This window comes from Ceratotherium simum, chromosome 15 (assembly GCF_057802395.1).
Source record: "Ceratotherium simum simum isolate JZ-2026a chromosome 15, ASM5780239v1, whole genome shotgun sequence".
Classification (NCBI taxonomy): domain Eukaryota; kingdom Metazoa; phylum Chordata; class Mammalia; order Perissodactyla; family Rhinocerotidae; genus Ceratotherium; species Ceratotherium simum.
The window spans coordinates 55,190,122-55,465,570 of record NC_141914.1 but is presented as its reverse complement, the minus strand read 5'-3'; the positions used below and the strand labels follow the sequence as shown (position 1 = coordinate 55,465,570).

The 275,449-nt window shown below is 35.1% G+C and overlaps 1 protein-coding gene and 1 pseudogene across 6 annotated transcripts; both read right to left on the bottom strand.

Moving 5' to 3' along the window:
• Positions 1-113,447: 113,447 nt before the first annotated feature.
• SLITRK3 (SLIT and NTRK like family member 3) lies at positions 113,448-263,752 on the bottom strand. 6 transcript variants are annotated; one of them, XR_015554514.1, is made up of 5 exons: positions 262,900-263,658; positions 208,164-208,287; positions 174,903-174,962; positions 170,102-170,198; positions 169,667-169,796 (listed from the first exon to the last, which is right to left on the bottom strand). XR_015554514.1 is itself a non-coding variant. In XM_087440085.1 (2 exons), exon 2 carries the CDS (start codon positions 116,897-116,899, stop codon positions 113,957-113,959), a length of 2,943 nt encoding a protein of 980 aa, XP_087296211.1. In that variant the 5' UTR covers positions 116,900-116,917; positions 262,900-263,677; the 3' UTR covers positions 113,448-113,956. The 6 variants fall into 6 exon arrangements, 2 of the variants coding, with proteins under 2 accessions (XP_087296211.1, XP_004424839.1); XR_015554513.1 differs by lacking the exon at positions 208,164-208,287; XR_015554512.1 differs by lacking the exons at positions 174,903-174,962; positions 208,164-208,287 and having other exon boundaries at positions 262,900-263,655.
• Positions 263,753-271,849: 8,097 nt separating this feature from the next.
• LOC147915214 (U2 spliceosomal RNA) lies at positions 271,850-271,958 on the bottom strand (annotated as a pseudogene).
• Positions 271,959-275,449: the final 3,491 nt, after the last annotated feature.

The window sequence follows — 275,449 nt, the reverse complement described above, 5'->3', positions numbered from 1 at the left end:
ATATTGTGGAAAAAATATAAATATGTGGGAAAGAATATAAATCTATAGGAGAATATAAATATGAAATATTGTGGAAAAGAATATATATATATGTATATGCAGTATATAATTGGGAACAATTGCTTAAAAAATAGACAAACTGCATGATCTCCAAGTTCCTCTCTCAAATAACAAATAAAATATACCAAACTCTCATATAAAAAATATATATTTATTTTCAGATAACGTTATGCATTTGAGCTAGCACACAAAGAGTACCTAAATGTGGATCTGGAAGAGCTCTTCTCTAGTGATTATCTTAAAGCATATTTGTTTAATTTAGTTTTAACCATACATCTCTCATCTCCCCTAGTCTCCAAGTTTCCATGGCTTTTCTGTATTCTATGATTTTTATATAAATCTTAAGTCAGTAGTATATACCCAGATAGGAATTGAGAATTTTCACAGTAAATGCTTTAATAAATTGCTGGTTTTAAAATTAAATTTTTAACTATCTATGTCAGTTCATATACCCAGTTATCCCAACCTAGAAACTTCTTGCCCCCTTTCCACAGCTTTCTACCACATTCAATCATTCAACAAGTCCTGTTGATTCTACCTCCACAATATTTTCAGAATTATACCCTCATCCTATCCCCACCTCTGCAACATCATTTCTGGATAACAAGTCTTCTTAGCATATGCTATTTAATCTTTCTTCAACCCTTCCACACCTGCTCTTCTAGGTTAGTTCCAATTCATGCCTGGTTCAAATGCCATATTCCTTCTGAGTTCTTTCTTACTCTTAGAGGCAGAGTTAATCTATCCTTTTTCCATATTACTACAGCACGTGGCATATCTATGACAATTATTTATGCATATATTAATTTCCTTCATTGGATTGTTATAGTCTTAGTAGCAAGAATCATGAAAGTAGTTCAGAGCCTGGCATCAAGTAAGCACAAGCTCAATTTATTAAAAATACCTTATGAATGAATGTTTAAAGATTAGCATTCAATTTTGGCATATGATTTCCTGTAACAGGTATGCAAGCCGTTTATTGCATCAGTAATCTTCAGAGAACCTGAAGGTAAGCTAAATTAATCAAAGCGACAGGTGATATGCTGTTTAGAAAACGAAACCCAGTTCGTGGGAGAAACTACACAATTGCATTTAATGTTTAATTTTAAGAAAGTTTAAGTTTCACTCAAAGTAATATCCTACTTTGGTATCCAGAAGCCAATAAAAAGGGTTGTGCTTTTCTTTTGCTAAGGGAAGTCTAAAAAAAATGCATATTTTCATGCAGCAAACCCTCTTTTATCTAGAAGAATCAGAACACAATTAATGTACCAAAATTAAATTACTCACATGAGTACTCATAAACAATCAGTGCTAGAATTGTCCATATGCTGTAGGTGGTAATTACAGTGGTCATATTTTGGATCACAGTAATTTTAAGCAAAATATTTTTGGAGAAATTACATATTGATGTCCTTTCTCTGTATATTTATTTTCAAAATGAGTAACACTTTATTAAATGGTAGCTTGATGACTGATCTTTAAAAGATTTGCTAGAAAAGATTAAATGTTTTATAAATGTAGCATTCTACTCTGTCTATATATACTTTCTTAAATAAAATATATTTAATCATACTGAGAGTATTTCTCTATATTTCAAAATATTTTTTGATCCTTATTTTCTTCTATATAGAGGAATTAAACTGAACCTGCTATGATTCCACTTAAGTTTGACAAAAATTATAATGAAGAGCTGGGCAAAGAAAATATTCTGATATCTTAAAAAAATTTAGAGGGGCCAGCCCCGTGGCATAGTGGTTAAGTGCGTGCGCTCCGCTGCTGGTGGCCTGGGGTTCTGATCCCCGGCTCGCACCAACGCACTGCTTGTCAAGCCATGCTGTGGCAGCATCCCATATAAAAGTAGCAGAATACGGGCACAGATGTTAGCCCAGGGCCAATCTTCCTCAGCAAAAAGAGGAGGATTGGCATGGATGTTAGCTCAGGGCTGATCTTCCTCACACACACACAAAAAATTTAGAAATGTTTTCTCCTGTTTTAGTGCAAGTGGTTATATGCTTAAAATGGCAAATGAAAATATGTTATCTTCGCTATTTTAAACAAGTGCAGATAGGAGTATTGCTAACATAAATTAAGGGAACACATAATTACTTGGAAAACATGAAAGTAACAAAGAAGCATGATCCATAAACTTACCTTATTTCATAGCCTGTTCTGTTTACTACGTGGTACCAGAGTTGGATAAGGCTGCCAAAGTAATGATCAGGGAAAACTGCTCAGCTATATATTGAGCTACTCATAAAGTTTTACTGCACCCTCACCAGCCTATCAGTATTTAATAAACTTCTGCTCAACATGCAATTGTAAAAAGCCTTAACTCTGAAAATAGCTTGCATCAATATTTCTCTCTGGGAATCTAAGTTAATTAATAATTGTGCTCTTTTAGATAGACTTCGATTTCTGAAAGCTCTGAACCACCCCAAGAACATAAAAGTATTTATTTATATTGTTTTTCTCTTTTAAAAATTTTATTTCTTTTATTATTTGGATGTTGTTTTAACAACTGTTTTATCTCACTGTGTGAAATTTAAACTCTCACTGGAAAGTAGAAACGTATTGTAAGCTAGGAGTTGGAAAACATTTGCAGAAACTAACAATTAGAAGTAATGATTAAAAAAGCAATGAGTAAATAAAAGTTATCTCCTGTGTCTCATTATTAACCTTAAGACTGAAGAACTGACCAAATCCGTAAGAATAAAATGTAGAAGTAGAGATATGTAAATAAGCAATCCAGAAATAAAATCATTTTATTTATGTATTCATTTATTATTTATAGCACTAATTTAATTATCAAAAATTATATTGTAAATACTCACCGTTTCATAGAGTAACGACTATAGTATCACCTATACTACTGGTTTAAGCTAGGATAGCGTTTAGGAGCAAAGAATTTGTTATAAGAGACCCGGGAAGAAATGCCAGCTGTACTACATACCTGAGAAACCATGGGCAAATTTGTTAATTTCTTTAAGCCTAAGTCTCTTTATCTATAAAATGGTAACAAAAATACCTATGCATAGGGACATTGTGAGAATTATATGAGCTAACATACTCTATTATCATTATCGCAGCTCTTCTATCACAAAGAGAGTACAATTTGACTCTGAAATGGTTAGTATCTGAGTTCTGCACACAGTCTGGGAATTACCATTTCAAAGAAATATGTAATAAAATAATGTGGTCACACAGAGAGGGGTAACTAGTTTTTTGAGGCAACTTGAATATGAGTTTAAAGTGAAACAGTAAAAGAAGTGTATGTATAGATTACTGTAAGACTCAGAGGAGATGTAAAGGAGAACTTCCAGTAACAAAGTGCAGTGATATGGAGATAAGATGAGAATCATTCTAGAATGGTCTCAATGGGCAGAACTAAGTCCAATGTAATAGAAATTGAGTGATTTACTCTCTATTCCCAGAGTACATAATGACATATATGGAAAATCTTATTAAATCAATGCAAATCTCGTAGAACCAAGGTGTGAGTTTAGCAAGGTCACAGGATATAAGGTTAATATACAAAAGTCAACCATGTCCCTACATAACAACAATGAATAATTGGAAACTGAAACTAACATGTATACACATATCCAGTTAGCATATATCTATAGATATAAATGGATAGAGAGATAATAATTTATGATAGCATGAAAAATGAGTACTTGAGTATAAATCTAACAAAATACATGCAGAATTTCTATTCTGAAAACAACAAGATGTTGATGAAAGAAGTCAAAGAAGATCTAAATATATGGAGAGATAAACCATATTCACGGATTAGAAAACTCAATATTGTTAAGCTGTTGATTCTTCACAATTAGATTTATATATTCAATATAATCCCAAACCTCAATAAAATATTAGCAAATTGAATACAACAATACATTAAAAGGATCATACAGCACAATTAAGTGGCATTTATTCCATGGATACAAGGATAGTTCAACATCCATAAATCAATCAATGTGATACACCATATTAACAAAATGAAGAATAAAAATCACATGGTCATCTCAATAGATGCAGAGACAGCATTCGACAAGATACAGCATCCATTTATGGTAAAATCTCTGAGTAAAATGGGTATAGAAAGAAAGTACTTCAACATAAAAAAGGCCATATATGACAAACCCACAGCTAATATCATACTAAATCATGAAAAACTGAAAGCTATCCCTTAAAGAACAGGAACCAGACAAAGATGCCCACTTTTACCACTCTTATTTAACATAGTATTGGAAGTCCTAGCCAGACCAATCAGGCAAGAAAAAAAAAGTAAAGGGATCCAAATTGGAAGGGAAGAAGTAAAACTGCCACTATTTGCAGATGACATGATTTTATATGTAGAAACACCTAAAGAATCCACCAAATAAACTATTAGATATAATAAACAAATACAGTAAAGTTGCAGGATACAAAATCAACATACAAAAATCAGTTGTGTTTCTCCACACTAACAAAGAAATAGCAGAAAGAGAGATTAAGAATACAATCTCATGGGCCGGCCCTGGTGACCTAGTGGTTAAATCCGACATACTCTGCTTTGGTGGCCCAGGTTTGGTTCCTGGGTGTGGACCTAAACCACTTGTCTATCAGTGGCCATGCTGTGACGGCAGCTCACATGCAAAATAGAGGAAGACTGGCAACAGATGTTTGCTCAGGGTGACTTTTCCTCAGAAAAAAACAAAAAAGAAATAATACAATCTTATTTACAATCAAACAAAAAGAATAAAATACCTAAGACTAAATTTAACCAAAGAGGTGAAAGACCTGTACACTGAAAACTATAAAACATTGTTGAAAGAAATTGAATAAAACACAAAGAAATGGAAAGATATTCCTTTCTCATGGATTGGAAGAATTAACATAGTTATAATGTCCATACTGCCTAAAGCGATCTACAGATTCAATGCAATCCCTATCAAACACCCAAAGACATTTTTCATGGAGATAGAACAAAGAACCCTAAAATTTATATGGAACAACAAAAAAACCTGAATAGCCAAAGCAATACTGAGAAAAAAGAACAGAGCTAAAGGTATCACTCTCCCTGATTTCAAAATGTACTACAAAGAGATAGTAATCAAAACAGCATGATAGTGGCACAAAAACAGACACATAGATCAATGGAATAGAAGTGAGAGCCCAGAAATAAATCCATGTATTTATGGACAGCTAATTTTTGACAGGAGCCAAGAACACACAATGGAGAAAGGAAAGTCTCTTCAATAAAAGGTGTTGGGAAAACTGGACAGCCACATGCAAAAGAATGAAAGTAGACCACTATCTTACACCATACACAAAAATTAACTCAAAATGGATTAAAGACTTGAATGTAAGATCTGAAAACATAAAACTTCTAGAAGAAAACATGGGCAGTACTCTCTTTGACATTGGTCTTAGCAGTGTCTTTTTGAATATCATGTCTCACCAGGCAAGTGAAACAAAAGAAAAAATAAACAAATGGGACTGCATCAAACTAAAAAGCTTCTGCACAGCAAAGGAAACCATCAACAAAACGAAAAGTCAACTTAACAATTGGGAGAAGATATTTGCGAATCATATATCTGATAAGGGGTTAATATCAAAATATATAAAAAACTCATACAACTGGACAACAAACAAACAACCCAATTACAAAATGAGCAAAAGATCTGAACAGGCATTTTTCTAAAGAAGATATATAGATGGCCAACAGGTACATGAAAAGATGTTCAACATCACTAATTACTAGGGAAATGAAAGGGAAATGCAAATCAAAACTACAATGAGATATCACCTAATGCCCCCTCAGAATGGCTATAATTAACCAGAGAAGAAATAACAAGTGTTCGAGAGGGTATGGAGAAAAGGGAACTCTCATACACTGCTGGTGGGAATGTAAAGTGGTGCAGCCACTATGAAAAACAGTATGGTGATTCCTCAAAAGATTAAGAATAAAGGGGCCAGCCTTGTGGCATAGTAGTTGAGTTCACCTGCTCTGTTTTGGTTGCTCAGGGTTCGCAGGTTCGGATCCTAGGCGTGGACCTACACACTGCCCGTCAAGCCATGCTATGGCAGCATCCCATATACAAAAAATGGAGGAGGATGGGCACAATATTAGCTCAGGGCTAATCTTCCTCAGCAAAAAGAGGAGGATTGGCAATGGATGTTAGCTCAGAGTCTATCTTCCTCACACAAAAAGAAATTATTAAGAACTACCTTGTGATCCAGTTACTCCACTTCTGGGTATTTATCCCAAGAACACATAAACATGAATATGTAAAGACACATGCACCCCTATGTTCATTGCAGCATTATTCACAATGGTCAAGACTTGGAAACAGCCTAAGTACTCATCAATGGATAAATGGAGAAAGAAGACGTGGTATATATATATATATATATACAATGGACTACTATTCAGCCATAATAAACGACAAAATCTTGCCATTTCCAACAACACGGATAGACTTTGAGGGTATTATGCTAAGTGAAATAAGTCAGAAGGAGAAAGCCAAATACTATATGATTTCACTCATATGTAGAAGATAAAAAAGAACAAACAAACAAACTTATAGATACAGAGAATAAATTACTGGTTACCAGAGGGAAAGGGGGTGGAGAGAGTACAAAAGGGACAAAGGGGCACATGTGTATGGTGATGGGTGGTAACTAGACTTTTGGTGGCAAACATGATGCAGTCTATAAAGAAGTCGAAATATAATGACGTACATCTGATTTAAATATATATATATAATCCCAATAAATATCCCAGTAAGTATATATAGATCAGTTGATTATAAATTTTCTACATCAATGTAGGTAGCAAATTTATTTATAATTTCCCCAAACTGGAAACAACTCAGGTGTCCATCAACACCTGGCATTTGCATACAATGGCATACCGCTCAGCAATGAAAACTTAAGAATATTGTTTCATGCAACAACATAGATCAACCCTAAAATTTGAGTTAGTTGTTTTCTCTGCAATTTCAGTTTTCTGATTGATTGGTTCAAAATAAAGTAATTAATTAATTAGCAGTTTGTCCTCCTTTTTTTCCCTTCTTTTAAGAGTGAGAGCAAACCCTATATATACAATGGACTACTATTCAGCCATAATAAACGACAAAATCTTGCCATTTCCAACAACACGGATAGACTTTGAGGGTATTATGCTAAGTGAAATAAGTCAGAAGGAGAAAGCCAAATACTATATGCCAAATACATTAATGCTCAAGAGTATTAATTTCTCCCTTTTCCCCTTCCATAACAATGTATTTTATACTTGTATTGCAGTACTGTCTTAGCTTGTCTCATATTAAAGCTATCCGTGCTTGCTTCTATTGCCCAAAGGAGATTGAAAACACTTAGAAAGCAAGGACAACGCCTTCCTCACCTTTACTTAATTTACAATACCATCTTTGAACTAAAACTAAATCTCTGTCAAATTTTAATTAGTCATCCTTTAGATTCTTTTATGTGTAGACATATTTTAAGTAATAGTTTTTGTCCTCTCTATTTAAAAAGCTTTATGTGATTTGAAATTTTCATACCTTCCATTTCATATCCAGATTTCCCTGTCTAGTGCCACAAGCTGGCCATTGCTTTGAGTCATTTCTTTTGTTCCCTTTGTTCCATATCTTCTCCCACCCTAGTTTTGGTTCCATTCATCAACCTCAACCAATAGGGGAGCAATGTGTTCATGAATTACTTAGAAGGTAAATTCAGACAAAAGCACATTATAAACATACTCAATTATAGACATAAGGAAATTATATACAGTAATGAAAGAAGGCCTTTTAACCTAAAATACGTTGTTTTTACTTAGAAGCAATTATGAGTTTTAAAACTTTTGCTTATTAATATACAGATTGTACAAAAAATTAAAACTGCATGCAGTAAAATAACACAAAAATTGAGTTGGGTAGACAATAGGCAAAAAAAGTTGTAAACTCCAAGAATGAAATTGAACTATACCTAGTGATTGACACTTTTAGTAATCAGAACAGATTAGTACTCAACTACTTTTGCTGGACTTCGACTTTATAATTTGCATTTCAGAATTTCAAACATGTGGTGGTTAAATCATGTATATCAAACATACACTTTAGGTTAAAAACTATGTGATTGAATATGTGAGTCTCATATGTTGCTGGCCACCAGAATGCAACAGAAGAGGAAAATCTAATTTTCAAAACATGATGCACAGATGACGCAGAAGTACTTCAAAACATTAATCACCACAAATGTCCTATTTCTCTCAGAGACCTGTGAAAAATCTAGAAAGAAAATGGACATATGAGGAAGGGAGAAGGGATAGAAAGAGGCACTAGGAATTGTTGGATTTATTTAAGTTGTTTCCTCTGGAAGCCAGAATCAGATGTAGTAGATAAAAATACAAAGAGAGAAGCCAAGGCTCTTGCCTTAGGACACCTTTAAAATATTGGATGCATAGGAATTTAGAAGAAGACAAAGTAAGGAGCTAGAGGCCAGCGCCATTACTGAGACCAAGAGATGGGGAACTATGTGAAGAGACACAGAAAATAGGACACAGACAAGTGCTAGTATCCCACTCTTATCATTTACTGACAAACTGCACAACTTACTCCCCAATTATTATATCTAGATCTGACTATTCTCAAAAGCTTCAGACCTGAATTTCCAGATAACTCATCTTAAGTAGATCTAAAACAGAACTCATTACCATTTCCATCAAGGCCATTCTTTCTCTCTCTCTCTCAATATCTCCTCTTTTCTCATGCAGGCTCAAAATTTTCAACTCCTTTTTGTTCAGCATCATATGTAGACACTTAATTCTGCATGGTCTCGCCTTCAATATCTTATATGCAATCCTTTCTTTACTGCTACTGCTCTAATTTATAACTTCAAGTCTACATTACTGTAATTGTTTCCTAACTGCTCTTCCAGACTCTATTCTAATTCTCTCTCTTTCCCCTAAAGTATCCACCTACCTCTACCTAAGAAAATAATGCAACTTGTTTTATTCCCAACACGGTATTCCAATAGCATCTACTGCCCAGAGGTAAAGACCTAAACTTCTTAACCTTATATTTAAAACTCTACATTTTGTGTTTGCCATTTTATCTTACATCCCACAATCAACCCACTCTCCTGCCAAATCCATCTGCTAACCTCTTCTACTTTCTTAAGCTCACACCTATGCTTATTTGGTCCAAGAGCTGGATTGCTTTTCCTTAATGCAAATTGTATTCATTTACATTAATGCTCAAGAGTATTAATTTCTCCCTTTTCCCCTTCCATAACAATGTATTTTATACTTGTATTGCAGTACTGTCTTAGCTTGTCTCATATTAAAGCTATCCGTGCTTGCTTCTATTGCCCAAAGGAGATTGAAAACACTTAGAAAGCAAGGACAACGCCTTCCTCACCTTTACTTAATTTACAATACCACACACAATGTTGTTCAGGAGCAGGACATAGCAGTGACCACCAACAGAATACCTATATCAATTCTGCTTTGTCAAAGCTCATGGAAGCTCAGCCAAAGACCACCAGGAACACAACTGTAGTCAAACAAAGAACAGGTTGTCTCAGCTAGACAAAGTTGGAAGGGGTTTATTATAGGATTTGGACTTGTGCTAAGTGACTATGAAGAGAAATTAGAGAAGGGAGGAACTAGGTCTGAATTGGATAATTTCCAGAAGCAAGCGCAATTCAACAATTGGGTATCATAATCCTTGTTCAGGAGGTGGAAGGAACAAAATGGTGCTAGGGATGTCATTGGTAATAAAACAGCAACACACTCAAAAGTCAATTTTTGCAACAACAGTATGGTCTACTTAAAAACATTGTTTATCACAGACTCATCCAGCAGAAAGCCAATTTTTCATTTTCTCTCCTTTCTTCCTTTTAGTGGCAGAATCCCCTATATTTAATGGTTAGTTATCGAGGGGTTCTTGATCTAGACTACATTTTTCAGTCTCTCGTGATGCTAATTTTGTCTATGTAACTAAATTCTAGTCAGTGGAGTGAAACCAAAATTCATGAATTCAACTTCCATGTTACATTTCTAAGAAGCAACTGCTTGCCCTCCACATCCTCTATTTAATTCTTTCTATGAGCCAAACACACACATGGTTCTGTAAGTCAGCTTTGACCATGTATCCCCCAGGGGATAGTGGAATAACAAGTTGAAGAGTCTCAGATTCCTGGATCACCTTGTGGACCAGAGCTATCTATCTACCCTAGATCATTAACCTTCCTCTGAACTATTAAATGAGAGAGAAATAATCTATCTTCTTTGAGCCAGTGAACATTTGAGTCCCTTTATTAGAGCACTTTATACTCATCAAATACAGATGGTAAGAATAGATATTGGCTATTGAACTATGAAGTCTAATGATGGAATGTTAAATGTGCCCACTATGGATCAAGAGTTTGATAGTTGGATTATGCATATTATACATTACCTCCTCTGGCCTTCCGTTATGTAGCTTGACAAGTAATTTCACAAAGCAGAAAACTATATGTGCACACATACTGCATAAACATCTAAGAGTAATAAGAAATAATAAAAACTTTAAAAGGACTAATAGCATCACTATAAATTATTGTAAAACAAAATGTAAAATGAAAAGAGGTCTCACGCATGCTTTGCTATTTTATGGGAAAGATTTTATTTGTTTTTGTCAAATCTGCATTCTTGAATGTAAACTGTGGACTGGATGGAGAAGGGCTGGTTCATTTCAAATACAAGTTCTCAGACAACTCCTAATACCTTAATTTTCAATTAATCATCACTGGAACAAACAGACAAAATAGATTGCTACCTATTAAATTTCAATCATATGATATACATAAAAAAATTTGTCTGTGTAGTACTATCAGTGCTATGAAGTTCATATAAAATGGAACAACTAATAAAAATGAATGTCTGAGAATATTCTTTATAATTATAATTGCAAGTGTTGTAAATATCATTGAAAATGATATCTCATTCCTGAAAAAAGTCCTTAAATTTCCAACTTGTTAATAATCTTCTTTACCCTATTTCCATATTTTGATTCTAGCGGGTTTGTTGTAGGAAAAACCACTTTTTGAGTATGAAATATTCATTCACATATTGGAAATAGCCAATAAAAAAAGACTGACTAAGGAACTTAAAGTAAACAGACCATGATTTCTCTGGAATGGCTATTTAATGTATACATTCCTGAAGCAGAAGTTTCATAAATAATAGTACAGAAAAATAAAAATAAAGTGGCTAGAGGCTGTTCTAAAATTAATCTGATCCCCCTAACACTGAGATTTACCTACTTTTAATTAAACATTTACTAGAGGCTTAAAGCCATATTTCTTTGGCAAATAAGCTAAGAACACTGAATCCAGCTGAGAAACTTGCTTTCTAAATTCTTCTGAGGCAATTTCTGTATTGTTAAGAATAATCAGCAAAAATTGCATAGGACTCTGTGCTTAACAAATTTCCAATTCTAATTCTGTAAAGGTTTTAACAACGACAGTAAGTTCTCAATGAAACACGGACTAAACACTTCAGTTTCTTATATCTTCACCCATGTAACTTAATTCACAAAATATTTATTAACTGACAATTATTAAAAGTTAATTTTAAATCAGTTTAAATATAAATTATTTGAAGGTAATGAAGTATTCCCTATGAGTGAGCATCTCCAAGATGTAACCTTTTTAAACCTTCAATTAAGATTACATCAGATATTTTCCAATATTCATTTTTGTATTCACCGATATCAGAAATAGTTTCATGAAACATAATTTTTTTGGAGGAAAATATAGGCTGAAAGCTCATTTAACTCATAAGTTTTCCAAGCCAATGAACAACCATTGAACTAAGAAACTGCCCAGCTCCAATGCTCACATTCACTACGTTTTGAGATTTTTATGACCATTCTAACCTATTGATATGTTACCAAATGCCAACTCTGCATTCAGGAGGCTAAAGAGATGAATGGTACTCCTATTTCAACAATCACTGCCTCATAAAGTATGTGAGACCTTGCACTGGGTGCAAGTCTAAAGTTATTAAACTCTTTATGACACAAAAGAAAAATTGTCCAATTAAAATGACAACACCAGCCATAGTGATACCATTTTATGTTATTAGCAAACTTCCCTGATGTTTTCAGAACATACAAAACAAAGGTTCCAATACTAATATTGTAATTATTTTCCCAAGAATATCTGAGAATCTATAGCTACAATATAAAGTCAGATTAATAATTGGGGTTAATTTTAGGTTTGGACTACATTATTCAAATTATATTAAAAGAAATACTAATCCAGGAAAAGTCCATGTGTTGCATGTCACCTATAATATACATGTCTAAATAACTGTTTCTCTCTCCCAGCTAACCGAGGAAAACATCTCAGAAAACATCTAATGCAGTGCTTTGGTTAGCCACTAGGCTGCCAGCACACAACTGAAAACTCCTTGCACCAAGACATGTGTTGGAGGGAATAATACATCAGCCTCTTCCTCAAACACTGAGTTATTAAGAATTTCTACTTTTTGATACGTCAATTTTGGCAACATCATTTCTCAAAAAGTAGTTCATTTTACTCACACCTCAAAATGTGGAGAGTCTGGCTTCTGCCTGGAATATAGAAATCTGGAAAGATCATAATGCTACCACTTTTACAACAACAACAAAAGATTGAATAATCTGCAAAAACACAACTTTTCTTGAGGTCAATAGGCAGTTGAAACTTACTCACTTGTGATGAAATAATGAAAAGCAATAGGATATATTGGAGTATACGAGGAAGCCATTTGGTTTAAAACTAATTTGGCCTGACCTTGTTTTTCCAGAAAGGCCTGAAGTGGTCTTTCATGCATTGAAATGAAGTTGAGCATGCGTTGAACACCTGCTTTAAACATTTACAATGTTCCAAAGCCAAGAATGATGTCCTTAAAGATAGGGATGTTGCCTCCCCCCATATCAGCATTCCTTTAAGGACAAGCATCTCTTCCCAGAAACTAAGGATTAATTACCACCCTGCTGTGTTCACCTTGTGACCACTGACCCGCTGCGCCAGCAAAGCATCTTGTGACTATTGTAAAAGGGATATTCCTATCATATGTGATGTATGCTCTTTGTTCCAAGATGGTATATAACCACCATATACATCCCACTTCTTCAGAGTGCTTCCTTGAAGGAAGCCCGGGGCTATCGTCCCCAAACTGGTTCATATAATAAACTCACCTCAATTTTGATTTATAGATTGATTATGGATTATTTGCATGGACACTTGAAATCTAAGTTAAATTAGAAGAATGCGAGGAAACACAGGACACAAACATTTGCTTACCTGGATTATATGGACACCAATGCCATACAAGCAAGCAAGGAGAATTCAGCTAAAATTTGTAATGAATTGCTAAAGGCTGAGTGTGGGTTATCATGAGGGTAACCCTGGGAGCCAAAGGCATAAAGGAATTTGTGCCTACTCACAAGCTCTTTGCATGCATAGGACTTGGGACTGGGTGGAGACTCTTCTTTTTTTTTTTTTTTTTTTTTTTTTGTGAGGAAATCAGCCCTGTGCTAACATCTGCCAATCCTCCTCCCTTTTTGCCGAGGAAGACAGGCCCTGGGCTAACATCCGTGCCCATCTTCCTCCACTTTATACGGGACGCCGCCACATCATGGCTTGCCAAGTAGTGCATCAGTGTGCGCCCAGGATCTGAGCCAGCGAACCCTGGGCCACCGCAGCGGAGTGCGCGCACTCAACCACTTGCGCCACCGAGCAGGCCCCCAGGTGGAGGCTCTTAAGAAATCCTTCCTGGTGAGGCAGGTATAGTAGAAGGAGATGGCTGCCACTGCAAGAAAGGCACAATATTTCCCCTTCTCCCATAACTCCTCCACAAAGCAAATGCCTTAAGACCCTGGGAAAAGGTGGTAAATCCTGGTGTCTTCGGGCATAGGTGAGGAAGACCTATTAAAGCTGGGAGAAGGGGCAGGAATACGTCTTGGATTCAGACCATTAGAAGTTTCTCCCTACAGCTGGGTATGGGGCAGAATCACTGAGAAGGCCAGGCCTTGAGACCCAGGGACAGAGCATCTGCCTAACACAGAGGCTGAACTAGAACAGCAGAGAACATCCCCTGCCACCAACCTAGCTAAAGAGCATTGAGAACCAGGAAACAGAGCTTACTGCTAACAGAAGTCGAGAGCATGGAGAGATACACTTCAGAGGGAAAGACAAGACCTAAAGCTGAAAGTGGAGCAGGCGTTGAGAACACATTCTATAACCCAGTGCTTCCCCTCTCTTCTTTTGAAGTGAGGACACTTCATACATAAGGTAACTCAAGAGAAATCTGACGCTTCTTGGTGCAATTGGGCACTCACAGCAACAACAAAATCCAAACTCAGTTTACCTCCTGACTTGATTGACACAACATTCCACAATGAAAGCCTAGCAAGAGCAAAGCTGTATCCATTTCCAGGCTTAAATACTGTCTATCTTAGTCTCTACTATCCAACAAAAGACATCCCAGTTTAATTTTAGTATTGGATTCACAATTAATTGTGCAAATAATGCTTAATAATATACTTCCAGTAGATCATGGATGGTGTCTTATCCTCCTTTATTTACCTATTTAATAAATATATCGTTAATAATATATTTACTGATTAAAATGTTGTATGGAAGCAAAAAGTTTTAGTGATGCACCCAGAGATATGTACATTTTATGAAGTTTGAATACCAGAAGGTTTCTATGGGAAAAATGTTAGCCCATGCCTATATATATTGAAGGAATTAAAATTCTCCATAAATTTTTTTTTTAATTTTTATTTATTTATTTATTTATTTTGTGAGGAAGATCAGCCCTGAGCTAACATCCATGCTAATCTTCCTCTTTTTGCTGAGGAAGACCGTCTCTGAGCTAACATCTATTGCCAACCCTCCTCCTTTTATTTTTTCCCCAAAGCCCCAGTAGATAGTTGTATGTCATAGTTGCACATCCTTCCAGTCGCTGCATGTGGGACACCGCCCCAGCATGGCCGGAGAAGCAGTGCATCAGTGTGCGCCCGGGAGCCCGGGATCCGAACCCAGGCCGCCAGCAGCAGAGCGCACACACCCAACCGCTAAGCCACGGGACCAGCCCTCCATAAATTATTTTTAATGAAGACAATAAGAAAAAAGTGAATATGTATCTAAAAGAAAAACAAAAAATGAAACAACATGACTCATAAGAAGCCTGTTGATAAAATACAAACTTTAAAGAGCATGAACCAGGTATAAAGATTTGCTCTAGCAGAGTGCTATTACTGGTCTCTACTAATTTCCAACTAAAATAAAATCTTTTTGAAAACATTAAGAAAAAGTATAAATATTCCCACCCACAAATACCAAGAACTTAACCTGAACTATTATTGGAATTCAGGTCGTAATAAGGCCAATATTGTTTTGAGAAACAAAATTTATCCAACTTTATCACAGTAAAAATAATTGTTTTGACAATCCACCATAAAATTGAGACTTTTAACCTATTTTTCTATGTACTTCTCTACCTCTCAAATTTGCTATCTTGGTTTGAACTTTTAATACCTTGTTCTTTTATTAATTAATATACGCATCTTTTTAAAAGGATACTGTTATGGTTGTCTTTGGTTTTTATACTGGCAAATTTAAATCAGAGGATACAAAAGGTAAATTGAGATGCTTTTCTGGAATTCATAGAGAAGAGACAAAGACATAAAACTGAGAGAGTAAATATTATATAGAAACAGCAGAGATTAAAATCATGCTTTATAGATATAAATTTAAAACTTCAAATCCAAGGGACGTACAACTTAGCATGATAAGGCCACAAAGAAAAGTAAGTGTGTGTGTATATATATAGATTAAAAAATATATAAAAATATATAATTACATGTAAGTGTATAGATATTTACTTTTATATATTATATGTAATGTTATAACATAATATCAAATATATTTAATAATTATATATTAATTTTATAATCAGTTATATAAATATACACCTGTATAATATATTCACATAAGTAATTACGTATAAATAAATTTACATATTTAAGACATATATTTACATAGCTGATTATATATGGATCATATGAGTGATCATATAGCTAACATAATACATATATAATGTGATTATAATTATAATGCATATATTATAGATGATTAAGTATAATCTTATTTTATTAGGTATGCAATTTGCAAATATTTTTTAATGATCTGTGGCTTGATTACTCTTTCCTTTAACAATGTCTTTTGAAGAGCAATTGTTCTTAATTTTTTTGTTTTTTTTGGTGAGGAAGATCAGCCCTGAGCTAACATCCATGCCAATCCTCCTCTTTTTGCTGAGGAAGACTGGCCCTGAGCTAACATCTATTGCCAAACTTCCTCCTTTTTTTCCCTTTTTCTCCCCAAAGCTCCAGTAGATAATTGTATGTCATAGTTGCATATCCTTCTAGTTGCTCTTATGTGGGATGCCGCCTCAGCATGGCCCAACAAGCAGTGCATCGGTGTGCGCTCGCATCCTAACCCAGGCTGCCAGTAGCTGAGCACACACATAACCACTAAGCCACGGGACCGGCCCCCTGTTCTTAAATTTTTAAAGTCCAATATTTATTTATTTTGTAATTGGTTCATTCTTTTGGTGTCACATGTTAGAAATCTTTGACTAACCCAAGGTCATAGAGATTTTCTCCTATCTTTTTTCTGGAAATTTTATAACTTTAAGTTTTATAATTTTATGACCATATTCCTTGTTGACAATTTTTTTATGCTGTGCAAGTTCTGGTAAAGTTTAATTGTTTTGCGCATGATATCTATTTGTCCCAACAATATTTGTTAAAAAATAAACTATCCTTTCTCCCTTAAATACTTTTTGCACTTTTGTTGAAAATTAATTGCTCATATACATGTGGGTCCATTTCTGGACTCTCTATTCTATTCCAATGATCTATATATATGTCTAGTGTGTCTCAAATACCACACTGTCTACTGTTTCACAGTTATTCTGGAAATCTTGTAAATGAGTCTTCCAGATTTGTTGTTTTTCAAAATTGCTTTGCCTATTCTAGTTCCCTTTTTCCATGTACATTTTAGAATAAGTTTGTCAATTTCTACCAAATTTCCAGCTGGAATTTTACTTGGGATTGTATTGAATCTATAAATTAGTGTGGAGAGATTTTATACCTTAACAATATTGAGTCTTCCAATTAATTAACATGGTACATCTTCATATTTATTTCGGCCTTCTTTGATTTCTTTTATCAGAAGTTTTCAGCATGCATATCTTGTCCATATTTTTAAGATTTATACCTGTGTCACATTTTGTGGTACTAGTTTAAATATTTTCTTATTGCAAATGCAAATGTTCATCATTAAAATATAGAAAAATGGTTGAATTGTGTATATATACCTTGTATCCTGTAATTTTGCTAAATATACATACTAGTACCATTTTGTAGAAACATTGAAATTTTTACATAGATGACCAATGTCATCTGCTTATTGAGAAAATTTTATTCTTTATTTTCAATCCATTTGCCTACTATTTTTTTTTCCTTCCCTTACTGCACTATCTAGGACTTACCAGTAAAATCTTAAAGGGGCAATGTGAGCAGTCATCTTTGCCTTGTTCTTCATCAGCAAGAGAAATGTTCAATAGTTCACCAGTAAGAATAATGTTTGTGGGGCCGGCCCCATGGCTTAGCAGTTAAGTGCGTGCGCCCTGCTACTGGTGGCCCGGGGTTCGGATCCAGGGTGCGTACCGGCGCACCACTTGTCCAGCCACGGTGAGGCGGTGTCCCGCATGCAGCAACTAAAAGGATGTGCAACTATGACATACAACTCTACTGGGGCTTTGGGGAGAAAAAGGGAAAAAAAAGGAGGAGGATTGGCAATAGATGTTAGCTCAGGGCCGGTCTTCCTCAGCAAAAAGAGGAGGATTGGCATGGATGTTAGCTCAGGGCTGATCTTCCTCAAAAAAAAAAAAAAAAGAAGAAGAATGTTTTTAGGGTTCTTTTGGTAGGTGCTCTTCATCAAGTTGAAGAAATTACTTTCTTTTTCTAGTTTGCTGAAATGGGTATTGAATTTTCTTAAAAGCTTTTTCAGCATTTATTGAGATGGCCAAATGAAATTCTTGTTTGGTCCGTGAAACTAGTGAATTTCCTTGACTGGTTTACAAATATTGAAAAAGTCTTGTGTTCTCAGAATAAATCTTATGTGGTCATAATGTATTATTTTTTAAAATAACGTTTGTTTCATTTGCTTGTATTTTCTTGAGGCTTTTTCTGTCTATCTTCATGAGGATATTGGTCTTGTTCCTTTTATTTCCTCTAGTTTATTTGTTTGATTTTGGTATCTGGGTGATGCTGGACTCATTAAATGAAGTGGGAAGTGCTTCCTGATCTTACATATTCTGAAAAATTTTATGTGTTATTAGAATTATTTCCTCCTCAAATGTTTGATAGAATTTTCCAGTGAAACAAGCTGGTCCTAGAGATTTTATTATAGAACGTTTTTACATACAAATTAAATTCCTTCCAGAGATGTTATAGTCTGTTAGCTATATCGTCTGATTTACAACGGTATTTCAAATGTCATCACAGAATGTAATGTAAAAGATAAGAGACCTGAGTCTACTAAATTCTGAGTGGATTTTTTATTCATCTAAATGGTTTATACTCATTAAAGAACATGTATCCATGGAACTCGAGCAGTAGAAATGAACTGACCAAGTTTTTTTTATCAACTAATCATCACAATTTAAAGTAAATGTGCATAATAAATTAATTACATTATTCATAAAGAGATACTAAAATTATTTACAGGAATATAAAACAAACACCATCATTTCTTTGTTTTCCTCATAAATGGAAGAGTCACTCAAAATTACTGCTTTGTTATTTTGTTTTATATTGTTCGATTTTGTGGTTGCAAATTTACGTTTGTTTTTTCCTAGGTAAATATCATTCAATGGGAGATGGAAGGTGCCCAAAAATGATAGAGAAACCAAACCTAGAATTAAACATTTTCCGTTTAAAAAAAAGAACAGTCAAATAAATACTAGACAGATAATTTAGTTCTAGGTAACTAGGTTGGAGGAACTACATGACTATCAAGTTACTTAAAATATTTTATCAGATCAGTTTTTCTTCAAGGAAAAGTGAAATCACCTTGATTTCAACCATTAAATAAATAGAGAAGTCCTAGAAAATCTGTTTATATCACACTTCTCTTTCTTAACAGTTTACTCGGCACTTGCCCTATTAATGATAGTACAAAGCCCTACATAAACTTCAAGTGTGTTTAACTTTACCCTTTATTCTTCTGAATTAGAATGAATAAATATTCAATAAATTCATGAGGTGAAGGAGAAAAATCAGTAAAATGAATTTGCCAGGTAAAATATTTTATATATTAAGCGTATTTTTTATCACAAATACATTTGTTAAAATATAACCCGAGATCTCAGATTTTTCCAGGCTATTTTCTGTAAGATAATTATGACATATATTTTGTGTTTAAATTTTTAAAATATAAATGGCAATTATTCAGCAATTTCCCTGTATCAGGCACTGTTCTAGGCACAAGGATTATAATAATAAAAGATAATGCATCGCGTTACACAACTTAGTGAGAGAGAGAGAAACAAGTAAACAGTAATTTAAAACAGGGCAATATTTATCTCTAACATTCTAAAGACTCAGAAGTAAACATTTTAAGTCCAGTTATCCCCTACGTCTCTCTCTGTTTTATTTGTTTGTTTATGATTTTGGTTTTTGTTAGAATAGTCAATATGTAAAAAGGAATTTGTTAAAGATTTTTAAATTAATATAGTTTTCATTCCCATTTTAAATATTAGAAGTAAACCAATATAAATAATTATTGTATGTTTAGTTAAATTTCATCTTTGTGTGAATAGTTCATTGAGTAAGCCACAAATGTAGTTCATCATATCCCAAGATTATGTTTCCTTGTCTTTTATTTTAGCCTAAATATAAGTGGTTATTTTCTTCTTTTTCCTTTTTTTAATAGACATTTTTTAGAGCACTTTTAGTTTTACAGCAAAATTGCACAGAACGTATAGAGATGTCCCATGTATCTCCTGCTCTCATCCATGTACTGCCTCCCTCATTATCAGCATCCCCTACCAAACTGGTATATTCGTTACAATTCATGAACGTACATTGACACATCATTATCACCCAGAGTCCATAATTTGCGTTAGGGTTTACTCTTGGTGTTGTACATTCTATGCGTCTGGACAAATGTATCATGACAGGTATTTACCATTATAGCATCATACAGAGTAGTTTCACTGACCCAAAAATCCTCTGTGCTCTGCCTATTTATCACTCCTTTCCCCCAACTCCTGGAAACCACTAATATTTTTACTATCTCCATAGTTTTGCCCTTTTCAGAACGTCTATAGTTGGAAATCACACAGTATGTAGCCTTTTCAGATAGCTTCTTTTACTTAGCAATATGCGTTTAAGGTTCTCCCGTGTCTTTTCGTGGCTTGACAGTGCATTTCATTTTAGCACTGAATAATACTCCATTTTCAGGCTGTACCACAGTTTATTTATCCATTTAACTACTGAAGGATATCTTGGTTGCTTCCAAGTTTTGAAATTATGAGTAAAATTGCTATAAACATCTGTGTGCCCGTTTTGTGTGGACATAAGTTTTCAATTCCATTGGGTTGAAGAATCACTTTGTAAGAGTATCTTTTATAAGAAACTGCCAAACAGTCTCCCAACGTGGCTGTAATATTTTGCATTCTTACCAGCAATGAAGGAGAGTCCTTCATTGCCTTTTGGTGTTGACCAGTGTTCTGGATTTTGGGCATTCTAATAAGTGTGTAATGGTATCTCATTATTGTTTTAATTTGCACTTCCCTAATGACATATGATGTGGAGTATCTTTTTATATGCTTATTTGCCATCTGTGTGTCTTCTTTGGTGAGGTGTCTATTATGAGCTTTGACCCACTTTTTAAGTAGGTTGTTTGTTTTCTTATTGTTGAGTTTTAAGTGTTCTTTATTTATCTTGGATAATGGTCCTTTATCACCGTGTCTTTTGAAAATGTTTTCTTCCAGTCTGTGGCTTGTTTTCTCATTCTCCTGAAATTGTCTTATGCAGAGCAGAAGTTTTCGGTTTTATTGAAGTCCAGCTTATCAATTTTTCTTTTACAGATCCTGTCCTTGGTGCTATATTTAAAAAATCATTGCCATAATCAAAGTCATCTAGATTTTATCCTATGTTATCTTCTAGGAGTTTTATAGTCTTGTGTTTTACATTTAGATAATTTAAATACTACAAAGCACTACATGTTTTACATTTTTGTGAAGGGTGTAAGGTCTGTGTCTAGATTTATTTTTTGCATTTGGATGTCCAGTCGTTCCAGCACCATATGCTGAAAAGACTTTCTTTTCTCCATTGTATTGCCTTTGCTGTTTTTCAAAGACCAGCTGACTGTATCTATGTGGGTCTATTTCTGGGCTTTCTCTTTGTCCACTGATCCATTTGTCCATTCTTTCACCAACAGCACACCCTCTTGATTACTATCACTTTATAGTACTTCTTGAAGTCAGGTAGTGTCAGTCCTCCAACTTTGTTCTTCTCTTTTAATATAGAATTGGACTTTCTGAGTTTTATGCCTCTCCACATAAACTTTAGATCAGTTTACAGATATCCACAAAATAATTTGCTGGGATTTTGGTTGGGATTGCATTTAATCTATAGATCCAGTTGGGAAGAACTGACATCTTGACAATATACAGTCGTCTTATCCAAAACAGCATAACTCTCCATTTATTTAGGTCTTGATTGATTTCATTCACCAGTTTTGTAGTTTTTCTCAGATAGGTTTTGTACATATTTTGCTAGATTTATACTTATGTATTTCATTTTCAGAGGTGTTAATGTAAATGGTATTGTGTTTTTAATTTCAAGTTCCACTTGTTTGTTGCTGGCATATAAGAAAACAATTGACTTTTGTGTACTAACCTTGTATTTTGCAACTTTGCTATAATTGTTTATTTAGTTCCAGGGTTTTTTTTTTTCCCCAATTCTTTCAGATATTCTACATAGACAATTGTGTCATCTGTGAACAAAGGCAGTTTTAATTTTTCCTTCACAATCTATAATTTTTATTTCCTTTTATTGTTTTATTGCATTAGTTGGGGCTTCCAGTACAATGTTGGAAGGGAGGATTGAGAGAGATCGTCCTTATCTTGTTCCTGATTTTAGTGGGAAAGCTTTGAGTTTCTCACCATTAAGTATGATTTTAGCTATAGGGTTTCTTGTAGATGTTCTTTATCAAGATGAGGAATTTCTCCTTTATTCCTAGTTTGCTGCGAGTTTTATCATAAATGGGTGTTGGATTTTGTCAAATGCTTTTTCTGCATCTATTGTTACAACCACGTGATTTTTCTTCTTTAGCTTATGGATGTGATAGATTACAGTGATTTTCAAATGTTGAACCAGCCATTCCTATCTGTGATAAATCCCACTTGGTCATGGCATATAATTCTTTTTCATGCATTTTAAGATTTGTTTTGCTAATATTTTGTTGAGGATTTTTGCATCTATGTTCATGAGAGTTACTGGTCTGTAGTTTTTTTCTTTTCTTGTAATATCTCTGGTTTGACATTAAGGTTTGGTATGGTGGCCTCATAGAATGAGTCAGGAAGTAATCTCTCTGCTTTTATCTTCTCGAAGAGATTGTTGAGATTTGGTATAATTTCTTCCTTAAATGTTTGACAGAATTCACAGGTGAAAGCCTCTGGGATTGGTGCTCTTTGTTTTGGGAAGTTATTAATCACTGATTTAATTTCTTTAATAGATATATGCCTATTTAGTTATCCTAATCTGTAGTGATGCCCCCTCTTTCACTTCCGATGTTAGTAATTTGTGTTCTGTTTCTTTTTTCCTTGTAAGCCTAGCTAGAGGCTTATCAATTTTATTGACCTTTTCAAAGAATCATCTTTCTGTTTTTTGATTTTCTTTATTAATTTCTTATTTTCAATTTCATTGATCTCTGTTCTCATTTTTATTATTTCTTTTCTTCTGCTTACTTTGGAATTAATTTTCTCTTCTTATTCTAGTTTCTTAAGATGGAAGCTTAGGTGATTTATTTTAGATCTTTCTTCTTTGTAATATAGGCATTCAATGCTATAAAATTTCCTCTAAGCACTGCTTTTGCTGCATGTAAAAACTTTTGATAAGTGTATTTTCATTTTCATTTAGTTCTATTTTTTAAATTTCTCTTGAGATTTCTTCTTTGACCCATGTGTTATTTAAAAGTAGTACTTAATCTCCATGTATTTTGGAATTTACCAGATATCTATCTATTACTGATTTTTAGTTTAATTCCATCGTGGTCTGAGTTGTATGATTTCTGTTCTTTTAAATTTGATAAGGTGTGTCTTATGGCCCCAAATGTGGTCTAACTCTGCAAAGGTTCCCTGTGAGCTTGAAAAGAATGTGTATTCAGCTATTGTTGGATAAAGTATTGTATTGATGTCCATTACAATTATCAGTTTGATAGACAGTGGTGTTGAGTTCAACTATGTCCTTACTGATTTTCTGCCTTCTAAATCTGTCCATTTCTGATAGATGGGTGTTGAAGTCTCCAACTATAACAGAGAATTCATCTTTTTTCCTTGCAGTTCTATCAGTTTTTGCCTCATATATATATATTTGTGAGGAAGATCAGCCCTGAGCTAACATCCATGCCAATCCTCCTCTTTTTCTGAGGAAGACCAGCCCTGAGCTAACATCTATTGCCAATCCTCCTCCTTTTTTTCCCCTTTTTTCTCCCCAAGGCCCCAGTAGATAGTTGTATGCCATAGTTGCACATCCTTCTAGTTGCTGTATGTGGGATGCCGCCTCAGCATCGCCGGACAAGTGGTGCATTGGTGCGCGCCTGGGATCTGAACCCGGGCTGCCAGTAACAGAGCACGCACACTTAACCATTAAGCCACGGGGCCGGCCTCCAGCCTCATATATTTTGACACGCTGTTGTAGGAGCATACACATTAAGAATAGTTATGTCTTCTTGAAGAATTGACCCCTTTATCATTATATTATGCCCCTTGTTATCCCTAATAACTTTCCTTGGTCTGATGTCAACTCTGTCTTAAATTAATATAGCTACTCCTGCTTTCTTTTTGTTTTTTGTTTTTTTTTTTTTGGTGAGGAACATTGGCCCTGAGCTAACATCTGTACCTATCTTCATCCATTTTGTATATGGGACGCTGCCACAGCATGGCTTGACAAGCGGTGTATAGGTCCACACCCGAAACTGAACCTGCAAACTGTGGACCACCAAAGCAGAGCATGCAAACTTAACCACTACGCCACTGGGCTGGCTCTGACTCTTGCTTTCTTTTGATTATTGTTAGCATGGTATGTTTTTCTCCATCCATTTTCTTTCAATCTATATGTGTCTTTTAAGTTTCTTGTGGACAACATATAGTTGTGTCCTGTTTCTTGATCTACTGTGACAATGTCTATCTATTAATTGATGCATTTAGATCACTGACATTCAAAGTGATTATTGATATTGTTGGACTAATATCTACCATATTTGTTATTGCCTTCTATTTGTTGCCCTCATTCTTTGTTCCCATTTTTGCCTTCTACTCTTTTTCTGCCTTTTATGGTTTTAAATGAGCATTTTTATGAGATTCCACTTTCTCTCTTTTTATTAGCATAGTAGTTATACTACGTTTTAAACGTTTTTTTGTGGTTGCCCTAGAGTCTGCAATATACATTTACAACTAATCCAAGTCTACTTTCAAATAACACTCTACCACTTCACAGCTAGTGTGAATATCTTATAATAACAAAATAATCCTAATTCCTTCCTCCCATCCTTTGTATCATTACTCTCATTCATTTCGCTTATATATAAGCATACATAGCACATATATATGTAAACATACATAATCACATACATTGTTGCTATTATTATTTTGAACACTGTTATCTGTTATATCAATTAAGAATAAGAAAAATAGAATTTTTTATTTTACCTTCACCTATTCCTTCTCCAATGCTCTTTTTTTCTTTATGTAGATTTGAGTTTCTGACCTTTATCATTTTCCTTCTTTCTAAAGAATTTCTTTAATATTTCTTGCAAGGCAGGTCTACTGGCAACACATTCCGGCAATTTTTGTTTGGCTGAGAAAGTCTTTATTTTTCTTTCACTTTTGAAGGATAATTTTACAGGGTACAGAATTCTAAGTCAGTGATTTCTTTTCTTGTAACACTTTAAATATTTCACTCCACTCTCTTTTTGCTTCCATCGTTTCTGACGAGAAGTTGGCTGTAATTCTTGTCTTTGCTCCTCTAAAGGTAAAGTGTCTTTATTCTCTGGCTTCTCTCAAGACATACTTTTTAATCTTTGATGTTCTGTAGTTTGAAAATGATATGCCTATGTGTGGTTTTTTAGAGACTTATCCTGCCCAGAGTTCTCTGACCTTCCTAGATCTGTGGTTTGGAATCTGACATTAATTTGGGGAAATTCCCGGTCATTATTGCTTCAAATATTTCTTCTGTTCTTCTTTTTTTTTTCTCCTTCTAGAATTCACATTATCAGTGTGTTACACCTTTGTAGTTGTCCCACAGTTCTTGGATACTCTGTTATGTTTTTTAGGGTTTTTTTCCAGTCTCTTTCTCTTTGCCTTTCAGTTTTGGTGATTTCTATTGGGATATCCTAAAGCTAAGAGATTCTTTCCTCAGCCGTGTAGCATCTACCAGTAAGCCCATCAAAGGCATTCTTTATTTCCGTTACAATGTTTTTGACATCTAGCATTTATTTTGGGTGCTTCCTTAGACTTTCCATCTCTCTTCTAAAATTGCCCATCTCTTCTTGCTTTCTGCTTTATCCATTAAAGCTTTTAGCATCTTAATCATGTTTGTTTTATATTCCTGGTCTGATAATTCCAACACCCATGCCATATCTGACTCTGGTTCTGATGCTTGCTCTGTTTCTTCAAACTGTATTTCTTAGTAAGTCTTGTCATTTTTTCTTGATATCTGGATATGATGTATCAGGTAGAAAGGACTACTGTAAAGAGTAATCTGTTGATAAAGTATAGAGAGAGGGGAAGAATTCTATAGTTCTACGAGTAGGTTTCAGGCTTTTAGTGAGCCTGTACCTCTGGACTGTGAACTTCACACGTGCTTCTTAGTTTTTTACCTTCCCCACCATAGGTAGGACAGGATGGCTAGAGGGGGCTGGAGTTGGGTATTTCCCTTTCTCCCTGTGAAAAGTTAGAACCAGCTGGAGTTGGGTATTTCCCTTCCCCTAGGTCAGTTATGTTTTGGTAATAGTTTTTCCTGAGGGCAGAAGTCGTTAAGAAGAACAGAATGCTCCGGAGTATTTCAAATGGTTTATTTTCCCTTCTTCCTGTCAAAGCATCATTTTTCTGTGATATCCACCTTGCGAACCTAGCCAAGCTCCTGGAGGTAAAATTCACAAAACTGTAGGAGCCTGAAGACCAGGCCCCTTAGAAGTTTTTCTCTCTCAGACTTGTCTACACTGAATCTCCAGCAATTCATCAGTTATAATTCAGCTTTCCCTACCTTGGCACTGGTTCCCATAGAGTTTTGTGCTCCTGGGTTTCTGTTCCATCAAGCAATGATTCCCTGCATTGCCTGTCAGTCTCTCTAATTTGGGGAGTAGTGGTTTGCCCTGTGATCCCATGTCTCTGTCAGATACAAGAAGAGTTGATTTTTCAGTTTGTGCAGCTTTTTATTTTTTGTCAGGATGGATTAGTAAGAACTTCCAGCTTCTTACATACCTGACTGGAAACTATATTTTCTTTTCAAATATTAATTTTAATCAACCTCCACATTACTATAATAATAAAATAGAGAGTGTGTCAATGGTTGAGTGTGATAGGAGAAAATCTATTGAGACTCTTCTCTCTGGCAGTACTGTGCCACTTCCTCAGAGCAACGCTAAGTCTTCTAATACATCTTGGACGTGTAATGAAATTGCCATGGGTATGCACATTACTTTGAAAGTCTTCATTGAAAATTTCAAATTAAGGTAAAATCATATATACTTGAAGCCACTTCAGTGAACCATCAAGTTTTGCTTATCTTTATTTTAGAAGAAAACAAAAGTAAGAGTAATACTTGTAAGTTGATTTAACATTTCTTTTACCATTTAGAAGAAGAACTAACTTCTACAACTACAATGTAATCCATTCAAGTGTCCCTTATTTAATAGGAACATGTTTTAAAATAAGAAACAGAGTGACCTTCCGTGTCTTTTTTGCAACAAGAAAAAAATATGTAATTTGAATTAGAAGGAAAACAGGTAGAAGCTTTTTAATTACAGTACAAAAAATAAAAAAAAAATCAAAAATGTAGAGCTATTTGAAGTAAAAAGAATAAAATAGATGGAAGAGGAAAGCAGGAAGTATTGTTATTCAGTTCAATAATTTTTTCCAAAACATAACATTAAAATCATTGCCAGATAAAATTTGTAGTACATTGTAACAAAACAAAAATAAACAAAATTTAGCTTAAGTGGTTAAGATTATATGATTCAGGCAATTGTAGTAGATTCTGACACATTGTAAAAAAACAAAAAAAGCAACAAAAGCAAGAAAATTTACTTATAAAAAACTGAAAGTGAAAACCAATCATGATTAAAAAAGTATTCCAGTGCAAAGCCTATGACAACATAATTTAAGAAGTGAAGTGCTTGAACATCAAATAGCATAGGGTCTGATTATCATTGGCTATCACAGTGCTATAGATTTCAAGGATGAGTCTTCACTTTGCAGATGGTTTTTGTTTGCTTGCTTTTTGATTTCTTGATTTAATACGTTATACTCTTAATTTCTGATATCTGATGTTCTGTATCAAAAATATAAGAAATCAATTGATACTTCTTATTTTCTACTTATTTTGTAATTTTACCTATTTTGTTTTTTTAACTGTAATGGAATAACATTATGGGGTTTTGTATTTGGAGTTTTGGCCCCTTGTATGTTTTGTCTATTAATTTGTGTTTGATTTATTTAAATTATTTTAATAGAAATGTTTCTTTAGGACAATGAACACGAAATAGTATGTAATTTACAGTGTGGTTATTTTTGTTCATTTTTATTATTTTTGCATCTTCCATAGTGTAGAGCATCATGTCTGGCACAAAAGAAGAAATCAATAAATTTTAAACAAAGTTAATTAATAAATTCAACTAAACCTAATACAAGACCCCAAAGAAAAAAATCATTTATTCTCTCTGCTATTGTTGGGAAGGTTATCCTGCCAAAATCTGTAAGAAGAAATTTATTTCTCTTATTTAGCTTATTAAATTTAGACAGGCTGCTTGCTACCTGTAAGGAATGTGAGTTAAAATTTTTAGAAGTAAACTCACTTCATATTTACAAAAATTATATTCCATACAGTACAGTCCTGATATTTAAATCCTACCACTCCTTAGAGCTCAGGTCTGATGTTCTCACTACTATGAAGACTTTTTTCAACTTTTCCACACCTCTTGTCTATCCTACCTGTTAGCAATTTCTATCATCTCTGAAAGTCCTCATGGTACACTAGATTCTCTCATGTCTTCCTTTTCTAATTTGTTTTATAAATATTTGTGTATATTTGCCAACTGTCTTACTAATAATCTTTCAGTGTTCCAAACCACTTAGCATATGGCCAAATACTAGTTAGCTTGTGGCCTATCAAATAGTAAATACTCAGTAAATATTACTGAATGCATTAGCAAATAGCCCTATTTATTTGTTCACATATAACTCGCTCAGTGACAACAAAAAGAACTCAAGAGAGCTTATATCAATCTATACAACATCGTAAAATATAATATTTAAAATGAGTGAATGAGAAAAGCAAGAGAGTGAGAGATTAGAATAAACATAATTAGAAGAAACTAAGATTGATAATAATACAAAAATTGATGACACAATTCCCTGAATATTCAAGAACGATGACCATAAATTTTGTTCTATGCTCTTTAGTAGCCTATGGCAAGTGCAAGTCAGAATCATTTATGTAATTGCTAGTGTTCAATAGTTAAAATCAAGCCTGTTGTTCAGGAAGTTTACACCAATTCCTTGTACTGAGAGTATAAATATATTTATCTCATTTACCTTTGTGTGTAGAACTCAGAAAAGTAATCAACATCTCATCACCTTGTTTACAGTAGCTAAGGCAATGAGCTTCTTTGATTTGTCCTTTCTACCACCCCTCAGAATTAACCCAAAAGAAAATGCCAAAGGAAAGTTCAGTATAACTCATATCAATTCATATTTAATAAAAATATGACATTTTAGGACTAAATTTTTGCTTATCTGGCTTAATCCATGTATAGATTTTAGAATGCCCAACTTTACCATTTTCAATTTTGATTCACTTGCACTTTTTCATATATTGACACCCCAAACCACCTTTGTATTCCAATCTACATTTCTGGGCATCGCCAGAAGAAAAAATATTCTGAGTAATCATAAACTCAGATACCCAACGCTACCTGACAATAACTTATAATTTAGTTTGAGCAGCTTTGTTATTTTTGTTTGTAGAGCCATGTTTGTGCAACTACTGCATTTGGGTATTTTCTTGAATTTTGCCCATACTTTTAAATAAAAATAGCAGAAAATGAAAAAAAAAGCAAATTCTGTTACTAGTGACAACAAAATATAGGTTTCATATAATTAGGACATCCAATTAGGATAGTGCAATTAGAACTATCCAAAAAAAAAAAATCCTTAGGTGTGATTAAACTTGCAAAAATTTTCCTCATCTGATGCTCAATGAATTTAGTAAAACAATTATGTTTTCAAATGTGAAGATGTATAAAATCCCAGAAATAAATATTATTATATCTAAAAAGCAAAGTGTAATTCAGGATCATTTAATATATTTAACTCTCTGGAAACAGAAAACATTAAAACCAGAAAACTGACTTTAGGACACATTATCAGGACTACATTATTAGTATTAAAACAGGATACTCTCTATATTTATTAGAATGGAGAAATTGTATACATTCTCGAGTGTCATTGTCTTCCTAAATTGACTATTTGATAAGAACTAATTGTCAATGACTTTGGTTATACTCCCCAAGAGGTACCCCGAGTGCTATTCACTGTTGCAGGCGCTTGAATGGTCAGCTGAACAGAGGGTATATTTGACATCTTCCTGCAAGAGTAAAGGAACCTGACAAGAATATACCTGAATTTCACTCTCCTGTGTATTTCTAGCTCTCTAGTCTTAAAAGTGAAGGATAGAGGAGATTGAGTGGCAATAATTCAACCATATAACCCAATAAATTCTGTGTGAGTGTGTGTTCAAAATGAATGCAAGTACTCAGAATCTAAATCTAAATATTATACGTTTTCCTTTTCTTCTTATACATCATTTTTTTCTTCTCTTCTAAAACAGGCATTTTGGGGGCCTGGCCCCGTGGCATAGTGGTTAAGTTGCCATGCTCTGCTTTGGTGGCCTGGGGTTCGCTGGTTCGGATCCTGAACTTGATGAGCTTGACTGCTCATCAAGCCATCAAGCCATGCTGTGGTGGCATCCCACATAGAAAATAGAGGAAGATTGGCAACAGATGTTAGTTCAGAGCCAATCTTCCTTACCAAAAAAATAAAATAAAATAAAAACACGCATTTTGAGAGAATATGAGGAAAGGATACTAGAAAACAAATGCATTAAAATGTATACACTCAATTTATGAGATGAGAAAGATACTTAAAATATTACATTGAGTCAAGTATCTTCAATACAAGAAAAAGTAATATTTGACAATTTGGGTTAAACTAGAAAATAGTCAAAGATATTATTAGACGTGACAAAATTTTTAAAAATAAATGATTAGTCCCCTAATCTTAAAATTATTTGTGCAACTTAAAAAAAATAATCAATCATGAGTGAAGCATTTGATTATATTAATCTTCACGATACCCACATCTCAAAGACACAATTTGTCCTAATGAGCAAGTACTAGATTAAAACATAGCTGTCCCTAATCATAACTGACTGCTAAATAAAAATCTTCATAAGAAAATGGAATCATCTGTATTCAACAAAACTTTTTATCAAAAATTGGCAATAAAAACAATAAATTTATTTTCAGTTATAATTCAGGGTCATAGAAAGAAATACCTTCTCTTTAAAGTTTACCTAGGACTTTTTTTAGAAAGTACACATTACTGAAAAATAAAGATACTTTCTTGTTCCTCATAGATTTCCTATACCAAAGGGATACAGTATTTTGGGGGAGAAAAATGCCCTGTTAGACAAAAAAGAGTTCCTATCTGACCTATAAGTGAAATATTTTTTTGTACCAGTGTATTAGTTAAAATATAATTAGATTTGTATCTTTGTTTTTCAGATATGATTTTAAGGAGCACAATATTCACTTTCTGAAAGTGTGATTTTCATATTTTTCATGATTGTCAAGGTAATATTGAGCTAGATCATAAAAGAACAGCAAAAAAATAATATGTTTTATTGACTTTCAAAATCACTTTGGAGCTGTGTTCTTTCTCAGCATCCTATCCCTCAGAGAACTCATCCTTCAATTGTCACTTCTATGCTGAAAACTACTAAATTTGTTTTTCTAGTTTATCTTCTCACCTAAACTCCAGTATGCCTAACTTTCTATTGTAGATTTTTCTTGTTTAATCTTCTCGCCTAAACTGCAATATATCTTACATTCTACTGAACATTTTTACTTGAATGAACTTATATCCTTCAAAGTCAACAGTTCTGAAATCAAATTTAGCATTTTTCTTGTAAAATTTCTCCTAAAATGTTTCTTTCAGTGCCACCATTAATACAGTAATCGTCCTCAAAGTTTACCCATCATTTTTCATGTTTCAGTTCTTGCATGAAACATTTTGATCGTCTCAGCTCTTATGGGTTTTCCTCTTACCAGAATTTCTATAACCTTTTAAAAATACATTTAAGATTGCATACATCTTATTTTGCTCCCTAGTGGTTTCAAGTGTGCAGGACTTAGCTATGAATATTATGTGCTGAATGACTTAACTAGATAATCTTCATCCTTACCAAAACTTGCTAAGTAGAATTTATAATTCCCATTTTATAGATGGTTCATTGAGACTGAGAATAACGTTTACCCTAAAATCACACAGCAAAGTCTGGGTTCAATTCTACTTTGATTTATAATTTGAAAAACTTTCTACATCATATTTTTCTCCCTGTGTATCTAGGAACGTTTCATTTTCCTTTAAACTCTACTCCACTCTGAAAACAGAGCAGATGCTTAATAAATAACTAACTGTTGGTTGACTGGTAAGTAAAGACTCATGGTAACATGAGTCTCAGAAAAATGAAACTTTTCTATTTGTTGATAAGTAATGCAATGCCAGCTTGCAGGGATAATAAAATCATTGTGCATATATAAGTACATTCTAGGTTATTTATAGTTACAATTAAAACACACCGAATCATAGATAATATGCACAGAGTAATAAAATCTGAAATCAAAAGACAGGTTGCCAAATGTCAACATTTGAAAACTATATAAAAAAATATTGGAGCGGGTGTTCAAAAAGGACATTATTGATTAATTTTAAATTGTGTATAATGCCTCTTTTATAATATCATTACTTAATGTTATCATTTTAGCAAAGCGTCAAACTCGGGAAACACGGACGGTGATTCAATGTAATCACTTTTACCTTAAATAGAGATTGACTAAAAGAAAAGCATAGTAATAAAATCTCAAAACCCTTCTTATTAGAGGGAAGACCCAGGGACACAGGAATTAAGGACTTTCCCTCAGGATAAAAGGAGCAGATAGTCTCTTTCCCCGCTCTACCCTGCTCTACATGAACTACCAGAGAGGAGTCACTGGGAAGCAGCAAAGCACTGGGTCTAACAGTGCCGACAGCATCCTAAGCAGATCATTCTTACGCTTTATCACGGCTGTTTCCTAGTGCTACTTAGCATCCTTTGGTTTTTCATCCATTTTCTGAACTTTCCATTGATACTTCCACTGCACTTGATTTTTAAAGTCATACAAAAATTGGGTTAATAATCTTAGTAAGCATCCATATATCCTGAATACAAACAATTAGGAAAATAAAATATTACTAGAATTTCTGCTCAAAATATTGGACAATGAAAATTTATTTAATCCATATGATGATAACCCAGATGTGCTCCAACTTCTCAAAGTGTCTTCAGAAGAACTAATAGAAAATGTTACATGATGATCAGCATTTATTATGTATTAATTTATATTTATAATATATACATATTTTTTTTGGTGAGCAAAACTAGCCCTGAGCTAACATCCGATGCCAATCCTCCTCTTTTTGCTGAGGAAGACTGGCCCTGGGCTAACATCCGTGCCCATCTTCCTCCACTTTATATGGGACACTGCCACAGCATGGCTTAACAAGCAGTGCGTCGGTGCATGCCCGGGATCCGAACCTGCGAAGCCCCGGCTGCCGCAGCGGAGTGTGCGCACTTAACAACTGTGCCACCAGGCGGCCCCTATATTTATAATATTTTAAATTGGTAATCTATATACGTAACCAATCCTTTACTCAACATTTAATTAAACAGGACAGTTGGTTCTCAGGCCATTTCCAGTGACTGTCTCCAGTTGCCTGAGCAACTTTAGTTACTAAAAGCTCACTTAGAGACCATTAAACCAGGATGGGAACAAGGGGCCTTGAATGGCTTTGGCTTTTAACCTTGCAGGTCAGCAGAAGCTCAGAGCAGCATCAGTCAGTACAAATTTCCCTCTGTTGAGGAGAAGGCTTACAAATAATAAAGATTACAATTCAGTATCAAGGTTTCAGGAATTTGGAGGGATTAGCAGATCCATATACAGCTCATTTCACACCATTGCCATGTCCCTTCAGTCCGCTTCTCAATCCCCTGCCTCCCTTCCTTCTTTCCACCTAAAAGTGCTACCTAAGCCGTACAGTGTTTTTTCTTAAATCTGTAAAATAGAAATTATTTTATTAGGCCTCAGAATATAGATAGCAATTTACAAGTTTGTCTCTCAAGCTAGATTACAACTTAATTTCAGAATGAGAACTACATATTAATGTGGACTAATTATCTTTGTGTTTCTAAAGTGTCGTGTACATTGTAAGCATCCAAAGGAAGTGTGTTCAAGTCACACAACTTTAAAACTAAATCTATTGATAAAAAATGTATTTCTTAAAATTAAAAATTAACTTTAAATTGAAGAAATACAATAGTTAAAATGTAAAGTGACTTCATCATCACACTAATGACACTTCAATGTAATGACCAGTTTATTTGGTTGCATCCTCAATTATAATCTAATTGATTATAATCTAATAATCTAATTTCTAATCAATTAGAATCTCTATGTGAGCGCAGTCCATTGTATCTGCCTTATTCTTTGTGGTACTCCTCAATAACAACACATTACATAAACATTTTAAAATTAATAATGAAATCACTCATTCAACAGAACAATCGTACTTTCATTAAAGAGCAAATTTTAATATGTTTAATGTGAAATTTCAATTGAATTTTTCTTTGAGATATACAGAGAAATGAAATCTAAAATCAAAATGAGTTTTCTAAAGGCCTTTTTTGTTAGTTTTATCAGACAGCTTATGAAAACAATCACTTTATCCTGCTTTATTGGTATGCAAATGTTATTTTGAGGGGATTGGGAATTCAAGGTATACAACAGAAGAAAGAATTATTTACTCTTTGTTAGAGCTCACTGGATTTTAAACTATTATTCAATAGTTTCTGTTTCATTCCTGAAAACTAAAACAATTTTCTGTTTCAGTCTTGCTAAATAAGAAAAAATAAAATGGGGAGAAAAGAAAAAAAAAGGAAAAGAAAGAAAAGGAGACCAATATCACATTTAGATGGATCTTTTCTATCTAATGAAATGGAGTTCCCATCAAATTATTTAAGCTAATGAATTCTTCAAATAATTAACTCAAACTTCCCCCCAAAGCCTTAAGGAGTGATATTCTACATCTTTGAAGCACGAAGCCCTCTATTGCCCCCAAATTGCAAGAAAATTAATCAGCTGAAATTATATTCAAATAACTATACTAACTTTCTTCTGAAAATATTCTTATTTGCATGAAAAGTAAGCATCTGATTTTGATCAGATGCAATTGTTTCACCTCATTTACAGAAAAATTAAGAATAATAAATGACTATATATAGTCTTTCATGCCATTAACTTGTTGATTCCATTCAGGATGCTCTGAATAAGATAATTCAATATTGTTGGGAATATCTCATAGGCATAATTTCAACATAGAAATCAAATAATATTGCTGAAGAGTAAAAGGAGAAAAAAAAGAGAGTGACTGCAAGGACTGCCTCAAAAAATTTTATAAAACATATATATAAATGATAGAATAGAGGGTAAAACCAAAAAGAAGTACATGAGTCATATGAATCATTAAGATAAATATCTGACTCATAATGTCCTAAATGAGAAGCTTGTGAAAATCACTAGGGTCCACAAACTATATTTGGACTGAAAAATGAATAAAGAAAATCCTGCTCCTTTTGACAAATAGTTTAATAGTATTGCATGACAGACACCAGAACTACTTTAATCCTTATGTGGAAGAACATCTTCTCTGGGAAATAAAATGACCTTCACACTAAAATAGAACTATGAAAGAATAAATCCCAACATAGGTGAAGACAGAAAATAGCATGTAGCTTCTATAGTATGAAATTAAATTTCTACTAGATTAATATTATCTAAGACTACTTTTTAATTATAGAAAAATGCTAAACATTTATTACTATATATAAGGAATAATGAAAGATGAAGAGATGGTGTTATCAAAATGGGCAAATATTTCTTATTTCAAAGGACTATAAATGAATCTGTGAATTAAATACTATTAAGTTTACATACTGATTCAGGGGAAAATTCTACAACTAATTATTTGGTGAGCATTTCAATAATTCTTGTTTAAATATTAGTCAAAGGCAAAACTCTATCTTGGAGACATTAAAATAATTTTGTGAAAACATCAGAAAAATCATCTTTGGTGGATTCATTGAGTCATATATGAATAAGCTCAATTTCATTTTGACAGGGTTCTTAAATGGGTTGAATGGAATTAGGAAGAGCCCAAGTGACCATGTATTATAAGCAATTAAAAATGTCCCTAGGACATCAGCAGGATGATGGAATAGGAAGCCTCAAATCTCCTTCCCTCAATGGAGACACTGACTCAACAACAATAAACAGACAAGTGACCTCTCTGAGAAATCCCAAAACTAGTTAAGAGGCATCTGCACTCCAAGCCACTGCAAAACCAGCCAATAGGAAAATCTGTGGCACTCACTTGCCATAGTGGCCCTTACTCACCCTCCTGACCAGCATAGTGTAATGGGATCAGGAGGAAACTCTCAGCAATCAGCTTCTCCCTGGGGAGTGATAAAGAAGTCTAAACTGTATATCTAATGTTCTCCCCTTTGGGGTAGCCTGCCTGAAGGACAGGCTTCTGTCTCACCTGAATATAAGAACCGACAAGAGAGGGTCCCATGTTAGGGACCAATAAGAACAAATGCAAAGAATTGGACTAACACACACTCACTTATCATAGTTCCTCCTGCCACCTCAGCATGGAATATGCAAGAGAAAACCTCCAACTCCCGGATGCTGCCCAGAGAGGGAAAGAATTGGAGCATATATCTAACATTCCAGCTTTTCAGGGGGCTGCTCAAAGGACTGGTTTCTTTCTCACCCAACTCAGACACTGACAAGAGCCAGCATACTCTAGAAGCTCAGTAGCTGCTGAGATAAAAAGAGAGCTGAACCATGTGTGGCTGCTCCAGAGAACTTGCAGTACCAGAGAAAGATACAAAATGGAGAAAAAGATTATGAGCTCCTGAAAAAAACTGGCAAGTCCCTTTAATTGGGAATTTATGCACACAAGCCCAGAGAAAACATACCCATAGAAAAGTTTTGAGAGGGCCTTAGAATCTCCAGCTAGACTGATTGGAGAATCCTGTATTACCCTGTATGAAGCTTGTCTGAAAATACTAGGAGAGGTGGTTGTTTACTCAAATGTGTGGAACTCAACACAAAGTTACAAGGCACGTGAAGAAACAAGGAAACATAGCCCAATCAAAGAAACAAAATAAATCTCCAGAAACTGACCCTGAAGAAGTGGAGGTATATGGCTGGCTACAAAGAGTTAAAAATAACTGTTATAAAGATGCTCGAGGAGCTCAGGAAAAATATGCATGAACAGATGAGAATATAAACAAAGAGATAGAAAATATAAAAAAGAACCAAATAGAAATTTTAGAGCTGAAGAATACAATAATTCCATTAAAAATTGCGCTAGGAAGCTTCAACAATAGACTACTAAGCAGAAGAAAGAATAAATGAACTTGAAGACAAGTCATTTGAAATTATACAGTCAGAAGAGCAAAAAGAAAGGAGAATGAACAAAAAGTGAAGAAAACCTAAGGGACTATGGGAACTGCCAAGGAGGCCAATATATGCATTATGGGAGTCCCAGAAAGAGAAAAGAGAATGAAAGGATCAGAGACTTTATTTGAAGAAATAATGGTTGAAAACTTCTCAAAACTAAGAGGAAGGAAATAGATATCCAGATTCAAGAATTCCATGACCTCCAACTAGAATGAACCAAAAAAAGTTCACACTGAAATAAATTATAATAAAATTATCAAAATTCAAAGACAAAGAGAGAATTTTGAAAGCCACAAGAAAAAAAAGCAACTCTTCACCTACGGGGGTCCCTCATAAGACTATCAGTGGTTTCTAAGGAGAAATCTTGCAAGTCAGAAGGGAATGGAATGATATATTTAAAGGGTTGAAAGAAAAAAACTACCAACCAAGAATACTATACCTTGAAAAACTGTCCTTCAAAAATGAAGGAGAAATGAAGACTTTCCTAGATAAACAAAAGCTGAAGGATTTCATTATCACTCAACCAGCTATACAAGAAATACTTAAGGCAGTCATTCAAGTAGAAAGAAAAGGACACTAGACAGCAACATGAAAACATATGGAATATAAAGTTTGCTGGTAAAGACAAATACAGAAGTGTAACAATGGTGCATAACTTCTGGTATAGAAGTTAGTAGACAAAAGTATAAAAAGTAACTATAACTTTAAAAATATGATAATGGAAAGATATGCCATGTTCATGGATTGAAAGACTTAATATGTTTAAAATGTCCATGTTATCCAAAGTGATCTCCAGAGCCAATGCAATCTCTATCAAAATCCCAGAGGAATTTTTATGCAGAAATGGATAAAACAATCATAAAATTCATATGGAATAAGAAAAGACACCAAATAGCAAAAAAAATTTGAGAAAGAAAATCAAAGCTGGAGTCCTCACACTTCCTGACTTCAAAACATATTACAAAGCTACAGTAATTGAACAGTGTGGAACTGGCATAAGCGCAGACATATAGACCAATGGAATAGGATAGAGAGCCCAGAAATAAACCTACACATATACAATCAAATAATCTTCAATTGGAGTTCCAAGAGTACACAACGCAGAAAGGACCGTCTCTTCAACAAACGGTGTGGAGAAAACTAGATATCCACATGCAAAAGAATGAAATTGGGGGGGTCAGCCCCATGGCTTAGTGGTTAAGTGTGCACACTCCGCTACTGGTGGCCCAGGTTCAGATCCTGGGCGCGCACAGATGCACAGCTTCTCTGGCCATGCTGAGGTGGCAACCCACGTAGAGCAACTAGAAGGATGTGCAACTTTGACATGCAACTATCTACTGCGGCTTTGGGGGGAAAAAAAGGAGGAGGATTGGCAATAGATGTTAGCTCAGAGCCGGTCTTCCTCAGCAAAAAAAAGAGGAGGATTGGCATGGATGTTAGCTCAGGGCTGATTTTCCTCACCAAAAAAAAAAAAAAAGAATGAAATTGGGCACTTCTCTTACGTCATACACAAAATTTAATTTAAAACTGATTAAAACTTCAATGTAAGACATTATAAAATCCCTAGAAGAACACATAGAGGGAAATCTTCATAATGCTGAATTTGGCAATGATTTCTTGGAAATCACACCAAAATCACAGGCAACAAAATTAAAAATAGATAAACTGGACTTGGACTTAAAAAATTTTTATAAATCTGTGGATTAAACAAATATTGCCCCCATCCCTCTCCTCCAAGCCCCCGGCATCCATACTGTAGCATGTTTCAGAATTCCTTTCTTTTTCAAAGCTGAATAATACCCCATTGTATGTATATACCACATTTTGTTTATCCATTCATCCATCAAGGGACACTTAGGTTGCTTGCACCTTTTGAATATTGTGAATAATAATGTTATGAACATAAGCATAAAAATACCTCTTTGAGACCCTTTAAATTCTTCTGTATATACACAGAAATGGAATTGCTGCATCATGTAGTAATCTATTTTTAAATTTTTTGAGGAAGCATCACAGTTTTTCACAGTGCTACACCATTTTATGTTCCCACCAACAGTGCATAAGGGTTCCAATTTATTCACTTCCTCACTAATACTTGTTAATTTCTGGGTTTTTTTTCTTTTTTTTAATAGAAGGGATCCTAATGGGAGTGAGATGGTAACTCAATGTGGTTTTGATTTGCATTTCCCTAATGATTAGTGATATTGAACATCTTTTAAGGTGCTTATTGGCCATTTGTAAATCTTCTTTGGAGAAATATCTATTCAAGTCCTGTGCCCATTTTTTAATTATTTGTTTGTTTGGTTTTTGTTATGGAACTGTGGGAGTTTTTAAAATATATATGTTCAGGATATTTATCCCTTAGCTAATATATGATTTGCAAATAATTCCTCCCATTTTGTATGTTAACTTTTCACTTTGTTGTTTGTGTTCTTTAATGTACAGATGTTTTTACTTTTTATATAGTCTAATTTATCTATTTTTACTTTTGTTCCCTGTGCTTTTGGTGTCATATCTAAAAAATAATTGCCAAATTGAATGTTATGAAGATTTTCCCTTGTTTTCTTGTAAGAGTTTTATATTTTTAGCTGTTATTATTAGGTCTTTAATTAATTTTGAGTTAATTTTTGTATATAGTGTAAAGTAAGGGTCCAACTTGATTGTTTTGCATGTGGATACTTGGTTTTCCCAACATCAATTGTTGAAGAGATTATCTTTTCCCCATTTAATGGTCCACATCCTTGGCATCCTTGCTGAAAATCATTTGACCATATGTGCAAGAGTTTATTTCTGGGCTCACTATTCTATTCCACTGGTCTATACATCTGTCTTTATGTCAGTACCAAACTTTTTTGATTACCGTATTTTTGCAATACATTTTAAAATCATGAAGTGTGAGAATTCCAGCTGTGTTCATTTTCAGGATTCTTTTGGCTATTCAGGTTCCCTTGAGATTCCATCTGAATTTTAGGATGTATTTTTCTATCTTTGCAATAAAATACAATGGAGATTTCGATAGGGATTGTTTTAATCTTAGATAGTTTGGGGTACTATTGACATCTTAATAATATTAAGCTTTTCAATCCATGAACATGGGATGTCTTTCCATTTATTTGTCTTCCTTAATTTCAGCAATGTTTTGTATTTTTCAACGTACAAATCTTTTGTCTCCTTAGTTAAGTTTATTTCTAAGTATTTTGTTCTTTTTGATGCTATTATAAGTAGAATTTTTTTCTTAATTTTCTTTTCAGATTGTTTGTTGTTAGAGTATAGAAACACAATTGATTTTTGTACATTGATTTTATAGCTTACAACTTGGCTGAATTCATTTATTAGTTCTAATAGTTTTTGCGTGTGTGGAATTTTAGGGTTTTCTACATATAAAGTCATGTCATTTGCAGAGATGACTTTACTTCTTCCTCTCGAATTTGGATGACTTTTATTTCTTTTTTTTTGCCTAATTGCTTTAGCTAGGACTTCCAGTACTATGTTAAATAGAAATGGTGAAAATGAGCATCTGTGTCTCATTTCTGATCTTAGAGGAAAACTTTCATCAGTCTTTCACCATTGAGTATGATGTTAGCTGTGAGCTTTTCATAATGGCCTTTATTATCTTGAGATAATTTCCTTTTATTCCTTGTTTATTGACTGTTTTTATCATGACAGGATGTTGAGTTTTGTTAAATGATTTTTCTGCATCTATTGAAGTGATATTGTGATTTGAATCCTTCATTCTGTTATTATGGTATACAACATGGAATGATTTTCATATGTTGAACCATCCTTGCATCCCTGGAATAAATCCTATTTGGTCATGGTGTTTAATCTTTTTAATGTGCAATTTAATTTTGCTTGTTAGTATTTTTTTGAGGACTTTTGCATCAATATTCATTGATATTACACTGTGGTTTTCTTTTCTTGTAGTGTCTTTGATGTTGGTGTCAGGCTAATACTAGCCTCATTGAATGAGTTTGGAAGTTTTACTTCTTCAGTTTTGGGGAAGAGTTTAGGAAGAATTGGTGTTAATTCTTCTCTAAATGTTTGGTAGAATTTACTGGTAAATCCATCTGATCCTGGGTTTTTCTTTGATGGGAAGTTTTTAAATTGTTATTGGGAGGTTTCTGATCAGTGGTTTAATATCCTTGCTAGTTAGATGTCTGTTCAGATTTTCTATTTCTTCATGATTCAGTTTGGGCTGGTTGTTTTTTCCTAGGAATTTATCCATTTTATCCAGGTTATTGAATTTTTTGGTGTACAATTGTTCATAGTACCTTTTATTTATAATCTTTGTATGTTTGTAAAATCAGTTGTAATGTCTCCTCTTTCATTTCTGATTTTAGTTATTCAAGTATTCTCTTTTTTTCTTATTCAATCTACCCAAAAGTTCATCATTTTTTCTCATTTTTTAAAAAAACTAACTCACTTTCATTGACTTTCTCTATTATTTTTCTATTCATTTATTCTATTCATTTATTCTCTGCTCTAATCATGATTATCTAATTTCTTCTGCTAGCTTTGCATTTGTTCTCTTCTTCTTTTAGTTCCTTAATGTGTAAAGTTAGGTTGCTATTTTAGATCTTTCTTTTTTTTAATGTAAGTATTTACAGCTATACATTTCCCTGTTAGCACTGCTTTTGGGGCATCCCATAGGGTTTGGTATGTTGTGTTTTCATTTTTTATGTCTCAAGATTTTCTGCAATTCCTCTTTCTTTTTTTTCTTTGATCCATTTTTTTTTAAAGTGTGTTATTTAATTTTCATATACTTGTGTATTTTCCAGTTTTCCTTCTACTATTGATTTCAAGTTTCATTCCTTTGTGACTGGAAAAGATATTTTGTATGATTGCAGTCTTTTAAAACTTATTAAGACTTGTTTCGTGACCTAACATATGGCTTATTCCAGATAATGCTCTATGTGTACTTGAGCAAAATGTGTATGTAGCTGTCATTGGGTGGAGTGTTCTGCATACATCTGTTAAATCCAGTTGGTCAATAGTGTTCTTCAAGTTCTCTTTATCCCTATTCATCTTCTATCTGGTATTCCATCTATTATTGAAAGTTGAGTATTAAAGGCTTCTAATATTATTGTAGAGCTATTTATCCCTTTAATTCTCTCCATATTTGTTTCATATATTTAGTAGCCTAGATGTTTAGTGCAAATATATTTACAATTATTATATCTTTTCTGTGAATTGATCTATTAATAATCACATAATGTCCTTTTTATTGTCTCTTCTAACAGTTTTTGACTTAGAGTTTACTTTGATATTAGTATGGCCACATTGCTCTCTTTTAGTTACTATTTGCATGGAATATCTTTTTCCATCCTTTCACTTTCAACCTACCTGTATCAATAAATCTCAATTAAGTCTCTTATAGACAGCATATACCTAGATCCTATTTTTATCCATTCTACTAATCTGTGTCTTTTGCTTGAAGAGTTTAATCTGTTTACATTTAAGGTAATTACTGATAGGGAAGTACTTATGATTGTTATTTTGTTAATTGTTTTTTGTATGTCTCATAGCTTTTTTCTTGTCTCCCATTTCCTCCTTTATTGCTTTCCTTTGTGTTTAGTTGATTTCCTGTAGTGACCCATTTTGATCCCCTTCTCATTTCCTTTTGTGTGTATTCTATCGATATATTCTTCGTAATTAGCATGAGGATAACAGAAAACGTCCTAAAGTTATAACAATCTATTTTAAACTGATAATAACTTAAATCATATGCAAACATGCTACTTCTCCACAGCTCTGCCTCTATCTTGTTTATGATATTGATGCCAAAAATTATATCTTTATATATTGTGGACATTTAACATAGAATTATAGTCATTTTTATGCTTCCCTATTTTAAATCTTATAAAATAATTAAAAGTAAATTTACAAATAAAAATTAAATAATACTGGTTTTTATATTTGTCCATATATGTACCTTTCCTGAGAGCTTTATATTTTCATAAAGCTTTGAGTTACTATGTAGTGTACTTTCATTTCATTTTGAATGATTCTTTTTAGCATTTCTTGCAGGGCAGAAATCGTACCATTTCTACTGGTAATGAACTCCCTCAGCTTTTGTTTACCTGGGAATGTCTTAATTCTCCCTCATTTTTGAAGAAGGGTTTTTATCAGATATAGTATTCTCAGCTGGCAGTTTTTTTCTTTCAGCACTTTAAATATGTTATTCCACTGTCTTCTGGCTTGCAAGGTTTCCACTGAGGAATATACTCATTATCTTTTAGAGATGCCTTTGTATGTGACCAGTCACTTTTCTCTTGCTGCTATGAAAGATGACATGAGTGGAGCCATATTAAAATAGAGCCAGAGCAGCCATTTCAGAGGAATTGACTTGCACATCTTGTTTTCTTTATCTTCCAAACTGGACCAAACCACCAACATCCCAAGAAATCAGTAAGGACAAGAATATCTTGTTTATCAGGACTGATGAAATTCGACTTTGCTGTTAACTGAATCACTAACAAATCAATGAAGTACAAGTTTAGCCTTTGGCCTGATGACCTACTCTCAAGCCAATCTATGAAGTCCGAACCTAGCCTTACCTCATCTTGCACCAATGAACTCTTTCTTAATATAACTTACCTCATCTTCCTCCCTTTTTCCTGTAAAAACCATGAGCCCCTCTCTTGTAATTGGGACACTATTTAGGTTTCTACCTGAATCTGGGCTCCCTGAATTGCAATTCTTTGATCCCAAATAAAAACTTTGCCTCTTAAAATGGTTAAAGGTTGACACCACTTTCAAGATTTTCTCTTTGCCTTTGCTTTTGACTTTTTAATTATAATATGTCTTGTTGTGGATCTCTTTGGTTTATCATACTTGGAGTTTGTTGAGCTTCTTATATTTATATATCCATTTCTTCCCTCAAATTTGGGAAGTTTCAAATAAGCTTTATGCTCCTTTCTTTCTTTCTTCTCCTTTTGAGACTCCCATAATGCATATATTGGTCCATTATATGGTATTCCATGGTCCTATAGTTCTCTTCATTTTTCCTTATTCTTTTTACTTTTTCCTCCTCAGACTCAACAATTTCAAAGGAATTGTTTTCAAGTTTACTGATTCTTTTTTCTGGCTGTTTGAGTCTGCTGTTGAACCCTCTAGTAAAGTTTTCAATTCAGTTTATGTGTTTTTCAGCTCCAGAATTGTTTTTTAGTTCTTTTTTTAAATATAATTTCTAGCTCTTTGCTGATATTCTCATTTTGTTCATATATCATTCTCTGATTTTGTTTAGTTGTCTGTCTGTACTTTTCTTTAGTTTCCTGAGCATATTTAAGGCAATTGTTTTAAAGTTTTTGTTAAGGAATTTGAGGTCTATTTTCTTTATGTTACTTTCTGGAGTTTATTTTGCTTCTTCAAATGGGCCATGTTTTCTTGTTTCTTTTTATGCCTTGTGATCTTTTGTTGAAAACTGGACATTTAAAAAACTGCTACCTCTCCTAGTCTTTGCACACTAGCTCCTTGCAAGTGAATACCTTCACTGATCAGCCCAGCATAAAGGCTTAGAGTCTCTTCAAATAAACAAACTTTGAACTTAATATTTCATCCTTGATCAAATCATCATTTAACTGTGAGTTAATAAGAAAAATATTTTCAGATAGACAGGTCTTCAAATTGCTGCCACAAAACCATTTTTAATATACTTGGCAAAATATTCAAAGATAAATAAACAGAAAAATGTTACAAGAAATGGGAAGTAGTGATGATAAAATATAAACCCATCACAACCCAAAACTAAAATTCTAGACAACAGAAACATAATGCTAGAGAGTAGGGAGACAAAAGAGAAAAGAAAGCATATTAAAGAACTAGAAAATTTAAAAAGAAAAAGAGGGATAAATAAACATGAATGTGGGTTTTATATCAAGGGCAACCACTGAAAAAATAAAAACGAAATGTAAGTGTAAAGCAATTAGAAAAAATATCTAAACTCATAGAAAAAATCTATTCACTTGAAATCTAGAATAGAGAAAAAAATACAGAAAATGAAAATATGAGTAAGGTGTAAGAAATAAATTCTAACATAATAGAAATTGACATATATGATATAAACTTATCAATTAAAACTAGAGAATCTCAGAAACAGTATGTATTCAAAAGACACTCTTAAAATACAAAGATGCAGAGAGTTTGACAATAAAATAATATATTGGTAAATATTTGGTAATATGTGGTATTAATTAATATGGGTATTGGTAAATATTTGGTAACATCTGATAAATAATTGATAAATATTAATAAAACAGAAGTTGGGGTAACAATCTTACTAACTTGAAAAATTAGCATTCAATGCAAAAAGTATCAAAAGGAGAAAAAAAATCTATGCTGTGTAAGAGAAAAATTAACAATAGGGCAAGAAGGTATAACCATAATGAACTTTTATGCATCTAACAAAGTGTTCAAGAACATCTAATGCAAATTGGCAGTATAGTAAATAGACATAGATAAAAACATTAACTCTAAGGAGTGGTACTAGAGATTGAGTATGTGGAAAAGTAATTTTATTTTACTTTACTTGTGTGTATGTAAAGACATTTTCCTTATGTTTTATCATATTCTTTTGCCTTATTCTGTGCAATTCACCATAAGAGTGTCAAAGAAATATTGGAACACGTTCAGATGAGAATAACTGGGATAACAAATGGACTCAAAACAATGTAACAGTCATAACTAGTATTTATTTTAGCACTTACTATGTGCCACTTTGTATGTAATTGTAATTGCATGTAATTTTAAAATGTAGTTCTCACAACAATTTTTATTATATGAAAGTCATAGGATCATACAGTTAAGACCAGAACTTATGCTTTTAACTATATTTTATAAATTTTTGTTACTCTTTTGATAAAAGTGTTTAGAAGAACTGGTGACACTTAGTTGGAAGAAGAGATAATTTAATAGGGAATATAATAGCTAAACTCAAATGTGTGAAAAATCATCATATAAAAACAATTAGACTGTTATTTATATTCTCAAGGGGTCATAAATTAGTTAATATAAGTTACAGTGAGAAATAATTTAATATAGACACTACTCCATAAGCTGCTTTGCAAAAGAGTGAATTATTCAACTCTGATAATAGAAAAATGAAGAAAATATGTGTTGGCAAAATTATTATAGAAGAAGACAATCATCAGTTATGTGGTTGGAATAGAAGATGAAATTTAAAGACCCTTTCAACACTGAGTTTTATAGTGCTTCCACAAGCCAAGTTCTATTTTTTTTTTTTTTTTAAAGATTTTATTTATTTATTTTTCCCCAAAGCCCCAGCAGATAGCTGTGTGTCATAGCTGCACATCCTTCTAGTTGCTGTATGTGGGACGCGGCCTCAGCATGGCCGGAGAAGCAGCGCGTCGGTGCGAGCCCGGGATCCGAACCCGGGTCGCCAGCAGTGGAGCACGCTCACTTAACCACCAAGCCACGGGGCCGGCCCAAGCCAAGTTCTATTATCTTGGACAAATGCTAGACTGTAAATGTTTCTTCTAAGCCTGTAACATTACTAAAATCAGTATACATAAGAACGTAATTTCATAGGTCAAATTACAATTCTAAATTGGAAATATCAAACCGTATTCTAAGCCTTCCTTTAATTTACCATGGGTGTTCTCTAAGCCTTCTTTTAACTTGCCATATGTTTAAGTAAAGTGATGGGAAGAAGGTACATGTTCACATGTCATAGTATTCTCCTCTTGACTAATAACCTAGGAATTACATGTAAAAAGCAGTTGATCTATTGCTTTATTACTGTCAGAAAGTTTAACTTAACATCAGTTATGCTGAAATAAAAATACTGTCATGTGTCAATTAATGACGGGGATATTTCCTGAGAAATGTGTCATTTGGCCGTTTCCTCGTTGTGCAAACATCATAGAGTGTACTGAAGGGGAACAAAATTTGCCACACTGAAATGTGTCTTTTTATCATGAGAAGTTTTTTAGGCTGATTATTATTATTATTTTTCTTTATAGTAAACATCCTTGCTTTTTTTTTAATTATCTTCTTTTTTGGGGGGAAAGATTGGCCCTGAGCTAACATCTGTTGCCAATTTTCCTCCTTTTTTCCTTTTCTCTCCCCAAAGCCCCAGTAGATAGTTGTATGTCATAGTTGTACATCCTTCCAGTTGCTCTATGTGGGATGCCGCCTCAGCATGGCTTGATGAGCAGTGTGTAGGTCTGCACCCAGGATCCAAACCTGCAAACCCTGGGCTGCCAAAGTGGAGTGCACGAACTTGACTGCTATGCCACCAGGCTGGCCCCTAGGCAGACTATTTATAAGAAACAAAAGACTCAGAAAGTTTTTCTTGTTACCTCCCACTTAACTACCTAAAAGAATTAAGATTTAAAAAAGTCTGAGGAAGAGAGCTATCACCTTAGCATAACATGAACTAGGTGGTAGACAGGTAGGAACCTGGAAAAGCTTATTTCCTAGGCTCCCCTCTGTGTTCTTCTGTTACTGTGCAGCCAAACACTCATTTTCCAAGTGTTTGCTCCTTTTCACCTACCTGTGAACTGCTTTCGTTCTCTTTGAAGTCCCTGACTCTCCCCACCCCAACATCTTCCTTTGTCTTTAGCTAAGGATGATATTTAAGGTGAGGGCTTTGTCATTTTGGTGAGTTATTCAGTTTTTTTGGGTTTCTTCCACATATACGTTGTGAAATTTTTGTTTGTTTTTCTCCTGTTAATTTAGCTCATGTCAATTTCATTCTTAGACCAGCTAGAAAAACCTAGAAGGGTAGAGGAAATTTCTTCCCCCTCTACAGTACTTACACAAACCTAGATGCTATAGCCTACTAACACCTAAGCTACATGGTACTAATCTTATGGGACCACTGTCACATATGCGGTCTGTTGTTGACTGAAACGTTATGTGACGCATGACTGTAGTTGTATTTAACAGATATCTTTCAATGTCAATACATTCAACTCCTTCAGGAAATATTTTGCTGCTAATTTCTCTTTGCCAACTCACCAAGATTAACTACAACTAACCATCAAACATCTTCAAGGCGTCAATTATATCTGAAGTAAAATAAATAAGTAAAATTCATAAAGCTCTTCAAGTCAAAACCATTTCTTTACTGCTTTAAAATTCAGAATCCTGGCTTCTAAGCTAAGTACTAATTCCAATTCTTGATATGTTCTTTTGGATTAATAGTTTAACTCAGGGGGAAGAAACTACTGAAGTCCTCCTCAATGCAAACGTAGGATATTTCTCCATCTAGGAAAGGGTATGTCAATTCCTTTATTATTAGACCTGTTCTTCTCCTTCCTTAACATATGGAATGTTATGCTATATGGATATATATATATCTGTATGTGTGTGTACACACTGATAAAAATACACAGATATATACAGATGTACAGATTATCTGTATGTCACAGATTATCAACTTTTCACACAGTTAGTTGAGAATTCAAATATGAATTAATGAATCCAGACTTTCAAGAGGTTCATTTGAGAATATTTATTGAGTCCCTACTTTGTACCAGATCCATTACAAAGATTTACATGAATCACTTAATGTAAATATTACACCATTGTCTGAGTTACGCTCTATTATTATCTTCAAATGACAGAAACCAAAATTTATTGGAAAAGATTAGGTAATTTAGGTTTACAGTTTTTTCCATATGCATTTTCCTAATCTGCTATGCTCTCTTTTCGTATTAGCTAGACCAGTGGTTCTCCAATGTTTTACTTTTAGGACGCCTTTACCCTCTCAAAAGGTACTGAAGTTCCCAAAGGGCTTTTGATTATGTGGGTTTTATCTATGAATATTTGCCACATTTGATATTAAAAATGATAAGTAAAAATATCAAATCATTTAAAAATATTGGTAATAAGCCATCACATGTTAACATAAAAAAAAAAATATTTTCTGGAAAAATATATTGTCCCAAACAAAAAATAATGAGGAAAGTATTGTTTTACATTTTTGCAAATCTTTTTAATGTTTAGCTTAATAAGAGACAGCTGGAATATCATCTCTGCTTCTGTTGTCAACCTGTTATAATATTACTTTTTGCATACACTTGAGAGAAACTCAAAATTAAAAAGGCATACAATGTCTTTGTATTATTGTGAAAACAGTTTTGAATTTATGGAGCCCCTCATTGGTCCTGGGGCCCCCGGGGATCCCTGGGTCATGCTTACAGAACCACTGTACTGAAGCATCAGAAATACCTAGGATACATCTGAATACATCCACCTTTCACACACAATTTTAATTTATTCCAGTTATAAAGAAACATTGAAAAATATACTTTAAATAGTTTATGAACAGAATCTTAGCTAAGAAATCATGCAAAGAGAGAGATTTAACAATGCCTGACACATTGTGATCCTTTAATAAAAGTAGTTATTATTAATATTTTATTATCAGTATTAACATATTGTTCTTACATTGTCCTTACATGTCGTTAATATGATCACAAAACACGCTTTAGAAATAAAGCCAAAGGAAGCTATTTAATAATGAATGTATATATTGCATTTTCTTTTATACAGCAAACATTTGTTATATAATAAGCCCTGTGCCAGGTGTGAGAGATAGCAACAGATCCCAGTCTGTTAAAAAATATTAATAAACATTTCCAAGAAAGTTGGAAAAAAATTAGAGCTGAGTAGCTAAAACTGTCTGGTAGAATCAGAGAGGGGAGAACTTTCTGTACCACACTAACCTCTTAAAAAAGTGAACTATAATGCTACTTAGTAGTAAACTATGTTTCCTGATAAAGACCAATAGATTTAACCAAACATTTTACTACCTGTAGAGTAAATGACAAATGTGCAACATGCTTTAGGTATGAAGAACAAAAGTATCTTTTTTCTGTTCTTCAATATTGAAGGAATGCAAACTATAAAGAAAATTTTTGCAGTGAGCCTAAAACCACTCATTAGACCCAGATTTAGTTACAACCGGCAACACACTGTTTATAGGAAAGAAATATTTTGAACAAGATAATGTGTTTTCTCCTTTGTCTATTAAATTTTATTAAAATTTGAAATATTTCTATTTATAATTAAGAAAATTAAGTGCATCTATGAGAAAAAATGTATAATTATATAGCTATAATTGTTGGTATACTATATTACAATGAAATATTTTAAATTTAATGCATTTTGATAAAATAAACAATTAAAAGACAATATTAATTTTTATAATAACTAACTGCCCACTACAGAGGATACAAACATAAAATACAGTTGATTAACAACACAAAGTTCACTGTGATAATAGGATCAAAGTACAACAACTCTTCCTTCTCCATTAAATTATCTATTTTATTGCAATTACATTTGATGAAAATATTTGAACAGAAAGTACTACTTATCAGTGAACTATCATTATGCACATGTCCTTTGAATCAAAATGGGAATATTTAAACATACTTTTACTATATTCTAAAATGTTTTCATTCATTCATTTGATTGATATTTATTGAGAACCTACTATCTGTAATGCATCGTTCATGCACTGGGCATAAATCAGTAGAAAAAAGAAAAGATAAAATCCCTATCATTATATATTGGAGCTTACCTAGTAAGCTAGTGGCAAAGTAACAGACAATAAACAATTAACATGCTAAATAAGTATATTATATAGTGTATTAGAACATGATAAGAGCTATGTGGTGGAAATGAGTAGAAAGTGATTTTGTGTGCCAGAGGATAACATTGATAAAATGCTTTATATTTTTTCTTTTTTAAATTAGCACACAGTAAAATTGCCTTTTACTGGTGTACACTTTTATGAGTTTTAACATATGCGTCGATTCGTGTAACCACAATCAGGGTAAAGAACAGTTCCATCAATCCCCAAAACTCCTTTCTGCTGCCCCTTTGTAGTCAAACCTTCCTCCATCCCTAAACTTTGGCGAGTACTCCATCTCTGTAGCTTTGCACTTTTATGAATGTCATATAAATGGAATCACACATTGCGTATCCCTTTACAACAGTCTTCTTTCACCTAGCATAATGCCTTTGAGATTCATCCAAATTGTTGCATATGTTAATGCTCTGTTCCTTTTTATTGATGAGTAGTATTCCATTGTATGAATGTACCACAGTTTGTTTACCCATTCACCTGTTGAAGGATATTTGAATTGTTTCCAGATTTTGGTGATATAAATAGAATTTCTATAAATACTTGTATACAAGCTTTTTGGGTAAACATAAGTTTTCATTTGTTTAGGGTAAATGCCCAGGAGTGGAATTACTGGGTTATATGGTAAGTGTATGTATCAATTTATAGGAAATTGCCAAATTATTTTCCAGAGTTGCTGTACCATTTTGCAATCCCACTAGCAATTTCCCTCTGCCTATTCCTATGAATTTTAGAATTAATTTGTTTATATCAACAAAAAATCTCTTTGGAATACTACCTGGAACTGCACTGTACCCATAGATCAATTTGGAAGATTTGACATATTTATTATGCTTAGTGTCCTGATCCATAAACACAGTATGTCTCTCCAAGTATTTAGGTCTTCTTGGATTTCCTTCATCACCATTTTATAGTTTCTGAATATACATGCTTTACATGTTTTGTTAGATTTGTACCTTAGTATTTCATCTTTTGGAGTTATTGTAAGTGGTACTGAATTTTTAATTTTGGTTGCCAAATTTTCATTGCTAGTATATAAAAATACAATTAATTTTTGGTGTTGACCTTGTATGCTGTCTTTGCTAAACTCATTCATTCATAAGGAGTTTTGTTTGTTTGCTTTTAGATTCTGTATCAGTCAGAGTTTTCCACAAAAACAGAAAAAGTAGGATATACATATTTCAAGGAATTGACTCCCGCAATTGTGGAAGCTGGTAAGTCTAAAATTTGTAGGGCAGGCTAACAGCTTGGAAATTCCCGGGGTAAGAGTTGATGCTGTGGTTTGAGAATTTCTTTGTCCTCAGGGAAACTTCAGTTTTGCTTTAAGGCTTTCTAATTGATTAAATGAGGCCCATTCACATTATAAAGAATAATCATCTTTATTTAAAATCGACTGATGGTAGATGTTAACCACATCTATAAAATATCTTCATTGCAACACCTATACTAGTGTTGGATTGAATGACGGTATATTATAGCCTAGACAAGTTTACACATAAAACTAACCATCACAAATTCCTTGGGATTTTCTAAGTAGACAATCATATCATCAAAGAATAAGGAAATTATATTTCTTCCTTTCCAATCTGCATAACTCTTATTTCTTTTTCTTATCATATTGTACTGGCTAGAACTTGCAGAAAAATGTTGAATAGGAATGATAAGAGTGCATGTCCTTATCCTCTCCCTGATGTTACAGGAAAAACATTCAACCTTTCAACATTAAGGATGATGTTAGTGGTAGGTATTTTGTATATGCCTTCTATCAGATGGAGGAAGTTTCTTTAAATCCAAGTTTGTTGAGAGTTCCTATCATGAATAGAGGTTGAATTTTGTCAAACATATCATTGATACAATCATGTCATGGATTATTGATGTTTGAATATTGAATCAGTCTTGCACTCTTGAGATAAACCCCACTTTGACTTAGTGTTTGTGTTTTGTTTTCAACATATTGCTAGATTCAACTTGCCAACATTTTGTTGAGGATTTTTGCCTCTGTTCAAGACAGATACAGGTCTGTAGTTTCTTTTCTTATACCATATTTTTCTGGTTTTAGTATTAAAATTATGCTGGCTTCATAAAAAATACTTAGGAAGTATTCTTTCTTTGATTTTTCTGGACTATATTCTATAGAATTGATGTTATTTCTTCTTTAAACAGTTGGGTGAATTCACCAGTTTAAACATCTTGGTATATAAACTTTTTAAAAAGATGTTTTAATTATAATTTTAATACTTTAAATAGTTATAGAAATATTTAGGTTATGTATTTCACCTGGATGAGCTTTAGTAGTTTCTGGTTTGTGAGAAATTGATGCATTTAATTTGTGTAATTTATATATATATATATATATATACACAGTTGCTCATAGCATTCCCTTATTATTCTTTTAATGTCTGTGGGATACATAGTGATATCCTCTCTTCCATTTCTGATATTCTCATTCTCTCTCTCTTGTTTGGAGATTTATTTACTGACCTTTTCACTGAATCAGCTTTCAGTTCATTGCTTTTCTCTACTATTTTTTCTGTTTTACATTTAAAGTAATATTGATAGAATTGGATTAAGACGTATTATATTATTTGCTTTCTTTTTGTTCCTTCAATTTTTCATTTACTTGTTTACTATTTCCTGCCCTTTTTTTTTTTCACTATTTTAACATTTTGGCATTCTATTTTAATTATATATTGTGTTTTTGAGTATATTTCTTTGTACAGTTTTTTAAGTGGGTTTTCTGCGTATTAAAATGCATGTACTGAACTTCCAGTTTCTAGTCCAGCATGTAATGGGCTTGGAAGTCATTACTCCATTCTAACAACAAGTAAAAAGCTAAACAAAGTAAAACAATCAACAACTCTTCTTTGATGTGGCAGAGAAGTGAGGTCACAGGGTAAATTGCTGCTGCCAAAATTGGAGAGAAAGACAGACAAATACAGAGAAGCACAACTTGCTCGGGCAGAAACCTCCCCAGGAACCAGCGTTAGGATAGGAAAACCTGAACTATAACCTGATGAATCAATGGAGATTCACTGTGGATAAGTCTGAAAGATATGACTCAAGGGGACCCAGTCATCAGGTTCCCCCAACCTTTTAGTGAGTTTTACTTCCAGAAGCTCAAAAAGGTTCTCACGGTGACAACTGGAGAAAAATCCACTTGTACTTCTGGCAGGGGGAGGGGAAAAAAAAACTATTTTGAAATAGGCAAGAGCATTATGTTTTTTTTAGCAGCGCCTGATCTCAGGAGAAGCAATTTTACATTTAGGGAAGAAATTTTACCAATTCTCTACAATCTTTTTTGAGAAGATAGAAGCTGACGGAACACTTCCTAACTCATTCTACGAGGCCAGCATTACTATAATACCTAAACCAGACAAGGATATCACAAGAAAAGAAAACTACAGACCAATCTCTCTCATGACTTTTGGTGTAAAAATCCCCAACAAAATGTTAGTAAACCAAATTCAACAATGTATAAAGAGAATTATATAACATGACCAAGTGGGATTTGTCCCAGGTATATTAGGGTTCTCCAGAAAAACGAACCAATAGGATACAAGATAGATGATACATAGATACATAGATATAGGAGGATATTTATTAAAGGAATTGGCTCACACACTTATGGAGGCTGAGAAATCCCACAGTCTGCCATCCACAAGTTGGAAAAGCAGGAAAGCCAGTTGTATAATTCAGTCTGAATCTGAAGGCCTGAGAAAAAAGAGGCTGATGGTGTAATTCCCAATCCGAGGCAGAAAGCCTAAGAACTGGGGGGTGCTGCTAGTGTAAGTCCTAGAGTTGGAAGGTCTGAGAACCAGAAGCTCTGATGTTGAAGAGCAGGAGAAGATGGATGCCCCACCTCAAGAAGAGGGAAAGAGAATGTGCCCTCCCCCTGTCTTTTTGTTCCATTTAGGCCCTCAATAGATTGGATGATGGCTGCTCACATTGGTGAAGGCAGATCCTCTTTACTCAGTCTACTTGATTAAAACGTTAATCTCTTCCAAAAACACTCTCACAGACACACTCAGAAATAATGTTTTACCAGCTATCTGGGGATCCCTTAGCCCAGTCAAGTTGACACATAAAATTAACTATCACACCAGGTATGCAAGGCTGTTATCAACATTCGAAAATCAATCAATGTAATCCATTACATTGACATGCTAAAGAGGAAAAATCACATGATTTTATAAAATAGATGCATGAATAGATGTCAAAATCCAACACCATTTATGATAAAAAAAACTCTCAGCAAACTAGGAATAGAAGGCGACTTCCTCAACCTGATAAAGAATATTTACAAAAACCTACAGTTAAAATCATACCTAATGGTGAGCAACTAAAAGCTTTCCTACAAAGATCAGGAACAGGAAAGGATGTCCCCTCTCATCACTCATTTTCAACATCATACTGGAAGTCTTATCTAATGCAATAAAACAAGAAAAGAAAAGAAAAGAAAAGAAAAGAAAAGGTATACAGGTTGTGAAGAAAGAAATAAAACTCTTTGTTCACAGATAATATGATTGTCCATGAAGAAAATCCAAAAGAATCAACAAATAGTCTGTTACAACTACATGATTATAGCAAGTTTGCAGCATACAAGGTTAAAATTCAAAAGCCAATTGTTTTCTCATACTGTATAATAGCAATGAGCAAGTGGAAATTGAAATTAAAAATATAATACCATTTACATTAACACCCCTCAAAAATGAAATACTTAGGTATAAATCTAACAAAATATGTACAAGATCTATATGAGGAAAACTACAAAACTCTGATGAAAGAAATCAAAGAAGAACTAAATAAATGAAGAGATATTCCATATTCATGCATAGGAAGACTCAATATTATCAAAATATTATTTTGTCCCAACATGATCTGTATATTCAATATATCCTAATCAAAGTCCCAGCAAATTATTGTGTGGATATCGACAAACTGATTTTCAAGTTTACACGGAGAGGCAAAAGACTCAGAATAGCCAGGTCAATATTGAAAGAGAAAAACAAAGTTAGAGGAATGGCACAACTCAACTTCAAGACTTACTATAAAACTACAGTAATGAAGACAGTGGAATATTGTCAAAAGAACAGACAATTAGATCAAGGATACAGAATAAAGAGACCAGAAATAGACCCCTGTGAATATAGTCACAGGAGTAAATGCAATGCAATGGAGAAAAGAAAGTCTTTTCAACAATTGGTGCTGGAATAACTGTACACTCACATGGGAAAAACTGCATCTAGACACAGACTTCACATTCTTAACAAAAATTAACTCAAAATGAATCACAGACCTAACGTAAAACCCAAAACTATAAAACTCCTAGAAGATAACATAGGAGAAAACCTAGATGACCTTGGGTATGGTCATGACTTTAAACACAATACCAAAGGCATGATTTATGAAGAAAAGAATTGATAATTTAGGCTTCACTAAACTAAAAACTTCTGCTCTGTGAAAGACACTCTTAGGAGAAGAAAAAGACAAACTACAGACTGGGAGAACATATTTTTAAAAGACATATGTGATAAAGGACTGTTATTCAAAATATACAAAGAACTCAAAACTCAACAATAAGAACAACCCAGTTAAAAAATGAGCAAAAGACCTGAACAGACATATCAACAAAGAAGATATACAGATGGCAAATAAGCATATGAAAATATGGTCACATCATATGTCATTAGGGAATTAAATTAAATTAAAACAATGAGATACCACTCACTATACACCTAATAGAATGGCCAAAATCCAAAACACTAACAACATCGAACACTGGTGAGGATGTGAAGTGAGGAACTTTCACTCATTGCCATTGGGAATGCAAAATGATACAGCAACTTTGGAAGGCAGTTTGGTAGTTTCTTACAAAATTAAACACAATCATATCATACAATCTAGGAATCATGCTTGTTGGTATTTACTCAACCTGAAAACTTATGTCCAGAATAGGCAGAGCACAGAGCTTTTTTAGTGCAATGAAACTACTTTGCATGCTACTATAATGGTGAACACATATCATTATATACTTGTCCAAACCCATAGAATGTACAACACCAAGAGTGAACTGCAATGTAAACAACTATAAACTTTGTATGATAATGACATGTTAATGTGCAGTCATCAATTGTAACAAATGTATCACTCTGGTGTGGGATTTTGATAGTGATGAAGGCTGTGTGCATGTGGGGACAGGGATTATATGGGCAATCTCTGTGTCTTCCTCTCAATTTTGCTATGAACCTAAAACTGCTCTAAAATATAAACTCCATTTAAAAAAAAAATACATGTACCAAACATTTTACAAACTACTTAGGATCAATATTTTGATCCTAAGTGGCTTGAAGAAACCATTCCACCTGCAGGTCTCTTTGTCCTCCCCTGCTTTATGTTGTAGTTACCTTATATACTTCCATATACATTGAAAACTCCATGAGAAAAAGTTATAATTTTTGCTTTCAACCAGCAAACATATTTTAAATAACTCAAGAGAAGAAGAGACATTAGGTTTACCCAGATGTTTACCATTTCAGCTCTTCCTTTATTCCTTACATTCCACGTTTCTGTCTGATATTATTTTGATGTCGTCTAAGGAGCATCATTTAGCATTGTTTTAGATATATCAGCTGACAATAAATTTTTTTTGTTTTCCTTCATCAGAGAATGTCTTTAACTTTTATTCCTTAAAGTTATTTTTGATGGATATAGAATTCTGGGTTGACAATACTTTTCTTGCAGCACTTAAAACATGTTCTTCTACTTCTTTCTAGTATGTATGGTTTCTGATGGGGTATCTGCATTCATTTAAATATTGTTCCTCTATAAGTAAAACATCGGTTTTCTCTGGATGCTTTCAAGATTTTTTTCCTTTGCATTTTAGTTTTTAGCAGTTGGATTATGATATGTCGGTGAGGATTTTTTTGGTTATCCTATTTGTGCTTCACTGAATTTCTTGCATCTGTAGGTTTATGAATTTCATCAAGTCTGGGAAATATTTAGCCATTATTTCTTTCAATATTTTTCTGCACCAATATCCTTCTCCACTCCTACTGGAACTACAATGGTGCAAATGTTAATCTTTTGGTACTGTCCCACGGGTCCCTGAGGCTCCATCCAATTTTTTTTCAACCTGTTATTCTCTGATGTTCCGATGGGATAATTTCTGTCGATGTAGTCTCAAGTTCACTTAATTTTTACCCTGTCATCTTCATTCCATTATTGAACTCATCCAGTGAGTTTTCATTTTCTTATTTCTATGATTTTATTTTTCAGTTATAAAATTTCCATTCGGTGTTTCTTTATACCTTCTTTGAAAAACTCTTTTTTTGTTTGTTTAAACTCTCTTTCCTTGGACCAGCCCCGTGGCTTAGCAGTTAAGTGCATGCACTCTGCTACTGGCGGCCCGGGTTCAGATCCTGGGTGCGCAACCGATGCACCACTTCTCCGGCCGTGCTGAGGCAGCATCCCACATACAGCAACTAGAAGGATGTGCAGCTATGACATATAACTATCTACTGGGGATTTGGGGAAAAAAAAGGAGGAGGATTGGCAATAGATATTAACTCAGAGCCGGTCTTCCTCAGCAAAAAGAGGAGGACTAGCACGGATGTTAGCCCAAGGCTGATCTTCCTCACAAAAACAAAACAAAACAAAAACACTCTCTTTCCATTCATTTCAAGAATATTCACTCTTACTTTTTGGAGCATTTTATAATGTTCCGTTAAAGTCTTTGTGGGATAATTCTAACATATGTGACATATTGGTATTGTTTGTTGATAATCTTTCCTAATGAGAGTAGAGATTTTCCTGAGTAATTTTGAATTGTAAACCGGACATTTTGAATACTACATTATTAGACTTTGGATCCTGTTTAAATCTTACGAAGAATGTTGATATTTTATTTAAGTGGACAACTGACACAGTTGGGTTCAGGCTGTAAATTCCAATGAGTCTAATTCTTTTGTGGGTTGTGTTTTCCATGTCAGTTCCATTATTAAAGCCTTTGCAATGCTATTTGGAACTGGTCCACATGTTGCCACCCAGTGGCCATTCTGGACCCTGGACAGTCATCTATCTCAAAGTTCAGTTCTCAAGGTTTTGGTATGCTGATTACCAAATCACACATATGCATGTTGAGGATGAGTCCGAGGGCCTCCTTCCCCACAATTCCCTAGTTCTCTGTGGTTCCTCTTTGCATTGCTCTTTCAGTAAGCTAAGGCTTTAGTCACCTTATTCTGCCATGCACTTCCCATGACTGCACCCATGCCTGGATCCAAACAGCAGGAGGATAGAGAAATTTCAAAAGGCAAAAAAAAAGTATTTGTCTCACTTTCTTGGGGCATGAGCTCTTCTGATTTTTTATGAGGTTTCCTTTCTTTCAGAGTTTTAGGTGCCTGTAGGCCCCTGCTGCTGCCACTATTGTAGCTACCACCATTACTGCCATAGGATGACCTAAGGCTGGAGCATGAGAGAACAGAAAAAGAAAAAAAAAAAAAAAAAAAAGGAAAAGGGGAAATTTCCCTTAGTCTCTCTGAATGTTAAGTGTCTCTTTTCCTTCTCTGCAAGCCAGAACTGGAAGGCTTCTCCTGGATCTCTCTCTCCAGGGAGATAGAGGCAAAAAATGATGATGATAAAAACAAATAAGATTTTGAATATATTTTGAAGGTAGAGACAATCCTGAGTATGTGAGGCGAGAAGTCATGGCCTAAACATCTAGAAGGAGCTGCCATTAGTATGGCATGCTTGAGCAGAGGGCATAAGGGAAGATCTGGTGTTTAGTTTTGGTAATGTCAGGTAGCAGTTGGGTATATGAATCTGGAGTTTAGGAGAAAGGTTTAAGTTAGAGATTTAAGCTTGGGGGCCATCAGAGTTCAATTTGGCATGGAACTGACTTAAGTCAACAAAAAAGAAAGTATACATATAGAGAGAAGAGGCCCAAAGACCAAGAACTGGGGACTTTCAATATTAGGAGGTCACAGGGAAGAGGAATATCAAAGAAAACTAAGAAGAAATGACCAGAGATTTAGTTGGTGGGGGGGGGGCATGGGAGTGAGAGGTCAAAGAAGACAAATGAAGAAAGTATATTAAGAAGGACTAATCAACTCTGTCAAATGTTGCTGAGAGGTCAAAGATGATGATGACAGAGAAGTGATCATCAGCTTTAGAAATGCATACGTTATTGGTGAATTTTGAAATTCACCTGTTATAAGTGAATTTTGAAATTGAAAAATGAGCATTTTTGTTGAAATGCTGTGGATTACTTCCTGATTTTACTAGGTTTAAGAGAGAAAATAGTGGAATAAAAGAGGATACAATGTTAAATGTTAAATTGTAAATGTTTAAATTGTATCCCCATCTATTTTCTTTCACTATTTAATGAAAACATTAATACATACTCCAATGCTTTATTTAACAGGAATTTTTGGAGAAAAGTGTATCTAAGTAAAGAAAACTTCAGATAATTGAATTGAAGCTTACTTTTAAAATTGCAATTCATTTGCATAAATTATTTCTGAACCATATTTCTCATTTTAATCCTTTGTTAATCTTGTAGAAGGTATATGAAGGTAGCATTTTTTGTGATACAGAGTTACCTTTTAGATCATAAATTATGTCGTGCTATAAATCATGTATTTTTCTGTCTTTCATTGCTATTAAAATTGTTATATTCTGGCTTAATAATATGCTTGTCTTTTACATCCAATTTCACTCATCTAATTTGTGGTGTTTAATTTACTGTTGCATGAGAAATAAGATATCCATGCGTATTAGATGAGCATATAACTTAAAATATCTCTGGCTCCAAATAAATTTCTTTAGCCATCTTCCAAAAATATTAAATAAGAACTTCAATGCATCACCACAGAAAATTTTTGTACCTATTTCTTGGTTCTAGGTTTCCCTTAAGAGATGAGCCTGCCAGAATCTGATCTGCTGAATATAAGAGATTATTTTTCTATTCTGCTCATACTATCACTTACCAAACATTCTGGAACAATACACACTATGAATAAAATAACAAATAATCTTTGTATAAAGTCTAACTCACACCCAAATATATATAAAACATTTAAAGTATGGAAAAGTAGACTAATGTTTGACTCTGTATGCCATATCACGTTCATCTGCTCTTTAATTGTCACAAAATTATATTAAAGTAGGTTTTATTATCTTTATGTTGAATACAAATAAACGGTGGCTTAGAGAGGGGGTTATATTACTTTCCTAAGACGACATGGCTATAACTTGAAGATATGTGATTTAAAAAACTTAGGAAGTGAGTAGTAGTATCAGATCCATAAACATATCTAATAGGTCAGGTGAAAGGGGGACTACAAATCAAACCATGCAAATTTTCCTAGAAATTTAAGATTAATTAATCAATTGGAAGAAAGGAAAACAACCAGGAAAGAGTAGACCATAACTATTTTCCTAGTATCTCTGAACTTTCCCCGAATGCAAATGTCTTTTCTGGTTTACTAATCCCTTTCCTTTCCCTCAATTCTATCACCCTACTGATAATAAACCCTCTGATGTCTGCTAACAATCACGTGAAGTTTTGCAGTTAGGATGACAGAAGAGTGCAGGAGGGAACAGACATTGAATAAGATGATTACTATCGTTGAGCACTTCATGGATTATAAAGGCCACAGATGTGCATCAGATGTGACTGGGATAATAACAGAAACGAGGCTTGCACATGCACATTATGACTAGTAGAGAGATCAGAGCTGTTGATAGCGACCAAATAATGAGAGAATTACCTCTTTTCCCTAAAGTATAGCTCCAGAAATCAAGAATGGAAGCCCATCATGCAAAGTAAATTCTATATGCATTTCTTCAAATCATCATTTTCTTGTTTTCAAGGTTATCCTCAGGACACAAAAGAATGCAAGAAAAGAAGCAATAAATAAAGCTGGATGTATGGAGGTGTAAATTTAAATTATATCTCTTTCTACATGTGTTTTGTTGTGATAAATAACATCAAATGTATTTTCTACATTAAGCAAGAAAAAAGGTTTGCAATTAAATCAGATTAAATTTATTTTGAGTATTCTGTGGGTTAATTTGAGCAATAAAGGGGAGAGGACATCCTATTTGTTTGGAGAAAATCTGCTCTATTATTGCAGCAACATCAACACTCAAGTTAATGCCAACAAGCCCAAATGAATTGTTTTTGAAATGTCATGAGCCTATATTTTCTGTTTCAAGACCACTAATAGCAAAATAAATTTAAGAAAAACAGCCAAAAGAAGATAAATCTGCAAAGGCAAATGACTAAAAGTCATGTAACATAGACATAATAGCATTTAAAACATAAAGAAAAATAACCAGAAATCAACAGTTGTTTAACCACTAAAAATGTACAATGTTATGTGATTCTATGCTGCTTTTTATTATAAAAATTAATATACTGATTGAAATAAAATCAATTACTTGAAATATTTTGGATATTTCAGGTCATGTTATAAAGTTACCTTGCTCTTAAGGAAAGAGGAATCTACATTTACAAACTAGTTTCCCCAAGAAATGACTTCAAGGAATGAATATACTTTAAAATGATAAAAATATATTGGGAGAGTAAATATAGCAAATTTTGAAGTAAAATAAAAACATCAAGTGCTATGAAATGAAACTAGTTTCCAGTAAAGGAGAGCAAAGGAAAGGGAGTTCATTGACTAAGCCTTTATAGACAACACTGCACTATTTTTTTCTCATTATTTTATTTTACCCTCAAAAAAAAAAAAAATTGAGATCAACAGTTGTTCTAGAGTTACAGGTAGGGAAGGCAAGGTTCAATGAACACAATCAGTGGAAGAGCCAGAGATTTCTATCTCCAAAGGCCATGCTTTTTGCATTACAGCACGAATAACTCTGGAGTTTACCCTATCATATATTTTAAGTATAATACGTTCCTGCACAATGTGGGCATGAACAAGCTCCTTAGCACTATCTGATTTACGTGGGTGAAATCCCAAAGTTCAATGGGTTATTTTTATGTATAAGCATATTAGCTTGATTCTGAGAGTATACATGCAGGAATCACGTTATACTAGTGACTAGTTTCCAAAGCAGCACTTTGTCAAGTTAAGCATATTTCATTTTTCTCTCAACCATGGAGACTGAATATGTGGAAAAGGGGTGATAGTTCTGAATTAAGTAGGTAATTAAGAATGCATGCAAAAGATAAATATTGTTGCATATCCAGGGGTGTTTGTACAGTCAGGGTAAATCTAAAACTTCCCAACCACCTCCAGAAATTCTAAGATAATCTATATTTTAAAAAGTCTGTCAATTTTCAAATAGCATGGCAGCTGTAATGTTTATTTTAATGATTGATTCTTCCTAAGGAGGAGATGACTGTAAGTGTACTGTTGTGATCTTTCAAGATTTTTCATGGACAGGTGTTCACTCTTGCTGACTTGATTTATTTACCCTTTCTCTTTACCCCTAATCATTACCTAAATCTTGCTTATGGAAGTTGCACTAAAATAAACATTTAACTAAACAATTAAATATGATCAAAGCAGTCCATTACTGCTTCCAAGGTAAATCAAGGACTTACGAAATATTACAACTCCCTGATATGTGCTAAACTTAGATAACAGAGGCAGACACTTTTTTAAATAGCTCATAAAATACTACTAAAAAAAAATTCTGAACCTTAAAGTTCGTGTTTCAAATCTCTGTGGAAATGAAAGATTATTCAATAAATGGTGTTAGAAAAAAAGGGTAATCATCTGGAGAAAAAAAAATTTGGATTTTTACCTCACCCCTACTCCAAAAGAAGACCCAGATGAATTAAAAATTTTAACATTACAAAAAATAAAGTATAAAAGTACTAGAAGAAAACAAGAAGTTCTCTTATTCATTCTCTTCTATTGTTTTTAAAATAAAAACTGAAAAAGAATGCATCTAAGTATATTTCAAAACTCGGAAGCTATAAAGAAGAAAGATTGATAAGTCAAGTACATAAAAATATAAATGACCTTCTTTGCCCAAAACACCCTAAACAAAGAGAAGATTAAAATACAAATGGAGAAAATTTTGGTAACTCATACCAAAGGCAAAAGTTTACTTTCTGGAATTAACAAAAGTTCCTACAAATCCGTAAGAAATAGACCAACGGTCCAAGTGAAAAATGGCAAAAGATATGAACCGACATTACCCAGAAAAAAAATGGCTCTTAGAAAATAAACATGCTCAAAATCACTCATGAGAAGAGGTATAAATATTAAAACTGCCAGATCATGTTTTGCCCTTGAGCAATAAAATAACTGGATAACACTGTGATGGAGAGTGTGTAGGAAACAGTCCTCATACGTGCAGCTGGATAGGAAATTGGTGCCACCTCGGTAAACAGCAATTTTGGGAATATCTATTAAAATTAAAAATGTATATGTTTGTCGACTCAGCAATTACATCCATAAGTCTTTTTTTAATACGTGTATTAATGCATACATTAAAATGATGTATATTCACTGGAGTTTTGTTTATAATAGCAAAAAAAATGGAATCTATAAGTTCATTATTTTATAACTAGTTAAATAACTTATGGTGCACATATAAAAGACAATATTGTATGACCATTTAAAAGAAAGACAGATATATAGTGACTCATTTGGAAGGACCTTCAAGGGAAAAAACAAGGAGCAAAATAGTGTGCATAATATGCAACACGCACATGTATTACCAAATTTGGGAATAAAAACTAGATCTGCTGAAAACCATATATATACCATATACACACACTTTTGTAATATATATACTGTGTGCATGTATGCACTATATATATAGTGTGTGTGTGTGTATATACATGTATCTATATACACATGCACCCACATGTACATATACCAAGCATTGTTTCTAGAGTATTCTTCTTACTACTGCTGAAATTCATGAAGCATTCACTTTGGTAGGCTGTCTGGTACAGAGGAAAGAACTAGAATCAGAATTAGAAGCTCAGTATGCAAGTTGCAGCTTTTACATTTATTGACCATGGAATCTTGGGTGAATATCCTAACGTCTCCTTGTCTCAGTGTACCTGAAGTATAGAGCAAGATAAAATCTTATTTTCCTGAAAGACAGTGTGTCATAGTAAATCAGGTCACGGGCTTTGGGGCCACAGATCTAAGTCCAAGGTTTTGCTCTGTTATTTCTTGGCTTTGTGTCCTTGACAAGTGACTTAACCCATCTTCACTTAATTTTCATAATTTGTAACATGAGGATAATAGTCTTTATCTCCTAGCAGTGCCAATGAAGACATTGAAGCTCAGAAAAGTTAAGTGCTTTGGTCAGAGACATAAGATTGTTACAGACAAAAAAGACTAGATCAGTTGTCTGATTAATTTTAATAACCTATTCATAACATCGTAGAGTACATTCTCAAACAGCATATCCTTGATAGCAATATAAAAAGATAAGTACACACATAAATTTTCTTAAATCGTTCTTGATTAACATGAACTTTGTAGTTATTATCATATAACTTAGGAGTCAAATACTTTGGGGATTTATAGTATGTTGACTTTAGAGTTTCTTATTAACCTTTAATTGCCTTCAAGCAGTGAAAGCTGAAACACTGAATCATTCATTTTTATGATACATTTTTCCTGCCTCTTTAACAAAAAGTATTATTTAGCAAAATAATTGAAAATAAAAATGCGTAGGATGTAATTTTGTCTTGGATTCTTGTGAGAGAGGGGTGTTTGGAGGTAAGCTTCAGGATAACTAAAGATAAATGGTACAACATGGACTGGAAATTAGCAACTTGAACATATATTTTAGTTTTGGTCAAGATCATATGTCTCTTTCTATGCATTCCTTAATTTCAACTTGTTTTTGGAATATTTGAAATAACTTTAGTATTTACTTTCCTCAAATCAAAACAGTACAGCAAATGCTGTATAATAAATATAATCTTTAGAAATGACTCTGGCTGGAGAACATCGGCAATTCACAGTCACTTTGGCTAAGAAACTATACACTAACTCATGCAAATAGTTTTCTTGAACAGCTCACATTTAGAGCATCAATGTATAATGCATCCAGTGCCAAATCCAAATTCAAGGCTACCAAATAGTTTTGTTGTATAAACGTTCGTTTGGTTATGACATTTGTCCCTACTACCAACACACTCAATTAGTAAGTTTATTTTATCAGAGGAAAACTTATGCCTCATTCTTACTACCTAAAAGATACATTGTCACATATATAAACATTGGTCAGAAATCAAAGTTAGGTTATAGAAAGTCATTTGAATGAAGAGAGAAAATGAAAGGGAATAGATGGCAGTGCCCTATGCCTATAATTACTTAAAAAAATTTTTGAAAGCCTAATTGATACACAGAAAACCATAACAGCATTACTAAAGATTAGAATAGAAAAGCAGTCTTAGAAAGTACACTTATAGTGAACTATAAAAGGAATTTTTTCCACTCAGGTAAAAGGTGATTTAAGCAAAATACTATGAAATAAAATAAACAGCACGTGGTCTAAACTCCACAGTGGTCAATAGACATTTATTTAACAACAAGGTAAATCACTCAAATACATCCCCTACTTCCAAACTTTGCCCAAGATTTAGAAACTTATATTTGAAAAACATTTCAAGATCTACTGAACATTCTTGGTCACTAAGTTAGAACACGTTCTTAATTTTTGAAGCTCTGTAATAATTGATGATAAAATATAGATCGAGATTATCTATTTATTGGATCAAAGAAATTTCATGTTTACTTATATTTGTTAGGCAAATATAAATGAAATACAGCAGTAAATTACAGGTTTGTTATAAGTGTGTTCTGCTTTTATATAGGCTTGCTGGGTAAAGATCTGAATTTGATGATGCTTGATAATTCTGTCTACTCTCTGCTACCTATTCAGTTCATAACACCTAGAATAAACACCTAGAATAAACATGTCTTGAATATCCTAAATGATTGTGAGGTGCAGGTGTTAACATAATTTTCAGAAATAACAAGGCAAACTACATAGCATTCTATAGTATTGGCAAAATATTCACAAATTTCTCCAAAAGCAAGAGAAAAGGCATTCTTATTGTGACTTATAAAGATGCTCTCTATAGCATTCTTTAGTTCCTCTGCCAAAATTTTTGGGACTGGTATATGTTTTTCAACATTAGAATAGGATCAAAGTAATTATTGGATGATATAACTTTCAGTATAATATCTTCAAATGTGGAACTTAAACTCAACACTGAAAGAAGGGCATGTAAGAGCCTGATGGGAAATAATTTGCTTACACCATTGACTAAGCAATCAGATTTGAAGGCATTCATACTATCAAAATAGTCAAACTACTGGAAGATATCAATAGATGTCCCAAGGCACTCTCTGAGGATTTCATGCTATCAAGGTTTTTTTAATAAAAAATCACATGGAGAATTATTTTCAATTTTGAAAAGAGTAATACATATTTCTTCAAAACATTAATATGTACCAAATATTTCATCACCATAACTGTATAGAGACAAAACTCATTCAAAGGTGCATTTAAAATGGGTACACTTTATTGTATGTAACTTATACTCTTAATAAAGTTGAATTTAAAAAGTTTATAGAGACTATATAAGCACTGTGAATAAGAACCTAAGACTCACCTATATTTGGTGGCCAGAGTCATCAACTCCTTCCAAATTCAGCTGTGAAGACATGCACAAACATGCCCTCACCAAGCTAATCCATCATTAATACTGTTTCAGTGTTTACCAAACTTGTAAGGTCATAAAAAACCTGTGCAATTTTTAAACATATAGAGTCCAGGGCCCACCTAAGACCTACCAAATCTGAATGTTTAACAGCTTTACTAGGTGATTCCTACAAGGGGCACATCTGAGAAACAGGGCTTTTGTTTCCCCAGCCCCTCTTAATAATCATTTTTATACTGGGTTTTCCAAGTGGAACTCTTCCAGGTCAAATTTCTATTACTCTTCGAATTGTCCAAAGTTTTATGGACTTCTGCTTTCTAGATTCCAGATATGGCAGTATGCACTGATGACATCCTAATTAGGAATTCAGAAAAAAAATAAATACAAGTAAAAGACTAAAGATCTCCTACTTTGGTTCATTACATCAGGTAATGGAGTGAAAGAAAAGAAAAATATGGCATTGGCCCTTCCATTGTCAGCTTCCTGGGTATAAAATAGCAATAATACTATTATTCCTACCTCCCTACTTATGATGTACTTTGCTTAATAACAAAGAAAAAGCTTCAAGCATTTTGAAAGTGGTTTAATATCTTTGAAACAAAACAAGAACAAATACCATCATCAAACAGCACTGTATAATTTCACTACTCATTGGGAAAAACAAATTTACTAATTTACAAAAGGAATTTTAGGATGCCAAGCAGGTGCTGATTTCTGAGTTCAAAGGAATGCTTTAAAATACCCACTTGTTTTGGTTATAAACACTTATTGAGGTTAAATGTACAGTGAACATAGCTCTCATTGAATAATGCGGTCTCAGTAATTTTAACTATTTTTGTTATCTTCACAAATTCTAAATTACTGAATAATTTCAATTATGGTTACAAAAAGTTGTCCAAACAGAGTACAGAAGCTGACAAATGCCTGAAATTTCTGATACCCAGAATAGGCATTACCAGAGAAGGAGCCCCCTAGTGTGTTATTAGCAAGGCTTACTACCTATGTTTTACTAAAATAGAGGTTCTTAAAGAAGCCACATAGAAATCACTTGGAATACTCATCAAAGACAGACTCCTGGACCCAGCCCCAGAAATAATGGATCCAAATCTTAAAGGTAGTGCCCAAGAATCTGTATTTCAATAAGATTCTTTGGCAATTCATATGCTGAATCAGTTTGGGGAATCTCTTTATATTTAAGAACTCTAGAACTCACCAAGATAGGATTCTTCCATTATCACTGAAGTCACAGGGACTACGTCATGGCCCAGAAGCACAGATGGATCTGTGTGACAGTGTTATGTTGACTGTCTATAAAAGCATTTCTCCCAAAGCTAACAAATGATAAGAGAATCATTAGAAAATTTTCCTCAGAACTATCTGATATTGATTCTTGGCTACTCCTTTAGAGGACTTACTAAGGCCACAAACTGAAAGAAGCAATAATTTTTTCCTTGAATGCCACAATTGCTAAAGCATAGTCACTCACTTTAGCCAATTGCTAAAGTGTGTACATATATATATATATATACATGTATATGTATATACACACTCCTTCCTTCCATCCACCCACAGAAACAGTTTTTCAAGAGTATTTCCTGGCTAGCAAAAATGTAACAGGGAGGTAAGAGAAAGAGGGTATTACATATGTAAGAACAGTGATTTAAAATTGAAAAATTCTAATATTGTCATAAACATTGTCACAAATATCGAGGAAACTCGGAAAACAGACCAGATAACTAAAAAGTAACAATACATTATTTTATTGAAATCTTTTTATTCTTTATCTGTTTAGACATAGTCTTCTGTTTCCTGCCTACCATCCTTCTCTTCCCCCTCTTCTCCTGACTCCTGACTTTTCATTCTACTCTACACACTGTCCTCATTCTTGTGTTTCCTAATCCATATGTAACATGATCACTTTATTTTCAGGTGAACAGTTTATTAAGTTTTTACAGTATGTACTTAAAATATTTTGGAGGACAAGATTTGACGTAATAAGTAATTCCACTTAATAACAAACTACATTATAACAGCATTTTCCTGAGCTTGTTTGAAATTGATCTTTGTCCAGCACACAAATCCTATGATAATCAGCCATAAAAATGATTAGATAGCACATGCACTCATGGGTCAGGTGGGAAATGTGCTTTTACAAGGCACGTGCATTAATTAAAACAAAAAGACTCAGAATATGTACGTTTGTTATATAAATCTATATATCAAACTTACCAAGGGAAAGATAAATATTTCATTCATTTCATTTCTTCAATTTTTTTCTGGTGTTTTAAAAAAAATACTTTTGAGAATGGCTGATAAAGAGGAGCCATCAGCACTGGTTTGCCTAGAAATTGATGCCCTGTGAAACCATTTACTAAAGAGCACCCTGACAGCCTGAACAAGTCAATGCATCTCATACAGAGAGGCTTCCAGGAACCACAGAGAGGGTCTAGCAGAATATTTATGTGGTGTCATTTTAAAATGGGCTAAATAATTTATTAACATAGCTTCTTTTTTTTCACAACATTTTGAAAACAGAATGCTTTTAAAATTGAATAATCATTTTAGCAAGGTGAATCCTTCAGAGATAACAGAAGGAACCTTGAAAAGATGCAATTAAAATTATCACAAAGCATTAATTAAAAATTGAGCACATGTTCCAATATGAATGCTTCTACATAGCTAAGATATAATTCTAGAGAAATTTACATATTGAAGCTGTCATTGCTTAGAGAACATCATTTGATAACATTACATAGACTTTTTATTATCAGGCTTATTTCATTTATTTTTAAATTTTGGATAATGCCTTTTAGCTCTACGTTTATTCATATGTTATTAAAATTATAAAATTACTTTCCCATCCACAATGGTTTTAGTCTCCAATTTTAATTTCCACATTTTAGAAGTTTCCCTTACATCTCAGAAAATATATACATATGTACATTATAAGTAGTAGGTATGTATGTGTGTATATGTAATAGGTATATAGGTATATGTAAGTACATGTAGTAATTATATAGGTATGTGTACATACGTGGTAGGCATATACGTATGTATATGTATATGTAGGAGGGGTTTGGTGTGTGTGTGCTTGTGTATGCGTGTGTGTATGTGCTGATAGGGACTTTGTTTTGACTCCATATCCTAGCAGAATGTAGATTCTCAATTAAGTAGATAATGAGTGAATCATGTTTCAAAATTTAGCATTAAACTTTAACTGTAAAATCTTTATATGTCCTTGAAAATAAATTATTCAACTTCAAAGTGTTGATGTTTCAGCTATACTCAAATATAAACTTTTCCTTTGAATCTTCTGCTACAGGCTTTATTATTTTATTGGGATAAAGTTTTGCATTTTTTAATACTCTACATTGAAAATTTACTACTCCTTAACAACCCCTAATGAATTTTACTCTGCAATAATTAAAACAGATACCCACCTCCCTCTCATTTATTTTTTTATCCAAATTTTTAATGTATTTTCCTTTAGCTTCAATTGAAAATAATGTGAGTGATATTCTTCAAAGAAGTAAAATCCAGCTTCTTCAACTTAAATGGATTTTCAATTCACTGCACAATGAGATCTACTACCTATTATATAATCTAAGTTGAAATACATCATAATAGGACTTTCCTTTTCTCTAACTTCAAGGCAATCTACCATGAACATTCATCCCTCAAACTGTCCTTCAAAGGTCCTTTTCACAGGATGCTATAAATAGACCATAAGATTGCAAAATTATCACTCAGGTAAATTTCTTTTTTATTTTAGTGCATATAATGGTAATACGATATGAAACTAAAATTATATAAAGTTAACAAATGTGATTCATTTATTCAAAAAAATAAATAGCATGCTCCCACACATTGCTCTAGGAACCAGGAATAACAAATAAGACAGATACGACCCATGTTCTAATGGAAATTAATCTATTATATTAATAATATGACATTATTTACATAATGATACAATACTCTTATCCACATTCCATCTTGAGATAGAGGTGTTTTAAATTAGCAAAACATTCACAGAGTTTACCAGGAATGATATAGCTGTAAAGATACTAAGTATACTAAGTATATACCAAGATATTACCAAGTTATATACTAAGATATTCCTAACATAGAATCTTCTAGCTTTATCATTTTATGTGTCAGTGATTCTACATGATCTCAAATTCCTGCCCTCAGCATCTGGAGACCAGGCTACTGATCAATACTGACCTCACCATCTCCCCTCCTGCCATCAATCAGAGAAGATTATCTTTGCTAAATACCAAGGACTGTTATAAATCCCTCTGAACAACTGCTCTCATACTGCCCTGTTTCACTTCCCTTTCATTCTCATTTCATTCCTAATCCTCACAGAGTCTCCCTTTCATGCTAATAAACTTCCAAGTTCCTCAATACTGTTAAACTATTGGCAAAAGAGAAATCCTGGGAGAATCCCATTGACCACTTTCTCTGTTTCTCAACCTGGAATGCTGAAGGCTGCTGGAGAAATTTATCTGTCCAGACTGAATCAGGGCTAACACATACAGTTGCGCACATTGCTCACAAATTCCAAGTGCCCCAAGTCACAATCACCGCCTCTCCCCAAAACCATATTCAAAAGCCCCACTGAAATGGGAATAATTCCATGATCTCCAAGCTTAACTGTGTCCTTAAGAATGCTCCACCATCCTTCTATTTCTCAAATGAGCTTTTTCACTCAATTTCTATGTAATCCTAAGTGCAATGGAAAATATTAAATGGTTTTAGAAAGAGGAGTAATATAATGAAGTTTGCATTTTAGAAAACTCTTTCTAAATGCATGTAAGGGGATACACTGGAGAGTGTCGAGAGTGACGGTTCTTTCGGTAATTCACGTGAAGGACGTTTGCTTGAATGTAGACAGTGACAGTGAGTATGAAGAAAAGAGCCAGATCCGAAGTAGGACACGAAGTCTCCTGCTGTGACCTAAAACCTGAAGCTCGTATGGCTAGAGAATTTTTTTTGTTGCCCTTAAGAAGGTTATTTTCTAGCGGAGTGTTACAAGAGATAAAAATATAAAAAATATCTACCTTAGAAAGTGAAGAGGGGTTTGAACAAAGCAAAAATAAACAAGGAGAGGGGCATGGATCGAAAGGGTGGGGATAGGGGTTGTGCAATGAAATAACCTGGTCAGATGAAGCCTCCTTGAGAACCTGTGCTGTGAGCAACACCTGGAAGGCAGTGAGGGAGTGAGCCACGTGCGTATCTGGGGCAAATACCCCCATGCAGAGGGACAGGAGGCACCAGACAACCTAAGCAGGCGTTTACCTGACGTGGAGGATGCACGCCGAAGCAAGAGAGCTCTGCAGAGCGACAGTACGTGGGGCTGCTGGGCTCCGCTCTCTGCGCATGCTCCTGCCCGCCCTTGCCCGCCTCCTGCCTGCACGTGTCAGTCCCAGCAGCACCACCTTTGACCTCCATCCGGGTACCCGAGCCCCAAGTTCCCGCCGGGGCCGAGCCACTTCCAGCGCCTGCGGGGCTTGTTTTCCTGCAGTGCTAGGACTTGTGGTGAGGTGAGTCTGCGCCGGCAGATGTGGAGGGAAGGGGCTGGCAGTGTTGGAGGTGGACCTGGGGTCCACGCGGGGTCCCTGCGGTGGGACGGAGCTGAGGGTGGGCAGCGGGGTGCGCGCTCGGGCTCCTCGGGACGGGCGTGGCCCCGGCGGGCGGCCCGAGGAAGTCAGAGGGCGAGGCGGCGCCTGGGCCTGCAGGGCCCTGTAGGCTCTTGGAGGATTTCGGCTTGTCGTTGAGACACATGGGGGCCACTGCAGTTTTGTGCAGAGAAGTAACACGAGCGATCTAACTTCTGTTTAGTGAGCGTCTCTGGCTGTTGTGTGGAGAAGGCGTGGTAGGGTAGGGCTTCTAGAAGTAGGACATCTGTTCCAAGAGTTGAGCGGCTTGGTGGTGGTTTGACCCAGCATAGTAGTGATAAAGGTGGTAAGAAGTGGATTCTGGAGATAGACATAGATGTGTTATTTATATTTACATATTATATTATTAAAAATATTATATATTTTTTTAGTGGGCTAGGCAACAGGAAAGAAACAGCCATCTGTTTGTGTGCTTCGTTCTCTTGAAGCCTTCCCTCTCCGCCATCTCTATGTAGCACCAGTTCTCAAGTCGCGTTAGTGTTCCCTGACCACATTCTCTTCTTGTGTGCTTTTGTTGTTCTCCTTATTGTTGATGTTACCCAAAACAAGTACAGTGAAGCCTCAACTTTGAAGAGAGCGAAATATTTTCGCTTTCTTTTGGCCGCCTTCTCAGTCACAACAGCCAGTTCCAAGCCCCGGGGGAGACCAGCAGAGACCTGGATGGCATAAGGTCAAGCATAGCGGGAAGTGTCTGGCTCAGATGGAGGGTGTGTCTCTTCTACGTTAGTGTCATATTGACTGCAGTGGGTTCAATCTCTGGGAGGGGCGTTGAAAAAGCATAGTCAAAAGTTATTACTGTTTTGAATCAGTTAGTGATTATCATTTATTTTGAAATTTCCCATAAATAATATTAAAGGGAAAATGTGTGATTTTTAAATGTATCAAAAGTGGCCAAAGCTTTATAAAAGACTGAGAAGCACTATATCAGAGGATGATGTATTAATTGGTGTTATCTGATTCTTTTCATGCTTCCATCCCGTGTAAAGATTTGTGATCATAAATGATCAATAGTATGTTTCAATTCTGCTTTTCTTTTTTCAATATAGTGGGAGTAACTTCATTGTTCCACCTGAAAGATGAAATCTTTGGTGATGGAGTATCAGGGGAGGGAAAGAGCTAGAGATTTGATTGTTTAATTAAACTTTTTATTTTGAAATCATTGTAGACTCACATGTAGTTATAAGAAATAATACAGAGATATATCATGTATCTTTTACCAAGTTTCCCTCAATGGGAACATCTTGAAAAAACCGTAGTATGATATCACAACCAAGATAATTTTATTGATAACAGTCAAGATGCAGAACATTTCCATAGCCACAGGGATCCCTCATGTTGTCTTTTTATAGCCACACCCACTACACACCCAATCCCCACTTTCTCCTAATTTCCAGCAACCACTCATTTGTTTTCCATTTCTATAATTTTGTCATTTTAAAAATGTTACTTAAATGGAATCAAACAGTTGTTTGTTGAGTTACATGAGTTCTATATGTATTTTGGCTATTAACCTCTTATCAAGTATATGGTTTGCAAATATCTTCTCCGATTCAGTGGGTTGTCTTTTCATTATTGGTTTCCTTTGCTGTGCAGAAGCTTTTTAGTTTGATGTAGTCCCATTTGTTTTTTTTTTTTTTCTTTTGTTTCCCTTGCCTGAGGAGACATATCCAAAAAGATATTGCTAAGACTGACGTCAAAAAGTGTACTGCCTATGTTTTCTTCTAGGAGTTTTAAGGTTTCAGGTCTTACATTCAAGTTTTTAATCGATTTTGAGTTAATTTTTGTGTATAGTGTGAGATACTGGTCTACTTGCCTTGTTTTGCATATGGCTGTCCAGTTTTCCCAACACCATTTATTGAGGAGACTTTCCTTTCTCCATTGTATGTTCTTGGTTCCTTTGCCAAAAATTAGCTGCCCATAAATATGTGGATTTATTTCTGGGCTCTCACTTCTGTTCCATTGATCTGTGTGTCTGTTTTTCTGCCAGTTCCATGCTGTTTTGATTACTATAACTCTGTAGTATGCTTTGAAATCAGGGAGTGTGATGCTTCTAGGTTTGTTTTTTTTTTCTCAGTATTGCTTTGGCTATTCAGGGTCTTTTGTTGTTCCATATACATTTTAGAATTCTTTGTTTTATTTCTATAAAAAATGTTGTTGGGTCTTTGATAGGGATTTCACTGAATCTGTAGATTGCTTTAGGTGATATGGACATTTTAACTATGTTAATTCTCCCGATCCATGAGCAAGGACTATCTTTCCATTTCTTTGTGTTGTCTTGGCTTTCTTTCAACAATGTCTTATAGTTTTCAGTGTACAAGTTTTTCACCTCCTTGGTTAAATTTATTCCTAGGTATTTTATTCTTTTTGTTGCAATTGTAAGTGGAATTGTATTCTTGCATTCTCTTTCTGCTATTTCATTGTTAGTGTATAGAAATGCCACTGATTTTTGTATGTTGATTTTGTACCCTACAACTTTACTGTATTTGTTTGTTATTTCTAATAGCTTTTTGGCAGATTCTTTAGGGTTTTCTATATAAAAATCATGTCATCTGCAAATAGTGACAGTTTTACTTCTTCCCTTCCAATTTCGATACCTTTTATTTCTTTTTCTTGCCTGATTGCTCTGGCTAACACTTCCAATACTATGTTGAATTAGAGAGGTGAGATGGGCATTCTTGTCTTGTCCTGTTCTTAGAGGGATAACTTTCAGTTTTTCACTGTTGGGTATGATGTTAGCTGTGGGTTTGTCATATATGGCATTTATTATGTTGAGATACTTTCCTTCTATACCCATTTTATTCAGAGTTTTTATCATAAATGGATGCTGACTCTTGTCAAATGCTTTCTCTGCATCCATTGAGATAATCATGTGATTTTTATTCTTCATTTTGTTAATGTGGTATATCACATTGATTGATTTGTGGATGTTGAATCTTCCTTGTATCCCTGGAATAAATCCCACTTGATCATAGTGTGTAACCCTTTTAATATATTGTCATGTTCAATAAGCTAATATTTTGTTGAGGATTTTTACATCTATGTTCATCAGCGATATTGGCCTGTTAATTTTATTTTCTTGTGTTGTCTTTGTCTAGTTTTGGGACCAGGGTAATATTGGCTTCATAAAATGAGTTAGGAAGTGTCTTGTCTTCTTCAGTTTTTTGGAAGAGTTTGAGAAGGATAGGTATTAAATTTTGAACGTTTGGTAGAATTCACTGGGGAAGTGTTTGGTCCTGGACTTTTGTTTTTTGATTACTGTTTTAATCTCCTTACTAGTGATTGATCTATCAGATTCTCTATTTCTTCCTGATTCAGTTTTGGAAGGTTGTATGATTCTAAGAATTTATCCATTTCTTCTAGGTTATCTAATTTGTTGGCATATAGCTTTTCAGAGTGTTCTAGTGTAATCCTTTGTATTTTTGTGGTGTTCATTGTAATTTCATGTCTTTCATTTATGATTTTATTTATTTGAGCCTTCTCTCTTTTTTTTCTTAGTGAGTCTAGCTAGAAATTCGTCAACTTTATTTTTTCAAAGAACCAGCTCTTAGTTTCATTAATCTTTTCTATTGTCTTTTTAGTTTCTATTTCTTTTATTTCTGCTCTGGTTTTTATTCTTTTCTTCTTTCGATTTGGGCTTGCTTTGTTCTTCTTTTATAGTTCCTTTAGATACAATGTTAGATTGTTTATTTGAGATTTTTCTTATTTCTTAAAAGTAAGCCTGTACGGCTGTAAACTTCCCTTTTAGTACTGCTTTTGCTATATCCCATAGATTTTGGTATGTCATATTTTCATTTTCAGTTGTCTCCAGGTGTTTTTTGATTTCTCTTTTGATGTCTTCATTGACCCAATAGTTGTTCAGTAGCATGTTGTTTAATATCCACATATTTTTAATTTTTCTTCTTCTTGTAGTTGATGTCTAGGTTCATACTATTGTGGTCAAAAAAGATGCTAGCTATAATTTCCATCTTCTTAAATTTATTGAGACTTGTTTGGAGGCCTAACATGATCTATCCTGAAGAATGTAGCATGTTCATTTGAAAAGAATTTGTATTCTGCTGTTTTTGGTGGAATATTCTGTGTCTATCAAGTCTAACTGGTCTAATGTGTCCTTTAAGTCCGGTTTTTCCTTATTGATTTTCTGTCTGGATGATCTGTCCATTCATTGTGATTTTAATTTGCATTTCCCAAATGATGTTGAACATGTCTGTGCTTATTTGCCATCTGTATCTCCTCATCAGTGAAATGTCTTTCTTTGTCCTTTGCCCATTTTCTAATTGGATTGTTTTTTTTTTATTGTTGAGTTTTGAAACTTCTTTATACATTCTAAATACTTGTGCTTTGTTGGATATATTGTATACAAATATTTTCTCCCACTCTCTAGCTTGTCTTTCCATCATCTTAACAGGATCTTTCACAGTGCAAGAGTTTTTAATGTTGATGTACAACTCATCAATTTTTTCTCTTATGTATGGTGCTTTTAGGGTTAAATTTAAGAACAGATTGCCTAGCCCTCCATCCTGAAGGTTTTCTTCTATTCTTTTTTCCTTAAAGTTTTATATTTAAGTCTATGATTCATTTTGAGGTAATTTTTGTATAAGATGTGAGAATCTTTTTTTTCAACCTATCTGTACCGAGTTGCTCCAGGACTATTTTTTGGGAAGGCTGTACTACCTCTATTGGATTGCTTTTCCATCTTTTTCAAAAATCAATTGGGTATCTTTATGTGGGTCTATATCTGTGTTCTGTGTTCTAACCCATTGATCTATGTGTTTATTCTTTCATCACTACCATACAGTCTTGATTACTGTACCTATATAATAAGTCTTAAAATTGGTGGACTGATTACTCTCACTTTATTCTTTTTGTTCCAAAATTAGTTTAGGTATTCCAGCTCCTTTTTATTTCCATATAAATTTTACAATAATTTTGTCTATATCTACAAACAAATCTTGCTGGGATTTGAGGAGAATTACATTTAACTTATTGTTCATCGCTTTAGGGAGATTTGACATCTTTATTGAGTCTTCAAATAAACGAATACCTCTGATTATTTATTTAGATCATCTTTGATTTCTTTCATCAGCTTTATGTAGTTTTCAGCATACAAGTCCAGTACATGTTTTTTTAAATTTACAACTAAGCATTTCATTTTTTGTGCAGTTGTTATTTTATTTTTTAAATCTTGGTGTACGTATAGTCATTGCTAGTATAGAATTTTGTATTTTTATCTTATGTCTTTCATCCTTGCTCATCTCACTTATTCTAGTTTTTTCTTGTAGATTCCTTGCATTTTGTATGTAGGCAATCATGTCATGTTCAAATAGGGACAGTTTTATTTTTTCCTTTCTGATCTGTACAACTTTTATTTCCTTTTCTTGCCTTATTGCACTGTCTAGAACATCTGGCATTGTGTTGAATGAAAGTGGTGAGAGTGGACATCCTTGTCTTGTTCTGAATCTGTTGGGGAAAGCATTCAGTCTTTGGCAATTAAATATAATGATAGCTGTAGCTTTTTTGTATATGCTCTCTATCAAGTTTATTTATATTTTTATCACGTATAGGTATTGAAATTTGTCAAAAGCTTTTTCTTTATTGATTGATATGATCATGTGACTTTTTTTCTTTAACCTGTTGATATGGTGGATTACACTGATTGATCTTCAAATATTGAACCTGCTTTGCCTCTCTAGAATAAACCTCACTTGATTATGATATATAATTCTTTTAATATATTACTGAGTTCTACTTACTAATAATTGTTAAGGAGTTTTGTGTCTGTGTTCAACATCTCTGGTTTTCTTTTTTGTGTACAGTCTTTGTCTGATTTTGGTATTTGAGTAATACTAGCTTGATAAAATAAACTGGAAAGTTTTCCCTTCTTTTCTGTTTTCCGGAAGAGATTGTCTTGAATTGGGGTTAACTCTTTAAGTATATGGTAGAATTCTCCAGTGAAACTGTCTGGACCTGGATATTTCTTTTTTGGGATTTTCAAAATTTGTGAACTCAATTTCCTTAAGGATTATAGGGCTATTCAAATTACCTATTTCATATTGCATGACTTGTGATAGTTTGTGTTTTTTGAAGAATTGTTCCATTTCTTCCTTGTGTCAAATTCATGTGCATAAAGTTGTTCATGGTATTCCCATATTCCTGTTATGTCTGTAAGGTCTTGAGTGGTATTCTTTATTTCATTCCTGATATTGGTAATTTGCATCTTTTCTATTATTTTGTTTTTGTTTTTGGTACAGGTTTGTCAAGTTTTATTGATCTCTTCAAAGAACTAGCTCTTTTTTCATTGATTTTTCTGTGTTGTTTTTCTGTTTTCAGTTGAATTTAAATTTCCTGTTATCTTTACTGTGTCCTGCCTTCTGCTTGCTTTGGGTTTATATTGATCTTTTTCTAGGTTTTTGAGATGAGACTTAGATTATTGATTTGCAATTTTTCTTTTCTAATATATGCACTTAGTGCTATAAGTTTTCCTCTCAACATTGCTTTAGATGTGTTCTACAAGCTTGATATGTTATATTTTCATCTTCAGTCAGTTCAATGTATTTTTTAAAATCTCTCTTGAGACTCCCTCCTTGATACATGGATTATTTAGAATTATGTTTTTTAGTTTCCAAGAGTTTGGAGATTTTCCTGTTATCTTTCTGTTATTGATTTTTGGTTTTACTCCATTGTGGTTGGAGAATACATTCTCTGTAGTTTCAGTTCTTTTAAATTTGTTTTATTGCCCAGAATATGGTCTATCTTGGTATATAATCTGTGGGACATGAAAAGAATGTGTGTTCTGCAGCTGTTGGGTAGTGTTCTGTAAGTTTTGGTTAGATCCTGTTGGTTCATGTTGTTGAGATCTTTTATATCCTTGTTGATTTTCTAATTCTATCAATTGTTGAGAGAAGACTGTTGAAATCTCTAACTATAGTTGTGGATTTGTCTATTTCTCCTTTCAATTTTACCGATTTTTGCTTCACATAGTTTGCAACTTTTTTGTTTGATGCATACTTATTTAGGATTACTGCATCTTCTTGGTGGATTGACCCTTTTATTATTATATAATGTCCTGATTGACCCTATTATTATTATATAATGTTCTTTTCTGTCTCTGGTAACTTTCTTTTCTCTGAAGTGTATTTTATTTGATATACACTTAGCTACTTCTGCTTTCCTTTGATTAATGTTTGTATGATATATATTTTCCACCCTTATACTTCCAACTTGCATGTATTGTTATATATAAAATGAGTTTCTTGTAGACAGCATATAGTTGGGCCATAGTTTTTAATCCAATCTGCCAATCTCTGTCTTTTAATTGATGTATTTAGACTACTTATACCATTTACATTAAAGTAATTAATGATATGTTAAGGCTTAAGTCTGCTTTTTTCTTCCCTATTTGTGCTCTTTTTCCTTTCTTTGTTTTTGAGTGTGTATTTCTAGTGTTTTTTTGAGTGTATCTATGTTTAGTTTTCTTATTAGTTGCTGTATGTATTACATTATATAAATATACTTATTATCACACTCAACTGGGGTCATCATTTTATTAGTTCTTATGAAGGATAGAAAACTCATTTCCCTTTATATCTTTGTCTTCTCTCATTTATAGTATAATTGTTTTAAATATTTCCTCCACATGCATTTGGAACTGTTACAATTTTTGCTTTAACCATCACACATAAATTATAAAACTCAGGAGGAGAAGGAAAACTTTTTGCGTTTACCCATATTTTTGCTTGCCATGTATGTTATTTCTTCCTACCTGTTGTTTCAAGCTTCCTTCTTTTATCATTTCCTTTCTGTTTAGAGAACTTCCTTTAGCCTTTTTTTTAGGGGAGGTCTTCTGGTGACAAATTCTCTCAGTTTTTCTTCATCAGGGAATGTCTTGATTTCCTCTTCATTTCTGAAGGCTATTTTCAGTGAGAATAAGATGCTGGGTGACAGTTCCTTTCTGTTATACCAATTCCTTCTGTCCTGCATGGTTTCTAATAAGAAATATTCTGTCACTTAAATTGTTTTTCCCTTAGAGATATAGTATCATTTTTCTCTAACTGCTTTCAGGATATTTTCTTTGTCTTTGGTTTTCATCTTAATTATGATGTGTCCTGATGGATTTTCTTGGGTTTCTCCTGTTTTAGTCTGTAGGTTCGTGTCTCTTCATATTTGCAGAGTATTCAGCTATTATTTCTTCAAGTATTTTTAGGCTGCTCCCTCTCTCCTCTCTTTCCAGGACTCTGATGACAAAAATGTTAGATCTTTTATTATAGTTTAGCAGGTCCCTGATGTTCTGGGTTTTTTTCCCCCAGTCTATTTTTCCTCTCTTTAGGTTTAATAATTTTTATTGTTCCGTCTTCCATGTTATTGATTCTTCCTTTGGTATCTTCCATTCTATAATCAAGCTCATTCACTGAGAATTTTATTTTCATTATTATGCTTTTTGGTTATAAAATTTCCATTGAGTGGTTCTTTATATCTTCTGTTTCTTTACCCAAACTTTCTATTTGTTAGAGCTTTCTGTTTTTTCATTTCTTTCAAGAATGATCGTAAATGTTTATTGAAGTATTTTTATCATGGCTGCTTAAAAATCTTTGTCAGATTATTCTAACACCTCTGCCATCTCAGTGTTGTCATCTATTGATTATCTTTTTTCATTTAGGTGGAGATCTTTCTGGTACTTGGTTGATGAGTGGTTTGTGATTGAAACCTGAATATTTTGTATTATATTATGAGACTTTGCATCTTACTTACATCTTTTGTTTTAATTGGCTTATTTTGACAATGCTCCCTCCATCAGGAGAGAAAAGGATATCTTCTCATTACTACCAGGTGGAGGTAGAAGTCCAGGTTTCCCCACTTGGTCTTGTTTGACACATGAGGGAGAAGATTCTCATGTTACCTGCTTGGGGTGGGATTTCTGGCTTCCTAAGTGGTCTCCACTGATGCTGCAGTGGGGGTGACCTCATTTCTGCCAAGTGATGGTGACAGTTCTGACTTCACTAACCCTCATTTGACACCGAGCCAGAGGGGAAGGGAAGAGGCATATGGTTACTCCCCAGTGAAAGTTCAAGTCCAGGCTCTTCATGTGATCTCTACTGAGACCATCCCAGTGGGGGTGCAGAGGCACTCTATTATGTACTTGTCAGGGTAGAAGTCTGTGCTCCCCCCTGAGCCTTTCTTTGCCAATGTGGGTGGGCTTGAGGTCACAGTTTTTTTGTTTTTGTTTGTTAATTGTAATAGAATGGTTATTGTCTAAAAGGATTTTTGTTTTGTTAGGGTGCATCTTTCTAGGGGTACTTTTCTGTCAGCCAAAAGTAAATTGCTTATGGACATGTGATATGAATTGGCTGAATGTCAATATCTAAAGTTAAGTTAAATAAGATGTTATATTATACTGGGAAGAGAGAATAGGTACACTAAAATGAATTGTAGTGGGGACTGAGACTCAGAAACTCCATTAATCCACAGCTATTATCACCAAGTACTTAAATTCCTGGGGTAGGAGGTGCATGAAAAGTGGTAAGGAAATTAAGAAGCCTAAGAAACCTAAGCATGTAGCACAAGTCGTGTTGGACCAATCATTTAAACTTTTCTGATCTCCATTTTGTTCATCCAAAGAATGAAGGGATAGTATTGATTAATCTTACCAATCTTTTCTAGCAATGTAATTCTACAATTCTTTTATGTGATTCTACACCCAAGAAGAAATTAATAATCCTTTCCTGCTGAGCTCAGTAAAATTAAAAGAAACTTACCAATATTTAGTTGGGCTAAGAACAATGTGATTCAGTAGTTATTCAGTACTAGGCAATGATAAAATTTGAGGATACCTTTTCAATCAATGTAAGTTATAAATAAAATATAAAATTGCTAAAAGTGATGTAATCTGTTAGAGCCAATTAAAACTTGCCTGTTCTACATAACTACATCTTTTATCTAAAAAAAAAGCTTTTATTATCAATTAGTAAACCATTACCAATCCAATAAATACTGGAGAAGAAAGAACTAAAAATCCAACTCTGTGGAAAGGACAAATTCCACAGATGTTCTTTACGTGATGGAAAACACTCTTCAGTATCAGTAAGATATGATCCATTTAAATTACATATAGCCAAGTACTAAGTTGTTTATGTAGCTTTAACTTTGATACTCACTAGCGGTGTGACCTGCCTGACAACTCACATTTTCTCCACTTCCTCAATTGTAAAATCATGGCAGTTCGGAAAGTCTATCTTAGCTATCTATTTAAGTTTTAAAAGTTTATGATTTTATGATTCAGATCAACTTATTATTGATTTAGTTATTTGTGATAAAATACTAAGGGTCAAACTGCACCACTAAAAGAATGTGTTAGTCTCCTTTATCACAGCCGTACCCAGTTATATTTACCCTAATGCTTCACCTTGGTGCCCTTTCTAGCACCTTCATTTTAGTCTCTGGAAGTCCTCTACTCCCAGCATTCATAACTCACATGGACAGTTGCCTCTTTGACCTGGTTATCACTTGGAATAGCTCTATTTCCATGATTTAAACTCAGAATATTTCCTTGCTGCTTTCATATTCCCACCGTTCCTTCTCCTCTAATTCCACCGACTTCACATTTTCCTTTCTCATGTTGGTAAGTCCCATGATTCTAAACATTACAGAAAAGTCACCTAATTGCTGATTGAATTCCCTAAAAAGTCAAGTAAACAATTTCAGAGAAGCCCTCAAGTGTACCAGTCAGTCTTATTTATCCACGGTCAAATGTCAGTCCATTATGAGATCTGTAAATGTGGTCACATTTTTAATAATTAATGAAGAAAATCCTTCTTTCTATTCAGCTTCCACTTAGACTTCCATACCACCAAATTTATTGAATTTACTAGACTGTCATTCAATGCTTCTGTTTCTTATACATTATCATTAAGTTTTTATATTGGATATCTGCTCACATCCTTTCCCTGAAATTGAAATCTCAAAGGTCAGACACTCAATACCTCATAAGTGCCAAATCGAATGACACTTGGTCTGTCATCACAAGACCTTTCAGAGACCTTGCCATTATCAACCACCCCGTGCTTCTCAGTTTCAGGATTTCCATTTTCTACCCAGCCAACCATTTTCATCCCTGGAGTTCTGTCCTTTCCTTTTTTCCTTATTGTGCTTAATATCTCTGGGGGATGTCATTAAACAAGAGACTTGAATAACCACCCTGCCAAATTCTTAACTCCAACCAGATTTCTCAGAACTATGTATTTCAACTGCCTACTTGATCTTCACACTTGAATGTCCTACAGGTCTCTCGAATGCAATACACCCAAATTGAACTTCCTTTCCGGAGTTAGCTCTTCCTCCTGTAATTCCTTTTTTCTGTCACGTCCATCCACCTAGTTATTCTTTAGTTTTCCCATTTTTCACTAAAAAATAGTTCCAAAAAAACCCTTTGAATATACCATCTTAATATTTCAAATCCTACTCTTTGCTTATTGTCATTCCAGAAAAACAAAACAAACAAAAAAGAAAACAAGCAAAGAAAAAACTATGCGGAGTTGCCCTTAGAGATACAAAGGCATTTGTGACTGAAGGATGTTAGAGAAGCCAGGCAAGAAGAGTGAGGTTTAAGGAGATGTAGAGACAGTACATTTTACGCTGGTTTTGAGGACTAGGCTATTAGTCACGTTTAGAAATGAACGGCAGATTAAGAAGTAAAGGCAATGAGTGTTGACTATAATATGTAAGGCCATTGGCTAATAATCATGGGGTTGAGGGAGCAGGAGCAGTGGAATTAAGAGCACGCATGGTAGAATCAGTGCCAAACAGTGGGAGAAACCACCTACTAACAGGCAAAAAGGAGGCAGATATTTATATCAATAATAATTAACAAATAATAATAACTAATAGCTTCTGTTTTAGTGCTTGTTTTGTGCCAAGCCCTATCTTAGGTGCTTTACATATATTCTGCCATTTAATAATTTTTACAAAAATCCTGTGTGATGACCTTTATTATTTATTAGATCATAAACTTGCCTGAAGTTTCCTAAGTGGTGAAATGGAAAATAACTCTAAGTTTCTTTTGGGGTCCATTATAAACAGCTTTGCATTAAAGGTAATGTACTTTATCCATAACAAAACAGAAAGATTTAAAAATCCTGACTTAAAAGTAGTGATGCACTCCAAAAGTAATGTTGAACTCCAAAAAATAATCATTTACAAAGAAAGCTTTCTAAATGTGAAATAGAGGTTAGATTTTAGGAACAGAATATCCTGAATGTGCTAATATATCTCACACAGTATGTTCTTAGGATGTTGCAAAAGTTAGGATTAGCATTTTATCAGAGCCAGGACTAGGGTGAGGCAAACAAGAGACATGGTGCAAAATTTAAGGAAGCACTCTCTCTCAGGTTCATGCAAGTGCAGGGTCAGCATTTGTGGTAGAGAATGAGTGCCTCCTTAAATTGTGTGCCTTAGGCTCTTGGCTTGCCTCACCCTGGTCCTGGCCCTACCATTTGTCAAATTTAATAATATGCCCTAAAAACCTTAAAAAAAGATTGACGTGGCATAGAAATTAGAAACTCTTGCTAAGGCATAATAATGGTATTTACTCATAGACTCTAAGACCATTGCTTCATCATGAAATTTTATACAGTATAAATTTAGTTTAAAATATTAATTAGCCCAGGTGAGAACCATTAAATAAATCATAGTGTATATTGTATAGCCATTAAAGGTATATTTAAGTGATTTTACTGATATTGCAAAATTAGTATGTATACTGTTAAGCAAAATAAGGAGGCTCTAAACAGAATTTATTATCTGATCCAAATTATATAATATACATCTATATGGATATATGGGTATGTGTGCATTTTTAAAAAGCCAGAAGAAAATATATGAAAATACAAATATTTAATTTTGGGTTGTAATCTTACTAGTTATTTAAATATTTCACTTTATATTTTTCTATATTTCTACCATTTTAATCATCCTGGATTAAGAAGAAAAATAATTTTAAAAGCATGTGTTCATGTAAACATGTTCCAAATGTTAAGTATTTGGGAATTAAAGATAAATAAAACATAGTCCCTGCCTTCTTCAAATCCCACTGTCTAACAGAGGAGACAAATCACACACACACACACACACACACACACACACACACAAGCGGTTGTGGTGTAATATAGTAGATCCATACCATAGTACAGCAAAACTCTCTATGTGATAGCAAAATAGTATGTTCACTCCTTAACAAAATAATCAGTTGTGTGTGAAAAGCAAATGAGTTGTATGGAAATTTCTAAACCCAAAGCATATTTCACTCTTTTTCTTCCAAGTCAATTTTTGCTAGAAGCAACTAGGAGCAGTATTCACCTCTAGAAAGTGACCAGTTGAAGCCTAAACTTTGATGTGTGCTTCTCTGTGCAGCAATGAATGGTCGATAAAAAAGAGGGAGTAAAGGATTGAACACTTAGTTAATAAATCATTGTAAAGTTATCTCTGCCCATTAAAAGAGTGTAATCTTTGTCCTCTTTTCGTTTCTATGCATGTTTTAAGAGAAGTTATTGATAAATTTTGACATCTTTTGCTGAGCACAAATTCACATTTATATGTGAACATTATATCGTTTAGGTTTTCCACGTTATTTACTTTGTTAATAAACTTTATGTCCCCTGCTAATGCTGCAAAAAGCAATAACAGATATTTTCAGTTATTATGAATTCCATTATCCAATTAATTTATCATTGCTTTGATAGGATGATTAATCTGCTTTATTTGACCTCAGTAGTTACTATTTTGTAATTGACATAATAGTTTATGCTTAAATTTTTACTATTTGCCAGCAACAACTATTATTTTACCTTATTCCATATGCAGCCTCAAAAAATGGAAGAATTCTTTGGTCTGACAGTTCTTTTTATACTACTAGTTCCCACATTTAATTATTTCTAAAACTTTCAACAAATACCTGGATGTCACAGTTGAAAGCGAAGTGCTTTTCTTCCCTCTTTCCTTCTACAGTTGCCCACAGTTATCCAAAGAACTACTTAAAAATTACATTTCACAAGCAAAACAATAGAGATGTTAAAAATATCAGTGGTTGCCAAGGACTCAAGGGGAGGGAGTGAGGGATGAATAGATGAAGCACAGGGCACTTTTAGGCAGTGAAACTATTCTGTATAATACTGTAATGCTGGATATGTTAGTTTCCTGGAGCTGCCATAACAAATTACCGAAAACTGAGTGGCTTAGAAGAATGGAAATTTATTGTCTCACATTTCTTGAGGCTAGAACTTTGAGATCAAGGTGTTGGCAGGGTTAGTTCCTTTTGAGGACTATGAGGGAGAATCTGTTCCATGGCTCTCTCCTAGCTTCTGGTGGTTTGCTGGCAGTCTTTGCATTTTTTGGCTTGTATATAGATCACCATGATCTCTACCTCACCTTCACATGGTGTCTCCGTATCCAAATTTCCTCTTTTTATGAAGTCACTAGCCATATTAGATTAGGGCCCACCCTAATGACCTCATTTTACTTATTATCTCTCTAAAGACTCTTATCTCAAATAAGGTCACATTTTGAGGTACAGGGGGGTTAGACTCATATATTTTAGGGGTGGGACAAAATTGAACTCGAAACAAGGGACATGATGTTATGCATTTGTCAAAACCCATCGAATCTTATAGCACGGAGAGTGAAATTTAAATATACAATTTTAAAAAATCATTTAGGAAATCAGGAGGTCCTAGGAAAGAATAAGGACTGCGACAAGAGAATCTAACTTTATTACAAGTGTATGAAGTAACTTCACTGAGGGGGGTGGGGCAAAAGGTACTGATCTGTGGAACGTTGGAAATGAATGGAATCTGTAAGACTAAAGGCAAAAGGAACTGCACATAAACACTGTAATCTGATTGATAAAGTTTTTCCCACAGAGGTACAGATTAGGAATCTGATACTGCTGTGTATGTATACTGGAATTCAATAAGTAAATGAATGATGGATGGTGGGAGCCAGGTTTATTACTGTTGGAATGGGAATTTACAAATTAGCAAGGGGAAAGACGCTAGGATTGTTCATGGGGTGATGGATTAGAGTTGGAGTCATCAGTAAGAACTCACGTTTAACTGAATTAACTGATGATTACACATAGAAATATTCATAGATATGTGTATATACAGGGGTTAGTATACAAAGATATATTTATTTGCGCTAGCAGTTGAGAGAGCCTAAAAGAAAAGACATCCCAGTAGCGACAAGTGTTACTAGAACCCAGATCTTGGTTTCTAATACCGTTTACCACTGAAAGGAACTGGATCTCTTTGTAGAAATAACTATTTCTTGGACTAGGACTGTGTAGGAAATATACAAGATAAGCCTCAAGCAGGAGCATCTTATAGTGCTAAAAGTTAAGAAAGTGCTAAAAAAAAAAGCACATTAATGGGGCATATCAAAGGGGTTTAGGAGCCAAGTGAAAAGTTTGAGCAACAAAATAAAGTAGTAGTGAATTGTAACCAAAAGTATAAAATAAATATCTGCTTCCACACTGATGTAAATAAATGAGTGAATAAATTAATTGATAGAGGGAAAAAAGACAAATTTCCTGTGCAGAAGAATTCCAAACAAATTACGTAGAAACTTGACCCTAAAGGAGTGGGAACATAACTCCCCACTTCTTAAGTATGGGCTGCACAAAGCATACAATATGGAAAGGAGGAAATAAAGAGTCACTTTACAGTGGAGAAACCTGACAGTACTTCAGCCAGGTGATCAAGATCAACATCAGTAGTCATAAATCATGTTGACTGTATGTGCCCTTGATGTGATGAGATGAACATGTCACTTGATCTCTGTGATCTTCTCCCCAAAAACCCATTAAAAAATTACATCTCACCTTTCAAGTGTAAGCAAATTCTACTACTCTAATTAATAAAAGTATTAATAACAACAGTTGAAGTGTAAATAAGACTTAGAATGTATTATGGGCTGAATGTACCTCCTCTCTGAGTTCATATGTTGAAGTCCTAACCCTAATCTGATGGTATTTAGAGGTGAAGGGTTGGTAGGTAATTATGTTTAGATGAGGTCATGAGAGGGAGGCTCTCATGATGGAATTAGTGTCCTTCTAAGCAGAGGAAGAGAGATCAGAGCTCTCTCTCTCTCTACATTTGAGGACATAGTGAGAAGGCAGCCATCTGCAAGCCAGGAAGAGGGCCCTCACTAGGAAGAGAATCTGCTGGCACCTTGATCTTGGACTTCCTAGACTTCAGAACTGTGAGAAATAAATGTCTGTTGTTTAAGTCATTCAGTCTGTGGTATTTTATTATTGCAGCTGGAGCTGACGAAGAAAGAATGGTTACTGTGCTCCAGGTACTGTTCTAAGCATTTTACTTGTATTTTGTATTATAATAAGTCGGTTCATTTAATATTCACAGAATTCGTATGAGGTAGACTTTATTATGATCCTATTAATGATCCCCTGCCCAATGTCTCATAGAAGTTTTTTAGAGCTGGCTTTTGAACCCAGGCCGTCTGATCTCAGAGTCTGTGTGCTTAACAGCTATACAGTGCTGCTTCTCAGACTACTTGATGTTACAACATGTCAGGAAAAAAATAATGATAATTATACACTTATGGACGTATGTATAATATATAATAATTATATTTATAATATATATATTCATATTTACATGCACTCTGGGGCAAAAGATAGAGTGTCCCTGAATGATCATCTTAATGAAACTTTGGCTGGTTAGTAGAAAACAGAATTATTGAGTACTCACCAGCAGGAACAAAAATGTTTCAGTGGTCTTCGAAACTCTACAGTTCCTTCACTCTCTAAATCCAAAGATGGACGTCAAAGTGCTCTTTCAGTGAATTTCTGCCACCTCCATGGCAGAGAAGAACTAACTACATTATAATTCTTTTGAATATGGAATTCAATTCATTCATACACAATGGATCCTTGTTATTTACAGATCTAGTATTTGTAAATTCACTTACTAAAATTTATTTGTAACCCCCTAGTTAATAATTGAGGCACTTTCTTGGGTAATTGCTAGACATGTGCAGAGCAGCTAAAAATGTACATATTCCCAGCGGAGGTCAAATATGGCCACACACTGCCTAGGTTCAATTCTCGTTCAGAGATGACCAGAGGATGGAGACAGTAGGGGGCGGTGCAGTGTAATGCAAGAAGCTCCAGCTCTGGGGCCAGTTGGACAGGATTTGGATGCCAGCACTGTTCCCTATTAATGGGGCAGCCTCAGGAAAGTCACAACATTGCTGAACCTTGTTTTCTCTTTTGTAAAATAAAATAGAATCTACCAGGATTAGTTGTTTTTAGGATTTACGATTATAATCTATATGAGATATGTATGTATATAGTGTGCATATATATACATGTATATGTATTTCAACTAGGAGCAATATTTGCTAACTCAGGGTTCCCCCAACCTTTATAGAACATAACTACTGGAATAAGAATAGACTGTATTTTTTGACTGTCTTATACACCAGAAAGTCTGCCAGATGTTAAGATGTGCATACCCTCTGATAAGATGTGCATACCCTCTGACCACAAAGATGCTACAGTCAAGTACGAAAAGCTAATATTTTAGTAGGAGAATTTTTTTTTTAATCTCAAGTCAAAGGAGATGGAATCCAGGCCCTATCTAGGACTTCTGAATCACAAGGACTATTTTTCTTCTGCTTCCCTACTAGGAAGTAAGATCTAGGGGTGGAGCAGTCATATCAGTAATTCCAATTTTATGCTCAACCTTGTTTTACAATTCTCAGTCCAGTTTTCAAAGAAAACCTTTGAAATGTGTCTTCCTCTCCGTTTTATGGCTTCCAAAATTATCCACAGCACAGTTAGTGAGGGTGTGCCTTGTACTTTTACTGACCTGAGGCACTAACTAAAAGAACTTATTTCCTTGTGGCTGGGTGCCTATGATTTTTATATTAACCATATCTCCTTCTTACCTAACATACTTGCATTCCTGTTTTTAGATGGCAGATAACACAAACATCTATAATGCGATCAAAGTTAACTTTCCTGTTATTTTTAATCTCAATAGATGCTACTGAAAAGCCAGAGAGCCACTACAGTCCTATTAGTGAGCTTAAATGGCTTTTAATTTGTTTTAATGCTAAAATTTTTAAATGAATTGACACTTTATAACTACTCAATAATTAAGAATATGTGAGTTTCTACTCCCTGAAACAGAAATAAGTGCATTAAATTCAGATGACATATTTTTAAGTTAAGGTATTTAGCCTGTTGCATTCCAACACAGATTAATGGAACAATACAGGTTTACAGAATATTAATATACCATGAATACAGATAAAAAAATTTGCAACTTGAAACAGAAAGCATGATATAGGTCAGCTCTAATCTTTCTCTTATTCACCCTAATCACTAAGATTTAAGCATCAATTTATGAATATAATTTACTAAAAGAAAATAGCTACCCAATTCCAAAGCCCTGTCTCAACTCAATATGTCTCCTTTGAGACTATTGGTTATGTCATTCCATTCAGACCAAGTTTTAAACACCCTCCCGATTCTAATTTTTATTTTAGTCTCATCTCGCTAGTATAATCTCTCTTGTACAGTCTGGGGAGAGCTCTTCCTGTCCCTAGTCTAGCAAAGCTTATTGTCCTATCCCAGCACCTTCCAAACTTTAGTCCAGTCTATCCAAATCTGTAACAAACTGAAAGAAACCATATCAGTGTCCCCAGTTAATTTAGGAAAATTTGCTGCTAACCAACTCCTTGGACTTGGCCCTCCCTCTTTGCCAAGCACCATTTCTTAAGTCTTTTCCAGTTATTCAGACTCTTCCCAGAGGTACTCACTTGGCAGGTAGATGGCTCCTAAAATTGAGAGATAGGCAGCTGTTGGAACAAGGGCCACTTGTTCCAATTTCACTTCCAATAGGTAAAGGCCCTCAAGTTTCTGCTATAGAACTCCTGTTTATCTGTCAAGGGCTGGGAATGGCCTGAGTAAACTGACGAAATTTATTAAAGACTTTAAACTATCCCTTCAAGCATTAACTTCTCACAAGTGTCTCTAGACACCTGTTACACTCATGAAAGACACTAACACCAGCTGTTTATATACGATCACAGGATTGGTCCTGTGTATGTTGTATTACTTTTAGTTAGGAATCATTACAACACTAACATTTCTTCAGAACTTCTTTGTAGTTTTTCTTAAGTCTGCATCCTCAACGTATACGCTCCCAAGGAAACAGAATTTATCATAAAATTCATGTCTTCTACCTTTCATGTGAAGAAAGAAAATCCAACTGATTTTACAATCATACACTCTCATATTCTTTGTGGCGGTAAAAGTAACATACATTTTATAGCCAATGGAGGTAAATTATCCCACCAAAATGTAAATTTCCCAGGAATATCATTCAAGTCTGTAACCTTTTGCATTATTTCTATGTAAGCTCTGAAAGTTACATGCATACATTGACAAAAAAGCAAGAAAAGAAACAGACTTTTTAAAAATTTTTTTAGGAAAACCCTTAGTCTGTTAAGACTGGCACATACAGTCCTATATAGTCTAATATCCTTTTTTTATGTCCTCTCCTGGACTTTATTATCATTCCTAAGGCCTGGCTCAAGCAGAAATCATTAAGCCGTTGTTTAATGGAATGATATGAAATGTGCATATTCCATGCCAACCCCTAGCCATTCTGTCTTAGTCCATTTGGATTGCCATAACAAAATACCGTAGACTCCGTGGCTTATAACCAACAGAAATTTATTTCTTACAGTTCTGGAGGCTGGAAAGTCAAAGATCCAGGCATCAGCAGATTTGGTGTCTGGTGAGATCCCACTTCCTTGTTCATAGACCGCAGTCTTCTCACTGTGTCCTCACGTGGTGGAAGGGGCAAGGGAGCTCTTTGGAGTCTCTTTTTGAGGGCACTAGTCCCATTCATGAGGCCTCTACCCTCATGACCTAATCACCTCCCAAAGGCCCCCCTCCTAATACCATCACATTAGGCGTTAGGATTTAACATAAAAATTTCGGGGGGACACGAACATTCAATCTATTATAGCACATTCATAAAAACAAGGCTAGCCTACCTAGTTGATGTATTCTCAGGCTTAACATAGCAACCCCATCAAGATGAACCCTTAAACCCAGCCTTCCACGGTGTACTGCTCACTTTTAGAGTACAAATCCAGAGTGAATCAGTTTTATAAATTTTTGCACTCTTTAGTTATGCTAGATAGTAGTGGTTCATATAGTTTTCATTTAGACTTTTCTTAGAAATAAAAATGTACTGACTTTAAGTTTCTTTTTATACCCAAACAATGCATTGTTAGCAAATTTTCTGAATAAATATTAGACTCTTGTGTAAAAATAGAAGTTTCCCCTTTAAATGCAAGAATAACATACTGACATGTTTAATGACAAAGTATGAAAGACAAAGTACAATTGAGATTACTTTCCCACTAGCATTTCTCCCCCTTAGAAGAACTGTCATATAGTTGAGTATTTCAGTCTTAAAACAAATGAAATACATTTAAAAAGAATTCATGATTTCATCCCACCCTTCCTAACCCATAACGTAATATTTCATAAATGTCTAGTTTGTTAGGAGGGTAAAACCCACAGCTTTAAGACGCCATAGTGTTGAAGCTCTGCTCTACTAAGGCTGAATAATTAATGTAGGTTCCTTAAAAAAAACCTTGACTTAAAAAAAATTATATTTGAAAGTTTGGGATATTTTATATCATGTAAAAGATTAATTGTATAAATAGATTTTGTCAGAACTACATTCTGTATTTTTTTCCTCCCATGGGACCTTGGTCAGCAAGAGGCAGATTTTGTTCTCCCATGAACCTCTGAAACCCCATTTTAAATATTAGGAACAGAATTCTCTGAACCTAAATACTGAATATGACTTTCTGAACATGGTATTAAAATTTGTTTTTTTTGAGGAAGGCAAGATGACTGCTTGTTGCGGTCTTACTGAAATGGGAAAAGGGCCTCAGTATGTTTTGATTTTTGCTTTTATAGGTACATGCAGTATCTGTCTCTTCTCCAGTGCCTAATTTTGCCTTAGATTTTTCTATGAAGAGAGAATTCCTTGCTGCTTAGTTTTCGTTTGCAGTCAACGGAATTGCCTTCCATTATTCATTTGAAATAGATGTTTAAAGACAAGCTACATTAAAAACAAACAAAATGAAACTTTGCAGAGGCTTCGGTGCAACCTGGATATCAAAGTAATAAATTTAAATTTAAAAATACGATGATTCAGTATAGAAAAGCTTTTATAACACAAATGTCTACAGGAAGCTTGAAAGGTGTAACCTCAGATGATAAAATGTAGCATAATGATAGACAAATATAAAATTATTAAGCAAAATAAATACTTTTGACAAAAAAGACAAATAACTTGTGCAAACCCTTAAAAAAACTTGGGACAGAATATTTATGTGGAATTCAAATTTTATAGTTTTCAATTTGGTACCTTTCTTCTCTTGCACACACACGAACACCTGTCAGTCAAACAGAATTCATTGTTGCCATTTACTACTGTTAAGAATTTAAAGAAGTCCTTGTGGTTTCAGTGAAGTAGGAGCCAGTCCCAGCTTCAGTTGTGGTGAGAATAGACTGTTACTAAGAATTTTCTTTCTCAAGGCCTCTACATATGGGTTCAAGGATTGTGCTTTGACTTACAACTGGCAACATTTAGACATGTTGATATTGGTTTGGCATTTCTTTAATCAGTAAATTTGCCTCTAGGTCTGTTTTGTTTTGCTGAAGTGAAATTCATCTTATTCTCTGAGTCTTGGATCTTGGTAAATCTTGTCTATTATTTGCAGCAGTTTCAGGAAGTGAGAAACTTTTATCATAGTTGCAAGGTCACTTTATGTGGTCAACTGCTGTTCTGTACATCATTTTTTGTTTTTGCTGTTATTGGTTTATTCTTATCAGGTGAATCTTCAGCCTTTGATTTCTGTCAAATATATTTATTTATTTTATACACACACACAAACACACACACACACACACACACACCCCTGCCAAATCTCCAGGCACACTCTTTTAAAGCTCACTCATTCCTTCTTTTCAGTCCCATTCTAATTGATTCATCACTATAGTTTCAATCAAAAACTCAAAACCAAGGTTTGGCTTAGTTATGTAAAAACTTCTTACTGTGCTGACATTTGGTTTGCTCCTGTGCATTACTGATGACACTTGCTATTCCAATATGCTTTAAACTGTGCTTTACTAGTAAAATATTGACTTGGTATCCTTGCTCTTATAATTTACTGTTTCAATATAGCTACTATTATAGTTTGTCCCAAATGGCCACCTATCTGCCTCGAATATATGTATAAATAGTATATGTGAACTGAACCATCCTCTTATTCTCTTCACAGTGTTCCTTCTCTTTCCTCTGATGCAGTTTCTATTTTTGAAATCTTAAACTTCTCCATTACATAAATATTCCACAAATATTGCTCAGAATCTTTCAAAAGAGGTGAACGTCATTCAGTTGTTATTGTACAATCACACACATTAGTAAGTCCAAAACTACGTCACTTTTATTTGATGTGAGCTTTTGCATCAAGACTTCATTTTAATATGAAATAATATCTTTGTTTAAACAGGAATTTTACTTTTCATGTCCCTAAATCACTTTGCTAATTGTCTTCCAGTAAGTTTTATTAATTCTATTTTACCAAAATAAATTTTTAAAAGGTTAAATAAATTACTCGTGTTCTAACAAGTTAATCTCTGTACTTCATCTTTCTTCCTTCGTATATAACTAAGCCCATCTGCCAAAACAGTTTGTCCTGGGCAAACAGTGACAGGATAGGCTCTTGATTTTTTTAATCAGAAAGTCTCCCTTATTAAATTATAAAGGCCTATATGATAGGAATTCATTGTCATTTATCTCCAAATTTCTCTTCCTTCACCCCTGCCTTACCTCCTCCCGTGAATGCTTATTACAGTGCTTTGAACATAGTAGGTTATTATATTTAGGGCATTGTTATTACAGTTACAAAGCATTATTTTGTGCCATGAACTGTGATAAACAGCAATGTATACATAAATTCTCATCTAATTTTCACAAGTGGATACTATTATTATTATTCCCATTTTATGGAAAAGGAAACTGATGCTTAAAAATGTGAAGTCACTTGCCTAGGGTCACACAGCTATTAGATGGAGTGCTGGGATTCAGTACCAGGCATTCGCACTCCAGAGCCCATCTCTTAATCAACGCACTATCACTCCACATTCTCCGGCCTCTTAGAGAAGTTGAACAGTTTCTAACTGGCATTACTTTTAGATTTACTGTGATGCTGCATTTATGTCCAGTCCTCTGAACTGGACTGGACTGTCAGTATCTCTGATGCATGTTATGCTTTAAATGCAGCTGACCCAGCAGCTACAACGTACTGCTTCTGGTACCCACCACTGTAAACAACAGTGCTTGTGGCAGACAGTTTTCCCAGACCACTCTCTGGTTCTACTCAACCTCCTCTCATTTTCATTGCTTTGGCTGTTAAATTCTAGCTTCATATCTTGCATTTGACATCAATTTCTGTCCTATATACTTGAAGTTTCTTCTAGACATTATTTTTTTTGATCCTACTAGAACCTAGATTCTTACTTATATCAGATTGTGCTAGTGCCTTTGATTTCAGGTCCACTGCAGCCTTGAGTGGGTTGCAGTCTTCAAAATCCTGTCTTCTGAGCTGTTCCCCATTGTGTCCACCAGGGGAGAGGTATTTAGATTCGTGAGCTGACTCATATTAACTAAAATAACAAGGGATTGATATATAAACCAGAATATCAATATCTTTATTTACAGTGAGAATTATGTCACAGAGATCAGGATAGTTACATCTATTTCACAGTGACTTTTCTTTCTGAAAAAATAACAAGCAAATAAGAAATTTAAAAGAGAGTGTTGTTTGGTGAGCATAGAATCAAAGCAAAACTAGTAGCTGTATAATCTTAATGGATAACTTACTCTGAGATATGGAGAGAAATCGTTCCAAAAATATTTGGGATATAAAATCAGTAGGCTATCTTGTTCCTGTCATGGATTCCTGAGACTGTACATAACTCATTCTGACCAAATGTGATTATATAAGAAAACTCTTCAACAGAAATAACTGCATGGGTTATTCTGCAGATGGCTAATATTTTTCATTATGAACTGATTGTATCATGCTTACCATTTTTATTTTAAAAGCCTCTTTCTAAGTTCAAAGGAGCAGAATATTGCTGACTCCTATATATTTACTGCAGAAATCAATAATTATTTATTTATATTAGTAGAATATGTGCAGAGTGGTGAGAGCAGTGATTTCAACCTGGAAGATTCTGGAAAAACCTGATCCCCAACAGTGTACAACCACCCTAACCTCACCCATTCTCTCATCGCAGTGTAAATGGGTCCTTTCCTACCGCTCATCAAAGGTTGCATGGAAACAGTGATTATGAATCAGCCCAGAGATAAAGATGGCAGTACAATCACATTCAAGGAGCTGAAGTTTATTCCATAAAATATGCTTAAATGAATAGTTTAAACCGTGATGATATGAGATTCTTTTTTTCTTGCAAAAGGAGTGCTTAATGATTTCAGATGCAGTTTGAACAAGTCAGCATTTTTCCAAATCTAGAACTCTTTTTTAAAAATTACAGTAGTTTGAATAATTATAACTGTGTCATTAAGTGATTCTGCAGCTAAGGACTTTTAAGTGTAGAATCGTGGTTACTCTTTTCCTTCAAATAATTTCCAGACTTTGCTATTCTACACGCTTAATAGTTGATGTGAGCTAATAGAGAAACAGAAATGAGCTGTGACCAGGGAGCTGTGAAGGCTGTGTTCTTCAGCATTTCAGAAGGTCCTTGCTCGGGGCCAACCTGGGTGTTGTGGTTGTCACATTAGATACCACATGACTTTCTGTCAAACAGTAATTTAATTCCTTCTTAATTCCCATTGTGTGTTCTGTCTATACCAATAGTTTTTAATACCTTAAAATAATTTTGCATGTGTAAGTCACATCTCCCAAAACTAGTCTGTCATTTCCTTAAGATCATATAGTTCTGTATTCACAGTGGCTTGCCTTGAAGCAGTAGATGTTCAATAACTATGTGCAAAATATGGTTCTATATATTATTGTCAATACCTCACCAACTTCTTGGTAAGTAACTTTGCATCATTTCTAGAACACACCTGAAAGTCATGTTTTAAGCATCATTTAAGAAGCATCGTGTTATCTCATTTTATTCACAAAATGCCTGCCCCTTTGTTGCCTGTTTTATAGTACTTTAAAATTTAAAATCATAGAATTAAATTCTTCACTTACATTTTTTTTTTTGTGTGTGAGGAAGATCAGCCCTGAGCTAACATCCATGCCAATCCTCCTCTTTGCTGAGGAAGACGGGCCCTGAGCTAACATCTATTGCCAATCCTCCTCCTTTTTTTTTTTTTTTTCCGTTTTTCTCTCAAAAGCCCCAGCAGATAGTTGTATGTCATAGTTGCACGTCCTGCTAGTTGCTGTATGTGGGACACCGCCTCACCGTGCCGGAGAAGCGGTGTGTCAGTGTGCGCCCAGGATCTGAACCTGGGCCACCAGTAGCGGAGTGCGTGCACTTAACCGCTAAGCCACAGGGCCGGCCCCAAATTCTTCACTTAAAACAAGAAAAGATAAAAATTGGGGAAAAATTACTGGGTGCAGAAACAGAACAAGTGTAACTGAGAAAAATCAGGCAAGAGTATGAGGCAGGAAACACAGACAGCAATATTAAAGGCATTCAAAATTAAGCCTTTAAAAATTACATCTCTTACTTTAAGTAAGAGGCCTATAGAAACTTATCCAGAGAACTTTCAAAGATATTTTAAATGGCATATACATTATTGAAGGTTCTTCTCCTATTTCTGTTCTAACAATCTTTAAATTGTGAAAACAAGAGATTCTCCACTCAGCACTGTGGTGGCTGTGTCTGCATAGGAAAAGCAGACCAGAGTTGAGACCGTTATTTCAGATAACACCAGCAAGGTTAAATAACCCTGTGAATGAGAAAGAAGTGGGAATGTTTTTAAACATCCACACTCTCATCCTTCATATACCTGTGTGAAGTCGATCTTTATTGGCATTTCGTCTATCCCTAGGGGCTGCAGTTAAAGGACAAAAATCTCCTAATGGGATTCATGGCCTGGATTCTACCATGCTAATTCTGAATGAAAACATTCATTTTCTTAATAACGTTCCCTTGTTTGTGAATGCTTTAAACCTTATTTATTATTCTCTACTGCTTCGCATGCACATGTGCTCAGAGAAGAAAATATAAGCAGATCTAATAAATAAAAAATATATGTAAGGCCCTATAGAAGACAGTAAATATAAGACCATTAATAGAAGGGTAAGTGAAGTAGCTCCAGTACTTTCCTTACCATTTATGTTGGAGAATTTGAATCTCAGGACCTGTGTCAACACGATGAAATAATCCTTAATGGCTATAATGCCCAAGAATGCAAACAATGGGAAAATACGAATGGAGTATGAAAGATTATTCGTAGTTATGAAAGAATCTTTGCTCATTTGTTTGATTTCCTTCTACTAACTTACATGTGCCCACCTTCCATCTAATGAATGGTAGAATAACTCTTAATTTTTAATATTTTAGTATGTATACAACTCATTTTCTGTTTTTACATCCAGCAGCACATTGAAGCTGCCCTTGTGTCCTTCCTTGATGTTCAAGGTACATGCAGAATAAACCCACTAGAAATTATACAATATACAAAAGCTATACAATTCAGATCAGAATAGCTTATCATTGGCATAGAGGCTAGATCTATGCTGAAACTTGTAAAATCAGGTAATTGGCAAAGTCTGGGTTATTTGACAAAGTAAGTGTCCTCATAGCATCATGAATAGATACTGTTCTTTCTTAACCTGCGGATGCCTCACTTTTTCGGCTCAGCTAGAATTAACTCCTGTTATTTTGCTCTGGATAAGACTTACGGCAGGATCTAAAATATTTTACCGTCCTGCATAGGAAATTAAGGGCAATCCCTCATTTTTGGCACGTTAGTCTTCTCACTCTCTGTGACATGAAGGGAATGGTTTACGATGGATAGAGGTAAGACACATCATAATTGAACCTTTACAGCATTCCCGGGCCTTTTCCAGCAGAGGAATCTACTAAATATTTCTTTCAAAAAAAGTGACTCCTTTTGCTAAATTCACCATTCTCATCCTCAAGATACCCATTCTTGCTACTCGGAAGAGCGCTGTGGTTAAGAATGGAATGCACGTAGGAAATCATGTTGCTTATAAGGATTTTTGACATTAGAATTCTGTTATACATTGACGTAGTTTTCCCACTGATAAGGATCTTGAAATTAAAAAATTATACAATCTCCTCTCTACTGGGTTAAATTCTAAACTCTGTCGTATGCATTTAAGCCCTTCTCACTATGGCCCCAATTTGCCTTACTCATCTCGTCTTTAACCATTCCCTCCAATTCGCCAAAACGCTTTCATTTTTGTAACATTTTATGCCCTTTTATACCCCTGTGCTTTGCCCAAGTTGTATAGTACCCTCGCAACTTGGCGTCTTACAGAGGAGCCCCTTGTACTGTAGGGTCCGTTAAGGACTCCAATTCAGGATAGAGAATAGGAATGTTATCCATGCATCCTTCTGTAGCCTCAAACAAGGCCTGGCATTTCCAGTTTACACTCCCATTGGATAGATTTCTGAAAACACTCCACAGAGAAAAGTGTGGAACCATCAGCAATGCTTCTGTCACTGGCACCTTCATAGAAAGTTTCTTTTCAACCTGAAGCAGTATTGAAATTCCTTCCTGATGATAATGATAGTGATGATGATGATAATAATAATAATAATGATGATGATGATGAACATCACATAGTGGCCCTCATTTATTGAACACTTACTATGTGGCATTGATCTAAATGTTTTACATACATTATTGCTAATACTCACATCTTAACAAGCCTAAAATGAAACTCATGATTTTCTTTCTAAACTTGCTCTCATCCCACCCTCCAGTCATCCTGTCTCAGTAAAAGTCACCACCATCTACTCAGTTCTTCAAACCACAAATTTTTGCAAATCATTCTTGATTCTTTCCTTTGCTTCATGACTCATATCCGTTCAGTAACCTAGCCCACTGTCCCTGGCTTCAGCATGTTTCACATCTACTTCCTTCTCTCTTCATTGCTACTACCTAGTCCAGGCCACCAGTGTCTTTAGGCTGGAATGTGGAAAAAATGAAATAAAAAATAAAAGGAACACTGTTAAATGCAAAGTGATATCCTGGGTTGGGTCCTGGAACAGAAAAAGGACATTAATGAAAAAACTGCTGAAATCTAAATAAAGCTTGTAGTTTAGCTAATAGTATTGCACCAATGTATTAATTTCTTAGTTTTGACAAAGGTACCATTGTTATGTCAGATGTTAACATTAGGGGAGCCTGATTGAAGGATATACAGGAAACGCGACTATTTTTGCAACTTTTCTGTTCATCTAAAATTATTGCAAACAAAACTTAAAAAAAAAAACAAAACCCTAACTGTTCTTTAGTCCCCTTCAGTCCATTCCTCACAGCTACTAGAGAGATCTTTTAATAATATAAATCTGACCATGTGACTTAGTTTAAGCAGCTCAGAAAGATTAAAACAACCTGTCCAAGATTATATAGGTGTTAATGGCTGAACAGGGATTCTCATGCAGATCTGACAGGATCTCTTTTAAGCATTATACTAGTGGGTTCTCTATGTGATGAATTCAGCACTTACCAGGAAGAACACAATGTCCCCCAGTTTTGCACATATCCCATTCGTAGTTTAAATTCATTCTGATTCAAAATCCTAAGAAATCCTCATCAATACCAACTAAACGAACAGGCCAGGAGAATGAGAAAGAGTCCTATATGCTTTTCAGCTACAATCCAATTTAAAAGGTTTGAGATAATTCAGGGTCTGAAATTTTCTCAAGGTATGACAAAAGGTCTTCCTGTGAGGTTATTGCAGTAGTCACAATTGCCTTCCGCATGATGGCTTACAGGGACAGACATTCAAAAGAATATACCAGCAGAATGGTCGCTAGCAGAGGTTTCATGTTCCACGGAGAATGGAGTGTCATTCTCCCCTTAATAGTTAGATCATGAAGGCATCCTTCTAAAGTTTAGCCTCATCTCACGTTCTAGAGTATAATGAAGAACTGAAACTATTTAAAAAACCTTCAGGGATTTTCAAGCTGTATTATCATATCCTACTCATCTTAGTATTAGGACAAAAAGGAGCTCCAATATCCTAAGAAGAACGTTGTTTTCACAGGGAGAAAGGCATTTAGCAGTGAGACCTATTATCTCTGGTTATCTGTGGGATCCTCTTTAGACTTAGCTTTCCATTAAACCGTAGTAGCTTTACTGGAGAAACTTGGACAAAAGGATGAGATTACAAGCTACAGTAGTCTTTTCTTATCCAGTCCTCACTTCACCTGATAATAGCAGGAGGGAGAGGAAATCTAAATCCTTATAGTACTCATTTAACAAAGATTCCTATTGTTAGGTTTTGTTTTTTATGTTCTTCGTTTGTTTTTGACACTTTAATCTTTTCAGTTAAGAGCATAATCCGTAATGAAATAATATTGACTCAGAGCAGAATCTACATATTACAGTGATAGGAGATCCTCAACTATTTAAAACAAATCTGATCATATTGCAATTTCAGAAATATAATTAAACAGAAAGTACATTTTAATAGGCAATGTAAAAGGCTTTTTATGTCTTAGATATCAGCACTCTATAAAGCTTAAATAAAACAGTTTGTGAGCATTTTTAAGGCATGGGAAAGCTTTTCCTGGGAGTTATTGTTACCATATCTGCCCTCATTACAACATCATGTTTTTACACAGCTGATTATTCAGAAAAATTCAAGTTGAAATGTTTACTAACTTTTACAGTGAGTCAAGATATGAAACTTAATTCATTCTCATGTGCATAGCTTTTTTAAGTTGTATACTAACTTATGTACTAATATATGATTATATTGTCATAGCATTTTTATTAATGGAAATAGTTATAAAAGTATGTGGGATGTTGGTACACATATCTATATTTATGAATTTTTACTTTAGATTCCCAATACATTAAATAGTCCTAAAATATCATATTTTTAGATTTTAATTTTATATAAGCCTACCTTATGTTTGAAGAATTTATTGTCTCTACATTCCTGATTCTATTGACTAGCAAGATGTTCTTATGTTACATCTTCTAAGACATAGTGGATCACACACCATTTATTTGCTTTGACAGCAGTTTGAAATTCTGCAATCCTTTTGCACGACTACTTCTAAAATACTTGAATTATACTCTAAATGCATTAAAAGATGTAAATGTACAGTTTATGATCATTTTTTCTCTAATAGAATTAGAGTTCAATCACAAGTATATTTCAAGGACAACCTAAAATTCTAATTAGAATATACAGTTTTAACACAAGGTCAAACATCTAAGACAGCTAAGGCGTAGCAACACAGTGGCAAGCTTCCAGATACTGGAAAAGAACTCTGAATTTTATGTGGATATCCATAGCTTTAATGAAAATAAATAAATGTCTGAAGTTTATAAAAAATGTATGTGTTTGTTTGTATTTGCCTTAAATGTTTCTTTTTGGGCTAAATTTACCATCAGTTAAACTCTCATAATTATATCCTTTGGTAAGATAGAGGAGAATATGATCATAGTAGTATTTCAAGATTCAAACTTTAATAAGTACACAGATGATTTTTTTTCTCTTTTAAAAGTTTCACATTACCTAAGTGAAATTTGGTTAGCTATGCATTAAAATTTGGATCTTGCAAGGTAGAAGTATATTTTATATATTCATTCATATGTTCATCCATGCAATTCTGCATTCGTCATCTGATTTTACCTCATCCTTGTCCAAAACAGGATCAAAGACTAAAATATAGGAATAGAGCTAGTATTTTCCTGTCACCCTATCTGTGAAATCTTGTACATTTGGCTGGTATAGAAGAGATAAAAGTATATTTTAAATTGCTCATCTCTGTAAAGGAAAGAGGTACATATAATACTTGTATGTATGTCCTGTTTTATTTAATACTCTTGGCTGGATTAACATTTCAGTAGAATTTTCAGTAAAGTGGTAGAACCTTCAGTTAAGCAATTATAACAGAGACAACATCAACAAAGCCTACTAAATTATTGCTCTTATTTGTAAACATTTAAGCAGCTGAGCACAAGCTTCGCTAATACCACATCTGCATACTACTGGGCGTGCTCCTTCTCTGCTTTGGCTGCTAATGGATAAAACTAAGTTTTAGTTTTCTTTGTCCTTTTCTTTCTTGTTTCTTTTTTTTTTTCCATTAGTTTCTCCCCAGAGACATACTCATAGCGCTCAGTTTCCACAGTCTATTTTCCTTGAGGTCAATGTGTATATTACTAATAAAGAAATCCAAGAAAAGTAAAATAAATTATTACATTTCCCATACTGTGACACTTCTTGCCACCTCTCTCACACTCCAAACTCCTCCATCCTTTTTCATCTTTTCTCTGGGTTACATACCAAAGGACTAACAACTTTTGCAAGAACTTATAGGCTATACATATTTTAAAACTCTGTTCATTCATTTAATTAACAAATATTTACCTAGTGTCTATTGTTATTAAGGCTGTGTCTTAGAAATAATGGGAATAATAAAGGTAGTAATGTGGCTATTCTAGAAACAAGATAGGATCCATGAAACTCAGAAGTTTGATCAGGATATATTTCCCATGCCTGGGCAAAATATGGTCCTAGACACTGGGCTACAAAAGACCTTGAAGACAATCTGTGTTCTCAAGTGCTTACAATATAATTTAAAAGCCAGAATTCTTGGCACAGACAGGCAGAGTGACTGAAGGACACTTAGGGTAATATATTCCTACATACTCAAATCAGCATAGAGTAGATTGTGTGCATAAGTATATGGGAGAATATTCAAAATTAGCTTACTGTATCAATAAAGGCCTATTGGATGAGGGAAATTTGAAACTAAATTTTGATGCCCATGAAAGATATGTATTTTCAGAAAATAAAAGAAGCAGCACAGTGATTTTTACAAAATGGGAATTAGCAAACTGCATATAGTAAAGGGTAATGTATTTGCTTGGTTGCAACTAAAGATGCTTGCTGAGAACAGTAGTTCTCAAAGTGTGGGTTGATGAGTGAGCATATCAGAATTACCTCAGGTGCCTTTTCTAACTGACTGCACGTTGCCTTCTCTCTCTCTTCATTTTCTATTTGCAATATTTCTTTTTGTTATTCTGTGATGCACCTTGCAGTGGAAATAAGAGTGGAGCTGTGCATGTTGCAGTTAGGATAGGCAGAGCGTAGTTTGCAGAAAAGTTCCCCAGTATCATTGTCTCCGCCCTCCCTTCTTTAAAACAGTGATTTATAGTAATACTGACTTCTTTCTTTGAAGTGGAGTGGGCACAGTGAATGCGCTGTCTCCTCAGAACTGGGGAGCTGTGTGTGAATTAACATGAGATGAGAGATGATTTACTGTCAAACTCAAGCCTGGGTCATTTAACAAATAAAACATTAGAAGCTAGGTTTTATATATTGTTCAGCATTCCACACTATATCTTACCCCATTTTGAACCTTAAATTAAACCTTTTTTAAATTTCATCTGTGCAGTAATGCATTATGCAAACTGTCACTTATTTGATAAAGGTGTTAGTAAATAAAATCCATGTATATATTCATCTGAGCAATGTTTAGCTATCAGTTATCCACATTTATAAAGAGAGAAGAGTATATGATCCAAATTAAGGAGCAATTTCAATATCATTTATACTACTAAAATTCAAATCATAAACACAAATAGAGGAGAATAATATTGCAACTAATAAAAAATGTTTTAAACTACATATGTTTGGTTCTGGAATAGTCATAGCTCTGGGATGTATTACATGGTAAATTACAGTCAATTATTTAATAATTAAATTTTCTTAAATAAATATTAATAACTGGATTGTGTTCCTTAAATGAATTCTGGTATGAGGCTCAGGAGAAGGTTATGTTATTAACGTGGCCCAAAAATTAACTAGAGAGTAACGAAGAGTCCTTATTTGTACAGGAAAAACTACTAATTAAAAAAAGAAAGAAAAAGGAAACTTCATAATTCATTTTACACATCTATACCATAAATTAAGCTAAATTTTTAATATGCATGTTACTATAGTTTATCCTTGGGATTTCTTCTGCATTCAAATTTACTTTTAATTATAATTTATTTAGTTACTGTTAAGGTTTGATTTCCTGTCCAATGACTATGTTAACAGATGGTTAACTGAAATGGCTTAGAATCATGTTGAAGAGTATAGTGAACTTACTATGGAATTTATCTTTTTTTATTTTATTTTTTTTTGTGAGGAAGATCAGCCCTGAGCTAACATCTGCCAATCCTCCTCTTTTTGCTGAGGAACACTGGCCCAGAGCTAACATCTGTGCCCATCTTCCTCTACTTGATAGGGGATGCTGCCACAGCATAGCTTGACAAGAGATGCGTCGGTGTGCACCCCAGATCCGAACCCCAGGCCACCGCAGTGGAGCGCGCGCACTTAACCACTACGCCACCGGGCTGGCCTAGTACTATGGAATTTAAACTCTTCCAAAGATAGAACACCAAAAGGTTAATGTGAAAGTCTAGTTCAAACTTTCTCCATAAAGCCTTTATCAGATGGTCTTCAGAAAGGGGAGAGCATTTGCATTTTTTCCCCTTCTCTTTCCATTGTCCTTCTTGTTGAGGAAGGTTTCCTGAAGGAAGAGTGAGAGATTCCTGGGCCTCATAATTCCACAGAGTATTTATATGTGTTAACATTTTCTATACCCATCTCCCTTTTATTACCAGCTAGAAAAGTAAAGCATCTAATGAACTGTTAATTAGAACTAGAGGAACAGATTTCACTTTTGAATCCAAATCTGATGAAGAAGAGCACAAGTAGGAAAAAAAAAAAAATCCCAGCTCAATTTAATACATATAAAATGTCCAATTTAGATAGACTTTAAGGGTTTCTTTTCTTTTTTCCAATTACAGTATATAGTTAATAGTATACATATTGACAGAATTGTTTATATTATAAAGTTAGTTACCACAGACCAAAAAACAAAAAAAAAAGAAGACATTTTAAGATAAATTGTTTTACCAGAATCCTCTGGAAAAAAACTAATTCCAAGCAACAGTATAACAGCAGAATAATCAGAGAGTTTACACTGTAAATAAGGAAGAACTACTGAAAATGTGTGGATTCCAGTAAGAGGAAGAGGTCTTAATACAAATATTTTACGTTTGTATTTTAATTTTAATTAAACCAATATTTTGGATGCCATGGTGAAGACAAAGGGCATTTCAGAGAAGGAAAAGCAAGGCTTTGAAATTTTAAAGATAGGTTACATATTTTTAAAGCGTTTGGTGATTTTCTCTTGATTTCCAGAAGTGGTTCTAGTTTCATTATTATAGGTTCTGACTTTTTTCACCAGACTTGTAAATGGTTTCACAATGAAGGGAGATATGCTGAATTATTTTCTCAGCCTGGGTACAAAGATAAGTGAATTGGACATTTTGTCATTGGGTACGGGGACTCTCATCAATCCCTGATCTTGCTTTGGCACCTAATTTGAGCTCAATGAATGTGCCCTTAGTCACAAGAATATCTTGGTACTGAGTCAGAAACAGAAGTAGAAGCCGGGCTGTCAAGAATAATGAAAGGAATAGGGCCAGGAGGGAGAAGAGAACTTTTTTCCATCCCTCCACACAATTGGATGACATCTTTGTTTCAGCATCTTTTTTCAGAGCTAACTTTGCCACCCCCACATTCGGAAAGTTATGCTCTTGTTTTAAATGCTACCAAAAATCATTATGTAGTATTCTATCAGCCAAATAAACTCTAAACCTAAAGTTTGTAGTAAAATGTGCAAATGTTCGTAGTCAAAAGCACAAAAGCCCTGTCTTCACATATAATACAGTATTGGAAATGTGGTACCTATAATCATCAAGAGAACAACCTGCTAATTATTACAGTTGAATTAAAATATTCAGGTTTGTTTGGTCATTAGCAAATTCTTTTTGATCAAACTTGTTTGATTTTGATACAGTTTAATACACTGCGAACTCTATCAATTCGCTGTGCTACTCATTTTATAAACAAGTGAATGGACTAAATATACTAAAGAAACATTTGATTAGGTATGCTGGGCTTTTTTGTCATGGGTAGTAATAAGGAAAGCCTTCCTTTTACTAATGTTCATATGTGTTTTAATGTTTAAAGATATTGTAGGAGTTGGGTCAGCCATAGATAATCCCTCCTTGACTATATATCTTTCAAGTTCACCACAAGCATTATTTTCTGTTAGAATTTTAGAATCATGTGAAAAATCATTTATGTCAATACAATAGAGAGGAAACAATAAATGTTCTCAAATTTATGTATATTATTTTCAGGAGCAAATATTATCAGAATTAGAGAAGCTAGCTAGACCATTACCTCTTCATAGTGACAACCCCTGGTGTGCACCTGCTTCCTTGACGTGAGAAGTCTTCCCCTTCGACTCAGATTTTGTAAAAGCATACTAAAAATGGTCATCTGTGTTGATTATTGTTACGACTACTATTATACATTTTAAATGAGGGATGATATTAGAAGAAGTAAAATAGGATGATGAATGTCTTAGGCAGGTCCTTTACTTCTTTTACATCTACCTTCAAGATTTCACTTTTTCTACATACCTAGATAAGTTACAAAAGTCTTGTCAAATTAAGAAAGCTACTGAAGTTGTTTTCACCTGTAAAATTTATTCTATAAATAGAAAAATGAAAAAAGGAGCACTTATTTTTTCATTTCACTTATGTTGTGTATTTATAAGACTGGTTTCTTTACCGTGAGGATTTAACTTAAATCACAATTTGACTGAGATTTGTCCCCTATGACTTAAATAATAAAATGAAACAAATTGGAAGATAAAAGAACTTTTAAATTCATAAATAGTAATTACATTGTTACTTTTTACATGTGAATATTCCCAAAGTGAAGACTCATAATTTCATCCAGCTTCATTTGGATGGTAGCTAGACAGAAGCAAGAAACATAAATGCATAAAACTAAAATTGTTATACATGTGAAAAAAAATGTATAATTTACATGTAAGTATAATCCAGCATATATAAACTATATACATGTATATACATAGTATATACATATATAATAGTACTATACACACACACACACACACACGATTGCCCAATTACACGTGTTATTGCTCCTGTTACTTTTAAAAGGCCTATAGTATATTTAAAAAAACACTTATATGGTGAAATTACTGATAGTTTATGTTCTGTTCACCTGAATTTTCACAGTTGAGGATTTTGAGCTAAGTATAAGTTATAAATGTCTAAGCTCAAATTAAACTAGCTCAAATCATTTAAGATGGAGTGTCCTTTTATTACCATTTCCTCTCATATTGTCTTGAACCGTTATAGTAATATATCTCACATTTTGTAAAGCATTTTGTTAATATTTCCTTTGTCATAGCCATTTTACAAAAATGCAACATTTATTGGCTTAGATGACATAATTGCAAAAGGATAGGACTGTATGAACAATGACTTTACATGAAACGTATCAAAATAATGTGTCGCAATGGTTAAAGTCCCTATGTTCTGCAATTGCATTATCAATTTTCATAATGCTAAACACAGATATTCTTTTCAGACATCAAGAGTTTAAAACTAACATTCCTAGGTAAGAAAAAAAAACCAACTTTTGAAGCTCAGTCATTAAACTTTCTTTGTGATCTCTGTCTCTGAACTTGTATTTAAAATATGGTGATCATATTTTTATTTTTTTAGCATTTTGCAATTAGATGAAATAATATAGATTTTTAAATAAAAATATAAAAGCATCCACATAAGTAATACTGTATGTGATAAATAATATGTTAAAACTATTACTGAATCAAACTAATATTTCACTTTCAATTATTTTCCACTCACTATCTTGTAGTTAAAGGGACATTACAATACATTTTATTATTTTCAAATATTATTACTGTAATATGTAATAAAATAGCAATGAATAATAGCAAATATCTGTCAGATCTGAGTCTGCTTCAGTTGAATTAATCATCACTATGAAGTGAATTAGTAATCTTTTTCTCAAAAATAATCATTTCACTACAGCAAAAACATAGATCAAATCCTAATCATAGTACCTATATTAATACTCATGGTACTTTAAGAAAAAATATCTGGTATTGTAAATTAAAGCTAACTTAAGTAATTCTAATGCACAGCTAAAATAAGGGGCCTAGCCACAGGGGTAGAAAACTCCATGGAAGCAAAAAATTCTCTCCTTTAATACAAAATTCCATTCTCATATAAATTTATTTTCACTAAATACAGTTATTCCTGGTTTAAGAGTAAAATTATGACCTATATTTAAGACAAGACAGTCTTACTTTCTGTATTTAATAAATAAAATATAAACATTTTAATTGTCAAGTTATGTTGTAATTTGATATGGTATATGGACACTCATTTTTCAAATGTCAAAAGCACCAGGATTATTAGGGATTGTATTTTAACCTGATTTGTATAATATGCCATGTTATGAATGTGTACATGGTTATTAAGGAAATGATGATTACTGTCAGAAGTATCTGGCTTTGCACTTTTGAGTTTTTATTATGCACATGCTTTCTACTATTCACTAAAATATTTGATTAGGAGGAAAGGGGACATGATAAATCACTAGTTTAGAGGGACTCCCATAGATCAGGTTTTAAAACACTTAAAGGTTAGTACTGACTTTCTGTGCCTTAGAAAAAGACTTCAACTGAAGGAGGGAGAGATGATTAGAAAGAGTAAGGAAAGTGAGATAACTATGAAAAGGGTGACTTATGGGAAAGAACAAAGAAAAGGAGAATAAACAAAAAAAGGAGGACACCTGTTTAATAGTGGGTGTGATCCTCTTACATAAAGAAGAGCTGCATTTCAATACTGTATGTAGAGAAAAAGTGAATCATGTCCACGGGCTTTTCTTCACTGAAGTAATTCCAAAATATAGCCCTGAAGAGTTGCATTTTTATATTGAATACTTGTCTTTTTGACTTTATGCATACCTGTGTTGATACCCATATATAGTTAATCAAGAGATATGTAAATATGTTCTAGACATTCATGGGACTTTTTTTTTTAAGTACAATGCCTTAGTTTTATATCAGTCTCATAGCTTTAGAAGCTGCTAGTCTTCTTTTTTTATGGAAAGAAAATGTGATGTAAGGCATCAGTGACTTGTGGTGAATTACATTCAACACATAATGATAATTTTCTACTGAGGGCAGCTTGAGGAACCATAACAGAGAACGCAGGCCTCACTGCACAGTTCCGCAGCTACAGGGTCTGTGAATCTCTGGGGCTCTGCTGCCCTCTACTGGCCTAATGAGAGAAGTGCCTGCCTCAAAGCTCTCCGGTTTCTTTGTATTGGTTTAGTTTCCTCCACAAACAAGATACTGGCACCTTAAAAATCCGATTTTCTTTGGTTTCACTCACATGTAAATGGATCATAACTTGAATTATTGTCAGATTACTTTTGCAACATCATTTTAATGTCATACAGAAAGAAAAACTCACTTAGCATCCTCTATCTTAGTTCAAGCATGACTGGGGCCAGTTGCAGTAAGTGGTTGGAAAAATCAGTAGCTAAATATAACAGTGACAACTGTCACAATTAACAGAATCCTGATAGTCAAATTGGCTCCAAGGCCTTAGATTTTGATTGGTTAGTGTGTGTGTGTGTGTGTGTGTGTGTGTGTGTAATTTTAGTGCACATTTTTTAAAAGAAGAGCAAGTTACTTTCCTTTTCCTTTATGTCGTTTACTATCTTCAGACGCATGGATCCTTGATTACCCCCTCCTAATTAATCCTGAACTTCTTAGCAATCTAGTTACTTTATTTTCTCTCAATTGCATACTGCCTAGGAAAAATGGTGCATCATTGGGGTACTAAGTTTGAAATTCATCATCCAAAAGAAGTGAACTATATAAATCAGATTTTTTTAACTCCCAATTATATCCTGGTATAGAATGTAGGTCGTGGGATATAAGATTTATCAACATCACAGTGCATCAAACTTGTTAATAAACTAGCTTTCTGTATAACAAATAAAAGAATTTTTTTAAAAAGTGGGAGCAGGAAAAGCATGGCATAGCTGGGATTTAAGGTTCAAGCTTTGTATCCTCTATATATAATGTATTATGTTTTTCAAAAACTTTTTATTAGGAAAGCTATACCAGACGCATAATCACTATACAATGATTAAACATTACCTTTACAATTTATAATCACTGAAATTACAGAATAAATATATGCACATTTCTTTTGAATCTTTGTGTGTGAGAGAGAAAACATTAAAAGTGCTTCCTACAAAGCTGTTAGTGATATATACCCAGTTGCTTTTTTATGTTTTTTTAATATTATATATATATAAGAAAGTGCAGATGTTCTCCAAAAAATCTTGGCATTAGGATGAAGTGTCACAAAGAGAGTGCTCATCCCTAGGGGTGCGCCTCCGGCTGTTCAACTGCCAGGCCTCCACATCAGTAGGATCCAGCCTTGAGTGTGACTTTTCCCAGGGTGGTGGGAGAGATGTCATGAGCTATACACTAGAGGTAAGGGGAAGGTGGCGCTATGGAGAGGAGAGGAATGGATCAAACCCAAACTAATGAGATTAGGTTGAATGGGAGTGGTGTGTGTGTGTGTGCGCGCCTGTGCCAGAAAGAAGAGGCTGCAGGTGTAGAGACCTAACTTTGAGCAGGGATTTGTGATTTGCGTGTGGATATGTGTATGAGAGAAAAAAGAGTGGGTGAGAACATTCGAGCAAGACCCGCCCCCTCCCTCCCCATCTTGCAGTTTCCAGGCATGCAGCAAACTGCATTGTTAATACATGTACAGAATCTGTGCCATGATGGGAAGAGGAAAGAAAGCCACAAATGTCAATTTGTTTTCCCCACTCCCTGTCAAACAAAACTACAACTAAAATAAAAAGTTACTGAAAATAAAAAGACACATTGAATTTTACTTAATTAGGATCAGTACAATGATCCCCAATATACCTTATACATGGCACAGTCAAAGTCTCGAGTTTCAGTATAAAAAAATAATGATAACATTTGCTGGCAAAAGTCTGCGAAGGCACTTCATTGATTAATGATCTGAGTATGGCCCTTCCTCCAAATCACATCTGAGAGGGGAGAGCATACATCTGTATTTTCTAGTTATCATGCGGTTTCAGTTCTGTTCAGGGCAGGAAAGTTTGTGAGAATGGACTTACTGGGACGGGTGTAAAGGAGCAGGGATATGTTTCTTTTATTTTCTTTTTCTTTTGAGGGAAAACCACTAATTTATTTTTCTTTTTCTGTTAGAACCTATATGTTGTCTTCTCCAGGACTTCGAGGTAATCTGGCTTGGTTTGAAGTTTGGCCCTTAACTCGAGGTAATCACTTTTTGGGGTTTGGTGGTCTGTGAAGCCCTTTCCAGCCGAGAAGAGAAGGGTTTCTTTGAGCCTGGCGTCCTGCTGTAAGTCTGGGTATTGCATGCCAGGAGGGTGGACGTGCAGTTCCTTTAATTTGGGCACTGTGCCATAGAGACAGTCCATGAATCCCACTGTGCAGGGGGCTGGCTGTGGCCTCTCTCGGTCTAGTAGCATACTGCCACCACCGCAGCCTCCCCCAGGAGGAAACAGCACCACCCCACCATTCTTCTCGTGGTGGCGGAACCCAGCCAAGTCTCCCCCAGTTGCCGCAACTACCCCTGACACCCCACCAACTGCTGGGTGGTGAGGGTGAGGATGATGATGATTCACCGTCACTATGGTGTTGAGCTGGGAGCTGGACACTGCCAGGGCCCACTCCTTTTCTTTTTCCAGCAAGGTCCGGTAGTTGCTGTGGTTGTCCTTGGGTGTCTCAGCAAACTGCTCACTTCCTAGGAGAACCTCACCCATTCCTGGTGCTTGTGTCCCAGGCCCCCCACGTTCTGCACTCCCTGCCTCCTGGACTGATGAAACAGCCACCTCCTCCTCCTCACGAGGCTTGTAGATGGGGTTGTTGCACATCTGAGTAACTGGATGGGGGATGTACTCATATACATGACCCACAGGAGGGGCCTTCTCTGGGGAGGAAAGAGTTGGTCGGCCTCCACCTCCACTTCCACCTCCACCACCTCCACCATCCTCAAAAAGCCGGTGGCACTGCATCTGGATGCCAGTAAGGTCCACACCTTCCTGACGCTTGCTTCTAAAGGGGAGCTTCTTCCGGCGTCGTCGGAGCACATAAGCAAAGAGGCCTGCAGCAACAAAGACTGCTGAAAAAAACAGAACCAGCAGGCTGAGAATCAAGACGGAAAGTGGCACAGGGCCCCCAGGGGGAGAGAACTCATAAGGTGATGCACTTGTTGGACTCCCAGCAAGGTGAGAATCTCCAGGCTGGGCTGGGGATGCTCCAGCTGGTGGGATGTGCAGCATCTCTGGGCAGAGAACTTCCAGCTCAATAGTGCGCACATCACGGTGGGTGAGGTTCTCAGGGCTCCCGCAGAGCACATCGCCCACCACACTGACTGAGCTGATGGTTTCTATCCACTGTTTGAAGGGGACCAGGTCACAGGTACAGTCCCAAGGATTCTCATTGAGGTCTATCTGGACAATGGCATTCAAGTGTTCTAGGACACCAGCCACAGGAAGGTAGAGGAAGTAGTTCTTTCTCAAGTTGAGCCGAGCCAGGGATGTGCCTGCAAAGGCATCTGTTGGCAGGGTCCTCAGCAAGTTATTGTTGAGGAATAGCAGCTTCAAGTTGGGCATGAGGCTGAAGGCTGCAGGCTGGATTTCCCGGATGACGTTAAACTCAAAGTACAAGTAGTGCAAACTCTGTAGGCCTCGGAACATGCCTGGTGTCAGCTTCTCGATATCATTGCCATTGAGGAAGAGGCTCTTTAGGTTGGGCAAGTTAATGAAGGCCCCATCCTGGACATAAGAAATACGATTGTTCCCCAGATGCAAGAGATCCAAGGAAGAGAAATTCCAGAAATCAGAACGGTATATTTTCTGAATCAGATTGCTACTCAGGTACAGTTTCTTGGCATTCAGTGGCCTTGGAAGGAGTTCAGAAATGTTATTAAATCCTCGCTCTTTGCAGTTGACAGTCAAGCCAAGGTCATTGATGTGCAAATTACAGGTACACCCAGTAGGGCATATAATGGGAATGGGGGGTCTAGTCTGGTAAGGAGCAATGGGAGGTTGATTTGGACCGGGATATAGGGCTTGGGATGTGGAGGGTGGCCTTGGTGTTCGGGGCTGTTTGGTGGGCTTGGGCTGTTTATTGGAGGACCTGTATTCAACAGAGGAAGCAGTAAAATGGACAGAGGACAGCATTGAGGAAGGCTTAGTTGGCCATGCATTCTCCTTGCTTGATGACAAGTGGGGGATCCCCAAACTAGCCTCCACCTCAGAGTCAGACAACAAAGGACAGAGTTCTGTCTTCCTGATTTCTCGAAGGTCCTTTCCATGGAAATGGAAAGGGGTCTCACAAGTGATATCTCCCACCAGGGCAGTGTAAGGAATGCGTTCCAGCCAACTCTTCAGTTGCACAATCTCACATGTACAGTTCCAAGGATTTTCTTCCAGCTGGAGCTCCATCAGGCTTCTGCCAATGTGGTCTAGCATTCCTCGGTAAAAAAGAACCTTTAACCTGTTCCCACGTAGGTCCAAATGAGTTAAGGAGACAGCCTTAAATAAATTGGTTGGAAGCATGGGGATGAGATTATCATTTAAAATCAGAACCCGCAATTTACTTAGGTTCCGAAATGCCCCACTCTCAATACGTTTAATAACATTGTAATCTGCCTGCAGATATTCCAGACTTTCCAAGCCAAGGAAGGTGTCATTTCTGAAGACGTCTAGTTTGTTCTCATGTAGATACAGCCTTTTTAAAATCTTAAGACCATTGAAAGCTCCTGTTTGAATGTCCTGCAATGCATTGTTCCCAAGGTTAATGGACACCGCGTTATTCAAATGAAGAAAACTGTTGGTGTACAATTTCCTCATTGAATTCCTCTGCAGATACAGTTTAAAAGGTCTTGACCAGAACTCAGTAATCTGACTAATATTTGTAAATCCTTTACTGTCACAATGTATATGAAAGAGGCTTTCTTTAACTTCACAGTAGCATGGATCAAAACAGGGCTCGTCTATTTCCTCTGAGTCTTCTATCAGGGGAATCGGGGTAGTCCATCCTAGAGCAATTGTGCTTAGAAGAATTATCCACAACATCCTCCCTCTGTGAAGCATCTCAGCTATGGAAGGTTTCATCATTCGTGGTTGATTACAAAACTGCAACAGAAATAAAGATGCAGATTTTTAGCTTTTAGTCATGCACTATTATAATTGACTCCTATACGTGGGGCTTTTTAAGAGTAATATAGAAACTTTAGTAGTATTGAACTGACACTCAAAACGACCTACCAACATGCTTACTATGTCCTGTATTTTAAACTTAGGAGACTCTGAAATATTGTACCATGTGATGATGACATTTTCCTGAACCAAGCCATACTTGGTAAAGGGCATACAACACGAGGCACTCTTCATTGCCTCTTAGAGCAAGCAGGGACCTGGTTTACGGTGATGCCTTTTACATACAAGCAGATTAAGTAATAATGGCAATAATTTGGCGATTACACCTGTTTGTCTGTTAAAACTCATATTGGTATCAGAGGTACCCATTATAGATCTGATTGGAAATCTGATAGAAAAAAAATGTTCTTTAAACTATAGGTTTCTGCTAATAAAAAGACATGGCATACCCCAAAGTTGTTAGATTAAAGAGTATAATAAAGTATGAGCCCATGGCCCAACATCAGATGTTGAGATGTATAAGGTGATTGGTATCTCGGAAAAACTTAAGACTTCTCTTAAGAAATGATAACAACATGCTTAATTATAGTGTATGCTCAGTAACACACTATGCCCCCCACCTCCTTTTGCCCAAGCTCAGATTATTAACATCTCCTTTAATTAGATAATTTCTACATATTTGTACCATTTGGCTGTTTAAACCCTTTAGGAGTGATTAGCCTTTCTAAAGAACAAGCCCATGAGATTGTCAGAGCTAAAGATAGTGACAGCTAAAGGCTGCTGAGCCTGGGAGTGTCTGTATTAGACACTTGCAGAGCTTAGTTTGGAATGTGTATCTATGCCTTCAAGATCAACTGAGGAGCCCTGTAAAAAGCTGGAATGGCAGGTGGCTGGTTAGAGGAAAGGTGGGTAGTTCAAGGCAAGAAAAGGTGGAAACCTTGATTCTTACCTGCCGATAAATGATCTGTCACATGAACACATTTCAAGAAAGACATCATTCTTTTCCAGTGAGAAGAACAAATATAGTGCCCTATTCTAATAATACAGAGCCTTCCTCTCTGGCTCTTTCCTTGCCTTATATCATCAGTATATGAAAATGCGTACATAAATAAATTATAATAATGCAGTTTTATTAGATTGCCCTTTCTGAGTCACTGAAATATCGATCAAAATTGAATGGTTGTTTTTAATCAATAAAAATAAACCAGAGTCTTTGGCATATATTTTTCCTCTACACGTAGGTACATACATTAAGGAAATACTTCGTCAACCCTCTAACTTAAAACACAATGATATAATTCAAAGGGAGAGTGAAAAGAATGAATCTTCACATTCAACTTGCATATAATGTACATAGCTGTAAGGAAAGGAGAACCCATGAGAAAGCAATGAGAAATCTGCCTCAGGCATGCAATACTCAATTTTTAGAAACAATTAAATGAAAAAAAGAGAGAAGGCAGATGAGGCTACATTGCAGTATCAGTCTTCCCTGTCTCCCTTATAAAATATTAAAATCTACTTAAGTTCTTTCTTTTTCACCATGCTTTTTTAAAAATGTTTTTCTTGTTTTTGAGGTCCCTGAGATTTAGGCAAGAAAGGCTCCAGATATCTTTGACTTACCTATTTGGCAGGAGATTTTTTTTTTTTTAAGCATAGAACATTGAGAGAAAAAAAAAAAAAGCTTGAGTTGAAGGATTCTCTCTTTCCCCCTCTCTCCCTCCCTTTTACTGAAGCTGAAGCGAAGGGGGATGGGTGGGGGGGCTAAGAGAAAAAAATAAAAGGCAGCAAGCTTGAGACGTGCTGGGAATGCAATAGGCCTTTCAATGGGCTTCTTTAGGATGCAGAACTGCCGCTTGGCACACTCAGTAGAGGAGGGAGGAGAAAGGGCTGCTGCAGGCTTCCAGGTTCCCCGCCGCCGCCGCCGCCGCCGCCGCCGCGGCTGCTCTCTCTGGGTACTGACAGCACATCATTGGGCACTGAGAGGAAGGGCGGGAGGAAGGCAGGGGGAAAGCAGGCTCAATCACAGTGCAGAATCGCGGACTTCTCTGCGCTGGCTTTTTTTTTCTTTTTCTTTTTTAATATATGCTGTAACCCTGGATCCGGCTTTCCACGTCACCAAAATGAACTCCAAGAAGGGGAACGCGCTTAGCATGGGATCGGGCGCGAGCACTAGGAAGCCCTGAATGTACAGTGTTTGTGTGTGTGTGTGTGTGTGTGTGTGTTTAAGGGGAGAGAAGAAGTGGAGGGGTCGAGATGACAAATTGTCAAAATAAACAAGAAGGTAGAAGAGACCAACCTAGGGAAAACATTCCTTTGGTGGGGAAGGTGGAAATGGGAGAGGGGAAGCGGGTAGGCTTTTATTTTTTTCTTTTTCTTATTTTTTTTAAACTCTCAAGGAAAGCCTTGCCTGACTGGTTTGCTCCTCTAGTTCCCACAGCGCCTCTCTCTAGTGTAGACGGGTTGAAAAGTAAGACTGTTCTTCGATATTATCCTTTTCACAGCACAGACACTTCCCTGTAAAGATGGGGATAAGGGGAAATTCAGGTCCCCAAAGCAGAAGAGCTGAATCTAGCTGATTCTGCTTGGGTGTCCCAAATAAGAGCTCAGGTAGCCTGAGCGTCTTGGACCGAGTTTATCCTGCATTTTGCTTCGATCTTTTTGCACCAGGAATCCTTTTGTTGTGCTGCACCTCAAAGCCTTCGATTTCCCCTGGATTTAAAAGCCATGTGTTTGCTTCCACCTTTTAAAAAACAAAGACAAACCAATGCTCTGGAAAGAGATGCAGCCCACTTGGGTAACAATGGCACGTTTCACTTTTCTTCCACCGAAGACCTCGCGGGGATAGGGGGCAGCATTTCAAGGTCTAGATTCTTTATTATTTTTCTTTCTTTTCCCTTCCTTTTTTTTTGGGGGGGGGGATCAAATATTTCTTCGTGATATTTTGGGAAAGGAGATGGTAGGGAGTCGTAAGGATGGGGGTGATTGAGGGAAGATGTTGCAGTGAAGAGGGGCCATCAGATCACAGTTCACGGAACCCTCTAAGAGAAAATTTTAAAGGCTCAGCTGACGGTTCCACAGCCCTACCTGCTGGTTGGAAATGCAGCTTAGTGGGGAAACTGGAGAGATGGGAGTGTGCAGCAAAAGAGTCTAGTTCGCAGAACTGTGCGTCGTCGATGCCCCCCGCCCCCCAATCCTGTCATCAGCTCATGGAGAAGGGAGGGGCTTTCTGGTCGCTAAAGAACTGGCCTGAACCTCAGTTGCCCAAGGGCTCAAAGTTAGCCGGTGGAGATGGCATTCCCTTAAAGCGCTTTTACAAAATCAAATTTTAAAGAAAAACACGGCTTATGTATCAATTTCTTACCATTATAAATATATATAAATCACCTAACTCAACAAAACGTTCCGTAAAAGTCAGTCATAGGTGATATACATGATATTTTGCATTTAAAATGACCGCACCTGTGTCCACTGCTCCACAGTAGCTAAGATTGGAAACAGCGATCAGAGACTAACTAAGCAGGCGGACAGGATTCTCTAACATTCTACACCCTTAACATTCCAGACCTACCGTGTTTTTCAGATGGGTCTCAACCGAAAAGCGGACCAACACCGACAGCCTGAGTTCAGAAGCAGAGCAATCCCATCTCCTTCACCAGCTGCCCCCCACCCCCCCCACCCCCAAGACACACCACCTTCTGTACCCAGCGTGCAGAGGCGGTGACTGTTTCAGGGATGTTATCGGAACCCATGATGCGATGGAATCGATGGGTAATCAGGAGGCTTCCCGGAGCTTCCCAGTGAAGGTAAATGGCCCTCTCTGCAATCGTTCTCTGTTCTCTCTTGAGCCTACAACTCCCTAAGTTCTTGATTTGGGCCGTGACTTAAAAGCTATTTCCCCTTTTCCTTTGCTTTATCTCAGTATAGCCTGCCTAAGCGATAGGAAGAGCTCCAAAAGTTAGGGGGTGAAGGGCCTTGAGCCCCGGTTTTGTCCGCTTCCTGCTGGGAGCGCCAGGCAACATTTGTTTGTCCACCAGAGGACAAGAAGCTCTTTCTCCACACTGTGCCCCCTTCCCACCTCCCCCCTCCCCTTTGCCTGATCTCCAGCCCACTAATCTCTCCATATCTAAGATTAATATTCCAATATGGAAGCAAAACGATCTCCCCTGAACAAATAATTAAAATGCTGCATCATTCATTTTCTGAAGAGCTCTGAGCCTTCTACAGATGCTTTTCTAATCTGCTATCGCCAGGCGAAACGCACAATGGGTCTGTTTAGAAATGGAAAATGATTAAAAGCTCTAGCCGTTTTCCTTCTATCTTTTACAACACGAGTGAGCGATCCACTGGGGGAGGGGCCCTTTGCTCTGCCACCTGCCCTATTTATTGGAGTTACTTACGATTTCCTCCCCCAGAAGAGGGGTCCGAGGGGATGTATGTTAGTCTCCAACATCATTCCTTCTACCATGGTCCTTACAGCTAAATGATCCAGTTCAAAAATGCAACAAACCCCTAGCACCTGTGAGCGTAAAGACACAGCGGCCAAACTCTGTCTGCTTTACAATGCACATCCTACAAGCGAGAAATACTGGTTTCAATTAGGCAAAGTAGGAAAGGATGACGGCGAGTACCTATCCGTGCAGAGTGCTCACGATCTCCGAGGTTTGCTCCGAGGGGCTTCCCAGCGGGAGGTGCAAACTCTGGGAGGCTGAATTGTATCCATTATGCCGTAGCCTCGCAGTTTCTCCTCCTCCGGCCACCAACTTTCAGAAAGGCCACCAAATCACGCTTGTAATCCTTTTAAGTGTTTCCACCTTTGAGACTTGCAGGCAAATGGTCGCTGCATACCAGTGGGAGAGCCGGGCGCGCACCTAGCGCGGCGATGCCAGTGACAGGGAGCTCACGATCACAGCTCTATATGCCCTCGATGGCAGACAGACAACGTGAGTGTCCCAGGACTGGGTTCTTTGATTTAAAATCTCGATCCTCTAGATTATGTGGTGAGCTTCGCGGTGCCCGAGAGCCCTGGCTCGGTCTCGGGGTTTTCTCTCTCTCGCTTCCTGAAAGGTTGTCCACTCGCAGCACAATCCCTGCCCGAGGCCTCCTATCTGAGGAGATGGGACTAGCCCTTGTCTTCTCCGGGTGTCTTTGCTCTTGACTCTGGGTAGGTGGGAGTGGGGTTGGGTGGTGTGTAATTGAGAGAAGAGGGTGGGGAGGGGCGGGAAGGAGGCAGGAAGGGGGCGACTAGATCCTAGATCCCAGCATTGGCCAGACGACGACGGTGGTGGAGGGGGGAGAGAGAGAGAGGATACAAATACAACAGTATGGCTGTACAGACCAAATTCGCCTTGGATCTGGGGGATCTCGGGCAAAGCACGAAGGTGAAGCGATGCTGTTGGCAGCGAGTGAGCCCCCTGACAGCTCACCATTCAAGCACCCTTACTTCTCGAGCGCGAGAGGGTGGGGGGTGGGGAAGGGGACCGCGGAACCTTTCAGGCCAAGGAGACGCTCGCGGCGGCGGCATCTCTTAAGACTGACCTGCTTTAAAAGTGCCACTTTAATGGTCTAGGAAATAACTAAAATCGGATTACACGTTACTTACCAACGTGTGCACCCAAACTGGGAGCGCCAGGTCGGGTACTGGGAGGCAATATACGAAACGTCCGGCTGGAACCCGAATGCAAATCCATCAGCCGCCCCCAAATCGCACACGGAGGTAGCGGCGCTGGGGAGCCCCCAGATCAGCCCATCGCGGGAGCCTCCGCCAGCTTGTGCCCCCCGCACCCCCGGCCCCTCCTCCGCGCCAACTGTGTAAATCAGGCGCCGCAGTCCTGTCGCCGCGCATCGCAGGCAAATCCCTGCTTAGGAAGCAAGGAAGCAAGTGATGTCTCTCTCTCCTCTCTCTCTCTTTCTCCTTTATCGGTCACAATCTGGCAGCTCTACAAAGAGAAACCCTGTAAATTAGAGTGACAGGAAGTCAGAATTCTGTATCTGTGGATTGGTTTTAACTTTTATTTGCAAATGAGAGATGGCTGTTTGGAAAATTACAGCCCAGGCCCGAGGGGGGTGGGCGGGCAGGGTGTTCAAATTAAGAGCATCTAAGCCGTGTTGGTGGGCGGTATCGCTAAACGCCTCCTAGAAGCTGTTTCAAAGAGATTTGCTGTAGCCCCCCACCTTCATGATACATAGGTGACAGTTAGAAAGTACACATTTCCTCATCTGTTTACACTTGCTAAGAGGGAGGAAAATAAAACTGTAGTGTGAGGGAAGGTGTGAGGGGTATTTGGTTACCGTTTCGTGACAAATTAAATAAGGACACTTGAACAATTATTGCACATATGTGAAAGTATTCTTACAACATTGTATACCCATTGGAGGTGACCATTACCCCCACTGCAGTCATACTAATGCAGTCATTTAATGCTCCGTTCAGTCTGCAGTGTAAACCAACGCAGTTCTTTTTAATAGATCCCTTTCATCAGCGACTGTGTTGGAAAGAGGGCGAGCTTCCACTAACTCCCAAACTGAATAGGGGGTAGTCTGGGAATCAGCTCTTACCTCGTGCGGTTTCTTCCCGAAGTGAGTGCAATAAATTGTCCAGGACAAGCGAAGTTGTGTAGCTATTACAATTGTAGACGTAAAATGAGCTCGACCTTATTTTCAAAAGCTTTCAAAGGAACTCTTAACAACCCATGCAAAGAGACAGTACTCTCTTTTAATTTATGTATGAAAACCTTAGAGAAATAGGCCTGGAGATATGATTTTAGCCTTTATTTAATGGACTTTCTATATGCTATGTTATATCATTGTTACTCTATATTATATACATATAATACCATAAGTGTTCCATATTACTTTCCTTAAAAGAGAAAAGGGGATGGAACTGGTCATTGTGAAGAGCAGTGGCCTGTGGAATTTTTGGGATTTTATGTAGATATTAGCCAAATTCAGTATAGCAACTGGTTTGGTTATGCATGAAGTGTGAGTTTAGACCGCTTTTTAAAAAATAACATGCTTATGATGTTTCAATTTGTTCTCCAAAATACTCGTGTCCTTTAAGATTATTTAGATTAACAAGGTATCTACAAGGACCTAGAAAGTGATAAAAGCGCCACGATATCAAAACCTATTCTTTGAAATATAGTTTTTCAGATGTACTGAATGGCATGAATTCTAAACCTCTCTTTGGTGTTTTCTTGGATTATAAATGCTTCCCTGTGAATTTTATATTATGTGAAGACATGGGTATGAAAAGAACATTTGTTTTGGGTTTTTCATTCACTAGGTCTTGAAATGAGTTTTAAAGAGGTATATCCAGGAAAAGTTGCAAAAAAGGTCCATCTCTATAACAAATCAGGCTGATTTAGGAGAAATCAAGCTACAGCAGTAGGCTGATGAGTCATAGAGATGTTTCTGCCTTTTCAGGTGGTTGCTCAATTTGAGGAGAATCACTCCTGAGTACACCATATTCTATGTGGGCAAGTGTGAAATCATACACATGCCCCCGAGCCTCAGGGCTGGAGGATCTTAGAGTAACCCCGAAAGAAATCAGGCAACATCATTCCTAAAATAGCTGAATCTCTTTAACTTTTTGGAACTGTTTTCATTTTATTTTCAACATTATTTGTTAATGAGAAAACTCTGAATATTAATACATTTACTCTGAACAGATGTTGGTATGGCCTGATGGTACTGGGGAGCTACAGAAAATTGAATAGCTAGAATAGGTTGTTAGTGTTAAAGTGAGCACTTCCAACACAGATATTTCAGGCCAGATAAAAATGTTGTGGGGTAGGGGCCAGCCCGTGGCATAGCGATTAAGTGCGCGTGCGCCACTGCTGGCGGCTGGGGTTTGGATCCCTGGCGCGCACTGAGGCATTGCTTGTCAGGCCATGCTGTGGCAGCGTACCATATAAAGTGGAGGAAGATGGGCACACATGTTAGCCCAGGGCCAGTCTTCCTCAGCAAAAAGAGGAGGATTGGCCTGGATATTAGCTCAGGGCTGATCTTCCTCACACACACACACAAAATATGTTGTGTGGTAAAGTGATTGTAATGGACCTTTGAGTGATTCTTTATTGTGACTTTTTAGTGCATTCTGTAAAGGTATTTACATAGCCATAGTTTTATGTTAATCAAACAATTTACATTGTGGAAAGGAAGAAATCTCATGAAAAAATTGTTCTTTACTGATGATGCATAATGGATAAAAGGAAAACATAGACATAATATACAGAATGTAATTTTCAGTTCAACAAAAATGAAATATGTTCATATTGCTGATTGACATATGTATTTTTAGTTATAAAGACATTACAGTATTTTATAGTTTCCTTTTAACTACTCTGTCATTTTCCAGAGAGGGACAATGGTATTAACAATGAATAGGGGGCCAGCCCAGTGGCATAGTGGTTGGGTTCGTGCAGTCCTCTTCGGCGGCCCAGGGTTTGCGGGTTCAGATCCCGGGCGTGGACCTATGAACTGCTTATCAAGCCATGCTGCGGCAGGCTTCCCACATTAAAGTAGAGGAAGATGGGCATGGATATTAGCCCAGGGCCAATCTTCCTCGGCAAAAAGAGGAGGATTGGCAACAGTGTTAGCTCAGTGTTAGTCTTCCTCACCAAAAACAAAAACAAAAAAAAAATGAGTAAAGTAGCATATTTTTCTTATTGATCATATATTTTACTCACTCTGATTTAAATAAAATAAATACATCTTTTGAAAGATTTAATACTCATTGAAGTAGTACTAGAAAGTTTGTTGTCTAATGGAGCATTCACCCAAGAAAGTCCAAACTCTGTAGCAATTTATGATTATATATGGCATACCTAAGTCATCTATATATTGTATTCATCTGTTTTTAACTATTTCACAAACATTCATGAAGCCTACATCTTTTTTTCCTTTGTCCATTCCAAATAATTTTTAAGCCAATAAACTACATGTTTAATAATTATCAAAAAGCTAATTGCATCATTTGATTAACTTTTGATACCACTGTTGAAACAATTGAAAATATAGTTACACACACAATTTTGCAAATGGTAATTGAGCAAATAAAAGTGATAAAACATAAATTAAATGTTTTTAGTTTTATTCTGTTTGGGGGCTTGTTAGTGTTTATTGAAAGGGTTCACAGAATGGAACAGTTCAGACTGAGGGTTAAAGAGTCACGTAAATATTTATTTGTATAGATCTTCCTATACCTCCATAGAAGAAACATGTTTGAAACATTTCATATCATGTAGAAAAAGTTCCAAAGCAATTGATTACTTTGTTTTTTCAAAAGCATCTTGTAAAATTTAGTGACTCAACATAGATTTGTGGGTGATAGCTGCATTATCATTATAACTAACAAGCTATAAATATGGAGAAGTAGTTACAAGATATTCAATTAGACATTGATCTTTTCTCTCCTGTTTCACTAAAACATTTAGAAGAACTTTATAGGCATCCACTAAATGAAACCTCGATTTATTTTTGAAGTAAACACATGTTTTAATCTCAAAGGTTAAGTGAACTATTTTAGCATGCCCAGATAATCTACCCAATATGAACAATGCTTCCAAATTTTATTTGTAGTCTGGATTAAGCCTAGAAACTTATTGTTTCCTTTATAAGAGATTTTCTAGAATTGTTTGGAATTAATAGATTGTAGATGTTAAGATTGAAACTACTGAGAGGAAAAACAAAAGCCCTAAAAACCAAGATAAGGGGAAACTAATCAAATATATTTGTTGAAAAGAATTAAATTGTTGCATAATACATCAGGAAATAAAGAATAGGTGTTATATGTAGTGGAAAGAGGTAAATCACATAAGTTTTAGCAGTGAAGGAAGTTTTTTTAAATAAAAAATGTATGATGAGAAAAAGGAATGAGAATAATTTTATAACATCATAGAATCTCAGAATTGAGGGACTTGAAAGGTTATCTAGTCTGATCAATTATGTGATATTTGAATCCCTGCTTCACTATCCCTTGATAAGTTGTTATCCAGACTGTGCTTTAATATTGCCTGTAATGTGGAGGTTAGCACATTTCAGGGTAGCCCATTTTATTTTTGGACAAATCTCACTGATAAAAAAATTTTTTTAAGCAAACTGAAAAGAATTTTTTCGCTACTTCCTATTAATTTGTCTTAGGTACCCCTTGAGGATTTGTTTAAAAATCTAAGGCAATGAACTTCCTGCTTATTTGAGTTAGGTTTATATTCATGTAGAGAAACTCACCTGGCAGGTAGAAATGCAGAACCAATCTTCAAGGGATGAATTAGGGCTAGAGATGGAGTCATTTAAATCGATAAGATAATTGAAGCCGTGAAGCTATAGAATTTGTAGTAACTACTAAAGTGACAAAATGTTAGAAGGCATGACAGTGCTTGAAAGTTATTTCTGAAATATATAAACTGTTTTAAATAGTTTTCATGGAAATCCCTTGGGGCCACATTTGAAGTTCTGCATTTGTCCTCTTAATCTACGCATTTAAAATCAACTCCAGCATCATAGAGGAATAGTATTGGCATCAACTAAAGAGGCCAAAAAGCCTAAACAGTGCATGTAGATGTTTATAAATCAAATCGAATTTCCCCTGGTCTTTGAATTTTTGAAAGCTATTTGAGAACTGAATATGAAATGAATATTTTTATTTATTTATATATTTTTTATTTTTTTATTTTTTTGGTGAGGAAGATTTGCCCTAAGCAAACATCTGTTGCCAATCTTCCTCTTTTTGCTTGAGGAAGATTGTCCCTGAGCTAACATCTGTGCCCATCTTCCTCTATTTTGTATGTGGGACGCTGCCACAGCATGGCTTGATAAGTGGTGTGTAGGTCCATGCCCGGGATCTGAACCCCCGAACCTCGGGCCGCTAAAGCGGAGCTTGTGGACTTAACCACTATGCCACTGGGCTGGCCCTGAAATGAATATTTTTGAATGAGGATGATTTCAATATAAAGCCCAGTGAAAAATTCTTTCCTCACCAACCGTGGAAGAAGAAAAAAGGCTTTAATATGATCCTGTGCTGTAATTCACAGATAATGGAAATCTTAAATACAACCTTGCATTTTAAGGATAGAACAGGAATGTTGTGAAACATTGAGTATAGATCTGAATGTTAGCAATTTCTAAGGCGACTTAAATCCAAAAAGGTAAAGGTTTCTTGAATTGGCTGCCTCCCCTATGTCACTCTGCTGAGTTTCTTAGGCACATAACTTCTTTTACCTTTTATGTTCTGTCTCAGTCTCCCTTCATGTTTCTGTGTTGTTAAACAATTAATGTTGAGTGATTCCCATATCTGTAACTCTGTCTTTTGAGTATTGAAATTGGTGTGTATTTTTTTTCATGTTTGGGCAACTAAAGGAAAATATATGATTCCATGGGTGCCAATTTTTTTCTGTTATAGCCAACAAAATACTCTTCTTTCACAGATGAATGGTCTGATTTTCACTTTCTCTGATGGTAATGTTTTTAGAATATAGTGAGTGGGAAAATGTTTATTACAAATGTTATTTTTAGCAAATATTTTAGATAATGAGAAGAAAAAATTTTAATAAACATATGTCGGATAGCTAAGATACCATTCACTGTTTTTTAATAATGGCAGAATTATCAAATAATGTGATGCTATCAAATTTATGATGCTATAAATTTACCCCCTTCCAAAAAAATCACAAAATACCTTCTAGAAAGCTTCACCAAAAATATAAATTAAAGATAAAGAATATTTGCATATTTAACAGGTATATGTAATGTTACACTCTTATTATTTTCAAAGGATAATCTGACCTAAAACTAATTTTCTTATTTCTTTGTCTAGGTTGGTATTTTCATTGAAAGGGTAGTGGTGAAATGTCTTATGTCATTAAGACAATGACAGACTGTTTGCTAACTTTCCCCTCCTTCACATTTTGAAACACTTCATAGTTGATTTTGTAATATTTCATTTGAAATGCCATGAAAAGTAGCCAAAATATGCCTTCAAGTATACCAATGATACATATGTGTATGTCTTTGTATGCCTGTGGGTTGGGAGGATACAAAATTGGAAATTAGTGGATTCCTTACAAAATCTTTGAATTGGTTTGTCTCTAAAATCCTTTTGTCTCTAGAACAGGAGGCACACCTACTATCAAAGATTTTCTAGTATAACAAAGAAAAATTATCCATAAAATATTAAAATCGAATTGTATATCCTAAATACCCTTTTATTGATATTGGATGATAATATTCATTGAGTTGAAAACTCTTGAAACACTCATGTCACTAAGGATCAGATAGATAACTTTAGGAACTCACTTTTTTCTATCAGCTTAAACCAATACCCTGGAAAAATAACTCTGTTCAACAATTTAATAGGCTGACATCAACTTTCTATGTGCAAGCACTTCCTATCATTTCTAAAAAGAGAATATGTTTTTAAAATTCTGCTCCCTTTTAGCTCTTATGCCAAAATATATAAAATTCTAAAACATCCAAGTCTTAAATACTTTTAATGTTCTTTAGAGTCTTTGGCAATCTAGTTTAAGAAAAGGGGGATTTTTAAAAAGAGAATTTACAGTGTTATCTCATGGAAATTCAAGGACTGAAACAAGTACAACCAGACCTCATGGGAAACACAATTGGAAATTAGGCCACACTGTGTCTCTCTCAGGGTCCACATGGTCTCCCTGTCACCTCCCTTACTTCCCATCTGTTCTCTACAGCAGCAAGAATGATTCTAAAAATGTAAGTCTGATATTATCTTCTAGTAACTCTCCAGTGGCTTCCCATCTCTCTAGGTAAATGCTAGCATTCTGACAGGTTCACAAGCCCTATATGATCTTCTTGCTCACTCCATATCTGACTTCATACCCTGTCACTCACTGTCTTGCTCCCACCATACCAGACTTATTTCCCCCCTTGCTATTCCTTTGACTCATCCAGCACATACCTATCCCAGAACCTTTGCACCTACTGTGCACTCTGCCCAGAACATCCTTTCCACAAATGTCAGCATGGCTGGCACCTTCACTGCGTTCAGGTTTCTATTCAAAGGACGCATGATCAGAATGATCAAATGGGCATCCCTGACCATGCTCCCCCAAGTAGCAGTTCCCCCATTATTTTTAAACTTCATGACCTGCTTTATTTTTATTCCTACAGTTTTCTCACCTAATGAAATATAATTTATATGCTTGTGCATATTTACTGTCTATCCCCATTACAAGAATAAGCTTCATGAGAACACAGACTTCGTTTTATTCATTGGGGTATTTCTGGCACCTAGAACAGTGCCCAGTACACAATAGGAACTTCATACTATGTATTAGAGGCATTAAATGAGTCAATGTTCTCTCTAATTTGCACTTCTTTTTGAGTCTGCACCATTTTTTCCTTCTTTCTGCTAAACTGCTTTCTCTGCATCAGCTAGCACATAGCTCATAATTGCTACGTAGCTTTTCAGCTGCAATATTCTCCACCAACTGGCAACTTCTCTCTTTTACTTTAATTCAAATTCCTGAAAATCTAATTGAACAGGCTTATTTTTTCCAGTAAAGCCACACAAACCATGTTTCTGGCCAGTCTCTGGATGTATTCTTTTTGGTCAGGTGTATACTCCTGGTCTAATAAGGCTGAACTACTTCAGAGCATGGATGATTAGGTGTGAGGGGCTGTGGGCGGGCAGCCAGGCAACACAAACGTGTCTAGTACATAAAGCCACTGCAGCCGTATCAGCAACAATGCTCTTCATTGTTCCAAATCCTGCTCATGAGTCTGACATCATTCCTCGATTCAATGCTTCTACCTTCTGCCTCCATGGTCCTTCCTGAACAAATAACTTCTCTAATTTTTTTTTGTTATATTTCTTTGTTAGATATAACTATGCATCTACAAAACTTCTGTGATAAATATGTCCACGTCTCTGCCTTGATCCTAATGACAACAAAATGCCCCTGCACTCCCATTCCCCCTAGGCTGTTTCATTATGCTTTTGAATGGTAAGCAAGAAATCCCATGTGTCTTTACATAGATCCTGTTGTGGACACACCCTAAGGTGATCCTCAATGTGTCACACCCTTGTATACTCCCCTCTTCTTTAGTGTGTGTGGAAACTGGGACTTGCTTCTACCCAATAACAAATGGCAAAGGTGAAAGCATTTTGCAGAGGTAAATTAAAGTCCCAAATCAGTTGATTTTGAGTTAATTGAAAGGGAGATTATTCTGGGTCAGCCTGACTTAATCAGATGAAAGTCCTTAAAAGAAAGACTGGTGCCCTCCCTGAAATAAAGACCTATTCTTCTAATGGCCTTGAAGAAGCCAAGGAAATGAATTCTGCCAACAATCTGATTGAATTAAGAAACACATTCCTCTCCAATTAAGCCTCCAGATAAGAACACAGCCCAAGTGATACCTAGATTGCAGCCTTGTGAGACTTGGAGCAGAGGACTCATCTAAGTCATGCCTGGACTGCCCACCTATAGAAACTGAGATAATAGATATGCTTTGTTTTAATCCACGAAGATTGTGGTAATTTGTTATGTAGTGATAGACTAGAACACAGATCCTTCATCCTAGTTCATTGTAAAGGATAGATATTTAGAGTCCTTATGTTATTTTAGTTCATTAGATCCCACCGTGTGATTTGATGTGGATCTTTTTGCTTTCTTTGAGTTTTACCCTAAAACTAGTGTAAAACTGCTAAATTGTGGAAATAGAAATAATTTACTACACTTCCTTAGGATACTCTTATTTGGGGATTTACTCTTTTCCTATATTTTCTCTTAGTGTATTAAGACTAACTTTAGACCTTCTTTCATGGGACAACACATGTCCATAATACTTTTCTCCCTCCCCTAGCCACATAGTCACCTCTTTTTCATGTAGCATCAACTCCTGTCGTTTTGGTTCTGATAAGTATGGGCACAATGTCTTTGGCTGTGAAATTCACGTCTACTCCTCTACTAAATGCCTCATTTTTTTTTCTGTTCATGCATGTGAATATTTGTTTTTTTCAATAAAAATCATTCTTGAAATTTTGGGGAGTTTTTACTTAAAGAATGGTTTTGTAAGGCCAAAACATTTATGGTGGGAAACTTTATCCCCTAATTTGTCTGTGTGTTACGTTTAAATGTTCATGTATCAAATTTTCCTTGGTAAAAGTTGGACATTCCTGTATTTAGTCAGTGTTTATTACTTTATTATTTATAACTATCCAAACGCTATTTATTCTGCTTGCAAACTTAAACTGTATATTTGAGTGTCTTATATTTTTAGAAGTTCTATACAACAATACAAGAAGTGAAGCATATAAGTCATATAATTTAGGAAACTAATCAGTAAACTAATATGTTTTCATGTTCCACAATGCTAGGAGTTGAGGGTATAGAGACATGAGGAGTTAACATTCTTTTTAATCCCATCAGCACATAAATTTTCAGACTTTACAAACTCACAGAAATTATGGTTTGAATATTTGGTACATGCTCTATGTAAAAGAAAAATCTTACTTTTCTTTAGAATATGTTTAATGGTATGTATTGGAAAAACCAATATCTTCCTTTATCATACATATGGAAATAAAAACTTGAGGTGAAATATTGATGAAACAAATTTCTATGTTTATCCTACCAGAAGTTCTGAAACACTGATTTGAAATTGAAGTGATTAAGAATATCTGTTTCCTAAAGGGGCCCCACAGAGTGTATAATCAAGCTCTGGTCCACGTTTGCCTGGAAAAATATACAGTCACTGTAGATGGGTCCCTTATTAAATAGTTTCTAAGTTGAATTTTAATTTTAAAGGAAAAGTGAAATCACGGATCTCGATGCATGGTGGAAGTAGGAAGAGGGGTAGGGGATGGGGACAGTGATACATGTTCATTTTGATCTGTAGGGAATGATGAAACATCCAATAATCACATTTCTAAATGCATATCACAATAGATAAGGCTTTAAGTGTTTTGTTCAATTAATTAATTAATTAAACTTATCTCTCATTCAGGTATAGATTATTCTCTTTAAGGGAAAGAAGCTTAGAAAGATATTTAGAGGGAGCTTTTGTTGAAATATTAAAGTCATACGAACACCTTATCACACTAAGTATAACTGAAACTGTTTTACCATATTATCATACTCAAGTCAGTGTAATGCATTGATAAGGAACACACTAAACATTTCCATAGGTAAGGTTTGTAGTTTTTTAAAGTAGCAGAGCATGTTTAACACACTTGCATTGTGTTAGTTCAGGGGCATAGATTTCTCTTTTCGAAGCTACCTTTGAGTTAAATTAAATACCAAAATCCTGGGAAGTTCTGATAGCAGGTAGTGTTAATTATTTTTCTTTGAGATTAGTCAAGAAGTAGAAAATTAATTTGCCATCTCTTATTTGTACATATATGAGATCACAGTTTTTCCTTTATTGTGAAGTATGAAAGAAATAGAACATTCTTCGTCAACAGAGTGAGGCTTTCTTCCTTTTTTGTGTTTTTTTTAAGTGCACAAAACTGTAAATAAAAACATGCTTATTTAACAAAGAATTTGCTGACCGTTCTTGTTCCACCTGGTTGTTCTAAGTTTGCTGCAGCTGCTTCGAGGCGCCTCCAGATGGCGCCCTGGTGCCCGTTCTCTCCGCCCAGCTGCCGACCAGTTGCCAGCTGCTGGAGAGAATGAGCTTGGAGCGGCAGGGCTTCACCCGGGGCGGCTCCGAGGTGGGTTGCTGAAGGACTCTGGGAGGCAGCTGCAACAGGGCATCACTCAGTGTCCGAGTATTTCCATTTCTGAGCGCAAAAGGAAGAACTTAAGCGGCCGTCAGTTGGAGTGTAAATTGCTTTGTAGTATTTAAAAGCAGCATGGATCGTGAGCAGCTGAGCTGGTGCGTGCAAGAGAAACTACTGAATGGAATTGTGCTGGGTAGGAACCCGTCTATCATTCTTTGTGTACCAAACGTTCTGTGTCCTGAATCGTGCGTATGTGTATACACTCATTTCATTTTCACCTGGATCGTGGGGGCTTGAGGTCACAATCTTTCTTTCATTTTCCAACATGATATAATTAAAGCTTTACAGAACACTGTTTATTGATAGAAATATGACCTGAGTAATGGTCTATAGAAGTACATGGTAATGGCACTGTATACTTTTCTTTTATGTTTCTTTGTTAGAGAAAGAAAAAAAGAAAGTAAACCTAAACCATATTACTATGTAGTTTTACCAGATATGCCTTTTAAAGACAATAGCCAAAAAAAAAAATGTTTAACTACCCTGGACTAGATATTAAGTCACTTTTAGCTGTAGGTGTAGACATAAACACATGTATAAAATATGAATGATTTTCACATCTGTGTGCCAGAAAGAACATTGTGTAGCTATGAAAACACTAATGATGAAAAATACATATCTTGTGTAAATACATTTTGTATGGTCTAATATGCCATGTGAATGTGTGTTGTGTATATGTAGATAATAACATGTATATGTGACCTAGATGCAGAGTTATTTCACAGTTATAAAAATCCATGTGTTGGATATGGATGGATTTTTGCACCTTCACACACAATACTTCTGTGTAGATAACTTAGTATGAAGATTATCTATTGCCAAAATAATAAATCTGAATTTAAAGAATGTACTTGTTTCACCATTTTTAAATTTCTCAAGTTTCATTCAGTTGTGCACTTAGTTTTCTGTGCTTTTAAATACTGAGGAAAGGTGGCGTTTTATATTTTGAACATAAAATATTGGCCAAAGTGATTAGATGGAAATAAGATGCACAGATATGTAATTATAGGTTCCCTGGACTTGAGGTTACTATAGCTGGAATCCACAAAAGCTCTGACCGGGAGATTATGTTAAAAACTAGCCAGAAAATTGAAAGATTCAAAAGTTCAGAACTAAACTGGAAATAACAGAGGCTGAGGTTTTACTCTCGGCATTATTACTCTAAAACTAATGTTAGACTACTTATAAGCATGTATGTATTCCCTGGTAACAGATGTGTGCATGAAGCAGACACTGAATTTTATGCCATTGCACATAAGCAAATATAACACAATTCAACATAAGAAATGTGAATTTTTTTGTTATGTTTGCTTTTTGCTTTTTTTTTGTTTTTGAGGAAGATTGGCCCTGAGCTAACATCTGTTGCCAATCTTCCTCCTTGTTTCTCCCCAAAGCCCCAGTAGATAGTTGTATGTCATAGTTGTATATTCTTCTAGCTGCTCTATGTAGAACGCCGCCTCAGCATGGCTCGATGAGTGGCAGGTGGATCCGCGCCCAGAGTCCGAACCGGGGAACCTGGGCTGCCTAAGTGGAACCCACATACTTAACTGCTGTGCCACCAGGCTGGCCCCAAGAAATGTGAATTGAGAGCTAACTATATAAGATAGTATGCTAAATCAAGCCTGAGATACCAAGGGAAGTTAGAAACAGTTCCTGCCCTCAAAAAGTTGCCAGTCAAATGACTAGGATGGGCATATTCATGAATATGAGTAAACAGTAAAATACAAATCAAAATAAATGCTATTAGAGAGGAGTGTACACAAGGTGTATAGCATTTAAATGGAGGAGGAATCTGATTTAGGGGCTTTAGTAAGGGCTTCATATTGGAAGGCACTGCTCTCAAGGGGAGGGTGGAAAGAATGATTTTAGTGAGTAAAGATGATAATGTCCAGTCAGACATTTAGTTTGTGTTGGGTGCTGCCTTCTTCACTGGTCTTAGATGTGAGCGATAAGAAATAATATACAGGTAGGTGGGGCTGTATTGCAGATGCTCTTGAACATCAGGCTGAAAATTTTGGATTTCTTCATTAGTTCATTCCCAGTGCCACTAACAGTATAGGCTTTCAGTACTCTTTTAGAAACATTGAGTGCTGTGCATAATAGTGAGAGCCAGTATGATGCTTTAAAATAATTTTATAATTTATTTGTTGTATATCTGCCATATTAGAATGAAATTCTAAGACACAGAAGTCTTTTTCAATATTATATCTTCAGAAATTAGAAATTTCTTGTAAAAGATTTATCTACCGTATGAATGAATGAATGGAAAATAGGGATAAGTCCAGGATTCTACATTATTTGTATTTAGTTTTCCTAATCCTCATCAATGATTGACAGCCTGAAAATTTACCAAGTCTTTGGAGCTGTTGTTCCAGCTGATGCTCTTTATGGCTCACATCCCTAGAATAGCCACTACTGATGTTTAATCTCACTCTATTTTTAACCTCTTACATGAATAGTCTTGCCTTCACATTTTTAAAAGGGTTATTCTAATGTTCTAATTCCAAACTACATAATTATTCAGGCAGAATTCACAAGTTCCTTTTCATGTCTCTATGGTAGACATATAGTGGATATATAAGACGTTAAACAAATAAGTTCAGGGAAACAGTGGGAGAATTTGAGGAATGCCTTTGCACCCTGTAATATATTTTTACCTATTTACATGAATGCTTCAAATATTTGGTTGTCTGCAACTTCGTTTAGGTCAAACTCTCTAGAGCCTCTGTAATTCTGGGAGTGCAAAGTGGTCACTTGAGAGATCCTTTGCCATTTGCTTCCATAGCTTTGGGGGGCAGTGAGGTGGCATTCTTGGGGTCCCAGCCCTCCCGCACAGAGGCAGTCCTTTTCTCTGTCCCTGTGTAATGACATCTATATCTTTTATGGATAGCGACAAGCATATGTGAAGAAATTACTGAAGAAAAAGTTTTTGTCATTTGAAAGGATGATAATAAATAAAAATAAACAAACATTTTAAAGGAACTTATAAATGTGGTTCACTCAACTAAATTGTGAGTGAATGTATAGTGTCTTACAAATAAAAAGGCCAAATAAACAATGTCGTTGAACCAACAACGTTAAAAAAGAAACACACACCTGGAGTTTCCCCTTTTGCCCTTTCTTCTGTTTAGATGATTTATATATCTTAATTTACTTTCATATGATTCATCTAAAAATATACAAGGGTGGAATTTCAAAGTTTAAAGATACATGTTGATGGGGTTTTACATGTTGGTTAAACTGAGGATGCAGGGATTTGTTCCACTTGGGCTGATCTGCGCAGAGTCAGGCTTTTTCTCTCATCAGTGTCAGTATGACAAATTTCCACACCAGTCCTGGTCTCCATCCTGCTGGACCTGCTGTGAATGCTTTATTTTAGCCCGTGTGAGAGGAGGTAGTAAAATGTAGTGACCCCAGACTTTCACCTTATTCCAAGCCCTGGGGCATAGCTTGGCCTGGGGACTAATGGGTTAGGGGAAGCATATCTTCTTCAAATAAAGCTGGGTGTTCAGTTTCCGAGAAATATACTGCAGTGTGTACTGCAGGCTTTTCCCCCTAGTGGTTGACTTAAAGCTGTTGTTTCCTGTAACAATTGAAGTAGACTTTTCTTCATGGATTGGAGCTAGTTTGGTCAAGATTCTCTAACTTACATTTTTAAATACTTGTTTGAGGAGAGCATATGATTTTCTTTAATTGATCATTTTGGAAGATAAGAGTGTTATGCCTTAGAAAACATGCTGGGGGCTTTTCTTTATTCTTTGGAAGGCTAGGCATTCAAAAATACACAAATGCAGAATATACACAAATAATGGAAATTTTCTACTGCTGGATCACCTATTGTGTTCCTGTTTCTTAGTGCAGAAAAAAGTTTTCCTCTTCCTCTGGTGTCCTGTTGTCACTGTTTTCTATAGTCAGTGTCACTGAATCAGTTTAACATGATTTTTAGCCTTTCCAATCATATTGTAAATTCCTTAAAGGAAGGAAACAAATTCTGTGCTTCCTTTGAATCTCCCTGTCATTATAGTAAACACACTGCCAGCCACAAAAAGCACTGAAGTTGGTTTGTTTGTTGACAATTAAAGATTAAATTCTTATTTTTTCACACAAATTCAAATAAGTAGATGTAGTCATATAGCAGTGACTTCTAAGGGGCAAAATGGAAGTCTTTCTAGAAGCTCTGTACATTGGGAACGTTACACCTGACATACCACATCAGAAAGAGAAAGTTCTTTCTCCTCAAATCCACTGTTTGAAATGAGACATCTTTTTTAAAAACAATATTTGAAATATGGAGATATCTATAAAGGCACAAAACTTGCCTTCACTTGGTAAAGCTATTTACATCTGGAATAGATACCTTCTGGCATACCTCTGTCTCTGGGGTATTGTGTAACTGCAGGTGGAATATTCCAGAGTCAGAACTGCTGAAAGTTAGGGCAAATCAGAAGAGTTCCTAGCAGCAAGAATTAACCTTAAGGAACCTTAGGGGCATTGATATGCTTTAGAGCTGTTCCTGGAGGGAAAAAATCATATATTTTTTTATAATGAGTATATTTATGAGCATACAACAACCTGCCACCCAGATATATAAAAATGAGAGTTAGTAGCAGCAAACTTTTATTTTAGCAAATGCTAGAAGAAAATAAAGGGTCTGTGGCTGTATTATGAACAAGAGTGAAGACCTTCTCTTGTATCTTTGGACCAAAGACTAACAGAAGAGCTCTTGGTTACTGAGATGTATTCTTTTCTGGTCTCAGGCTCATTAACGATAGAAGTAGGAGGGAGTGGGTATAAAGCGGCAGCTGCAGCTGTGGGCACTCAGATCATTTGTCACCTGGCATGAAGTTAGTGTTGGCAGCTCCGAAGTTCCAGCACAGAACACCAGGAAGCAAATGCCAACTGATTGTTGTTCCTCACCAGCTTGCTGGCTAACTCCGACTCATTCTTCAGATCTCTGCTGCAGTGTTGCTTCCGCCGGGTACTTTGCCCGACCTCTCTAGAATACACTCAGCACCTTTCCCTCCGCTATTATGGCCTCTTATTCTCATCCTTGCATTCACGCTTAAAGACCTGCCTGCCCTCCTCACTAGACTAAAGGCAAGAGCTGAGTCTTGTCCAATATTGCTCAGTGTCTGTGTCTGGCTTACAGTAGGTTTGTGAATATTTATGAATATTGTCTGTTGCATGATGATTTAATAACTGTGCATGGGCTTTGAAGTCAGTAGAAGTTGTGTTTGACTCTTAGTGCCACATATAAGCTGAGAAGTAAATAAACTCTCAGTCTCAGTGTCCTCATCCACTATCTGGGGCAATTAGATACATGCTTCTTAAAGGTAGCTGTTAAGGTTAAAAATAATACCTATTATTATTATTATACTATGATCATTTTCTCATAGGCTTTCTAAATATTAGCTGACTTAATCCTCAAAAAAAAAAAACCACCTTATCAAGTCAGTACTATTTTCATTCTATTTTATATAAGAAATAGAGGCACAGAAAGGTTAAGTTACTTGCCTAAAGTCACAGAGAGAACAATGAAAGTAAAAGGCCTAGAAGAGGGCCCAGGGGAGAGTAGAGCGGTACCAAATGTGGGGATGGGGGAACTGCAATTTTATTTTGGGAAGGCTGATGCTCATGTAAATGAGAAATTACCCCACACAGTTAAGAACAGTTTGTTCCCTGATTTCAGAGCCTTCTGTTGCAGATATTTTATTTGTAGAATTCCCATGGGAGCCAAATATGGTCAGAGAAAAACTTCTAACGTGTAATCTGAGAGGATCTTTATCTTTCATTGAGCATTTTACAATGTTGGGTATAATAGAAACTGAGGAAACCCTTGTAAGAAATATATTCCTGTTATGGATCTCAGGATAAAAAGAAGCAAATGGGGGCTGGCCCCGTGGCTTAGCGGTTAAGTGCTCGCACTCCACTACTGGGGGCCCTAGGTTCGGATCCTGGAGGCGCATCGACGCACCGCTTCTCTGGCCATGCTGAGGCGGCATCCCACATACAGCAACTAGAAGGATGTGCAACTATGACATACAACTATCTACTGGGGCTTTGGGGGAAAAAAAGGAGGAGGATTTGCAATAGATGTTAGCTCAGAGTGGGTCTTCCTCAGCAAAAAGAGGAGGATTGGCATGGATGTTAGCTCAGGGCTGATCTTCCTCACAAAAAAAAAAAAAAAAGAAGCAAATGGTAGCATGGCCCATTTTAATACTTTGCAGCATTCTTTGTTTTGTTTCATTTGTAAATGTTTTATTTATAAACTTGATTTTATTTTATTTGATGTTTACTTTTTCTCACTATAAAGATTACACATAATTTTGTAGAAAATGTGTAAAGTACAAACTACAAAGAAGAAAACAAAAGTAATACATAATTACTCAACCCAGAGATAACTACTATCAATACTTTGGCACATTTCCTTTCTATCTTTTGATGCAATTGCATGTACATATGTTCATATACACACATGCATTTACACACATATTTTAAACTGAAATCATATAATAAATGTAATTTCACATCCTGTTTTGTGCCTATTATTTTATTATGTCATTAGCAGTTCTTCAAAAATTATAATTTTTAGTGCCTGCATATTACACTGTATAGCTGTATCAATTTTATTTAATAATTTTGCTTTTGTTTAATATCTCCTAGTTTTGGAAATTCTCCTGTTGTTTCCAATTTTAGCCTTGGTAAACAGGCTTGATACGCTGCTTTACGTAACAGATGTACCTCCTAAATAATCATATTTAGATGACTAATTAACATCTAATAATAAGGTTGTTAAAAGGTGGGAATGTGTTTCTACTCAGAAGTAAACAGGCCAAAAGAAGCATTTTAAAATGGCTTCATGCTTAAGGAAATAACAAGGAAAAAACAGAATTGCAGACGGAAATGGATTAGTATTTCTTGAGTGACCATGATATGCTATGACCTACGAATGTCAGCATTATAGTCACCATTTTACTGTGATTAACTGGGGCTCAAAGAGGTTGAATGACAAAATCAGGCTGCTTTAGTGGCACTGCCAAGATTCAAATATGTCTCACTTCTAGGCCCTTTATCTCTTTCATCCCACCATGCAGACTACCCAGCATGCTGGCAGTGCTCATAGCTCTACATGGTACTTAATTTTCTTGAGCCTCAGTTTCCTATTGTGTAAAACAGAAACAGTAATTCTTACTGCATAGGGTTTTTGTGAAGATTAATTTGAATATCATATAGAGACTGAGATCCTAGGGAATATATCCTAGGACTCAGTGTTGGTGTTGAGGTTGATAGGTATGTCATTTGCTCACATTGATAGGGCTTGGGAATCCCCTGGGAGTTGAGGGACTGGCAGGAGGCTTGTTAACAGTCCAAATTCCCAGACATGAATCAAGGAGATTCAGATTCAGAATCTGAGGTGGGTCACTGCCTTTGTTTTTAACAAATTCCCTTGGTGATTTTGATGATATATTAAATGACAACCAGAGATACAGGCAACTAGAAAAATGAGGCTGAAGGGAGGATGAAAAGTTTAAGATAAGACACAGAAATTTGGCAGTCATCGGGCACTGGTTGGAAGTAGACTGAGCCTCTGCCTTCCCTCCCCTCCTCCTGTGGGAGAGCATGGCTGGAAACTACCTAAACTAAAAAATCTGATTTGAATTTTTGATTTGACTTTTTTTTAAGTGCGATATCTTAGGATTAGTTTCTATCTTTGCATTTCTGTTGGATTTTTCCAGCCTTTCATACTGGATATCAGTTGATAAAATTGATCTTGCCTACTACATAAAGAGCCCCTGGAGGACAGGGTTCCTGCCTCATTCAAAGAGAGTTCTCAAGAAACAGTTTTTGAGTGAATTACTTTTCAACCCCTATTTTCATTATTTTTAATACTTGACAGAAACATTTTGTAACTTTAAAAAGTTCTCTATGCGAAACATTTACTACTAATTCTTTAAAATGATACCAAAGATTTTAGGATATTTGCTTTTTTATATCTTGAGTATTAGATGTGACTTACTAAAGAGTACATGAAGAAAACATTTCTAATATCTAACACCAATATTCTCCAAAATTGTTTTTTTTTTTCAGGAATTAGTAAACTGCTTGACATTAATTTCTTTTTTTTTTTTTTTTTAAGATTTTATTTATTTATTTTTTCCCCCCAAAGCCCCAGTAGATACTTGTATGTCATAGCTGCACATCCTTCCAGCTGCTGCATGTGGGACGCGGCCCCAGCATGGCCGGAGAAGCGGTGGGCGCCGGGGATCCGAACCCGGGCTGCCAGCAGCAGAGCGCGTGCACCCAACCGCTAAGCCATGGGGCCAGCCCTTGACATTAATTTCTTTAAAATTATTATTGAGTGTATTGAATTCCTTGCTGTATCTTCAGCTGTGGAAAAATTTTCAGTTGTGCCAACTAATTTTATGGATCTGTTACTGAATAATAAACTTAATGGAAGCTAGATATTTGACTGATAGGAAAGTGACATTCCTAGTTTATTAATAGGCTTTTTCTGGTTAAATATAACCTATAGGTTCTCTGTAGTTGTATTTTTGAATTGGCCCATAACATATAATCTTAAAATCTTAGAGGGCTAGAGAAGAGCTTGAGAAGTGATTTTCAGGATGAAACGAGAATCTCTACAATCTCAAAGCGCTTTCAAAGAAGCTATGTTATAACTTCTCTTGCTAATCTATTACTATGTGCATTTACCTGCATTGTTGTGAAATTCTTAGTTAAACCCTTTCCGAAATCTCTCCTGCTTCTATGTAAGCCCACATGTTCTTGCTTGATCTTAGTGGAGACTGAGAAAAGCTGGTCACTGTCCTTTTAATACATGTCATTTAGATACTAGAAGGTTATTATCAAAATCTTCCTCAGCAAATATCACAGACAAGTTACTTCCCTATCCTGTGCACTCCGGGTGATTTCCTTGTGCAGAGGGTCCAGAGCAGGGCACTGCATGCTTCACATGCAGGTAGCTATCAGAGTGGCTTTTCCAGGCCTCCCTCCCTTCTTATTTCTAGCTTTTCAAATCATTTTCTCTGGTTTTGGTTTTATCAAAATTCTTCTTTAGCTGTCACTTCTTGACCTTCTCCACTTGCCTTCTCACCTTCCACTTTTGACCAGCCACATTCAGAAAATAAAAAAATGGTGGCTGAATCCTAAAAAGGCACTTTACAGTATGATTTTATATATTCATGATTTTGTGTGTAAATTTTGTGGGAGATCAAGATTTGGCCACCCTGAAATCTATCTCTTTACCTTGGTTGTTTTCTCTGAGGACATTTGACCTCCCCCACTAACTGCCTAAAGAATTTGACATAGTGGCTCCTTCCTGGAACAGATCTATCATGACGGCTGTAAAGATAAAGTAGGGTAAATGTTACAATAGGAAAGGCACCAACAAGCCCCTCTTATCAGAAGTTCTGTCTCTCTGGCCACATTCTCTGGATGGCCCTGCGAGGAGTTGTCAGACAATCATTTACAAGGGAAGTCTCCATTTGTAAAGGTATCTCCCTCTCTGTATTGAGAAAAAGGGGGGATGAGCTCATTTTTAGTAACTTGTCAATGTGGAAGGTGAGGCCTTGAGCTACATAATAACCTTACTCTTGTTTACTGTGCTTTAGTGGTAATCTCCTGTAACTGACTGCCCCCACCCCCAACATCCTCCTTTGTCATTGGCTGAAAATGATATTTAAGACGAGAATTTCTGCTATTGTGTTGAGAAACGCAGTGTCCCTGCTTTCTCCCATGTATACATGTTATTAAACTTGGTATTATTTTCTCCTGCTAACCTGTCTTGTTGATTATTTGGCCAGCCAGAAGAACCTTAAGGGAAAGGGCAGAGGGAGATTCTCCCTCTTCCCCCGACAGTTTCAAACACCTATCCTTTAGGCACGTAGTATTCATATGCAGAGCTTTGTGCCAAACATTAAGTGGGTTTATAAATAATGCAAAAGAGTAAACCTTGCCCTTGAGGTATATATGTAACAGTGACAATAACATTACCACCCATTTGTTGTGTATTGAATCCTGATGACAATCCTGATGGTAGGTAGTATTTATGAATACACTGGGAAAAAAAAACCCAAAACCAGGATTGTCTGACTAAATGATCATGCTCATCATTTCACCTGGTTCCTGAGAAATGACTTTTTGTCAAAGTAAGGACCTCTTCTGTCCTTTAGCTTGGAAATTTAACCTATCTCTGTTCTTTTCATATGTCATCTTCAGTAATTTCACCCTAGTTTTGTACCACCCAGTTCTAATTACCAAAATTTCCGTGTTTTTTTTTTTCACTATTATTTTGCAAGGTACCTTCTATTCTGGCATGCTTATGGGTTTTTCAGTTTGGTAAGGTTGCTAGAGTCTCATTGATTGCCACTTTCTACACGGAATCTTCTAGCCAATGTCAAATGGAGCTTCTTATATGGATATTTCATATACAGGAAATTAGATTCACTACAGACTAGCTTTGTCAAATTTGTACCCATTTATTAAAATTGGGTAAAATTCATTGCAACAAATTATTCTGATGTATGTTTATGATTTCAAAGGTCAATTTCAGAGACGCTTTTCGTATCTATCATTATATTTTTTAGAATACATCTTTTTCAGCTTTGTGAATATATTTTAAAATTATTTCACTGTTCCGTGGTGAAATGTTTCTGTAAAATAAAAGTGGAGAGTCACCCTCGCCTTTGTCAGTACTGAAGATTGGGCAAACTACAAATGGCCAAAGAAGTAATGTATTGAGTTTGTAAGATATGAAAAACTCTACCAATAAGAAAAGGATACTATTTGTCTGATTGATGATCAATATAACATTGAAATTATTATGAAAAATCTAGGTTTATATAATTATTAGGCTAGAAATCGGAAAATGATGCTTTGCAAATTGCTCTGCAATTTTTAACTTTCATTTACCACTGATAAGCAAACTGCAGAGCTTGAGAAATTACTCTGCTTAATTTTGCCTAAAACTCTACTTAAACAGATCAATTACTGATTTGGGTTTTATTATAAAAAGTATTGTTGATGAGGAAATTTCCTGTATGGCCTGTAGAGAATGAAGTGTTCCAAAATGTGGTTGTGTAATGGCTTCTTAGGATCTGATAACAAATTAAATTATATTAAAACTAATTTATTACAAAGGTAAATGTGAAATGCAGGAGACTAATAGAAATAAAAGAATTTCAGCCAATAAAACTCCAGGAAATATGCTTTCTTTAACAAACTTCAGTGATGACACAAATATCTTAATTGATGTCTGAAGCTTCATTTTGATAGAGTAGTCTACTTACTACCCAAAATGTCAGCAATGTATACATGAAGGCTCATTTTCAGGTATTAAATCTGAATGGAATACATCAAATTATATGGCTAAAGGCAAGATTAAGGCCTGGGAAGTAGCAGAAGGGCCTTTATCCCCCACCTCATTTTTATTTTATTATTTTGTTTTTATTTCTATACAACACCATCCCCTGTCTTCTCTGCATGTCTGCTCCATCCCACACCTGGAACAGTTTGGAGTAAAGAGATCCCTGAGTAAAGAACTCCAATAAAATTAGAACACTGTGTAAATAAGGTGATGGTGGTGGGATGGGGGCAGCAACTGAAAGGGTATATTTGCGTTCCAAAATACAGGCATCTGCACCTGCAAGAAGACTTTTGCCATCACAGGCAACTCTTTATTATTTAGAGAACTCTCTGCTTTGGGGAGACTTGGCTGTAACTCCAGACTTACTTCCCTGGAACACCTAACTCTGTTCTTGTCTGCCAGCAGCATGGTCTCCTTAGGAAGGATTCAGCTTCAACACAGATGAGACTATGAACATATGTGTGACAGTATAAATGAGTCCAAATTTCAAAGGCAAATATAAAGGGTTCGGGTGCACTGTTTTGTGCACCCAAACACATGCCTCTTAATCCACCATAGTAAGAGATTTTGAGAGTTGTGTACCTTTAATATATTTCAATGCAGTGCATACTTGAATATATTTTATTAAAGTCTCCCTTAGCTTCATGTTTAACATTAAACCGTCTGTACGTCCAATCATCTCACCCTGGCTACATGCATTAGGTAGTCAAATATTTGTTTTCCTTTCAGTGCTACCCTCATAGGACTATTACATTTTTAACCTTCCCTGAAGAAATTTTAATACTCCATAAAAAGAAAATGTAACATACACAACGATCCTCTCACTCCTCCAGTGGGAGAATATAACATGTGCTGGCATTTTGGATTCCTGATCTTTGGAAGTATTTATTCATAAAATGTAAATATTTAAAAAATATCACAGAGCAAACCATAAATAGCTGCTAGTGTCTTTCTTTTGCTTCCAAACATATAAAACAGCTATAATCACTATGGTAGGGAGGGGACCATTTTACATTTCCTGTTCTTGATATTTTCTCTCTAAGAAGGTCTACTCAAAACCTTATCAGAAACAAGGTAATAGATGTTCATATAAAGTTAGTGATACAGTGGGACATATTTAATGTGAACACTGCTGTGTCTTCCATCCATAAGTGAAAAATATTAGAGCTATGGAATCTCAGTATTTAAAAAGGACATTAAAAGTGTTACAACCTAGCATCCAAGGGGAGGAGGTTGTGGTATGGGCTGAAACTGTTGAGAGAACTTGGGGCCAGACTATTGAGCACCTTCCATGTCAATTCAAAGTTTGAAATTTTATTCACTGGACACCGGAGACTTACCTGTGGTTTCTGCATGGGATAATAGGACTATTGCATTTGTGTTTCAAAAAGATAATCCTGGCAACAATACGAAGGATGAATTAGAAAAAAATCTTGTTGGGATAAAGTGTGAAACTGAGCTAAGTCAGTGGCAGTACTGATGGAAAGAAGGAGCAATTTTAGAAGTAGATCAATAGGTGAGAGAAAGTGAGGAGTTAAGGATGACTCTGAGATTTCTAGCTCATGTGAGTGGGTAGCTAATGATGCCATTAATCATAATAGGGAATAGCAACTAAGCTTTATTGAGAGGACACTTCGGATTTTAAGGGGAAAGTAGGACAGTTGAGTGGAGACAATGAGTTTAGAGTTAGTCATGCTGAGTTTGTTACCTGTTGGACAGGCATGTAGAACAGTGTTTCTTAGCCTTGGTACTATTGACATTTGGGGCTGGATAATTCTTCGTTGTGAGGGGGCTACTCCTTGTGCCTTGTAGGATGTTTTAGCAATATCCCTAGCCTCTACCCACTAGATGCAAATAACACCCCTCTCAATTGTGCCAACCAAAAATGTCTCCAGACTTTTCCAAGTGTTCTCTGAGGCAGGGACGAAATCATCCCCTGTTAAGAACCACAGATATAGACACAACAAAGAGAGTGGTGCAATTGTGTATCTAGAATTTAGGATACAGATGAGACTTGAAATCAATATTTAGAATCATCAATAGTGGCGATTTAAGCAATGTGAGTAGATGAGACTGTGCAGGGGAAGAATGTAGATGATTATATAGTTATCTAATTTTTCCTCGAACAGCTCCGAAGACTGAAAATTCTTAAACTCCAGAGATAGACTGAGGCAGCCCATTCTATTTTTAGATAAGTTAAACTGTTTTATATTGTTATTATTTTTATATATTGTTACAAATTGAGCCAAATTCCTTGTATTGAACCAAAATTAATCTTTTCATAACTCTCATTCTTTGGTCCTGCAATATTGTGATGTATAAGAAATATATATATATTTGGTCATTCAGATAACCAAAATATATTTCTCATATATATTTGGTCTTCATCCACAGTTCCTGGCTCACAGTTCCCAAAACCCTTGGAATTTCCTGAGCAATAAGAACAATGGGAGCATCTTTTGTTATAATATTTGGTTGCTTGTCTTCAGTTCCTGAAAATGCTTTAGAGCCATAAAAGTGAAATGGGGGGCCGGCCCCGTGGCTTAGCGGTTAAGTGCACGTGCTCTGCTGCTGGCCGCCCGGGTTCAGATCCCAGGCGCGCACCAACGCACCTCTTCTCCGGCCATGCTGAGGCTGTGTCCCACATACAGCAACTAGAAGGATGTGCAGCTGTGACATACAACTATCTACTGGGGCTTTGGGGAACAAAAGGAGGAGGATTGGCAATAGATGTTAGCTCAGAGCCGGTCTTCCTCAGCAAAAAAAGGAGGAGGATTAGCATGAATGTTAGCTCAGGGCTGATCTTCCTCACACACACACAAAAAAAAGTGAAATGGGTGTCTTGTTATTCATAAGAAGCCTGTTTCACCTTAACTGGGTTTATGTTAATGAAAGTGACTTTTGGAAAGCACCTAAGATGGAGGCTGGTTGCCAGGGGAGCCAACCATGAATAGAGGGTTATAACTATTCAGTCCCACTTCCTGCGATTTCCAGGGAGGGGAGAGGGGTTAGAGGTTGAATCAATCACCAATGACCAATGAGTTAATCAATCATGCCAGTGTAATGAAGCCTCCATAAAAACCCAAAAGGAAAGGGTTCGGAGAGCTTCCAAGTTGGAGAACCAGAACACTTCCACGTGCCACAATGCTAGGCCCCAAGCTCTGTGAGGACAGAAGCTCCTTTGTTTGGGACCTCGCCACATGTATCTTTCATCCCTCTGTTTATTTGTATCCTTTGTAGTAAATTGGTAATCTGGGGAGTAAAAGGGTTTCCTGAGTTCTGTGAGCCCTTCTAGCAAATTACTTGAAGCCAGGGTGGGGGTTGTGGGAACCTCTGATTTATAGCCAGTCTGTCAGAAGGACAGATAACAACCTGGACTTGCGATTGACATCCTCAGTTGGAGGGAGTGGTTGGCATCTCCGATTTGTAGCCAATTGGGTCGGAAGCACGGGTCACTGGGCCTTAAAATTGGCATCTGAAGTGGAGGACAGTCTTGTGGGACTGAGCCCTTAACCTGTGGAATCTAATGCTATCTCCAGGTAGATAGCGTCAGAATTGAGTTGAATTGTAGGGCACCCAGCTGTTCTCCTGAGAATTGCTAGTTGGTATTGGGGATTTTCCTCCTGCCAACACACATTGGAATTGGTACCAGAACCTATTTAGGTCCTAATTTTGCTTTCACGAAACACAAAATAAGTCTATTAGGACAAGTCAAATTAATTTACCTAAATCCCTCCACATATTTTAATACAGCTGTTGAGTTAATTTCTAGAATTAACTATCATTGTCTCCTGGCCAAATATCCTTAATATCTTCAACTTTCCTTTATGTGTTATATTTTGAGACTTTTTGCAACATGAGCACTCTCTATGAAAAGGTGACCATTTGAAATATCCTTCTTAAGTTATAGAGCAGGGAACTGAACAGACTCTGTGTTTGATCTGTCTAGTTTAAATGAAAATCACCCTTCAAGCCACCCTAACTCAAGCATGGAAATTTATATTCATCCTTTTAAAAATGTACTCTTCTTTCTTTTAGCCCATCATTTCAACCTGTCTAATCCTTTTGGATTATGATTTCATCATCCAACATGTTTATTTTTTTTTTTTATTTATTTTTTTTTTTTAAGATTTTATTTATTTATTTTTTCCCCCCAAAGCCCCAGTAGATAGTTGTGTGTCATAGCTGCACATCCTTCTAGTTGCTGTATGTGGGACGCGGCCTCAGCATGGCTGGAGAAGCAGCGCGTCGGTGCGAGCCCGGGATCCGAACCCAGGTCGCCAGCAGTGGAGCGCGCTCACTTAACCACCAAGCCATGGGGCCGGCCCATTTTTTTTTTTTTTTTTTTAAAGATTTTATTTATTTATTGTTTTTTTCCCCCACAAAGCCCCAGTAGATAGTTGTATGTCATAGCTGCACATCCTTCTAGTTGCTGTATGTGGGACGCGGCCTCAGCATGGCCAGAGAAGCGGTGCGTCGGTGCGCACCCGGGATCCGAACCCCGGCTGCCAGCAGCGGAGCGCACGCGCTTAACCGCTAAGCCACGGGGCCGGCCCTCCAACATGTTTATTGTTTCTCCCAGTTTCATGCCATCTGCACAGTTTATCAGCATACCCCACAGACACGTTTATCCAAGTCACTAATAAAGATGTGAGTAGGTTAAGTTCAGAGTTAATGGGGTTACATAGTGCTGTGGATTTTCTCTTCACTGCTTTTCCACCTATTTTTTATTTAAAGGTCTTTTTATTTTCATGGAGTACTATAGAAATGAGACTCATATGGATAAACATTATGCTCAACTTTTCCCAGACAAAACTTTCAAGTGTAATCCTCCTATAAGGAATGGTAAGGTAAATTATGTTCCATCTATAGAACGGAATTAAATATTATCACAGGGAAAAATGATTTTATTAAGTAATAAAATAATGTGATAAAAGCAGAATACAAATTGGAATACAAAAATATGACATCATTATATATAGATAGATGTAGATATAAGTATAGACCTAGCTCTAGATATAGAGAACACCAGAATCTTAATAGAATCTTAAAGTAGTAACTGTGATTGATGTTTTTTCTTATTACTATTTTGTAGTCTCAGATGTTATATAATGAATTTGTCACCTTTATATGCAGAAAATAAATATTAAAATATACTTCTATATTATATAATTTTGAATCGACAAAACTACAAACAGAATAGGGGAAAGTGCATGCATCTCTGATGACCAGGATTTGAGGAAAAGGCTTGACCTTTAGTGATAGGAGAAACCTTTCTAAGGAAGCCACAGGTTTTCAGCGCTCCCTAAGAAGAAGGGAGTTGCACCAGATTTCCCATCACCAACACTCTGCCACTGCTGACAGATCTCTTAAGAGATGATAGATGTGGCTGGATAGGCCAGAAGAAGCTGTCAGATGGGGAGACACTTGCCTGTCTTTCTTAAGAAGATTGTTATAAAGATCAAGTGAGATGATAAATGTGAAAATTTGTACATAAAAATGTTAGAAGTCCTATTCAAAGGTAAGTTATTGGTGAAAAAGAGTTTAAGTTGTAGTTACCTTAATTTGAATGAGTATTGTGCTTCATAAATATGTAGTAGAAATATTTGACCACTCTTCAGGATAAGTTCCTTGAAGACAGGTACTATGTGGTATTAATCTATGTATCTCCCAACACCTAACACGTTACCTTATATCGATGAGTAAATATCTTATGCATGGATAGAGGATGAATTGCAATACTGGCAAAGTTTGAAAAATGGTAATTTTTTTTATTAAGATAAGAGAAATGGAATAATAAATAGTGTTATTATAAATTATCAAGTACTAACACTTATTCTGCCATCTTGGTGAAGTAGATGATCCATTGATATTATTGCTGAGTGATAAACAGCATTTGACTTCCTCTTCTCTCTGCTTCGTAATTTTAGTCACTCACTGAGATTTTATGCTTGGTCTTATTCTCTCTTTATATCTTTATCATTTTTATTGTATCCATTCATATGGTCTAAAATATCTTCTCTGTGCTAATGTCTCTTCAGTCAGTCTTGGCTTTTTCCAGTCCTGCATTTCTGACTCTTTGCTAACCATCTTTTCTTGTTATCTTCATATCTACTCAAATTCGACATATATAAAACCTAACCAGATTCATAGCCCTGTGCTGACCACCCACCTTCCAAAATACACATGTAACACACCCACTCTTTTTAGATGTTTTTTTCTGTTAAGGATATTAATCTTTCCTAGTCACTTATGCTAGAATCCTTGTTCTTCCTGGTCCCCTTTCTCCATCCTTTATCCCCATCAGAGCAAAAAGTTTTCAAATCTTAATGCTTTCATCTCTAATGATATCTCTAGAATCCATGTTCTTTCTTATTTAGTTCTAAGACCAAGTTCAGGCCTTCATGATCAATCATTTGACCATCACAATACTCTCTTCTAGCTGTCAAATCAGAACAACTCTTGTTTTATTTCTCAGTTCAAAATCCTTTAACAACTACCCCTTTACCTACTAATTTTAATTATATTATTAAGATCCTATGAATATCATTTGAGAGGAAGAGACTTGGGGAAATATTAACTTAATTCTTCAAGATATTCTAAGTCTTAACCTTGTATAGTGTGTTTCATAACATAAATCTGGGGTTCCACCCAAAACTCGTGTTTGACTTTCTTTTCCGTATAATACTTGAGTATTATACCCACCGAAAGAAGGAAGCAGGTGCTTGTATGAGGGAAGTTGGATTGGGATTTCACACTCTCGGGCACAGAATGGAAGACCCACATCCACCAGTATAGAATGAAGTGGTGACTTGGCTTCAGTACTCCGGTGTATCAGGTAATCTCTTGAATGGTGTCAAATGGCTGCAAGTCTTGGCTTGTTTGTCTATGGTACTGTTCAGGATGGTACTAAGGATGGCCGCTTGAGTCTGCCTTGTATTTATTTTACCTTCTTACTTTTAATGAAAGTCCCTTGACTTTCATTAAAAAACAAACGAGGAATAAAATGGGATGAGATTAGAAAGATTTAATGGAATAAAAGTCTTGAAGAAAGTCTAAAAAGAGGAAAAGGATACTCTTTCTTAGGTGTAGCAAGAAACTTCTATTCAGAGAGAACAGTATGTTGGGGGACTTCATAGCCAGAAATGGTGAGTCAGGGGCAGGTTGATTGAAGAAGAAGACTTAAGCTGGTCTAAGTGGGATGAAAAGTCTTAATGCCAAGTATAAAGAAGGTTATAAAGCAGCAGATTAGCAGAAAAATAATTTTGTTGTTGATCCAATGACATTAATTTCATGTTACCTATTATATGTCCATTTAAAGGAGGAAAAGCAGTTTGTGAATATGAAAACGGGTTTTCTATTATTAAGTATGTGCAAAGAAGATGCTGACAAAAGAAACAAAAAAAGATGTTTTGTTTTTGTTTTCTTTTTTTTTTTGTAATGAAGCCTGCAAACCTTCAAATAGAATTCAGGGATTAATATTTGATCCAAATTACTGTCCTTGAAAGCCCAAAGTGCTAATACTATTAAATTATTTATCTATGCATTTCTAATTATTTTAAAGAAAAAGTAGCCTGAATCACACATTAAATGTAAAAGCATATTTTCTTCAGAAAAAAAAGTAAGTGGAAAATTATCAAAGACATTTTCTTTATAATTTGGAAGGTAGGGGAGATAGATAATGCTAACCATTAGGTATATTATTGTTGCAAATGAAAAGCTGTTTTATAATGTTTATCTAAAGCAGATACTAGTGAGGTAGATAATTTTAAGCATTCAATTTGGGAGTTGTCTTTGGGATTTTTCTAGACTTTTACTTAATTTAGTCGAAAAATCAGATTCTGGGAATCAGAGATTTTGGCTATATGATATTCTAGCCATCCAGTGCCTTGATCTCAGTTTTCTAAGTTATTAAGAAAGTTAAAGTGCCTACCAGTATCTAGTATACAGAGTTGAGTTTAAAATGATTACTCTTTCTTTGATTACTCTTTCTTATTCTACCTCTTATATCCTTTATCCTACTTTTCCATTCTTCAAGAACTAATCCTTATCAAGATATGATCTGAAAATGATTTAGCTATAAGCCCTTCAAGGTGTAATCTGCATATATAAGGAGACCATGCAGATTTAAAGCCACTTAGAAAATGTACTCAGAAAATGAGCTCTCATTCTCCATGAGACCATTTCTTCAGTAGTAGTCAGTCTCTGGTTTGAAACAAATAGAAGACTCCAGCCAGAGTACATAAGGAAAGAGGTTTTGTAACCCTGAGAGGAAGGTCTCACCCAAGGAGTTCTCTCTGTGCTCTGCTTGGGGAAAAGGGTTGAAGGGAAGCCTCAGTGATTTAGTTGTCTTAGTTGTCCCAAAGCCCATTTATAAAATTCAACAAATCAAAATTAAATAGAGGTTATTTGTCACTTATTAATTTTGTTTTACTATCCCTGAAATGTTGAGAGAAAACACCAGAAGAGGATTGGACTTTTATAGTGGAGACTATTAACATTCTCATTAGTTGATAAATAGAAGATGAAGGGGTGAGCCACAGAGCAGGGATAAGCCGGATAAAAAAGAGATGTGTCCAGAGGTCTCCTGAGTAGAGACCACTGGAGCCTGCTAACACATTGCTGAAAATAATATTAGACAACTTCAATAACTTCTTTTCTCCTTCTCTTTTTCCTTCTTCCTTTTCTTCTCCTTTCCTTTTTATTTAATTTTTTAACTTTTTTAAAGACATTTTTTAGATGAGTTTTAGGTTCACAGCAAAATTGAGCAGAAGGTACAGAGATTTTTCATAAACCCCTTGCTCTCACTCATGCATAGCCTCCCCACCATTATCAATATCCCCCACTAGAGTGGTACATTTGTTACAGCTGATGAGCTTACATTGCCACATCATAATCACCCAAAGTCCATGGTTTATTCTAGGGCTCACTCTTGGTGTTGTACATTCTATGGGTTTGGGCAAATGCATAATGACATTTACCCTTCATTATAGTATCAGACAGATACTATAGTATCTAGTTTCACTGCTTTAAAAATCCTCTGTGTTCTGCCTATTCATTCCTTCCCGAACACCAAACCCCTGGCAACCACTGATCTTTTTACTGTCTTCATAGTTTTGCCTTTTCCAAAATGTTGTATAGTTGGAATCATACAATTTGTAGCCTTTTTGGATTAGCTTCTCTCGCTTAGTAATATGCATGTAAGGTTCCTCTGTGTCTTTTCATGGCTTGATAGCTCATTTCTTTTTAGTGCTTATTAATATTCTGTTGTCTGTATGTACCACAGTTTATCCATTCACCTACGGAAAGACATCACAATTGCTTCCAAATTTTGGCAATTATGAATAAAGATGCTATAAATGTCTGTGTGCAGGTTTTTGTGTGGACATGAGATTTCAACTCCTTTGGATAAATACCAAGGAGCGCAATTGGTGCATTGTATGGTAACAGTATGTTTAGTTTTCTAAGAAACTGCCAAACTGTCTTCCAAAGTCCTCACCACCATTTGGTATCGTCAGTGTTCTGATTCTGGTCATTCTCATTGTTTTAATTTGCATTTTCCTATGACATATGATGTAGAGCATCTTTTCATATGCTTATTTGCCATCTATGTGTCTTTGTTGGTGAGGTTAAGATCTTTGGCCCATTTTTTAATTAGTTTGTTTGTTTTCTTATTGTTTAGTTTTAAGAATTTTTTGTATAATTTGGATAACAGTCCTTTATCAGATGTGTCTTTTTCAAATATTTTCTCCCAGCCTGTGGCTTGTTTCCTCATTCTCTTGACATTGTCTTTTGTAAGGTTTTTTATTTTAATGAAATCCAGCTTATCAAGTATTTCTTTCATGGATTGTGTCTTTGGTGTTGTATCTAAAAAGTCATTGTCACCCCCAAGGTCATGTAGGTTTTCTACTATGTTATTTTCTAGGAGTTTTGTAGTTTTGCATTTCACATTTAGGTCTATGAGTTAATTTTTGTGAAGGGTGTGTGATCTCTGTCTTGATTTATTTTTTTGCATGTGAATCTCCTGTTGTTCCAGCACTGTTTGTTGAAAAGACTATCTTTGCTCCATTGTATTGCCTTTGCTCCTTTGTCAAAGATAAGTTGACTGTATTTATATGGATTTGTTTCTCAGCTCTCTGTCCTATTCCATTGATCTATTTGTCTATGCTTTCACTAATATCACACTGTCTTGATTACTGCAGGTTTGTTGTAAGTCTTGATGTCAAGTAGTGTTAGTCCTCCAACTTTGTTCTTCTCCTTCAATAATGAGTTGGCTATTCTGAGTCTTTTTGCCTCTCCATATGAACTTTAGAATTAGTTTATTGATATCCACAAATAACTTGGTGGGATTTTGATTTAGATTGTATTAAATCTATAGATCAAGTTGTGAAGAATTGACATCTTGATAATATTGAGTCTTCCTGTCCATGAACATGGATATCTCTCCATTTATTTAGTTCTTTGATTTCATTCATCAGAGTTTTATAGTTTCCCTCATGTAGATCTCATACATGTATTTTGTTAGACTTATACCTAAGTATTTCATTTTGGGCGGTATTAACGTAAGTGGTATTGTATTTTATTTTTATTTTATTTTATTTATTTATTTTTTTGCTGAAGAAGATTGACCCTGAGCTAACATCTGTTGCCAATCTTCCCCTTTTTGCTTGAGGAAGATTTGCCCTGAGCTAACATCTGTGCCAATCTTCTGTTTTGTATGTGGGTTGCTACCACAGCATGGCCACTGAAGAGTGGTGTAGGTCCACACCTGGGAACCGACCCCAGGCCATCAAAGCGGAGTGTGCCGAACTTAACCATTAGGCCACAGGGCTGGCCCTGTAGTATTGTATTTTAAATTTCCAATTCCGTTTGTTTATTGTTGGTATATAGGAAAGTGATTGACTTTTGTATATTTACCTTGTGTCCTGCAACCTTTTTATAATTGCTTGTTAGTTCTAGGAATTTTTTTTCATTCTTTGGGATTTTTTACATAGATGATCATGTCTTCTGTGAACAAAAACAATTTTATTTCTTCTTTCCCAATATGTTTACCTTTTATTTCCTTTTCTTGTTTTATTTTGTTAGCTAGATCTTAGAGTACAATTTTGAAAAGGAGTGGTGAGAGGGGACATCCTTGCCTTGTATCTGATTTAGAGAGAAGGCTTTAAGTTTCTCACCATTAAGTATGATGTTAGCTGTAAGTTTTTTGTAAATATTCTTTATCAAGGTCAGGAAGTTCTCTATTCCTAATTTCCTGAGAGTTTTTATTATGAGCGAGTGTTAAATTTTGTCAAATGCTTTTCCTGCATCTATTAATATGATCATGTGATTTTTCTTTTTTAGCCTGTTGATGTGATGGATTATATTAATTGATTTTAGATGTTGAAACAGCCTTGCATACTTGGGATAAATAGCATTTTGTTGTGTTTATAATTTTTTTAATACATTGTTGAATTTTATTTGCTGATATTTTGTTGAGGATTTTTGCATCTATGTTTATGAGAGATATCGGTCTTTAGCTTTCTTTTCTTGTAATGTATTTGTCTGGGTTTGGTATTAGGGTAGCATTGGCCTCATGGAATGAGAAAGTATTCCCTCTGCTTCTATCCTTTGAGATGGATTGAAGGGAATTCGTATAATTTCTTCCTTAAATGTTTGGTAGAATTTACCAGTGAATCCATCTGGGCCAAGTGCTTTCTGTTTTGGAAAAACATTAATTATTTATTCAATGTCTTTTATGGATATAAGGCTATTTAGATAGTCTATTTCTTCTTGTGTGAGTTTTGGCAGCTTGTGTCTTTCAAGGAATTAGTCCATTTTATCTAGGTTATCAAATTTGTAGATTATTAAATTGAAGTTGTTCATAGTATTCCTTTATTCTTTTAATTTGCGTGGAATCTGCAGTGATGTCCCTTCTTCATTTCTGATATTAGAAATTTGTGTCCTCTCTCTTTTTTTCTTAGTTAACCTGGCTGAAGTCTTATTAATTTTATTGATTTTTTTTTTGAAGAACCAGCTTTTGGTTCATTGATTTTCTCTATTGGTTTCCTGTTTTCAATTTATTGATTTCTGCTCTAATTCTTCTTATTTCTTTTCTTCTGCTTACTCTGCATTTAATTCACTCTTTTTTTTCCTAGTGTCTTAAGGTGAAAACTTAGATTGTTTATTTCAGATCTTTCTTCTTTTCTAATATATGCACTCAATGCTATAAATTTCCCTGTAAGCACTGCTTTCTCTGTATCTCACAAATTTTGATAAGTTGTGTTTTCATTTTCATTTAGTTCAAAACATTTAAAAATTTCTCTTGATAATTCTTCTTTGACCCACATGTTATTTAGAAGTGTGTTGTTTAATCTTCACATATTTTGAGATTTTCCAGTTATTTTTCTGTTATTGATTTCTAGTTTAATTCCATTGTGATCTGAGAGCCGACATTATATGTTTTCTATTCTTTTAAATTTGTTGAAGCTCTTTTCCTTTTAAAACTGGCCTTGAACAGGCATGAAATAAACCAGGAATTTTATAATTTATATGATTATATGAAGATATTTCAAGCAGTATAATCTAATTTTGTATATAAAGGCCTACTCCCACATGGCTCCAATGAGTGACAGTTGTGTTCCCATTGATGCATGATTTCTATTTTCTCATGTAAAGTCTGAATCCCTGTAATCAGTGAACACCGTTCCTCTTTAATGCCTGAGTCTACAGTACTTAAGCAAAGTAAATTAAAAGAAAGAAAATCTGCAATACAATTCCATATCCTTTATTCTGCTTGGTATTTTAACTTTAAAAATCAATTACAGAAATGACTTTCTGAGCAATATTGAATGGATATGAAAGACGGGTTTCAAAGCATTTCATTAATTTTTCTAAAAAATCTTATATATTTTTATTCTTTTTAAATTTCTGTGTTGAATGATTTATTTTGCAAAGTCACTACTGCTTTAAATTATGTCATGGAGCTTTTAAGTACTCTATTTTAAGTGGATGTTCCAGATTTAATACCTTGCACAATGGTTTCTCAAAGTGAGGTCCCTGTACCAGCAGCATGAGCATCACGTGGCAACTTGTTTGAAATGCATATTCTCAGGCTCTTTCCCCAGAGGCACTGTATCTGAACCACATGGGGAGAAGCCCAGCAGTCTCTTTTAATAGCCCTCCTGGTGATTCGGTTGCAGCTGAAATTTGAGAGCCACTAGTTGTAGCATCAGATGAAGGCAATATATATACAGTAACCAAGAGGGCCTTGATTTAAAATAACATGATTTTTTTCTTCTAAATTTCTGTTATTTGAAATCTTTCCAGTCAGTTTTTTATCTTTTCCCATGATTTCTGTTTCTCACATTGCTAAAGTGTCCTGAATTGGAATTTTTAACAAATGATTCTTCTCTAGTGTGTTTTCTCTTGTTCTCTCCCTGAAATTATATTTTTTTCAATAATGGCAAGCCTGAGTTTAAATCTCTGCTATGCCACTAAGTATGTAACTTTTGGAAAATGGCTTGATTATTCTGAGTCTTAGTTGCATTGTCTGTAAGATGGAGATGATTACTTTGTAGATTTTTTTATGAGAATTAAATGATGTAATTTATGTCAATTAATGAAGTGCCTGGCACATAGTAAGGTCTATGTTAATCTGTCTATCATCTGCCTCTCTTGATATGTGGTAATATAAGAAAGTAATTTCAGTCTGTTAGATTGGATACATGTGTTAGTAATTGTCAAAGTTATTGTCATAAAACAATAACTGTAACATTGATATTCAGGGACAATGTGTTTTAATATAATTGAAACATGTCCCTTTATATTTATTTTCTAATGGTTTTGAATTGTCTTAATGGTATTATTATATACAAAACGTTTATTTTGTTAGAGATTTTGGACCTACCTATAATGGTAAATCATTGCATTCCAATGCTACCAAGTCTTTTTAGCATCTTCCCTTTGGTTAAAACACCTTTGTGTCTCAGCCGGAGCATGGTATGTTATATGTATCCTCATTTTTAAACTATTACCTACATTTTCCTTCCTTTGACTCATTCTCCAGTTTCCTTTCTTATCTTATGCCTCAGTAATTACAGCATCCTTGGTTCAGCTAAAATGGGCAAGTATATCATTATGTTTAAAGTGCATAGCAGTACAGACAGCTAGAAGATCATGGGTTATTTTTACTTTGTTTAATAAAAATTCTTCTGATTGTACTATGGTTCTATGGAACAAAAAAAAATAGCACTGAAGACAGCATTAAATTCCACTTTTAGTTTTAAGTTAACTTTCTTAAGCTGGCAACAAAATTCACAGCTTGTTGACTGGGCTTTCTGAAATGATACAACAAAGTGAGAAAAATTCTGAAAAGAGTGACTACTTGAGTTAAAAAAAAACAATTCTTAGTTGATGAAAATGATAGAAAAACAAGTAATAATTAGACTAATTTTAGAAGTTAACAGATATGAAAGGTATGCATTTTAACCACTTTAAAAATTGATATCTTCCTTTTGTCTTCAAACATAGATATACGTCCTCTGCCTTATAAGTTTTTACCTTGACTTAGTATCCCAGTCTGTTAAGTCTTGATAGCTCGTTGCTTTATGGTCAGATTGTGCTGTCTACTTCCACTTTCCATTTCTCCTTTTCTTAATTTTGTGAATTCTCATCTCTGTCTCACCCCTCTATAGATCAGTGCTCTTACGAAAGGTCAGTACCTTGCATAGGCAGGACTGATCTTCTTTGCATACTCACCCTTACCAGCACATTGGGCTATAAACAGTGTGAGAAGGGACCACAGAGACCACTTAGTTGACGCACTGTTTCACAAATGAGGAACCCCAAACCCAGAGAGGCTGAGTGACCTAGTCAAAGTCCCTTAACAAGTTAGTGACTGAGGCAAAGTAGAACACCTGTGCCCTGATTCCTAATTCAGTGTAGTCATATGATTAAGAAATAAGTTTCTAGTTCTAGAGGTAGGAATAAAATAGGATCTTTATCCTGGACAGGAATGGTCTTTACTAATTTTGCTGATAGGTAACATTTCTATGCTTGTTGTGTACCAAATCCTTACTGAATGCTAAATGTCTTGCATGGTTGACCTCATTTAATCCTCACAGCAATTCTACCAGGTCAGGAATGTTATTATCCCTATTTTACAGATGGGGAAAATAAGGCAGATAATAAATAACTTGCCTAATATCAGCCAGAGTCATAAACTCAGACAGACTGAAGAAGCACATCCAGTCCTCTTAGATAAAGGCTGCCTGCCAGTGGCCAGGACATTGAGTCCTTCCTTTATCTGATCAAGGATGGGAAGGAACAGGAGTGAGAAAAAGAACATTGGCCTGGTTGGATCTCAGTGGGTGCCTCAGTCTTGGCAAGGATCACATGTGTGTCCTGTAGCCTCAGGGATGTTTCTACTCTCCCATACTGCCTTATCATCTTAGTACTAATTCATGCCTGTAATTGCAGTGCATGTACTATTTTATAATAATAATAATAACGTTTAGGTCTCTATTTCCTTTATTAGCCTTTATTAGTATATTTATTACTATCCTTTATTAACAGAATTAAATGATCATTTAAAATAAATATTGTATCACTATCTATTATACAACAGTGAACAAAACAGACATAGTCACCAAAATACTAAGAGCAAGGGGAACAGTCTAACCACTATTGTCCCACAAAGAACCTATGTTCCCTCCCCATACCACCAGAGTCCCCATAATCTAGTGCTACTAATTCAGCCTCCATCTCTGTGTTCCCCACCCATTATTCTTCAACATACTCTTACTGCATTACATCCTGGCAAGTCATCCCAGTATACCAAAACATATGATCATTGCAGCTTTTGTGCCATTCATTTATTGGCCCATTAATTCCACAAACATTCAATGAATACCTACTATAAGTGAGAGACCTAGCTGAACCAAGGACATAAAAAGAGGAAGATACAGTTCCTATCTTTAATTCTATTAATAAAAGATAATATATAAATATACTAATAAAGGATAATAAAGGAAATAGAGACCTAAACATTATTATTATAAAATAATATTACTGTCCCCTATTAAAATTCCAGACATTTTATATATATATTATAATTACATAATAATGTTTTATATGATCGTGTACTTTATCGTGTACCGGGCTCCATGTTTTACATGTTAGTTCAGTAAATCCTGTGAGATGGGTATTGCTAGTTCCATTTTATACAAGAAGCTGAAGCTCATGTGGGCAAATGGTTGTCTAAGGTTGCACAGCAGGTAAGCAGTAGGGACCAGAGTCACCAAGAGCAATCCAACACCACAGCCTGTGCTTTTCCTATTTCATCATGGCACCTTTCTGGTGTTGTTGAAACAAACTCAGATTTTAATTAATTCTGCTTGGAGGATTTGGGGATGATTTCAATAGATATCCTATGTAAACAAGGTCTGAAAGATAAGTAGGAATTCAGGAAGAATGTGTATTTCAATCCAACAAAGGCATAAAGAGTATAGTATGGATGTTTATTGGTCAGTAGCTTTATGGACCTGTTGCTACCCAAGGATTTGGGGCCTTATTCTGCTGTAGCCAATGGAAATAGATCAATAGACTTGGAATTCACAAACATAGTTTCAAAAAAACCACTATTCTATAAATACTATTCGAAATTGTGTGCATATATTGCTTAATAATGAAAATGTAAGTATCTAGAGAACAAGGTCCACATTATTTATTTCTCTCATGGAGTTTAGTACAATAATAATTATTAAGTAAAGGAATAGGCTGGATCATAAAACTAGGAAGTTTTTTGATCTACCTCTACACCAAATAGTAAAAATAATATTACTACTAATAATAATATTATAAAAATGCTAATATGGTTTCGGAGGCTAATGATTCACTTTTTTGAAACATGCTAGTGAGGCCAATAATGGAGATTCAATCCTGTTAGCTTCATTTTCCTTTCATAGACATAGACATTGACCTAGACCATTTCTACAGTTTCAAGATGGACCCTCTGAGAGAATATGGATCAGTTACTGCAAATCCATCATCATCAGTTTTAAAAGAAAGTAAAGTGCATACTTTCCTGGTAGTGGGTCAGAAAATGTCATCTTTACATTAGAAAGTCAGCAGTATTTTTATGGTTGACCTCACAAATCATGTTACATATAAATCCAACTTGTGTTGTAACTTTATCATTCTTTCTTGGCCTACCATATAAGGAAGTATAGCTTTTAAAATAAATGCCAAAGCATATACCAAAGAATATTCTTAAGAAGCTTTGTTCTAAATCTTCTTCTTGCCAGCAGGAGGGCTTATCTTTTGCCTCTCACCTTGGAACACTTATCCAAGTGACCTGTTATTTCATATACAGTGATTTATTTAAATAGACCATGAGGAAATTTAAATCAATGTGGTCTTTCAATTGATTTAAAACCAAAATAAAAAATCCAAACCTAAAAAGTAATCTTATGTTTTATATATTGAGGAAAGACCAGAGAGACATACTACTATGTCACAAAAGCTTTGTAGTGGTATTAAAATTGAAGGGCCAGTCTTAATACTAATTTTAAAAATGTTGCTCAGTATAAAATCCAATTTTTAAAAATAGTGTTCCATTTTAATTAGATACAAAATAATATTTTAGTAAGTACATTCCATTGCTCATAATGATTTATAATAATCATTTCATAGAGTAGGTATTGAATCATAGGAGATGCACAATAGCTTTTTAAAGCTTATTATTGTAGGTATATAATTGTGTTGAAATAAAATATATACAAAATATTCCAAAGATTTTATTAAATTTGCTAGCTCTCTCACAATAAGGAAAATAGAAAGATAATAAACCTGTTTGGGAAAAGTATCTAAACAATATTAAACAATTAGAAAATAATTACTGTTAGTATAAAATGAAATGCTAAATGGTATGATAAAATTTACATATGTAGCCAAAACTGAGAGAGGGAGAAAGAATGCTTAATAGAAAAAACAGGCTTAATCATAGGTAAGGGATGAAATGGGAGGTAATGTGTAAATGAAAAGACCTGAATTCTAAATTCATCCTCCACTTATAGGTTGTATGACCTTGAGCAAGATACTTAACCTTCTTAGGCCACTAATGGAGGTAACACTTGTCCTGTATACTTTTCAGGATTTTGTGAAAAAATTCTAATAAAAATAATATGAAAGCTTATTTGCAAATTGAATACAATATTAAAGTAGATGATAGTATTTCTACCTTTTATACTAGGTTGACATCTAGTGTAGTAACTTAAAATTTGATTGCAACTAATTCTAGCTACTCCTTTTATTCGAATTTCAGAAAAATCTATGGGTTAAATTGTGTCACATTAACACATGGCTCCTACATAGAAAAAGGATTAGGATGGGCATTTGTCTTGTCTCCTAGTCTTAATCAGATGTATTTGTGATTTGTCTCTCAATATCAGTGTTATAAATTTAGAAATTTAGGAATGCATTGAATCACAAAAAGAAATTCTGAATTATTTTTGAAAAATAATTTATGTTTATTTGTGGTATTGAAAAATCATTTAAAACAGTAATTTGAATTAGTACAAATTTTCTTTAACTCTTAGTCTTGTGATATTTTTACTGAGCTTGTAGTATTCTGATGTTTTAAAGCAGAGAAAACTTGGGAATCTCAGACCTTATACAAGTAACTGAATGTTCAATTAAACTCTTCCCTCTTCCTTTCTTGCCTCAGTTTATTTTGAGGCATAAAGAAGAAAATAGTACTGTATTGCCATGACCAAGAACCTGTGACTGACTCACAAGGGGGATAAGGAAAAGACAAGAGAGTAATATGGGGAGAGAAATTTTGAAGAGGATTCCTTTGGAGAGACTTGTGCTATGAATCTCACTTCCAGTTAAATTGGGAGGAGAAGAATGTCTGCCTTTAACCTCAAGCCTAATAAGCAGGATTTCAGTGAGATTACTTTGAGAGCTTGATGTGTGTCTTTGGTAATTGAGAGGCTTAGTGGGCTGGTGCTTGAGGCGGGACCAAGAAAGCTAAAGGGATTAGTATCAATGGAGTGAACAAATTTTTTGTGGAAAGAACCTATCCTTGTTTTTTATGAGTCGATGTTCTCTAATGCTATTACGTGTTGCCTTCCCAGGAAGCAGACCCTGGAACAAAGATTGGCTAGCTTGTGAAAAATGTTTTAGTGAGTACTGTTGGGATCAACACCTATGGAAGGGAGGGCTGAGGGAGAAGTTGAGCTGCAATGCTGAACGGCTGTTCAGAGTTTACCTGAGTTAGTACAAGAGGGGCAGGTCCTTTATGTCCCCGTGTCAATCGGTCTTTGCACACTGGCTGCCCGTAGAAGGAAGTGCGACCATATGTGAGACATCCCCAAAGAGAGCTGATAGCTGAGAGTAACCCTCCCACTATGTGAGAGATTAAATCCTTCCTTCCTGAAGGAGAATCTGGGTTGTGCATCTTCATAAATCTCAGTTCCAGATGAGGAACCACAGAGGGACTGTCAGCCTGGAGTCTTCTGCCTTCCATTGTGAAAGGACTCTGGCACTCTGGCAGTAAGTGTGATGGGTTGTATCCTTGTGGCACAAACCAAGGGTGTATTTCAAGTAACCAGCCGAAGGAAGAGCACTGCTAGTGCCAAGGAAATTATCAGGAGGCCTAAGAGAGGATTCTCTTAAGTAGCACTATCCATTAGAATTATAATGTGAACCATATATGTAATTTTAAACTTTTTAGTCACCACATTTTAAAAAATGGAAAAGAAGTAAAAATAATTTTAATAATGTTTAGTAGCTTAAATTATTTCCCATTTTTCTAACTTAAAATATAATTATTTTTATTTTAACATAGTCAAAATTAAAAACAATATCAGTGATCTACTTTGCATTATATTTTCATACTAAGCCTTTGAAATCAGCATGTATTTTACTCTTACAGTAACCACATTTCAGGTGCTCAGTAGCTTCAAATTGGACCAATACCATATTGGACAGTTCAGCTCTAGAGAACCTAGAGAAATATACCTTGAGAGAAAAAGTCAGCTTTGAATTTCTACCAGACCCAGAGATTGCCAATCCATTACATAATGCGGCAATCATATTAGAACTTTTTACACCTCTTCCCTCTCCTCAGTTCTACCCATGAAAGTGTCAAAAACATTAGCTATTGAGTGAGAAAGAAAGAAGCTGACTATATCCTCTTCATCAAAGGCAATCAGCCCTAGCTGTTTGTGTTGAGATAAAATCTTATTTCCTTAAATGAAATAAAAGTGCTGAATATATTTGAAGGAAATGGAATGTTTAGAATATTGTGAATGGAAACCAGAAACGCAGCTTAGAATGGTCACCTTTTGTTTCAACAGTTTTATTAAGATATAATTGACATCCAATCAACTGCATATATGTAAAATGTATCACTTATTAAGTTTTAACATATGCACATACCAGTGAAACCATCACTACACTCAAGATAATGAATACGTCCATCACTCCAAAAGTTTTCTCAAGCCTCTTTGTTATCCCTTCATTCTTGGTCCTAGGCAACCTCTGTTCTGCTTTTTGTCACAATAGATTACTTTGCATTTTCTAGAATTTTATGTGAATGGAATCATACAGTATGAACTCTATTTTTGTCTAGTCTTTTTCACTCAGTGAAACTTGTTCATGTTTTGCGTGTAGCAACAGTTTATTCCTTTTTTATTGCTAAGTGGTATTCCATTGCATGAGTATACCACACTTTTGTTTATCCATTCACCCATTGATGGCTGTTTGGATTGTTTCCATTTGGGGGCTGTTATGAATAAAGATGCTCTGAACACCTGTTTACAAGTCACTGCATTGACATATGCTTAAATTTGGGGGGGGAACATCTAAGAGTAGAATGGCTGGATCACACAGAAAGTGTATGTTTAACTTTTTAGGAAACTGCCAAAATGTTTTCCAAAGTAGTTATACCAATTTACGTTCCTATAAGTAGCGCTTCACCTCATTCATAACACTTGGTATTGTCAGTCTTGTAAATGTTATCTATTCTAATATGTATATACTGGTATCTCATTGTGGTTTTATTTTGCATTTCCCTAATGACAAATGTTGTTGAGCATCTTTTCATGAGCCTAGCCTCTGTCTGTATATCTTCTTTGTCATATCTTATTTTCTATCTATATATCTACCATGGTAAAGTGTCTGTTCAAATCTTTCACCCATTTCTTTTTAACTTAGGTTGCTTGTTATCTTCTTGAGTTTTGAGAGTTCTTTATGTATTCTGGACACAAGTCCTTTATCACATATATGATATGCGAATATTGTCTCCCTGTCTGTGGCTTGTCTTTTCACTTTTAACAGTGTCTTTCAAGAACAGAAGTTAATTGTGATCATGTTCAAATTATCAATTTGATGTTTCCTTGATCCTGGTTTTGGTATTGTATCTAAGAAAACTTTGCACAACTCAAGTGCACAAAGATTTTTGTGAGTTTTGTTTCTAGAAGTTTTATAATTTTAGTTTGTATATTTAAATCATAATCCAATTTGAGTTAATCTTTGCATGTGGTGTTAGTAGGAATTGAGATTTATTATTTTCTCTTACCTTGTTTGTTCTTGTCTCAAATATCACTGTCCTTCATTGCCTGATGCCTAGTATCTTAAAAATCGTTTTTTTATATATTTTTCCCAGTTATTTGTTTGTTTCAGATGGGAAGGTAAGTTCTATTTCTGTTATTCTGTCTTAGCCAGAAGCAGCTATCAAGAAGTTCACTTTTAATTACTGAGCATAGACTGAATTTTGGTGACTCAAAGTGACTTTATATTATGGAGAGTGAGATGAAAACTTTAAGAAACTGCATGAATTTTTATTTAAAGATAGGAGAATGAATACCCCCACAAAAGAAATTTATCAGAGCAGTGAGAGACAAACATCAATATCTGCCCTGAGTCCTCCATGTTACACGTAGGAATCACATAATCTTTAATACTAGAATGCTTATCATTTACACACTTTTTTAAAAAGTTGATATTTGAGGCATTGATTAATTAGTATTTGAAAATGAGTACAAGTTTCCCATCACGATTCTCATAAATAATGGAAATCCTAAGAATGGTCTTTCAAATCCCTCTTTGTTTATCCAAGAAGTTTCAAGAATTCTTCCAGCCAATCATGCCAACATTGGGGAAACTAGAAACATCTAAATATATTCCAATACAATCGAAATTGACTTTTACTTCTTTCAAAGTATATAATATTAAAGAAAATGCAAATTCTGATTTCAAATATCATTGACAAATTTTATTATGTCATAGGATTGCCTCTTCTGTACTGAATTCCTCCTACTTCTCAAGCCATTTCCTCTCTTTTGTTGAGTCTTTCCACTTTGTTAATTTCTCCCATATTCAAATCACAGATTTGTATCTATTTCTAAAAGGCTGTATGAAGATCATCTTGAAAGAAATCCATTTTATCTCTGTCAGTCATTAGATTAACCTACTATTATTTATTTGACCCATCAATGAATTATGAGAAAAGTGAGAGACTAGATTCAGTTGGTTCATAGGCCTCAGGTGAACTTGATGAATATATGTCAGTGTTGGGCACTGACATCAAGGGATGGTCCGTATTATTGTATTTAAAATTGATTCTCCTTTTTATCGTTTGACAGTCTCTCAAAAGGCTTCAGATGAACAGGAGGTCTTTTTGGTTGACCTACATATTAAACTGAAGGAAAGTTCTGAGTTGAAATTTAGTGTGCTAAGCTTTGTGTACACCCTGGTATTATTCACATGAATGAGAAATGAAATACTGGGTACTTTGTAAAGACATGAAAAAGGAAAGAAGTTTGAAAGTATTTCAGAAAGGAAAACAGTAAGTAGTAGATTAAGACTTCCAAAGGCACTGAGTTATAATTTTGCCAAACAGAAAGTAAGATTTTGATGTTTTATAAGAGTTTTTATAAAGTTAGATGAAGATGAAATGTGTGAAATGCAAGACATCAATATTGTTTATTAACCTTTTAAAGAAATAAGAAATCTTGTTGTGCTTTTATTAGAGCTACGTATTCCTAAATCATCATAGTATTTGTTGCAATTTGTTCTGAGTTGTGATGTCTGTAATAGTGTGCCTGTGTGATACAGAAAATAGAGTTTTGTTATTTTTAACTCTGTTCTTTCCCAAATGTGTTAGAAAAACATAGAAAATCTGTTAATCTGTGTATCTTCAATGTATTATTTTGAATTTTTTACCCAGAGAAACCCAGGAGTGTGTAATGTTTAAAACATCCAAATAATATCTGTAATATGAAAGTGTGTTAATCATAAATATAACCTTCATTCTAGAGTGATGTCTGAAATGTTACAAGACTCAAAACACCATAGGAGAAAATTGGAAACCATTCATTTAACCATGATCTTCAATTAATAGAAAGTAAATGTTCAAATTTAATGTGACCAATTCCCTGACCTGACTGTCCGTACTTTAATATTGAAATACTTTATGTAGGTTCAAATCAGTAAGTTAAATTGTAAAGTTAGAATATCAATCTTTAATTCCTTCTGTGGTTCATTTTGTTACTTTACTCATTCCGAAAATGTGTAGTAAATCTAAGTTTAAAAATAATACATTTTAGTAAAAGTGAGTGTTGATCTTTTACTCATTCCAGAATATTTTCCCAGCTCTGTCAATGTTCTAACACAACAAAAAATAGTAGATAAATAATTTTTTTAAATAGAGGAAGTGATCTTACAAGTCCAGGAACCCCACCACAACATGCTAGAGAAACAGAATATGTGTCTTTGACCCACCCAAGAGGTCCAAAGAAATACCAACAATAATGTTTTATGAGGTGATTTCACCAATCAAGGCTACCTGAGGGAACTGAGCCACCAGTAGGTCTTCAACATAGCTTTGAGACTACTTGTCTCTTTTAAAGCTTTCAGACTTAAGGAATCATAACAGTTGTAGGAAAAAATTGACCATTCTCTAACAGTAGCCTACATAAATCAGAACCATGTTTGTCCAGGCCCTTGTGCCTGACCATTTGATATTGCAGTAGAGAATTCTTGAAATTAGTCGTGCGCACTTAACCGCTAAGCCACGGGGCCGGCCCCTTACTGTCTTCTATCTCATATATTCTTATTCTTGCTACCCATCCCTTCTCCAAACAGCAGTAGCTGTGATGTTTTAAAATTTAAATCTCTCTCTCCATTCTCAGTTCATCTTACTCTTCTCATTATTTGCTATGGTGCAGCCACACTAGGCTTCTTCCTATCAGCTGAAAACACTGAACTCTTTCCTGTCTCTGGGCCTTTGCTCTTCTTCTTCCCTCTGCTTACGACACACTGTCACCTCCCTCTCTGTGTGTCTGTATCAGGCCCTTCACTTGTCCGGTCTCAGCTCGAATATGCTGTCCCATGAGGGGCCTTCTTTGTAAACCAGACACTTTCTAAATATTAACTTTATCAGCTTCATAGTTAATATTATGTCAGAGTACATAGCATGATGTGAAATCATTAAACGTGGGTAAGAACCTTGTATATCTTGGTCACCTCTGACTCCTATCACCTGAAACAATGTTTGCTATGGAACTAAGTCCTTCATAATTATTGCTTGAATAAACAAAAAATCTCCTTTTCTTATATCTTTTTTTATTCAGTTCAAGTGATTAAACAAATACTGAGCACACACTGTGTTCCAATCATTTTTCTAGTGATAAGATGAAGAAAATAATAGTCTCAGCTTCCAGGATGTTCATGATCTGTAAGAGAAAGACATGTATAATGATGTGTTATGATACAATGAGTAGGATTTTGATAAGAGAAGAGGTTATTGTAGGCAGGGAAACATGCAAAGGCTGGCTTGAACTTGATATGTTACAGAAATGGTGCCACTCATGGTTCAACTTTACCCACTTTGAATTATTATAATAACAGAAGAAAATCACTGGATATGAGTAGAAACAGGGAAAGACATGAAAATGCAACAGCTTACACATTACTAGAAGGAATATCTAGGAAAAATTTTAGATAATGCAACTCAAATTTGAATGTGCATATGAATAACCTGGAAATCTTGTTAAATGATGAGAGATTGCTCAAGCGTAGTTTGTGAGATTGTCTCATGATCTTCAGAGATTGCTGGGCTCCTCCACTCACCCTGCCTGAATATAAATAAAACAAAACAAACAAAAGCCATGCAAACAAACAAAAAATGAATTAAAAATCCGCTATGAAAAACAAAATGTACGAAACAATTAACAATGTGATTTTATTCTGGCTGTTATAATACGGAGAATGTTCATGGATGAGGAAGTCTCAAAGAAGAAGGAGAAACTAGAGGTTTCATAAAACGAATCATTGAGGAAGGGTGGAGGTGGGTTTTATTATAGAATTTGTGTGGGCAGAGTGGTCTTTTGCAATTTCTCTGAATACAAATGATTGGGAGGGTGTCTTAACCTTTTCTGTTTTCCAGGAGCATAGGTCTTAGGTAAAGTTCAACATTGTCACCACAACCTTCCCTCCTTTGAAGGATTTACAGGAGTAAAATTTAACCTTCTCATTTTCTTTTGACTCTGTCAAAATGTGTCCTACTGGTATGCATATTTCAGCTACAGCAGTAGGAAGAAGACAAATCAGAATACACAAATCCTGGTGAAGTTGAGAATGAATCAAAACATCTATCATTACCATGAGACTTATATTTTAGAATGTAAAAACACTTAAGCCAAAATAAGTCTTTAATTTTTAGAATATTAAGAAGTTTAAAAACAGTAAAGAATTAGAATTAGTACAGTAGACATTTGTTAGTTTAAAGATTTTATTTATTTATTTATTTCCCCCCAAAGCCCCAGCAGATAGTTGTATGTCACAGCTGCACATCCTTCCAGCCGCTGCATGTGGGACCCGGCCTCAGCATGGCGGGAGAAGCGGTGCGTCGGTGCACGCCCGGGATCCGAACCCGGGCCGCCAGCAGCGGAGCGCGCGCACCTAACCGCCAAGCCACAGGGCCGGCCCGACATTTGTTAGTTTAAAATTAATGTTCTTACTCCCTAAAGTCATGTCATGTCTGATTAAGCCATTATGTAAATCTGAGTCTGTATCTCATATTGAATTTTAATAGGACCAAAAGGGAGAATAGAATTTGCATACTATTGTGGGTGCTCCATAACTATTTACTAATGACAGCTATAGTGATTTACAATTTAGCTCAAATAATACTACTAGATATTAATACTCTTTCAAGTTTCATTTAAAGTTCGTATCAAAATCTATTTCTTAGAGATGAGTAGGCATATCCATTTAGAAAGGAGTAAATCAATGATTCTCAACAGGGGGCGATTTTGCTCTCCAAGATACATTTGGCAATGTCGGGAAACATTCTTGATTGTCACCACATGACTTCGGGGGGGTGCTACTGGCATCTAGTGGGTAGACGCTAGATATGCTGGTAAACATTCTATAATGCACAAAACACCCCTCAAAACAAAGAATTATTTAGCCCAAAATGTCAATAGTACTGAGGTTGTGAGTCGCTGGACTAAATAAGTTTATATGGGATGGAGTGAATATGTGCTCATGTGCGTAGATATCTCGATAGTGTGTATCAATGTGTGTATTTGTAATTCTCTGGAAATTCTGAAATCCTGCCCTTTTACTGGTGAGAAAAGCTGTTGCAAGCTATCACTATAGTCTTCTCTGAGAACACCAGTTATTCTCTAATGGAGTAAATATTCTCTAGTTCTAACTAGAATAGAAGAAGAAATAACTTTCATTCTAATATTGGATCCCCAGTCCAAAATAACAACAGAAAATTGATGACAGAATAAAGCTTGACACAGTACAAAGTTAATTCCTAAAGTTCTAGAACATTATTATGTTTTAGTCTTTGACCCTTTGTCAGTGTTGAGGAAGCAATGAAAAGAGAAAAAGACTTTGAAAGTTATGTATTTAAATTATTTCTCAGAAATCTTTTTCTCCTGGCATATTTGAAAGAGAGTTTGTTCTTTTCTTTCTTAGAGATTCATAGACATAGTCATGTAACCACCTGAAGAGAACATTCTAACTTAAATGAGGGGAGAGGGTGGAGGACAGTAAGTATCTATCATAGGCAGTGATCAAAGAAGGTCAAAGAAAATGTAGTCAGTGAGGTTGGAGGCAGCTCAAAACAAAATTAGAATGGCTAGATTCCTGTATTTGACATATTTTGGATTGTAACAAGAAAGATATTTCAAAAGTTGTAGTCACCAACATCAGAGCATTTGTAAAGACAAAATACACAAAACAAAGCCACTGGAAAGTGTCAATCATCTGAAATTTAAGCAAGAACAAAGAAAAAAGGTGACAATATGAGGAACTAATTGCTACTAGGTGTGCACATGTACATGTGTAAACTGATTTGTTTAGTCCTTTCTGAATTATAATTTACAAGACATATTGACATTTGGAATTCATAAACTATCTCTACACTCAGGCAGTTTTTTCTAAATTAAAATTTCCTTCCTCCACATATTTTTTTCTTTTCTTTCTTTTTCCCTCCCAGGCATGTTGTCCTTAGTTCTTTTTTTAAAATACTTAGACAGTGTACAATTACTGTAAGGTTGGTCCCATGGGACTCTGATCGCTTTGTAGAAGGGAGTTTAACAAAGATAAGGTTATCAGGTTGACTTAACAGGGAGTATTCTCTTTACCATCCTCCACTGAATTTAACTTAAATCTGCTTCACCCTATCCCCATCTTCCCACTTAGCGTTAATACCCTCATCAGTGAAACCTGAGCTCCACCTAAGCATAGAGTAACAAGAGCCAGGCAGTTAAAAAATGAGTGAAGCCGCCTCCATGAGGACTGTGGTGACCTGAAGAGTGTGAGACCTATAACAAAGGAGCAGTCGTGATGTAGCTTCTGGCTTTCATTCTCATGTATCATGAAGGGTTGCTGCCTAGTGTTGCTAAACATTCCTGTTTTTATTTAAAAAACAAAAAAAACAGAAATTCACATTTTAAATGGAATCTCCCAAATTAAAAAAAATGCCTTTTCTGATTTTTTTTTTTTGTCTTTTCCTTTTTCCATTTTCTTTTTGAATATAGTACAGCATACATATCTGGATGCACCACTTTGAAACTTCTGGCACAGATGATCAAAGTGTTTGATATATTTCAAAAAGGTTACTAAGTAAGAATGTATTAACATTATATTAGAAATCTATTCAAATAGTTGGCAATAGGAATTGATATGCCAAGAATAGCATTTTCATTAAAGAACCAGAATGTCGCTCTGAGAAACTGTCTAGCCAAGCAAATAAATCTTGCATAGAATCCCAAAATGCTATTGTTGACTGAGGCAGAGGCTTGTGAGATTTTTATCTGTTAAAGTTGTGCTTCAATATGTCAGCTGTGGACTTGGGGGAGGATTTAGGTAAGATTTTTTTTTTTTTAGTTCTCTAATAACTTTATGTGTATTTTATTTTTATTTTTTTAATTTTTTGTTTATTGCAGTAACATTGGTTTATAACATTGTATAAATTTCAGGTGTACATCATTATACTTCTATTTCTGTATAGATTACATCACGTTCACCACCCAAATACTTAGGTAAGATATTTGAGGCAATTGTGAAAGATGACATGAGTGGAGCTGTATTAAAATAGAGCTGGAGCAGCCATATCAGAGGAATTGCCTTGCACACCTTGTTTTATATTCCAAACTGGACCAAATCACCAACAATTCAAGAAATCGGTTAGGGCAAGAATATCCTCTTTGTAAGGATTGATAAAACTGGACTTTGCTGATGACTGAATCTCTAACAAATCAATGAAGTACAAGTCTAGCCTTTTGCCAGATGGCTGAATCTCAAGCCAATCTGTGAGATACAAACCTAGCCTTATCTCATCTAGCATCAGTGAACACTTCTTTAATATAACTTACCTCGACTTCCTCCCCTTTTCCCATAAAAACCCTGAGAAACATTTTGCTCAGATAAAGAATACTAGATTAAGTGTCAGATGATCTGGCTAGAGCTCAGGTGAGGGCATTTTTAGTAAACCATTTCATCTTTTTGAACCTCCTCACTTGTTAAAAAAAAAAAAGAGGTTGGACTGCACAATATCTATGGCAAAGAAATACAGGCTCCCCAGATAAGTTAATACTGAGTATCCTTTCAAATTGAAAATATACTTATTCTTTAGAAGAGGATGAGTATTTTATGAGAAAAGGGCAAAGAAGTATAATACTAAGTGAATATTGAATCTCTCCTTTGTCCAAGCAAGTCAATTCAATCCCTAAACTTTAATACTCAGCAAAACAAAAGCCCAGTCAGATCCACTATCCCCTGACTGTAGTTTAGAGATCATTGTTCTTCCATTTGTTATCAACCTATCCTCTCAGAACTGCAAGCTACTTTTTAGAGTGTGTTTTCCAACCTCGGGTCTGCTCCCCCTGAAAGGAGTTTTGGTATTTGTATCTATTAATATGTATTTCTTCATCTCATTAAATTTCCTTTGAGATCTTAGTGCTCCCCAAGGGTTTCCACCTCTTAGCTGCTGGCTGACCCACCCTTTAATTCAGTGTTTATAAATTCTCAAGCAGCTCTAGCATTCCGTGGTCTGTATGCAAAGTTGGTAGTAGAGGAACTCTTGACTATAGACTTCAGAGCATATAGTGATGGTTGGGCCAGTGGAGGGAGCTGTTGACTTGAGAGTCACTGACGTTTTTGGTATACAGCAGACAGAAGCATGCTTTTCATTGCTAGTGAAGAGCCTCGTGCTAAAACATTTATTGCTCTCAGTCAGCATTTTCACGGAGCTGACCTGCTTGTTTTGCTTTGAATTTGTAAAGAAAATCACCTTATATCAATGCCTCAAAGGACTATACCTGCAGTGGCCTTCATGCTAAGTAGAAGGTTGATAGGAGCTGGGCTTGAGAAGAGATGACCTGTAAGACGAGAGGAGAGAAAAGCTATTTGCTGACTGATGTGAATAGTTCCTTAGTTAGTAAATAGTTTGAGAGTGCTTAGTCCTAACTTATGTAAGGTACAAATTACAGTTCATAAGAAAAGTAAAAAACAGTTCTTCTGACTAAGTGCATATTTATCTTCAGGGTCACATTTTCTTTGGAGTTCCAGAGTTAATTATTTTAATAAAATGAGTAGATTTAAATTGATTAAATATAGAGTGTTGAATGTTAGGACTGATGAATAGTGCCACTAATCCAAAGAAGACCGTATGGGAATAAAAAAGGATATTTAATGATGGCTGATAAAAATGAACAATGTAAGCATTACAAAATATGAAATTTACCTTTTAAACTCAAAAGTTTAAAGTTTTGCTATATGTGTCTATGCTTTTCTATGCCATAATATGATTCATGATAGTTCAGAATATCTGATAAACTTGTAATTTATAAATGTTCTCTTTACAGAATTATAAGAATTATATGCTTATAAGATTACTAACAATGATAAAAACAGCTTAGTTTATAAGATATTCAATAGTTTGTTTCTAATTTCTCCAATTATGTAGACTTTTAGCATAGTTAACATTTAATTTAAAATGGTAGCCCAAAAGAATAGAGAGGAAAAATAGACTGGTAGTCAGGAGACTAGGTTCTACAGCTGGCTTCTCCTCTTCTAGCAGTGTGATACTGTAAAAATTATTTAATCTCAGTGGGCTTCAATCTCCTTAATTTAAAAGTATAATGTTCCGAGATTGCTGGGAAGATGGCAGTGTGGGAGGACCTTGAACTCACCTCCTCCTGTGGACACAAAAAATCTACAACTACACGTGGAACAATGACTTCTGGGAGAACTGGAAACTGGATAAAAAGAACCTCCACAACAAGGGATAACACTGACAGAGGTGGACAAGGCAGAAATACCTTTCTGCTGAGGAAAAAACCACATTCTAGCCTTGGCCTTTCATGGATGGGAACAATCTTAATGTATGAAGCTTGTCCTGAAGGAGCAGGGGATCTGAGCAGGAGAGCTATGCCACAATAAACAGCCTTTGAATTCAGCACAACTGAGATGAGTGCCATAATACCTGGCTTTGCTGGCTATTAAAACCAGGAGGGAATACCCCCAGAAAAGCTATAAGAGAAAGGAAAGCCTGCTCTTAAAGGGCCTGTGCAGAAATTCACTTGTTCTGGAAACCAACACAAAATCACCAGAAAAAAAAGCTCATAGTCCTTTGGTAAAAGAGACTCACTCGATAAGCCCTGAGCACATCTCAGAGAGGCAGGAGGCAACTGGGCCCGCCTCCCCAGGGACTGAGACACTGGCAGCAGCTATTATTGTGACCTAGTTCAGGCAGGCTGACACAGATGCCAGTAGATGCCATTGGATTTCTTCCTCTGGCCTATCAGCACATGGGTTTGCCTTGCCTGCTACAGCACTAATTTAATCCAGCTCAGCTAAGACAGTCAGCCCTCCCTAGGGACTGGCCCTGTTGACCAGCAAGCCCACAGGAAACTTAGGCTGAGTGTGTGAGATCTCTGCAGTGGGGCAAGTGGGTCCACCTCGCAGGGCATGTGCGCAGAGTAGGACTGTGCTGGCAGGGTGTGTGGGTGCACGGGCGGTGAGGTTTGTCAGCTGCAGCAGACTTGTGCCACTGGCCTTTTCAAAGAGCCACACAGGGGATCTGTCCCACCCTCTGATGCCTGAAACCATTGTGTGCTGCCATGCCTGGAGCTGGCCCCACCCAGCTGCCCTCCTGAGAGAGCTGACAACTGTCTCATAGGCTGGAGGCCTACAACAATTGTGAGCTCCTGAGCCTAGCAACCAGTCACACTGGGGGCCTAACTAAACAGCAAAACAACAGCAGGTTTGTGCTATTAGTCCTTGCAGGCAGCTGTGGTGGGGCTTGCCCAGCCCAATAAAATGACTAAAGTGACCATAGCAGCTATGCACAGCTGAGCCTTACAACCACCCGGCTGGGGGTCAAGCCTAGCCTTCCCATGTGCCCACAGCAAGACCAAACTTGCCACAACAAAAGGGAATATGTAGCCAACACGGGACACTCCTGGAATGTTTGGAACTGATGACAAGAGGGAAGCACATCGCTGGACCCCATAAGGCATCTCTTACATAAGGCCATATCTCCAAGATCAGGAGATGTAGCTGATATACCTAATACATAAATATAAGCACAGAGAGGTAGGCAAAATGAGGATATGAAGGAATATGTTTCAAATAATGGAATAGGACAAATCCTCAGAAAAAGAACTAAACAAAACAGATAAACAATCTACCTGATAAAGAGTACAAAATAATAGTCATAAAGATGCTCACTGATCTTAGGAGAAGAATGGATGAACACAGTGATAACTTCAACAAAGAATTGGAAAATATAAAAAAGAACCAATCAGAACTGAAGAATACAATAATAGAAATGAAAAATTCAGTAGTGGGAATAAACAGCAGAGTAGATAACACAGAAGAACAGATCAGCAAACTGGATGAAAGAGGAGAGGAAATCACCCAAGCTGAACAGAAAAAAAAAAAAATAGAATTAAAAAGAACAAGGACATGGGGCCAGCCCAGTGGCACAAGCGGTTAAGTCTGTGTGCTCCGCTGCGGCGGCCCGGGGTTTGCCAGTTCGGATCCTGGGCGTGCACTGATACACGGCTTGTTGGGCCATGCTATGGCAGCATCCCATATAAAGTAGAGGAAGATGGGTATGGATGTTAGCCCAGGGCCAGTCTTCCTCAGCAAAAAGAGGAGGATTGGCATATGTTAGCTCAGGGATGATCTTCCTCACACACACACACACAAAAACAACAAGGACAGTCTAAGGGACCTCTGGCACATCAAGCACACTAACATCTATATTATATGTGTCCCACAAGGAGAAGAGAGAGACAAAGGGGCAGGGAACTTATTTGAAGAAATAATAGCTGAGAACTTTCCTAGCCTGGGGAAGGAAACAAACATCTAGGTACAGGATGCACAGAAAGTACAAAACAAGATGAACCCAAAGAGGCCCACACCGAGATACATTATAATTAAAATGTCAAGAAATTAAAGAGAGAATCCTAAAAGCCACAAGAGAAAGGCAACAAGTTACATACAAAGGAAACTCCATAAGGCTATCAGCTGACTTCTCAGCAGAAACCTTACAGACTAGAAGGAAGCAGCACAATATATTCCAAGTGCTGAAAAGAAAAAAACCTATAGCCAAGAATACTCTACCTGGCAATGTTATCATTCAGAATGGCAGGAGAGATAAAGAGTTTTCCAGACAAGGAAAAACTAAAGGAGTTCATCACCACTAAACTGGCTTTACAAGAAATGTTAAAGGGACTTATTTAAGTGGAAAATAAAAGACCACAAATAGGAATAAGAAAATTATCAAAGAAAAAAATCACTGGTAAAGGCAAATATACAGTAAAGTTAGCAGTTCGGCCACCTATAAAGTGACTATGAAGGTCAAAAGACAAAAGTACTAAAACTGTCTATTTCCATTATAAGAGATTAAGGGATACACACACACACGAAGTTAAATATGATATCAAAAACATAAAATGTGTGTGGGAGGGGAGGAGTAAAAGTGTAGGGCTTTTAGTAAGAGGTCAAACTTAAGAGACCATGAACTTAATGTAGATTGCTGTTTACATAGGTTATTATATGTGAACCTCATGGTAATCACAAACCAGAAACTTATAATAAATACACAAAAAATTAAGAGAAACAAACCCAAACATAATATTAAAGAAAGCTATCAAATCACAAGGGAAAAGAGCAAGAGAAGAAAAAACTAACAGAGAAGAACTACTAACACACCCAGAAAAAAAGTAACAAAATGGCAATAAGTACATACTTATCAATAGCTACTTTATGTGTCAATGGACTAAACGCTCCAATCAAAAGACATAGGGTGGGGCCCGGCCCTGTGGCGTAGCAGTTAAGTGCCCACACTCTGCTGCTGGCGGCCCGGATTCAGATCCCAGGCACGCACTGATGCACTGACGCACTGCTTGTCAAGCCGTGCTGTGGCAGCGTCCCACATAAAGTGGAGGAAGACAGGCAAGGATGTTAGCTCAGGGCCAGTCTTCCTCGGCAAAAAGAGGAGGATTGGCATGGATGTTAGCTCAGGGCTGATCTTCCTCACACACACACACACCAGACATAGGGTGGCTGAATGGATAGAAACACAAGACTCATATATATACTGCATATAAGAGACACATTTCAGACCTAAAGACACTCACAAACTGAAAGTGAAAGTGAAAGGATGGAAAAGGATACTCCATGCAAATGACAATGAAAATAAAGCTGGTAACAATATTTATATCAGACAAAATAGCCTTTAAACAAAGACTGTAACAGGAGACAAGGGCACTACATAATGATAAAGAGAACAATCCAACAAGAGGCTATAACAGTCATAAGCATCTATGCACCCAACATAGGAGCACCTAAATATATAAAGCACTTATTAACAGGCATAAAAGGAGAAATAGACAGTAACACAATAATAGTAGGGGAATTTAACACTACAGTTACATCAATGGATAGATTGTCCAAACAGAAGATCAATAAGGAAACATTGGCCTTAAATGACACATTAGACCAGATGGACTTAGTAGATATATACAGAACATTCCATCCAAAAACTGCAGAATACACATGCTTTTTGAATGCACATGGAACATTCTCCGGGATTGATCACATATTAGGCCACAAAACAAGTCTCAATAAATTTAAGAAGATTGAAATAATAATCTTTTCTGACCACAATGGTATGAAACTAGAAGTCAGCTACAAGAAGAAAGCTGACAAAGCCACAAATGTCAAATAAGGAATCTAACAGTTTACCTAAAGGAACTAGGAAAAAAAGACCAAACAAAGCCCCAAATCAGTAGAAGGAAGGAAATAATAAAAACCAGACTGGAAATAAATGAAAGAGAGACTAACAAGACAATAGAACAAAAACTCAATGAAACTAAGAGGTAGTTCTTTGAAAACATACACAAAATTGACAAACATTTAGCTGGACTCACCAAGAAGAAAAGAGAGAAGGCTCAAATAAATAAAATCAGAAAGGAAAGAGGAGAAATTACAATGGACACCTCGGAAACACAAAGATTACAAGAGAATACTACGAAAAGCCATACGCCAAAAGATTGGAAAATCTGGAAGAAATGGATAAATTCTTAGAATCATACAACCTTCCAAAACTGAATCAAGAAGAAATAGAGATTTTGAATAGACCAATTACCAGTAAGGAGATCAAAACAGTAATCAAAAATCTCCCAAAAAACAAAAGTCCACGACCAGATGACTTACTCAGTGAATTCTACTAAACATTGATAGAAGACTTAATACCTATCCTTCTCAAACTCTTCCAAAAAGTCAAAGAGGAGGGGAAGCTTCATAATTCATTCTGTGAAGCTGACATTACCCTGATACCAAAACCAGACAAGGACAATACAAAAAAAGAAAATTACAGGCCAATATCACTGATGAACATAGATGCAAAAATCTTCAACAAAATACTAGCCAATCGAATACAACACATTAAAAAAGATCATACACCACGATCAAGTGGGGTTTATTCCAGGAATGCAAGGATGTTTCAGCATCTGCAATTCAGTCAACATGATACACCACATCAACAAAATGAAGAATAAAAATCACATTATCATCACAATGGATGTAGAGAAAGAATTCAACAAGATACAGCATCCATTTATGATAAAGTGGGTATAGAAGGAAAGTACCTCAACATAGTAAAGGCCATATATGACAAACCTATAGCTAATATCATACTCAATGGAGAAAAACTGAAAGCTATCCCTTTAAGAACAGCAACCAGACAAGGATGTCCACTTTTACCAGACCTATTTAACACAGTATTGGAAGGGTTAGCCAGAGCAATCAGGCAAGAAAAAGCAATAAAAAGGGATCCAAAATTGAAAGTAAGAAGTAACTGTCACTATTTGCAGATGACATGATTTTATTTATAGAAAACCCTTAAGAATCCACCAAAAAACTTTAAGAATACAATCCCATTTAGAATTGCAACAAAAAGAATGAAATACCTAGGAATAAATTTAACCAAAGAGATGAAATACCTGTACACTGAAAACTATAAGACATTGTTGAAAGAAATTGAAGAAGACACGAAGAAATGGAAAGATATTCCATGCTCTTGGATTGGAATAATTAACATAGTTAAAATGTCCATATTTCCTAAAGTTGAATCTACAGATTCAACACAATCCCTACCAAAGTCCTAAAGACATTCTTCACAGAAATAGAACAAAGAATCCTAAAATTTATATGGAACAACAGAATACCAAATAGCCAAAGGAATCCTGAGAAAAAAGAACAAAGCTAGAAGTATCACACTCACTGATTTCAAAATATACTACAAAGCTATAGTAACCAAAACATCATGGTACTGGCACAAAAACACACACAGATCAATGGAACAGAATCGAGAGCTGAAAAATAAACCCACACATCTATAGATAGCTAATCTTCAACAAGGGAACCAAGAACATATAATGGGGAAAGGAAAGTCTCTTCAATAAATGGTATTGGTAAAACTGGATAGCCAAATGCAAAAGAATGAAGGTAGACCATTATCTTACACCATACACAAAAATGAACTCAAAATGGATTCAAGACTTGAATGTAAGACCTGAAACCATGAAACTTCTTCAAGAAAACATAGGTCTTAGCAGCATCTTTTTAAATACCGTGCCTCACCAGGGAAGGGAAACAAAAGAAAAAATAAGCAAATGGAACTCAAACTTAAAATCTTCTGCACAGCAAAGGAAACCATCAACAAAATGAAAAGACAACCTACCAGGTTGGGGAAGATATTTGCAAATCATATAGCCAATAAGAGGTTAATATGCAAAATATATAAAAAACTCATACAACTCAACAACAAGAAAACAAACAACCCAGTTAAAAAATGGCCAAAAGATCTGAACAGACACTTTTCCAAAGAAAATATACAGATGGCTAACAGGCACATGAAAAAAATGTTCAACATCACTAATTATTAGGGAAATGCAAATCAAAACCACAATGAAATATCACCTTATGCCCATCAGAATGGCTATTATTAAAAAGACAAGAAATAACAAGCGTTGGAGAGGATGTGGAGAAAAGGGAACTCTCATATGTCACTGGTGGGAATGTAAACTGGTGTAGTCACTATGGAAAACAGTATGGAGATTCCTCAAAAAATTAAAAATAGAACTGCCGTATGATCCAGCTATTTCACTGCTAGGTATTTATCCAAAGAACATGAGAACATGAATGTGTAAAGATATATGTACCCCTACGTTCATTGCAGAATTATTCACAATAGCCAAGACTTGGAAACAGCTAAATGCCCATCAATGGATGAATGAATAAAGAGGATGTGGTATACATACAAAATAGAATACTACTCAGCTATAAAAATAGATAAAATCTTTCCATTTGCGACAAAATTGGATGGACCTTGAGGGTATTATGCTAAGTGAAATAAGTCAGACATAGAAAGTCAAATACTGTATGATTTCACTCATAAGTAGAAGATCAAAACAACAACAACAACAACAACAAAGAAACACATGGATACAGAGATTAGGTTTGTGGTTACTAGAGGGGAAGAGGGGAAGGACAGTAGAAGGAGTGATTAGGCACATGTGTACGGTGATGGATATTGATTAGTCTTTGGGTGGTCAACATGATGTAGTTTATACAAAAATTGAAATATGATGTCCACCTGAAATTTGTGTAATGTTATAAACCAATGTTATCTCAATAAAAAGTATAGTGTTCAACTTCTAGGCCTCTCCAGTTTTCATATTTTTTATTTTTTCAAATGATTCTTGCTCAGAGTTATGCCACTTGGTATACCAAAGTAAACTTAAAAACTGAGTGTATTTTAAAACTACATTGTTTCAAAAACAGATTTATCTGTGAAAAATATTCTAAATTTAATATTTTATGGTTAAGAGATACATATATGTTATCTTATAATTTTTGATTGCTTAGTTATTTGAGAATATTAGTAGTGTAATTTCTACTAATATACTTTGTTTAGTTATTAAAATTACTGTTTCCTCATTATTTTCACATAAGTTACTTTTATAATTTTTACAGTCTCCAAAAAAACTGAAGTCTCCAAGAAAAAATATATGGTTAGAATTTTTAAGAGTTAACAATGAAAAGTCAATCTAGGTTTATATAAGAGGATAACGTCAAAGAACTTTATATTATGTATCACATAGTGATAAATTTTATTTTTCAGAAAGAAAGTTCTAAATATGATCATAAAATTATTTTTGGAAACTGAAAGATTAACCACAATTTTAGAAAGCTGACACCAGGTTTTAGAAATCCTACTAATGCCTCTAAAATATTATTATACTACTCTTATTTAGACTAAGAGAGGCTTGTGAACTGTTTTTCAGATTAATCTAGTAGATTAAGCTCTATGAATCCTTCGGTTGAGATTTTTCCATTCATAGTTGGCAGGTCTCTGTGATATATATATATATATATACATATACATATACATATAAAGCCTTTGCAGGGCAGTCTGTTTGGTTTTGCAAGCCACTCTCTCCCTACTAAAAGATTGGAAATATGACCTATGATTTGCCTCTTTTGCCTAGGGGGACATTACTTCATAATAATATACAGATTATATGGATTTTGAATTGCATTTCGGGCAATCAGAGATGTTAATAAAGACTTTTATTTTATGTGTAGGTAAATGAGTAGTTTTTGTTTATAAATCTCATCCCCAAGAAGCATTAATATGGTTTCCTTAAAGTCAAATTTATGAGAAAATATTGGAGAATTATGGGCATAGCCACTTTTCATTGATTATCGTTTTCTTTTATACAATATATACATATATATAATATATATATATAATACATATATGTTGGATTTATTTAACAGCTTCTTTCTTCTATGTTTCCTTTTGTTTTTTAAATACGTTAAGTTTTTTGGACTTAGGAGTAGAATCTCCTAACTTCTTGTTTAAAGACATTTCAATCTGTTTGCCATCAATTAATCTTTTATGATTCTTAACAATAAATTCAGAATTATATTCTTAAAACTTCACCTTGGCAGCGTGCATCCAATTTTACTGTCTCCTCTGCTGGCCTGAAATCACTAATGAGAAGCTGAATGTCATAAGGCAATGAGGACTGCCCATCAGTTGCAGAGCTTAGTCAACTACGTAATGAAGTCTTGTTTGTTTGCTTTCTTTTGTATAGCACTTAGTGAATCTCCGTACATTTTAGCAGCTTAGTGATATTGCTCATTTCATAAATTCTCCTAAACTTTTTGTGTCATTTTACTATTACTGAACCTTATTTCATTTTATACCTAGTAAAGCAGTGCCAAAATAATTGGCACTAGAGCAGCTAATAGGCACTAAAACAGGATAATAACACTCCTACAAGAGAAAGCATCAAAGATGATGAGAAATCGGAAACAGCATTTACCATATTTCTTGACATATTTTTTAAGGATTTTTAAGACTAAAGTAAAAAAGCAAATACATACTTAGTATTAAAAAATAAGTAAATGAATAATGAATAAATGAAAGGATTATAGAATAAAAATTTTTTTTCTATATATTTTCTTTAGATATCTCTCTCATTCCTACTTTTAATAGTCTGGTTTGTTTCCTGGGTGGGCTCAGGGCCAGACAATCTGAATTAAAGAAAAAGAAATAAGTTGTCATATATTGCACAGATGAACCCTAGCACCAAAATTTAAATATGCCATATATATTTATAATTATAATATATAATATATTATAATTATAATATAATATATTATATCTTTTATATATAATATATAATTTAATATAAATTATAATGAAATATTTTATTGTTTTGATTTCATAGAAATGAGATCATACTTTTTAAGTCTGCAGGGTGTTCGCTAAGATAAACATACCATATTTTATTTAACCATTCATCACTGATGGACATTTAGTATTTTTCAGTTTTTCATTCTTACCAACAATGCTGTCAATAACATGCATTATATATATATTGAGGTATTTCTGTAAGGTGGATTCCTTTCTGGGACAAAGAATATGTACATTTAAAATTGTCCTTCAAAAAGTGTATACCAGTGTGCACTAAAACTTACATTGTATGCTATTCCCTTTCTCTAGGATCTCAATTTTTAAAAACTTTTGCCAATATACTGATTGAAACATGTTTATTTTAAACTTAGCCATTATGCTAGAATCTCACATTATTTTTATTATGTATCATTTGTGGATAATATAATATGGCAATATAATATCACATATAATACCAGGAGTACGGGCTGAATTTGCTCAAATGTTTATTTAGAGGTTGGACTTGTTTGACTACCTTTTCAATTTTATCTAAACTTTTTATTTTATTCAGATATTTTTACCTATATCATCAAATTTGGTAGTTAGGATATAATAAGAAATTGATAATGTAAAATTTCAATGTTATTACCTTAAAGATATACATAGTCTTCCCGAACATTTAAAAATATATACTTATAGTTATGTTCTCTCTTTATTCCTAATTTAGTTTATTATAGTTTATTTTTTAAATTTTAACAAGTCCTAAAAAGATTCTCTTTTGTTGATATTTCTTAAAGCCCACATTTGATTTTATTGCATGAATTTTTTATTGGTGTCTAACAAGGCTACTACAGTTGCTTCTTTATTAATTCATTCTTTTCACTTTCTTTAAGATCTTGATTTTTCCTCTAATTTCTTGAAATAAAATTTTATTTCATTGATTTTCAACCTCAATTTTCATGACATATTTAAGACTAAAATTTTTGAGTTGAGTATCCTTTTCACTAGATTTATGGTTTTTTAAAAAAATTTTTGTTTATTGTGGTAACATTGGTTTATAACATTGTATAAATTTCAGGTGTACATCATTATAGTTCTATTTCTACATGGATTACATCATGTTCTCATATTCAACACCCAAATACTAATTACAATCCATCACCACACACATGTGCCTAATTATCCCTTTCGCCCCCCCCTTCCCCTCTGGTAACCACCAATCCATTGTCTCTATGTGTTTGTTTGTTGTTGTTATTATCTACTACTTAATGAGTGAGATCATATGGTATTTGACCTTCTCCCTCTGACTTATTTCACTTTGCATTATACCCTCAATGTCCATCCATGTTGTCACAAATGGCTGGATTTCATCATTTCTTATGGCTGAGTAGTATTCCGTTCTGTATATATACCACATCTTCTTTATCCATTCGTCCCTTGATGGGCACATAGGTTGCTTCCAAGTCTTGGCTATTGTGAATAACGCTGCAATGAACACAGGGGTGCATGTATCTTTATGCATGGGTGTTTTCCCGTTTTTGGATAAATACAAGCTGTGGAATAGCTGGATCGTATGGTAGTTCTATCCTTAAATTTTTGAGGAATCTCCATACTGTTTTCCATAGTGGCTGCACCAGTTTGCGCTCCCACCAGCAGTGTATGAGAGTTCTCTTCTCTCCACATCCTCTCCAACAATTGTTGTTTCCTGTCTTGTTAATTATAGCCATTCTGATGGGCATGAGGTGATGTCTCATTGTAGTTTTGATTTACATTTCCCTGATAGTTAATGGTGTTGAACATCTTTTCATGTGTCTGTTGGCCATCTATATATCTTTGGAGAAATGTCTGTTCAGGTCTTTTGCCCATTTTTTAATTGGGTTGTTAGTTTTTTTGTTGTTGAGATGCATGAGTTCTTTATATATTTTGGAGGTTAACCCCTTATCAGATGTATGGTTTTCAAATATCGTCTCCCAATTGTTAGGTTGTCTTTTCGTTTTGTTGATGGTTTCCTTTGGTGTGCAGAAGCTTTTTAGTTTGATGTAGTGCCATTTGTTTATTTTTTCTATTGTTTCTCTTGCCCAGTCAGACGTGGTGCTTGAAAATACGTTACTAAGACCAATGTTGAAGAGGGTCCTGCCTATGTTTTCTTCTAGAAGTTTCATAGTTTCAGGTCTTACATTCAAGTCTTTAATCCATTTGGAGTTAATTTTTGTGTATGGTGTAAGGTAATGGTCTAGTTTCATTTTTTTGCATGTGGCTCTCCAGTTTTCCCTACACCATTTCTTGAAGAGACTTTCCTTTCTCCTTTGTATGTTCTTGGCTCCTTTGTCGGATTGGCTGTCCACAGATGTGTGGGTTTGTTTCTGGGCTTTCAATTCTATTCCAATTATCTGTGTGTCTGTGTTTGTGCCGGTACCATGCTGTTTTGGTTACTATAGCTTTGTAGTATATTTTGAAATCAGGGAATGTGATACCTCCAGCTTTGTTCTTTTTTCTCAGGATTTCTTTAGCTATTTGGGGTCTTTTGTTGTTCCATATAAATTTTAGGATTCTTTGTTCTATTTCTGTGAAAAATGTTGTTGGAACTTTGATAGGGATGTATTGAATCTATAGATGGCTTTAGGAAATATGGACATCTTAACTATGTTAATTCTTCCAATCCAAGAGCACAGAATATCTTTCCATTTCTTTGTGTCTTCTTCAGTTTCTTTCAGCAATGTTTTATAGTTTTCAGTGTACAGATCTTTCACCTCTTTGGTTAAGTTTATTCCTAGGTATTTTATTCTTTTTCTCACAATTGTAAATGGGATGGTATTCTTAATTTCTCTTTCTGCTACTTCGTTTTTAGTGTACAGAAAAGCAACTGATTTTTGTATGTTGATTTTGTATCCTGCACCTTACCGTATTTGTTTATTACTTCTAAAAGTTTTCTGGTGGATTCTTTAGGGTTTTCTATATACAAAATCATGTCATCTGCAAATAGTGACAGTTTCACTTCTTCCTTTCTAATTTGGATCCCTTTTATTTCATTTTCTTGCCTTATCACTCTGGCTAGGACTTCCAGTACTATGTTAAATAGGAGTGGTGAGAGTGGGCATCCTTGTCTTGTTCCTGTTCTTAGAGGGATGGCTTTCAGTTTTTCACCATTGGGGATGATATTAGCTGTGGGTTTGTCATATATGGCCTTTATTATGTTGAGGTACTTTCCTTCTATACCCATTTTATTCAGAGTTGTTATCATAAATGGATGCTCTATCTTGTCAGATGCTTTCTCTGCATCTATTGAGATGACCATGTGATTCTTATTCTTCACTTTATTAATGTGGTGTATCATGTTGATTGATTTGCGAATGTTGAACCATCCCTGCATCCCTGGAATAAATCCCACCTGTTCATGGTGTATAATCTTTTTAATGTATTGTTGTATGTGATTTGCTAGTATTTTGTTGTGGATTTTTGCATCGATGTTCATCAGTGATATTGGCCTGTAATTTTCTTTTTTTGTGTTGTCCTTGTCTGGTTTTGGTATCAGGGTGATGTCGGCTTTGTAGAATGAGGTAGGGAGCTTCCCCCCCTCCTCAATTTTTTGGAAGAGTTTGAGAAGGATAGGTATTAAGTCTTCTTTGAATGTTTGGTGAAATTCACCAGGGAAGCTGTCTGGTCCTGGACTTTTATTTTTGGGGAGGTTTTTGATTGCTGTTTCCATCTCCTTACTGGTGATTGGTCTATTCAAATTCTCTATTTCTTCTTGATCCAGTTTTGGAAGGTTGTATGATTCTAAGAATTTATCCATTTCTTTCAGATTGTCCAATTTGTTGGCATATAGCTTTTCATAGTATTCTCTTATAATTTTTTATATTTCTGAGGTGTCTGTTGTAATTTCTCCTCTTTCATTTCTGATTTTACTGATTTGAGCCTTCTCTCTTTTATTCTTGGTGAGTCTAGCTAAAGGTTTGTCAATTTTGTTTATCTCTTCAAAGAACCAGCTCTTCGTTTTATTAACTTTTTCTGTTGATTTTTTTAGTCTCTATTTCATTTATTTCTGCTCTGATTTTTATTATTTCCCTTCTTCTACTGATTTTGGGCTTTGTTTTTTCTTCTTTTTCCAGTTCTTTTAGGTGCCTTGTTAGATTGTTTATTTGAGATTTTTCTTGTTTGTTGAGATAGGCCTGTATTGCTATAAACTTCCCTCTTAGAACCGCTTTTGCTGTATCCCATAAATTCTGGCTTGTTGTATTTTTGTTTTCATTTGTCTCCAGGTATTTTTTGATTTCTTCATTGACCCAGTCATTGTTCAGTAGCATTTTATTTAATCGCCACATATTTGTGGCTTTTCTGATTTTCTTCCTATAGTTGATTTCTAATTACATACCGTTGTGGTCAGAAAAGATGCTTGGTATTATTTTAATCTTCTTAAATTTATGGAGACTTATTTTGTGGCCTAATATGTGATCAATCCTGGAGAATGTTCCATGTGCATTTGAAAAGAACGTGTATTCTTCTGTTTTTGGATGGAATGCTCTGTATATATCTACTAGGTCCATCTGTTCTAGTGTGTCATTTAAGGCTAATGTTTCCTTATTCATCTTCTGTTTGGATGATCTATCCGTTGGTGTAAGTAGAGTGTTAAAGTCCCCTACTACTATTGTGTTACTGTCTATTTCTCTTTTTATGTCTGTTAATAATTGCTTTATATATTTAGGTGCTCCTATGTTGGGTGCGTAGATATTTACAAGTGTTATATCCTCTAGTTGGATTGTTCCCTTGATCATTATGTAATGCCCTTCTTTGTCTCTTTTTACAGTTTTTGTTTTAAAGTCTATTTTGTCTGATATGAGTATTGCTACTCCAGCTTTCTTTTCATTGCCATTTGCGTGGAATATCTTTTTCCATCCCTTCACTTTCAGTTTGTGAGTGTCTTTAGGTCTGAAGTGTGTCTCTTGTATGCAGCATGTAGATGGGTCTTGTTTTTTTTATCCAGTCAGCCACCCTATGCCTTTTAATTGGAGCATTTAGTCCATTGACATTTAAAGTAGCTATTGATAAGTATGTAGTTACTGCCATTTTTTAACTTTTTTTTCTCAGTGTTTTAGTAGTCCTTCTCTGTTCCTTTCTTCTTCTCCCGCTCTCTTCCCTTGTGGTTTGATGGCTTTCTTTAGTATTATGTTTGAGTTCCTTTCTCTTAGTTTTTTGCATGTTTATTATAGGTTTCTGGTTTGGGATTACCCTGGAGTCCTTATACAGTAATCTATGTATGTAGGAATCTATATTGTTGATGGTCTCTTTAGTTTGACCTCTTTCTGAAAGTTCTACTCTTTAACTCCCCTCCTCCCACATTTTATGTTTTTGATATCATATCTAACCTCTTTTTTGTGCATTTGTATCCATTATCCTCTTATCATGGGAATAGATAATTTTTCCTATTTGTGGTCTTCTCTTTTCCCCTTAAATAAGTCTCTTTATCATTTCTTGTAGTACTGGTTTCTTGGTGGCAAACTCCTTCAATTTTTGCTTGTCTGGGAAACTTTTTATCTCTCCTTCTGTTTTGAATGACAACCTTGCCGGGTAGAGTATTCTTGACTGTAGGTTTTTTCCTTTTAACACTTTAAATATATCATGCCACTCTCTTCTAGCCTGTAAGGTTTCTGCTGAGAAGTCAGCTGATAGCCGTATGGGGTTTCCTTTGTATGTAACTTGTCTTTCTCTTGCGGCTTTTAGAATTCTCTCTTTATCTTTTATTCTGGACATTTTAATTATGATGTGTCTTGGTGTGGGCCTCTTTGGGTTTATCTTGTTTGGTGCTTTCTGTGCTTCCTGTACCTGGATGTTTGTTTCTTTTCTTAGGTTAGGGAATTTTTCAGATATTATTTCTTCATATAGATTCTTTGCCCCTTTGTCTTGCTCTTCTCCTTCTGGGACACCTATAACACAGATGTTAGTGCCCTTGATGTTGTCCCAGATGTCCCTTAGACTGTCCTCACTCTTTTTAATTCTTTTTTCTTTTACCTGTTCAGCTTGGGTGATTTCTTCTAGCCTTTTGTCCAGCTCGCAGATCCGTTCTTCTGTATCCTCTAGTCTGCTTTTGAGTCCCTCTAGTGAATTTTTCATTTTCAGTATTGTGTTCTTCATTTCTGATTGATTCTTTTTTATGTCTTCCATTTCTTTGTTGGCGTTCTCACTGAGTTCATCTATTCTTCTCCCAAGATCAGTGAGCATCCTTAATACTCTTAGTTTGAACTCTCTGTCGGGTAGGTTGCTCAATTTTGTTTGATTTAGTTCCTTTTCTGGGGTTTTATCCTGTTCCCTTACTTGGAATGTATTCCTTTGCTTCCTCATTTTGCCTCTTTCCCTGTGCTTGTGTTTATGTATTGGGTAGGTCAGCTACATCTCCTGCTCTTGGAGAGGTGACCTTATATATGTGATGCCTTATGAGGCCCTGCAGTGTGCTTCCCTCAGTTCTGAATGTTCCAGGAGTGACCCCTATGTGGGCTCCGTGTATCATTCTGTTGTGATGTTGTTGCTCTCCCTGTAGGTGCCCAGGGAGGCTGAGCTATGCCCCTGGCCAGCTGTTGCAATGTTCAGCTGCTTGTAGTTGTTCTGGGCCCTTCAGTCTCTTTATCGGGGATGGGGAGACCCAGCACAGTTGGCTGAAAGTTGTAATAGCACATTTGTGTTGCATTATTTCTTTTAAGTGAGTAGGCCCCCAGCATGGCTGGTTGTTAGGCTCAGGGGCTTACAATTTCCATAAGCCTCCAGCCTTTAGGTCTCTTTTCATCTCTCTGAAGATTGCAGCTGGCCTGAGCCACAGGAGCACCCAATTGTTTCAGCCTTTGGAAGGTGGGGAAACCCCCTATGTGGGTCTTTGAGAAGCACAAGTCTTCTGCAGCTGAGAAGCCCCACCACCTGCAGGTCCACATACACAGTCAACACAGTCCTGCCCCGTGTGCACGCCCCGACCCCCTGACGTGGACCCGGTCTCTCTAAGGCAGGAGCCCCACCCACTCCACCACTGCCCCACACTCTCCACTGGCTCCTTGCACACGCCCTGCCCAACAGAGGTGGACCCACTTGCCATGCTGTGGAGAATCCAGGTAGCTCACTTAGCAGGCCCACAAGTTGCCTGAGGGCTTGTTGTTGGGTGGGGCCAGTCTCTAGGGTGGGCTGCCTGCCCTGGCTGAGCTGGATTAAATCAGTGCTCTAGTGGGTGGGGCAGACCCTGGGCTAGCAGGCCCCAGGGAGATCTCCAATGGCGTCTGCCAGCGTCTGTGTCAGCACACCCACACCAGGCCCCAACAATGGCTGCCTCCAATGTCCCAGTCCCTGGAGAGGTCTCACCTCTCACCAAGATGCACTCAGAGCCTATCAGGTGAGTCTCTTTTCACCAATGCACTGTGCACCTTTCTTTCTGGTGATTTTAGGTTGCTTTCTGAAATGGGTGAGTTTGTGCGTGGGCCCTTTAAGAGCCGGTTTTAATTTCTTTGTGACCCAGTTTTTGTGGGGGTGCTCACTAATGTTTTAGTAGCAGGCAAAGTCAAATGTTATGCCACACATATGAATTGTGCTGGGTCCAAAAAATGCCTACAGCGGGGGCGCTCCCTGGCTTAGGGCCCCGCTCCTCCAGGGAGGGCTGTGGACCTTTGGGCTGCTCCCAAGCGGCCGTGATGCTGGCGGCTTGTGAAGGCAGCATTTCTCCTCTCCAGAAGGGAGTTTCTGCCTCTTCCACCTCAATTAGGATTGTCGTTTGTTGCAGGAGTTCCTCTTATCCAATTTTGAGTTCTCTCTCAGGGGTAATTTTTCCATGAATAGTTGTAATTGGCTGTGTCCCCGGGAGGAGGTGAGTTCAGAGTCTGCCTATGCTGCCATCTTGACTTCTCTCTCGACTCATAGTTTCTTGAGATGGATTATTTTTACTGTCTTTTATTTCTAAATGATCTGTAATTTCTGTTTTGATGTCTTTAAAACATGAAGAGTATTGTAAAATTTTGCAAGTTTATTGTTCTTTGGACATTTTTGGTAATTTCTATTGACAAATTAATTTATAAATTTGTTAATTTTGAGTTGCATTTTATTTTGATCTAATCATTTCCCAGTATCATTTCCATTTTTTTCTTTATGGAATAGTTTGAAATTATCTTCACAGCCTAATACATATTCTTTTTTTGTAAAGTCCACGTGACTGTTTAAAAAGAAGTATATTTCTCTATTTTAAGTACCAAATATTATGCTCACACGTATCAAGCTTGTTATTTTTAATACTCAAGTTTTTATATAATTTGGTTTTGTTTTGAAAGTCATCTATGTATAAATCTCCAATCTAACTTATGAATAAAATTTGATTTATGGATATATTTTTTCTTCCTATGATTATAAACATTGAAAATATATTTAATAATATATCTTATGACAAAAGTTTATGATTGTTATTTGTTATATATTTTTGGTATTATCTACTTTTCCTTAATATAAACTTTTTTTTCCTGTTGAATGGTTTGGCTTTGAATTCTATTTTCTTAATATATCTGTGCTTCCCTTTATTTTCAATACTCTAATTTAAATACTTGTATACAGTATTTCAGCATTTGTTAGAAGTATAATCATTGGTATTTATTTTTTTAAATTCAATAAATATTAATTAGTTCCTAATACATGTACGCACACATACACACACTCGAAATATCTGAAATACAGAGGACTTCCTGCCTGAAAGAGTTCACAATCTACACTTAATAATTTATTTTTTGCTGAGTATTCATCACATATATCTTTACTGAAAGTAATTATTTTGACACCACTATTTTTAACAATTGTGGAATCATAATTTCTGTAAAAATATTTCTAAGAATTTATTAAGACTGTTTCCGGAATGTCTTGTAACTGTATTGGCAGATATTAGTCAGCAATCTTGGCTGAAAGCTTAAAAAAACAGAATGTGGGTGTTAGAGAGACTGAAAAGAAATTTATTGAAAGGATATTGAATAGCTCAGAAAAAAAAAATCACCAAACAGAATATGGGGAGGAATAAGGGAAGTTAGGAAATACCCAGTCCTGTAGCCAAAATCATTTCAACAAAGTGTTCCTCCCTGCCAGTGCTGTGGATCATTGGATGCCACAGCTTTCTCTCCTGCTACTAGCAACACTAGACTCTGGATGTGGCCACTGGTGTCACTGCCACTTCTGTCCCTGGAAAGCACTGCCATCTCCTGCCACCATAATAGATCCTTTGCTGTCTGAATAAAAGCATCTGAGTCCTGTACTTAGGTCACTTGCTCATGCCCTAACAGTAAGAGGAGAACTGGGAAGAATTTCTTTCTGGGCTCTTTTGCTTCTAGAATCAGGGATGAGTTCTATCTGTAACTAAGACTCATAGAGTCGGTATGTTCCATTATAGAAAGAGAGTTCATATTCAGAGTAACAAGAAGAAAAAGACAAATATCTACTATTGTATAGAAGAAATTAAAGAGATTGATGAGTTATCTGTTGAATTTTTGGGTGTAAGTAGTCAACATTGGTTCATAAAAATTTAAGCTGTAAGGAACCACAGAAACCATCTAAATTAGCTGCTTCATTTTTTTTTCTATGAGGCAACTGAGTCTGAGTGATTGACTTGTCCATTGAAAACTAGCACATTGTTTATTAATTCATACATTTAGCAATACTTACTGAACACCTAATATGTATTCAACATAATTCTATTGCTAGGGGAATAGAAAATAATAATAATAGAAAAAGGAAGAGGAGGAGAAGGAAGGGGAAGGGGAGAAGGAGAAGGAGAAGGAGAAATTTCCTGTCCTCTTATATCTTATATTCTAATGAAAGGAGACTGATAAGAAGTAGGTAATCAGCTTAGGCAGCATGATATTTTCAGAAAGTGATAATTTATGTATGGGGGAATGACCAAGAAGTGACTGGGAATGGAAGTCAGATTGAGAAGTCAAGTTATACTGAGAAAATGACTTTACAATTGAAACTTGAATGATAAAAAGGCAGCTTGCAAAGACTCAAGGTAACGGCATCCCAAGCACAGGAACCAGCATACTCGAAAGTCCTGATGAATGAAGCAGCTTGGTTTGTAGGAGGTACAGAAAGAAGGCTTGTATGGTTGCAGCGGAAGGGAGCAAGAATAGTGGTATAAGTGAGATTGAAGAGACAAAGTCTAGACTCCAGCTCATGTAGTACATTATAGGTCAAGACTGTAGATGAAAAATCAATTAGTATGATTATTGTTCCTTTGTGTGTATTTTTCTGAAAATTTACAATTTTCTTTGTATCTTTCTATTCAGTGTGCAACATTTTCACATTTATGTGTTTTTGGGTGATTTTTTTTTGCCATTTGGTGGTACTTTTCAGTCTAAAGGCTCTTTCTTCAGTTCAAAGATATTTTCTTATATTATTTCTTTGATTACTTTTCCTCTCCATCCTAACCATTCTTATGTTCTAGAATACTTTATCAATGGATGTTAGGGAGATATGGATATATATGTCATATGTCTTAGTATTTATTTTTCTTTTTAGAATAATACTTATGCTTGTTCTTCCAAATTATTAATTTTATGTATAACCCTGGCCCATTTACTCTTTAGTGTGTATATTAAGAATCATGTTTTTTTTGTTTTGTTTTGTGTTGTGTGGGAGGATAGATTAGCATTTTTGAAATCCAGGAAGTGAATTTAAAAAATATTTCATTCTTTTTTATTTCCTGGTGTAACAGTTTATCATATGTTTTTTAAAGTTTTGCTTTAATATTTTTATTTACTTATTTTATTTATTTACCTTATGGTTTATTTAGTTATTTTCATATTTTACTTATTTTAATATTAAAATACAAATTCAATAGAAAATAAAAATTATTTTAATATTTTTATTTATTTACTTATTTCATTTGTTTACTTTAAGTTTATTTACCTATTTACTTATTTTAATATTTTAGACTTTTCTTCTATTAACTTTATTTCTTTCATTCATTTTATTTCTTTGGACCCTGGTTAGTTATTCCTTTTTGGTGTTGAAGGTGATTATTTTGTTTATTGTTTTTATTTTGGTAAAAACTTTCCTTAATGTTGTTATTTTCCTGAAATGTTTGATGTCTCCATATTTTCTGTTCCTTTTTGAGTATAAGGATTTAATTTGAACCGTATTGGTAGCTGGGAGCTAGAGTGTATTTTCTCAGCAAAGTGAGAGCCAAAGATTTTATTTCTAACCAAACTGACTTTCAGTATATAGTCTACAAACTATTAGGAACAGGGAGAATCTCTGGTAATGAATGTAGGTTATGTTTCCTGAAGATTTAGTTTCAGTGGTTGAGAAGTGGTTAAGTTACAGGAAAGCTTTAGGGAATATAGGTAGCTCATTTTCTGTGCATGAGGTTCCAAATCCCTTGCAATAATATATCTCATTACTTGAGGCCACTGTCCTACATCTCTGTTCTCATTAATCGTGGAGAATCTTCAGTGTCAGAACTTATTTAATTTAGCTTCAGCTTTGTGATGCAGGGAATCCTTATTCTACTTCTCTAAGATTTTAAAAAGCTCTTTAATCAATTGCCCAATCAAAATTGATTTAATCACATGGCTGATTGCAATTTTAATTGATTTAATCATACGATTAAAATATTTTTAAAATAGAATTTTGATCAAGTGTAAGAGTAGAAGAAGTACATTTTCAATATGTAAAATCTCAACAATTTATCTGCCATCCTTCCTCAAGGAGCTCCTGGAACATCTGTTCCACAAAAATGGTACAGGAAGCCAACAAAGAGGAAGGCATGGATATGATGCAGGAAGAAGAGTTTTATTTAAAAATACTATGTATTTTTTAACTTTGTAAATTAACTGCTCTAAAACAACTTATACATATTAATTTACTTATAAATTATGAGAATAACACCCCTGAGAAGTAGGATTTGAACCCACTTATAATTGGCTTCAAAATCCATGCTAGTAAATCCTACAATATGCTGCTTCTCCCTGTGAAGTACTCGCAAGGAAATTCTCGGAATTATGGAGATCGGATGTTTAAGGCCACAGCTGTGCAGCTTTTGAAAGCTATGTGCCTTTCTGGGTCCTTGGGGGCTAGAGGAGAAACTGATAGAATATGTCATGGTTGACCTCATGGATAAGTGAGTTCACTATTTTACTTCACTTAAAGAAAGATATAAGAAGACAACATTTAATTGAGGGCCTATTGGATGATGTAAGAAGGCTCATTATAAAGGACCAAAGAAAACTAAAAATGTGAAAAAAAGTAGTAATTACAAACTCCATGAAAAACAAAGTTTATCCAAAAATAAAAACAAAATGTTATCAGAGTGCACTTAAACAATATTGAACTACTCCTAATAATGAAACCACCAAATGCTGATTTAACATGATTGTGACATAATTGTATTGGGATTATAGAAGAAGTATAAGAACTAAATCTTTATTTATTCTAATAGGAGGACAATAGTCTATTTGATAAATTCGGAGTTGGTAGCATTTTCCTGTAATTTCAAAATACAAAAGTTAAATGCCAGGATAAACAATTAAAAGAACTTCAAGTCTCCTACTTCTGGGGAGCAGAATTAGAAGGCAGTGGCCTGTTTTAAACAACTTTTAGCTTTTTTCCCTATAATTTGAATTTTTAAAACAAGGACACAAATCATTTGCTGAAAACAATAAAATATTTTAAATGTAAAAATAGAGGAGAAAGCAGGAGAAATTACTAGACAGAGGAATGCTCTTCACAAACCAAAGTAGAGGGAAAGAGGGAGATGAGAAAGTCAATTCTGAAGTTATTTGATAGAGTTTATTACTAAATTGGCCTTAGAATTCAAAACGTTATTATAGCTAATTATTTCATTTTACTTTGGCGTTTTTGGTAAATTTAATCTCTCTGGATATATCTCATCACCCTTTGTGCCAAATTTATTCTTCTGTGCTCCCATCTAAATTATTTCATCAGTGTCCTCCTCGTGTGTCTCATGTCTCAATTATGACATCCACACCTACCAAGTCATCTCAGCCAGAACCGTGGAGTCATCTTTGGCACCTCTATCCTTTTTATCTCCACAGGTCACAAACTCCTGCCAATTCTATCCAACAACATATCTGTTCCCACCTTTCTGTTCTCCTCATTGTCGCCATGTTTCAAGTCTTCATTGTCTCTTGTCTGGCTTATGGCAACACCTTCTAAACTATAAACTTGAAAGTTATCTCTTTTATTAACATTCTTATTATGAATAATTTCAAACATTTATGAAAACAGAGAGAAGAGTATAATGAATCCCCACAGCACCTAATATAAAATATTTTTATTTTACTTTAAGTTAATACCAGTAAGGGACTCCATGAGTTTATTCACTTCTCATCTACTCTCTGTGTTCCTCCCCTCCATTTTTTTGATAGTTGTGTTTTTTCAGAGTATATAGACATTATGTACTTTTTAACTTCCTTATAACCATCATTTCATTTTAGGAATAGTTTACACTTCATATTGGCTACAAATCCTTATATTCATGTTTATTCAATATTTTAGTTGTATGAAGCTCTCAGGGAAGGGTTCATTAAGAACAATATTCCCTGTTCATAATAGTTTGTAGCTTATTGACTTGAAAGCAAGTTTGGTTGTAAACAAAATCTTTGTCTCATATTTTCTTTCCTTGAGTTTCATAAATATATTTTTCTATTGTTTTCTGGCACATTAAGGTTGAATAATTGGGTAGCAAGCTGACTGTTTTCCTCTTTAAGTCACTTGGTCTTTTTGCCTATAAGAAAAAAAAGCTCTCTGTTTTTAAAGTCCATTGGCTTTACAAGTATGTGTCTTGTTTTGGCTCTTCTGGGTCAATTTTCCTGGGGACGTAGTCTGGCATTTCAATATGTTATTTCAAGCCTTCTTTTATTTCAGAAAAACGTTTCTTAAATTATAGCTTTTAGTGTTTACTACATTTCATCGTTTTGATTTTATTTGTCTACGTCTCTCAATATCTTTTAAGTACTTTGTATCTATTCGTTCTCTTTTTGATTAAAACAATTTCTTCTTTTCTATCTTCTATTTCTCTTCAGAGGAAGTGTAAAACTTCTAATTTAGTTTCTATTTCTGAAATGGTTTCTTTTCTTTTCTTCTAATTATTTCTTAAATTATGTAAGATCTCTTGCAATTCTGTCTTCTCCAATCACTCATATATGTTTTTCTAATTCCAAAGCTTATTTTTCTTTCCTTGATCTATCATTTTATTGTTTTCTTAGTTTGTTTTGGAATACTAAGTCAGGTTTTTGTTTTTGTTTTTCTGATGTGCCTTTATTTGCTGTAGCTAAGTAATTCTGCTCTTATTTATTCCATGTATAATATATTTGCGTAGGCTTTACTACAATCCTTTTCTATTGCTCATGTATAAATGAAATTAGTCTTCCTTGCTGTACTCTAAAGAAGAAGATACGTCAAGATAGCACTCCTAAGTTCACGGCTCTAGAACTTCTTCTGTTACTTTCATAGAGGTTAAAAAAATATAGCCATGTATTTTTGAAATCTGTTGGCTCTCTTTTCCTTTCCCAATTTTATCTGAAACTTTTCAACTTAATAATATAGGACTGTTCTGGAAAGGACATCTGGTTACTGGGTTTCAAGGGTCTATAGTGCCCAGCCTCTTCCACTACACGCTTTAGACAGTCTCCTTACACATGGCTTTGAATCGAATGTGCACAACCCTGACCCAGTTTTGGCTGCTGTGCTCTGATTAGCTCGCCAAGTTTTTAAGGACTATCATCTATCTGTAGGTGACGTGAAGGTTTTCAGGCTCTCAATTCTATCCAAAGTCCCTTTGCCATTCTCTGCTTCCTTTCTCATAGCTACTGATACCATGTGGATCTTGGTTTTTTGTTTGGTTTTGTGTTGTGTGCCTTTTATAACAGCTTTATTGAGATATACTTCATATATCATAAAATTCACATTTTAAAATGTACAATTCAGTAGTTTTTAATATATTCATAGAGTTATGCAACTGCGATCATCTAGTATTGGAAAATTTTTATCACCTCAAAAAGAAACACTTTAGCAGTCACTCCACATTACCCCTTACTTCCAGTCCCTGGCAATTGCTAATCTACTATCTGCTCCACAGATTTGCCTATTCTGGATAGTTCATTAAAATGGAGTCATAAAATGTATGTGTTTTGTTTTTTTGTAACTGGCTTCTTTCACTTAGCATAATGTTTTCAAGGCTCATCCATATTGTAACATCTTTATATTGCTGAATAATATTACATTATATGGATATACCACATGTTGTTTATCCATTCATTAGATGATGAACATTTCGGTGGTTTTATCCAGGTTGTGTTTTTGCTTTCCAATATCTCCTTAGAGGATTTTATTGCTCCTGGATCTCTATATTTTCACTGTGCCAAACTCTTAGTCACCTATCAAGTTTTATTTTACCTAAAGAAAGACTATTTTAAATCTATTTAAATATGAAAATTCAGAGAAAAATATAAGTATACATAAAAGTAAATGTGAAAAAGTAAGATTTAAATATATTTCAAAAAGTTGTAATTTAGAAACCATAGTTGGTTATCAGACTCTAATTTGAAGGGGCTGTATTGTGAAGTTGTGAGTGTTCCTTCAACAGAAATCTTTAAATAGTTATTGGATGACAATCTCATAGAAATATTACAGAGAGGTTTCCTGCATTAGTCTGGAAGTTAAACAAAATGATCATCAAGATCACACCCAATTTGCTGCTTCTGTGATGTTATGTATCCTAGAAATTATGAAAAAATTTAAATAATCACCAATATTTTATGCTGTCAGTTTTTATATAGAATTAAATTTTTTGATGGGGCATCTATTCACGTAAAATATAGGCATTTCTTTCATCTCACAAGATAGCTATTCCTAAAAGATTTTGAGCTCTTTTGCAAAATCTCATATTGAAAATGACAGAGCTCTGTAGTAAATTAAGGATAGGCAAGGCCACTCAAAATCTGTAAAACTTTGCAATTGTGACATTAAAACAAACAAGTAATGACTTCCTTATAAATATACTTGTGCAGTGAAAAAGATATATGAAATTCCTAATAAGTGTGAATATTACAGTTTATATAGGACTTTATTTACCAAAAGGTAAAAAGTTAGTTTTGGAAGGAAGAATAAGGAAGGTTTGAGTTAGTTGCTCTATTATGGAGACAAAATAAAAATTACAAGATGTATTAGTTTCCTAGGGATGCAATAACCGATTACCACAAACTAGGTGGCTTAAAACAACATTTATTCTCTCACACTTCTGAAGGCCATAAGTCTAACATCAGTGTGTCAGCAGAGCAACGCTCCCTCTAGGGGAAATTCTGTTCCTTGCCTCTTTCAGCTTGTGGTTACACCACTCCAGTCTCTGCCTTCATTTTCACACAGCCTCATCCTCTGCATGTCTTCTCTTCTGTCTGTCTCAAATCTCCCTCTGCCTTCCTCTTATAAGGACATTTGTTATTGGACTTAGGGCTCATCCAGATAATCCAAGATGATATCTTCATCTCAGGATCCTTAATTACATCTGCAAAGACCCTTTTTCCAAATAAGGCAATATTCACGTGTTGCAAGAATTAGGATGTGGACATATTTTTGGGGGGCTACCATTTCACCCAATGCACAAGTATTACAGCAAACTATGTAATAATCATTTTCAAGTCAGAAGACTTTTCCAATATTACCCAAGAGTATGGGATCCATGGGCACCAGGTAAAATACTATATTCTTTCATGGCTTGCTGCATTCAGCAGTTACTTGGCATAAAGCACTAAAGTGCTAGGGAACATTGGTATGAACCAATGCAATTTCAACATCATATTGACATCATTTCCCTGTTTACCAATTGTACATGACTAATCCATTTTACAGTAAATACACATTGTAGCAGAAAGACTATCTTTCAGAACAAGCCATAACTCAAAGATAAATTAGCTGAAAACTCTGCTCTGGTTCTAAAATTTTAAGTTCCTATCAATTTTAGAATTTTTAGAAAAACAAACATGTTTTAGTTATTGAGAAAAACTGACAGAATGGCATTTTACAAATCATTTAACTGGAATTTGAGCAGGGGGAAAATGATATTATATGGCACTAAAAATTATGAGTATAAAATAAAACCTTATTCCTAAAGAAAGTAGTTTTTGGAACCATTTAAGTAGTGATATAAAACAGAAATATGCTGAGAATGGTTCATTTAAAAGTATATACAGTCTCTGACTTACAGTGGTTCAACTTAACAATTTTTTAGCTTTACCAAGGTGTGAAAGCAATATGCATTCATTAGAAACTGTACTTCGAATTTTGAATTTTGATCTTTTCCTGAACTAGCGATATGCGATAGGATCCTCCCTCGTGATGCTGAGCAGTGAGTCGCAGCTCCCAGTCAGCCCCGCCATCACGAGGGTAAACAACTGATACACTTCCAAACGTTCTGTACCCAGGCAACCATTCTGTTGTTCATTTTCAGTATGGTATTCAATAAACTACGTGAGATATTCAATACTTTACTATAAAATAGGCGTCGTGTCAGATGATTTTGCCCAACTATAGGCTAATGTAAGAGTTCTGAGCACATTTAAAGTAGGCGAAGCTAAGCTGTGATGTTCCATAGGTTAAGTGTATTAAATGCATTTTCAGCTTACAGTATTTTCAACTTCTAATGGTTTATTGGGACATAACCCCATTGTAAGTCAAGGAAGATCTGTATATATATTTGTACAAAATATATAAATATATGTTTCAAAGAGTATATCATCAAACTATAGACTTAATAGTATAGAGGGTACCACCAAAATATAGACTTAAAATATATAAATATGTATTGTAAAGAGAGTATTATCAAAATATAGATTTAATGACTATTTTATCAAGTTTTCAAGGTTCACAATGAGCTACTAAAATTTAAACTTTTCTATTGGTTTTTTACCCTTAGACTATTTTTGTCAACTTTAGCAATGTAGAGCATACTGAGATGTATTTCCATTAATACCTTTTGTTGTCTGAGGCTGAAACAGAATCAGATCCACTGCATGTCTTTGGGGACTAAAAAGGAAATCCTTTCATATTTTATTTCTGTCAGGTATTCTTTTAAAGAGAATATAAACTACCTTACAGGTTAAGCATTATATTTAGAAGAATCTCTGAAGGATTTGATTACCTTATTGAAACCCTGCACTGGTTTCAGTGAAATCATCCTGAGATACACAAATACTTTACAGAGTTTCTTATTTTGAAGTAAATATAGAGATATTTTGAGATATGACCATAGTAGAGAGACAGTGCCTGATACTTGCTTCAACAAATTGATAGTAAAGAATACTTTTTTCCTTAATAACTATTAGGCCACATTTCATAATTTCCCTTAGTAACACCGTTGTGTTAAATAATGATCCATGCTTATAAAAATCAAGGCATTTCTAGCACGAGAAAGATACACGCTTTGGATTCATAAAAGGATGCATGCTTTGCACATATAATGTAAACAGATTCTCTTTCAGAAGTAAAGTTGGGCTTGCTTTTGAAAAGGGGTATAAATATTTATTTTATTATTTGTAATAATATCATTTTTAATGATTTATCATTTTTAAGACTAGGAACTTTCAGATGCGTAGCCTATACTCTAAAGAAGCGAGGGAATATTGCAGGCAGTCCCCACCATGTATCCTCTTTTGTTTTGCTCCTTTACTCAATCTTAAATCCTTAATTACATTCATCAGTTTACTCATTCATTTGGTGAATCCCAAAAAGTATCATAATACACGTTTAAAACCCTCTCCTATGTATGTCTTTAGCAATTTCTTGATTATTATATTTCAAGTTAATTCAACAAATCCTACAGTTATTGAGCACTTAGTGTTCTATATGATGCTGTGTTAGTAACTGTGTGGGTAAGGCGGATAAGATATGGTCCCCACAAATACTGCCTGTAGATCAGTGCAAAGGAGCACCGCAAGTCAGAGGGCCTTAAATAAAAATAAATAAATTTATTAAAGAACACATGGACACTTCTGCTCAGGGCAACTCATAATCTTAAACATTTGCTCTCATGATTAATACTATTCAGATCCTAGGAAAAGCTTCACTACATATTTTGGCATTTGTTCTTGACGCAAAAGGTGACTATTCAAATGTTTTGAAGATTTGTGGGCTGCATCATTGCCAATGTCAAAAACTGACATACTGCTTCGGAGTGCAGAAAAAATTTGAGGGGTAGAGCCACTTTAAAAAAAAGACGGACTAATTAACTTTTAAAATCCTTTCTTTCAGCTAACATGAATGTCTTAGGTTCTTATATAATGAAGTACTGTTTCCTAGGAATGCTGAGTGCCCATTTTCTTGCACTCTGATTTGTGATCTTGGTTCTCCAAGTTGTGATCCTTTGGGTGCTCAGAAATAAGCACGTGTTTTACAACTATCGCACATTCTGACTAAGGAAATTTTTCAGTAGTCAACAATTCATATTACTCTTAAATTTGAATAAATGTAGATCTAGATGTAATATGCATAAAGCATAATATAGTTCTTTACAAGGGTAAGTAGATGGACACTGAATGATAGACTTTTGAATAGTTCTACTTTTATAAAAAAATATTTTAAAGAAAAATTTTATAAAATTAAATTCATCTTTATAAAATTAAAAAAATTTAATATCCATTAATGATAATTTATATATTTCTTTTTATTTTACTGGAGTATTTTGAATGTTTTAGAATAATAAATATATGAAAATATTTTTAATTTTTGTATTTAATTTGAATTACATATTTGATTAAAATGTATTGAATTTTTACATACTTTGGAATAACTGGATTTTATTTATTTCTTTAGATCATGTGAAAATCTTTATTATTATCTCCACAATTAGTGATTTTGCTGAAATGAAGGCAAGAAAAATGTTTTATGAAATAGATATGTAATCATTTATGAAATATATATATATATAGAGAGAGAGAGAGACAGAGAATGTGTGTGTGTGTGTGCGCATATGTATTTATGCATCCTAACATCAGCAGGTGTGTATAATGTGGTAGCTACATTTATTTATCTTTGATATATTACTAACTCGATCTTCTGAAAATGATAGCTTGACATATTTTTTTGATTTTGTCATTAGGAAGGTATATTTGCTAAGGTAAGAGGATAGAATATATATTATTTTTCACTTTATTAGTTTAATTTATAGTTTTAAATATTAAGACATATGATGTGTGGGCCTGCATTTGTCCCCATGTCCCAGGCCCTGTCGACGTCAGGGGCAGGCCAGATTTGCTCTTTTAGGAGATTGCAGTTTGGGAGAGGGAAGAATGTACACAACTGACCCAAGCAAGTGTCTGTGAAAGGGCTCTACATGGCATGTTCCAAAATGCCGATTATGCCCAGTAATGACGAATAAGTAGACTAACATGACAAGATGTACTACATTCGTTAGTGCATTTCTTATATTATAAAAATGAATATTCATTATAGAAAATTTGACAAAAATAGAAGGGTATAAAATGTTACAAATAAAAGTACCCATAATGCCAACATCTTGAGAAAATTACTGTTAATATTTTAGCTGCAATTTTTCAATCTTATTTAGTTGTGATTAGTTTCTATATAAAAAATTTTAAAATATTTACCTTTTAGTCTTGTTTTCTATGTGTGAAAACAAAATTTCACTTTGAAAAAATGTGTACATTAAAAATACTAAAAATTGTTTAGAATTTTATGTGATAATATTTTTGGTATACTTCTTTTATATACTGTTCTTTTATATGTATATGTATTTATTTTGAATATTACATAGTAACTGAAGGAACATCACTGGTCTTAGATTCAAGAGGACATGAAAAGGGGGCTAAATGACAGATAATATCACATCCTGAGTGATTTATTATTATGTCTCAATTAAAATCAATGCAACACAGTGGATCAAGTAATTCAATATGAATTTTAATTATGAAGAAAATCATTAATTAAGTTTGTTAGCTACAAAAATGGCTTTTATGTTTCTCTAAGCAAACTAGTAACTTTGAGAGAGGCAAACAAAACTTTGGTTTAATAATTCACTGAGGGCCGGCCCTGTGGCTTGGTGGTTAAGTGCGCGCGCTGCGATGCTGGTGGCCCGGGATCGGATCCCGGGTGCGCATCGAGGCACCACTTCTCCGTTCATCCTGAGGCCGAGTCCCGCATACAGCAACTAGAAGGATGTGCAGCTACAACATACAACTATCCACTGGGGCTTTGGGGGGAAAAATAAAATAAATAAAATCTTTAAAAAAAAAAAAAAAAAAAAAAAAAAATAATTCACTGAGCCTACTAGCTCAACTGTATAGTTTAGATATTATTAGCAAGTGCCTGAAGAAAAAAACACTATTTCATGTTTTAAGCTGCTATCAACTCAGGAAAAAGATTCCATCTGTACTCTTGATGAAATATGTGTGCTCAAGAGATATTTCCCAGTACAGGGAAAGGAGCAAAAAGGAAACAGCTGAAGGTAGTATAACAGGATTAAGCCTCATATTTTAGGCTGCAAAATTGAATTTTGACTCTAGGGTCCAAACAGAATAAGAAGTTCTGTTAATCCATAATATCACAATTTTTTTTTTCATTTTCCAATTGTAAATTATTATTTACCTCCTGATTCTTTGAAGTTAGATTTAATATATTTTTATTTTCAATTTAAGAAAATTTGTTAGTGCCATTGTTTCTGAGCCCATACATATCTGAGGACATCTTTTAGTTTTCTGCATGAATGGGAAATGAAGGGGCATAAAATTTCTGATTTTTAACATTTTCATTTAAAGTCTTATCACATTACTCCATTGTTTTCTGCAGAGGAGAGATCTGAAACTAACCTGTTGTTCATTCCTTTTTGTATGTGGATGACTCTTAGATTTATTTATTGTTATAAATCAAATATTTGCTAGGCTATGTATAGTTTGTCTCTTTTTATTGATTTTTTTCCTTAGAACGTAGTAGTAGTTTGGATCTGCATTCTCAGTTCTCTTTAAAGAATTTTTCATGATTAATATATGATTAGTAGATTATTTCTTCTGCTTCAGTTCATCTCATTTCCTTCTCTGAAATATCTCCCACATTTCCTATCTCTTTTCTTTTCTCTAGGCCACAGAAAATGCAATTCTTTTGTGATCTCGTCTCTACTTAATTTCTCAATTCCTCATAGAATCTACTTTGTCTTTCTTTGGCTGGAGGTGCTTGCTGGCTGACTACAGGGATTGACTTTGACTCCGTGCGTCATTTTTACATTCTTTCCGTTACCTAGCACGTATGTCCCATCTATATGCCCCTAATTCCCAGTGGTATATTTCTAAACTGGTCACTTCTCTCTGACTCTCAGTTCCTAAAAGGAAACCAAACTGTTCTTACAGTAGTTTAAACATCCTTCAATATATATTTTGAAAAGATTTTACAGCTATACCAAAAACAATGATAAAATAATCAGAGCCTCTTTCAACAAAATGAGGGTATCAAATATATTTTGTTAGTTAATTTTAGTAATACCAATCAGATGTTTCATAATGTCTTCTGCTGTCTCTACTGTTTGTTACATTATGTATTGGACTTTAAAAAATGTTAGATATCATTATGTTCATCTCCTTCATTTAGAATTACTGAAGCCTAGAGAGATTAAGCTATTTACCTCTATCTCACAGATAGTTTATAGAGGATACGGAACTTCTGTCCCCTGTTCAAGGACTTTTGTACTAAAACATTATCTCATCCTGGGTGAAAGATGTTTAGCAAGTGTATCATTTTTAAAGTCATTGCTTTCCCTTGACTTCCAATTATTTTAGCATATCTTCTAAGAAAACTGGGTAGAGTGTTCTAACAGCAAGGCAGTGGCAAATGTCTGTGGTACTCATTTAACTGGATGTCATAGGACTGGACTTACTTTGGCAAATATTTAATCATCTGTCAGCCTCTTGGTGGTGACTTTGAGCTAATCGATAACCAATCATGCATTTATGCCATCTGTATTCAGTTCAGCTTCAACCATGGGCCTGATTCTATTTAGATTGGCTTTGAATCTATTCTATGCTGCACTCCTGTTATCACTTTTGTGTGTTTCATATTACTGTAGTTTTCTGAATTCTCTTTGTCTTCCTTTCAGTCTCTCTTCTTCAATGCTAATTCAAGATGCCTTAAACAAAAAAATTTGATCATATCCACAAAGCAAAAGCCTGGTTTCAGAGATGTAAATCACCAATTAAGATTTAGGATCACAGAGTTGAAAAGAACTATAGAGATCTTTTAATCAAAATTTGGGCATCTCTGAGATTCTCTCAGGGATTCTGTGAGGTCAAAACTAAGTACTTACTTTTAAGGTGTTATTTCCTTTTTACTTTCATTCTCACATGAGTATACAGTGAGGTTTTCTAGAGGTGACCTGACTGAATGCCAAAGATGTGTCCAGCTGCCTTTTATTAAGCCAATAAAGAGATCTGTAAAAGTGTAAAATAATGTCAAGCTTATCGATATATTTGGTTATGGAAAGCATAATTTTGTTTTGTTCTTACAAATGTTTTTATATTAACATGTAATGACTTTATTTTTGTAATTTTAAAATGAATTAATAAACACATTTTAATAAAATCTTTCAGTTTTAACTTCTAACACACCCTCTTTAAGCCCTGATTTTGATTTCTGACTTTAACATTTACAAGCCATACAACTTAGGACAAGTTAATTAACCATGGTAAAACTTCTGTTTTGAAGTAGGGGACCAAAAAAGGATGAACTAAACATGAAATAAATGCTACTTATTATTAACAAGTAAGAGTCGGAATATTTATGTTGTCATTTCTTTTAGAAATTGTGAAAGCATTTTGTAAATGGTAAAGTTTTATAAGAATATTTTAGCTGATTGTCATTAGCATTCAAGTCTGTAGATGCCCCAAACTAAATCCCAATGAAATAATTTTCAGAATCAGATTTCCAGGTGCAATGTTTTTTTGTTTTTTTTTTGTGAGGAAGATCAGCCCTGAGCTAACATCCATGCCAATCCTCCTCTTTTTGCTGAGGAAGACCCGCTCTGAGCTAACATCTATTGCCAATCCTCCTCCTTTTTTCCCCCAAAGCCCCAGTAGATAGTTGTACGTCATAGTTGCACATCCTTCTAGTTGCTGTATGTGGGCCGCGGCCTCAGCATGGCCGGAGAAGCGGTGCGTCAGTGTGTGCCCGGGATCTGAACCCCAGGCTGCCAGCAGCAGACAGCGCGCACTTATGCGCTAAGCCACGGGGCCGGCCCTCCAGGTGCAATGTTAAATTGTCCGCTCTTTCTGTGCCTGGAAATAGTACTACTTTATGTTATGGGTCTCCATTTTCTAAACTTGGATCTAGAGTTATGGGAAACCAAATGTCTACCAGCATTCTAAAAAATAATAATATTATTTCTAATACAGAATATCTGCTCAGTCACAGAACTCAAATAAGAAAAGTAATGAAATATTGATTCTTTGTATAAAATATTTAAGACAATTCTCCATACTTTCTTTGAAGATTTCTCTTTTTAATACTCTTTCAAAACATCAGATTATAAAGTCTCAATTAGGTGTGGTTTTCTTTAATGACTGTAACTTCTCTGAATCTCTCTTTAAAGAGAGGGATGTATCCTGGGGTATCAACCTGCAGCAACTAATTGCAGTTAAATTGATTAGAACATGGGTTCTGTTCAAAGTCAGGAATTATGTATTCAGGAATACATAATTCAGAAGAATACCTCTTAATAAAGAAAAGATGGAACATAGACTCTTTCAGTTGATGGAGATCCTTTGCTTTGGGCATATCTTATGTATTACAGCTATTCAGAACATATGACAAAAGAATTTAGGTTCTAACTAAAAATAAGTAAACAAAATTTAAGCAATGAGTTACAACTTTGTGGCTTCACTAACTTTTGTGTGAAAAGTTCATATAAAAACACTATTTGCTCTAAACCTCTCACCAAATAAGATTGTGTCAGTCGTTGTATTCCTCAGGTTGGTAAAGAGAAAAGGTGATCTATCCTCATGCTGTCTTTCTATTACATTTTGTACAGTGGCATGCTTTTGACTGATGGCTTTTAGGAACAGTTCAAGTCTAGATAGGCAAATGGCAAGTTGGATCTTTTTTTTTGTTTTTTTAAATTTTATTTATTTATTTATATAGTTGCATATCCTTCTAGTTGCTGTATGTGGGACGCAGCCTCAGCATGGCTGGACAAGCGGTGCGTTGGTGCGTGCCCAGGATCCGAACCCGGGCCGCCAGCAGTGGAGCGCACGCACTTAACCACTAAGCCACGGGGCCGGCCCGGCAAATTGGATCTTATCGCTAATAGTGCAAGGCTCTAACAAATTGAAGGTGTGGCAGCCTAAAGCACACATTATCCACAGAAATTTAGGGGAAGTAAATGTATATGAAGCAAATCTATGGATTTTAATTCATTCTATTCTGTGGGTGTACAGAGGAAAAGTAACTGCTCTGTTTTTGCTGTGTCTAATCTGTGCATATTTCTCCTGAATCCCAACCTTTAAACTGTGTGTGTGGCAGAGGGGAAAAAGGTTGTGACTACCCAAATGGTTCTGTCAAAAAACAATTCAATTGTTTAAAATATCATTTAGTGTTTGTTTATTTTGGGATAAAACTTTTCAATTTCTTGAATTATCTTCTCAACCCTAAAACCACCATCATCCCATGTGAACAACAGAGGTGAGGTTTTTGTGTCTTTGTAAGTTGGAGGATAAAGGAACTTTGTGTTGGTCTTTGGGTGCATAAAGGTACCTACTGGTCTCCAGAACAATAATTCTTTTCTACTTGCTCAGGACACATCCTGTAGGTGAATTTGCATTCTAGTTTTTTGGTTTGGGTACTGAAGACCTATCAGCCATCTTCCTATTGCTGACTCACCTTCTCCTCAGCCCTTCCAAGCTGCCAACCACTGCTGTCAGCCCACCGTCTGACAGATGTCACCTCCCAACATCATGACAGATGCCATGGGAGATCCTCTGCTCTCAATTTTCTTCCCATCCATACAGGAAGTAAAATCAGCCTGAGAAAGCTAACTTTCAAAGCTTCTCTCTCCTTGATCACACTTTGCTCTAGGTTATTTATGAAATACCCTGCAAAGTCACCTCCTGCCAGTGGTAGAAATAGGTAGTCTGGGGAGAAATTCCTGCTGCTGATGCTTTTTTCAGCAAAGTATTTCTTCTCTTTTCTACAATTTTTCCAGGATTAAAATGGAGTGAACTTTTGCTTCTTCTAAGACATATTCCCTTTTTTCTTGAGTTGAACTAAAACTTAATGGTGGATACAGAAGGAGAAATTTTTGAGAATGACTCTGCAGGCCTGTCCATGGTGTGTTACATCAATACTAAAAAAGTCTGGTGAATTATCTTTTAAGACAGTAGCCAGGCTTGCAAATTTATTGTGTATGTATATATGCATGTGGGAAAAAAGGCATAGCAGAAAGACAAAATAGAAATGTCTCAAGATATTCAACCTTTGGATGAAGACATAATGGGTCACTGTTATTTATGCTATATCCTTTTATTTATTTCCCATATTTTGCATTACATTTATCATCAGAAAAAAATGTCCTAAAATGTCCCTTTATTCTTAGAAATACCGCTAAAGTGACTTTTCCCAGCTAACTCCCCCATACCCAAATAACATAGAATAGAAAATAGAGTAAAGGAAAGAGAAAACATGATAGGGATTATTTGGTCATAATTGAGAACTTCTTTAGGATAAAGCTGTTATAGATGTAATTTATGAACATTAGTATGTGTGAAACTTTAAGCAAAAAACGTGTTATTTTCTTTCTTTCCTCAATATGTTAATGTCTGATCGAAGTACACCACCAGTTAGCTGGCCTTATATAAGAGTGAGATTGTTTAAGTAAAAAAGATATAAGAAACTTATTTAAGTGTACCGAAAAGGATAAACTTTAATCAGAACAAAAGAGATTTTTCAAAAGGCAGCATCTTTCTAAAATCCCTTTTTAATCTCTAAAATAAAAGGGATGGGCAAATGATCTCTGAGGTCCCTTCCTACCACAGTGTTCTCTGATAGCATGAAATCCGACTCCCTAATGAAGGATAATGCTGCATTGAATCAGGCCAAAGAGATTTACTGATAGGAAATATGAGAAATCCCTATTAATCAGCAGAGTGTAGAAGCCTAGGACTGGCTTATGACTTACTTTTTTCAGAATAACAAAAACAAATGAAGTAGAACTGCATCTGAGTTGAAATAATGATGCTAAAATAATGTCAACATGTGAAACCAAGAGTTTCAGTATTTCAGTTTTTAACAGATTAAATTGCTCATTTAGATAAGATATAATTTTGATTATATTTATGAAAGTACTTTTTAAATATGATCAATGCTAAAAGCAAAATATTTCATACTTTTATTTTTCCATATCTCTTATAGCACTCATTAGGGTTAACCAGATGGGGCTTGATAACATTAATTAATTGCAGTGATTAATTCATTTATCAGGAAGCTCCTTTTCTGGCTCACTCACCTGTCTAAAACCCCAGAAAAATGTAGAAGATTGCCCCAAAGCCACTTAAAATCCATGTCACACTAAAATAAAAGCTTAAAATCAAAGTAAAATGACAGGAACATGAAAAGAAATAGCAGGCTGATAGTAAGGGAAGGGAGAGATAACTGTAAAAAAAAAGACTGAAAACCTTAGTGATTTGAAGCCATTTAATTCAAGAAAATCATTCTTATATAACTGCCTTCATGTCAAGTGAGGAATCTTCATATTAAGTCTCAGTATAATAATTGAGCCTCATAATGATGCTAATTATTTAAAAAACCAGTGAAGTTTATAATATTTGTGTAAAGAGTTCATCAAAGATTATCAAAGAAATACAGCTTTGGCTCTTAGTTATTTTATTGTAACAAATTATAAATAAAGCTCATAGTGTTTTCCAAGTGTCTTCCCTTTTTTCTTCTTTCAGTGGAACGCTCTATTATTTTCCATCGAGTCAGCTAATGTTGGTTTAAAATCTTGCTTTTATATTTTAAATTATTTATTTTATTTTATTATTTTAGTCAGAGAGCAGAAGAGGTAAAGATTCTGAGAATATCTTTTTGGATGGTGTTTGTATTGTGACCTAAAAGACCGTTTTTAAAGCCCTGCTATTTGTAACCTCTTGCTAGATCATATCTATGGTACATTTTTAATCCGTAAGTTATAATAATAGGACAAGTGATGGCTGTAGGACAATTAGGAATGATGTATTACAAAAAATGTTTACTGTAATTATATATTTTCTAAATGAGAAAAAAATTATAATATTTAAAGAAGTAAAGGGTTCTGTTTAATCCTCTTTCTCTCTTATGTAGAGAGCAATTAGGAACAGGCCTGGTGGCTGAGAAGGGGCAGGAACACTTTTATATGAAATTGCATGGAGATGAATGGTAGATCCGGAGATCTTTTCCTTGAGTGTTGCAGACGTTTAAGCTGGTACAGACAGTAGTAAATAATAGCTAGACAAACTCTAGGAGCCAAGGAATGGAGGTGAACATGGGCAGTGGAGCCAGCAGAATTGAGTAATGAGCAGTAACAGAGAGAGTAAATGGAAAAATGTCTGAGAAATTTCCAAGGTAGCATGTGGACACCTGAAAAAGTTTTGCAGGGCACTCATGGGACAGTTGGCATGTGTGTGCTGAGTACGTTTAAGGGCTGAGATGGGGTGAAAACTTTCTTCTGAGACCTTTACTTCTGCATACCTAGCAGGATATCTTTGAATAAAAAGTTATGCAATTTAAGTTTTAATACATTTTACTTTGTGCACAAACACTTTTGTAATACCTCTGAAAATGATTCTGATATGTAATATAGTTATATAATGTAGTGTTCTATGGTAGTATTAATAAAAATATATTAATGATATCTTCAAATACTCTTTCCTTGGTAGTATTACTGTAAGACAGTTTGTCATGCCAAAATTAAAAAGACAAACCCTAATTGTTGCAATAAGGACCCATCTAGTATTGGTTGCATTAATTATAAGTAGCATTTTCTTATAATCTGGCAAATTCAGTAATACATTAAAAAAGAGAGCATTTTAATTTAATTATACAAATTGCTTTTAATCAAAGAATTACATCCATTCATATAGAATAATGATGCTCTTCATTTTTAAGAACATGTATAAGTTTCTATCAATTTTTCAACTTAAACTCCCAAACCTAAATCATACAGACTGCAGTACAGTCACAATAGTAATAACTTGGCTATTGCTGGGGCCAGTTCCAAGTTTTCTTCCAGTATCACCATTACCTAGCAATTATCATTGCATGGTCCTTTGATTCATCTATTTCTAATTCTTTGAATAACTAGACTGTAAACTCCACGAAGGCAAGGACCATGTTTGAAAATTCACCACATAGCACAGTGCTTGGCATGTAATAGATATTCATTATATGCCTATCCAGTAATTAAAAGAATGAATGAATGGATGGATTTCCCATTCTTTTCCAATTCATTTGGCTGCAACTTGAGTGCTCTGCCTAATTATATTCATTGTCATTCCTTTCTGGTTCCTGAAAACCAAAGCTGATTGGGTCCAGATGTCCCAGAATAATGACCCCTTATATTTCACCGTAATGCTCCACTTCCCTGAGCAATAATCCCAGAACCCCCATTTTTACAGTTGGGATAACCTGTTTGGTTCCTCAAGTACCCCGAATATTAGCTGAATTATTTCTCCATAGCTGACTTACAATATGTAGAATATAACAAATATCCACTATTTTATAAATATTGATTCATTGGTTCAGATTTTCAAGTATGGTACTGTTTGTTCCCAGTGCCTTGTGGGTAGTGGTTATGACTTGGCTTAAGTAATCTTATTTAACACTTTAGACAGTTTCTTATATAAGTTTGATAGTAAATATATTTATTTGTGTTGATTTATTTAAAATTAATCATAATTATTTCTCCTCTTTGAATAACAAACATATGAGGTTTTTTGTCATATATGTATCAGATCAAATATAATATCCAGTATATATTATACAGAACTACTATGTTAAAAATATTATTCATTCATTCATTTTCACATACATTTATTCATTCATAAATATTTCCAAATATCCACTCTATACAAGATTCTATGTAAGGTAGAATGGTAAAAGCAGTAATAGCTACAACAATGACAGTGTGGTCTCTGACTAGATGAGTTTACAGCCTAGTAGAGGATGTAAGAAAAATACTTAGGTATAGAACAGAACATACGAGTCATAAAAGATGTAATGCTGTGGTTATGTCAGAATTCAAAGATCTGGCCTTATTCACCTCTGTCTCCTCAGCTCCTAGCAAAAAGTCTAATGTTTTTATTAAAGTACCAGCTGTTTAAAAATTGTTTTAAATTATTTATGTTGATATTGAAACTGTTATATTTTAAAGCATAAAAATATACGTTACCATAACAAATAAGACATGTTATTCAACCTTTTAGAGAAGAAATAGAAGCTTATGGGTTTTCTACCCTTCCTGTTGCTGTTGAAGCCTTTTCTGTTCTCACCCTATTAACTACTACACCAGTTAAACTCGTATATTCTTACACAGCACATTTCTTCTACACATAAATGGAAGGGAGTGTCGTCTAGGGTTTACAGTCTAGGCATGTATGTTAAGGTTGATCGAGGTGTGTATGTTAACGTTGATCACCAGCAGCTCAGTATTGTGCTTTTCTATTGGAGTCTTGACATCAATACATGGATAGTTTCTGCTTTAGTGGTCATGGTCTTTTACTCCTGCTTTGGACTTTTTAAAATCATACAAGGTTTATTTTCCTAAGGATATGTATCATAATGCACATATATATAAGGGTATATATATCAGAAACTTTCTTTTCCTCTTTAGATCAGACTCATGTCCTCTACATTGAAATCCACTAAATTATCCCATAGCAAATATTTCATCCGCTCAACCTTGGCATGGGAGAAACTGAAGTTATTTACATGAAGCCACCAATACAGAGGTAATAGCAAATGAATGGAACCCTTCTGGTATTTTATTTTTTTAATGGAGAACCTTGGCATTGGTTTTAGAACCTTGTGATCTCTGATGCCAACTTCAAGCAAAGAATAAAGCACTGTGGGTATAAATGACAATATTTAAAGAAATACCCCAGCCTGGTGAAATAGTGGTTAAGTTTGGCGCACTCCACTTCAGCAGCCCAGGGTTCATGGCTTCGGATCCCTGGCACGGACCTATACCACTCATGAAACCATGCTGTGGCAGTGTCCCACATGCAAAATAGAGGAAGATTGGCAGAGATGTTAGCTCAGGGCCAATCTTCCTCAGCAAAAACAAAACAAAACAAACACAAATATTCCTATAAACAAATCTAAACCTCCTCCACCCCAAACATAAAGAACCATCAAATTGGTCTAAGATCTAAAACAGCCAGTATTACAAATAGAATCCTCATATATTTAATCTATGCTAGTAATAATTATAGGAAGGAAAGCATATTGACCTTGGAATGTTGCCCTAAATATTACAGCAACTATTTTTTTGGTCACGAAAGGTGTTTTATAAAATATGGTCATTTCTGTCTTTACTCCATAAATAGAGCTTTTTTCTCTTTCATGTTTTGTTTTTCTTCCCCACTTATACTTTTTTTCCTATTCTTTCTCAATGAGAGACTCACTAATCTGACAGCAAGAAATATTCCAAAATTAATAGAGAAACCAGGTCAGATCAAAAAATGTCAATGGAAGAGATAGAATAGAAATTTTTCTATATTCAAGAAGTTAGAGTCACATTTGTAAAATAAGAAGGCTGCTATAAAAAGAAGCAGAGAACATTAAAAGGTTTTGTGAATTAAAAATACAATTGCCAGGGCCGCCCCGTGTCTTGTGCTCGCTCTGCTGCTGGCGGCCCGGGTTCGGATCCTGGGCGCACACCCACGCACCGCTTCTCTGGCCATGCTGAGGCCGTGTCCCATGTGCAGCAACTAGAAGGTTGTGCAGCTATGACATACAACTATCTACTGTGGCTTTGGGAGGAAAAATAAATAAAATTATAAAAAAAAAAATACAATTGCCGGGGCCGGCCAGGTGGTGTAGCAGTTAAGTGTTTGCGCTCCGCTTTGGCAGCCCGGGGTTCACAGATTCAGATCCCAGGCACACACCAACGCACCGCTTGTCAAGCCATGCTGTGGTGGGATCCCATATAAAGTAGAGGAAGATGGGCATGGATGTTAGCCCAGGGCCAATCTTCCTCAGCAAAAAAGAGGAGGATTGGCATCAGATGCTAGCTCAGGGCTAATCTTCCTCACAAAAAAAAGAAAAAAATACAATTTCCAAGGGGTTGGCCCAGTGGTGTCGTGGTTAAGTTTGTGCACTCTGCTTTGGCGGCCTGGGGTTCGGATCCCAGGTGTAGACCTAAACACTGCTCAGCAAGCCATGCTGTGGTGGTGTCCCACATACAAAATAGAGGAAGATTGGCACAGATGTTAGCTCAGGGACAATCTTCCTCACCAAAAAAAGAAGTTGCAAAAATAAAACAAGCATACACTAATGTAAGGGCTAGATAAGGGAATAAAATCACCAAATGAACAAACTAGTCATCTAGAAAATTGAACCAAAGTATTCTCCCCATCATTTGTTTGTTTTTGTGCTAACCATCGTAAGTTAACTAAAAATACTCACCAATTTAGAATTCATATAAGATATACTCTTCAATCAAATGTAATTGATAAATAGAATAATTGTAAAAATATTAAACCAATTTAGAAAAATTTTAAAAAAACCTTCTAAAATACTCCTGGATGAAAGAGAAAATCAAAACTGAGGTTACAGAATATTTAGAACAAAAATATTTTGAGAATGCAGCTAATCAACACCTACAGAGTAAGGCCTAAACAGGGTTCAGGAGAACACTGTTATCTTTCAACATACTCATTGTAGAAGAGACTGAAAATATGTGAACCAAGCACTCAACAACAATAAAACGCTGTTGTTTTGTTGTTGAGAAGAGTGAATAAAATGGAAAGAAGATGTTGGATTAGTATGCAGAAGTCAACAGCTTTCTTATATCTAATGAAAGAAAATGTTATGGTGAAAAAAAGAGAGAGAGAAAGAGAGAGAGAGACTTTCCAATAGTGTTAGAAACTGTAAAATTCTTAAACTTTATCCAAATATTCAAGACCTATGTTAAGAAAATTATAATTTCTTTACTAGTTATAATTGCATACCAGAATAAATGGAGGTAAACATCAGGATAAAAAGAACCAATATAGTGAAGTTGTGGACAGTGTGACAGGGGACAGTGTGATGCACCTTCCGGATTCTTCTTCAGTGAAAGAGTTGTTCCCATAACTGTGAAGAGTGCTATCAACAGACAGCCTTTAGCTATTATTCCCTTTGGAAATTGTGTCGCTGAAGAGAGCCGCCTTGCCCAGGGCTATGGCCCTTCCCTGGTCTCTCACACCCGCTGACTGATGGATGAGGAAATTGGGCTATTTTTTCAGCCTAACTTGGGACGACTCTGACAGCCATTCTAACTCCAGAGCTCCCAATGAGTTTGGCTGAGGCTGTTAATGAACCCGTAGCACCTCAGCTTCTCCCTCTGACCATTACTGTTTACTTTGCTTCTCTTTCTCAAGGATCTTCTTAATAAACATTGTGCATGATCTCTTGGTCTCCAGGTCTCTTTCCCAGTGAACTTAGCCTGTGACAGTTATCCCTTCTTCTCCCATTCATTTGAGGAATTTAACTTCCTCAATTTAACCTATGATCAAAGCAATTGCAATCAAATTCCAAAAGGATTGGTATAGGTGTGGGTTTACAAGTTGGTTTTAAGGTTTTTTTAGAAGATTTATATATCAAGCTTTTTTAAAATTTATTGGGGTAGACATAAGGAGTCGCCCTTTGAACTAAATATCAACAATTTTAAAAAATGACCGTAGCTGCTCAGATGCCACAAGTATAGAGTTAGACAGGTAGATGAAAGAAAGAATCCAAAACCTTATCTATGTCTATTTGTGAATATAGTATATGATGACTTTGAATTGATGAGGAAAAGACAGTGTATTCAATAAAAGTGTTGGGGAAAATTGCTATGCTTTGGGAGAGAAAACTTTGGGGTGCCTATCTCAAATCATATCCCAGATGCAGTGCCAGATGGATTAAAGATGTAAGCATTTAAAACAACTATAAAAGATAGAAGAATATTTTTATCATCTTCTCATGGAGAAACCCTCCTTAAAAAAGATAGCATAGTTAGAACTTTAAAGGACAGGATTTAAATTTGAACTAATCAAATTTAAAATTTAGGATTGGCAAAGGACACCATAACCACCACAAGCATTAAGAGAGAAAGCAGAATCAGAGTATGTTTGCAAAACATGTAAATGGTAAGTGACTGGCATTCTTAAGATAAAAAGCCCTCCGGCAAATTAGTCTACCAAAACACTCATTTATTCCTTGTCTGTCATGGGAAATGCACAGCATTTACAACTTTAATTGTAAGTTTAAATCTCCGGTAAATTCACAATACAAATTTATGATTTCTGTCTATCTTTCCATTTGCATTCCAGATTGGGGTTTCTAATCTTTATTTCCATTCTGATGATCTAACCCTCTGCTGCTTTATTCTTCTCCTCATGCTAAACCTTGGCACTTGGTCTACAGCTCCACTGCTTCCCTCTGTTATTGCCTCACATAACAGAGTAGATTACTCCATTTTTAAATTTTTCCTGGAGGTTAGAGACCTTTATTACCTACTATAAGTTGAGTAACTACTATAAGTTAAGTAATTATTACTACTCAACTACCAGTACTACTCAACTACCACTCAACTAGTAGTTGAGTAACTACCTAATATCAGTTGAGCGGACAACTTGTATTGTGGCTTTGGCATCTATGTCCCTTAGTTGTTCAAAGAACATTTCTTTGGTGGGTCTGGATACCCCATAGCAGAATCTGAAGTACAGTGTCATGTTTGGCCAGTACATAGTGGATTATGTCTCTTTTACCCAAGCCCAGATATCCTAACTTATCCAGGAGCTTCTTGAAGAGATTGCACTAGGACTAGAGTTACTTTTTGCAAGGTATTCTAAATACTGACTGTCAAGAGATAAATTTGACATTCATCTGACAGTTGCTGAAGGCTGCTTTTGGGGAAATTTGAGGCTCTAGTACAGCTTAATGCTAATATGTGAGTTTTGCTAACTCTTCTCTAGGTAGCGATAGCCTTATGGTTATCATAGAAATTGAGGTATCCAGAGATTGAGGCATTTTTAAATAATAGCAGGTTAGTTTTTGTTTACTTTCTGCAAGGGCATGGCCAGCATGCCTTGAAACACATGAGAAAAGCTACATAATTTTTTGAAGTCACATCTTTATGTACATTATTCTGCTCTTTGTGTCTTTGTTGCACCTTAACCCCACTCCTGAAACTCTGGAATCAACTGAATTCTGGACTATATTCTTATAAAATATCTGCCTACCACACATACTCAAGTATTCCATAATATTTTAGACAGGAGATGGTCTAAAGAGTAGGAATCTAGGCATTTGGTATTAATGCTGCTGACCTGACCCTCACTCATTATCCTTTGTCATGCCCCCAGTCCAATTTGAAGCCTGTGATTAATAATATGGATAGCTTCTGCTTCTGTTGTCATTGGTTTCTCCCCTTGCCGTTGTCCCTGTAACCTATCCCAATGGTCCTGAATAAAGTCTGCCTTACCATCTTTAACAAGTGTCGTTAAATCTTTTTGTCTTTAGCAGTTTAATTAAATCCAAATATGGAGTATTGATAATCATTTTGATACTGTTTCTTTTCTTTCTTCTTTTTTTGCCTCTTCATTATTATTAATACACTAAAAAATACTGTCTTATTTGAGCTCTTCCCATTCTTTCTTTTCCCAATTTCTTGACTAAGTAGGCTCAGAGATCTTTCAATCCAATTCTTTTTCTTCCCTGCTTTTTGAGTATATGCTAAGGATATATGTTCTATGCCTTTCTTAGAATTAGTTCTTATTATCTTATTTGTCATGAATTCTCCTTTTGAAATATTTATGGAACACTTATATCTTGTTACATTCAATTAAAGCACTGGCTTTCTAATTTTCACTTCAGTAGTGGTTTGTACAGTTTTCCACTTATACTTTGAAGGACTTCAGAATAGGTGGGAAACCATGTAAATTGGAAAATGGAGTGTTTAACCAAAATTCTCACACTTCATTGCTGTTAATCTTAGAATAAAATAGAACATTAATTTATTTCTGGAAAACATACTAGTTTGAATAGATAGTAGGATAAATCTGAATAAATAATACATATAAAAACGAGGGTGTTGACTATTGTTTCAGTAGATTCACAAATTCTATATTTCAAAAAGGAGCAATATAAATTAGCTTGTCTGCATTATTGTATTTTTCTTTACGTATAAGGATTATTCTTCCTCTTTGATTCTTGACATTAATCCTGTGCATCTACTTTGCATAATATCGCAAAAAATTATTCTTATAACTGCATCTTAAAACCATTTTAGTACATTTGAAAAACATTATTTGCCTTAGTTATTACTTTGAAATTTGATTTTATTTTTAATGTTGATAAAATTGCAGTATACGTAAATAAGAGATTCTCTAATTCTGGGTGTATTAAACTATGGCCATTTACTGTTCTCTCATAATAATGAATCCTTTACCTCTTTCTAAGGAAAGTGGAAACAATGTGTTATTCTGGATCTTATCTTGTTCGACCTACTCTCAAATTACACTTTTACTGGTGACTGTGCAATTAAGTGAGTGGTTTTTTTTTTTTTTGGTTCTTTCTTTGTTTTTCTTTTTCAGCAGTCACAAGGAAAAGGAACTTGTTTAAAAAGTTGTGTAATTTGATGTAGTCTCATTTGTTTATTTTTTCTTTGTTTCCTTTGCCTGAGGAGATATATCCAAAAAGATATTGCTAAGACCTATCTCAAAGAGTGTATTGCCTATGTTTTCTTCTAAGAGTTTTATGGTTGCAGGTCTTACAGTGAAGTCTTTAATCCATTTTGAGTTACTTTTGTTTATCATGTAAGATAGTGGTCCAGTTTCATTCTTTTGCATGTAGCTGTCCAGTTTTCCTAACACCATGTATTGAAGAGACTTTCCTTTTTCCATTGTATGTTCTTGGCTCCTTTATTGAAAATTAGCCATCCATAAATGTGTGGGTTTATTTCTGAGCTCTCAATTCTATTTCATTGATCTGTCTGTTTTCTTTCTTTTTTCTTTTTTTTTGCCAGTACCATGCTGTCTTGATTACTGTAGCTTTGTAGTATACTTTGAAATCAGGGAATGTGATTCCTCCAGTTTCATTCTTTATTTTCAGAATTGCTTTGGCTACTCAGGGTCTTTTTTTGTTCTATATAAATTTTAGGATTCTTTGTTCTATTTCTGTGGAAAATGCTTTTGGGATTTTGATAGGGATTGCATTAAATCTGTAGATTGCTTTAGATAATATGAACATTTTAACTATGTTAATTCTTCCAATCCATAAGCATGGAATGTCTTTACATTTCTGTGTGTCTTCCTCAAACCAGAAACTTCCGCACAGCAAAGGAAACCATCAACAAAATGAAAAGACAACCTACTAACTGGGAGAAGATATTTGCAAATAATTTATCCAATAAGGGATTAATATTCAAAATATATAAAAAATGCATACATCTCAACAACAAAAAAACAAACAACCTTATTAAAAAATGGGCAGAGGATCTGGACAGATATTTTTCCAAAAAATGTGGATGGCCAACAGGCACATGAAAAGATGTTCAACATTACTAATTATTAGGGAAATGCAAATCAAAACCACAATGAGATATCACCTCATGCTCATCAGAATGGCTATTATTAAAAAGACAAGAAATAAAAAGTGTTGGAGAGGATGTGGAGAAGAGGGAACACTCATAAACGGCTGATGGGAATGTAAACTGGTGCAGCCACTATGGAAAACAGTACAGGAACTCCTCAAAAAATTAAAAATAGAACTACCACATGATCCAACTATTCTACTTTTGGGTTTTATCCAAAGAACAGGAAAACACTAATTCAAAAAGATGTATGCACTCCTAGGTTCATTTCAGCATTATTTACAATAGCCAAGACTTGGAAACGACGTAAGTGGCCATCAGTAGATCAGTAGATAAAGAAAATGTGGTATATATATGCAATGGAATACTACTCAGCCATAAAAAAGATGAAATCTTGCTGTTTGTGACAACATGGATAGACCTTGAGGGTATTTTGCTTATCAAAATAAGTCAGAAGGAGAAAGAAAAATACCATATGATTTCACTTATATGTGGAAGTTTTAAAAAAAACCAATAATAACAAACACATAAATACAGAGAACAGATTGGTGGTTGCCAGAGAGGAAGGGGGTTGGGGGGAGGATGAAACGGGTAAAAGGGACATTTGCATGATGACAGATAGAAACTAGACTTTTGGTGGTGAACGTGATGTAGTCTGTACAGAAGTTGAAGTATAATGATGTACATATGAAATTTTTATAATGTTATAGACAAATGTTACCTCAATTAACAAAAACCTTGATGTACATAAAATTTTTTTTGTAATTGTTGCATTTATATTAAGGACTGCATCAAAGAGGAGGAATTAGCATAACTTGAGGATCTACTTAGAGGTGAGAGTAATTTGTGTCTGCTTTTCCATTTTTCAGAACTTAGTGATTCATAAGGATTTAATAAATATTTGTAGAATGAAAATTAGATTAGCTTTCCCCTGAATGAGCTCCATGTCATGGGAGAGATCAGTTGACAGACAGGTAGAGAGCAGAATCACCTGAGCCTTTGTTGTCTGCCCCCTCCATCCCTCTACCCTCTGCTGTAATGTGATCAAAAGGATCTTTCTCTTTCATTCACAGCCTTTTGTTTACAACTTGTAAGTTGTAATAGTTGTATTTGTTGCTTTGCTTATGTTGTGTCTGTCATCCTTTCTGGGATGTAATCTCCAGGTGAGCCAAGGGTCATGTCTACCTTGTTCAAATTTTTAGCCTGGTGAATGTGAAGAGAAAGCACTTAGATAAAATGTTTTGATAGAATGTATTAGCTCCTGCATGGGTCCGTTTTGGTTCTACTAGAACAAGGAAAGTGGTTCTACATTAAAAAATCTTTTTCTTGTCTGGTGCATCTATCAGATCTATGCACCAAACTTGCTGTGAACTCACGCTGACCATCAATTTTGCAGTGTGTTTTCAATGACAGTTATGCTCAACACAGCCAGAATATTTGTTTACTAGGATAATAAATTAACCAAATATGTAATGCTGCTGGCATTTATAACTGCCACTCTGGTACTGCTGAAAACTAGTTGCCTAAAAACCATTTGGCACTCAGATATTTTGTTTGGGAAATTTTGCATTCAAGTCTGGATTCTTGTTACGCCTCCTAGCAATTTAAGAATTCCCAAATTGAGGGATCCTAACTTTTTCATCTTCATTGAAATTTTGACAGGAGACAGTATGATAAAGGCATCTAATCTAATTTTCACTAGAGAGAAAGAAGAGTATCTTCTACAGTTGCCAAGGATAATATAGTCAAGAGAAACAATCTCATGATTAACTAGGATTTCTCCAAAGAAGGGAAATTGCCTCTGTTAGGTACAAACAGCTGCTAGTTGTGCAGAATACCAAGCAGAAAATGCAAAAATGAGAATAATGGGTGTAGAATAGCAAAGGCAAATGGAGATTTCATATTGTCCAAATAACAGTGCTTTATAAACTTCTACGGGGCTCATCAGGTGGCTCTTGAAAGATTTCAGCCGTAGAAACACACATAAAACTGGCACTTGTGCTCTTCCTGTCCTTGACAGAGCTGTAACTCAAAAGAGTCTCTCGGGCGTGGCTTCTCTCCACTTTCAGTATCACTGCCAAAGTTAAACTCTCATAATCCTTTCCTGGAGTTTTTATAACTGCTGCCTCTGGTCACTCCCCTTGTTAATCTTCTCCCGCATTAGTTACTACATTACATTAGTTTTAAAAATGTAATTTACACTACCCATTAACTTACACAGGTAAATCAGAATTCCTTAGGCTGACAAATAGGCCCCTTCCCAGTCTAGTTGATCTTTACCTCTCTCCAGTTCCTTGCTCTCTGTCTTATCCTTTGTCTTCTTCCTTGTAAACATTATGGTATTTACACATTTCTCACTGATTTACAAACACAAGAAGTTTTTTTTCTTAGACTGTGCCTTTTGCCATGCTATTTTTCTTTTTGGAGTCACTTCTCCTCTCTTCACTTGGCAAATTCTGCTTTCGAGTGCCATCTTAAATGCTGTATCTCCTGTAAGGCTGCTTGTGGCTCTTATAGCGACATGGACACTCTGAAGCATTAGATTTATACTTCTGTCATAGTAAGCATCACTTATATTGTAACACATCTGTTTACATGCCAATCTTCACCACTAGTCTGAGAACTCATTAATAAATTTTCACTGGCAACTGCTTTATGTTTGCAAACCTGGCTTATTTGTTGATCCTTATCAAACTTTTGTTGAATGAACAAATTATCTTGAGAGGCCAGCCCCTCGTAACAGAAAGAAAATGTTCTAGCCTTGTTGGAAGAATTCTTTTGGAAACAATGGTCTAGGGTATTCAAACCAAATTAAATAGTAAATTGTTGAAATAAAAATCTTACAGCCATCATAGGGAGAATACAATAGTAGAAATAAGAGTGCAGAAGAGGCTTGAAACAATTACTTACAAGTTTCAGAGTTTTATACCGTTTTAGGTAGAAACACTGACACTTTTAAGAGTTTACTGAATGTCCTAGTAAAGAGGTACTAACTCCCCAAGGCTTTAGTTTCCACAGAAGTAACTGCTACTGATAGATTCTTCCAGAATTGGTGTCTGAGAAAATCTAAGTCCATGGATTCAAAGTGAATGTGGATTAATTGGTTGCCAGGGAGATTATATAGATCAATAAACACAGAGGGCTGAAATCAGAAACCTGAATACCAACAATATTTTTGGAATAGTCAAAAGAAAGCCATTTCCTGCACAAACTTATATCTGCTAGAGTGATTGATTGATTGATGCTTCCATCTAGCTGTTCATTTATTTATTTATTTTTAACATTATCTCCTACTATTTACCTGGTTGCACTTGGAATGACATTATAGAAGCATACTTGTCTATGAGATCCTAGCTTCCTATTTAAATTAAGGCACTGAAACATCATCATGTGAAGCTTGCTTTGATCTACCCAGACCCGATACATGCCAACTATTTTTTCCCACTTGAGTTATATTGGTAGCTTAAACCATTTCTTGGCTGACTCTAAAGCAAAACGACTAAGAGACTTGGAAGATTCCCAGGTTCCAATTGGCAGGGTTATTGGCAGATTGTGCCCTGGAAATGACTCTAGAAAGCCCATAGTTCCCAAATTTAAATTCTAATATTAAATTCTAATACTACAGAGTATTGATTAAGTTGTGCTTTCACACATGTATTTCCTAGGATAAATATGTGCATTCATACTTGATTTGTTATTTTAGAGCATTTTGCCTTTTTTACCAGGTATCATATCATGTAAGTATTAATTCATTTCTTAATTAAGGACTAGGAAAATATTAAAATAAGTTTCTCTATATGTGGTGATTCTATTCAATTAATGAAATTGTAGATTGTAAACTCTGATAGAGTATCGATGCAGTTGTATATGTGTTTATTTGGATATGTCAGAATCCACAATTCAACTTATTTATGTTATAATAGTTAATAGAACATATTTTCACAGTTGGAATTTTTTTTAGAATCCCAGAAGATTGAAAATATTCAAAATTAGTGATAGTTTTGGATATTTATTGGACATAGTCTCCAGAGAGTCAGGAAAATAAATCCTTAATGAAGACTTTGATACAAATCTATATCAAATATAAATATTATTATTTATATATAATATGAAAGGAAACAATGTAACGTGAAATTATTACAGTACTACAGAGAGAAAACAGAAAGTTATAACAAGACCCAATACGTTTGTATTATGTAAATAGAAAATGCAACCTTGTGGTAACTCTGCTAAAAGCAAGTGTTGCTACTGTATCTACAACAATTCTTTTTAGTTCTGTTGCACTGTTACTTCTGAGGTAACTTGTTCTTTTACATGCTCCATGGTACAATGTGTGTGGCAGCTGAAGCACCATAATATGATGCGACAGAAAATACATAGGAAAAATCTATTCACTTATGTGTCTCTGATGCTTACTTTCAGTTTAAATCAGAACCTTGAGTTATGGGTAGAGTTGACAGATGGAGGCAAGGGTAAGGCTGCTGGCTTACAGGCTTCTGTACCTTTGGAACACTTTTTTTTTAATAAACCATTGCTGCACACTTTTTTCTCTCTTTCATATTAATACAATTTGAAGAACTTGCTCTCATGTATGTATTTCCTAGTAAATTACGTTTCCTTTTATACAAGTTGTAATTTTTGAACATAGTTGGAAGGTTCTGCTGTTGACTCATGAAAGTTCCATTTACCAGGCTCATACTTCTATAGTGTTAAATATGTGACTGATTAATTCACAGAATCTGACACTGGGGCATCATAGGATGGCATATGGTGCTGTGTCTTTCAAGAATGTCTGAATGTAAGTTTAATGAAATGTGCTTTATTTCAATGAATTTAAGCTAAGTGCTTTTTTTTAAAGAGAGATGTTTTAAGGAGATTAAAACAAAGATTTTGTATTTTTGTATTAAGAATATGTTTTATGAAAGAGAATATTCTGTGGTATCTTTATTTATTTATTTTTCTTTGTGAGGAAGACTGGCTCTGAGCTAACATCCATTGCCAATCCTCCTCTTTTTGCTGAGGAAGATTGGCCATGGGCTAACATCTGTGCCCATCTTCCTCTATTTTATAGGTGGCACCCCTGCCACAGCATGGCTTGATAAGCAGCGTGTAGGTCCATGCCCGGGATCCAAACCTGCGAACCCCGGGCCACCAAAGCGGAGCACGCGAACTTAACCAGTACACCACCTGGCCTGCCCCTGTAGTATCTTTATTTTAACATAGTAACTTTAATAACTGAAATGATAATTTTTTACATTGCTGTTAATACTTGGGGCTCTTTCTTATCTAGCAAGGTCAGCAAAACAGAAAGTAAATTCAGTGCTAATGAAATGGAAGTGATGACAGTCCTATCTTAAAATAAGAACAATGTAGTAATATAGAGAGGAGTAGTGATTCCTTTAGTATATGCTCTAGGGGTGCAATTCTGTTATATCGTATCCATGCTAATCACAGATTTGGGGCTGGTAGGAAACGTAGATGAATGTTTGGAGAACCTTTGTAGGATTAACTCTAGTAAAGGAAAACTCACTACAGTAGTCCCCCCTTATCTGCAGGAGATACATTCCAAGACCCCCAGTGGGTGCCTGAAACCATGGGTAGTACTGAACCCTATATATGCTATGTTTTTCCCTATATATACGTACCTATAATAAAATTTTATTTATAAATTAGGGATAATAAGAGAATATCTGAATTGACAGCATCACTACTCTTGTGCTCTGGAGGCATTATTAAGTAAAATAAAGGTCACTTGAACATAGGCACTGTGATACTGTGACAGTTGATCTGATAACTGAAATGGCTATTAAGTGACTAGCAGGAGGGTAGCATATGTAGCATAGATACACTGGATAAAAGCATGATGCATGTCTCTGGAGGGAGGGAACAGAATGGCACAAGATTTCATCACACTACTCAGAACAGAGTGCAATTGAAAACTTGTGAATTGTTTATTTCTGGAATTTTTCATTTAATATTTCAGACCGCGGTTGACCACGGTAACTGAAACTGCAGAAAGCGAAATCGCTGATAAGGAGGTACTACTGTAACAGCAATGTGTGATGATTGCCACATATATGGTATACACGTGCTATGCATTTTGAATCTTTTAAACATGTAAATACGTTGAATAAATGTTTTAATATTCATAATATTAAAATGTAATATACATTTTAACTGTGAAGTCATATGGCACCTCACTTTTCTCTTCTGCAAAAAGACATGGTAAAAATAAGACCTAACTCATGGAATTATCTTGAGATTAAAATGAGATGATAAAAGTTCATATCACAGTACATGTTCAGTAAACATAGATTATTTTTAAAGATTTCTAATGGATTAGTTTCTATTAATATTTTCTAAATGTAGTTCACATTTCTACATCTTTCACAGATTTTAATTAAAATCGTATGTGAAATTTGTGTCTATTAATCCCACATTTTCAATTTCCTTCCACTATCCCTTCAACCATACTTTAAACATATACACCAAAAATATCCTTATTTTCTTTATTGGCATGATAGAGAGTGAAGAATATAGGAAAAAGAGGAATAATATTGAAAATAATAAAAAATAATCCCTGTCCTCGGGAAGAGAGCATTTTGCAGTAAAAACAATATTCACTAGATATTAGAAAATAAGTTTCTACTAACTAGGAGATAGTCTTGGGTAAGTCATTTCGTTATAAGCCTTACTTTCATCTTCTGTAAAAATAAGGGGCAATGAACTAGATGGTCTTTAATTGTTATGATTATAAGAATCATACAATGTAAATGGAATAGACAAATATATTACAAAAAAACTTAAGCAAAATTTGCCAAGCAACCTAAAGCAAGCATATTTAAATTATAGAAGCAAATGATTTATGTTTAATCCTTCATAAAGCTTCACACTTTAAAAGAAAGTAGGAATGGTCTTCTTTCCAAAAATGCATGCATTCATTCTGCAGATGCGTTATAGTTTTATGACAGATGTCTCATCTGCTCTGGGTTCAAAGCCATGTTCTAGTTGTCTTTAGAGAACACAATATTTTGAAATTTATCCCAACTAATTGTCAATGCAAGACCCTGTGGCAAAAACTCAACACAGATGCTTAGATGGATGCTGATCTCATGATGTCTGTGGAATTTCACTACCTCTGGTTTAGCTATTAATAAATGAATGCTTGGGTAGTTTAATACACAGGGATTGAAAGCAAGTAGATGTGATGGCCCCAAGAGATGTCAGGAATGATAAATGCTAAAAACATGGAAATGTAGTTGTTGATGGTCTGAGATAGTGCTCCAGCACAAAGAGTCCCAGAAACTGACAGCCAGGTATCAAAGCGAGAAAGATCACTTCTAGATTTTTATGTAACTAGGAAAAAAAGCCTTTGCACAGGGACTACAGATGTCTACAAGCAGTATGTTATGAGAAAGTCATTGTCAAAGGCTACAGGGATTTGTGATTTTTGATAACTATTAATGCACCTTCATGATAGATTTTATGTACCAGAGAAGATGACCCTAGCTGAACATAGCTCTAAGATTAAGAGTTTATAAATTTGTTAACATTCTCCATTTAACCTCATTGTTTTACCTAATTTTTCTCAGTAAATCTCCTTTTTAGATGCTTGTTTGTAAGATCCTGGAGGACAGAGACCAATGTTCTGTTCTTTCTATCTTTTTGTAGCCTAGGAAATGCCTAGCAGAGTAATTAGTATATGATAGGCCCACAGTAATAAAGCTTTATGCTTAAAAATGCTCTCAAACACATTTTTATACCTTTTTCTTATTACAGTCTCATAATGAAAACAAGAGAGATATTGTCCATGTTTTACATAGGGAAAAAAACGAAGTTGACAGATTTTAAATGACTTGTCTGAGGTCAACAGCTCCTAAATGATAGTGCTAGTACTTAAATCCCCTTTTCCTTTTTTTAAACTTAAAGCTTTGGCCATCGTATGACCCTGATTTTTCCCCATTTCAGCAGGTGTGCTAACTTATGCTCAGGAACCCTGCGTGGTTTCCCTGTGTGACATGACTAACAAGGAGAGCCAGAATGCAAGCCCACAGCTAGATAAAAGTGCATCATATTATGATAAGGTTGGGAGTGAGGCTACATTGAAAATAAAAGTATATCATTCTATCGAACATGTTAAATAGGAATCTGGTTTTTCTCTAGGGAGCCTGCCTAAAGAGATTCCTGGCTTAATTTATGTCAGCTTCTTTTGGCATTAAAAAAAGATAATTGTAGAAGGGGAAAATTAGAGAGAGTTGAGGAAAATTAAGTATGAGGAAGACTTGACAGCATGAGAAAAAATGTTCTTTCAGTAACAATAGCAAAAAAATTTTTAAAAATCAGATTGTATTTAAGTGGACTAAGAAATAACCTAGCTTCTGACAGACAGAAGACAAGTTACTTCTTTCTCCTGGATAGATGTCGTGTCCTCCTTTGTAAAATGAATATTGCAATGTGAAATTTCTTCCTGTACTAAGTGGAAAGGTTGACGTGTTTTTAGATATATTTAACCTTTCACATATTGACTCCATATAGGTTAAATAAGACAAAAATAAGCTATTTGGGTATCTTTTTTGCTATTCCTAAAATAATCTCATAATAGTTGGGATAACCTTAATGATAGTAGACTTGGTTTATATAACTAATACCTCTTGGACGGCGGCTACCGCAATCTGTTCTCTAGGAGTTTCACTCTGTTCTGGCAAACCTCCAAAATACACGAACATTGCTTTGGATCTGGAGAGTTCGCCAAAATTGCTTGCACACTTTCAAATTTACTTACATATTTGGTTCTCTCATCAGAGAGCAAATCTCTGTAATAACTCTAGATAAGAAGTTTAGTACTGAAGCATAAAGTCTGGAAAAATCTACAAAACCCAGAGTTAGGGGCATCTCATTTCTAGCTCTAATGATATGCAATATTATAAAAGATATCACAGTTTGTCTTCATCATCTTTCCTTTTGATAAATCTTCCCTTTACTTACTGTACTACCTCCTGGGCTTTCCTGCCACTTCTCTAGAATTCTAGAGCCTTGTCTATGCCTGAATGTCCTTGATTTTCTTTGTTTTTTCTCTATCAGACCTATTATAATGTTAAGATCATAAATGACAGCTTAATTATGAAGTGCTTATGAAAATATTAACTTTATCTTCCCTATCCAAACCTAATTGATGTGTTTCTCTTCCATTGTAAACTAGCAATTAATTAGAGTATTGGTGAAATAATTCATGCTAAGATCTTTATAGTTATTTCTAAGTGAAGGTATAACCTGTAGGGCAGTACTTGCACTTAAGCAGGGCATTGTTGCCTAAACCCCAACTAATAGTCAAATTTCATATATTAGCACATACTGTGCTTTGGTAGGGGGTGCTTTCATATACTAGCATATATTCTACGCATCCCTCAAGCACACTATCTTGGGTAATCACCTACTCAACCCGCTCTATAAAACCAACCCTTCCTCCAGCTGCGGGATGTCCATTAGAGAGCCCAGCTGCTGTTGGCTTACCAGGCATGCAGCCAGGTGGCTAGAAGCCTGCAGGTTTCGGTGCCAGAATGTCACAGGATCCTCTCGAAGTTGTTTGGTAAAGTATAGACTAAGATTACCTACAATAGCTCCTTGCTTTTCCCTATAGACATATGTCATGAGAATAAATGAGATAATTTAGGAGAAACATTTTGAGATCCTAGGAAGAAAATGCATTCTATTTATTCAGGTTATTGTTGTTTTTGGTATTATTAATAAATGCTATATTAAAGTTGGCCTGAAGGTAAGGTCTGACACTTTACTATTACTGTATTTGAATATAAAGCTTCTACTAAATTGGTTGCAGTTTGCTTCCAGGCTACCAAGATACGGTGGAATCTCTCATTTTATTGAATTCCAAGTTGTGGAATAGCTTCCCTTTCTAAGTCTGTTTGCAATGTAAACAATTTGCTTTGTAAATAAATGGCATTTTTCATAGTTGGCGTGTTGTAATTTCCAATAGAAATGTAAGCTAAATTGATGAATTCATTAGATGGCGTATAGTAAGGTGATGCTCATTTATTTTTAATGGATGAATACTACATGAATACCTAGTTTGTTTTTATTTTCATTGCTCTCATACTGTGCAAAACAACAACAAAAAAACCTCAAAAAGCCAAAGGAAAAAAAAATAGGCTAATAGGAGCTTGTGAAATGGAGAGAAAGAAGAAAAGCTTGCTATTGAAAAGACTGTATTAATTTAAATGCAATCTTCCCTTTTTTGTGCATGTACAGAAGGCAGAGCCTTTTCTGCTCTGAGGCCTCACATTCCTGTTTTCTCAGATTAACTCTCCTACTTTCCTGATTGCCCAATTGCCTAAACCCTACAGAGAGATACTAGTCAAGGCTGCTCAACTTCAGAGCGTAAATGCAGGCTCTAAACAGCAGGAGGTCTGAGACATTACTTTAGCCTCATGACAGGCCAAAATTTTTTTCTTTTAATCATCTTCTTCATTCTCATTGGGTCATTTGTATCTGACAGGGAACAGCCTGCCTCCTAGAACAAGAATGTCCTTATTTATCCCTGAACCAGACCCTCCCAGAAGCAGAACTTCCTCTTTAAGAACCAGTTAGGGATCCTGTTTCCCATCTGATAATTCTGGATTGACAAAAGATAGCAAGTTTTCCTCCATTCCTAATTTTCTTTTTCCTGTGAAGAAATAGCTGAGTTCCACAAAGTGTCACAATGTGTTCCTTATTTGAAATGGTAATACATTACAAAAAGAATTATAATGCACCAAAATAATGTCTTAGACAAAATTCATACAATAGAACAAAAACATAATAAAGGTCCTGATATAATCCTTATATAGGTATAATTCTCTTTGAATTGAAATGTATATATCAAATGATACTACCTCAAATATTAGAAAATGATATGCATTATCTTTATGAATAGTTATAATGAGAATACCATTGTCATGTCTATATTTAATAGCACTATCAATATAATGTATTCATATTACTAGCGTTAGAAATGCTAATTCAAATCTGTATTACTTTACCAGAAAATGTGAAAAGGATGTCAAAATCTGTTTTAAGAAAATGAATCTAAGGCCAAAGACATTTGTTGTTTATATTTCCAAGTATTTGGCAAAAAGTAGAGAAAGAATGTATTATATTTTCTTAAAGAGAGGAGTGCTTTAAAATTGGGGGCAGTTTATTATTATAAGCAATGGAATTTATTTCTCTCTATGCTTGAAATACTTTTTGGCAGGAAATTACTCACCTAGGAAATCATCAGTTCTCTTAGACCACTAGAATCTCTTGGAATACAAGGCTCCCCAAACTTTGGGACATTATTTTATTTCTTCTAAATCACTGCTTTTGGATAGATGCTGTTAGTAATGTTTCTGAACCTGAGATGGGGTGATGAGGGAAGGGTAAGTTGAGGATCTCCTACATGTTACTCTATACTGAAAATGACAGCAATCTGCAAAGAAGGAATTTGAGGGTACTCTTTCTTCAAGCTTCCTTTATAGTATGAATAGTTCTATGTTGAGGGCAGGGGGCTGCAGTATCTGTTGACCTATGCTCAAAGTTTACAAATTCTTAAGATTCATTGTTGAAGGATCTTTAATTTAGTGTGTTATTTCTGTTTCTGAATAGTGGGGCCATACGTACTGGAACAGAAACACAGACACATATATTTGTATATATAAATCCCTCTATATATTTAAATATTTATAATTATATAGCAATATTTCGTCTATAATTGGACTTTGACCCAAATATATATCTGTTTTTTTTTAAAGTAAGAAACATGTATTTAAAGAAATCTATGATTATAGAGCCACTTCTATGAGAGTGTAGGCTTTTCTTCTCAAAAATCTAGGGAGTAACTTTCACATCTTTGTCAATATGAATGATGCCCCTAGTGTAGATAGTGGAACTAACGAAGTTGTCTCTTGCACCACATGGAGCCCCGGGTTTTTGTAGATAAAAGAAAGAGTGACAGAAAGCGTAATAAACATGATTTCAACCATTGGGTAAAAAAGTTTATTTAATTAGGAATTTATTGCTGTGAGTTAAAACAAGTAGAAAGCAACTAAAAGCTGAATAAATTCAGGAGAATAAAATGTCAGTGAGAACTTGAGTATATAATGGCGTCCTTGAAGAAAATGATGCATCAGCCTGGCCAGGAAGGATATTTAGGTGTAAATTGGTAGGAAATATTCCAGAAAGCAAGACCATTGAGAAGGGGACAGTGTTAGAAAGAAACATCATGTGCAGAGGGGATGATGAAAATGCTGACTTGACTGGAATTTTGTGTGATATTAGAGAATAACTGCTTATCCAATAGGGTAGGTTAAATTAGATCTTGGCAAGTCTTGAAAGCTAGACAGAAAAGTTTGCACTTGATGTAGTGGGCAATAGGATACTATTGCAGATTATTGAACAAGAAACAATAGCAATGCTTTTGGAGGATTAAACTAGTGATAACAATAGAAAGTTTTGAGAAAGAAGATTCTAGAAAGGCAGCCAGATTTCATGTATTGAAAAGATAATGGATGGGTGGATGGCATGAGAAAATAATGGGCGTATATCGTGTCTTGAATGGTTTTGTCACTGGTAGAAAACCAGCGAGCCCTGGAAGAGAAAGAAAATTAAAAGCTTTTTTATCCTCTTTCCTTTGTTTTGTTTAAAATTGAAGGACTCCCTCATGTACTTATAGAAGGAAATAAAGGAGACCTTGAAGAAAGCCTGATGCAAATGTTAAAGAGGGAATGGGAAGAATTGGGGACTGGATTTCCAGAGACAGTGGGAATTGATAAGTTTAGAATATTAATAGAAAGCAGGAGAACTGACTAAAAATGAGAAAATAGACTTAGGAACAGTGCTTTCTAGGAATCTATTAAATAGAAATTCCTGGTTATAATGGTTACTGATTTTTTAATGATAACTCAGAGCACTAGAACATCTTGAATAATTTTCAAAATCTTCAATAAAGTTGTGCTCAAATTAATTTTAGTGGATATCGATGTATGTTAATTCTATGAAAATAGATGAGTCCTATATACATACATGAAAACTTTATAGCAACCAGAATATATGAAAATTGAAAACTCCTTTTCCTAATGAGATTTAATAATAGTTTCTTTATCATTGCTCCTGCCAAACAACCATTAGAAATTATATAATTTATTCAATATAATTCTGAAGTGTTTTTTTTTTTTTTAATTTTCTTTGCTGTAAAAGCAATCTTTGACATTTAAACTAACTTGTAAAAGTATTTTGTCCTGCTTGCTTGGGGGAACATTTTATTCTTTTGTAATAAACTTCAAAATTAAAAAAAGTCATTGCTTGATGAACTTGAGAAGAAAATTTATAATGCCACTGGCTTGTATTGTTTCTCTCTTTGAGTTCCATCATAATTTATGCTATTAGGGCTATGTTATTATTAATGTAAATAACTAAATCTATTTTCTTAGGGATAGGGCTAATGTAAGGCCAGGGTCAGGCTATTATCAGATTTATTTCTTATCTGAAATTACTCTATGAGAGACAATAACTTATTAACAGAAGGTGAATGCTTCTCTAAAACCTGTTTTCAATGGGAAAAATTGATATGTGCAATTCAAATATTTGTAATATACAAACATAATTTATCTTGATAGTTGAGAAGCCTCTGTTTAATTAGATGAGCTTTATTGTTAATGAGTATAAACAGGATCCTAATTAATGAATTGCTGATATTTCAATTTTGCAATTATTTTTCATGATGTGTTTTTGATTCTTAGGTAAACAAAAATTAGAAAGAAGGCAGGTTTAGGAGCAATGGTAATGACCATTTCAGGATGAGGATGACTAAACTAACATCTATCACTTCATGAGTGCTTACTTTATGCCAGGCATCATGCTAAGTTCTTTATATACGGTATTTGATTTTTTCAACACCTGAGAAGGATATATAGTATTTTACCCATTTAAATAAAAAAAAAATAACTTTCGGAAGGTTTATTAAGTGCCCCTAGGTCACATAGTTACAACATGTCAGAGCCAGTTTTCAAATCTAGACATGAATGATTTTCATAACCATGACCTTAACCTCTTTTCTGTCCTGCCTTTTGATGTCCGGTTCAGAATGAGGAAATGAATTGCCTGAGAGGGCAGTATAATTGGTCACCTGGTGTTTGTAACCTGGGAGTAAACAAAATTAGCAAGAATACAAAAACTGTATAGAGTCATGGAAATTTAAAGCTGAGAACAAATTTTTTAATTCATTTAGTCCAAACTCTCTAATTGAGAAAACTCAGACTCAAAATCACCAAATGGCATTATAGACAAGCCACATCAAACAGCATTTAATTTATCAGCTGCTTTTATAATCTAACTCTGTGGTGAAAGCCTAAAATGTCATAAGAACAGTCCTTTACTGAAATAAAAAGATAATGGAGGAGGGAGGATTGTGTTGGGGAATGCAAAGTTGGAGAATAGATAATCTAGTCGCCAAGTCCTTCTTCACAGTTACAGCTTTTCAAAGTAAAACAACAACAACAAAAAACTTTGTGGTAATAATTAGGCAAAATTTAATTTCAAATTCAGAAAAAAGTTATTGAGCGTTTTCAATGCACCAAACCCTGTATTAGGTACTTCCACATTTATTATCCTATTTAATCTTCACAACCACATTTAGAGCTGATAACATACACAGTTACGTGGGATTAATATTAAACCCTGTTGACAAACATATTCATTTTAGAATTATCCACTAATTCCACATTCACTGTTAAAAATAAATTGTTAAATCTTAATGGCAGTCCAGTGTGAAGACTAATGCTTTGGCAAACAGAATTGCCTTAAGTTAAATATGCCTTGGTATATCTAAGTACTTCTTAAGCCATAGGGATGTGATTACTATACAAGTTTTTATATCCCACGATGTTGTACTGTAATTTATGGGTAATTTGTGGGAGCTTCAAGGATGATTTTGACTACACCTGATTTTCCCATGGTGACGTTATAACTTAAGCTCCATAGAAGAGGTGACAACTCTATATAGTTATTAGAACAAAAATACTGAATAAATGTGTACATGAACCAGAACCAAAATTTCTAGACCATTGTTTCTGTTGTTGTAGTCCTCGGACAACCTACATCATAGTTACCTAGCTGTTACTGGCATATAGATTCCTGGGTCCATGTCAAACCAACTCAATCAGAATCTCTGAGGGCTTGAGCCATGGATCTGCATTTTTAACAAACCCGTGGGTGATTTCTCTGCACACGAAAGTTTAGAAGCCTTGTTGTATATTCTTAGTCCAAAACTTTCCCCCATTGCCACAGAGGGGTTAAGTTAGCAGCTTTATATGGTTTTCCCTTGTTTATTTCTGCTATAATATAATATTGGCGATTCCATCTCCTATGAATGAAGAAGGAACTTGTCGAGAGGAAAAATTCTCAATGTTGAAAGCAATTATTTTCTTTCTTTTTTTTGAAGATTGTATATATGTCTACAAATTTGTGCATGTGTGTGTGTATGTCAAATAGGGCAGAAAAACTAAAATGCTTCCCTCACACTCACATGAAGAAAACCTTTGTACAATCAAATTAGGTAAATAACTTCAAGAAGAGATGCCAAATTTTCTGCATTTTGTACTTATTTTTCTTCCCCTATCTACATAGTTCATCTTAGTGAATAATGGACATTCTGTCCTCTTTTGTAAGTCTTTGAATTGCAGTCATGGAAATCATCTGAAAAGGTCCTCTTGTGCTTCCCTTGACCTCCAAGCCTCATATATTTGAAATTCTATTTTTAAAGGATTTCCACAATTGCAATATTCTGAAATCCTTTGGGAACCCATTTAGTGTTGAGCAGCCTTTTCCATTATCAAAAGCTTCTTTCTTCCCTTGTTTTGCTATTAAAATTTATTTTTCTCTGTTATGTTTTCAACAAAACTGAAAAGAGCTGGTCACCACAATCTGAGGAATGATCCTTCATTGAAGACCATTAATAATGACCTTTCAACCAGCTCTTCTCTAGCCTAAATAATATAAATCTTTTTAACCCTTCTTGGAATTCTTGTTTTCTAACCCTTCAATTATTTTTCTTCCTCTATCCTGAAATCTCTTCATCCTTCTTAAGTTCTGGGGTGTGAAACTAGGCACAGTAAGATCTCATCAGTGCTGAATATAATAAGAGGATTACCTTGCTGTTCTTATTTACTCTACTCCTATTTATGCATCCTGTAGAACTCTGAGAGGTACAGATAAGATGTAAATGGGTGTCCTGATGCTCATGGTCTTGAATAATTTCATAGTGCTTTTCATAAAGATATGGATGTTATTCCCAGGAACCTGGGTTGTTTGTATCACGGGTAATTACTTTCTCCCTATCTATAGCACTCTAAGTTTCAATTAAATGAATTATTCTTCACTTCCACTAGTAAAGCCATTATTGCAAAAAGTTGTTTGAGCAGAACAGAACAGCTCTGCATTTTAACAGAGGGAGAAAGGACCACTTTATATCCAGCCTGTAAAGAGGCTGGCATTCCTTAGGGGTATGAAATACATGCTACCGAGTCCTGCTTTTCTAACCTAATGCACACAGTCCAACATGCTCTTTATATTTTTATTTTATATCCTTATCTGGTTTAGTTACCCTATATCCTAATGAGAAAATCTACCTTGATAATAGCTTTAATTCACCAATTCTAGTGGAATTTTAAGTAAAAGATGTTTAAAACAGAACATGAAATTGGCAAAGCTACTGAGTCAGATATACACTTATTTCATCAGTTTAACTAAAAATGAAGAGGACTTACTTTTGTTTTTACTTGTTTTTTGTTGTCTTGTTGCATAAGGGAAATGGCCAATAAAATTATATATTCATTGTTCTATAAAAATATATTGAATACTTACTATGTCTGTGTGTGCAATCAGTTTAGCTGTTGTCTGAAGGTCTAAAATAGATTAGCACGGTCTGGCTTTCTATATGTTCTCTCTCTTATTTTCTATTGAAATAGGATTTTTTTTTCCTTTTATTTTTAAAAAAGTTGTCTTCAGTGTTATCTCATTTATTTCAACTCTAAGACTTTTCTTTTTGCATTCCCTCTCACCCAGCTCTGAAATTTCAGGTCTTTGTTTTAACTCACTTGGCTCAGTCCAGAGACTCTTGAATGTAGGTGAAAACCAGAGGGCCTGTGCAGCCAGTTTTTGTTGTGCAGAAGGGTAACCTCACTAGCACATCATTATCATCTCATTTCTCAACTTTTTACCTGCCCTTCTACTCAGCTACATTCTTTCCGCTCTCAAGTCGGCTTATGGGAATTTAGGGAAGTTTACAAAGACATTGAGTGTTAGAGCTGCATCTTAAAAACACAAATGTCATCTTGCCATTCCCATGCCTTTGATAGAACCTACTGCCTCTAGGATAAAATTTACACTCTTTTCTATGCACTTTATAATTTGACCCCATACTATGTCAAAATATCCTACTTTTCAGTTTCTCTGCCCTCTTCCACACACCCTCCAATCTGATATTTTCCAGTTTATGCCTGTTGTTCCTCTTTTGCTCTTAAATGTATCCTGGTATGGATGAAAAATTATATAATCATCTCTTTATTAAGGTGCAGTTCATACAGTTAATGCACTTGTGAAGCTTCTCTAAGCATCCGTTAGCAGAACATTGTTTCCTTCTTTATGTTCCTATGGCAGTTAAAAAAATGTTTGCTATAACATTTAACACTTTTATTGACATTTTTTGTTTAGTAACATGCCATTTTCTCTAAAAAATGTGCTTTTAGATGCCAAGAATATATAATCATTAATTAATTAATTAATTAATTCATTCATTCAATAAATATTTTATGAAAACATACTAGAAGTCAGGAACTGTTGTGTGATATAATGCTGATGAAGAAAACAAACAAGGGCCATGTTTTCATGTTGCTTTTATTCTTTTTTTTTTCTTTTTGAGAGGGGGAAACAGCAAATAAGTAGATAAATAAATGTTTATTTCAGGTTGTGATACAAAAGAAGACAGAATAATATAATAAAAAGGGATTTCAGATTTGGTTTAAATTAAAGAAACTGTTCAGCAAAAGCATATCTGAGGATGTGATCCTTAAGCTGGAACCTGAATGACGAGACCGTGTTAGCTATATGAAGATCTGGGAGAAGAGAGGTCCAGACCGAGGAAGAGCGTATGCTGAGGCCCAGACGGCAGGAATGTGCTTGGCAGTTTGAGGGATTGAAAGAGGGCAGTGTGACTAGAATACAGTAAAAGTGGGGGAACATAGTCAGAGGTAACATGGAAGAGGTAGGTAGTCAAGAACCATATGAACTATGTTATTAATAGAAGTTCTACAGTAGATGTGTTTTCAAAATAAATAGTAATTGGAATTGATATTAATTTAATATGTTTTAGTTGTGTAATGAAGTCCACTGAATGAAGAGGAAATGGATGAATAGATTTAGATCTGTTACCTTTAAATATTTCAACCCAATCATGGCCAAAGCACTGTTATATGTAGTATAGTATAGTTTAGGATAGTATAGTGTAGTATCCACATCCGAGACAATGTACTTTTTACACCATAAATACAAAAAATGTCTGAAGCTATAAAAAGTAATGTTACTGTGGATAGGTTAGTCATGCACACTCTCTTTTGTGATTGTAAAACAAATTGTAAAGAAGAGAATAAAAAGATTTTTCATATCAAAGGAAGAGATACATTAAAGATATGAAAACACATTGGGTAATTTATGAATATTAATCTTTCTATGGATATATTCAAATGTATTAAACTATAATCTCTTAAAGGATAGGAACTATACCTATCTTAGTTTTTGTATAATATTTAATTAATATCTTCTACACAGATATTTAATTAAATAAAAATATGTATCCCAAATTATATTTTAAGTGTTCACCTTTGTTTGCATAAACAATTAAAATGATTTTTAGAAACTTCAAAGATTGAAGTATAACTTTTTGTTTATTAGTCTCTTCATACCAATGTTAAATAATTTCTACTTTTTTCTATAAAATGAGTTTGGATCAACTCCAAAATAATTTCGTGCATTAAAATTTTTTCTTTTATAGGAAATAATCTTTGAGGGTGGCCTATCATAATTAACAAGCAAAAGAATCACAAAATAATATTATAAAGACATAGAAAAATTCTACAGAATTGTTTTCTCTCATGAAGCATTAGGTAGATGGTGGAGATCACTGTGGTTCTTGATGAGTGGGAAGTAAGAACATCTCCATGTCATACCATGGACAAGCATCAGCTGACAAGATGTTTTTAGTGTAAAATTTGATGGAACCTATTATTTCACCTTTATAGTGAAGTGTTTGTGCTCAAATAATCCCCCTTTTGAGATTCTCTAATACCTGCTCCATATCAGAGGCAGGGAATTCCCTGCAATATTTCATTAGGCTTGTCAACCAGATTTATTCATAAAGGAGAATAAATGAGCATGTCAGCATAAGTTATCGTGGTAATTTGTGAAACTGTTAATGAGATATTTTCAGAGCTCATAAAAGGGAAGAGCTATGTTATTAAATTACTGCACAATAATTTTATTTTGATACAGTAAGTGAGCCGATATTTTATCAAAAACGACACCCTGATGCATCAGTGAACTGAAGATGAACAATTAAATGTTTCAATGAAAGAAGTCTGATGTCATTTAGAAGTAATTAAGACTTACAAAGGAATGTGGAGTTAAAAAAAATAAGGTGATTATTTTGAATTAATTGGATATTTTTTAAATTTTTTGGAAAGTAATTCATGAATATTAGGAAACAAATCAATAATAAGATTTACCTAAATACATAAAAAAGATACAATCAAACATTTTACAGAGTAACAAGTATGTGGTGCTTGTGCTCTTGAATGTAGACCCAAAGATTCAGGGTTTATAGGATGCTCAAGGGAAAAACAAGTCTTACTAGCGAGTCCACAGGGACAATCAGATAATCATGAGTGTTAAATCTGGGCTCTGCTGTGCTATGAGGAAAGAAAGAAAAGGGCGTGGACCCAAGAGAAAGAAGAATATGTGAGTTTATCTCAATTTGGGCAGCGTTTAAAAATAAACTGCTAGAAGCAGTTTAGCAGGAAAGGGAGGGTGATGATGTTGCAGATACTGCAGGGCATTCTATCAGAAGGAGGGAAAAAATGGGCCATTGGAATGGAAAACATCTCCACCTGAGTGGAGAAGAGGGAGCACCTGTGGTTTACTAGACACTGACTTTGGCAGTGTAGGGTTTGTGAAGAAACCAGTTCATTGTGTGTTCTCTTTAACCCTTTAATGTCATCTCTGTGGTATCCATAGACCCAGTACAATTTTTGTGATGCTTTTAGAAGCATTAATTAGAGATCACATCATCACGGTTTGCACACCTCAAAGGCAATACACAAAATATTTACAGCCTCTGTGTACGAGGACCTAAGAGTCAAAACAGGACAACATGCATATAGATAGATCTTCACGATACATCATTATAAGTATAGCTCATAAACACTCTTTCTTTTTAACTGTGGTTTCATTTTCTCTCCCTTAATGTACCTGGGTAGACAAACACCTTTCTAAAATCTCTCCAACCTGTGGCTTTTATTTAACTCAGTAAGAAGATCATTACTGGCTCTCTTCCCTAAATAAAAGCTAGGTCAAACCCATAAGGCTTGGAGTGGACTAATCTTAAACCTGAGTACTAGGGTAATCATCATTGATTTCATAAGAAAATGTCTGTTGGGTGGTTTCTCAGCATAGGGCCTTAGGTAAGAAGCTAGGGATGCACTTAGATATAAGAGATTCCCTGCCCTGTAGAGCCTATAATTTAAGTAGGGAGATAAGAGACACACATAAAAAGAAAAGTGAGTTATTAAATGAGTGCATTAAAAAGTGCCATAATTCTTTAGGAAGGCCACAGATATAGAGGTATGTGATAGTTAAGGAGGCTTTGCGAAGAGGAATGTCTTCAGTTGGGACATTAAGCAAAGGCAGTAATAACTTCAGCATGCTTTACGGTTGTACAAAAATTTTATATGTATTATTTAATTTTCTTGTTACAAGGACCATGATTATTAATTTGCTCAATTTTTAAGCTACTGAACCTCAAGGAGTGCAGTTGGGAGTCAAATTCAGGCATTCTGTTTTGTTGTTATTCTACTTGTGATACAGTGCTATTCAATGAAGGACTTAGACCAGCAAGTAATCAAGTAGACCATTTATGGGAAACTTCATTACAAAAAGCATGGAGGTATTGTAATGGTAAACCACCTGGAACCTGGCATTTAGATCCTTTATATATGTGACCTCTGACAAATTACTACACCTCCATTTCATCTATAAATTATGAAAATATAACTCACTCATAGAGTTGTTTTGAGGATTAAATGAAACAATACCTGCAAAGTGCTTAGACTAGTATCTAGCATGTCTTAGGCTAATAGTTCTCAAATTTGGGGTTTCAGGGCCCTTTTACAAACTTAAAAATTATTGTGCATCCTAAGGAATTTTTTCTGTGGTTTATAGCTATCAATATTTATCATAAAAGAATTTAAAAATATTTCTTTATAAGTGAATTAAAAATTATAGTAACAAACTCATTATATGCTTAAAATAAATAACATTTTTTTTAGGAAAAATAACTATATTTTCCAAACAAAAATATTTAGTGAAAAGAGTGGCATTGTTACATTGTTATATTTTTACAAATCTCTACAATTTGCCTCAAAATACAGCAATTTGCCTCAAAATACAGCTGGATTATCCTATCTTCTTCTGTAGGCAATCTGCTGTGATATGTTGTTTTTGTAGAAGTATATGAAGAAAATCTGGTCTTACACAGATGTGTAGTTGGAAAACAGAGAAATATTTTCAAAAGCTTTTCATATAATTATAGATATTCTCTTTGATACTACACCAAAACTCAACAAATGGTAGTTTCTTAAAGGTTAATTGCAAAGTGAAATCTGAAACCATATCAATGAATTTTTTGAACTGTTACATTTAAGTCCATTGAGCTATATGTGCTTTGAATGGATCTTTTCCTGATGCATAATTTTATAGCATCATGCATTGGTCATTTGAAAAATGTCGGTTAACTGAATTATGCTGCTCTTCTAAATATCGACACATTTCATTATACAGTATCAGAAAATTACATTCATTACTGTCACCACCAAACACATTAGAAAAGTCTTTAATTATTGGGAAGATCTTAAGCTTATGATGGTAGATGCAAGCTTTTTTATCCTTCTTATTTCTGCTTGATATCTTAAATTTTATTATTAACAAAAAATGCCAGTTGTTTTCCTTGAAGTATAAACTCTCTTTGTTCATTTTTGAGAAAATTTTTGCCAAATAACCATCTGAATAATTGTAGTTTGTCTGTCAGTTTTTCTTTCAAGTAAAAATGGTTTTCCATGTAAAAGGCAGCTAGTACCACTCTCGACTCAAACAATTACACAACTGATTTTTCTGGCAATGACCCTGGTACTTTAGTATGCAGCAGAAGTGCTTATGTAAATTTTCCATTTTATTGCATGGAAGAAGAAAAAAATATATTCAAGGGTTCTGAGTCAATAAAATTAATAATGTTTACTGCTTCATGGATATTCTTAAGTGAATCTGACTTTTTTTTTTTTTTTTTTAACTGTGTGCACTGTGATAAAGGATATAGTGATAATAGCACAGTTTGGTACCACTGACTTGATTTGTGCTGAGACACTAGCAGTTTTCTCCACCATTGCTTTTGCACCTCAGTGCAAATGTCAACACAGTGAAAATGGCAAACAACAGTTGAGTATTACAAAAATAGTTTTGATCTCATGAAATCCCATGAAAGTGTCTTGGGGACCTCCAGGATCCTTGACCACACTTCAAGAACCACTGCACTAAGCATTCATGTAAGCTATTATTTCTATTATGAAGGAAGAGCCGAGGTCTGTGTGAAGAATTAGTCGAGTAGATAAATGTGAATGGCAGATTTATGTAGGAAATATACTTGGAGAAGAGCCAGATTGCAGAGAGTACTGTTGTATAAGGGGCTCTGTGTTAAAAAATTAAACAAAGAAAACAATATCTAACATTTTACTTGTTTTTCGGGCTGTATCAAGATGTCCCCACGAAGCACAGAGGAATGATTCTATCCAAAAAATGTACAGAAGTCAAATGGTTATAGGGCATATAACTAAATAGTCCACACCATGTTTGTGGATTTGAGTTGTTCACTATTGTTCAAGTGTGTTACTTTTGTGTATCTAGTTTTGTCAGACTAGATGTGCCATGGCACCCAGCCCAAAGGACAAGGTGATTATATATATACTTACTGAACAATTACTGACTACTATGCAAGCCATATTTTTATAGTCAAACTTTGTGTGTGCATCAGTAACACAGATACAGGAAGAGTGATTGTGTACTTAATAGATGTAATTTTTGAAAGTTATATCTAGGTGGCATTTCTTTTATATGCTTCTAAAAGGGAAGTATTATCCTATCTCCTCTATATGATCTTTCATTTGCAATTACATTTATCTGGAAAGGAAAATTCATTAAGGTATTTACATCCGTTACGTTCATTGTACTGAAATCATCTTTAAAATTTAGAATTAATTTATTTATATAGAACTTTGTATTTTACAGTAATTATTTTGGATACATCATTCTCTCATTCAATATTCTTAAGAATCCTGTGAAATCTGAGTCTTATCCTCATTTAACTGTCCTTCCTAAATGACCCTCAGGCCACAAAGCTGAGAATTTAACCTAGATCTTCTGATTTTTGTTTAGTCCTAAAACAATATAGTATAATATAAAACTTTCATTTTATTTAAAAAATATATAATTTATCACACTGTTCTATACAGTAAAATGTTAAAACCTTTCCCCACACATACTTTTTAATGTGACGTAGTCAAATGACCTGGTAAAACTACAGTAGAAATGCCTGCAGCTCAGCCTCTGTTTGCCAGCAGAGGTTGCTCTTAGGTTAGCGATTACCTCGAGATTATATTTTATCAATAATATTAGGAGCTAAATGAAAGCTATTTTATGATGCAGCTTGCAGAAGTTAGATTTAAATTGAATAATAACTACTTGAGTGACTCTTACACGTGCGTTAATCTCCACATCATCAGAAATTATGTTCTTTACAAAGATATCTTTGTAATTTCATTTCATTCTTGAAATGAAAACAGTGTATGGTTTGCCAGGAGCTAAGAATTGCTAATTTAGAAAATCAGAAAAAATTTGAAGTTTATCAAGAAGGATTTATAAAATTATACACTTATTCTAATCATAGTATTTTGTTGGTTTGCTGAAAAAATAAGTGGAAATCAGTGTATATCTATTTAAATGAATGTAAAAATACAGGTAATTGCACATATGTGAGAAAATATTTTGTTACAAATATTTTTTAAATTTAAAAAATATCTACTTATAAATAAACAAAACAGATAAAACTAAGCAGTGATGTAGAATAGACTATTTAATTTTTCCATAGATGCATGAATGTTCCAAGTTCCTTTCACAAAGAACAACTGTAGAGTTTGAATTCTCTTGTGGTAATTCAGATATTTAGAATTTATTAAATCAAATACTTCATTAAAATCATACTTTAAAAACCTGTTTTCTTTTAGAAGTTTTAAAATGTCAGAGAACATTATGAAATAGAACTTTTATCTTCATTGTTAGGAATTTTAAGGTTTGAAAAAAGAAAACTTCCTGCAGTAGTATGATTTTTTTTTTTTTTTTGCAAATGTGCATTTGAAACCAAGAAGCGTTTGAAATACCATTTGAAACCATCTTGTTAGTAACAATAGATTATCTATAACAATAATCTGTATTGGGTGTCAGCAAACTTTTTCTGTAAAGAGCCAGATAGTAAATATTTTAAGTTTTGCAGGCCATATAGTCTCTTGCATAACTATTTAACTCTGCCTTTGTAGAGCAAAAGCAGCCATAGACCATATACAAAGGAATTAATGCAGCTTTGTTCCAATAAAACTTTATTTACAAAACAGCTGGTGGACCACATTTGGCTTGTGGCAGTAGTTTGCCAATCCCTGATTTATATCATAATATTACAGAAAAAACTAAATGATTTTTATCAATAAATTTTTATTTCAACATCAGTTGTCATTGTTTCATAGCATCTATTGAGCATATGACATTTATTGTTCTATTTACAATGTGATTAATGTGTTTCCCTTATCTATATTTACATGTGATGCCATAGATTGTATACTTTTTTTTTGCCTTCCTGTTACTACCTTTTATCAGTAAAAATTATAAATAAAATTTAATTTAATTTTAAAATGTCATATGTGAAAAAAATCACATATATACTATAGCTAAAGCTACTAGAAATTACAGCTCTTGTTTTCTTTTTCCTTTTTGCAGCAATGTTTATTTTCCCATAGATTTATCCAAGATTATTTTTGCTAATTTTTTGTTTTTTAATGCTAATATTTAAAAAATATTAAAATTTGTTTACAAATATTGAGAATATGTACTCTGTCAAGTTAGTTTTATATTAGACAGGTAATAGTAGAATTTCAGTGCTAAAATATTCTCTGAGAATATGGATAAGTCAGTTGGGAAATTACATGGGTCTCCAATATGAATTTGCCTTTTCAAAAACATCTGACTTCCGAGTCCATACACAAATCCTATTTGTTTGCTATTATGATCATATAACTACTGCTTTAAATATATGGATACTACGTTGCCATGTAATCTGGTATTAAATATATAAATAAAATGGAAATCTGCATATACATTTGTAAGTACTTTTCAACATTGAAGTACATGAAGCACTGACTATCTTCCAAAAGATATTTCTTAAATTTAATATATTTAAGGATATATTTTAATAAATACTTTAGAACCAACAAAATTAAAAGTAAGGTGACCTTCTGAATGGTTTGTTACTAAGCGCTCTATGTATCATGTAAGAAATTTTATATTTCTTGTAAAAAGTAATTGTTAGTTTAGAATTTAATATATGTAAAAAAAGCACATGTATTTTTCTACCACAAATATTAGTTCACAACAAAAATTTTTAATCCTGAAGTTTTAAATTAATTTTACGTAAATTCAGTTACCAGTATAAATGTAAAAATTTTTAAAATTCAAATTTAACTTGTTGAAAATTGCCCTTTGGTAAACCAAATGAACATTTTATTCAAACCTTTTACATGATTTACATAATTATCCTAAAATATTTCATATACTTACTATGTAAAAATATTTTCCTATGAGATATTAATACTTTAATTCTGACATGAAAATGAATGTCATTCCATTAAGAAAAATAATGATGTAATTTATTGTCAGAGTGTCTTTGAACTTCCATTTCTTTAGTGGAGAAAACAATGTCACAAATAATTTGAAATAAAATTTTGATAATAATTTGCTTTTCTGCCAAGAAGTTAAAATAAAATATTTAAATTTTATCCTCCTGATATTCATTCAGGATGTGTGTAAAAGATATGTATAAATTCAAAGATATGTAATTTTTTCTTTTTTTTTGAGGGAGATTGGCCCTGAGCTAACATCTGTTGCCGGTCTTCCGCTTTTTGGCTTCCTCTTTTCTTTCTGAGCTAACCTTGGTGCCCATCTTCCTCTATTTTTTGTATATTGGATGCCACCACAGCATGGCTTGATGAGCAGAGCATAGGTCTTTGCCCAGGATCCAAACCTGTGAACGCCAGGCCGCTGAAGTGGAGCGTGCAAACTTAACCACTACACCACTGGGCCAGCCCCCAAACATATGTAATTTTAATCTAAGGGCCCAAGAGCTATGCTTGTTAATATAAGATAGTTTGAATAACAAACCTTGATTTCAAACTATGCACACTTAAGTAAGTCATGTGTTGCTTAGTGGTGTTTGGTCAACAACAGACCACATATACAATGGTGGTCCCGTAAGATTAGTACTATATATAGCCTGGGTGTGTAGTAGGCTATATCACTTGGGTTTGTGTAAGCACTGTAGGGGAGGAAGAAATTTTCCTCTATTCTTCTAGGTTCTTCTGGCTGGTCTAAGAACTAAATTGACATGAGTCAGATTAACAGGAGAAAAACAAACAAAAGTTTAATAACATGTATACATGAGAGAAACCCAGAAAAACTGAATAACTCATCAAAATGGCTGAAGCCGTCACCTTAAATACCACCCTTAGCTAAAGACAAAAGAAGATGTTGCAGGTGGGGAGAAACAAGTGTTTGGCCACACAGAAACAGAAGAACACAGAAGGGAGCCCAACAAACAGGTTTTTCCAGGTTCCTTCCTGTCTACCACCTAGTTCATGTTATGCTAAGGTGATAGCTTGCTCCCTGAGACAGGTTTTTTTCTGAATATTTTTAGGCTTTTATAGAGGTAACAAGAAAAACTTTCTGAGTCTTTTGTTTCTTAAAAAGAATCAGTTTACAATAATCCTCATGTTAAAGAGACACATTTTGGGGTGGCAAATTTTGTTACTGTTCATTATACCCTGATGTTCACACAACAACGAAATTGCTTTAGGCCTTAGGAACCTAGAAAAGCCTGTTTGTTGAGTTCCCCTCTATGTTGTTCTGTTTCTGTGTGGCCAAATAGTTGTTTTCCAAACGTTTGCTCCTTTTCACCTACAAGTGAATTGCCTTCCTTCCCTTTGAAGTCCCTATCTCTCCCTACCCACAACATCATCTTTTGTCTTTTGCTTCAACCATTTTGATGAGTTATTTGGTTTTGCTGGCTTTCTCCCATGTATACATGTTATTAAACTTTTTTTTGTTTTTCTCCTGTTAATCTGTCTCATGTCAATTTAATTCTTAGACCAGCCAGAAGGACCTAGAAGAGTAGAGGAAAATTTCTTCCTCTCCTACAGTACCTACACAAACCTAGATGGTATATAGCCTACGATACACCTAGGCTGTATGGTACTAATCTTATGGGACCATTGTCATGTATGTGATCTGTCGTTGACCAAAACATCGTTATATGGTGCATGATTGTGCATGTGACTTGTGTCTATTGAAATGGAGAATTAGTTTTGGTCACATTCAGATGTTACCAGGAGTATACATGGTGTTTGGATCCGTCAGAGCTGTCAGTGGTTGTATGTTATTCTGGTTCATTGTGAGGTAGAGTAAAATGGAGTAAACTTGAGCCTGGAGCTAAACTGCCTCCATAAATGAACAGATTTAACTGTATGCTCTAGGATTAAGTCCATGTTTTCAGACAACACTCAGTTCTTAAAAGCCCATCTCAAAATAAAAGTGGACTCCTGATTTGGCTCCCCAATTTACTCGCACAAAATTTAGCATTATAATTTCTTCAGTTAATCTGCAAAGTGTGTATATCCAAGCAATATGACTAGACCAGCTTTCTAAAGTCTGTCTTATGTACAGTATTTTACTGAACTGTTAACTAGTGAGAAAATTTTAGAAAATAAATAAAAGAGAAAGAAAGGAAAAAAGAAACAGAAATCAATTATTAGGTTTAAAAGTTAAATAGTTTGGGATTTTAAGGCTTGGCAGCTGAAGATCTCATACTCACAGTTGCTTTAATGTACTCTACAGGGCTCAGCACAATAGATATGCAATAAATATTTGTTGAATAAGCAAATGATTGAACAATATAGAATATTGATCCTCCAAACCCTTGTAGAGGGTTTCTTGTATTTCTTAAATAATGAATAGGGCATGTTATATGCCAAACAATTTTATAAGTATTTTATAAGAATTAATTTATTTAATCCTCCCCAAAATTTTACTAGGTAGGTACCAGTAATATTTCTATCTTATAATAAGGAAGCTGGGTTACAGGGAGATTTAGTAACTTGCCCAAGATCAAATCTAGACAGACTGCCTGGGGTCTGTGCTAATAGTTAATCGTATTACTAACTCTGCTTCACATATATGACCTTGAACTATCTGCCATCCAATTTTCAGCAAAAGTCTAGCTGAGGTTGTGAGATTGTGGGTGTATGTGTGCTTGTGTGTGTGGTGGGAAGGGGGTTGGTGTTTGAAGGATATGGCTACTATGCATATCTTGATACTAGTGTTTCTCACCTTTTCTTTTTTTTTCCCTCTAGCATAACTGAATTATATACTATATCTCATGGGTTATATAGTGCATAGCAGAGATAATACTCTCTTAGTAAGCATTTTATTCTCAGGGGTGAAGAACAGATATAGTTGGAAATCGGTTTCTCCACATCAGGTTCTTCCCAGGTGGAGCATACCTCCCTTTTATTCTTTCTCCGTTCCAATGCAAATCTGTCTTCTATATTCTGGAACTTATTCCTGAATCAAATCATACATTTAGATGGCATTCAGAATTATTTTTATAATAACTCTGCACTATCTCCTCATATTGAAATATTGACAGACATTTGAGAAAACAATTATGTGAAACTCAGTGTAACATTCATTATGTGGAGGTTGTCGAGGATGCATCATTATATCATTTAGCGTCTCCCAAAGAGAGATGTTTCCATCCTAAGTGCCAACAAAGCTATTGCTTTCCTCAAATAATTGATATGTTTTTATTTTGTAGATAATGTGAACTGTGAGGCAGATTATGTTCTATTTTTTGTTTTGTTTTGACCACTATGATGATATTTCAAGTTTGCATCTCTTTTTTTCCTTCCTGCCCTCTTTCCTTCCTTCCTCTCTCTTTTCTCTTTTTTTCCCTAGTTTGCTGTCTTTCTCCTGCCCCTGTGTGTAGTTAATTCTTTCTCATCTTTTGGATTTCATCTTACATGCCACTTCCTTAATGATGAATTCTTCCTTGACTTCTCCACCCGGATCAGAGCCCTGGCTATGTGCTGTCCGAGCGTGCTGCACTTCTGCTGTGTTGGTCGTGTCTGTAGCCCCAGCAACTAGCAGTCTCGGGCACACAGTCATTCCTCTACAAAGTGTTGTTTAATGAAGAAGTGAATGACTAACAGCAAGGATGATTTCATATTGATTTTCATTAGGTTGAACTAAACATCTCAAATTCTTTCTGGCTAAAGTCAGAAATAGCCTTGGTGGCAGAGTCGTGGCTGAGCAGGTAACGGGGATTCTCATGATTCCAGAGCTATGGGGAGAGGAGACAGGGCATGGTAGATTGCTTCTACATCCACAATGAGACTCCAATTGTAGTAGACCTCAGAGGCGGGGACACCATGATTCTGAACTATGATTTCAACATGCTGTCCTAGCTAAAAGCATTTCAGTAAAACAAACTTGCACAGCTGATGTCTTTAACAGTGTAGATGTATAGGATCCTCCTGAAATCTTGTAGTACTGTTTTACTTTAAAATATAGCAAAGTTATTCCTGGGTGCCCTTTAAATGAGAGAGAGAGAGATCGTGGTCATTGAGGATCCCAAGCAATCTTATGATCACCATTTTGTCCTCATCCTCATCACTTCCTTTTGGAAGTTATTCTGTGAAATCCTATGGTTTTGTTGGAACAGAAACGAGTGAAAAAATTTTCATCTTTAAAGGCCATTATGGGTAGGTATGTTGTATTTATTTCTTTGGTATATTTTGTAGTAATTCATGAAATAAGATCAGGACTCCATTTCTTGATTGATACATCCTGTTTCATACAATGAATGATACAACCTGTTGATTTTAAGGAAGACTATCATGTTTTAGTGAACTTGTTTTTATTATAGAAATCAGACAAGCCCATGAAGAAAATTTGGAACTTTAGAACACTAGAGATTACTCCAGCCATCCAAAAACCACTACAGTTACTTTTCTGGCGTTTTGCCATGTGTCTTTTAAAGTAAAACTCTTAACTTGAAAATACAACCTCAGAAACACCAAAGGATACACAATACAAAGAGATAAGGCAGCTTACAAAAAGGACCTGAGCCTGTGAACTCACTGCTGCCTGGCAAAAGCTGTGAGTCAACCATACAGCTTACAGGAGAGAAAATCTAGTGGGTTAGAAATGAAAAATTTGGTTTACTTAATTTGAATGAACTTTACAATATTTATTTTCAATCAAAAATTGAACTATTTGGTTTACATGGTCACTAGTAAAACTACCACTTCATGTATATACATATATGTGTAAATATAGATGTGCTTACATTTGACACAGATGTCTGCCATCATGGAAACAAAGTTTTAGCATAAATAACACTGAAATTTGAATTGTTTATTATTATAATAAAGTTCTCACTTTTAAAGTTTTTTACGTTATTTACTATCTATTTCCAATATTAAAACTGGAGATTGATCTCAACATCCTTGAGATTATGCCCTGACCCACTTGTGAGAATAAAAGGAACATGTCACTATTTAACCCAATAAGAAAATAATTTGTGCTTTTGTTAAGGAGTGGATATTTCATAATCAGATTACAAGAAAATATAAGATAGTATTTACAATTTCTTATTTGTTGTTTTTGTTTTGTTCTTTTTTTGCTACTGTAAGTGTTCTAGGTAATGGGCGAGGCAAATTTTATATTGCCAATATTATATGCATGTTGCAATACATTCTTAGATATTTGGAATATCTAGAATTTATATTATTGGAATCAGAAACATAACTCACTTACCTTCCACAATCTATTTGCGCCGATCATTTTGACAAACATCTTTCTAAAATGAATAACCCTCTGCCCTGCCTTAGTAAGTAGATGATTCTGAATGTAACTTACACTTCTCTTTATGATTCTAAGTCCTATCTCTCTCCTCGTTTCTAAAGAAAATATCTTCATATATATTGCAAAACGTATTCTATTTCATATCGTTTGAGATTCACTGCTATAATTATTTCCTCCATTGGTAGCAGCGGCAATTGATCCTTATTCTTTTATTCCTAAATATGCTTGTGTCTTCCTCTTTCTAAGTTAATCCTTTGCTTAGACTTGCTACTCTCTTGTAACTATTGTTCTTTTTCTACCTTCCTCATTAAATGCCAAATATCCCCCAGATATCACCCAATAGACCTCATGTCTTCTCTAAACAATTTAGAGGGCGTTTCTTTATTCTCTTTCATTTTTATCTCCTCTGCCTGCCCTTATGTTGAATTTTGAATGTCAGTAACAGAACCTAGAAATAGGTATTTTTATACAATACAGTTTATGCTATAAAACAGCACACCCTCCAAATCAAAGTATTTCATAAAAGTTATTAAAAGCATAAAATGAACAAAGCTATCATTGAATTCATCTATATACTCTTACTGAATGCAGTTTGAAAACAAATCGTAAATTTTACATTGTAAGGATCAGGGAAGTTGGAGTACAAGGCTTATGCATCTTAGATATGTAAAAAAAATTTGATAAAGTGGCATATTTCTTATTGTTTGTAACCTCATTTTAATTATGTTTCATAACATTAAAACATGCTTTAAACAAATATAAAGATGATGTGAAACTTACATGGATACTTTTCCCTCTCTTGCATTTTAATATAATTATTGCAGTACCTCTTTTGGATGTTAAGGTGTTCTTATCACTCTATTCTCAGCTTCCTGCAATTCTGATTGAGAAGAGAATTTTTGGTAGCCTGTTAACTTGCTGTTCAGTTCCTTGGAGAAGAATGATGTGACTATTTCATAGAATTCATATTCCAATTTGGTTATGACTCTGCCTTATGCAGATGTCCTGGAGGACAGACATTCAAAGGTGGTTCTATAGGAAGAGTAATAGTAGTATTGATAGAAACCAGAAAGTTGGGACAGAAGCCTTCTTTAAATTAAGTTTTAGATGTAAGAAATTTAGAAATATAGTGAGATAATTCAATACCAATATCTTGAAAGATGTTGAAGATATATGACAAAAACTCAGAAGAGAAGTCAGAGATAAATTTATTTTTAGCATTCTCAGTATATAGCCATTAAGGAGGATTAAATCAACAAGGGAAGAAATCTAGAAAGAGAACAGCGCTTTTTCTTTGAGCCTCAGGGAATACTTACATTTGGGAGGTTAGTGAGGAGAGAGTGCCGAGTAAAGGGTCTGAAAGTAATGACTATTCAGGTTAAAGGAACTCTAAGAATATGCAGTGTTAGGCAAAAAGATCTTTTCCAAGAATGAAGAATTGGGCAGTGGTGACAAATATGGCAGTAAGATTTACAAGAACTAAAACCTAGAAGAGCACATTTGATTAGTCAATAGTAAAGTAATTTGAGGTATAAAGCGCCTGTTTATATATTTGTGGGTAAATAAGCCCAATTGACGAGATTAAGGAGGGGAAGAGGTTATAATAAAATAAAAGTAGTTGGCACAGAACAGTAAATTGAGAATTTTGTGGAGAAAAGTTTCAATTTTGTCTTTCAATGCTGAGTATCTCATTGACCCTTCACCTGCATTTGTTCTACACACTGTCTTTCCTTTCTTTTCTTATCTTTCTCTTCTTTCATTTCAAGTCAGTGTATCTGATTAGGGAACTGGGTTTACATGCCTGTTTCCTGGCAGCAATGAAGACTGGAATCATAAAGTAGGAAATTCCTTCCAACACATGGAGTGTGTTCAAAAGGTGCTAGATAGCTAAAAAAGCACAGTAAATGTCCACTAAGACATTGTGTGATCACTCCTGTTTGGGTGGAGTATAAAGCTCACTTTGAGGAATAGTGTAAAATTGTAAAAATACAGCTGGCCAATTCAGGAGAGTCTTAAGTATCAGACTAATGAATTGAGACTATTTGGTACTGTCAAGGAAGCAAACAATGTAATAGTACATTGTTTTCAAAAGATTAATTTGGCAATAATATATGGAAAAGAAATAAGAGCAGAATCAACTAAACTAGTTAAGAGATTTTTGCAACAGTGAAGTCAAGGTATCTCATGAGTTCTGCCTTTTCAAATCTGGAGGCAGCAGGATTGAAAAGAGGTGGGAGATAGAATGATGATATGTATACTATGCAAATAGATTTTAAAGAACTTGACATCTGACATGGGGGCAAGTAGAAAAATGATCTAAAAGTTGAAACTAGTTGCCTATGTTAAGTATATGAAAGGAGAAGAGACCAAGGTGATGAATTACATTTTTGTCTTGATAAGGTTTGTGTTGGAACATTCAGGTAGACATTCAGTTTTGGGGAATAGACATAGGTGAGGCAGAGGCTAAGTGTGTGATAAAGCAAGCATTTTAAAATATAAATTTTGGGATTCAAATTCAGAAGAGAGACACTTCTTTCTCTGAGACCAAATGATAGAATAAGAGATAAATATGGTAAAAGTAGTTTGCTGAGTTTGGAATGATATTACCTGAGGAGGTTCATACTGCGAGTTGTTAATAAAATGTGTGTGAGTTGGAGATTTAAAAAGATATGGGGGGGCTGGCCCCATGGCTTAGCGGTTAAGTGCACGCGCTCCGCTATGGCGGCCCGGGTTCGGATCCCGGGTGCGCACCGACGCACCGCTTCTCCAGCCATGCTGAGGCCGCGTCCCACATACAGCAACTAGAAGGATGTGCAATTATGACATACAACTATCTACTGGGGCTTTGGGGAACAAAAGGAGGAAGATTGGCAATAGATGTTAGCTCAGACTGGTCTTCCTCAGCAAAAAGAGGAGGATTAGCATGGATGTTAGCTCAGGGCTGATCTTCCTCACAAAAAAAAAAAAAAAAGATAGGGGGATATTCAAATTTTGGTATTGCTTTCTTGGGCTTGTGCTAGGGAATGAAAAAAAAAGTGTGAATTAAATGTTTTGCAATAGTTAGTTCACAGTAAAAGATGAATGCCTTGCTTTTTTTAGGGGAATTAGGCTTCATGTATTTAAATCTTTGATCAAAAATAATTCATGGCCTGGAAGCAGAGTAAAGGCATCCCACTCTGGGGAAATCTGAGATCGGGGATGGGTGCAGTGGTGCAAACAAAGCTCGTGATGAGTTCTGGAGTCAATTATAATTAGAGATTAAAGAACTGAGTAAATTGACAGGGTTGAGTGATAGAAGTTCATACTGAGAATAAGAAGAGCAAATTTAGTGAACCTGAAAGAAAGAAAAGGTAAAAGATTTATAATAATGGAGAGAAAGTACATAATTTGAGATCTTGAAGGTGGAGGAGTTCTGTGTGATATCCATGCTGATGAGAGTATGGTGTGGGGCTTGAAGGACATAACATGAGTGTAGTTTTTCTTTTGACCCCATCTCTTCATTTATTAAACTATACCATCTTTCAGATTATACCATATATAATAGATGCCAAGGAAAGAAGTTAATCGGTAGGAGATGGATTAGTAATAGGAAAAATGGGATTGAAAGAATGATGGGAACGTGGGAAAAGGAGAAAAGTGATCCAGCTGTTCATTTTGTTTTAGCTGACGGAGGCAAATTTCTGAGGAATTCCAGTGGTTAGTAGATGGGAAGGGTATGTCGGGGGAAGAAGAAGAATCTCCCTCTGCCCTTTTCCTTAAGGTTCTTATGGCTGGCCAAATAATTAACAAGACAGGTTAGCAGGAGAAAATAATACCAAGTTTAATAACATGTATACACGGGAGAAAGCAGGGACCCTGCGTTTCTCAACACAATAGCAGAAACTCTCATCTTAAATATCACGTTCAGCCAATGACAAAGGAGGATTTTGGGGGTGGGGGGAGTTAGTTACAGGAGATTACCACTAAAGCACAGTAAACAAGAGTAAGGTTATTATGCAGATTTAAGGCCTCACCATTTACATTGATAAGCCTCTAGAAATGAGACCATCCCCCCGCTTCACAAAACAGAGGGAGATACCTTTATAAATGGAGATTTCCCTTATAAATGTAAATGTTTGTCTGGCAACTCCTTGCTGGGCCACCCAGAGAATGTGGCCAGAGAGACAGAACTTCTGATAAGATGGGCTTGTTGGTGCCTTTCTTATTGTAACATTTATTTTACATTATGTTTATAGCCATCATGATAGAAGATCTGTTCCAGGAAGGAGCCACCATGTCAAATTCTTTAGGCAGTTAGTGGGGGAGGTCAAATGTCCCTAGAGAAAACAACCAAGGTAAAGAGATAGATTTCAGGGTGGCCAAATCTTGATCTCCCACAGTCCCGCCTTTGAAACTAAAAGTTTCACAGTCCTTTTGAAACTTAAAGAAGTTTTATAGTCCAGAAGCTGAGTTGGTAGACTGTTTCATCTCACTGAACACATTTCTTAGTCTTGATAATAGATCAGTTCAGTTAAGTTCATTTTGGAAGGTGGTGATGCAGGTGGGCTCTCAAGGTTACGCCTATATTATGGAAGCAAGCAATCAAGTATTTAATAGAAGCATTTCTATGTAAACAAAAGAAAAACAAGGTTAATGGTTGGAGCAAATTGTAAACCAGTTTCTGAGGTCAGATGACAGCCAGTTAAGATGATTTTTAGATGTCAGCGTCAAAGTATCTTTTGTAGTTTAAAATGTCTCTGATGGTGTCGTCAGGTCATCTCTTAAGTTTATATCAAGTCCATCAGCTTTAGTTTGTAAGGCTTCAGGAAAAAGGGCAGGTTCAGTTTTCAGTGATTTCAAATGAAAATGATGGAAAAAATCAAAAATGTTAGTTTGGACATCTGTAGCCAGATATTTCAGGAGACTGGAAGAAATCAGGATCCAGTCCAGTCAACAGATATAAAACAAAAACCTCAAAAGACAATTAACAAAACTAGGATCTAATATCTGTAAATGTATACTATAGTTTTTACTGAAATATAATTTTTTTTTCTAAAATCACCCTCATTTTTATTAAGATAGCCAAATTAAAACTAACTAGTTTGTAAAATAAGTCTAGTTCTAATAGAGTTGGCCCAATTATTTACATAAGTACAGCAAGAATAGCAATTGATCACATAGGCTCTTTTAAATCTGCTTTGCTGAAACTTTTTATAAGGAATCTCAGATTTAACTTTAAAGGCCTCTCCAGGCCAGGAAAGCCAAGCCAAGGATTTTGTCATCAGACTTCGCCTGTAATACCTACAGATTTGGGTGAATTCCTCTCTTCCGAGGTTCCCCCAAAATATTTCGAGGTTCCTTGTGTCTGCCAGATAAGTGACATTTTTTACTTATCCTGGTAAGTGCTGCTTGGAACATAAGGTACCAGGCCAATATTTTCACGTGGCTTTATTCTATAAAGTCCAATCTTCATTTCTCAAAAGCTGTATGGTTATATCGCAAATATGATGTTCTAGTCACAGCCTTGGTAATATAACCAGTGTTTCTAATTGTGTCCTGTTATAAGGAGAACAGATTTTTATTGAACTTATGTAAATAACTATATTGCCATGAAAACAATACTCACTCACTAAGAGTTTCCAAATTTGAGGGCTCAGATAGAGAGAAAAAGATAAATATTTTAATTTTACTTATAAAAGTATCATATACCAAATTGCTATAAGTCATAGCTAGCTCAGGAGAAAAGAGAAAAAGTTTTCCTTAAATCTGAAAAAACAAAACATTAAAAATTCAGCAATACTTCAAATGAAAAATCATAAAAATTATAATCATCCTTATCAGTTTATTCAGTCCTGTGTAATCTATTCTTGATCCCAATCTTTTTGTTAGCAGCTTCATGAAGTCATCAGTGTCTCCATCGGATTTGTGTAATTTTTTTATCAAGTTCAGTTTTATGATCAGAAAGTTTGTCAGAAACTTGTATTTTAGAGTAAGTGTTAAAGTCTTTTCCATGAACTTCTCTGAAGATGAAACATATTTTGTAAAAGCATTAGTGCAAAGGAATAAGTCTGTAAACAACAAGACCTCAAAATGGCAATTGACAAGGAAATTTGGTTAATTTTGTGACATACAACACTTTAAAATAATAATAACCAGAATTATGACTGATAACCAGGACAGATCAGAATTTCAGTAATGTTATACAGTTTTAAAACACCTATATCAATAACAGTAACCCACAAAATACCTCCTAAGCAGGCTTATCATCACTTGTCTGACAATGTTTTCTATGTAATTTAACATACTGAATAAGCCTAATAAGTTTAGTATCTTTCCTCTTATAGGAAGAGAGCAAATTTCTTTGAGAAGTTTCAGGGCCCTTTGAAAATTCTCAAAGAAAAAAAGACTTATTTTAAGATATGAATTTTGGTGGAGCTTGTCAAAAATATAAACAATCAAAGCAAACAGAGCATTAACAGTCTAAAAAGCCTTAATAGAGACCTCAGTCTTTTGAATGTAGGAAATTATTTTAACAGTTTTTTTTTTTTTCTGTCTTTTAGGTAGACTTACTCAAAGGTAAAGAAAAATCGTTTGTAACCTCTTTATCAAGTTTAAGAAAATCATCCTTTTAAGAGAAATAAGACCAAATTATAATTTTGCACCAGCTTACTTCTGCTATTAAAACTCATTTACTTAATTAAATTCATTTTAATCTTAGCCAACTTGACTATGCATAAAACTCCTTTTCCAGAATTCCCTCCACAAACCTTCTATAGCTTTCTTTTTACATTCAGAATTTGTCCCATGTCTTTCTTTTCCCTCCTAGTACTTGAAGACAAATTTATCTTTCTTAATCAATCAAACAAAATATTTCCATTCTTTGTTCTTTCTTTATACATCTTACTTTTCCTGTACACAGACATATTTTTCTTAATTTTTAGTAGCTTCAATCACATATACTAATTAGAAATTTTAACCCTTAGAAACCTTAATTTGTAAGTAAAAACTAAGTAACAATTATAAACTCTCTTTTACATTAGTATCTAGTGGCTTGGAAAATTTATAAACACTTCATAACTTTTAGAAATATGTTACTTTATAGTACAATCTTTTAATAAAACACATGTTTACCAATAGACCCAAAACACCTTTTAGTTTTCCTGTAATGAAAAGCCAAAAGTAGACAAATGTACATTTAGCAATCAATGTCTAATATCTTATTTGGAAATGATGATACTCAGTGAATTTTTATCATAAAATTTAGGAAAACTCTAAAGTTTTCAGTTACCAAAAAGAGTTTGGAAGCTGTAACCACCATAACATATAATTATTGTTTAAAGTTCACCCAACATTCATCTTTTTCACAACTATTTAGTTACTTATTCCCAATAATTATTTAGATTGCCTACAAGACTTCATAAGACTTCAGATAAAATTAGCCGTCATTTAAATTACTATTTTTGTTAACCAGTTCTGTAATAGAAATAACATCAGTTTTTTTTTACAAAATTTCATGTAAATTTCATCACCTCTTATACCTTTAAACATAGTTATCATTAAGATTTTTATCAATAGGTCTTGGTCTTCTCTTGGACAAGAGAAGCATTCCCAGTCAGACATTTTAAAACATACTCAGGCAAAGTTGATGTAACCTCTTTATATAAAATTAGCTCAAACATTCCAACCTTTATTATCTTATCAACACTTACACTTTTACATGTTGTCAATTCAATTGTAACCTGAGTCAAGGTCTTAAGGCTAGTCAAATTTTTCCCTTCCTTTTTCTGGCCTTTTCTTAGGTACCAAATAAATAATTATGTGAGAGCTCTCAAAACATTTTTTTTTCCCCCAATTTAGAAGTTTTTCCAATTCAAAGGATCCGTCGTCTGGCCATTGACGAGTAGGATCTTCATTTGTATATTTATTCCAGTAGTGACTCGAACCAATAAGCCTTTTTAAGGAAAGACCCGGAGGTAACTTTCCACGCTTAGAATAAATCTACCATGGATGCAAGAGGCCTCCCTGGTGAGGGCGCAGATGATGTAGCCCCCATGATCCACAGAATTCACTCCCAAAGATATTCAGAGAAAGTAAAGACCTTTGTTGTACAGGCGGTAAGGATGGTGTAGTGAAAACGGTGTCTCCAGTCTCCCACAATAGTGTGGGATGCCTCCAGTCACAGACCCGCTAATCTGTGACACCGGGCGGGTGATACTGGAATGGGATTTTTCCAGCACTAACAAGCAAAGAAGGTTAAGATGACAAAAGCCCTTATGGACTGGGCCCTTTATGACAAACTCCCCTGAGAGCTTGGCACAGCCGTACAAAGAGACAGTTCGGAACCCCAGTCTACTCGACTGGCCACCAAGGGGCACCCCGGTAAATGCACCTTCCATATGGTGGAGACCAAGGTGAATATTCTCACTGGTCACAAAGCCAAGTTTTCTCAGGACACAGAACAAGACAGAGACTACTCTGGGAGGAAAAGTGATCAAGATCAAGACCAAGAGTACTCTACCAAATTTGAACCAAGAGTCACTAAAAGCATAAGAAACTAGTTTCCCAAATATTTTCTCCTGCCAATCTAAATTTAGAAAGAGAAAAAATTCTCACCACTTCCTTCTGCCGGACTCCGCAGATAGAGATTCCGGGAGGCTGACGTGGTAAGAAGTCTTACCTTTTGCCGGCTTTCGTCAGGCGTTCTCGTATCTCATCATCTGCAGTAATCCAGGGAGAAGGCAGTTCTTCCAGCCAGAGAAGGCAACTTGCCAGCCAGTGTGGATCCTGGCGACTACGCCAAAACTGTCGGGGGAAGAGGGAGAATCTCCCTCTGCCCCTTCACTTAAGGTTCTTATGGCTGGCCAAATAATTAACAAGACAGGTTAGCAGGAGAAAATAATACCAAGTTTAATAACATGTATACATGGGAGAAAGCAGGGACACTGAGTTTCTCAACACAATAGCAGAAACTCTCATCTTAAATATCACGTTCAGCCAATGACAAAGGAGGATTTTGGGGGTGGGGGGAGTTAGTTACAGGAGATTACCACTAAAGCACAGTAAACAAGAGTAAGGTTATTATGCAGATTTAAGGCCTCACCTTTTACATTGATAAGCCTCTAGAAATGAGACCATCCCCCCCCTTCCCAAAACAGAGGGAGATACCTTTACAAATGGAGATTTCCCTTATAAATGTAAATGTTTGTCTGGCAACTCCTTGCAGGGCCACCCAGAGAATGTGGCCAGAGAGACAGAACTTCTGATAAGATGGGCTTGTTGGTGCCTTTCCTATTGTAACATTTATCTTACATTATCTTTACAGCCATCATGATAGAAGATCTGTTCCAGGAAGGAGCCACCATGTCAAATTCTTTAGGCAGTTAGTGGGGGAGGTCAAATGTCCCTAGAGAAAACAACCAAGGTAAAGAGATAGATTCCAGATTCCAGGGTGGCCAAATCTTGATCTCCCACAGGTACAAAACCTCCAGAAGGATTACAACAGCCTGACTTGAATTGGAGGCCTCAGGGAGAGGCGGAGCTTTCAAGGTTGCAAGCATACACCTTTCCAGGAAGTGTTAGAGGTTTAAATAGGATGAAATAGATGGGGTGCATTTTAAGAAGTTATTGTTTTGTAGTTTGGGAATCCACCTTTTCTACCCCCATCCCCTTTAGCAATATGTCTCCTAAATGATATTGGAAGCCAATGGGAAGATGAATTATAAAAAAATCATTTTACATTCCTTGTTCTCTTGTTCTAAGAATGTCTATGTATAAAATCAGGCCAACACACACGTATATATTTACTGAGTAAGGATTTATTCTTAAATTTAGAATATAAGACATTTATATGAATGTATAAATAATAGTTTATCACCTAATCATTTCTTCTACATTCATCACCACCTACTTCTTTAAACATACCTGAATCCTCAATTCTACTGTTTTCAGTTCCCTAGACATTTTCCTTTGTGTAACCCTGAGCATGAGCAACCTGTTCATGCTTTTTCTCAGCTTGAAGGCCGTCCCCACCTTGCCTCTCCCCCATCCAAAATGTTGAAATCATAGATGCCATTTATGAAAGCTATTTTCCCCAATCTCTTTTGAATTCTTCAACCAAATACATGTGATGTCTCTCTTGATTCCCACTAGAATTTGTCAATATTTTTTATACTTAATATGTCCTTCCTTTCTTACACTTACTATATCTTGATATTTTTGCACTTTTCTTCCTTGAATACTAAATTATATACATACTCATCTTTGTATTCCCTGAAGTGCTTTGCATGGAGTTTTATAGATAATAATCTCCCATATTTGTTTGAAGATTTGCTATTATAGTCACTATAGTTTTTCATTTGATCCTGTATCTCCTTTTCATTTATTTAACTGTATCATCTTTTAGATTATACCATATATTCTGCAATGTAGTAACATAGTGTCATCCATTTTCTTTATAAGTCTCTATAGCTCAGGGAATGAGGTTTTAAACACACTAAAGATAGTCTTTGTTCTTGATGATAGTTATATTAACTCACTGGTGAATTTACCTTAAATTTTTCTGTTGCTCATGGTGATATTTGATAAAAATAATCGCAGTAACAATGGTGGTAATTGTAGTTTGCTTCCCCAAATCTGGAATACCACTCTCTTAAATGATCTCAAAGACCTATGTGTCTCCTCCAACAAATAAAAATATTTTATAAATCACAAATATCTAAAATTAGTTCATAGAATGTTTAAAAGGAGAATGTGTACTTATTAAAGAATGTCATAAACAATGGTAATCTAATTATATAATGAAATTTTAAAAACATCTATAGTATCAATTATAGTTACAGTAAACAGTGGTCCTACAATAAAGCAGTTACTGGAAAATACTGCAACAAAGAAACTCTTTTCATCTAAAAGATTTATTTCTAAAAGAAAAATTTAGTAAATTTATCTCATTATAGTGCATCCTTGACAAAATTCCTGGTTTTAAGTGACAAGATAAATAAAAAGAGGTTTAATATTTGTTTGAGATTATTAAAGGAAAGTAAACACGTTTGATATTATATGACAGTGTCATCTATGTCAAGTTAAACATGGAGCAATTTGGTCATATGATACTAGGCTAATTTTTATTTATGTAATTTATGTATCCACATGTTCTCAGACCTAGCTTGCCTGGGGGAGCAATAGCAAAACGTGAGTAAAATAATATCAGAACAATATCTCTTGCTTGGACTTGTTAACAAAATATAAAACCCCAAAATATGAGATTAGTATTACTACAAATCTCTGTTCTACAAAGGACAATAATGGGTCCCCTGGGTGATGTATGTCGCAGGTTGGGTTCTCCAGGAAGCAGATGAAGTTTAGGTGCAAGACATTTATTAGGAACAGACCTTGAAATTGACATCTGTGGAAGGGAGAAGAAGGAAGCAAGATCAGGCAGAGGGAGAGGTCCAGCTTGAATGCAGGCTAGATAGCCTCAGCAGACCCCACAGGGAGCTCTAGAGCTAAAATTGACCTGTCAGAATTGTCCCAGGTTGGACTGAAATTGAAATGTTCTGCTTTTATACCTCTGCCTCCAACAGTCAATAGATGTGGCCTCCAGAGAGGGTGTAACCTTGGGAGAGGTAGGTCTGCAGTTCAAACAATCCTTTAAGAGCTGACGGCTGCAGGCTTTCTGCCAACAGCACTAAGTCCTTCCTTGAAGGGGCATCTGGGCAGAGGTTTCTCTGTATTCATGACAAGGTTGCACGACCAAGATCACCTAGTTACTGGAAGAACCTGGATTCAAACCAATCATTTTTATCTCCACAGCCTATGTTCTTAATTACTGTGCTACAAATCTTTTGTCTCCCTCTCCTCTGCATGTCCTGAAACCCTCCCACTAGACTGAAAGCCTTAACCTCCAGTCTAGCTGTTGGCAGTACCGTAGCTCATCTTTCACTGTCCTCCACTGAGCATGCCTCAGGACTGTAGAAAGATAACCATCCTCACATTCATGAGGCCACCCTATTGAGCTTTTTGTATTTTCATTTCAAGAGCACTTGTAGCTATACATTGTTCATTATTTATATGTATGTATATTTGTTGACTTATTGAATCAAACATTTATTAAGTTACTATTTGCCAGCAACTTGAAAATCTTAGTTTGTGAATAGAATGAAGAGAAGAGTGGAGTGGTCTTGATTCACAGAGCTTTCCATTTCATGGGTTCTTTAAATTGGTCACAGTTCCCTCGTTTCTAGGCACCTGGGAATAAGTCAGACCACAGATTTTATGCTTACCCACTTCTACTCTCAAAGTCAGTTCTTTTTCCTGGCACCCACCAACATCTTCAGACTGTACACCTGGACTCTCTACCTCAAGTGAGTTTTTTTTCCCCAGTCTTTTTATGCCATGATGGATAACAGTCATTGTTTTTTCCTATTTTTTGTTGGTGTGCTTCATCAACTATTGGACTCTACTATCCCTCCCATGAGACTCCCAGGTGTTCACAACCAAATAAAATCCTGGTTGGTCACAGTGCCCTATCAGTCTTGGACTTGCCCAGACTTTTGGTGTGTCCTATTCTTAGGAATCTACTCTGGAACCATAGATACCTGGATATGGAGAAATGAATTTGATAGAGCGTTATAGTAATTACAAATGTTTCTACTGTGGTGACAATTGGTTACTTGGAATTTTCTATTGTAATTTTAGAAATTTCAAAGTGGATGAAAAGGTATTGTAGTGGTGATGTCTTTCATTGATACTTTCCTTCTCCTTGGTATTTCTATCATGGGCGCAGTCCGGCTATTAAATTTATAGACTCACAGCCCAAATGTGTCAACAACCCTAGAGGCAGTCACTTTTTAATGAGTGTCATTATAGGTTGGCCAGCACAACACCATTTCCCAACTTTCTTCTACTTGCTCTTCCCTACTATATATGCTGGAAAACATAAACACTCATTTTTCTAATCTTTTTACAGGTAGGAGTGGCCATGTTACATAGCTCTGGCTACTGTGTGCTGAGGAATTTCTGGGGGATATCAGGGACATAGACCCTTTCTCTTAATTCTTGCCTTGAGTGGTGACATGATGCCTTGAGATGAGGTAACCATCTCATAAACACGAGGAGAAGACTAAAGTAATCTCAGAGATTCTGGTCCTGGCATTGTAAGCTATGAAACCAACACCAGCAGCTGGCTATCTTCGGCCTTCTTGTTATGAGAGAAAAATTAACCCCTGTGTTGTAGCCACTGTTGGTCTGGTATTCTGTTACTTTTGGATGAAAACATGCCCATTACAAACAATTGTTTACAAATCCAAATGGCACTCTATAAATTTATAATGAGAAACTTAACTATCAAGCCTTCCAGAATACTTATTTCAGCATATTGAGCTGTATCCTTGTAGATGAGAAAACCAAATTATAAATGGCCTGGCCACTGTGGATTCTTAACAAATGGATTTCATTAGAAGAAAAGAATGTCCAAGGACAGTGGGTTCTGATAACCTGATCCACGATTGGCACAGTCGGAATAGTTTGCCTACGGAATGAAACACTCCAAGTCCGTTGGATGGGAATATGTTTACTCTGAGTGTGCTAGGATGAGTCCTGAACATTTTTTCACTGTGCCTCTCTTTTTGAACCAAGTTTCAGCACTTACCAACTGTGTAGCCTTGGGCAAGTTCCTTTTCCTCTGTGCCTCAGTTTTAATATGATAGTAATCATATTTATTTCATAGTGTTTGTGTGAAGATTAAATAAAAGCTACTCTAAAGAGCTTAGAATACTGCCTGGAATGTAGTAAAGTGCTCAATGATTTTAGATTTATTTCATGTCTAGCTAATTCTCCTTCTTAAAGACATACACTTTCTCTACATATTTTAATGTATTCAGTCATGTTAGAATCAGTCCTTGTGACCCCAGATCCCTTCTACTTCTTTAGGGTGGTATCTATACCTTTGTTCTGATTAATTATGCACTGATGTAATGAAAAATCTAATGTTTAGAGAGGAATGTTTTTTCCTCACAACTCTCTCAATTTAAAATATAAATTTATTCACTTTTGAGAAAAAATGGAAAAATTAATACTATTAATACACATGATTACAGGTACAGTCCCTCACAAATTTTGGTATGACCTAGTATAAACCGTGTGCCATGAAGGCAGGAGTCAGGGGCTTATATTCAGGGTGGTTCAGAATTTCTTCTGAATGGCAAAGAATTTGTCAAAGCTCATTATTCACGGCCTCTTGCAAAGCGCTTCTTGCCCAGCATTCTTTTCCTGCTGTCCAGTACTGCTCAGTGTTCTGCGATTACCTTCTGTCAACTCATGAGGTTTCTGAGTGCTTTTAAAAATCTCCCACAAAACCTTTAAATGAAATAATGAGGCTAGTTAAGAATTTTGAGAGGCCTCCAGATGAAAAATCCTGTGAAAAGATGTCACTAATTGAGCCAAAATGGTTTTCAGCTGCATTGTAAAAAACTAACAGATTACCAACCTCAAGCTTCAAATTAATGAAAGCTCATTCAGAACAACAGGTGACAATCTGCCAAGATTACGTACAGAACGAAAGTGCAACCTTATTGAATAACACAAAGGTTTCATATTTAAAAATCTAAAATTTTAATTGAAGAAGACAGAATTATACAGATAATGGCTGATGGCTGATGCTAAGTTTCCTTTGGATATTAATGGTGATGTTATTTTGTTCAGTTGTGAAATTTACATTCACCTTTTCCCATAAACAGTCTATTGACTCTTCAGATTAATGTTGAATGACAAGAATGACACAACTAATTTTTTTTTTTTAAATATACCAGATTTTAAAATCATTTTTAAAGCAGTTTTAAAATCCTTTAAGTTCCTGAAAATCGTTTTTGGATAAACCAATCATCCCACTGAAAGATGGGGTCATTTTATAATTGTGGGAGAAATGTTTCAGTATAACACAAGTGTTTCTGATAACTCCGTTGTTTTAAATTTAAGGGTCAGGGTCCTGTTGAGTCCTTATCTGACGACTATGCTCATCAGTTATCTGTGGTGAAAGATAATGAGCATGTATAAAGATAGTGATGATGATGATGGCAGTGTTTGCTGCAATAACAAAATAGCTAGCAATATTTTAGCACTTTTTGTGATCCAGAAAATATACTAAATAATTAACATGTATTTTCTCAACTAATTTAACCAACAATTGAAGTAATTTTTCAATCTGCATTTCCTAGATAAAATTGAAGTTTAGAAGGATTAAGTTACTGAGTGTAGCTTAGTCAGTAAACTAATTTAAACTCAGATCTTTTGGACTCTAAAATCTGTGCTTTTAACCAATAACAATATTCTTTATTTGTATATGAAATGAATAAGCAAGTGCATGAGATAGGTTTTTAAAACTTTACTTTTTCATGTTAATTATAGAAATTGCAGTTAAAATTATAATTAGAAATACTGGTTCCATTAGCTAATTTCATATTATTAAAATTTGAGTATATTTTAGAAGTAGCTTATATTTTCAAGAATTAAATATAGTTTATCTCACAGTTTGCTTCTCACCGTTTTCTCTCTACTTTCATTCAAGTTGCTCAGGACCACTTAAATATTAACTAGTGCGAAACGCTTTCAAATACTCTCTGCCATTTATCCTCCTCAACCTCAGGAAATACCTTGTAATCTCCATTTTATAGGGATTATAAATGCTTTTCAGAATTTACTTATGTGTCCAAGTGAAAACTCCACCATAACTTCCTGTAATAGAAATGATAGAGTTGCTAGAATTCAGGGGTCTGACCTTAAAGAGAATTTGGTAGGATGCAGACAGCTTTTCAAGTTACCATAGATATGTATTACAATTACACTAAAGGTTTTGCTACTGCAAAATATGTCTCTCTCTCTCTCTCTCTCTCTCTCTCTCTCTCTCTCTCTCTCTCGCCTCTGATAGCAATTTCCTAACTACTTACCATTCATTTGCTAAACTAATTACCACAAATTGTAGGTTTTTCACTATGGTTGCACTCTATTTTCAAAAGCAATATATTTATTACTCAGGATAGGTGAAGGTGTGCTGAAGAATCAAATAAAACCCAAAATATTGATGGCTTATTACTTTAAATGTTTAATTCTCACTGAGGCGTCTTCAGGTTCAAGCCAAGTGGCTCCGCTGGGTGTCTCTCCTCCAAGCGTTCACTCATGAATTTAAGCTGTTTCCATCTTCTAGCTATGCTCTTGGAAGAACATGGCTTTCAAGGTCACCATGGGAGAAGAGAGGGCCGGAAGGCTCAATGGGGCGTTTTAAAGATTTTATTTATTTATTTTTTTCCCCCCAAAGCCCCAGTAGATAGTTGTGTGTCATAGCTGCACATCCTTCTAGTTGCTGTACGTGGGACGCGGCCTCAGCATGGCCAGAGAAGCAGCGCGTCGGTGCGAGCCCGGGATCCGAACCCGGGTCGCCAGCAGTGGAGCACGCTCACTTAACCACCAAGCCACGGGGCCGGCCCTCAATGGGGCGTTTTAAAAGGCTAAGCAGCAAGTTTTTTACATCTCTTCTGTCTGTATTACATTGGCAGCCAAATGACCAACATAATTGCAAGAGTTATTAGAAATTTGAGAGAAGCACATGAGAATAGTCTCTGCCACAGTCTCTTATTGAATGATCTTACTGAATTTCAAAATCTGACAAAAGCCATAAAAGAACTATACTGTTAAGATAACTGGAACAAGTTGGAGCAGAAAATCTGTGAGACCCATTCCACGACACTTCACTGTGTATGTCAAAGTACACAATAATTATGTCCTTCTATGCCACTTAGAAGCTGCAGTTACAAGATTAACCAATATTAAACTAGTTTTATAAAATCATTATTTTATGATGAGAGGGATCAAGGCAGTGTAGTAAAACAGGTATTAGAAAGTTGGGGGACTGAGTTATAGGTCCAAATCTGACTGTGATCTAACTTGACACATTATGGAACCTCTCCATGCTTCATGTCCTCACATGTGAAATGAAGAAGGCAGCTGATGTGTTCTCTATAGACGCTCTTCTATCCCTAGAATTCTATGACTTTGGCCATCCCAGAGGGCAGGACTGCAATGGTCAAAGGCATAAACTCTGGTGTCAGAATTCCCTGTTTTAATTCTGGCTCAGCATTTATTAGCAGTGTGAATTAAACCTTCCATGTACTTTAGTTTTCTCATCCACAAAGTGTTGCCTCATATGCTTCTTGAGAGGATTAAATGACTTAATACATGGAAATTAATATGCCTAGAACATAATATTTAATAATTTTTAGCTATTTTTTTATCTGAGAAAACCTCTGAAAGAAAACTTGGTGGTATGATTTCACTCATATGTGGAAGATAAAAACAAGAACAACAACAAACAAACACATAGTCACAAAGAACAGATTGGTGGTTACCAAAAGGGAAGGGGGAGGAGGAAGGGTGAAAGGGGTAAAGGGGCACGTGTGTACTGTGACAGATGGCAATTAGACTTTGGGTGGTGAGCACAATATAATCTACACAGAAATTGAAATATGATGTACACCTGAAATTTATACAATGTTATTAAACAATGTTACCTCAATAAAAATTTAATTAAATAAAAATTAAAAGAAAAAGAAAACTTGGTGGCTTGTCAGAAGTAACATCTATTTGGGAGCAAAATTAGAAATATAATCCTTGATTTTATTTCTTTCCATTTTACTAAACTGATAAGAACAGATACTACACTTGATCTTAGCCAAAAGGCTGAGAAGCGATCCCATTTTACTAAAAATTCTAAATATTTCTATAAAATCATTGCTTCAGAAGTGACTTTTTTCTCTACAAGGTATTGAAAATGAAAATGTAATCATCCCTCTATATAGGAAAATGTTTACAGGTTTTTCTTCAAAATGTCTGTGTACCTCTAACTATGGTGGAAAATGTTGAGAGCTTTTGAAAAAATATTATGGAATATTTAGCAACAGCAGAAATTTATTTCAGACCTAAAATTATAAATAATAAGATTCAAAATGTGAAATACTCAATCTTGTACATGGTGGTCTATAAGGCAATTTCAGAGATTGAATAACAGAATATTTTTCTGATTGTGAACATGGCCCTATTCCTTTGATTTATTAAAAAAAAAATTCCAGTGTTTTAGCAATATTTAGTTCACTTGCTTAGCTAATTTAACATAATTGTTACTCATAACTTATATTAAAATAAGCATACAGTATTTCTTTTGCAGAACTTAAAGAGGAAAACATGTATTTAGTGACAGCTCCTTATCACTTGTTTATCACTTGCTTTCAAGTTTAATTTTCACAGCCATGCTCAAGGAAGGGTATTATTATCCTCTGGTTCAGACAAGGGAATGAGGCTTACACAGCTTGTGAATGGCAGGTCTAGGATTTATTCAAGCCCAAAGGCCAAATTCTGGGTTCATTCTGCTGACCATCAGCCTCTCCCTCAGTGTGTAAAATAACTGGGGTTCTATTGAATAAAAGAGGCATCCTATGATGAATCCGAAAGTGCATGGGGTCTGGAGTTAGAGAACCTGACTTTGAGGCTTAGATCTCTCACTGCTCTTAAAGCTGACTGAAACTTTCTCAGAAAGAAAATGATTGCTCTTTGGATGAGGGTATATGAGTAGCTATGTTTGGAAACTGTGAAATACCATGCAGGTAATGTTATTGCTATTATTATTTTTGTTATTTTAAATATAAATATAATATGAATTTTAAATATGAATTTTCTTATCATATAGCTGAGGATTTATTTACTTCTTAAACTCTTCTGCGGTTGTTTCTTGATGTCCCTTCTTTTCTTATTCTCCTCCTGCTTAGCCTCCATCCTACCACACCTTCTCTGTCTCCTCCTGCTGTAGCCCTGGTTGGTACATCCAAAGTCTTTTCTCCTGTCATCTCTTCATTGTGGTCACATTCAGTTGAGTGCTTGGTCTCACTCTTCCAGTGGCTTTAACTGACTGTCTCAGGCCAATAACTAAAATGTGCACTTTCAGCTCTAACCTCTCGTTTAAGTGCCAGACTTATATTTTCAAGTGACTTTTCTATCTCTCCGGCTTTATATTCTACAGGCTTCACAAATTCAAAAATCAAACAAATTAATTCACTATCTTCCTTGCTCAATTTTTCTTTCCTATGTCTCTTCTCACATTAACAGCATAATTACCATCAACCAATTTTTCAAGCTAGAAAAATAGTAGTCACTCTTAAATTTTCTCTCTCCCTCACTGCATAAATGTAGTTAGGTTCCAAGAATTATTTATTCTAACTTATATAGATTTGAAACCTCTCTCTCCTTTCCATTCTGACTTGCGCTGCCTTGGTTGGGATCCTTATTGATGCTTGTCAGATCTCCCACAGTAGCTTTCTTTTTTTTTTTTATTTTTTATTTTTTGTTTATTGTGGTAACATTGGTTTATAACATTGTATACATTTCAGGTGTATATCATTATACTTCTATTTCTGCATGGATTACATCATGTTCTCATGTTCACCACCCAAATACTAATACAAGCCATCGCCACACACATGTGCCTTATTATCCCTTTTGCCCTCCTCCCCCTCCCCCCTTTCCCTCTGGTAACCACCAATCCAATCTCTGTCTCTATGCATTTGTTTGTTGTTGTTATTATCTACTACTTAATGAGGGAGATCATACGGTATTTGACTTTCTCCCTCTAACTTATTTCACTTTGCATAATACCCTCACTGTCCATCCATGTTGTCACAAATGGCTGGATTTCATTGTTTCTTATGGCTGAGTACTATTCCATTGTGTATATATACCACATCTTTATCCATTCGTCCCTTGATGGGCACATAGGTTGCTTCCAAGTCTTGGCTATTGTGACCAATGCTGCAATGAACACAGGGATGCATGTATCTTTACACATTGGTGTTTTCATGTTCTTTGGATAAATACCCAGCAGTGGAATAGCTGGATCGTATGGTAGTTCTGTTCTTCATTTTTTGGGGAATCTCCATACTGTTTTCCATAGTGGCTGCGCCAGTTTGCGCTCCCACCAGCAGTGTATGAGAGTTCCCTTCTCACCACATCCTCTCCAACACTTGTTGTTTCCTGTCTTGTTAATTATAGCCATTCTGATGGGCATAAGGTGATATTTCATTGTGGTTTTGATTTGCATTTCCCTAATAATTAGTGATGTTGAACATTTTTTCATGTGCCTGTTGGCCATCTGCATATCTTCTTTGAAGAAATGTCTGTTCAGGTCTTTTGCCCATTTTTTAATTGGGTTGTTAGTTTTTTCTGTTGTTGAGATGCATGAGTTCTTTATATATTTTGGAGATTAACCCCTTATCAGATATATGGTTTGCAAATATCTTCTCCCAATTGTTAGGTTGTTTTTTCGTTTTGTTCATGGTTTCCTTTGCTGTGCAGAAGCTTTTTAGTTTGATGTAGTCCCATTTGTTTATTTTTTCTATTGTTTCTCTTGCCCGGTCAGACGTGGTGCTTGCAAATATGTTGCTAAGACCGATGTCGAAGAGCATACTGCTTATGTTTTCATCTAGAAGTTTCATGGTTTCAGGTCTTACATTCAAGTCTTTAATCCATTTGGAGTTAATTTTTGTGTATGGTGTAAGGTAATGGTCTACTTTCATTTTTTTGCATGTGGCTGTCCAGTTTTACCAACACGATTTATTGAAGAGATTTTCCTCTCTCCATTGTATGTTCTTGGCTCCTTTGTGGAAGATTAGCTGTCCATAGATGTGTGGGTTTATTTCTGGGCTTTCAATTCTATTCCATTGATCTGTGTGTCTGTGTTTGTGCCAGTACCATGCTGTTTTGGTTACTATAGCTTTGTAGTATATTTTGAAATCAGGGAGTGTGATACCTCCGGCTTTGTTCTTTTTTCTCAGGATTCCTTTAGCTATTCGGAGTCTTTTGTTGTTCCACATAAATTTTAGGATTCTTTGTTCTGTTTCTGTGAAAAATGTTGTTGGAACTTTGATAGGGATTGCATTGAATCTATAGATTGCTTTAGGAAGTATGGATGTCTTAACTATGTTAATTCTTCCAATCCAAGAGCATAGAATATCTTTCCATTTCTTTGTGTCTTGTTCAATTTCTTTCAGAAATGTTTTATAGTTTTCAGTGTACAGGTCTTTCACCTCTTTGGTTAAGTTTATTCCTAGGTATTTTATTCTTTTTGTTGCAATTTTAAATGGGATTGTATTCTTAATTTCTCTTTCTGCTACCTCATTGTTAGTGTATAGAAATGC

Excerpts from the sequence above, each read along its gene's own strand:
- SLITRK3 (XM_087440085.1), bottom strand. The coding sequence starts at position 116,899 with ATGATGAAACCTTCCATAGCTGAGATGCTTCACAGAGGGAGGATGTTG.